The 288358-nt window shown below is 43.5% G+C and overlaps 2 protein-coding genes across 3 annotated transcripts; both read right to left on the minus strand.

Moving 5' to 3' along the window:
• Window positions 1-4101: 4101 nt before the first annotated feature.
• LOC121573530 (dehydrogenase/reductase SDR family member 11) lies at window positions 4102-77609 on the minus strand. 2 transcript variants are annotated; one of them, XM_041885592.2, is made up of 7 exons: window positions 77262-77609; window positions 25675-25884; window positions 8321-8415; window positions 7968-8097; window positions 7666-7758; window positions 7474-7539; window positions 4102-5041 (listed from the first exon to the last, which is right to left on the minus strand). In XM_041885592.2, the coding sequence occupies exons 1-7, from the start codon at window positions 77391-77393 to the stop codon at window positions 5000-5002; spliced, it is 768 nt and encodes a 255-aa protein (XP_041741526.1). In that variant the 5' UTR covers window positions 77394-77609; the 3' UTR covers window positions 4102-4999. The 2 variants fall into 2 exon arrangements, with proteins under 2 accessions (XP_041741526.1, XP_041741527.1); XM_041885593.1 differs by lacking the exon at window positions 77262-77609 and adding an exon at window positions 26543-26613.
• An 18594-nt stretch (window positions 77610-96203) lies between these two features.
• LOC121573529 (polypeptide N-acetylgalactosaminyltransferase 10) lies at window positions 96204-211366 on the minus strand. The gene is made up of 12 exons (XM_041885591.2): window positions 211058-211366; window positions 162027-162132; window positions 161468-161606; window positions 142825-142991; window positions 115136-115321; window positions 114774-114957; window positions 112199-112316; window positions 105043-105150; window positions 101644-101865; window positions 101132-101248; window positions 99968-100117; window positions 96204-99577 (listed from the first exon to the last, which is right to left on the minus strand). The coding sequence occupies exons 1-12, from the start codon at window positions 211214-211216 to the stop codon at window positions 99413-99415; spliced, it is 1821 nt and encodes a 606-aa protein (XP_041741525.1). The 5' UTR covers window positions 211217-211366; the 3' UTR covers window positions 96204-99412.
• Between the last annotated feature and the right edge of the window lie 76992 nt (window positions 211367-288358).

Here is a 288358-nt window from a genome sequence, read left to right on the forward strand (position 1 = left end):
ATTACACTGGCGTGACTTTTTGATAACCTTGTAAATCTCTCTGGGACAAGGCGACTTTTATCAATATATATAATATATGCTAATTAGCTGTTAATGTTGCTATCATAAAGAACTACAAATGCCATGATGATCTGGACGAGACTGCTGAATCGAGGCAAAGGTAAGAATCTCTCGATTAACTATCTAATGTTAGCTAAATTTTGTAATTAATAAATTGGCTACATTTCTTTAAATTGACAATTCTGTGAACTGTCTTGTGCAAGTTTTAAATTGACACAATACCTGTTAGCAAAGGTGTCAGCTAGAGATGACGTGCAGGGGCTTTCAGGGATTTGTAGTCTTGCATGTCTACTTTAATGCTAATCAGCATTTTCGAATCAGCGTAATAGAGCCAAATATATTGTTAAAAGTCAGCTTGTCTGAGAGAGGTTTAAATGGTTATCAAAACGTCACGCCAGGGTAAGCCTACACAAAACACAGCCCTTATTTTAAGTCTTTCTAAAATTCCCTATGGGAAAAATGAATGGGGGAAAAACAATTGGAACCATTTCCCTGTTTGACCGCTAGGTTTTATGGGTATTATGACACCTCCACTGTGGGGCTCTATATTAGTAAAACATGTACAGTACGATGCAGTAGCTATGGATCAGCACATCAGTTAATAAAATAATCTACCAAATGCAGCATTTGGAACATCTTGTTGCAATATTCTTTATGTAATATGTCATTTTCAATAAAATGCCACAATATGTTTGATTTGGCTGCTGGAGGGCAGGGGGCAAGGAGACCCCCAGCTCTGCTAAAACCAGTGACAACTACATGCTGTTTTCAAGGGATTGTTAAATAAATGTTACAACTATTTCGTTTTAATATCATCACCTATTGAGCATAGTCAGAACTACAAATTCCCCATTATTCCATGCAAAACAATTGCGCACATTTAGCTCTTTCATCAGAGTTATACAGCAAGTAACTGCATGTTTTTCATGATCCGTAAACATCAGTGATCATGTAATTTCAGATACGTGAAGGTACCTATCGATTTGGCATGTAGCTAGCTAAGCAAACAACATAATTTAGCTTGCTTCATCAGATATTAGGCTTTTGGAAAGAGCTTGACAATCGGCAAGTCCTCGTCCTGGTAAATTGTCAGTCGGACTACTGTCATCACCACTTGCGAAAGTATTCACCCCCTTTGGCATTTTTTGGGGGGGTTTGTATCATTTGATTTACACAACATGCCTACCACTTTGAAGATGCAAAATATTTATATTGTGAAACAAACAAGAAATATGACCAAAAAAAACAGAACTTGAACGTGCATAACTATTCACCCCCCCAAAGTCAATACTTTGTAGAGCCACCTTTTGCAGCAATTACAGCTGCAAATCTCTTGGGGTATGTCTGTATAAGCTTGGCACATCTAGCCACTGGGATTTTTGCCCATTCTTCAAGGCAAAACTGCTCCAGCTCCTTCAAGTTGGATGGGTTCCGCTGGTGTACAGCAATCTTTAAGTCATACCACAGATTCTCAATTGGATTGAGGTATGGGCTTTGACTAGGCCATTCCAAGACATTTAAATGTTTCCCCTTAAACCACTCGAGTGTTGCTTCAGCAGTATGCTTAGGGTCATTGTGCTGCTGGAAGGTGAACCTCCGTCCCAGTCTCAAATCTCTGGAAGACTGAAACAGGTTTCCCTCAAGAATTTCCCTGTATTTAGCGCCATCCATCATTCCTTCAATTCTGATCAGTTTCCCAGTCCCTGCCGATGAGAAACATCCCCACAGCATGATGCTGCCAATACCATGCTTCACTGTGGGGATGGTGTTCTCGGGGTGATGAGAGGTGTTGGGTTTGCGCCAGACATAGCGTTTTCCTTAATAGCCAAAAAGCTCAATTTTTGTCTCATCTGACCAGAGTACCTTCTTCCATATGTTTGGGGAGTCTCCCACATGCCTTTTGATGAACACCAAATGTGTTTGCTTATGTATTTTTTTTTACAATGGCTTTTTTCTGGCCACTCTTCCATAAAGCCCAGCTCTATGGAGTGTACGGCTTAAAGTGGTCCTATGGACAGATACTCCAATCTCCGCTGTGGAGCTTTGCAGCTCCTTCAGGGTTATCTTTGGTGTCTTTGTTGCCTCTGATGAATGCCCTCCTTGCCTGGTCCGTGAGTTTTGGTGGGCGGCCCTCTCTTGGCAGGTTTGTTGTGGTGCCATATTCTTTCAATTTTTTAATAATGGATATAATGGTGCTCCGTGGGATGTTCAAAGTTTCGGATATATTTTCATAACCCAACCCTGATCTGTACTTCTCCACAACTTTGTCCCTGACCTGTTTGGAGAGCTCCTTGGTCTTCATGGTGCCCCTTGCTTAGTGGTGTTGCAGACTCTAGGGCCTTTCAGAACAGGTGGATATATACTGAGATCATGTGACAGATCATGTGACACTTAGATTGCACACAGGTGGACTTCATTTAACTAATTAGGGTAATTGGTTGCACCAGATCTTATTTAGGGGCTTCATAGCAAAGGGGGTAAATACATATACACGCACCACTTTTCCGTGATTTATTTTTTAGAATTTTGGTCTGTTATGTTACATGAAATCCAAATAAAAATCAATTTAAATTACAGGTTGTAATGCAACAAAAGGGGGATGAATACTTTTGCAAGGAACTGTAGATGGCGGGTAAATCAAACAATATTTGGATATAGTCATCTAGTTTATCCCCTGAAAGTTTGCTTGTTAACTAGCCATATTGACGTGATCTGTTATTAGCTAGCTCGCCAATTTTACGTGGTTCATCAATCAACGTAGCCTATATCATGTCTGTCAGCAGCAATCATAATTTAACACTCTTAAAAATGCTGGTGAAAAGGGGATCATGATATTGTGACATTTTATTGAAAACAACCTATAGGCTATTATTATGTAATATATCCACTGCAATCTGACAAATGGTCACTTTTATGTGACTCATAAATTGTTGTAAAATGATTGGAAATGTCATGAGTTCTTTATTTGACAAAATTTAAAACATAAAAATGTAATGTTTGAAAGGAAATTATGCCTGATTAAAATAGGTCAAATATTATTAGAATAATCAGTAGGAGAGATATATAATCATACTGTACAACTCTGTCATGTTATGTTGTGTAAGGCAAAATAAAAAGCCAAAGGGTGTGTCAAGTTTTTACGATCATCAGTGGGTGGTGTCACAAACACCACTTCAAGACAGAGGTTCCTTAAAATAAAACATTCAGAGGGGTTTCGTTTACAAACCTGTCTGAGATTATTTTTACATTTTTAGTCATTTAGCAGACGCTCTTATCCAGAGCGACTTACAGTTAGTGAGTGCATACATTATTTTGTATTTTTTCATACTGGCTCCCCGTGGGAATCGAACCCACAACCCTGGTGTTGCAAACGCCATGCTCTACCAACTGAGCTATATCCCTGCTGGCCATTCCCTCCCCTACCCTGGACGACGCTGGGCCAATTGTGCTCCACCCCATGGGTCTCCCGGTCGCGGCCAGCTACGACAGAGCCTGGATTCAAACCAGGATCTCTAGTGGCACAGCTATCACTACTATTGAGAACTTTGCACTGGACTAGTTCACTATTATGTGAGCAGTTATATATCACTGTCAGATTACAAACGATGTCCAGTACTGTTGTAACATGTTAGTCAACATCTAACTCACATTTTATTTGAATGGTCACAAAAAAGTACACAAAATAAATATAAATTGCAGGTTTGGTGAGTGGAAAGGTAAGTGGACTGTGAGGCCATTGCAAGCAACTGATGGGAAACTATTTCCGTCCAATTAGACATGTGACTTGCACACACTGTTAAAAATACCATTGCATGGACCTGGTATTAGGCTGAAATTATATATAATTATATATATTATATAATATATATATATATAATTATACATAATATATTATGCCATCTAGCTTTTATTTGTTCAATTAACAGTATAACTAACACTGTAGGCCTATTTAGATAGCAATTTACTTTCAATCAAATGAAAATAAACATTAACATTTAACACATGATCAAAACAAATAATGGTGCACAAAAAGGAGCCACCTTTGACAATTCTTAATTCATTTTATTGATAAACATCTACTGTATCATACAAGTACACACTTCGGAGAGTATATTCGAGTTAGTTACTTCCTCTAGACAAGATGAGTGTTTTCTTTATACTCCTCCAAATGGATCCAAAGTGCAAAACAATTTAAATCACATGGGAGTGGGGAAATACACTTGCTCCAAAGTGATGGGGTTGCGTAATCGTGCTTGAATGTCCCTTACACACATTTTCTGAATTAGTGATGATTGACATGGGTTTTGAAAAACGTACGAGCGGACTTAATACCAGGCCAACCAAATCTGCTTGTTATTAAAAACATAAGTAAAGACAGAAATGGATTGAGCATCTATGGTTAGGAAGTACAGTATGAGCCACATCTACCAATAATCATAGTTAAAATACCTATATATAAAAATTATAATTATCATTCTTTATTGAACAGCAGGGTTGTCTTCCATCATTTGAAACATATATCTATTACAACCTACACATTTATTTTATTTTTTTAAACATGTGCAATTGATGGCATACTCTTCCCTCATGTAGAATATATGACCACATAAGCACATGACCAACAACCCTCTTCTCCTCTCCTAAGTTTGCAGTGGCTTCAGAGCAATACACCAAAGACCATGTTGCAGCACTCATAGTAATTATATAGTGGTTAAGAGTACCTGCCCACCCTCTCCTCCTTTCCTCTCATCTCCACACCAGAGATCCCCCCACCACACACAGCCACCTCCACCCCTCAAACCGATCCCTCCACTCCAAATCCAGTTGAATCCTAGTTTGTTTCCGTCGTTGCCCAGCAGGGGTCGCTAAGGAGTCGTCACCATGGCGCACGCTGCCTGGCTCCATCTGCTCCTTCAGCTGATTCCTTCCTGCTCGGTTGCTATGACACCTGTTCCACCGGCCTCATCTGCACATCTCCAATCTAGAGGCCGACAAGCAGGTTTACATACACAAAAAAACTCAACAAACTGCATGAATGTCCTCAGGTCAGGACCATTGACAACATACACTGAGTGTACAAAACATTAGGAACACCTTCAACTCGTCAGGGCATGGACTCTACAAGATGTCAAAAGCATTCCACAGGGATGCTGGCCCATGTTGACGTCAATGCTTCCCACATATGTGTCAGGTTGGCTGGATGTCCTTTGGGTGGTGGACCATTCTTGATACACACGGGAACCTGTTTAGCGTGAAAAACCCAGCACCGTTGCAGTTCTTGACACACTCAAACCGGTGCTCCTGGCACCTACTACCATACCCCGTTCAAATGGACTTAAATATCTATGTCTTGCCCATTCACCCTCTGAATGGCACACACACAATCCATGTCTCAATTGTCTCAAGGCTTAAAAATCACTATTTAACCCGTCTCCTCCCCTTCATCTACACTGATTGAAGTGGATTTAACAAGTGACATCAATAAGAGATCATAGCTTTCACCTGGATTCACCTGGTCAGTCTGTCATGAAAAGAGCCTAATGTTTTGTACACTCAGTGTATAGTACCATTGGTCTATCTAAGAGGAGTTATTCTTGACTTGAGAAAGAGGCAGGATATACAGTACCAGTCAAAAGTTTGGACACACCTACATTTACATTTTAGTCATTTAGCAGACGCTCTTATCCAGAGCGACTTACAGTTAGTGAGTGCATACATTATTTTTTATACCCCTGTGGGAATCGAACCCACAACCCTGGCGTTGCAAGCGCCATGCTCTACCAACTGAGGCACAGGAGGCCACCTACTCATTCAAGGGGTTTTCTTTATTTTTACTATTTTCTACATTGTAGAATAATAGTGAAGACATCAAAACTATGAAATAACACATATGGAATCATGTAGTAACCAAAAAAGTGTTAAACAAATCAAAATATTTTAGATTTTAGATTCTTCAAAGTAGCCACCCTTTGCCTTGATGACAGCTTTGCACTCTTGGCGTTCTCTCAACCAGCTTCATGAGGTAGTCACCTGGAATGCATTTCAATTAACAGGTGTGCCTTGTTAAAAGTTAATTTGTGGAATTTCTTTCCTTCTTAATGCGTTTGAGCCAATCAGTTGTGTTGTGACAAGGTAGGGTTGGTATACAGAAGATGGTCTTTTACCAAATAGGGCTAAGTCCATATCATGGCAAGAACAGCTCAAATAAGCAAAGAGAAACGACAGTCCATCATTACTTTAAGACATGAAGGTCAGTCAATCCGGAACATTTCAAGAACTTTGTAAGTTTCTTCAAGTGCAGTCGCAAAAACCATCAAGCGCTATGATGAAACTGGCTCTCATGAGGACCGCCACAGGAAAGGAAGACCCAGAGTTACCTCTGCTGCAGAGGATAAGTTCATTAGAGTTACCAGCCTCAGAAATTGCAGCCCAAATAAATGCTTCACAGAGTTCAAGTAACAGACACATCTCAACATCAACTGTTCAGAAGAGACTGCGTGAATCAGGCCTTCATGGTCAAATTGCTGCAAAGAAACCACTACTAAAGGACACCAATAATAAGAAGAGACTTGCTTGGGTCAAGAAACACAAGCAATGGACATAAGACCGGTGGAAATCTGTCCTTTGGTCTGATGAGTCCAAATTTGAGATTTTTGGTTCCAACCGCTGTGTCTTTGTGAGACGCAGAGTAGGTGAACAGATGATCTCCGCATGTGTGGTTCCCACCGTGAAGCATGGAGAAGGAGGTGTGATGGTGCTTTGCTGGTGACACTGTCAGTGATTTATTTAGAATTCAAGGCACACTTAACCAGCATGGCTACCACAGCATTCTGCAGCGATACGCCATCCCATCTGGTTTGCGCTTAGTGGCACTCTCATTTGTTTTTCAACAGGACAATAACCCAACACACCTCCAGGCTCTGTAAGGGCTATTTGACCAAGAAGGAGAGTGATGGAGTGCTGCATCAGATGACCTAACCTCCAAAATCACCTGACCTCAACTCAATTGAGATGGTTTGGGATGAGTTGGACCGCAGAGTGAAGGAAAAGCAGCCAACAAGCGCTCAGCATATTTGGGAACTCCTTCAAGACTGTTGGAAAAGCATTCCAGGTGAAGCTGGTTGAGTGAATGCCAAGAGTGTACAAAGCTGTCATCAAGGCAAAGGGTGGCTACTTTGAAGAATCTAAAATCTAAAATATATTTTGACTTGTTTAACACTGTTTTGGTTACTACATGATTCCATATGTGTTATTTCATAGTTTTGATGTCTTCACTATTATTCTACAATGTAGAAAATAGTAAAAAATAAAGAAAAACCCTTGAGTGAGTAGGTGTGTCCAAACTTTTGACTGGTACTGTAAGTAAGCCAAGTATTGACAGAAGCGACAGACAGACAGAGAGCACTACTTTACCTGGACATGAGGGGGGGCGCCCAGAACGTATGTGACTGCACTGGCTATGTCTTGTGCTTTCAAACACTGCAGAGGAAAAGAATGCCAATTAGTCATAGTTTCTAATAGCTTCTTAATGTACCGTATTTGTATTGAGAGAAGAGGTAGGCCCATCACACCCACCCTCACACACTCCTAGTCTAGCTGCCTTACTTTTATACTCTCATACACAGCAGCTGCTTTCTCTGGATCACTGTTGTGGTGCCTGAAGGCAAACTCAGTCTCCACTATTCCAGGGGATATACACTATGGAAGAGGAAGGCACAAACCATGGTCGTTATTTATGTTTATATACACATACACAGACAGACACTCGTACGCACGCACAGACGAACACACACACGCAAAAGCGTACACACGCACCCACACAACAATCAACTTTATATCTAATAATTGTATAAGACAGTTGACAGATTCATCTGAAAAAGAGTGAATAGTAATGCTGCTCTTTTCACCGTGGCTCTGATGTGAGTCTTTGCTTCCCGTAGCTCTTGCCGTAGCCCCTCGGTTAGAGCAGTAACAGCATATTTAGTGGCACAGTAGAAGTGTTCATCTGCACTAGGTACCATTCTATGTCCCCCCATACTATAGCAGTAAGCAAAGGAGGGAGGGAGAAAAGGAGAGAAAGTGAGATAATTGCATGTATGTGATACATCCTCCATCCTGTATCCCTCTGACTTATCTTCTCTGTCTAAAACCAAGAGTAAAATTGTAGGACCTCTTTACTGTATCTCCTGAGAGAGTATTCAATCATTTAAATGTCAGTTATAACAGGCATTTAACAGGCTGAAAATAAGCTGTAGTCTACCTGTTAATATTGATGATGTGGCCATCGTCCACATTCCGCTCTTTCATTGACTGGTAGGCCTCGCGGGTACAAATGGACAGGGCCAGGACATTCACCTATAGGAGGAGAGCTTCAGTCAAAAACGTTCACCTGCATCTGCCTTCACACACACAAATACAGTTCATCTAGGTGAATGAGACTGTAGTTATTGTCATCAACAGTGTCAAAGCCAAGGCCCCTTGTGAAATTACAGGGGCTGGGACTACTTTTTGAGCAGGAGGGCTCAGCCTGAGGGGCTTGAAAGGAATGGTCTTGAGATCGATGAATTACAGTGTAAAGAAAAGGCCCAGCATAATAGATGGAGGGAAATAATACCTGGCTTCTTCTACAAGTGGGCCTCTGTGTGGTAGCACCACGCCAGGCAATGGGACGACTCCTTGTGAGGGGGAATGTGTGTGTTGGCACTGCATCTAACAGGCCTATCATGTTTAAGTACCCACACACTAGACGTTTGTGTGGTTATGTGGGTTCGTTAAACCCTTTGTACTACGCTTCACACCACCATTGCACAACACTGTACAGTGAGGGAAAAAAAGTATTTGTTCCCCTGCTGATTTTGTACATTTGCCCACTGACAAAAAAATTATCAGTCTATAATTTTAAATGGTAGGTTTATTTGAACAGTGAGAGATAGAATAACAACAAAATAATCCAGAAAAACGCATGTCAGAAATGTTATAAATTGATTTGCATTTTAATGAGGGAAATAAGTATTTGACCCCCTCTCAATCAGAAAGATTTCTGGCTCCCAGGTGTCTTTTATACAGGTAACGAGCTGAGATTAGGAGCACACTCTTAAAGGGAGTGCTCCTATCTCAGCTTGTTACCTGTATAAAAGACACCTGTCCACAGAAGCAATCAATCAATCAGATTCCAAACTCTCCACCATGGCCAAGACCAAAGAGTTCTCCAAGGATGTCAGGGACAAGATTGTAGACCTACACAAGGCTGGAATGGGCTACAAGACCATCGCCAAGCAGCTTGGTGAGAAGGTGACAACAGTTGGTACGATTATTCGCAAATGGAAGAAACACAAAAGAACTGTCAATCTCCCTCGGCCTGGGGCTCCATGCAAGATCTCACCTCGTGGAGTTGCAATGATCATGAGAACGGTGAGGAATCAGCCCAGAACTACACGGGAGGATCTTGTCAATGATCTCAAGGCAGCAGGGACCATAGTCACCAAGAAAACAATTGGTAACACACTACGCCGTGAAGGACTGAAATCCTGCAGCGCCCGCAAGGTCCCCCTGCTCAAGAAAGCACATATACAGGCCCGTCTGAAGTATGCCAATGAACATCTGAATGATTCAGAGGAGAACTGGGTGAAAGTGTTGTGGTCAGATGAGACCAAAATCGAGCTCTTTGGCATCAACTCAACTCGCCGTGTTTGGAGGAGGAGGAATGCTGCCTATGACCCCAAGAACACCATCCCCACCGTCAAACATGGAGGTGGAAACATTATGCTTTGGGGGTGTTTTTCTGCTAAGGGGACAGGACAACTTCACCGCATCAAAGGGACGATGGACAGGGCCATGTACCGTCAAATCTTGGGTGAGAACCTCCTTCCCTCAGCCAGGGCATTGAAAATGGGTCGTGGATGGGTATTCCAGCATGACAATGACCTAAAACACACGGCCAAGGCAACAAAGGAGTGGCTCAAGAAGAAGCACATTAAGGTCCTGGAGTGGCCTAGCCAGTCTCCAGACCTTAATCCCATAGAAAATCTGTGGAGGGAGCTGAAGATTTGAGTTGCCAAACGTCAGCCTCGAAACCTTAATGACTTGGAGAAGATCTGCAAAGAGGAGTGGGACAAAATCCCTCCTGAGATGTGTGCAAACCTGGTGGCCAACTTCAAGAAACGTCTGACCTCTGTGATTGCCAACAAGGGTTTTGCCACCAAGTACTAAATCATGTTTTGCAGAGGGGTCAAATACTTACAGTGGGGATAAAAAGTATTTAGTCAGCCACCAATTGTGCAAGTTCTCCCACTTAAAAAGATGAGAGAGGCCTGTAATTTTCATCATAGGTACACGTCAACTATGACAGACAAAATGAGATTTCTTTTCTCCAGAAATCACATTGTAGGATTTTTAATGAATTTATTTGCAAATTATGGTGGAAAATAAGTATTTGGTCAATAACAAAAGTTTCTGTAAGTCTTCACAAGGTTTTCACACACTGTTGCTGGTATTTTGGCCCATTCCTCCATGCAGATCTCTAGAGCAGTGATGTTTTGGGGCTGTCGCTGGGCAACACAGACTTTCAACTCCCTCCAAAGATGTTCTATGGGGTTGAGATCTGGAGACTGGCTAGGCCACTCCAGCACCTTGATATGCTTCTTACGAAGCCACTCCTTCGTTGCCCGGGCGGGGTGTTTGGGATCATTGTCATGCTGAAAGACCCAGCCACGCTTCATCTTCAATGCCCTTGTTGATGAAAGGAGGTTTTCACTCAAAATCTCACGATACATGGCCCCATTCATTCTTTCCTTTACACGGATCAGTCGTCTTGGTCCCTTTGCAGAAAAACAGCCCCAAAGCATGATGTTTCCACCCCCATGCTTCACAGTAGGTATGGTGTTCTTTGGATGCAACTCAGCATTCTTTGTCCTCCAAACACGACGAGTTGAGTTTTTACCAAAAAGTTATATTTTGGTTTCATCTGACCATATGACATTCTCCCAATCCTCTTCTGGATCATCCAAATGCACTCTAGCAAACTTCAGACGGGCCTGGACATGTACTGGCTTAAGCAGGGGGACACGTCTGGCACTGCAGGATTTGAGTCCCTGGCGGCGTAGTGTGTTACTGATGGTAGGCTTTGTTACTTTGGTCCCAGCTCTCTGCAGGTCATTCACTAGGTCCCCCCGTGTGGTTCTGGGATTTTGCTCACCGTTCTTGTGATCATTTTGACCCCACGGGGGTGAGATCTTGTGTGGAGCCCCAGATCGAGGGAGATTATCAGTGGTCTTGTATGTCTTCCATTTCCTAATAATTGCTCCCCAGTTGATTTCTTCAAACCAAGCTGCTTACCTATTGCAGATTCAGTCTTCCCAGCCTGGTGCAGGTCTACAATTTTGTTTCTGGTGTCCTTTGACAGCTCTTTGGTCTTGGCCATAGTGGAGTTTGGAGTGTGACTGTTTGAGGTTGTGGACAGGTGTCTTTTATACTGATAACAAGTTCAAACAGGTGCCATTAATACAGGTAACGAGTGGAGGACAGAGGAGCCTCTTAAAGAAGAAGTTACAGGTCTGTGAGAGTCAGAAATCTTGCTTGTTTGTAGGTGACCAAATACTTATTTTCCACCATAATTTGCAAATAAATTCATTAAAAATCCTACAATGTGATTTTCTGGAGAAAAAAATTCTCAATTTGTCGGTCATAGGTACACGTCAACTATGATGAAAATTACAGGCCTCTCTCATCTTTTTAAGTGGGAGAACTTGCACAATTGGTGGCTGACTAAATACTTTTTTCCCCCACTGTATTTCACTCAGTAAAATGCAAATCTGTTTTTTTTTGTTGTTATTCTGTCTTCAAATAAACCTACCATTAAAATTATAGACTGATCATGTCTTTGTCAGTGGGCAAACGTACAAAATCAGCAGGGGATTAAATAATTGTTTCCCTCACTGTATATGCACTGTATATATTTGCCATGACAGCATCCCTCCCTCTGCTTATATAGATATATCCCCTCAGTAAATTGCATATTCCCACTGTAATCAGGCTATACTCCAGAATTTTATGTTTTCCGTTCCAATATTGTATATTCTGTATGATGTCTATGTGAAGTTGTCTGTATTCTGTTTGTAAAGTGTCTATTGCTGGCAGCAATGTAAATGTACAGTGTATTCAGACCCCTTGACTTTTTCCCAAAAACATTCCGTTACAGCCTTATTCTAAAATGGATTAAATTGTTTTTTCCCCCCTCATCAATCTACACACAATACCCCATAATGACAAAGCAAAAACAGGTTAAGAAATTTTAGCAAATGTATATAAAAATATACAAAAAACTAACATATCACATTTACATAAATATTCAGACCCTTTACTCAGTACTTTGTTGAAGCACCTTTGGCAGCGATTACAGCCGCAAGTCTTTTTGGGTAGGACGCCACAAGCTTGGCACACCTGTATTGGGGGAGTTTCTCCCATTCTTCTCTGCAGATCCTCTCAAGCGCTGTCAGGTTGGATGGGGAGCGTCACCACACAGCTATTTTCAGGTCTCTCCAGAGATGTTCGATCGGGTTCAAGTCCGGACTCTGGCTGGTCCAATCAAGGACATTCAGAGACTTGTCCCGAAGCCACTCCTTCGTTCTCTTGGCTGTGTGCTTAGGGTTGTTGTCCTGTTGGAAGGTGAACCGTCGCCCCAGTCTGAGGTCCTGAGTGCTCTGGAGCAGGTTTTCATCAAGGATCTCTCTGTACTTTGCTCTGTTCATCTTTCCCTTGATCCTGACTAGTCTGCCAGTCCCTGCCGCTGAAAAACATCCCCACAGCATGATGCTGCCACCACCATGATTCACCATAGGGATGGTGCCAGGTTTCCCCCAGACGTGACGATTGGCATTCAGGCATTTTTTTTTTTTTTTTGGGGGGGGGGAATGGATCAGCTTAATATTGCAGATAGATTGTATCTTCTATCAATGTAATTGTCTGCATCACTTCCAATCCCCCATGTTTATTTTTATTTTTTATATATATATTCCCCTTTATTACTTTTCAACCCCACCATCCTTTCCCTACTTGGAGTAAATTAGTGAACAACAACGCCCAGGCCTCTACTTCCGGTCTATACTTACTATCTACACCTTATGGACAGAGTTAATTTTACAATAATTATATATATATATATATATATATATATATATATATATATTTATTTATTTATTTTTTTGCTCCTGAACTTCTTCTACTCTCAACCTCTCCGATCATTTTCATGATGTCCATCCGGTTTGCTTCTAAATGCCATATCTTTCTAACTGTGCTCTTTCCCAAAAGCTCCCAACATACAACCTATATACTTATTATGGACACAGTATGCTTACATTATTAGCTATCTTTGTTATTATTTGTTGTTATTTGTTATTAGTCCCATCCTTCAACTCTATTCAATACCTCCCATCTATCTCTTAACACCATCTATATAGGATTTCTATTTGCCATATATATTTCAACCGTACTGTGATGTTTTACAAAAGTTCTGAACCTTTCTATTCTCATTGCTTCTACAGATTGTGAATTAAAATAATTTTTTTTGCTAAAAGTATTATTAGATTATTGATCGATTGACTATGACTTTACAGATCACCCAGTAATGCTATCTGCAAGGTTAGCTCCAGGTAAATATTGCAATCCTTTAGCCATTCCTGGACCTGTGTCCAAAAACAAGCTACAAATGGACAGAACCAAAACAAATGATCTAATGATTCTATCTCTTCACAGCAAAATCTGCAGAGCTGGGAAGATTGTATCCCCCATATAAATAACATTCTATTGGTAGCAAGAATTTTATATAATAATTTAAATTGAAAGATTCAAATTTTTGAATCCGGTGTCGTTTTGCGTGTCAGTTCATAAACACTATGCCATGGGATCGGTACGTCAAAGATCTCTTCCCAACTATTTTGCAATCTATATGGGACGGCTGTCAATCCTTTGGTCCTTAAGTTAAACTGATATACTTTTTTATTTATCACAGTTTTCCTTAACCAATTATGTTCTTTAATGCAAGGCCGACAGACAAGTTCCTTACTTTCTCCCCCTTCCTCTTCCACTTTTGCGGTAAGGCTGCAATTATTTGGTTGTAATTTTGGGTAGAGCAGACATTTCCATATGTTTTTGTTAGCTGCATGTGCGACATAACTCCACCAGTCCTACCGATGATATCATTTATGAAGATTATACCTTTTTTAAACATTCTGTCAAAAAATAAAGGTTTTTTGTCAATTAGTATATTTGAATTTAACCACAATATTTGTTGCATTATTTGTTCTGTCGTTTCTGGAGGATTAAATTGAAATTGCAACCAACTTTCTATGGCTTGTTTTAGAAATAGTGACATTTGGGAGATTATTTCCTTTTCAAATAACTGAAAGTGAGAGGTTGTAATCTGAATAAAGGGAAAAAGGCCTTTCTTGAACAGTGGGTGAGACAATCTTACTAATTTGCTTGAGAACCAGTTAGGATTTAAGTATAACTTTTGGATGACTGAAGATTTTAGTGATAGGTCTAATGCTTTAATATTTAATAATTTCTGTCCTCCTAATTCATATTCATTATATAAATATGCTCTTTTAATTTTGTCTGGCTTGCCGTTCCAAATAAAATTGAATATTTTTTTCTCATATAATTTAAAAAACTGTTTGCTAGGCGTAGGCAAGACCATAAGCAAATAGGTAAACTGGGATAATACTAAAGAGTTAATCAGGGTGATTTTTCCACAAATTGACAGGTATTTTCCTTTCCATGGTAGTAAGATCTTATCTATTTTTGCTAACTTTCTATTAAAATTTATTGAAGTGAGATCATTTATTTCCTTTGGGATATGTATTCCGAGTATATCCACATCACCATTAGACCATTTTATTGGTAAACTACATGGTAATGTAAAAATTGTATTTTTTAGTGATCCAATACGTAATATAGTACATTTGTCATAATTTGGTTTTAATCCAGAGAGGTTAGAAAATGTATCTAGATCCTCTATGAGGCTGTGGAGGGATTCTAGTTGTGGATCTAAAAGAAAACATGAATCATCTGCGTACAATGACACCTTTGTTTTTAAGCCCTATATTTCTAATCCTCTGATATTATTATTGGATCTGATTTTAATAGCTAACATCTCGATGGCCACAATAAATAGATATGCCGATAGTGGACAACCTTGTTTCACTCCTCTTGACAGTTTAAAACTTTCTGAGAAATAGCCATTATTTACTATTTTACACCTAGGGTTACTATACATGATTTTGACCCATTTTATAAAGAGATTCTCCAAAATTGAAATGCTCCAGGCATTTATATATAAATTCCAGTCGAACTTTATCAAATGCCTTTTCGAAGTCTGCTATGAATAGCAGGCCTGGTTTCCCATATTTTCCATAGTGTTCTATTGTTTCCAATACTTGCCTTATATTATCTCCAATGTATCTTCCATGTAAAAAACCTGTCTGATTAGAATGAATAATATCCGACAATACCTTTTTAATTCTATGCGCTATACATTTTGCTAGGATTTTTGCATCACAACACTGAAGTGTAAGGGGCCTCCAATTTTGTAAATGGACTGGATCTTTATATTTTCCACTTGTATCCTGTTTCAGTAATAATGAGATCAGACCTTCTTCTTGAGTGTCAGATAATCTACCATTTACATAGGAGTGGTTAAAACATGCTAATAACGGTCCTCTTAGTATATCAAAAAAGGTTTGGTATACCTCGATTGGTATGCCATCCAACCCTGGAGTTTTCCCGGACTTAAAGTCTTTAATTGCATCCAGAAGTTCCTCCTCTGTAATTCACCTTCACATGAGTCTTTCTGTGTGGCTGTTAATTTGACATTATCAATAGAAAAAAATCTCTACAATTAGCTTCAGTTAGAGGAGATGGAGGCGACTGAAAAGAAAACATATGCTTAAAATACTTTGTTTCTTCCTTCAAAATATCATTAGGTGAATTATGGGTGACTCCGTCAATTGTAACCAGTTTCATTAAGTTCTTTTTGGTAGCATTCCTATGTTGAAGATTAAAAAAGAATTTTGTGCATTTTTCCCCATATTCCATCCAGTTTGCTTTATTTTTTATAATATATTACACTTGATCTTTCTTGAATAAGTTTTTCCATTTCTTTTAGTTTTTCCTCTAATTTATTCTGAGCCTCTATGTTACAGTTTTTATTGCCATCTATCTGTTCTGTTAGACTTTCTATTTCCTTTCTTAGTATAAACTCTTTTGACCTAAATTGCTTTTGTTTTCGAGATGAGTACTGAATTGCATGGCCTCTAAAGGCACATTTAAAGGTGTCCCATACAATAAGGGGATTCGCTGTACCTATGTTATGTTGGAAAAAGTCAATTATAAATTCCTTTGTTCTAATTATAAATAAATTATCATCCAATAGGCTTTGATTAAATTTCCAATATCCTCGCCCACGTGGAAATTCAGTCAGAGTAATGTATATGCCTATTATATGATGGTCCGACCGCATTCTGTCCCCTATCAACACTTTTTTACTTTTGGTGCCAACGAGAATGAGATAAGAAAGAAGTCAAGACGACTAGCTTGATTCAGTCTCCGCCATGTATATCTCACTAGATCAGCATATTTAAGCCTCCATATATCTACTAGTTCTAATGTATCCATGACATTCACAATTTCCTTAAGAGCATGTGGGTGATTGTTTGTGGTGTGATTTCCTTTTCGGTCCATTGAGCTATTTAAAACAGTATTATAATCCCCCACCATAATAATATTGTCTTGAGTTGCTTGCAGGCTTGATAATTTATTATATATATTGTCAAAGAATTGTGGATCATCATTATTTGGTCCGTAAAGGTTAATGAGCCATATCTGTTTATGGTCCAATACCATATTTAAAATAATCCATCTACCTTGCGTATCTATTTGGACAATTTGCACATTCGGATCGAAATTACTATTAATTAATATCATCACCCCTTTTGAATTTCTTTGCCCATGGGAGAAGTATATTCCCCCCATTCTTTTTCCACGCTACTTCATCTCGAATTGTTGAATGAGTTTCCTGTATACAATAGATATTATATTCCTTCTCTTTGAGCCATGTAAATATTGTTCTTCTTTTGTTATTATCAGCTAAGCCATTACAATTATAACTGGCTATACTTATTTCACCATACACCATAATGAGATACGAGTTTCAAGTCTATTTATCATTATATATGTTTGTAAATTTACCAATAAAAAATAGCGTAATGATTGAGTGTCCATATAGCTGTACCGTGATATTTGCATTGCTACGGAGTAACCCTTCAATTGTTCTCCACTAATTCCCCCGCTAAAGCCCCTCCCCATCCCAAGTTGAGCCGTCATCCCAGTGATCAGCATCCCACCCACGTCCCTCCGTATCCCTAAGGCCCCGAGAGGCCAGGACCCATCCATCGAAAACAGCACACAGTGCCACCCACAAAACAGAAGCAGGTTAACCGCCAAAAGCATTTCCAATGCTTTCACCTCTATATATATATATCTATATAACTATTTTTTTTTTTTAAATTATGCATATCCTATTTTCCATCATTATCAATTAATATGCGTAATAATGTCGTCAGTTCACGCATAGGATTCTAACATATAACCCGGATTGCCATTGTATTACATTTAATTCATTGACAAGCAATTATTATCCTAGCAAATAATTCCCTGCGGTCCATCCCATACCACCCCCCAACATCCCCACCCCCCACAACAGATGCCAGACAAGCACACACGCACATACTCACATACACCAACACACTCAACCCCCCTCCTCCACAATCCACCATAAAATCCGATACTCAACGGCTGTTATATCCCAGAGCCCAACTCGAGAAATACCTTGATCTACGAGTGCACATACAGTTAAAGCTGATTGAGAAAGCATGCAGATTGAGCAGAAATTGATAACAATGTGAGATTTGATTAATCTACTTAATCTATGTCAAGTCCTAGGTGATGGAGATCAGATCCACCCTCTTCACCTGAGACACAAACACTCTGATCCCCTGTTGTAACCATTTTCCCAAGCATCTCCATGCGGTCAGACCTTTGATTATTTTGTGCCACCTGGGCCACAATGATAAACCCCCTCTCTGATTGTCCGAGTGTGACCCCCTCCCCATGGGTTACTGCAGCCAGTGTTGCCAGCACTGCCACTACCTGGGTGGGCGTACCCCACCGGAATCCCCACCGGCTAGGTACAAGGTCGTCAAGGTTCTCATTAGCAGCTTTGAGAATTTCCTTGTATATTATGCTCTCCCATCAGGGGGCTCTGGCTTTGTAGGACCAACCCTGCCAGGCAGGCTCAGAATCTTGAGGGGGCGGTGCTGCTCAAGTAGGTCTCTGACCGCATTTATTTCTCTGTTTAGGCTGCATATTCACAGCAGGTCCATAAAATAGATGGGAACTTCTCTTTGGTGTATGGGTCGCTCAGGTGGGTGTCCAGGTTATAGGGTTAGGGATCTTTCCATCATGATAGGACAATGAATAATTAGATTAGATGTATACTATATTTAAAAATGTATATCCTTCATCTACACAAAATTGAAAGCTCTCTCTCTCACTACCCCTGTTCATAGACCCCCGGTCGGCTCTGGGATATGCAACCATTTCCCCTCTCACTCACTTAACGCCGCACCTTTTCAAACACAAAAATGCACACCACATGGTTGACTGCGGAAGAAATGGGCCGAGCGTGCAAACGCACCCGCATCCACACCTGCCGCAAGGGGGAAAGGACGCCAGAGAGAACACAGGTGTCACGGTTTCGGCCGAGGCTGCCTCTCTTCCTTGCTCGGGCAGGCTTCGGCGTTCGTTGTCTCCGGAATACTAGCTGCCACCGTTGCATGTTTCTATGTTCGTTTGCTTTTGTCTAATTGTTGTCACACCTGTTTTCGTTTAGTGAATTAGTGTCCTATAAGTTCTCCTTGGGTTTGTGTTAGTGTTGTGTGTGATTGTTTTCACTGTCGTGCTTTGTTGCTGGATGTTTTGACTATTTGCTCGGTAGAGCTGTCCTCCATAGTTTGGAGAGTTTTGTCGCACCTGTCTGTGCGCCCGTTTTGTTTCGCCTGCGTGCGGAGTTTCGCCTTCGGGCTATTTTATGCTTGCACGGTTAGAGATTTCACTAAAGTCTTTGGAACTTACTTCTGCGTCCTGCGCCTGATTCCACCACCACACCCACTTACAACATCCTTGACAGAATCACACACCTTTAAATGGAATCAGCAGGAGCCGAAGCAGCGCAGGCGACGCTGGAGGACAGGGTCCGCCAGCTAGATGACCAGATCCTGCGGATGGGGTCCGCATTGCAGGAGGTGATCACCACCATCAGAGGCTGGGAGACCCGAGGGACACCTCCACTACCATCGTCCCTGCCCGCGCCATCGGCAAGTCAGCCTCTTCCCGCTCCGGAACCCAGAGGAGTTCGACTCTCGCTCCCGAGGGCCTACGATGGGACCGCTGCCGGGTGTCAGGGATTCCTTCTCCAGGTGGAGCTTTACCTGGCCACCGTGCACCCGGCGCCCTCGGGGCACGAGAGCGTGTCCGCCCTGATCTCCTGCCTTTCCGGTAAAGCGTTGGAATGGGCCAACGCAGAGTGTAGGAGAATAGACGCTAACACCATCACCTACGACAAGTTCTCCCGCCGCTTCAGGGCGGTGTTTGACCATCCCCCGGAGGGGAAAGCGGCGGGGGAGCGTCTGTTCGGCCTCCGGCAGGGGAGGAGGAGTGCCCAGGAGTTCGCCTTAGAATTCCGCACTCTAGCGGCGGATGCAGGGTGGAATGAGCGGGCCCTCATCGATCACTATCGATGTAGTCTACGTGAGGACGTCCGTAGGGAGCTGGCCTGTAGGGACACCAGTCTCTCGTTCGACCAGTTGGTCGACATGTCCATCAGGCTGGATACCCTGCTAGCTACCCGCCGGGACGTCCCCGAGGGGGTCCGTCCATTTCACCCTCCAGCGCTTCCGAGCCGTGCCCCATGGAGCTCGGTGGCGCTGGCGCTAGAGAGAGGAGGGGTCGGAATACAAGGGGGGTCCATCTCCTGCACCAACTGTGGTCGGGGAGGACACACCGCGGCTAGGTGCTGGGGATGGCCTCTAGGGGGAGGGACGACAGGTCCCGCACTGGGGAGTCCTTCCAGGTGAGTAGGCGCCCCACTCACCCAGAGCTCTCTGTTGCACACTTTTGTATACCTGTGCGTTTTCCACAGGTAGCACCTCATTCCCAGCATAAGGCGCTGGTAGATTCAGGCGCGGCTGGGAATTTAGTTGATAAGCAATTTTGTTTAGCCTTAGGGATTCCCCCTTCTACCTGTTGACGTTCCTTTCCCCGTTCATGCCCTAGATAGCCGTCCGTTGGGTGCGGGCTTGATCAGGGGAGGTTACAGCGCCACTTAGGATGTGTGCGCAGGGGGGTCATCAGGAGATGATCCAGCTATTTCTGATCGACTCGCCTGCGTATTCGGTGGTGCTGGGCATGCCCTGGTTGAGTACCCATAACCCATCTATTTCGTGGCAGGAGAGAGCTCTGATGGAGTGGTCTGCTCAGTGTGTGGGTCGATGTTTGGGCGTTTCCGTAGGGGCTACCTCGGTGGAGAGTCCAAACCAGGTGCCCGCATTGCACGTTCCCTCTGAGTATGGGGATTTGGCTATTGCGTTTAGTAAGTCGAGGGCGACGCAGTTGCCGCCCCATAGGCAGGGAGATTGTGCGATAGACCTCCAGGCAGGAGCTGCGCTCCCACGGAGCCATGTGTATCCTCTGTCTCAGGAGGAGAAGAAAGCTATGGAGACTTACATAGACGAATCTCTGAGACAAGGATATATACGGCCTTCCACTTCCCCTGCGTCCTCGAGTTTCTTTTTTGTGAAGAAAAAGGATGGTGGGTTACGCCCGTGCATCGATTACCGTGGTCTCAATCAGATCACGGTGAAGTACAGTTATCCACTCCCGCTGATTGCGACCATGACTGAGTCATTGCATGGGGCGCGTTTCTTCACTAAATTAGATCTCAGGAGCGCGATACAACTTGGTGCGCATCAGGGAGGGCGATGAATGGAAGACAGCCTTTAGTACCACCTCGGGCCATTACGAGTATCTTGTCATGCCATACGGGTTGATGAACGCTCCGTCAGTTTTCCAATCATTCGTGGATGAGATCTTCAGGGACATGCAGGAGCAGGGGGTGGTTGTGTACATAGATGACATTCTCGTGTACTCGCCTACCCGAGTCGAGCATGTGGCCCTGGTGCGCAGAGTGTTGCGGAGGCTGGTGGAGCACGACCTGTATGTCAAGGCAGAGAAGTGTCTGTTTTTCCAGGAGTCGGTCTCCTTTTTGGGGTATCAGTTGTCTGCGTCAGGGGTGAAGATGGAGGTAGACCGGGTGTCAGCCGTGCGTAATTGGCAAACACCAACCACTGTGAAGGAGGTGCAGCAGTTTTTGGGGTTTGCGAATTACTACCGGAGGTTTATCCGGGGTTTTGGACAGGTGGCAGCTCCCATCACGTCTCTTTTGAAGGGGGTCCGGTGCGTCTGCAGTGGTCTGCCGAGGCGGACAGGGCGTTTGGGAGGCTGAAGGACCTGTTTACCTCGGCCCCGGTGCTGGCGCATCCGGATCCCTCTTTGCCATTTCAGGTAGAGGTGGACGCATCAGAGGCCGGTATAGGAGCCGTGCTTTCGCAACGGTCCGGCGCGCCACCTAAACTCCGCCCCTGTGCTTTTTATTCCAAGAAGCTCAGTCCGGCGGAGCGAAACTATGACGTAGGGGGACAGGGAGCTGTTAGCCGTGGTACAGGCCCTAAAGGTGTGGAGGCACTGGCTTGAGGGGGCTCAACACCCTTTCCTCATTTTGACGGACCACCGTAACCTGGAGTACATCCGGGCAGCGAGGAGGCTGAACCCTCGCCAGGCGAGGTGGAATATGTTTTTGACCCGGTTCACATTCAAGATCACGTACATCCCTGGGTCACAGAATGGTAAGGCAGATGCACTGTCTCGGCGGTATGACACGGAGGAGAGGTCCGTGGAGCCCACTCCCATACTGCCGGAGTCGTGTCTGGTGGCACCGGTAGTGTGGGAGGTCGATGCTGAACTCGAGCGAGCGTTACGCACCGACCCTAGTCCACCTCAATGCCCGGAGGGTCGGAAGTACGTTCCGCTCGAGGTTCGGGATCGATTGATCTATTGGGCTCACACGTCACCCTCCTCTGGACATCCTGGTATCGGCCGGACAGTGCACTGTCTTAGTGCCAAGTACTGGTGGCCCACGTTGGCGAGGGATGTGAGGGTTTATGTTTCCTCCTGCTCGGTGTGCGCCAGGTGTAAGGCGCCTAGACATCTGCCTAGGGGTAAGTTACTACCCCTGCCCGTTCCACAACGACCATGGTCTCACCTCTCGGTGGATTTCCTAACTGACCTTCCTCCTTCACAGGGGAATACCACTATACTGGTCGTTGTGGACCGGTTTTCTAAGGCCTGTCGTTTGCTCCCCATGCCGGGCCTTCCTACTGCCCTGCAAACCGCGAAGCACTATTCACCCATGTGTTCCGGCACTACGGGGTACCCGAGGATATTGTGTCTGATCGAGGTCCCCAATTTACCTCCAGAGTCTGGAGAGCTTTTATGGAGCGATTGGGGGTCTCGGTGAGCCTCACCTCGGGTTACCACCCGGAGAGTAATGGGCAGGTGGAACGCGTGAACCAGGATGTGGGTAGGTTTCTTAGAACATACTGCCAGGACCGGCCAGAGGAGTGGGCAAGGTACGTTCCCTGGGCCGAAATGGCCCAGAATTCCCTACGCCATTCCTCCACTAACCTAACCCCTTTCCAATGTGTGTTAGGTTACCAGCCGGTTCTGGCACCTTGGCAGCAGAGCCAGATCGAGGCTCCTGCGGTGGATGAGTGGGTGCGGCGCTCGGAGGAGACATGGAACGCTGCACACGTCCACCTGCAGCGGGCCCTCCGGCGTCATAAGGCGAGCGCCGATCTCCACCGCAGTGAGGGACCGGTGTACGCACCTGGTGATCGAGTCTGGCTCTCTACCAGAAACCTGCCCCTCCGCCTGCCCTGTCGGAAACTGGGTCGGCGGTTTGTAGGGACCATTTAAAGTCCTGAGAAGGTTGAACGAGGTGTGTTACAAATTACAACTACCTGTTGAATATAAAAGTATTAACCCTCGTTCCATGTGTCTCTTCTCAGGCCGGTGGTAGCTGGCCCACTCCAAGAAAGTGAGATCAGGGAGACTCCTCCGCCCCCATTGGACATCGAGGGGGCACCGGCGTACTCCGTGCGGTCCATCTTGGATTCGAGACGTCGGATGGGGGTCTCCAATATCTAGTGGAGTGGGAGGGGTACGGCCTGGAGGAGCGGTGCTGGGTGCCAAGGAGGGACATTTTGGACCCGTCTCTCCTGGACGGAATTCCATCGTGGGCACCCGACGCATCCTGCTTCGCGTCCTCCTGGTCGTCCCCGAGGCCGAGTCGGCGCACGTCTGGAGCCGCGCGTCAAGGGGGGGGTACTGTCACGGTTTCGGCCGAGGCTGCCTCTCTTCCTTGCTCGGGCAGGCTTCGGCGTTCGTTGTCTCCGGAATACTAGCTGCCACCGTTGCATGTTTCTATGTTCGTTTGCTTTTGTCTAATTGTTGTCACACCTGTTTTCGTTTAGTGAATTAGTGTCCTATAAGTTCTCCTTGGGTTTGTGTTAGTGTTGTGTGTGATTGTTTTCACTGTCGTGCTTTGTTGCTGGATGTTTTGACTATTTGCTCGGTAGAGCTGTCCTCCATAGTTTGGAGAGTTTTGTCGCACCTGTCTGTGCGCCCGTTTTGTTTCGCCTGCGTGCGGAGTTTCGCCTTCGGGCTATTTTATGCTTGCACGGTTAGAGATTTCACTAAAGTCTTTGGAACTTACTTCTGCGTCCTGCGCCTGATTCCACCACCACACCCACTTACAACATCCTTGACAACAGGACCAACCACAACAACCATCCGCCAAAACAACAACCTCCCGCCAAAAAAGCCATGTTCTAATTATTTGTATTTAAAGATGTATTATTCTGCTTGTTATATCGTTTTATCCATTTATAAAATACTATACTTACTATAAATGTTATTTAATATTACAATCCCTATCATTGCTAGTATCAGGTGCTCCAATATTTGACTCCTCTATTACAACTTTTAGAATAGCCATGGAGTAGTCTTTGTGTCTCTGAACATTTGGTTGTCAATATATAATTTATCCACCACTAGTGCAACACGTTTCCCTTTTAATCTGTTTTCCTTGAAGATTGGATACAGAACTTTGCGCCTTTCTACAATCTCCTTCGGGAACTGATCATTCATGCCTATTTTCGTACCAGCAAGTCTTTTTCCCAGGCTTTTCACCATAGCTTTATCCTTAAAAAAAGCAAATTTGGCAACGATTGGGCGCTCATATTTCTGTCCTCTTTTTCCGAAACGATGTACACGTTCGAGTTGGATTTTATCGACAGCCTCGAGTGGGATTTGTAGCGCTGTATGCAGGAAGTCCTTCATAATATTCTCTGTTATTTCTCCCTCCTTTTCCTGAATACCCGTAAGTACTAAATTTTCCCTCATCGATCTAGTTTGGATGTCTAGTAAGGCTTCTCTCAGAAGATTGTTCTCCTTTTTTAATTCCCTAACGTCCGTTTCCATTTTAGAGACTGTCACTTTTATTTCTTTGGTTTCTTTCTCCATTACCAAAGCTTTTTCGTCACTCATTTGAAGACTCGCTTTCAACTCTTTTACATCTTTACTGACCAATTCTAATATGCCCAATTTGTCATTTATCGACTTCAACAGGTCGCTTTCCACACTTACCATACGCAGTGGTGAAAAGCATATATCATCTGTATCAGTCGATGAGTCGCGTTTCCTTTTGGGGATCGGCTCTCCACGCTTGTCTTCAGTCATGTTTGGGTGTTGCTTGTTGTAGTAATATTTGTCGATATATTTCTCTAGCCTTATGATCTTATTTCTGTTATTATCCAGATTGAATTATATTAACTGCGAATATATGAAATGCTAATATTTAGTCTAACTTACTGATTTTGAATATTATGTTTTTATCTTGAGGTGTTTTGTACCGATTTCTATTCAATACGCCATCTTGTCTACGCGTGCCCCGCCCCTTTGTTTTTTATTTTAAATAAATTTGCAAACATTTCTAAAAACCTGTTTTTGCATTGTCATTATGGGGTATTGTGCATAGATTGATGAGGAATTGTTATTATTTAATACATTTTAGAATAAGGCTGTAACGTAACAAAATGTGGAAAAAGTAAAGGGGTCTGAATACTTTCCAAATGCACTGTACTTGGCGAATACAAATGATTCTGATTCTACTCTATAACCAAACATTTTTCACAGTTATTCTCTATTTAGCTATGGTTGCTACACTCAAGTACAGCAGTTCAGTTGTTGAGTAACCCAACTGTATGACAGCCCAGCACACAGTTACACAGTTGTTACTACGTTGTTACAGTTGTTGTTGATTGGAAAGACATGCGTACATAGTGTGTGTGTGTGAACCCATGTACATTGTGTGTGTTGTCCACTCACGTCGATCATGTTCCTCCAGCCGTCGGTCTTGCCGCTGAGCAAGGGTTCGTTGTGGGCCAGGCCTGCATTGTTGATACACACGTCCACCCCCTGGTGCAGCGTCTTGATGGCAGAGAACATGGACAGGATGTCCTCCTCACAGGACAGGTCACACTTATAGGGGATCAGCGTGCCGCTGTAGCCCGCGCTCTGGCACTCTGCTGCCAGCTTCTACAAACAGCACACAGATAGGGAGACGACTTCGATCACAAATCAGGTAAACACTTGACATGAGAATTTAAGAAACTCCAGATTATAACATGTGTTGGACTTTCTAGATTGACAATTTCGGCAATCAAAATTATTAGTAATAGGCCTAATGAATTTGGTCTATCACACTGATTTGAGCTGTAATACGGGAGACATGAGAAAAAGAAAAAACACCCCAAACAAATTAGCGCCCTACCCATTCCCCGGGCCGAAAGGAGCCATAACCATACAATCAATCCTGGTATATTCCATAAAAGGAAGATAGAAACAATTTCTCTAGTCTTGTCTGAAGTTTATCAACCAAGAACACTTACATTTTCCGATGTACATATTTGCAGAGTATAGAAAGACCATAACATCTGCAATCTTTGTTGTTAACAAATTGTTGGTATTATACCAATTTCATTTAGGGACAAATGTCGGTTTAGACTCAGTGTCTGGCTTAAGGAAATAAGCAATATGTTGATGAGCCTTATTAACCATGATGACCCTTATAAAACTAAAGTGACCCTTGACCCTTATGAACCTTACTCCTACACTAACATGGAGCTATGGAGAGCCACAGTCCATGTCTCCCTGGCCTGCTCCAGGCACAACCAGCACAACCAGGTCAGCCTACCTCATTGCAGGCTTCCAGTCTGATGCGACTGGACATAGATCCCCCTACCGGGCACAGTCACATGATGTCCCTGTCTGGACTGCTCTCAGTACAGAACGAGAGGGGAGGGATGGGGGAAGAGTGTGTGTGTGTGTGCGGGGGGGCGGGGTTGGTGGCAGCCGCAGCAGCGGCAGGCAGGGATTATGCCAAGGACTGCATGGCATTCTCAGCCTCTCCCTCTCTCTCTTTTCGAGCCAAAGTGCTGTGACATTTGGGACGAGAGCACTCAGTCTCATGAGGACAGGACAGGGATGGAGCAACGTGGGGACACGCATGTACACACACACTAATATTCTATATAGCCTAGAGCAGGGATCATCAACTAGATTCAGCCACAGGACTATTTTTTCTTGAGTGGATGGTCAGGGGAAGCATGTTGCCACTGCTCAACGAGAATAGCCTATGCAGCTGCCAACACCTCAAACATGTTGACATATTTACGCTGACGTCACCCCAGTATTCCTACCACTGGAGTAACAGAAACACACACACAAAAAAACGTTATCTCCCCTCTGCATTCAAGCAGCCCTTTGCAGCTGATCCTGACCGGGCCAAAGAGAAGAATAGGGGTTTCAGCACCTGGTGAAAGTGCTCGAGCGATGTTACGAACTTCGCCCTCTCGCACCCATTTCAGCAAACAGGTAGTACCCGCTCTATATAAGCAAGCTAAAGCCGAAGTTGTCAATGAATTGGCCAATGCACCCTGTGTTGAGTTCACTACAGATGGATGGACCTCCAGGGCTACAGAGAGCTACTGTAGTGTAGGTTATTCGTAGGTGTTATCGTCAATCAAGGAGTCTGCTTAGACTGGATCGTGTTCAAAGGCCTTTATTCAAACCACGAGGTTCCAGCGTAAGTACGGACACAATATCCGGAGAACCAGACCCCAAATAAATCTTGCTGTATTCTAACTCTCCGTCGTTGCTCCCCCCTTTATATAGCCTTCCAAGAGTTGAATAGCTCCCTCTACTGTTCAATCCCCGTATCTTCCCACCCACTTCCTGTTTGTCATATGTGACGTCACGCTAAAACCATCCCTCTGGATAGCAATAATCAACCTTCCATTTCTTCATGAAAAACCTTTAACAAAGACATAATTTTAATATACTACACTACTTAACAGTGACAGCCTGGGAAATTAGGAATACCGTGCTACAGACACGCCCCCTTTGAGTCACATATTTTTCTCTTCATAAGAAAACACTAGCATAGGCCTAAATAATGTCTGAGCCATGTTTACATATTGATTTCACATGCATATTGCACTTTATTTTATTGTTCTTTTTGAGTAATCATGTGTTTTCATTTAAGAAAATGTGTTGGAAATTACTGATTGTGCTCTCATCAGGCATTATATGACTCATGATCATATAGATCATATATGGAATCAAGAATACCAACACATTGTATTTTCTTAAAAGATGCAATTTGTAAAAATTGCTCCGCCATTTCCTGGTTGCAAAAATTAAAATACTTTGTTTAATTTCAGTTTGTGACAAAACAAGCAGTGTAGAGAATCATTGTACCATCTAAACCACTGTGAAATATATTTCCAATAACCCAAAATATTGTATTTTCAGCTGTTTGAAGCTGGTTTACAAAACTGAAAGTAAAAGATGCAAAAATGAAACTTAAAAAACGGGAAGAATAGAAATAGTGCACATAGAACAGATCTACTGCTTCTTAGACTTGCTTTCAATGAAAATGACAGATCTAACACACATTTCTACACTGAACAAAAATTTAAATACAACATGCAACAATTTCACATATTTTACTGCGTTACAGTTCATATAAGGAAATCAGTCAATTGAAATGAATTAATTAGGCCCTAATCTATGGATTTCACATGACTGGGAATACAGATATGCATGTGTTGGTCACAGATACCTTAAAAAAAAAGGTTGGGGCATGGATCAGAAAACCAGTCAGTATCTGGTGTGACCACCATTTGGCTCATGCAGCACGACATCTTCTTCGCATAGAGTTGATCAGGCTGTTGATTGTGGCCTGTGGAATGTTGTCTCACTCCTCTTCAATGGCTGTAGGAAGTTGCTTGATATTGGCAAGAACTGGAACACACTGTCGTACACGTTGATCCAGAGCATCCCAAACATGCTCAATGGGTGACATGTCTGGTGAGTATGCAGGCCATGGAAGAACTGGGACATTTTCAGCTCCCAGGAATAGTGTACAGATCCTTGCGACATGGGGCTGTGCATTATCATGCTGAAACATGAGGTGAAGGCGGCGGATGAATGGCACGACAATGGGCCTCAGGATCTCATCACGGTATCTCTGTGCATTCAAATTGCCATCGATAAAATGCAATTGTGTTCATTGTCCGTAGCTTATGCCTGTCCATACCATAACCCCACCGCCACCATGGGGCACTCTGTTCACAACGTTGACATCAGCAAACCGCATGCCCACACGATGCCATCTGCCCGGTACAGTTGAAACCGGGATTCATCAGTGAAGAGCACACTTCTCCAGCATGTCAGTGGCCATCAAAGGTGAGCATTTGCCCACTGAAGTCAGTTACAATGCCGAACTGCAGTCAGGTCAAGACCCTGGTGAGGACGACGAGCACGCAGATGAGCTTCCCTGAGACGGTTTCTGACAGTTTGTGCAGAAATTCAGCTGTTCGGGTAGCTGGTCTCGGACGATCCCGCAGGTGAAGAAGCCGGATGTGGAGGTCCTAGGCTGGCGTGATTACATGTGGTCTGCGGTTGTGAGGCCGGTTGGACATACTGCCAAATTCTCTAAAACGAAGTTGGAGGCGGCTTATGGTAGAGAAATTAACATTCAATTATCTGACAACAGCTCTGGTGTAGCTCAGCTGGTAGAGCACGGCGCTTGTAACGCTAAGGTAGTGGGTTCGATCCCCGGGACCACACATACACAAAAAATGTATGCACGCATGACTGTAAGTCGCTTTGGATAAAAGCGTCTGCTAAATGGCATATTATTATTATTATTATATTATTCCTGCAGTCAGCATGCCAATTGCACGCTCCCTCAAACTTGAGACATGTGGCATTGTGTTGTGTGACAAAACTGCACATTTTAGAGTGGCCTTTTATTGTACCCAGCACAAGATAAACCTGTGTAATGACCATGCTGTTTAATCAGCTTCTTGATATGCCACACCTGTCAAGTGGATGGATTATCTTGGCAAAGGAGAAATTTGTGCACAACATTTGAGAGAGATAAGCTTTTTGTGTGTATGGAACATGGGACCAACACTTTACATGTTGCATTTATATTTTAGTTCAGTATATGTGAATTTGGTCGGATCGCCCAGACATATTTAAATAAATAAAAATCATTTACTTCAGTTACTGTTGGCATTTAATTTTTCCGCTGTGCCGAAACCAAACAGTGACCCCAAAACTGCAATATGTACCGAACCATGGGTTTGGTGAACCGTTACACCCCTACTGAAAACGTTTAGCCATCCCAATTACATTTGTTTGAAATAATTAAATCATATTTATTTGGAGTGCCGGCAATGATTGAAACGCTGCTGCTAAATGAATATAGGGGAAACACTGGGGTGAACTGAATTCCAATTCAATGGCACAAATACAAGCAATACAATTCCAATTCAATGGCACAAATACAAGCAATAAAATAATAGGAATCACAGCCTCAGCATCCTAACAGGGGCTCCACTCTTTACCCTGCCGTGATCCCCCACCCCTAAGAAGTTTTTTTTGTGTGTGTGCCTGGGCTGCCTGGCATGGACACCAACTCTTAGGGAGGGAGGGAGAGGCACAGTGGGCGAGGGTAGGGTGTATGAGGAAGAGGATGAGGGATGATTGCCAAACGGAGCAGTGAACTGAAGCACAGCCTTGACCAGGAGAAAAGAGCGGGTGATGTGAATGAGCAGAGCAGCGGTAGATGGGATGGGATCAGGGGCTAGGGGCAGGAAGTCTCATACAGTGTGTAGTGTTGTGTGTGTGCGTGTTGGCACTGTGTTTAACAGGCCTGTGTGTAATACCCACACATTGGGCACTGCTGCAGCACTGGCACTGGGGCATGCTGTGCTATGGATGCAATGCGACACACAAGTATGCATGCATGCACACCATTGTCCCTTCACACACATCCATGATAACCCCCACACAGTAATGTGATCAGCACAACATAGAAAATCAGGAGTAATGGACACAAGTCCATTTGAATGATACTATGTAGATATAAAAATAGAAATGGAATTCCTGATTTACCTGAGGTCATGATAGGACATCCGTAAACAAATTATGCACAAATGTCTGTTTGTGACTGTGTCACTCTCAACACAAACCCTCTCAGTGGAGTGAGCCGGCAGTACACTGTGGGCAAAATCATTCACAGTGATTTGTGTCTGCCTTCCCTCTGGGCAGGTGAGCAGAACAACTCAATCCCTTCATGACACAGATACACAAAATTACACAATCAACACTATCACCCTCTAGGGGACCACATCTATTCTCCTAACAACTTGGATATAGCAGGCTGATCATTTATTTTCAGGGCAGTGTGTTGGTTGGTTATTCTATCCTTGTGGGGATTTCCCAAGTCCCCAAGAGGACAAAGGCTATTTTAAGCTTTGGGGTTAGGTTTAGGGTTACAATTAGAGTTAGAATTAGTGTAAGGTAAGGGGTTAGGTTTAGGAGTTAGGGTTAGGGTTTGGGTTAGAGTTACGGGTTTAGGCCCTGTGTAGCTCAGTTGGTAGGTTATGGCGCTTGCAACGCCAGGGTTGTGGGTTCGATTTCCACGGGGGGCCAGTATGAAAATTGATGCACTCACTAACTGTAAGTCGCTCTGGATAAGAGCGTCTGCTAAATAAAAAAATAAAAAAATTGGGGTTAGGTTTAGGGTTAGGGAAAATAGGATTTTGAATGGAAATTAATTTTAGGTCCCCACGAGGATAGAAGAAGATAACATAACGTGTGTGTGTGATTATGACTTCCCCTCCATGCACTCCCTGACATGATATTAAAACGGTAGGAGAGAAGAACATCATCCTAGTTCAGCTTCAGTGTTGTAGATACAGGCTGCATAGCTACAAACTACATGGGGCAAATAGAGAGTTTCATAAAGCATGCACACACACAGCCTACACAAACAAACAAACAAACACACACAGCCTTCACAAACACTAGGGTTGTCACGATACCAGAATTCTGACTACAATATCGATACCAGGTTTAGTATCACAATCCTCGATACCATCACAATACTCAATACTAAAACGATACCACAGCAAAAAAAGAAGGCGTATTAGCCAAAGTCACAGAATGGCACTTGATCCAGACAGATCTTTTGAGTTGAATATCATTACATTAAAATGTTTCAATGTATGCATTAATGAATCATTAATACAATCAATCAAACTATATAACGGTAATCATTTATTTGAATGGTATATCTCTAGTCTATTGATAAACTGGGTAAATCAAGATGTAGCCTAGGCCTATTCAGGTGAATGCATATACAAAAGGAGTGTGGATGCATTGAGTTATTGAGCTAGTTTTGGCTGATTTCATGGGGCTACAGATGAAAAACAATCTGTTTCCCTTCCATTTGGGACTTATTTTGTTGTACTGATCAACAACAATTACATAGAAGAAAACAAGCCATAGAAAGTTGGTTGCAATTTCAATTTAATCCTCCAGAAACGACAGAACAAATAATGCAACAAATATTGTGGTTAAACTCAAATATACTAACTTTTTTTTTTGACAAAATGTTTAAAAAAGGTATTATCTTCGTAAATGATATTATCGGTAGGACTGGTGGAGTTATGTCGCACATGCTGCTAACAAAAACATATGGAAATGTCTGCTCTACCCAAAATTACAACCAAATAATTGCAGCATTACCGCAAAAATGGAAAAGGAAAGTGGAAGGGGGAAAAAGTAAGGAACTTGTCTGTCGGCCTTGCATTAAAGAATATAATTGGTTAAAGAAAATTGTGATAAATAAAAAAGTATACCAGTTTCATTTCAGGACCAAAGGATTGACAGCCGTCCCATATACAGTGGGGAAAAAAAGTATTTAGTCAGCCACCAATTGTGCAAGTTCTCCCACTTAAAAAGATGAGAGAGGCCTGTAATTTTCATCATAGGTACACGTCAACTATGACAGACAAAATGAGAAAAAATAATCCAGAAAATCACATTGTAGGATTTTTAATGAATTTATTTACAAATTATGGTGGAAAATAAGTATTTGGTCAATAACAAAAGTTTCTCAATACTTTGTTATATACCCTTTGTTGGCAATGACAAAGGTCAAACGTTTTCTGTAAGTCTTCACAAGGTTTTCACACACTGTTGCTGGTATTTTGGCCCATTCCTCCATGCAGATCTCCTCTAGAGCTGATGTTTTGGGGCTGTCGCTGGGCAACACGGACTTTCAACTCCCTCCAAAGATTTTCTATGTGGTTGAGATCTGGAGACTGGCTAGGCCACTCCAGGACCTTGAAATGCTTCTTACGAAGCCACTCCTTCGTTGCCCGGGCGGTGTGTTTGGGATCATTGTCATGCTGAAAGACCCAGCCACGTTTCATCTTCAATGCCCTTGCTGATGGAAGGAGGTTTTCACTCAAAATCTCACGATACATGGCCCCATTCATTCTTTCCTTTACACGGATCAGTCGTCCTGGTCCCTTTGCAGAAAAACAGCCCCAAAGCATGATGTTTCCATCCCCATGCTTCACAGTAGGTATGGTGTTCTTTGGATGCAACTCAGCATTCTTTGTCCTCCAAACATGACGAGTTGAGTTTTTACCAAAAAGTTCTATTTTGGTTTCATCTGACCATATGACATTCTCCCAATCCTCTTCTGGATCATCCAAATGCACTCTAGCAAACTTCAGACGGGCCTGGACATGTACTGGCTTAAGCAGGGGGACACGTCTGGCACTGCAGGATTTGAGTCCCTGGCGGCGTAGTGTGTTACTGATGGTAGGCTTTGTTACTTTGGTCCCAGCTCTCTGCAGGTCATTCACTAGGTCCCCCGTGTGGTTCTGGGATTTTTGCTCACCGTTCTTGTGATCATTTTGACCCCACGGGGTGAGATCTTGCGTGGAGCCCCAGATCGAGGGAGATTATCAGTGGTCTTGTATGTCTTCCATTTCCTAATAATTGCTCCCACAGTTGATTTCTTCAAACCAAGCTGCTTACCTATTGCAGATTCAGTCTTCCCAGCCTAGTGCAGGTCTACAATTTTGTTTCTGGTGTCCTTTGACAGCTCTTTGGTCTTGGCCATAGTGGAGTTTGGAGTGTGACTGTTTGAGGTTGTGGACAGGTGTCTTTTATACTGATAACAAGTTCAAACAGGTGCCATTAATACAGGTAACGAGTGGAGGACAGAGGAACCTCTTAAAGAAGAAGTTACAGGTCTGTGAGAGCCAGAAATCTTGCTTGTTTGTAGGTGACCAAATACTTATTTTCCACCATAATTTGCAAATAAATTCATTAAAAATCCTACAATGTGATTTTCTGGATTTATTTTTTTCAATTTGTCTGTCATAGTTGACGTGTACCTATGATGAAAATTACAGGCCTCTCTCATCTTTTTAAGTGGGAGAACTTGCACAATTGGTGGCTGACTAAATACTTTTTTTCCCCACTGTAGATTGCAAAATAGTTGGGAAGAGATTTGACGTACCGATTCCATGGCATAGTGTTTATGAATTGATACGCAAAACGACGCCGGATTCAAAACTTTATTATATAAAATTATTGCTACCAATAGAATGTTATTTATATGGGGGATACAATCTTCCCAGCTCTGCAGATTTTGCTGCAAAGAGACAGAATCATTAGATCATTTGTTTTGGTACTGTCCATTTGTAGCATGTTTTTGGACACAGGTCCAGGAATGGCTAAAGGATTGCAATATTTACCTGGTGCTAACCCTGCAGATAGCACTACTGGGTGATCTGAAAAGTCATAGTCAATCGATCAATAATATAATAATACTTTTAGCAAAAAAAATTATATTCAATTTACGATCTGTAGAAACAATGAGAATAGAAAGGTTCAGAAGTATTGTAAAACATCACAGTACAGTTGAAAAATATATGGCAAATAGAAATCCAATATGGATGGTGTTACGAGATAGATGTGAGGTGTTGAATGGAGCTGAAGGATGGGACTAATAACAACAACTAATAACAACAAGATAACTAATGTAAAGCATACTGTGTCCATAATAAGTATATAGGTTATAGGATGAGAGCTTTTGTGAAAGAGCACAGTTAGAAAAATATGGCATATAGAAGCAAACCAGATGGACATCATGAAAATGATCGGAGGAAGTTCAAGAGTAAAAACAAACAAAATATAATTATTGTAGAATTTGACTGTGTCCATAAAATGTATATAGTATGTATGGGCTGGAAGTAGAGGCCTAAGCCTTGTTGTTCACTAGTTTACTCCAATTGGGGAAGGGGTGGTGGGGTTGGAAAGTAATGAAGGGAAATATAATTGAAAAAAGGATATGTGCGTGTGTATGGATGTATGTATGTATGTATGTTTGTATGTATGTATGTGTGTGTGTGTGTATGTGTATATGTGTATGTGTATGTGTGTGTATATACAGTTGAAGTCGGAAGTTTACATACACTTATGTTGGAGTCATTAAAACTTGTTTTTCAACCACTCCACAAATCTCTTGTGAACAAACTATAGTTTTGGCAAGTCGGTTAGGACATCTACTTTGTGCATGACACAAGTAATGTTTCCAACAATTGTTTACAGACAATTTCACTTATAATTCACTGTATCACAATTCCAGTGGGTCAGAAGTTTACATACACTAAGTTGACTGTGCCTTTAAACAGCTTGGAAAATTCCAGAAAATGATGTCATGGCTTTAGAAGCTTCTGATAGGCTAATTGACATCATTTGAGTCAAGCCAGACTACGGTTTGCAACTGCACATGGGGACAAAATTGTACTTTTTGGAAAAATGTCCTCTGGTCTGATGAAACAAAAATACAACTGTTTGGCCATAATGACCATCGTTATGTTTGGAGGAAAAAGGAGGAGCTTGCAAGCCGAAGAACACCATCCCAACCGTGAAGCACAGGGGTGGCAGCATCATGCTGTAGGGGTGCTTTGCTGCAGGAGGGACTGGTGCACTTCACAAAATAGATGGAGTCATTAGGTATGAAAATTATGTGGATATATTGAAGCAACATCTCAAGACATCAGTCAGGAAGTTAAAGCTTGGTCACAAATGGGTCTTCCAAATGGACAATGACCTCAAGCATACTTCCAAAGTTGTGGCAAAATGGCTTAAGGACAACAAAGTCAAGGTATTGGAGTGGCCATCACAAAGCCCTGACCTCAATCCTATAGAAAATGTGTGGGCCGAACTGAAAAAGCGTGTGTGAGCAAGGAGGCCTACAAACCTGACTCAGTTACAGTGAGGGAAAAAAGTATTTGATCCCCTGCTGATTTTGTACGTTTGCCCACTGACAAAGAAATGATCAGTCTATAATTTTAATGGTAAGTTTATTTGAAGAGTGAGAGACAGAATAACAACAAAAAAATCCAGAAAAAAAACGCAGGTCAAAAATGTTATAAATTGATTTGCATTTTAATGAGGGAAATAAGTATCTGACCCCCTCTCAATCAGAAAGATTTCAGGCTCCCAGGTGTCTTTTATACAGGTAACAAGCTGAGATTAGGAGCACACTCTTAAAGGGAGTGCTCCTAATCTCAGCTTGTTACCTGTATAAAAGACACCTGTCCACAGAAGCAATCAATCAATCAGATTCCAAACTCTCCACCATGGCCAAGACCAAAGAGCTCTCCAAGGATGTCAGGGACAAGATTGTAGACCTACACAAGGCTGGAATGGGCTGCAAGACCATCGCCAAGCAGCTTGGTGAGAAGGTGACAACAGTTGGTGCGATTATTTGCAAATGGAAGAAACACAAAAAAACTGTCAACCTCCCTCGGCCAGGGGCTCCATGCAAGATCTCACCTCGTGGATTTGCAATGATCATGAGAACGGTGAGGAATCAGCCCAGAACTACACGGGAGGATCTTGTCAATGATCTCAAGGCAGCTGGGACCATAGTCACCAAGAAAACAATTGGTAACACACTACGCCGTGAAGGACTGAAATCCTGCAGCGCCCGCAAGGTCCCCATGCTCAAGAAAGCACATATACAGGCCCATCTGAAGTTTGCCAATTAACATCTGAATGATTCAGAGGAGAACTGGGTGAAAGTGTTGTGGTCAGATGAGACCAAAATCGAGCTCTTTGGCATCAACTCAACTCGCCGTGTTTGGAGGAGGAGGAATGCTGCCTATGACCCCAAGAACACCATCCCCACCGTCAAACAATGGAGGTGGAAACATTATGCTTTGGGTGTGTTTTCTGCTAAGGGGACAGGAGAACTTCACCGCATCAAAGGGACAATGGACGAGGCCATGTACCGTCAAATCTTGGGTGAGAACCTCCTTCCCTCAGCCAGGGCATTGAAAATGGGTCGTGGATGGGTATTCCAGCATGACAATGACCCAAAACACACGGCCAAGGCAACAAAGGAGTGGCTCAAGAAGAAGCACTTTAAGGTCCTGGAGTGGCCTAGCCAGTCTCCAGACCTTAATCCCATAGAAAATCTGTGGAGGGAGCTGAAGGTTCGAGTTGCCAAACGTCAGCCTCGAAACCTTAATGACTTGGAGAAGATCTGCAAAGAGGAGTGGAACAAAATCCCTCCTGAGATGTGTGCAAACCTGGTGGCTAACTACAAGAAACGTCTGACCTCTGTGATTGCCAACAAGGGTTTTGCCACCAAGTACTAAGTCATGTTTTGCAGAGGGGTCAAATACTTATTTCCCTCATTAAAATGCAAATCAATTTATAACATTTTTGACGTGTTTTTCTGGATCTTTTTGTTGTTATTCTGTCTCTCACTGTTCAAATAAACCTACCATAAAAATTATAGACTGATCATGTCTTTGTCAGTGGGCAAACTTACAAAATCAGCAGGGGATCAAATACTTTTTTCCCTCACTGTACACCAGCTCTATCAGGAGGAATGGGCCAAAATTCACCCAACTTATTGTGGGAAGCTTGTGGAAGGCTACCCGAAACGTTTGACCCAAGTTAAACAATTTAAAGGCAATGCTACCAAATACTAATTGAGTGTATGTAAACTTCTGAACCACTGGGAATGTGATGAAATAAATAAAAGCTGAAATAAATAATTCTCTCTACAATTATTCTGACATTTCACATTCTTAAAATAAAAGTGGTGAACCTAACTGACCTAAGACATGGAATGTCAGGAATTGTGGAAAACTGAGATTAAATGTATTTGGCTAAGGTGTATGTAAACTTCCGACTTCAACTGTGTATACAGTGGGGAGAACAAGTATTTGATACACTGCCGATTTTGCAGGTTTTCCTACTTACAAAGCATGTAGAGGTCTGTAATTTTTATCATAGGTACACTTCAACTGTGAGAGACGGAATCTAAAACAAAAATCCAGAAAATCACATTGTATGATTTTTAAGTAATTCATTTGCATTTTGTTGCATGACATAAGTATTTGATCACCTACCAACCAGTAAGAATTCCGGCTCTCACAGACCTGTTAGTTTTTCTTTAAGAAGCCCTCCTGTTCTCCACTCATTAGCTGTATTAACGGCACCTGTTTGAACTCATTACCTGTATAAAAGACACCTGTCCACACACTCAATCAAACAGACTCCAACCTCTCCACAATGGCCAAGACCAGAGAGCTGTGTAAGGACAACAGGGATAACATTGTAGACCTGCACAAGGCTGGGATGGGTTACAGGACAATAGGCAAGCAGCTTGGTGAGAAGGCAACAACTGTTCGCGCAATTATTAGAAAATGGAAGAAGTTCAAAATGACGGTCAATCACCCTCGGTCTGGGGCTCCATGCAAGATCTCACCTCGTGGGGCATCAATGATCATGAGGAAGGTAGGGGATCAGCCCAGAACTACACGGCAGGACCTGGTCAATGACCTGAAGAGAGCTGGGACCACAGTCTCAAAGAAAACCATTAGTAACACACTACGCCGTCATGGATTAAAATCCTGCAGCGCACGCAAGGTCCCCCTGCTCAAGCCAGCGCATGTCCAGGCCCGTCTGAAGTTTGCCAATGACCATCTGGATGATCCAGAGGAGGAATGGGAGAAGGTCATGTGGTCTGATGAGACAAAAATAGAGCTTTTTGGTCTAAACTCCACTCGCCGTGTTTGGAGGAAGAAGAAGGATGAGTACAACCCCAAGAACACCATCCCAACCGTGAAGCTTGGAGGTGGAAACATCATTCTTTGGGGATGCTTTTCTGCAAAGGGGACAGGACGACTGCACCGCATTGAGGGGAGGATGGATGGGGCCATGTATCGCGAGATCTTGGCCAACAACCTCCTTCCCTCAGTAACTCAGTAAGAGCATTGAAGATGGGTCGTGGCTGGGTCTTCCAGCATGACAACGACCCGAAACACACAGCCAGGGCAACTAAGGAGTGGCTCCGTAAGAAGCATCTCAAGGTCCTGGAGTGGCCTAGCCAGTCTCCAGACCTGAACCCAATGGATAATATTTGGTGGGAGCTGAAAGTCCGTATTGCCCAGCGACAGCCCCGAAACCTGAAGGATCTGGAGAAGGTCTGTATGGAGGAGTGGGCCAAAATCCCTGCTGCAGTGTGTGCAAACCTGTTCAAGACCTACAGGAAACATATGATCTCTGTAATTGCAAACAAAGGTTTCTGTACAAAATATTAAGTTCTGCTTTTCTGATGTATCAAATACTTATGTCATGCAATAAAATGCAAATTAATTACTTAAAAATCATACAATGTGATTTTCTGGATTTTTGTTTTAGATTCCGTCTCTCACAGTTGAGGTGTACCTATGATACAAATTACAGACCTCTACATGCTCTGTAAGTAGGAAAACCTGCAAAATCGGCAGTGTATCAAATACTTGTTCTCCCCACTGTATATACACTGCTCAAAAAAATAAAGGGAACACTAAAATAACACGTCCTAGATCTGAATGAATGAAATAATCTTATTAAATACTTTTTTCTTTACATAGTTGAATGTGCTGACAACAAAATCACACAAAAATTATCAATGGAAATCAAATGTATCAACCCATGGAGGTCTGGATTTGGAGGTCTGGATCATCAGTCTCCCGAGTGGCGCAGTGGTCTAAGGCACTGCAGCACAGTGCTAGCTGTGCCACTAGAGATCCTGGTTCGAATCCAGGCTCTGTCGTAGCCGGCCGCGACCGGGAGACCCATGGGGCGGCGCGCACTGGCCCAGCGTCGTCCAGGGTAGGGGAGGAATGGCCGGCAGGGATGTAGCTCAGTTGATAGAGCATGGTGTTTGCAACGCCAGGGTTGTGGGTTCGTTTCCCACAGGGGGTATGAAAAAATAAATAAAAATGTATGCACTGTAAGTCGCTCTGGATAAGAGCGTCTGCTAAATGACTAAAATGTAAAAAAATGGAGTCACCCTCAAAATTAAAGTGGAAAACCACACTACAGGCTGATCCAACTTTGATGTAATGTCCTTAAAACAAGTCAAAATGAGGCTCAGTAGTGTGTGTGGCCTCCACATGCCTGTATGACCTCCCTACAAAGCCTGGGCATCCTCCTGATGAGGTGGCGGATGGTCTCCTGAGGGATCTCCTCCCAGACCTGGACTAAAGCATCCGCCAACTCCTGGACAGTCTGTGGTGCAACGTGGCGTTGGTGGATGGAGCAAGACATGATGTCCCAGATGTGCACAATTGGATTCAGGTCTGGGGAACGGGCGGGCCAGTCCATAGCATCAATGCCTTCCTCTTGCTGACACATGAGGTCTAGCATTGTCTTGCATTAGGAGGAACCCAGGGCCAACCGCACCAGCATATGGTCTCACAAGGGGTCTGAGGATCTCATCTCGGTACCTAATGGCAGTCAGGTTACCTCTGGCGAGCACATGGAGGGCTGTGCGGCCCCCAAAGAAATGCCACCCCACACCATGACTGACCCACCGCCAAACCGGTCATGCTGGAGGATGTTGCAGGAGAACGTTCTCCATGGCGTCTCCAGACTCTGTCACGTCTGTCACGTGCTCAGTGTGAACCTGCTTTCATCTGTGAAGAGCACAGGACGCCAGTGGCGAATTTGCCAATCTTGGTGTTCTCTGGCAAATGCCAAACGTCCTGCACGGTGTTGGGCTGTAAGCACAACCCCCACCTGTGGACGTCGGGCCCTCATACCACCCTCATGGAGTCTGTTTCTGACCGTTTGAGCAGACACATGCACATTTGTGGCCTGCTGGAGGTCATTTTGCAGGGCTCTGGCAGTGCTCCCTCCTGCTCCTCCTTGCACAAAGGCGGAGGTAGCAGTCCTGCTGCTGGGTTGTTGCCCTCCTACGGCCTCCTCCACGTCTCCTGATGTACTGGCCTGTCTCCTGGTAGCGCCTCCATGCTCTGGACACTACGCTGACAGACACAGCAAACCTTCTTGCCACAGCTCGCATTGATGTGCCATCCTGGATGAGCTGCACTACCTGAGCCACTTGTGTGGGTTGTAGACTCCGTCTCATGCTTCCACTAGAGTGAAAGCACCGCCAGCATTCAAAAGTGACCAAAACATCAGCCAGGAAACATAGGAACTGAGAAGTGGTCTGTGGTCACCACCTGCAAAACCAGTCCTTTATTGGGGGTGTCTTGCTAATTGCCTATAATTTCCACCTGTTGTCTATTCCATTTGCACAACAGCATGTGAAATTTATTGTCAATCAGTGTTGCTTCCTAAGTGGACAGTTTGATTTCACAGAAGTGTGATTGACTTGGAGTTACATTGTGTTGTTTAAGTGTTCCCTTTATTTTTTTGAGCAGTGTATATATACATATACAGTGGGGAGAACAAGTAATTGATACACTGCCGTTTTATCATAGGTACACTTCAACTGTGAGAGACGGAATCTAAAACAAAAATCCAGAAAATCACATTGTATGATTTTTAAGTAATTAATTTGCATTTTATTGCTTGACATAAGTATTTGATACATCAGAAAAGCAGAACTTAATATTTGGTACAGAAACCTTTGTTTGCAATTACAGAGATTATACGTTTCCTGTAGGTCTTGACCAGGTTTGCTGATACAGTGGTAGCAATACAAGGTTATAACATTTACAGAAAAGACAGACATGCCAATGGTGGAGGTGTTGATGTATATACTCAGAACCACATTCCTGTACAGCTTAGAGAGGATCCCATGTTAAATACTGTTGAAGTAATATGGCTACAGGTTAATCTGCCTCACCTAAAGCCCATTCTTGTGAGAAGCTGCTATAGACCACCAAGTGCTAACAGTAAGTATCTGGATAACATGTCTGAAATGCTTGATAATGTATGTGATATCAACAGAGAGGTATATTTTCTGGGTGATTTAAATATTGACTGGCTTTCATCAAGCTGCCCACTCAAGAAAAAGCTTCAAACTATAACCAGTGCCTGCAACCTGGTTCAGGTTATCAATCAACCTACCAGGGTAGTTACAAACAGCACAGGAATAAAATCATCAACATGTATTGATCACATCTTAACTAATGCTGCAGAAATTTGCTTGAAAGCAGTATCCAGATCCATCGGATGTAGTGATCACAATATAGTAGCCATATCTAGGAAAACCAAAGTTCCAAAGGCTGGGACTAATACATCAAATCAAATGTTATTTGTCACATGTGCCGAATACAACAGGTGTAGACCTTACAGTGAAATGCTTACTTACAAGCCCTTAACCAACAATGCAGTTTTAAGAAAGAATACCAACAAAAAAATACACAAAAAAATACAATATACAATTATACGAAATAAAAGTAACAAATAATGAAAGAGCAGCAGCAGTACAAATAACAATAGCGAGGCTATATACAGGGGGTACTGGTACCGAGTCAATGTGCGGGGGCACCGGTTAGTCGAGGTATATAGTGTATAAGAGCTCATACAATACGTTTTGTAGTGATTCCTATGTTGTTGATGTAAATCATATTTGTTGGTCTGTTGTGTGTAATGAGGAGCAAACAGACGCTGCACTTGACACATTTGTGAAATTGCTTATTCCAGTTACTAATAAGCATGTACCCATTAAGAAAATGACTGTAAAAACTGTTAAATTCCCGTGGACTGATGAGGAATTGAAAAATGTTATGGTTGAGAGGGATGATAATAAAAAGCTTTGGAGCACCTTAAATGAAATTTGGGGAAAAAAGGCAAACTCAGCTCAATCATTCATTGAATCAGATGACTCATTCATCACAAAACCAACTGATATTGCCAACTACTTTAATGATTTTTTCATTGGCAAGATTAGCAAACTTAGGCATGACATGCCAGCAACAAATGCTGACACTACACATCCAAGTATATCTGACCAAATTATGAAAGATAAGCGTTGTAATTTTGAATTCCGTAAAGTGAGTGTGTAAGAGGTGAAGAAATTATTGTTGTCTATCAACAATGACAAGCCACCGGGTTCTGACAACTTGGATGGAAAATTACTAAGGATAATAGCGGACGATATTGCCACTCCTATTTGCCATATTTTCAATTTAAGCCTGCAAAAGTAATTCCACGACCCTTTACTGGTTTCAAATAGCCAACCAATCAGCCTGTTACCAACCCATAGTAAACTTTTGGGGAAAAAATTGTGTTTGACCAGATACAATGCTATTTTACAGTAAACAAATTGACAACAGACTTTCAGCACGGTTTTAGGGAAGGACATTCAACAAGCACAGCACTTACACAAATGACTGATGATTGGCTGAGAGAAATTGATGATAAAAATATTGTGGGGGCTGTTTTGTTAGACTTCAGTGCGGCTTTTGACATTATTGATCATAGCCTGCTGCTGGAAAAACGTATGTGTTATTGCTTTACACCCCCTGCTATATTGTGGATAAAGAGTTACCTGTCTAACAGAACACAGAGGGTGTTTTTTTAATGGAAGCCTCTCCAACATAATCCAGGTAGAATCAGGAATTCCCCAGGGCAGCTGTCTAGGCCCCTTACTTTTTTCAATCTTTACTAACGACATTTAATAAAGAGCTGCAGTTAGTTTCAGAGTGGGTGGCAAGGAATAAGTTAGTCCTAAATATTTCTAAAACTAAAAGCATTGTATTTGGGACAAATCATTCACTAAACCCTAAACCTCAACTAAATCTTGTAATAAATAATGTGGAAATTGAGCAAGTTGAGGTGACTAAACTGCTTGGAGTAACCCTGGATTGTAAACTGTCATGGTCAAAACATATTGATACAACAGTAGCTAAGATGGGGAGAAGTCTGTCCATAATAAAGCGCTGCTCTACCTTCTTAACAGCCCTATCAACAAGGCAGGTTCTACAGGCCCTAGTTTTGTCGCACCTGGTGCCAGAAAAAGGGACTTAGGAAAATTGCAATTGGCTCAGAACAGGGCAGCACGGCTGGTCCTTGGATGTACACAGAGAGCTAATATTAATAATATGCATGTCAATCTCTCCTGGCTCAAAGTGGAGGAGAGATTGACTTCATCACTTCTTGTATTTATGAGAGGTATTGACATGTTGAATGCACCAAGCTGTCTGTTTGAACTACTGGCGCGCAGCTCGGACACCCATGCATACCCCACAAGACATGCCACAAGAGGTCACTTCACAGTCCCCAAGTCCAGAACAGACTATGGGAGGCGCACAGTACTACATAGAGCCATGACTACATGGAACTCTATTCCACATCAAGTAACTTATGCAAGCAGTAAAATTAGATTTAAAAAACAGATAAAAATACACCTTATGGAACAGCAGGGACTGTGAAGCAACACAAACATAGGCACAGACACATGCATACACACGATAACATACGCACTATGCACACACGTACACATGGATTTTGTACTGTAGATATGTGGTAGTGGTGGAGTAGGGGCCTGAGGGCACACAGTGTGTTGTGAAATCTGTGAATGTATTATAATGTTTTTAAAATTGTATAACTGCCTTAATTTAGCTGACAATCAGCTTTGAAATCAGCAATATTTTACGTTATGGTTATCACAAAAAAGGTACTAGGATAGTGAACTGATGTTAGCTTCAGCTGTAAGAAAGTTAGCCTACAAAGCTGTGAGCTAACGGTATCTTCTTGCATTGTAAAGTGTTCTAGCCTGTAATGGGCATTGTTTTGCAAACAGTAATTAACAGTTTCAAAATTTCTACATGCTGTGTTGCATTATACAAGTTTGTTAAATTCTGTGCAGCATAAGTGGTGATGCAGCCCAGACTCCCAGTGTGTGCAGTGGTTCCTCGGGACAGGCTAAAGCTGGCGATGAGTAAGTGTAGCAGGCACGGTGCTCTCGCGCTATAAGGGGACATCGGCTGCGCTGATAGACAGACTTGATCCTCTCTCAATCAGTAGATGACATGAGACATATTTGACAGAAGTACCGAAAGTAACAAAAATTCCAGTACCGTTGAGAGATTAGTGCTTTTTGAGGTCGGTTCGGTTTCGGTTTGATTATTAAAAAACAATCACGGGTTTTGATTTCAATTATTTTTTTTCATTACGATTTTAGAGCTTTTAAAAGGATATTCCAAAGCCAAAAATAGTGAACATTCAATTGCCAAAACATTAAAAATATTCCATTGTCTCTGTCAGGTCAACATTGGTTAGACATCAATAGAAACATTTGAAATTACTATGAAGCAATACAATATTTCAGTTGTGTATATTACTTAGTTTTTATTTGATGAATATTATTTTTCATTCCTTAAAGTCATCATCTCATCTCTGCTCAGGCAGAAGCAGCCAAACAACATTATCTCTGTGCTACCCATACTGTAGGCTACTGTCTTTAGTCATCCTATTTAGCTAGGTTAGTCTGCCTGAGCATGCTGCAGAGCTGTCTGACAAAATCATTTAACTAGTTCTTCAAAGTAGATAAGGCACACTTTCAAGAACTGGCTCTATCCCTCTCTCATCATTGTGTTGTGTACATTCCTCTCTATGTGGTCTGTGTGTATCTAACCTAACATAGCAGACGTAAATGTGTATCCATCTCTGTCCAAACCGGGGAAAAACAGGTGCAATGGATTATGGTCATTGTAGTTAATTACCACGTTTCTGCACTGAACTAGGTGAAATATCTGCATAAACTAAAACTACAACTCGGTTGCCAGGACAACAACCTCTCCCTCAACGTCAGCAATACAAAGGAGCTGATCGTGGACTACAGGAAACGGAGGCACAAGCACGTCGCCTTCCACATCGATGGGACTGTAGTGGAGCGGGTCGAGAGCTTCAAGTTCCTCGGTGTCCACATCACTAAGGAATTAACATGGTCCACACACACCCACACAGTTGTGAAGAGGGTACGACAGCGCCTCTTCCCCCTCAGGAGGCTGAAAAGATTTGGCCCTCAGATCCTCAAAATGTTCTACAGCTACACCATTGAGAGCATCTTGACTGGCTGCATCACCGCTTGGTATGGCAACTGCAAGGACCCCGACCACAAGGCGCTACAGAAAAATGGCTGGCCCCTAGGATGGAGTAAATCTTTCTCGAATTTCAATGTTTTTACTTTGATGGCATGAGTGATTTTGATTACATTTAAATTTGCACTGTGATTACTGTAGTGTATTATTACTGATATATATTGCTTTGTTGACAAAGTCCTAACAAATGCACTAGCATATGCAGCCAGGACACTTCAATTGTAAATTACCTCAATAACAAACAATATTGTTGCTTTGATCACATCAGAAGATATCCTCCTCGCAATCTCCAAAATACAACAGCCACAGGACAACTTTGTTTGGATGTCGTAAAGGACCATTCACCGAAACTGAAGAGACATAGCTAGCTAACGACCTCCTTTTGCACGTGAAAAAAAAAACGGGGGACAGAGACTTGCTAGCTACGTTAGCTAGCTAGCTGGGATTTTCTGCAAGGAATCTGCCTCCCGAAAAAAGCTTCTCCCAAGAGGGTGTGACACCTACTCCCGTTGCCTGCTGCACTGCTGCTTGGATTCCGCCTGGCGATCTGTTCACCGTCTGCCCTGGCCTGTCTCCCCGTCTGGTACAGGTACCCGCGCCACACTCCCCCCTCTCTCCCGAGCTTTCGCTCGCCTCCAGCACACACGCACTTACACACAGACGGCAGGCTTTGGACTGATCGGAATTTCAGGTAGGCAAATTAACTTGTGAAGCTTATTATGTGAGCTTACTCAGAAACTCTTTAATTAACTAGTATAGGCCTACTATTTATTTAATCTCATACTTTTATAGCCTACTGGACTCTGTGGCAGAACAGGGGGTTTGATCTAAATGTTTACACAGATCAGACAAGTGTGATACCTCAGTTTCAAGGGTGTTTATTTAAACCACCTCTTCCGGGTTACTGCCTTCTGGGCTCCGGGGAATGCTGTCTCCTCTGGGGTAGAACACCGAGCCCCTCAGTTCTAGCAGACCGTGAGGACGTCTATCCGGTAGCAACCTCTCACTACCTCCAACCTCTCCCCTGTGCTGCCCTCCTGGCAGCTTTATGGGCCCCGTACGGCTGGTGAGCAATCAGCCCCTTGATTACTCACCAGCCTCAATCAGCCCCAATTAGTCCTGGCTGGAGGACCTGTCGAGACCATACAGTGAGGGAAAAAAGTATTTGATCCCCTGCTGATTTTGTACATTTACCCACTGACAAAGACATGATCAGTCTATAATTTTAATGGTAGGTTTATTTGAACAGTGAGAGACAGAATAACAACAACAAAATCCAGAAAACGCATGTAAAAAATGTTATAAATTGATTTGCATTTTAATGAGGGAAATAAGTATTTCACTCCTCTGCAAAACATGACTTAGTACTTGGTGGCAAAACCCTTTTTGGCAATCACAGAGGTCAGACGTTTCTTGTAGTTGGCCACCAGGTTTGCACACATCTCAGGAGGGATTTTGTCCCACTCCTCTTTGCAGATCTTCTCCAAGTCATTAAGGTTTCGAGCCTGACGTTTGGCAACTCGAACCTTCAGCTCCCTCCACATATTTTCTATGGGATTAAGGTCTGGAGACTGGCTAGGCCACTCCAGGACCTTAATGTGCTTCTTCTTGAGCCACTTCTTTGTTGCCTTGGCCGTGTGTTTTGGGTCATTGTCATGCTGGAATACCCATCCACGACCCATTTTCAATGCCCTGGCTGAGGGAAGGAGGTTCTCACCCAAGATTTGACGGTACATGGCCCTGTCCATCATCCCTTTGATGCGGTGAAGTTGTCCTGTCCCCTTCGCAGAAAAACACCCCCAAAGCATAATGTTTCCACCTCCATGTTTGACGGTGGGGATGGTGTTCTTGGGGTCATAGGCAGCATTCCTCCTCCCCCAAACACGGCGAGTTGAGTTGATGCCAAAGAGCTCGATTTTGGTCACATCTGACCACAACACTTTCACCCAGTTCTCCTCTGAATCATTCAGATGTTCATTGGCAAACTTCAGACGGCCCTGTATATGTGCTTTCTTGAGCAGGGGGACCTTGCGGGCGCTGCAGGATTTCAGTCCTTCACGGCGTAGTGTGTTGCCAATTGTTTTCTTGGTGACTATGGTCCCAGCTGCCTTGAGATCATTGACAAGATCCTCCCGTGTAGTTCTGGGCTGATTCCTCACTGTTCTCATGATCATTGCAACTCCACGAGATGAGATTTTGCATGGAGCCAAAGGCTGAGGGAGATTGACAGTTATTTTGTGTTTCTTTCATTTGCGAATAATCGCACCAACTGTTGTCACCTTCTCACCAAGCTGCTTGGCGATGGTCTTGTAGCCCATTCCAGCCTTGTGTAGGTCTACAATCTTGTCCCTGACATCCTTGGAGAGCTCTTTGGTCTTGGCCATGGTGGAGAGTTTGGAATCTGATTGATTGATTGCTTCTGTCGACAGGTGTCTTTTATACAGGTAACAAGCTGAGATTAGGAGCACTCCCTTTAAGAGTGTGCTCCTAATCTCAGCTCGTTACCTGTATAAAAGACACCTGGGAGCCAGAAATCTTTCTGATTGAGAGGGGGTCAAATACTTATTTCCCTCATTAAAATGCAAATCAATTTATAACATTTTTGACATGCGTTTTTCTGGATTTCTTTGTTGTTATTCTGTCTCTCACTGTTCAAATAAACCTACCATTAAAATTATAGACTGATCATTTCTTTGTCAGTGGTCAAACGTACAAAATCAGCAGGGGATCAAATACTTTTTTCCCTCACTGTAAAGAAAATTAGAATTAAAAACAGGTTCAGCCCCTGGTTCGACCGTGATCTGGCAGAGTTACTCAACCTCAAGAATTCAATTTGGCGAAAGCTCGGCACACGCATACTCAGGCTAACTGGCTCTCATTCAGGCAAATGATAAATAAGTGCATTCAGGCTATCCGGAAGGCCAAAGTAAGTTACTTTAATGGGCAGTTCTCTCTCTGTGGGTCTAACCCCAAGAAGTTCTGGAAAACGGTTAAAGACCTGGAGAATAAACCCTCCTCCTCACAGCTGCCCATGTCCCTTAATGTTGATGATGTGGTTGTTACTGACAAGGAGCACATGGCTGAGCTCTTTAATCACCACTTCATTAAGTCAGGATTCCTATTTGACTCAGCCATGCCTCCTTGCCCGTCCAACATTTCCTCATCTCCCACTCCTTCTAATGCGACTAGCCCCGATGCTGCTCCCTCTTTTCCCCCTGCCCCGCTACAAAGTTTCCCTGGAGGCAGTCACTGAGTCTGAGGTGCTAAAGGAGCTCCTTAAACTTAGCCCAAAAAAAACATCTGGGTCAGATGGTTTAGATCCTTTCTTCTTTAAGTTTGCAGCCCCCATCATCGCCAAGCCTATCTCTGACATTTTTTACCTGTCGCTCCTCTCTGGGGAGGTTCCCATTGCTTGGAAGGCAGCCACGGGTGCGTCCTTTATTTAAAGGGCGAGATCAAGCTGATCCTAACTGTTATAGGCCAATTCCTATTTTGCCCTGTTTATTAAAAGTGTTGGAAAAACTTGTCAATAATCAACTGACTGGCTTTTTTGATGTCTATAGTATTCTCTCTGGTATGCAATCTGGTTTCCGCTCAGGTTATGGATGTGTCACTTCAACCTTAAAAAGGTCCTATATGATGTCACCATTGCCCTTGATTCTAAGCAATGTTGTGCTGCTATTTTTATTGACTTGGCCAAAGCTTTTGATACGGTAGACAGGGTTCTTCTGTTTTTTATTTCTACCTGGTAGTTAATTGCACTCACCTGGTGTCCCAGGTCTGAATTAGCCCCTGATTAGAAGGAGAGGATGAAAAACAGAGGTGTTTCGGCCCTCCAGGACCGGAATTGAAGAACCCTGCGGTAGACCATTCCATTCTTGTGGGCCGGCTAAGGAGTATTGGTGTCTCTGAGGGGTCTTTGGCCTGGTTTGCCAACTACCTCTCTCAAAGAGCGCAGTGTATAAAGTCAGAACATCTGCTGTCTCAGCCACTGCCTGTCACCAAGGGAGTACCCCAAGGCTCGATCCTAGGCCCCACGCTCTTCTCAATTTACATCAACAACATAGCTCAGGCAGTAGGAAGCTCTCTCATCCATTTATATGCAGATGATACAGTCTAATACTTAGCTGACCCCTCCCCGGAGTTTGTGTTAAACGCTCTACAACAAAGCTTTTTTAGTGTCCAACAAGCTTTCTCTGCCCTTAACCTTTTCAAACGTGGGTTCCAAATATCTCTAACGGTCACCCCAGCGTGAGTTGTTTTATGCACTTGATGTTAGAATGCACTCACTGTTCCAAAATGTGATTGTTACGTAAAAGAACAGTTAACACGCCCTGCCTGCTAATTATCTATAGGCTGTTTCAATTTGTAAATTTTAAATTATTTTCTAACAGTTTGAATTGAGGTGTGTTTATGTTTGAGGCTTTACTGAGCCGGACAAACTTATTCTCTCTTCGACTCGAGGAGAGCCCAAGCACCTCCCTAGTGTTTCCGCAGATCAAGTATGCAGATATTTGCGCAGTCTTGCATGAACTGGCACATTTTCTGGCTGGCGTTCGCATTGCCTTATTTGTTGTTTTCTTTACAAATATCAACTTTGGACATGTGTGCCTTATGTATGTCGTGTTGTCGTTTCTACTGTAGCATACCATATGTATGTACGTATGGAGCATGATGTATTTACAGTTTATTCACATGTTTTCAAGTACTGGTGACAAATAATGCATTCAGATTATTGCATATATTGTAATGGACACCTATGATGTCTGTAAAATACTTTTTTGAAGGTTGTATTGCTTATGATTACATTTACATTTTAGTTATTTAGCAGACGCTCTTATCCAGAGCGACTTACAGTTAGTGAGTGCATACATTTTCATACTGGCCCCGCGTGGGAAACGAACCCACAACCCTGGCGTTGCAAGTGCCATGCTCTACCAACTGAGCTACACAGGGCTTCTTTCCTGTTACATTTCCTGTCTGTATGTAGGCCAACCCAACCCTTTCCTGTCACATTTCCTGTCTGTATGTAGGCCAACCCAACCCTTTCCTGTTACATTTCCTGTCTGTATGTAGGCCAACCCAACCCTTTCCTGTTACATTTCCTGTCTGTATGTAGGCCAACCCAACCCTTTCCTGTTACATTTCCTGTCTGTATGTAGGCCAACCCAACCCTTTCCTGTTACATATCCTATCTGTGTGTAGCTAGGTCAAATGGAAAGTCTGAAATACTAACCTTTTTGTATTACTGTGTATAATTATATTCCCCCCACGCTGCTGTATTCAAGTTCATATTTACAGTGGGGAAAAAAAGTATTTAGTCAGCCACCAATTGTGCAAGTTCTCCCACTTAAAAAGATGAGAGAGGCCTGTAATTTTCATCATAGGTACACGTCAACTATGACAGACAAATTCAGAAGAAAAAAATCCAGAAAATCACATTGTAGGATTTTTAATGAACTTATTTGCAAATTATGGTGGATAATAAGTATTTGGTTACCTACAAACAAGCAAGATTTCTGGCTCTCACAGACCTGTAACTTCTTCTTTAAGAGGCTCCTCTGTCCTCCACTCGTTACCTGTATTAATGGCACCTGTTTGAACTTGTTATCAGTATAAAAGACACCTGTCCACAACCTCAAACAGTCACACTCCAAACTCCACTATGGCCAAGACCAAAGAGCTGTCAAAGGACACCAGAAACAAAATTGTAGACCTGCACCAGGCTGGGAAGACTGAATCTGCAATAGGTAAGCAGCTTGGTTTGAAGAAATCAACTGTGGGAGCAATTATTAGGAAATGGAAGACATACAAGACCACTGATAATCTCCCTCGATCTGGGGCTCCACGCAAGATCTCACCAGAACCACACGGGGGGACCTAATGAATGAGAATGCAGAGAGCTGGAACCAAAGTAACAAAGCCTACCATCAGTAACACACTACGCCGCCAGGGACTCAAATCCTGCAGTGCCAGACGTGTCCCCCTGCTTAAGCCAGTACATGTCCAGGCCCGTCTGAAGTTTGCTAGAGTGCATTTGGATGATCCAGAAGAGGATTGGGAGAATGTCATATGGTCAGATGAAACCAAAATAGAACTTTGGCTTCATAAGAAGCATTTCAAGGTCCTAGAGTGGCCTAGCCAGTCTCCAGATCTCAACCCCATAGAAAATCTTTGGAGGGAGTTGAAAGTCCGTGTTGCCCAGCGACAGCCCCAAAACATCACTGCTCTAGAGGAGATCTGCATGGAGGAATGGGCCAAAATACCAGCAACAGTGTGTGAAAACCTTGTGAAGACTTACAGAAAACGTTTGACCTGTGTCATTGCCAACAAAGGGTATATAACAAAGTATTGAGAAACTTTTGTTATTGACCAAATACTTATTTTCCACCATAATTTGCAAATAAATTCATAAAAAATCCTACAAATGTGATTTTCTGGAGAAAAAAAATCTCATTTTGTCTGTCATAGTTGACGTGTACCTATGATGAAAATTACAGGCCTCTCTCATCTTTTTATGTGGGAGAACTTGCACAATTGGTGGCTGACTAAATACTTTTTTCCCCCCACTGTACATGTTAATGTGTCACCTTGGTTTACCTAAAGGCATGAAGGGAGGCTGCAGTCATAGGGTTGTATCCCAAACGGTGCCCATCCCCAATACAATTCACTACTTTTGACAAGAGTCCTATGGGCCTTGGTCAACAGTAGTGCACTACATAGGGAAAAGGGGGCCATTTGGGATGTAGCCACAACTTCCACCATGTTTGAACAAGGCCACTGACTCCAGATCAGATTCCACATTCATTCCTCCTTTGTAGTGGGGAGAAAACAATCCCCCATCCTGTCCGTTCAGATACACAAACACATTCATGGGTTTGAAATTAGGAGTGCTGATCTAGGATCAGGTCCCCCCTTGTCCATATAATCATATTCATTAGGTCTAAAAGGCAAAACTGATCCTAGATCAACACTCCTAATCTGAGTGGCTTTATGAATATGGGGCCTGGTTTTATGGCCTTGGCCTGGAGCCAACAGAAGCAGAACAGCCTCTCATCCTCCTCTAGTCCTCTTCTCATTCCATATCGGCCATCTCCACATCCTCCTGGGACACACACCCTTTCTTGTGTCTGGCTGGTACTGGGACTGCTGCTGGTACTGGGACTGCTGCTGGTACTAATGCTAAGCTATTTGCCAGCCATGTGTGGCGCCCATGTTTGTTGACATTATACAATGCATTCTGGGTGTCACGTAAACGTCTGTCAGACCAAAGATGTTATAATGGAGGTGAGGGAATGGTTCACTCATTTTTCAAGTAAACTTCTGGAAGTGAATGATCGTAGATGACACACCCCCCTCAACATGCATACTGCAAACATCCCAAACTCATCTTGTCTTCTCTTCTTATCTTTAGTTGACCCGAAAAACAAACATAGTGGCGCGCAAAAACTACCCATCGTCGGATTACTTTCGATTTTTCGAAAGTATTTTACTCCATTATTTTGATCAATGATGAATTGTAAATTGTAATTTCTATTGCAGAGAGTTAGCTAAATATGACCGCTTGTATTACGTCAATCTTTCCTCAGTTAGCGCTAGGAGTAATGTAGCCTACATTTTCCGATTTGGATGATTGTGTTATGCTGTCGTTACTTCTGTGAATGTCTGAATATTGCATCCAAAAATAAACTGGTCACATTCAGGACACAACTCTGTAAGGACTGTGTTTGTGCAAAATGTTTCTGTGAAAAAACTGTGTGGCAAGCTCAAACGCTGACTGTTGCGTCAATCGAAACTGGATGTTCTAAATAAGTGTTCTAATCACACCGGTTTGAGCGTACGCTGCAGGGACCACTGTAGAATGATCACACCCTTTTGTTGGTACGTGTGAAAAGGTTAACCTTGTTCTGAACACCTCCAAAACAAAGGTCGTGGTAAGAAGAATGCCCCTCTCCCCACCGGTGTGATTACTACCTCTGAGGGTTTAGAGCTTGAGGTAGTCACCTCATACAAGTACTTGGGAGTATCGCTAGACGGTACACTGTCCTTCTCTTAGCACATATCGAAGCTGCAGGCTAAGGTTAATCGTTCCTCTTTCACCCCAGCTGCCAAACTAACCCTGATTCAGATGACCATCCTACCCATGCTAGATTATGGAGACGTAATTTATAGATCGGCAGGTAAGGGTGCTCTCGAGCGGCTAGATGTTCTTTACCATTCGGCCATCAGATTTGCCACCAATGCTCCTTATAGGACACATCACTGCACTCTATACTCCTCTGTAAACTGGTCATCTCTGTATACCCGTCGCAAGACCCACGAGTTGATGCTTATTTATAAAACCCTCTTAGGCCTCACTCCCCCCTATCTGAGATACCTACTGCAGCCCTCATCCTTCACATACAACACCCGCTCTGCCAGTCATATTCTGTTACAGGTCCCCAAAGCACACACATCCCTGGGTCGCTCCTCTTTTCAGTTCGCTGCAGCTAGCAACTGGAACGAGCTGCAAAAAACACTCAAACTGGACAGTTTTATCTCCATCTCTTCATTCAAAGACTCAATCATGGACACTCTTACTGACAGTTGTGGCTGCTTCGCGTGATGTATTGTTGTCTCCATGTTCTTGCCTTTGTGCTGTTGTCTGTGCCCAATAATGTTTGTACCATGTTTTGTGCTGCTACCATGTTGTGTTGCTACCATGTTGTTGTCATGTGTTGCTGCTACCATGCTGTTTTGTCATGTGTTGCTGCTATGTTGTAGTCTTAAGTCTCTCTTTATGTAGTGTTGTGGTGTCTCTCTTGTCGTGATGTGTGTTTTGTCCTATATTTTTATTTTTAATCCCAGCCGCCGCAGGAGGCCTTTTGGTAGGCCGTCATTGTAAATAAGAATTTGTTCTTAACTGACTTGTCTAGTTAAATAAATAAAATAATATACAGAGGGTGGTGAGTATGGCCAAGTACATCACTGGAGCCGAGCTCCCTGCCATCCAGGACCACTATACCAGGCGGTGTCAGAGGAAGTGCCCAAAAAATGTCGAAGACTCCAGCCACCCAAGCCATAGACTGTTCTCTCTGCTACCGCATGGCAAGCGGTACCAGTGCACCAAGTCTGCAACTAAAAGGATTGTGAAAAGCTTCTACCTCCAAGCCATTAGGCTGCTAAACAAAACTGCTAAATAGCTAATCAAATGGCTACCCGGACTACCTGCATTGACCCTTTTTTGCACTGACAGCCAAGAAATGCAGGAAGAGCTCTGAAATTAGATTTGTCTCAGGTTACCTCCCTCTGCGTGGCAACCTAGTTCAGCGCAGAAACGTGATAATTAACTACAATGACCATAATCCATTGCGCCTGTTGTTTCCGGCTCGGACAGAGATAGAAACACTTTTACGCCTGCTAAATTAGGTTAGATACACACAGACCGCAAAGACCACATGAGAGAGTGTACACAACGATGAGAGGGATAGAGACAGTTTGTGAAAGTATGCCTGATCTACTTTGAAGAACTAGTACAATTATTTCACCAGACAGCTCTGCAGCATACTTAGGCAGGCTAACCTAGCTAAATAGGATAACTAAAGACAGTTCATTATGGGGAGCACAGAGATAACGTTAGATGGTCTGGCTGGCTGGTGAACCAGTAGCTGGGCTTGAGGAGACGATTAATATAATGAGATCTCCTCTGACGCCCAGGATCCTTAAATTCAAAGTAACATTAACTAGCTCTGCAAACGACTTTTGCAGAGCAACTATCGGCATGACGTAACGCATGGTATGTACTTCCTAAAAAGGTATTTGCGTCTATAATCAATGGAGGCCAGAGAAAAAGTGGGGTGAAAAATAAAAACACCTTCCTAATATTGAGTTGCACCCCCCTTTGCCCTCAAAACAGCTTCAACTCGTCGGGGCATGGACTGCAAGGTGTCGAAAGCGTTCCACAGGGATGCTGACCCATTTTGACTCCAATGCTTCCCACAGTTGTGTCAAGATGGCTGGATGTCCTTTGGGTGGTGGACCAGTCTTGATACACACGGGAAACTGTTGAGCGTGAAAAGTCCAGCAGCATTGTAGTTCTTGACACACTCAAACCGGTGCGCCTGGCACAGTTACCATACCCTGTTCAAAGGGAATTCAATCTTTTGTCTTGCCAATTCACCCTCTTAATGGCACACGTTTCAAGGCTTAAAAATCCTTCTTTAACCTGTCTCCTCCCCTTCATCTACACTGATTGAAGTGGATTTAACAGGTGACATCAATAAGTGATCATAGCTTTCACCTAGATTCACCTGTTCAGTCTATTTAATGGAAAAGGTAGGTATTCCTAATGTTTTGTACACTCAGCGAAGTGTATTTTAGTATACACTTTTCATATTAATTGTATATCCGTTCTTTTTCAAAGATTTCTCACAAAAATAAGCGTATCTCTGAAATGTCAATGGAGCACTGAGCGTATACCAAGCTTTTTATTTTCAAAGCCTTTTACATTTAATTCAGCTCGTGTCATGCTAATTTTGCTTTTTGCGACCTGCAGAAACAACTTTGAAGATGATGACCACAAAATTTTAAACCTTCAAAAGTTGTTACGAGAAACCTTCCCTGCCTTGTCAGACGAGCTCGGTGCTTATTATCGGATGTATTGTATTAGGTTACAAAATCCGACTTTTTGGATATAATGTTAATAATATGTTAGAGAAAGACCCCACTGAACAATTCAGAACATGAATAATAATATTTGTCTTGGTAAAATAACAAACTGCCCTTTTCGTCATGCTACAGTAGCTACCAGTAGCCACGAAAAGGGCAGTTTTCCGAAAAAACTATAAGTATTTCAATCTTCTCGATGGAGCAGTGTGGATAAAGGTAAAATTTGGAGTACAGTGGCATATCCCATCTCTGCATTGATGTAAGTTTTCCAACCCATATCTCGCGCAGGCTCCACGGTGTCTTAATGTAACCATGATTGACCTCAGAGCAGATCAGTGTAAAGAAGCGTAATGGTAGGGTCGGTATCTTCTGGCAACTTTGCCAGCAGCTACAGTACGCTACACACCGCTGTCTGAGTTGAGCACTGCTGTAGTGCGCATTATAGACTATTTCATTCCCTTCATCTGAACATCGGAGTGTCAGCAACAATCATGCATGTCAGTTCAGTGCACACAGCGTAACATACATTTATTTGGGAATATATTTCGTAGACCAGACATGCTACTGTATTAGGCCATGTCATCTCCCATCCCTCCAGAGATTTCTTATTGCGGATCTACACTGATCTCAAAAACGACCTCTCCAGAATCCATGACAGAAATCTGTCGCCGTGACTGAGAACTTTAACCTGTTACCGCCACTGAGCACAATCCAAGAGCAGCCACCCACAGAAGGGTCCAAAGGTTGGGGAGGGAGTAGGCTTTTATTGCCTTTCTCCCTGGGGATAATCAAGATTAGGCTATAAAACAACATCCCTAGCTTTTCGTTAGTCACTATATGCTCAGTCAGATTAAGCCCACTAAATACACCTATTACACTGTCAAGGCATAGCTATAGAAGCTTTGAACAAATTTTATACAATTTAAATCCTCTAACAACAGTCCAAACCTCATGTCTCTATCATAATCTATTCAAAAGTTATTGGAGTTTTTACCCTTGTAGGATAGCCAGAATTAGGGTAACTAAATCAATGGAGGCCAGAGAAAAAAAAGTGGTAAAAAATCTGGAAAATTGCATCTCGTCAGCTAGGCTGGATTCTGTGCAAGAATTAAGGTAAATTAAAATTAAACAAAGTATGTTAAATAATAAGTATAAAAAGTAGTCTCTGATTGGAAAGTAACAACCCATTGATATTGTGAATGGCTGTGACACACTGAGGACACACTGCTAACACGGTGGGGGTGGAGTAGGCTAATGACAGAGGCAGCACGGCCTACCGCCAGGTGTTGTAACTCACTCACTGGGGCAGGCTAACCAGTATGGTGGGATTTCATCCTACCTGCTGACTGACACAGAGCACAGGAAGCTACAGATAGGAGCAGAGGTTTACTATAAATAACGGCAGGCCTGGGAGGCAACGCAACGGAGCCAGGCTGGCTGGCATGTTGTATTTTTACTGAAGTCAATTAGCTCAAGCTACATTAATCATAACTTACCATGAGATTAATATGATGTCCAAACATGTTCATTTGTCTCGCACAGAATTGCATTCATGACTATAAAATAGCTCAGGATAGGCCTATGTAATAGAGATCTGGCATAGGGAAATCATGGCAAGTCTTATGTCATGTTCTTATGGTTCTGCAATATGACTGCTGGTAAGGGCTGTCTTTTAAAATACTGGGTACTATATGTAGCCTACATCACTGTGGCTGAAGAGTTGAAGACCCACCTACTCCAGTAGACCAGCGTGCCCCCATACCTCCTCAGCCTCATCATGTGACAGGTTATTTCAGCACCTGACACCGAGCTGCCGGGTGTCAAGCATGCGTCCCTCTCTCAGTCACTCCAAGCATCTGGGCCCAGGGACAAGCAGCACTCGGAAGCTGTTACCCTGTCACCAGCAGCACTGGCCTGAGGGACAGCAGATCTGGGTTAAAGAATAGCGCACTATATACAGGGAATAGGGTGTCATTTGTGACACTACCACAGGCTACTCTATCATAAACATCCTCTGCATGGTATAGCCACTACAATGTAAGGTGTTGTCAGATTACAGTGCACACTGCCACCATGACAGTCCCATCACTGTTGTATTCCCTCTGGAGCGCTGCTGCCTGCAGCCAAGCACAGAACGCATCCACTAACAACACGCTAGTGAGCAGCACAGTATATGGATATGCCCTGGAGTGAAGCTGCGTACACTCCTTTCCTTCCTTACACAAGAGTGTGACTCAGCTCTGAATAATGTACTATGATTAATGTCCGATGGTGGTATGGAATCTGCTCTCTTTTAGTCTTCAACTTGAGTGATAATCACAGGCTAATTTATCACAGAAAAGGCCTAACTAACTGTATTTATGTCTACTCAAAACACTTAATATGTGAGTAAAAAGCATAGGCTAGGCCTAGGTCCTGTTATAGAGAGCAAAGCAGCAATCCAATTTGTAATGTAGCTATATTCCTTTTCTTCAGCTGTCTTATCCCCCTCTTTCACTCGAAAATATTAACTAAATTAACCTAGCTCGTGTTTGTGATGCATCCTAGTTTGGTCTGTGCACCGCATAACGCTCCCTCTCTCTTTCTCTTTCTCGCTCTCAATCTCTCTCCATCCCACAGGCATTCTTCGGATTACAGCCTCAGAGCCTCAGTGGCATTTAGGTGCTTCTTCTTTAAAGTTTTTCCCCTCAACCTTCCCCACAAAGAGCACTTCAGAGCAGACCTGGGTTCAAATAGTACGTTGAGCATTTGCTTGGAGTTAATTGGTTCCATTGCGCCAGGCAAGCTCAATCAAGCACAGCTAAAGCATTTGAAAGAAAACAAATACTATTTGAACCCAGGCCTGAGCGACTACAGAAGGAGCGAGAGCCCATGCAGACAGTGATCCGTCTGCTGAAGCCACAGCAGCGTGAAAGGATGTGCTGGCCTGAGAGCCAACAAACACACAGAGCCAGGCCAGGTACTGAAAAGAGAGAGAGAGGGGAGGGTGAGTAAAGAATGGGATAAGATAGAATAGCATACTACAAAATGAGCAAATCACAAGATTACACAAAAAAAAAGAAGGAAAAAAAAAGAGAATGAATATAGGCCTATTGTGTGTGGACGAGCGAGAAAGAGAGAGAGAGATATATACGGGTCATGTTCATTATGCACCAAACCCGAAGAAAACTGTCTGAAATGGTGAGGTAGCCTACCATCTGAAATTGATGAATAAAAACTTGTTTTCATTTTCTGTTGAAATACACTACCAGTCCAAAGTTTTAGAACACCTACTCATTCAAGGGTTTTTCTTTATTTTTACTGTTTACTACATTGTAGAATAATAGCGAAGACATCAAAACTATGAAATAACACATATGGAATCATGTAGTAACCAAAAAAGTGTTAAACAAATCAAGATATATTTTATATTTGAGATTCTTCAAATAGCCACCCTTTGCCTTGATGACAGCTTTGCACACTCTTGGCATTCTCTCAACCAGCTTCACCTGGAATACTTTTCCAACAGTCTTGAAGGAGTTCTCACATATGCTGAGCACTTGTTGGCTGCTTTTCCTTCACCCTGCGGTCCGACTCATCCCAAACCATCTCAATTTGGTTGTGGTCGGGGGATTGTGGAGGCCAGGTCATCTGATGCAGCACTCCATCACTCTCCTTCTTGGTAAAATAGCCCTTACACAGCCTGGAGGTGTGTTGGGTCATTGTCCTGTTGAAAAACAAATGATAGTCCCACTAAGCCCAAACCAGATGGGATGGCGTATCGCTGCAGAATGCTGTGGTAGCCATGCTGGTTAAGTGTGCCTTGAATTCTAAATAAATCACAGACAGTGTCACCAGCAAAGCACCCCCACACCATAACACCTCCTCCTCCTCCATGCTTTACGGTGGGAAATATACATGCGGAGATAATCCGTTCACCCACACCGCGTCTCACAAAGACACGGCGGTAGGAACCAAAAATCTCCAATTTGGACTCCAGACCAAATGACACATTTCCACCAGTCTAATGTCCATTGCTCGTGTTTCTTGGCCCAAGCAAGTCTCTTATTATTATTGGTGTCCTTTAGTTATGGTTTCTTTGTAGCAATTTGACCATGAAAGCCTGATTCACACAGTCTCCTCTGAACAGTTGATGTTGAGATGTGTCTGTTACTTGAACTCTGTGAAGCATTTATTTGGGCTGCAATTTCTGGTAACTCTAATGAACTTATCCTCTGCAGCAGAGGTAACTCTGGGTCTTCCTTTCCTGTGCCGGTCCTCATGAGAGCCAGTTTCATCATAGCACTTGATGGTTTTTGCGACTGCACTTGAAGAAACTTTCAAAGTTCTTGAAATGTTCAGTATTGACTGACCTTCATGTCTTAAAGTAATGATGGACTGTCGTTTCTCTTTGCTTATTTGAGCTGTTCTTGCCATAATATGGACTTGGTCTTTACCAAATAGGGTTATCTTCTGTATACCCCCCCTACCTTGTCACAACATAACTGATTGGCTCAAACGCATTAAAAAGGAAAGAAATTCCACAAATTAACTTTTAAGAAGGCACACCTGTTAATTGAAATGCATTCCAGGTGACTACCTCATGAAGCTGGTTGAGAGAATGCCAAGAGTGTGCAAAGCTGTCATCAAGGCAAAGGGTGGCTATTTGAAGAATCTCAAATATAAAATATATCTTGATTTGTTTAACACTTTTGGTTACTACATGATTCCATATGTGTTATTTCATAGTTTTGATGTCTTCACTATTATTCTACAATGTAGATAACAGTAAATATAAAGAAAAACCCTTGAATGAGTAGGTGTTGTAAAACTTTTGACTGGTAGTGTATTTCAACAGAAAATGAAAACAAGTTTTTATTAATCAATTTCAGATGGTAGGCTACATCACCATTTCAGACAGTTTTCTTTGGGTTTGGTGCATAATACATTTACATTTTAGTCATTTAGCAGACGCTCTTATCCAGAGCGACTTACAGTTAGTGAGTGCATACATTATTATTATTTGTATTTATTTATTATTTTAAAAAAATAATCATACTGGCCCCCCGTGGGAATCGAACCCACAACCCTGGCGTTGCAAACGCCATGTTCTACCAACTGAGCTACATCCCTCCCGGCCATTCCCTCCCCTACCCTGGACGATGCTGGGCCAATTGTGCGCCGCCCCACGGGTCTCCCGGTCGCGGCCGGCTACGACAGAGCCTGGATTCGAACCAGGATCTCTAGACCACTGCGCCACTCATAATGAACATGACCCGTATATATATATATATATATATATATATATATCTTTCTCGCTCGTCCACACGCAATAGGCCTACATTCATTCTCTTTTTTTCCTTTTTTTTTTTTGTGTAATCTTGTGATTTGCTCATTTTGTAGTATGCTATTCTATCTTATCCCATTCTTTACTCACCCTCCCCTCTCTCTCTCTATTCAGTACGTGGCCTGGCTCTGTGTGTTTGTTGGCCCTCAGGCCAGCACATCCTTTCACGCTGCCATGGCGTAGGTGTTCTAAAACTTTTGACCGGTAGTGTACATCTTCCATTTAGTGCCTAATGAACAAGACCCAGATCTCCAGCAGGACGCCCAGGAGGACATGTCAATGTCGGTGAAATCTTCTCCCCAAAAGATGACTAGTGTCACTACCACAGGAAGGACACGGCACAGTGAGGGAGAAGGAGAAGGGCAGACAGTGGTCATTGAGCTGTCTGGACCAATCAAAGGGCACACAGAAGGGGTCAGTGAGCTGTCTGAGCCAATCAAGGTGTTGGAGTCTCAGATCCCAGTGACCTACGGTATGACAGTGGGTGGGCCTTCTGGTCAACTGCATCCACATCCACAGCACATCCTGCCATCACTGTAATTATGGCTGGTCAGCTCAACATCCAACTGGGACGTTTGGGTTGGTCCCAGTGGTGAGTGTGTTTGTGTGTGTATAACAGAACTGAAAGTTTTTCTGCTTTCAACTATAATTCTGCAGATCATGAGGAAAAGGTTGTAAGTAAAATAATACCTTTGCCGAGCCTGTATGATATATTAGCAAGCAGATAAAAGAATGATACTGTATTGCTCAATGAAAAAGGTAGCCTAGATCGGGAAGACACCGACAGCACATGTGATATGGAGGATGTGCTTAGCATGGGGTTTTGGGGAACAGTTTCAAATGTCAGGATAAGGTGTATGATGATGTTGTTCATGCCCCCAGTGCCCGGTCTGGAAAGTGAAGTCACGAGCGCTGCTGGTCGTCTACTGTGTAGCAACATAGCAGTACCAAAAGCCCTGGTCTGCCCTAGAAAGCCTATGTAAATGTCAAATCGCCAGAACGGCCCAAATATTTGTAGATGGCCGTTTTGGCTTCTAAAATGAGTTTATTATGATGAAATTTGATCTCCAAGTTGAATTCTTTTAAAGTTCGCTACAAATTAGAGATATTTAATTAAACAGTGATCCATTCTGGACTACTACACTTGTCGTCGCACAGGACCACGTACTGACACAGACCAATCACGGGCTGGCAGGCTACGAGGAGCCTCCATAGACATTAAGGTTGACTCTCTCAGGCAGGATGAAAATGACTACATCAACCATGATCCTTTGCTAGTTACAGCCACTTTCACCATGATTGTTAGCGATTTTTTTGTGCCATTCAACCCCATTCAGCAATATGGCGCGCTTCATATTCAAATACATCCAGCTTCATGCACTATCGGGAGTTTTCCATAGGAACATGTGGATGAAGTCAGCGCTCTATCTATTGGTTTTAATGTATATGGTGTTAAAGTGGAACTGACAGCATTTTAACTACTTCGCAGATATGAAACAAACAGACAATCATTACATCAGTCAAAAATATACAATTCCCAGTTTATGCTTCAAAACCAACTTCAACCTTTTCACGTGTGAGTTCCAAATATTTCTATATTTTTTTTATGTGCGTGATGTCAGAATGCACTTACTGTTCCAAAATGTGATTGTTACGCAAGAGGACAGTTAACCCGCGTTGCCCTCAAACACAGACACTTTGCCTGCTAATTATCTATAGGCTATGTTTCAACTTGTCAATTTGAAATTATTTTCTAACAAGTTTTATGGAGGTGTGTTCCTCCTCATTAATTCACTTAGAAGTAGCCCATTTCACTGTTGCGGTCAAGTATGCAGACATTCGTGCAGTCTTGCACAAACTTTTTTCCCCGGCACATTTTCTGGCTGGCGTTCGCATTGCCTTCATTGTTTTTTTCCTTGCGTTCCACTCAAAGTAAGTGCCTTATTTCCTGTATATTGTGTTGTCATTTCTACTATAGCATACCATATGTACAGTTGAAGTTTGAAGTTTACAAACAGTGAGGGAAAAAAGTATTTGATCCCCTGCTGATTTTGTACATTTGCCCACTGACAAAGACATGATCAGTCTATAATTTTAATGGTAGGTTTATTTGAACAGTGAGAGACAGAATAACAACAAAAAAATCCAGAAAAAAGCATGTCAAAAATGTTATAAATTGATTTTGCATTTTACTGAGCGAAATACGTATTTGACCCCTCTGCAAAACATGACTTAGTACTTGGTGGCAAAACCCTTGTTGGCAATCACAGAGGTCAGACGTTTCTTGAAGTTGGCCACCAGGTTTGCACACATCTCAGGAGGGATTTTGTCCTACTCCTCTTTGCAGATCTTCTCAAAGTCATTAAGGTTTCGAGGCTGACGTTTGGCAACTCAAACCTTCAGCTCCCTCCACAGATTTTCTATGGGATTAAGGTCTGGAGACTGGCTAGGCCACTCCAGGACCTTTTTGTGCTTCTTCTTGAGCCACTCCTTTGTTGCCTTGGCCGTGTGTTTTTGGTCATTGTCATGCTGGAATACCCATCCACGACCCATTTTCAATGCCCTGGCTGAGGGAAGGAGGTTCTCACCCAAGATTTGACGGTACATGGCCCCGTCCATCGTCCCTTTGATGCGGTGAATTTGTCCTGTCCCCTTAGCAGAAAAACACCCCCAAAGCATAACGTTTCCACCTCCATGTTTGACGGTGGGGATGGTGTTCTTGGGGTCATAGGCTGCATTCCTCCTCCTCCAAACACGGCGAGTTGAGTTGATGCCAAAGAGCTCGATTTTGGTCTCATCTGACCACAACACTTTCACCCAGTTCTCCTCTGAATCATTCAGATGTTCATTGGCATACTTCAGACGGGCCTGTATATGTGCTTTCTTGAGCATGGGGACCTTGCGGGCGCTGCAGGATTTCAGTCCTTCACGGCGTAGTGTGTTACCAATTGTTTTCTTGGTGACTATGGTCCCAGCTGGGGTCAAATACTTATTTCCCTCATTGACATGCAAATCAATTTATAAATTTTTTTTGTTGTTATTCTGTCTCTCACTGTTCAAATAAACCTACCATTAAAATTATAGACTGATCTTTTTTTTGTCAGTGGGCAAACGTACAAAATCAGCAGGGGATCAAATACTTTTTTCCCTCACTGTACACCTTAGCCAAATACATTTCCCTCACTGTCTTAGGTCAGTTAGGATCACCACTTTATTTTAAGAATGTGAAATGTCAGAATAATAGTAGAGAGAATGATTTATTTCAGCTTTTATTTCTTTCATCACATTCCCAGTGGGTCAGAAGTTTACATACAATCAATTAGTATTTGGTAGCATTGCCTTTAAATTGTTTAACTTTGGTCAAACGTTTCGGGTAGCCTTCCAACAAGCTTCCCACAATAAGTTGGCAGAGCTGGTGTAACTGAGTCAGGTTTGTAGGCCTCCTTGCACGCATACGTTTTTTCAGTTCTGCCCACAAATGTTCTATAGGATTGAGGTCAGGGCTTTGTGATGGCCACTCTAATACCTTGACTTTGTTGTCCTTAAGCCATTTTGCCACAACTTTGGAAGTATGCATGGGGTCATTGTCCATTTGGAAGACCCATTTGCGACCAAGCTTTAACTTCCTGACTGATGTCTTGAGATGTTGCTTCAATATATCCACATAATATTCCTTCTTCATGATGCCATCTATTTTGTGAAGTGCACCAGTCCCTCCTGCAGCAAAGCACCCCCACAGCATGATGCTGCCACCGCCGTGCTTCTATTTTTGTTTCATCAGACCAGAGGACATTTCTCCAAAAAGTATGATCTTTGTCCCCATGTGCAGTTGCAAACCGTAGTCTGGCTTTTTTATGGCGGTTTTGGAGCAGTGGCTTCTTCCTTGCTGAGCGGCCTTTCAGGTTATGTCGATATATAGGACTCGTTTTACTGTGGATATAGATACTTTTGTACCTGTTTCCTCCAGCATCTTCACAAGGTCCTTTGCTGTTGTTCTGGGATTGATTTGCACTTTTCACACCGAAGTACGTTCATCTATAGGAGACAGAACGCGTCTCCTTCCTGAGCCGTATGACGGCTGCGTGGTCCCATGGTGTTTATACTTGCGTACTATTGTTTGTACAGATGAACGTGGTACCTTTAGGCGTTTGAAAATTGCTCCCAAGGATGAACCAGACTTGTGGAAGTCTACAATTTTTTTTCTGTCTTGGCTGATTTCTTTTGATTTTCCCATGATGTCAAGCAAAGAGGCACTGAGTTTGAAGGTAGGCCTTGAAATACATCCACATGTACACCTCCAATTGACTCAAATGATGTCAATTAGCCTATCAGAACCTTCTAAAGCCATGACATAATTTTCTTGAATTTTCCAAGCTGTTTAAAGGCACAGTCAACATAGTGTATGTAAACTTCTGACCCACTGGAATTGTGATACAGTGAATTATAAGTGAAATTATCTATCTGTAAACAATTGTTGGAAAAATTACTTTGTATCATGCACAAAGTAGATGTCCTAACCGACTTGCCAAAACTATAGTTTAACAAGAAATTTGTGGAGTGGTTGAATAAACGAGTTTAATTGACTCCAACCTAAGTGTATGTACATTTCCGACTTCAACTGTATGTACGTATGGAGCATAATGTATTTACAGTTTTATTCACGTTTTCAAGTACTGGTGACAAATCATGCATTCCGATTCTTGCATAGATTGTAATGGACACATATGATGTGTGTAAAATACCTTTTTGAAGGTTCTACTGATTATAATGAGCTAATGCTAAGCTATTTGCCAGCTATGTGTGGCGCCATGTTTGTTGACATTATACAATGCATTCTGGGTGTCACGTAAACGTCTGTCAGACCAAAGATGTTATAACAAAATGAGGTGAAGGGATGGTTCACTCATCCTTCGAGTAAACTTCCGGAAGTGAATGATGGTAGACGAACACCCCCTTCAACATGCATACTACAAACAGACCAAACTCATCTAGTCTCCTCTTCTTATCTTTGGTTGACGCGAAAAAACAAACATGGCGGCTAGCACAAACTACCCATCGTCAGATGACTTTCAATTTTTTGAAAGTGTTTCACTCAATTATTTCGATTTATGGTGAGCTCACCCGTGATGTGATGAATTGTAAATAGTAATTGCTATTAGCTAATTCATATTATGGTTTCTGTCAGCCGAGAGTTAGCTAAATATGACTGCTTGTATTAAGTCAATCTTTCCTCAGTTAGCGCTAGGACTAATGTAGCCTACATTTTCCGGTTTGGATGATTGTGTCATGCTGTGCTACTTCTGTGAATGTCTGAACATTGCATCCAAAAATAAACTGGTCACTTTAAGGACATAACGTTGTAAGGGCTGTGTTTGTGCAAAAATGTTTCTGTGAAAAAACAGTGTGGCCAGCTTAAACGCTGACTGTTGCGTCAATAGAAACTGGATGTTCTAATTAGGCGTTCTAATCACACCGGTTTGAGCGTACGCTGCAGGGACCACTGTAGAATGATCACACCCGTGTGTTGGTACGTGTCAAAGGGTTAAAAGTGGTTTTAAAAATAGGTAATTTTTTACTCAAAGTTCCATGACATACAGTAAGGCATTGTTGGCAGAATAGATGGATGCAGTTCAATGCATGTTAATATAATTCACCAATACATTTCTTGGTAGTCCCAGAAATATTGCTATAAAGTTCTAAATCACAGCTGGCCTGGTACATTGTTTTCTGCCGCCACCCATTCGGGATGTACCGTTTAAATTTCAATGACTCAATATTTGGAACAAAAACGGACGACTGTAACTATAACTAAGGCTGGGAATGTCAATACAATCAAACTAGCAAGGGTAATGATCACAAGTCAGTCATAACGTGGCTAATAGGCTAGCGCACGTGTCAAACACAAGGCCCGTGGGCCGAATAGGACATACAAGAGTCTAAATGAAATTACTTTATGAAATTACATCTTCAATTGCGCTGCTTTCGTGTGTCCTGTTTACAGCGCGCAGCGGAGGGTCGCAGCATATTATGCACATCTGCAAGCCATGCAGCAAAAGCTGGACAAATGTTTCTCTCTTTTGTTAAAGTCAATAGCTAAAAACACGGGAGCCTAACGTTAGCTAGCTGCTGGGAGGATGTCATGTCACTGGAGGAGTGGTTGAGTGACCGACTTTTTCCCCTCATATTGTTTTTTGTTGGCTACAGCTAGAGCTGCTGCAGGTGTCATTTGGTTAGCGAGCAAGAAATGTGAATCGCTTTGCTAGCTAGCTATGCTGAACTTGAATGACTGTTATCCACAGTTAGCATATCTCTCAGTTGTCAATCAAATATATTTGGCATTGATCAAATGAGCAGGCAGGCAAGTTCCCATTCAGTTGACAAAACGTGGGTTGGGACGAGCATGAATTGGCAGGCAAGCTGCAGAAGGACGAGCAGGCTAGTATTCCCCATCGTTTATCAGTGCAATTTTGACGGCCAACTAGCTGAAAAAGTTTGAAAGGGTTTATCTAATGTTTCCTCGTTAGATTTTAGCTCATCTCTCTCTGGCTAGCATTAGTTGTTGATCTTGTTGTTGTTGATGTGCATATGCAACTGAGGGAGAGAGAGCCTACCTTTTCATGGTTGTTTGATCAATATGATTGTGAAGTTCTCAAAATGTAAGGACTTCCATGGTATTTACATATTTGCAGAAATCCATTCAGTTGTACTTCGTGGCTTTTGGCGATTGCGTTCTAATGATCTAAAGTCGTGCTGTTGCTACTGCCTGTAAACACACAGTCCAGTTCAAAGTGAGTGATGGCAGGCCCGTGTGGCAAATGGCTTATTTGCATATAGGTCCACTGTAGCACTGATTGGCTATGGCGCACTGGTCTGCGTAGACTCCGGTCCTGGCCAGGACAGATGGTTTTATTAACTGCAGTGTCTATTAATTGTCCAAACGCACGGCCGCTTTCCCACTACATATTGCTATAGAATTTTCACAAATGCCTTACTATACAGTGCATTCAAAAGTATTCAGACCTTGACTTTTTCCATATTTTCTTACGTTACAGCCTTATTCTAAAATGGATTAAATAGTTTTTTCCCCCCCTCATCAATCTACACACAATAACCCATAATGACAAAGCAAAAATAGGTTTTTAGAAAATGTTGCAAATGTATTCAACTGAAATATTCAGACCCTTTACTCAGTACTTTGTTGAAGCACCTTTGGCAGCGATTACAGCCTCGAGTCTTCTTTGGTATGGCGCTACAAGCTTGGCACACCTGTATTTAGGGAGTTTCTCCCATTCTTCTCTGAAGATCCTCTCAAGCTCTGTCAGGTTGGATGGGGAGCGTTGCTGCACAGCTATTTTCAGGTCTCTCCAGAGATGTTCGATCGGGTTCATGTCCGGGCTTTGGCTGGGCCACTCAAGGACATTCAGAGACTTGTCCCAAAGCCACTCCTGCATTGTCTTGTCTGTGTGCATAGGGTCGTTGTCCTGTTGGAAGGTGAACCTTCGCCCCAGTCTGAGGTCTGGAGCAGGTTTTCATCAAGGAGCTCTCTGTACTTTGCTCCATTCATCTTTCCCTCCATCCTGTCTCTCAGTCCCTGCCGCTGAAAAACATCCCCACAGCATGATGCTGCCACCATCATGCTTCTCCGTATGGATGGTGCCAGGTTTCCTCCAGACGTGATGCTTGGCATTCAGGCCAAAGAGTTCAGTCTTGGTTTCATCAGACCAGAGAATCTTGTTTCTCATGGTCTGAGAGTCCTTTAGGTGCCTTTTGGCAAACTCCAAGTAGGCTGTCATGTGCCTTTTACTGAGGAGTGGCCTCTGTCTGGCCACTATCATAAAGGCCTGATTGGTGGAGTGCTGCAGAGATGGTTGTCCTTCTGAAAAGGTTCTTCCATCTCCACAGTGGAACTCTGAACATTGGGTTCTTGGTCACCTCCCTGACCAAGGCCCTTCTCCCCCGATTGCTCAGTTTGGCCGGGCGGCCAACTCTAGGACGGGTCTTGGTGGTTCCAAACTTCTTCCATTTAAGAATGATGGAGGCCACTGTGTTCTTGGGGACCTTCAAATGCTGCAGAATTATTTTTGGTAGCCTTCCCCAGATCTGTGCATCGGCACAATCCTTTCTCGGAGCTCTACGGACAATTCCTTCGACCTCATGGCTTGGTTTTTGCTCTGACATGCACTGTCAACTATGGGACTTTATATAGACAGGTGTGTGCCTTTCCAAATCATGTCCAATCAATTGAATTTACCACAGGTGGACTCCAATCAAGTTGTAGAAACATCAAGGATGATCAATGGAAACAGGATGCACCTGAGCTCAATTTCGAGTCTCATAGCAAAGGGTCTGAATACTTATGTAAATAAGGTATCTGTTTATTTATTTATAATACATTTGCAAAAATGTCTAGATTCTATGAATTTATGAAAAATGACCTATGTGCTCACTTCTCAGAAAATATTATTCCTGGGGGTGTAGATTCAAATAAGATTTCATGTTGCTAAAATGCTGTCAATTCCACTTTAAGGTGTATGAGGGTGTTGTTGTGTACTGTGAACGTGTCTCCGTTGCAGATCTCACCACGGGGAAATCGCACCATTATCAGATAGACTAGATGCAGTGGTTTGTCCGCTCAGAGCCCAATGAAAAATCATAAGTCAGTGGGAAAATGCTGTGGGTCAGACAAACTTCTGCCAATGAATTAGTGATGAGCAGATGAGCTATGAGTATGAAAAAAATGTATGCACTCACTAACTGTAAGTCACTCTGGATAAGAGCGTCTGCTAAATGACTAAAATGTAAAAATGTAATGAGCTGGGAGGTGAATTGACTCATCAAATACCCTACCTGCACTGCAGGTACCTCAACATGCTGACATATATTTTCAAGGACTGAATACACTGTTTGTTCAGGTCATAATAATAATAATAATAAAAACCTTTTCCCCAACAGGTAAAACTGTCTCGGTTAGCCAGAAGTAATTATCTCGCGAAAGTTTATCATATCCTTTTTTACTTCTGGGGGGAATGCCGTTAACAATTGTGATTACCTCTGTGCAAAGGAAGGAAGCGAAGTCTCCTCCCTCACAAACTGAAACTCTCAGACAAACCCCTCCCTTCCGCTAATTTCACCCGCATTTATCATGCCAAAAAAATTTTTAAAAAATTATAAACATACATTTTTACAATATAGCCAGCTTTGTGGCTGTGGAATCTGGTGGCTTTATCATCTGCACGCAGGCTTAAAAATCACTACACCAGTTTAAGCACCACCTTCGCCCAATCCTGATTCGTCCAAATAATCAATAACGAAAACCCAAAACCAGGAACTACTGCTGATTGTAATCACATAATTCTATGTGAGCCTTGACAGATTCTCACCGTTTCATCTGTCCACAAGAATCTGTCCACGAAAGATTACATGTGGGATGATAGGATGAAGAGATACATCGGTCACATTGAAAGATTTGTTGTGTCAAGAATATGATTATGTCTTGTGTAGTTTTGACATACAGTAAAAGGTAGGACAAAAAGGGCAGAACTCCTACACCTACAAGATATTGTATTTGTTGGACCTTTGCTACTCAACTAAAATCCTAGCTTGACACTCCAATGGCACCACAGTAAAAGCCTCACAGATACAATGGGTAGCGGACTGGGGCCGGGCAGAGAGACGACACTATTCACAATCCACTGACTGAGCCCCAAGCCTTGTCCGAGATCTGTTTGTGTTTTCTTGCCAACTACTACGGTCGATTGGTCACTTGGCATGACAATGACCATAGGATTTGGCAAGACAGCACAAACAGATCTGGAAGCAGGCTACTGAGCCCCATCTAACGCCACAGGAATGAGGAGCCAGAGCAGGGAAAATACTCACTAACTTTCTACAGTGTCAGCTACAGTCCTTTGAAACATGATTGAACACCTTTTTACACCTCCCGGACTGAACGGGCACTAAAGCTAAGCCTGAAAAGCATCCCACTATCCCTGTCTACATGACCCAAGGGAGGGCCATTCACAATCCATCCACATTGCTGCTGAGTCTATTTCTGAGCACTGACATGACAGTCAGAAGAAAATACACTGATTTGTTTGTCAAGACAATCCACGGGTGATTCAGGTGAAATCTCTTTGTGGAAGAGACATCATTTTTCTGATAGCTCCGAGACCAAAATAACTTGTCATGGGCTTCTCTTCTGGAGTCTTCTGAGGCCATTCTGAGTAATCAAATATATTTTTTGAGGTAAATAGCTCCTGTTTGATTGCTTCTTGTAGAAGAGTCAAACCGAGAGAGAAAGAGGGAGAGGGAGAGAACATGAGCCAATCCCTTCCCAAAGGAACAATCTAGAACTCAAGTCAACAATGTTGTTGGACATTACATTTTAACCCTGGTACAGTGAAACCAGTGGTCCGGACTGACCAGGGCCATGTACCACAAAAGCTCTGCTGACAGGCTGACATTAACACAGAGCTAATCAAAGGATTCAACCACATACTCCTGGAGCTTTACGGTGCTGTAAAAGGCTAAAAAAAAGTTGGCTGTCATGTCAAATGCATTTTGCCTGTGTGATTTATGAACCTATGTTCCCTCAAGGCAAGTTTGGCAACCCCAGTAGATAGCCTAGATTTCTAACCTTTAACACCTCACAGAGAACTTCAGATTTAAGATATAGGCCAGGCACAGCAGCACAGAACACTACTCCTATCACAGCAGGCCAGGGCCAGACCAATCCTCCTCAGCTTCCTATCAGATCCTACCCTTCACAAGCAGAGCAAAGCCAATTATACCCTTACATACTGTACACTGGCCCATCTTTGGCAAACATGACAGACTGGACTGGGGGGCTGTTTAGGAAAATCTGATATTGGCCTTATATCAATTAGATTTGCATCCTCTCTCCTCCGTCCTCTCATCTCGCCAACTGAGACAGGGGGCTGGGGCCCCTCCCTCTCTGTTAGCCCCTCCCCCCCACCCCCTTCAAGCCAAGGTCAGTGGAATATTCTAGCTGAATTATTTCACACTAGATCCAAGGATGACACCATGATCCTCCTGCTGGACCTGCATCATGCCTAGACCGCCACTCACACATTTTCTAGGCATCGGCTGAGCCCAAAGTGCAGCCACTCATAGATTAAATGACAAACACCCTCACTGACCCCCCCCCAACCTCCCCCTGCCCTGAGCCACACTGAAACCAGTCTCAGTGCATAGGTTTAGTCCTGTGTGGTTTGTGGTACTGTTGTTAAGAGTGTGGCGCTAAAAATGTATGCACTCACTGTACAGTAAAGGTCCAGTAATATTGTCACAACCACGAGTTAGATGCCTTTTTACCCAATTTCTCCGCTGAATCTTGAATCCTCTTTGGCCCAACCTGCTATCACGCTAAGTTTGCGCATGCCACGGAGGGCCAAAAGTAATCTTACCGTTATAAATTGCTTGTCGGCCCGTGTGGGGAAATGTATGAGGTGTCGGGAGCTGGGGCTTTCGTTCCAACACAGATTTCTTTAAAATGTTGCTTTAGATAAGTTAGTCTGCTAAGTGGCATATACAGTATTAAATTAGAGTGCAATGTATGACATATGTGGGTGCAACTGCTGAAACATGGCAGAGCAAAGCAGGACAAATGCATCAATATTTGTTGCTTAGGCTGAATCTATTCTCATTCTTTACCAATCAAACTGATTGAGAGTCTAAGACATTCTTAACATTCAACCCCCCAAAGTTCAGTAAAAGAAAAAAAAGAAAAATAGACTTCCAAAATATATATATTTATATATTTTGGAAGTCTGTTCCCAAGTATTCCCACAAAAAAAAAAAATGATATGTGATTGTGTGTCAATGTATGAAATGATTGTATATGAAAATAATCTATTTTTGGGCTTAGTTGTGGTGAATTTGGGCTCCCGAGTGGTGCAGTGGTCTAAGGCACTGCATGTCAGTGCTTGAGGCGTCACTACAGACCCCCTGGTTCGATTCCAGGCTGTATCACAACCGGCCGTGATTGGGAGTCCCATAGGGCGGCGCACAATTGGCCCAGCGTCGTCCGGGTTTGGCTGGTGTAGGCCGTCATTGTAAATAAGAATTTGTTCTTAACTGACTTGCCTAGTTAAATAAAGGTAAAATAAATAAATAAATAAAATTTGCAGGCCCCCGACAAAAATCTACCCACGGCTGAACAAAAATATAAAAACGCAACAATTTCAAAGGTTTTACTGAGTTACAGTTCAAATAAGGAAATCAGTGAATTGAAATAAATGAATTAGGCCCTAACCTATCAATTTCACTTGACTGGGAATACAGATATGCATCTGTTGGTCACAGATAACTTTTTTTAAAAGTTAGGGGCGTGGATCAGAAAACCAGTCAGTATCTGGTGTGACCATAATATGCCTCATGCGGCGCGACACATCTCCTTCGCATAGAGTTGATCAAGCTGTGGAATGTTATCCCACACCTTTTCACATGTTGCGTTTATATTTTTTATATTCAGTATAGTTGCTTACCCCTGGTCTAAGTAATAAATCACAATTGTCGTTCTGTGTAACACCCAAAGGGGACTGGAGAACAACAAAACAAACCCATCAGCCTGTCTGTGACACAACTAACCTAAATGCACTAGCCTAAATGTAGCCCACGGCACTTTGCTTTTATGTGACAGTCAAAGAGCTCCTGAATGTAAACAACCACTTAGCAAGGCCAGCACATGCATACAAGCCATGAATGCATAGGCTAGTCGCTAGTGAATCTTCTTAGTTAAGTCACTGAAACATAAGGTCTCAACTTACTATCATAGGATTTCATTAAGAGGCTATATTGAATCACCTTGGTAATTACTATAGCATTATGCAAGGTAAGCGGTCACCACAGTCCTACTGTAGCTACATAAGGTATGTGGGCCAGGAACGGATAGAGGGCTAAAAGAAACATGATTAGGCTACTTGCAGATCTGTGGCTGAGTCTTATGAGTTCTACTTGCATCTAGTATCAGTTTGTGCTCCATATAGCCTAACCTACCTATAAGGCCATTGAGCCCTGGGTTTTTCCTGACCATGTGACCTGACCAGCAAAAACTCAGGGGCGGGGCCTAGTTATAGTTTGGGTCAGGAATCTTTCATCAATGCAATCCACAGTGAATTATTGGTTGGGTATGCCATTCTGGGCTAGATATCAGTTTCAATGAGAGAATGGGGTGGTTCAATGTGAGAATGGGTTGTTCAATGTCAATGATTTCAGTAATGGCCTGGCTGCTGCTTCTTGGAAGCCAAGTTGCTCCTATTCCTGCAGGCAGCCCTTGGCGACCATACATCTCCCTCCATCTCATTATACTCTCCTTTTCTGTTTTCAACCCTTTTTCTACCCTCTCAGAGACAATGGTCTTTACTGCTGTCTCTGCCTGTGTCAACTCCACTCATTCAGGCTTCAAAGAACACAGCACTCTTGGGATATGGAGCCTACATTGTACTCATCACACCATTTTCCCCAAGTAGAAAAAGAGCACCAAAGGAGGAAGTAGAGAACAATTGAATAGCGATGGACACATGAAATTCGGTTCCCTAGTTCAGTTTGTGAGAAATCTACAAAATACGTTTTGCTTTCACAAGACCTGAAAAGAACCGTTTAAGGAAGCGATATGCAAGATGCATATTCTACATGACGTTAGCAAGCTAACTTGTTTACAACTGGCAAAAAGTTCCAAAGCGACTCGCGCTGCTGCGTCACAATGCCTGGTACTCTGGTCCTGGATCTTGGCCTTGCTACTCACGCAGGTCCAGGATTAGTTTCAGCCAGGGTTCGTTTGCATTTCACACATCCTTTATATTCGCAGATCAGGGTACCAAACGCTCTAGGATCCAGACCGTACAGAGATATGTGAAAGTGCCCTAGTTACAACCCCAACTTTAAGTCAGAGCATACCTTACTTGGCACTGTTACAACCAGTTCCCAGTGTGGGCATGGCAGAGGGGGTAAAATACCAGCTTTGTCCCACCTTCCCTTCAGCTCAAACACAGACAACGCTCAGAGGCCTCATAAAAGTGATGCAGTCGGTCCCAGAGAGGGGGAGTTGAACGCTTGTTGCTCAGTCTTCACCCTCCAGCCTCCACACAATCTGACATCTTTCCCTCACTCGCCAAATATTTGGCCAACTAGAGCTGGCCTGTGGTTGTAAAAGTGCCATTGGAATCTTGTGTAAAACCAAGCCTATTCTAACACAGAACAAATAGCCAATTGCTTAATGTCTTTTTAACAATTTGCTTTGTGGTCAAGCAAGGTGTCAGAACTAGTCAATCAACAATACTATCAAAAGGTAGTGACTTGTAGAATAATAAAATGCAATAATAGAATTATAACAATTTGTTGTAGGTAAGTAATGGAATAACTCCAAACTTTTCATAGTGGAGGGAGTCTTCCTTATGAATGGAAGAGGGTAAGGCTGGTCTAGGCTATAGGTTGCAACGCCCTGTAATGGCACTCAGTCACTGCTCTAGTTTCTGATTAATCCAGAGGAACTAGGCTAAGTGTATGTGGAGTCTTTCAAATGTCATGGATTGGGGACCATTCTGCCCTAGCCTGGAGCAGTTACAAATATTCATTTGTTTTAGAAGACAGTGATACAATGTTGACAAGACATGCCACATCTGTTTAAATCTGAGGAAAGAGAGAATGTGTATAACTGAACAAGAGACAAATAATAGTGACTACTAGCTATGTAGTTACGTTTTTCTACATTTAAATGGTGCATGAAGATTTCTTAGAAAATACCAGGACTGGAATTATTCTGTGAATAATGTTAATAACAGCCTTTAGGCTACTTTAAATGCAGTTTGCAATCTCTTTGATAAAACAAACAAAACAACAACAATTAATATGACAGCAAATTGCATTAAATCAATGCAACTCGCATGTAAGGATTGCGTAAAATATGTTTAAAAGGTTACATTTATTTCAATTGGCTAGGCCAACAATGTCAATCACAAATATGTATTTTTTCACTGAAGGCTAGAAGGCTGGCTAACGCTAACTACTGTATCATAGATAATCCAGTGAGAAAAATAGCTAGCTAGCCACTGCCAACTAGCTGCAAACTGGTCTTTTGGCGCACTTCAGCCATCCGAGGGACTGTTGTAGTTTACTACTGTGAATGATTGCGACAGTTCTCACTTTTACATTGTTTGATATTTGCTCACCTCTATCTTGTCAACATTCCTGGCACATCCGACAACCTTCATGCCGTGTTGGACAAGTGCCCGTGCAACTGCGGCTCCAATCCCGACCGAGGCTCCAGTCACGAGAGCTACTCTGCCTTTCCAGCGCTCCATTTCAATTATTTATTTAGCTATTACAAAGACTAGTTTTACAAATGGTGTAGTAGGACGATAAATTTAGTTTACCTAACTATGTCTGTTCAATAGTGACAATATACATAATAGTTACTTATGTTATATAGGGCGTTCAACCCTCCCTAATCCTGTTTTCGCATCCAGGAAAAGGCACCGTGCGGAAACCGAAATCCCAGCGCTCGGGATTAAATATTAAATGACATTCATTGCGCTATGTGTATGTGTTTGGTTGACGTCCCCTCCCGCTTCTTTATTTTACGGCTCTTACGTTTGCAGTCCTCAAACTCTCCCCTGCTTTGCCCTCATCAGTTGTGAAAAGTACTTAAGTAAAAATACTTTAAAATACTACTTAAGTCGTTTTTTCGGGGGTATCTGTACTTTACTATTTATATTTTGGACAACTTTTTATTTTACTCCACTACATTCCGTTGTTATATTTTGAATGTTTAGCAGAACAGGAAAATGGTCTAATTCAAACATGTATCAAGCGAACATCCCTGATCATCCCTCTGATCTGGTGACTAAACACAAATGCTTTGTTTGTATATTATGTCTGAGTGTTGGGGTGTGGCTCTGGCTATCCATAAATACATTTAAAAAAGACAATCCTGCTGTCTGATTGGCTTAATATAAGGAATTTGACATTATTTATACTTACATATAAAGTGCATTCGGAAAGTATTCAGACCGCTTGACTTTTTCCACATTTTGTTACGTTACAGCCTTATTCTAAAATGGATTAAACAAAAAATGTCCTCGTCAATCTACACACAATACCCCATAATGACAAAGTGAAAACAGGTTTTTTGACATTTTTGCAAATATATTAATAAATATGCATTTTAATGAGGGAAATAAGTATTTGACCCCTCTGCAAAACATGACTTAGTACTTGGTGGCAAAACCCTTGTTGGCAATCACAGAGGTCAGACGTTTCTTGTAGTTGGCCACCAGGTTTGCACACATCTCAGGAGGGATTTTGTCCCACTCCTCTTTGCAGATCTTCTCCAAGTCATTACGGTTTTGAGGCTGACGTTTGGCAACTCGAACCTTCAGCTCCCTCCACATATTTTCTATGGGATTAAGGTCTGGAGACTGGCTAGGCCACTCCAGGACCTTAATGTGCTTCTTCTTGAGCCACTCCTTTGTTGCCTTGGCCGTGTGTTTTGGGTCATTGTCATGCTGGAATACCCATCCACGACCCATTTTCAATGCCCTGGCTGAGGGAAGGAGGTTCTCACCCAAGATTTGACGGTACATGGCCCCGTCCCTTTGATGCAGTGAAGTTGTCCTGTCCCCTTAGCAGAAAAACACCCCCAAAGCATCATGTTTCCACCACCATGTTTGACGGTGGGGATGGTGTTCTTGGGGTCATAGGCAGCATTCCTCCTCCTCCAAACACAGCGAGTTGAGTTGATGCCAAAGAGCTCCATTTTGTTCTCATCTGACCACAACACTTTCACCCAGTTCTCCTCTGAATCATTCAGATGTTCATTGACAAACTTCAGACAGGCATGTATATGTGCTTTCTTGAGCAGGGGGACCTTGCGGGGGCTGCAGGATTTCAGTCCTTCACGGCGTAGTGTGTTACCAATTGTTTTCTTGGTGACTATGGTCCCAGCTGCCATGAGATCATTGACAAGATCCTCCCGTGTCGTTCTGGGCTGATTCCTCACCGTTCTCATGATCATTGCAACTCCACGAGGTGAGATCTTCCATGGAGCCCCAGGCCGAGGTAGATTGACAGTTATTTTGTGTTTCTTCCATTTGCGAATAATCGCACCAACTGTTGTCACCTTCTCACCAAGCTGCTTGGCGATGGTCTTGTAGCCCATTCCAGCCTTGTGTAGGTCTACAATCTTGTCCCTGACATCCTTGGAGAGCTCTTTGGTCTTGGCCATGGTGGAGAGTTTGGAATCTGATTGATTGATTGCTTCTGTGGACAGGTGTCTTTTATACAGGTAACAAGCTAAGATTAGAAGCACTCCCTTTAAGAGTGTGCTCCTAATCTCAGCTCGTTACCTGTATAAAAGACACCTGGGAGCCAGAAATCTTTCTGATTGAGAGGGGGTCAAATACTTATTTCCCTAATTAAAATGCAAATCAATTAATAACATTTTTGACATGCGTTTTTCTGGATTTTGTCATTGTTATTCTGTCTCTCACTGTTCAAATAAACCTACCATTAAAATTATAGACTGATCATTTCTTTGTCAGTGGGCAAACGTACAAAATCAGCAGGGGATCAAATACTTTTTTCCCTCACTGTATTTCAGTTTTTTATTTGTAATAGATTAGCAAACATTTCTAAAAACCTGTTTTTGCTTTGTCATTATAGGGTATTGTGTGTAAATTGATGAGGGGCAAAAACTTTTAAATCAATTTTAGAATAAGGCTGTAACGTAACTAAATGTGGAAAAAAATCAAGGGGTCTGAATACTTTCCGAATGTACTGTATTTGAGCAATTACATTAACTTTTGATAATTAAGTCTATTTAAAACCAAATACTTTTAGACTTTTACTGAAGTAGTATTTTACTGGGTGACTTTCACTTTTACTTGTATCTTGACAATTGGGTACTTTTTCCACCACTGGCCCTCATTGCAGCATTTATCAGCAATAAATACATTTATGTTCACTGAGTTTATTGGTTATGAGATGTTCTCTAGGCTATTTCATTAATTTCTTTCCAAATTAATTACTTCTGACAATAGTAATGTACCGGTAGGCCATTTCTAAGCAATAATCAAATCCTATCTCAAGTTATGATAATAAGAAACTCAAGGACAATGCAGATTTAGGAAATTATATATTTTCTATTAGTCTAATTTAATAATACTGTAATAAATTCACAATTTATTGGCCATGGTTGGTTAGTTGGAACCACAAAGAAAACAATCGCAACAACAAAAAAAACAAATTCAACAACGTGCAAAAGTTTAGTTGAGATTTGTCGTCTTAAATTGAGACGAGTCCCTGTCCTCACTGGACCTTCCGTCTCTTAAGACTCTCTTCGGACTCTGAATTTCCCGGGCCACTAGCTGATTCCCATCCCAAGTCTTCTTAAGGGAGACCGAAAGTACACTTGGGACTAGCACACTGGGGATGCCACTGTCCTCCTCATACTTCATATTTTTCTTCAGAGGGTTGCCCTCTAGCTGGCAGCAGCTTGAGCTCATTGAAGGGCTGGACTCCCTGTTCCTCTTAGGCACTGCATCGCAGTGCTAGCTGTGCCACTAGAGATCCTGGTTCGAATCCAGGCTCTGTCGTAGCCGGCCGCGACCGGGAGACCCATGGGGCGGCGCACAATTGGCCCAGCGTCGTCCAGGGTAGGGGAGGGAATGGTCGGCAGGGATGTAGAGCATGGCGTTTGCAACGCCAGGGTTGTGGGTTAGATTCCCACGGGGGGTATGAAAAATAAAAAAATAATGTATGCACTCACTAACTGTAAGTCGCTCTGGATAAGAGCGTCTGCTAAATGACTAAAAAAATAAATAAAAATAAAAAATAAAAAAAAGGAAAATGGCAGAGTCCTTTGATGCTCTCTTCCTCTTTGAGGGTGTGTCCTCTAGCTGAACGCCTACAGAGACATTAAATAGAATAGTACTTTATTGTCCATCTTACGAAGCACATTTAAATGTAGTTAAATACATCAATAGAAAACGTATTTTAACGGCTACCTTCACTGGTTTAGCTACTGAGATCGTCCTCTGATCTCTTTCTCTTAGAGGATGTGCCCTTGCCGGGACTCTCGCTGGTCAGGGACCTGCCTGTGTGAGACCCTGCTTGCCATGATTCCATGCTCATCCTCTCACAGATGACCTTTGGTGGCACAACCACAGGGGAGAGCTGGATATAGTCAGGCCCACTGGTGTTCTTAGGAATGGAGCTCTGGAGGATAGCATGATGCTCGCCCGCCATGACCTCCCACAGGGGCCCTAGTGAGCCTGTTCCAGCTCAGCCCTCTGGGTAAGGGAATTGTTCCTGGCCACCTTGGCTCCATGGTCTTGCCCACCATGAGGAGTAGTGGTGGCTATTCAGCATGATAAATGTCCATTGGGGTGGGGGCAGGGTACAGTGCCTTCAGAAAGTATTCATACCCCTTGACTTATTCCACATTTTGTGTTACAGCCTGAATTCAAAATTGTAAAATCAACCATCTACACACAATAGCCCATAATGACAAAGTGAAGACATGTTTTAGATATTTTTGCAAATGTATTGAAAATGAAATAAATAAATATCTCATTTCCATAAGTATTCACACCCCTGAGTCAATACTTTGTAGAAGCATCTTTGGTAGCGAGTAGAGCTGTGAGTCTTTAAGGGTAAGGCACTAAGAGCTTTCCACGCCGGGATTGTGCAATATTTGCATATATTATTGTCAAAATTCTTCAAGCTCTGTCAAATTGGTTGTTGATCATTGGTAGACAACCATTTTCAGGTCTTGCCATTGTCACGGATTTAGCCGAGGCTGCTCCTCCTCCTTGCTCGGGCAGGCTTCGGCGTTCGTCGTCCCCGGAGTACTAGCTGCCACCGATCTAGGTTTCAGCAATCATCTAGATTGGTGTGCTTTGTGTACACCTGTTTCCCATTAGTGTTGATGGTTTCCCTTTAATACCCCTGTCTGTCATTCGTTTGTTGTGTGTGATTGTTCTCCGTTTGTTTTCGTCAGGACTGTGTATTGCAATATTTGTTCCTCCCTGTTTTGGAGGTTTTGTTGTTTTGTACTTTTCATTACGTTTATTAGTAAAGTACATCTGCCAGTCTCTCGGTGTCCTGCGCTTGACTTCGTTCACCGCATACACGTTTATCCTGACAGAATCACACACCTCACATGGAGTCAGCAGGAGCGGCGGTGCCAGCTGGATCAGTGGAGGAACGCGTTGAACAACAAGCGGCCATGATCCAGGCTCTCGGCACCGCCATGGAACGGGTGGTGAGCACTATGGAGCAATGGGAAAGAGGGGGTCTGCCTACACCTCCTCCTACGATACCACCACCATCGGCAGTTTGCGCTGGACTTCCGGACGCTGGCTGCCAACGCGGGATGGAATGAGAGGGCCCTCATCGACCACTACCAATGTAGCCTGAGGGAGGACGTGCGTCGGGAATTGGCCTGCAGGGACACCAACCTCAGCTTCGACCAACTGGTGGACATGTCTATTCGCCTGGATACCCTGTTGGCTACCCGCGGACGTCCGGATTCAGGGCCGTCCATTCCATCCCCCAGCACTTCCGAGCCGACCCCTATGGAGCTCGGAGGTGCTGGTGTTAGGGAGACCAGGAGAGTGGCCAGGAGGGAGGCCGTCCCCTGCACCAACTGTGGCCGCAGAGGACACACTGCTGGTCGGTGCTGGGGAGGGTCTCCTGGGATTCGAGGCGGTAGGCAGCGCACTGATGAGTCATTGCAGGTGAGTAGGCACCCAACTCACCCAGAGCTCTCTGGTGCGCATATGTGTATTACTGTTATGTTTTTCGAGGTCTCTTCCCAGCATAAGGCGCTAGTAGATTCAGGCGCAGCTGGGAATTTTATAGATCGCCAGTTCACCTATAAGTTAGGGATTCCTATTGTACCCGTTGATGTGCCCTTCCCCATCCATGCCTTAGATAGCCGTCCTTTGGGGTCAGGATTGATTAGGGAAGTCACAGCACCTCTCAAGATGAAAACGCAGGAGGGCCATGAGGAGTTAATTAGTCTGTATTTGATGGATTCTCCTGCGTTTCCCGTGGTGTTGGGACTCCCCTGGTTAATGTCACATGACCCCAACATTTCATGGCAGCAGAGGGCTCTCAAGGGATGGTCTGATCAGTGTTTCGGGCAGTGTGTAGGTGTTTCCGTAGGGGCAACGACGGTGGAAAGTCCGAACCAAATTCCCCCCATGCACATTCCACCTGAATATGCCGATTTGGCGCTCGCCTTCAGTAAAAAGAAGGCGACTCAATTACCACCTCATCGACAGGGGGATTGTGCGATAGACCTCCAAGTAGGCGCTGCGCTTCCTCGTAGTCATGTGTATCCTCTGTCTCAGGAGGAGACGGCGGCTATGGAGACATATGTCGCCGAATCTCTGGGACAGGGATACATACGGCCATCCACTTCCCCTGTGTCATCGAGTTTCATTTTTGTGAAGAAGAAGGATGGGGGTTTACACCCATGTATTGATTACCGTGGTCTCAATCAGATCACAATAATAATAATATAATATGCCATTTAGCAGACGCTTTTATCCAAAGCGACTTACAGTCATGCGTGCATACATTTTTTTGTGTATTTTTTGGGTGGTCCCGGGGATCGAACCCACTACCTTGGCGTTACTAGCGCCGTGCTCTACCAGCTGAGCTACAGAGGACCACGATACGGTTTAAACAATCAAGTACAGCTATCCTCTCCCTCTGATTGCTAGTATGACGGAGTCATTACACGGGGCGCGATTCTTCACAAAATTGGTCCTCAGGAGCGCGTACAACCTGGTGCGCATTAGGGAGGGAGATGAGTGTAAGACAGCATTTAGTACAACCTCGGGTCACTATGAGTACCTTGTCATGCGATACGGTTTAATGAATGCTCCTTCAGTATTCCAATCGTTTGTGGACGAGATTTTCCGGGACTTGCATGGACAGGGTGTAGTGGTGTATATTGATGACATTCTAATATACTCCGCTACACGCGCCGAGCATGTGTCCCTGGTGCGTCGGGTGCTTGGTAGACTGTTGGAGCATGACCTGTATGTGAAGGCCGAGAAGTGTCTGTTCTTCCAGGAGTCCATTTCCTTCCTGGGGCATCGGTTGTCCGCGTCAGGGGTGGAGATGGAGATTGACCGCGTTTCAGCCATGCGTAATTGGCAGACTCCCACCACGGTGAAGGAAGTGCAGCGGTTTTTGGGTTTTGCAAATTACTACCAGTGGTTTATCCGGGGCTTTGGACAGGTAGCAGCTCCCATCACCTCCCTGATAAAGGGGGGTCCGGCGCGTCTGCAGTGGTCGGCTGAGGCGGACAGGGCGTTTAGACATCTGAAGGACCTGTTTACCTCGGCTCCGGTGCTGGCACATCCGGATCCCTCTTTGGCGTTCCATGTCGAGGTGGATGCGTCCGAGGCTGGGATTGGTGCTGTACTATCTCAGCGCTCGGGTATGCCACCAAAACTCTGCCCCTGTGCCTTCTTCTCTAAGAAGCTCAGTCCGGCGGAGCGTAATTATGACGTGGGGGACAGGGAGCTGTTGGCTGTAGTCCAAGCCCTGAAGGTGTGGAGACATTGGCTTGAGGGGGTGTTACGCACGCCTCTCGGAAGAGGGAACGCAACGCCCTGCTACAACTCAACTCTCTGTGGTTTGAAAGAGGTATGGGACTGTAGGTGTGAGTAAGGATGACAAAAGGCAGAGAATACCGTTAACAGGGAATTTATTCTTTCGCACGGTAAGTTTGGGGAAAAGGGGCTGGACGGAACCAAAGCAAAGAAAGTAAATATCAAAGCCCCCTCTCCTACCTTACCTGCCTACCCACTACTTACTGAACTAGCACCACCTGGTGCACTAATCAAAATACAAGGGATGGTCCGCCCAGGTCTTTCCTAGTGTGCATAGACAGTCAACTTCTACGGGTAATGTATGCCCGCGGGCCTCTTGCCTAAGCACTCCCTAGGTGCCTTCCCTTCCCCCTTGGGAACAAATGAAACAAAAATAGCATAAACTGGTTCACAACAAAAACCTGAGAAAAAACTAACTCAGGACATTATAGAAAACTCTGAGCCACAAACTAACACAAAACATTATAATTGGTTCTCAGAGCAACAACAACACAGTACATACCAACTCTTAGCATATAACCAACATGCTGTAACTCTCAGCAATTCTGGTTCCCCTTTTTCCCTCTGAGCAACAGAACTGGGGCTTATATAGCTTCAGAAGGAGTTGGTAATTGGAGACAGCTGCGTCCTGACGAGGGCGCAGTGTCAGCTCTCCAATCATCAATGTTTTGACCAATCAGCTGCTTGTTGGGGAATTTCAGGAACCCATTTCCTGAAATACATACATGAAAATACACAACCTACAACACAGAAACTGGGGAACGTAACAGGGGGCTAACCACCCTTTTCTCATTTTGACTGACCATCGTAACCTGGAGTACATCCGGGCAGCGAGGAGGCTAAACCCTCGCCAGGCAAGGTGGGCCATGTTCTTTACCAGATTTGTATTTAAACTCACCTATAGACCAGGGTCACAGAACACTAAGGCGGACGCCCTGTCCCGACTGTATGACACAGAGGAGAGGTCCATTGAGCCCACTCCCATACTTCCGGAGTCTTGTCTGGTGGCACCGGTGGTGTGGGAGGTTGATGCGGACATCGAGCGGGCGTTACGTACCGATCCTACTCCCCCACAATGTCCAGAGGATCGGAAGTACGTGCCGCTCGAGGTTCGTGTTTACACACGTCTTCCGGCACTACGGGGTGCCTGAGGATATAGTGTCTGATCGGGGTCCCCAGTTCACCTCCAGAGTCTGGAAGGCGTTTATGGAACGTCTGGGGGTCTCGATTAGCCTTACCTCAGGTTTACACCTCGAGAGTAATGGGCAGGTGGAAAGAGTTAACCAGGATGTGGGTAGGTTTCTGAGGTCCTATTGCCAGGACCGGCAGGGGGAGTGGTCAGTATACAGTGGGGGAAAAAAGTATTTAGTCAGCCACCAATTGTGCAAGTTCTCCCACTTAAAAGATGAGAGAGGCCTGTAATTTTCATTATAGGTACACGTCAACTAAGACAGACAAATTGAGAGAAAAAATCCAGAAAATCACATTGTAGGATTTTTTATGAATTTATTTGCAAATTATGGTGGAAAATAAGTATTTGGTCACCTACAAACAAGCAACATTTCTGGCTCTCACAGACCTGTAACTTCTTCTTTAAGAGGCTCCTCTGTCCTCCACTCGTTACCTGTATTAATGGCACCTGTTTGAACTTGTTATCAGTATAAAATACACCTATCCACAACCTCAAACAGTCACACTCCAAACTCCACTATGTCCAAGACCAAAGAGCTGTCAAAGGACACCAGAAACAAAATTGTAGACCTGCACCAGGCTGGGAAGACTGAATCTGCAATAGGTAAGCAGCTTGGTTTGAAGAAATCAACTGTGGGAGCAATTATTAGGAAATGGAAGACATACAAGACCACTGATAATCTCCCTCGATCTGGGGCTCCACGCAAGATCTCACCCCGTGGGGTCAAAATGATCACAAGAACGGTGAGCAAAAATCCCAGAACCCCCACGGGGGGACCTAGTGAATGACCTGCAGAGAGCTGGGACCAAAGTAACAAAGCCTACCATCAGTAACACACTACGCCGCCAGGGACTCAAATCCTGCAGTGCCAGACGTGTCCCCCTGCTTAAGCCAGTACATGTCCAGGCCCGTCTGAAGTTTGCTAGAGTGCATTTGGATGATCCAGAAGAGGATTGGGAGAATGTCATTTGGTCAGATGAAACCAAAATAGAACTTGTTGGTAAAAACTAAACTCGTCATGTTTGGAGGACAAAGAATGCTGAGTTGCATCCAAAGAACACCATACCTACTGGGAAGCATGGGGGTGGAAACATCATGCTTTGGGGCTGTTTTTCTGCAAAGGGACCAGGACGACTGATCCGTGTAAAGGAAAGAATGAATGGGGCCATGTATCGTGAGATTTTGAGTGAAAACCTCCTTCCATCAGCAAGGGCATTGAAGATGAAACGTGGCTGGGTCTTTCAGCATGACAATGATCCAAAACACACCGCCCGGGCAACGAAGGAGTGGCTTCGTAAGAAGCATTTCAAGGTCCTAGAGTGGCCTAGCCAGTCTCCAGATCTCAACCCCATAGAAAATCTTTGGAGGGAGTTGAAAGTCCGTGTTGCCCAGCGACAGCCCCAAAACATCACTGCTCTAGAGGAGATCTGCATGGAGGAATGGGCCAAAATACCAGCAACAGTGTGTGAAAACCTTGTGAAGACTTACAGAAAACATTTGACCTGTGTTATTGCCAACAAATGGTATATAACAAAGTATTGAGAAACTTTTGTTATTGACCAAATACTTATTTTCCACCATAATTTGCAAATAAATTCATTAAAAATCCTAAAATGTGATTTTCTGGATTTTTTTTCTCATTTTGTCTGTCATAGTTGACGTGTACCTATGATGAAAATTACAGGCCTCTCTCATCTTTTTAAGTGGGAGAACTTGCACAATTGGTGGCTGACTAAATACTTTTTTCCCCCACTGTATATCCCCTGGGCGGAGATAGCTCAAAACTCACTCTGTCACTCCTCCACTAACCTTACGCCTTTTCAGTGTGTGCTGGGTTATCAGCCGGTTCTGGCACCTTGGCATCAGAGCCAGATCGAAGCCCCTGCGGTGGACGAGTGGTTTCGGCGCTCGGAGGAGACATGGAACGCTGCGCATGTCCATCTGCAATGGGCCATCAGGCGGCAGAAGGTGAGCGCCGATCGCCACCGTAGTGAGGCTCCGGTGTATGCACCGGGAGATCGGGTCTGGCCCTCGACCCGAAACCTGCCCCTTCGCCTGCCCTGCCGGAAGCTGGGTCGGCGGTTTGTGGGGCCATTTAAAGTCCTGAGGAGACTGAACGAGGTATGCTATAGATTACAACTGCCAATTAATTACCGCATTAACCCCTCGTTCCATGTGTCTCTCCTCAGGCCGGTGGTAGCTGGTCCACTCCAGGAGAGTGAGGTACGAGAGGTTCCTCCGCCCCCATTGGACATTGAGGGGGCTCCGGCGTACTCAGTCCGTTCCACCTTGGATTCGAGGCGTCGGATGGGGGGCCTGCAGTATCTCGTGGAGTGGGAGGGGTACGGTCCGGAGGAACGGTACTGGGTCCCTAGGAGGGACATCCTAGACCCCTCCATGCTGAGGGATTTCCACCGGAGTCATCCGACTCGCCCTGCTCCGCGTCCTCCTGGCCGTCCCCGAGGCCGGGGTCGGCGCACGGCTGGAGCCGCGAGTCAAAGGGGGGGTACTGTCACGGATTTAGCCGAGGCTGCTCCTCCTCCTTGCTCGGGCAGGCTTCGGCGTTCGTCGTCCCCGGAGTACTAGCTGCCACCGATCTAGGTTTCAGCAATCATCTAGATTGGTCTGCTTTGTGTACACCTGTTTCCCATTAATACCCCTGTCTGTCATTCGTTTGTTGTGTGTGATTGTTCTCCGTTTGTTTTCGGCAGGACTGTGTATTGCGATATTTGTTCCTTCCTGTTTTGGAGGTTTTGTTGTTTTGTACTTTTCATTACGTTTATTAGTAAAGTACATCTGCCAGTCTCTCAGTGTCCTGCGCTTGACTTCGTTCACCGCATACATGTTTATCCTGACAGCCATAGATTTTCATGTAGATTTAAGTCAAAACTGTAACTCAGCCATTCAGGAACATTCACTGTCTTCTTGGCAAGCAACTCCAGTATATCTTTGGCCTTGTGTTTTAGGTTGTTGTTCTGCTGAAAGGTGAATTAATCTCCCTGTTTCTGGTGGAAAGCAGAATGAAGCAGGTTTTCCTCTAGGATTTTGCCTGTGCTTAGCTCCATTCCATGAATTGTTAATCCTGAAAAACTCCCCAGTCCTTAACAATTACAAGTACACCCATAACATGATGCAGAGAACACTATGCTTGAAAATATGGAGAGTGGTACTCAGTAATGTGTTGTATTGGATTTGCTCCAAACATAACACTTTGTATTCAGGACAAAAAGTGAATTGCTTTGCCACATAAAACAAAAAAAATTACTTTAGTGCCTTGCTGCAATCAGGATGCATGTTCTAGAATATTTTTATTCTATACAGGCTTCCTTCTTTTCACTCTGTCAATTAGGTTAATATTGTGGAGTAATTACAATATTGTTGATCCATCCTCAATTTTCTCCTATCACAGCCATTCAACTCTGTAACTGTTTTAAAGTCACCATTGGCCTCATGGTGAAATCTCTGAGCTCCTTTCTCTCCGGCAACTGAGTTAGGAAGGACACCTGTATCTTTGTAGTGACTGGGTGTATTGATACACCATCCAAAGTGTAATTAACAACTTCACCATGCTCAAAGGGATATTCAATGTCTGCTTTTTTATTTTTTTACCCATCTACTAATAGGTGCCCTTCTTTGCGAGGCATTGGAAAACCTTTCTGGTCTTTGTGGTTGAATCTGTGTTTGAAATTCACTGCTCGACTGAGGGACCTTACAGATAATTCTATGTGTGGGGTACAGAGATGAGGTAGTCATTCAGTCATGTTAAACACTATTCTTGCACACAGAGTGAGTCCATGCAACTTATTATGTGACTTGTTAAGCACATTTTTACTCCTGAAATTATTTAGGATTGCCATAACAAAGGGGTTGAATACTTATTGACTCAAGACATTTCAGCTTTTCATTTTTTATTCATTTGTAAAACAATTCTAAAAACATAATTCCACTTTGACATTATGGGGTATGGTGTATAGGTTGGCCAGTGACACAAAATCTCAATTTAATCAATTTTAAATTCAGGCTGTAACACAACAAAATGTGGAAAAAGTCAAGGGGTGTGAATACTTTCTGAAAGCACTGTAAATCCCCAGCATGTTCCTGATTATCTTCTTGGCCTTCCTGCAACACCTGGTGTTGTAGTTGTCCTGGAGGGCAGGCAGTGTGCACCCAATGGTGTGTTCGGCTGAGCGTACCATCCTCTGTAGTGCCTTGCAGTCAGCGGCGGTGGAGTTGCTGTACCAGGCTGTGATGCAGCCCGACAGTATGCTCTCGATGGTGCTCCTGTAGAACACTGTGAGGGCCCTCGGGGACAGGCCAAAGTTTTTCCGCCTCTTGAGGTTAAAGTCTCTGTCGTGCCTTCTTCACCATGGTGTCCGTGTGGTTTGACCATTTCAGCTCCTCTGAGATGTGTACGCCAAGGAACGTTTTTGACCGTCTTCACGGCGGCCTCGTTGATGAGGATGGGGGCGTGCCCAGCCTGGTTCCTTCTGAAGTCCACAATCAGCTCCTTTGTTTTGCTGACATTGAGGGGGAGGTTGTTTACCTGGCACCACACCGTTGTTGGTAATCAGGCTGGTAATGTACTGTTGTGTCGTCAGCGAACTTGATGATGGAGTTGGAACTGCATTCCTCTTGTCCAGGTGGGTGAGGGCAGTCTGCAGTGCCATGGCGATTGAGTCGTCCGTGGATCTGTCGGGGCGGTGTGTCGGGGAGGGAGGAGGTGATGTGGTCTTTGACTAGCCTCTCAAAGCACTTCATGATGATGGAAATGAGTGCTATGGGTCGGTAGTCGTTCAGTTCAGTTACTTTCCCTTTCTTGGGCACAGGGATAATAGTGGACATCTTGAAGCAGGTGGGGATAACGGCCTGAGCTAGAGAGAGATTGAAAATGTCAGAAAACACAACAGTTAGCTGGTCTGCACATGCTCTGAGGGTGCGGCTAGGGAGCCGTCTGGGCCGGCAGCCTTGTGAGGGTTAACTGTTCAGAAATGGCACTTAGCAGATTAAAAAAGTTACCTGAATTTGAAGATTTTAAAATAAATCTTGCTCTCTGCTGTCGCTCTCTAGTTTTGTGTGCATGTGTATGTGTGGCTTTATGTACAGTTGAAGTCGGAAGTTTGCATACACTTAGGTTGGAGTCATTAAAACTCGTTTTTCAACCTCTTCACAAATTTCTTGTTAACAAACTATTGTTTTGGCAAGTTGGTTAGGACATCTACTTTGTGCATGACACAAGTCATTTTTCCAACAATTGTTTACAGACAGATTATTTCACTTATAATTCACTGTATCACAATTCCAGTGGGTCAGAAGTTTACATACACTAAGTTGACTGTGCCTTTAAACAGCTTGGAAAATTCCAGAAAATGATGTCATGCTTTAGAAGCTTTTGATAGGCTAATTGACATCATTTGAGTCAATTGGAGGTGTACCTGTGGATGTATTTCAAGGCCTACCTTCAAACTCAGTGCCTCTTTGCTTGACATCATGGGAAAATCTAAAGAAATCAGCCAAGACCTCAGAAAAAGAATTGTAGACCTCCACAAGTCTGGTTCATCCTTGGGAGCAATTTCCAAACGCCTGAAGGTACCACGTTCATTTGTATAAACAATAGTACGCAAGTATAAACACCATGGGACCACGCAGCCGTCATACCACTCAGGAAGGAGACGCGTTCTGTCTCCTAGAGATGAACGTACTTTGGTGCGAAAAGTGCAAATCAATCCCAGAACAACAGCAAAGGACCTTGTGAAGATGCTGGAGGAAACAGGTACAAAAGTATCTATATCCACAGTAAAATGAGTCCTATATCGACATAACCTGAAAGGCCACTCAGCAAGGAAGAAGCCACTGCTCCAAAACCACCATAAAAAAGCCAGACTACGGTTTGCAACTGCACATGGGGACAAAGATCGTACTTTTTGGAGAAATGTCCTCTGGTCTGATGAAACAAAAATAGAACTGTTTGGCCATAATGAGCATCGATATGTTTGGAGGAAAAAGTGGGATGCTTGCAAGCCGAAGAACACCATCCCAACCGTGAAGCACGGGGGGTGGCAGCATCATGCTGTGGGGGTGCTTTGCTGCAGGAGGGACTGGTGCACTTCACAAAATATATGGCATAATGAGGAAGGAAAATTATGTGGATATATTGAAGCAACATCTCAAGACATCAGTCAGGAAGTTAAAGCTTGGTCGCAAAAGGGTCTTCCAAATGGACAATGACCCCAAGCATACTTCCAAAGTTGTGGCAAAATGGCTTAAGCCCTGACCTCAAACCTATTGAACATTTGTGGGCAGAACTGAAAAAGCGTGTGCGAGCAAGGAGGCCTACAAACCTGACTCAGTTACACCAGCTCTGTCAGGAGGAATGGGCCAAAATTCACCCAACATATTGTGGAAAGCTTGTGGAAGGCTACCCGAAACGTTTGACCCAAGTTAAACAATTTAAAGGCAATGCGACCAAATACTAATTGAGTGAATGTAAACTTCTGACCCACTGGGAATTTGATGAAAGAAATAAAAGCTGAAAGAAATCATTCTCTCTACTATTATTCTGACATTTCACATTCTTAAAATAAAGTGGTGATCCTAACTGACCTAAGACAGGGAATTTGTACTAGGATTAAATGTCAGGAATTGTGAAAAACTGAGTTTAAATGTATTTGGCTAAGGCCTATGTAAACTTCCGACTTACATTTACATTTACGTCATTTAGCAGACGCTCTTATCCAGAGCGACTTACAAATTGGTGCATTCACCTTATAGCCAGTGGGATAACCACTTTATAATATGTTTTTATTTTTTTACTTTTTTTAATCAACACAACTCTGAGTATCTCCAAACGTTAATGCAAATATTGTCATGTTTTTCACTTGTATTTTAACTTGAATGTTTTGTCTATTTATCAATGCAATATCCATGTATTTCAGTTTCTATGACTGCCATATGAATATGATAAACAACTTTAACGTGTCTGTCTGTCTTTGTCTGTTTTAGGGGAACTGAATGATTTACTAGATACTTTCTCTCCATATTACTCCTTTCCTGAATGAAATATTAGCCATGTTTACATGCACAGGAATAATTCGATATTAAACTGATTATGGCAGTAGGCAGATTATGCAATAGTCATGTAAACACTTTACTCTGTTAATCTTAATCAATGTAAGGTCAAAATGTAGGTAAACAGGCCGATTAAAACACCTGGTTTTCTGAGCAATCTTTCGAATTATGTGTATTTGACCGGTAGCGCGAGCCTCCATCTTTAACGCGAGTAGGGAACAATTTAACATTGCTTTTTACTTGATATGTCTGAACTCAGAATCAAATATAGTTCCCAAAAATAACATAGTCGCTGTAACGTTTATTTTAATTGGCGATTTTCTGCATTTATCAGAGTGCCATAGGTAGCCTGATTTCAGATGTGTCCATGTAAACTAAATTATTAGGGAAATCTTTCTTCTTGCAAAGCATGTAAACGTTTTAATATAACTATTATATTAATCGGACTATCTACAATAATCGCATTATTGTGTGCGTGTAACCGTACTGATTCACTTATGAAACTTTGGCTCCCCTCGGTGGCAAAATAATGCTACATCCAAGTTGTGTGACGAGGGTTTACTGTTTTGCTATAGTTACTTTGTGAGGACGTCACTACCTAGGCTTCCAGTTGGTGACATATTTTCATGCGAATATTCTAAAATCCACATGAATAAAATATGCACATTTTCCCAACAGAGATGTATTTCCGTCAAATTAACTTGTTGCGGATAAAAGTCTGTGCGTGATGACATTGTGCACATAAAAATTACTTTTGGGTTTAAATTCCCATGTACCCAATAAAAAAGAGTTAAATGGGTTTCCATTGCATTTTCAACTCTACTGATGGTTTTGTCACAAAAAATGTTACGTTATATAGTGAATGTGTCTACTCTGGTATTGGCAGGTGTGCTCTAGCAAACAGCTCGCAGATACATTGCGGGTAGACATGAGCGAATATTTAAATTTGTCAAACAGCAGCCAAGTATCGATCATCATGTCACCAGAATAAGTCCATTGATATTTATTGGAAAGGAGCATCAAGCTCATCACCTTGCACTTTCACCATCCTGTGAAGTTTATTGTATTTATTTAATCTGTTTCCACTTCACAATGACAGCACTTACAGTTGAGCAGGCAGCTCTAGCAGGGCAGAAATTTGACAAACTGACATGTTGGAAAGGTGGCATCCTATGATGGTGCCATGTTGAAAGTCACTGAGCTCTTCAATAAGGCCATTCTACTGCCAATGTTTGTCTATGGAGATTGCATGGCTGTGTGCTCGATTTTATACACCTGTCAGCAACGGGTGTGGCTGAAATAGCCGAATCCACTAATTTGAAGGGGTGTCCACATACTTTTGTATATATAGTGTATTTAACTTTCATTCAAATGAGATGGACAATAAAGTACTAATCTATTTTATGCTGAACATAAATATAAACGCAACATGCAACAATTTCAATGATTTTACTAAGTTACAGTTCATATAAGGAAATCAGTCAACTGAAATACATTAATTACGCTCTAATCTATGGATTTCACATGACTGGGAATACAGATATGCATCTGTTGGTCAGATACCTTTAAAAAAAAGGTAGGGGCGTGGATCAGAAAACCAGTCGGTATCTGGTGTGACCACCATTTGCCTCATGCAGCGCGGCATTTCCTTCGCATAGAGTTGATCAGGCTGTTGATTGTTGCCTGTGGAATGTTGTCTCACTCCTCTTCAATGGCTGTGCGAAGTTGCTGGATATTGGCGGGAACTGGAACAGGCTGTCTGTCGTACACGTCGATCCAGAGCATCCCAAACATGCTTAATGGGTGACATGTCTGGTGAGTATGCAGGCCATGGAAGAGCTGGGACATTTTCAGCTTCCAGGAATCGTGTACAGATCCTTGCTGAAACATGAGGTGATGGCGGCAGATGAATCTCACGACAATGGGCCTTAGGATCTCGTCACGGTATCTCTGTGCATTCAAATTGCCATCGATAAAATGTAATTGTGTTCATTGTCTGTAGCTTATACCTGCCCATACCATAACCTCAGCAAACCGCTCGCCCACACGATGCCATACATGTGGTCTGCGGTTGAGAGGCCGGTTGGACGTACTGCCAAATTCTTTAAAATGATGTTGAAGGCGGCTTATGGTAGAGAATTGAACATTACATTTTCTGGCAACAGCTCTAGTGGACAGCATGCCAATTGCACTCACCCTCAAAACGTGAGACATCTGTGGCATTGTGTTGTGTAACCAACTGCACATTTTAGAGTGGCCTTTTATTTTCCCCAGCACAAGGTGCACCTGTGTAATGATCATGCTGTTCAATCAGCTTCTTGATATGCCACACCTGTCAGGTGGATGGATGATCTTGGCAAAGGAGAAATGCTCACTAACAGGGATGTAAACAAATTTGTGCCCAAAATTTGAGCGAAATAAGCTTTTTGTGTGTATGGATCATTTCTGGGATCTTTTATTTCAGCTCATGAAACATGGAACCAACACTTTACATGTTGTGTTTATATTTTTGCATTGTGAACAGTAGTGCCAAGGGGCTGCCATAGGACAGCCACAGAATTGGCCACTTCTCAATTGGCCAGTAGTCACACCCTCAAAGAGGAAGAGAGCATCAGATGAGTCTGCCAGTTTCCTCACCTCTATGGTCACCTGTAAGAGGAGCAGGGAGTCCAGCCCTTCAAGAAGCCCAGGCTGCTGCCAGCTAGAGGGCGACCCTCTGAAGAAAAATATAAATTATGAGGACAGTGGCATCCCCAGTGTGCTAGTCCCAAGTGTACTTTCGGTCTCTCGGAAGAGGTCCTGGGATGGAAATCAGCCAGTGGCCCAGGAAACTCAAGAGTCCGAATAAAAATTGACAGAGGGTCCAGTGAGGACAGTGACTCAAATATAGTCGACCAATCTCTACTAAACTTGTGCATTTGTTTTGTTTGTAGTTACAATTATGTTTTGTGTGGTTCCAAATGCAACCAACCATGGCCCACATATGGTGAATTTATTAACGTATTATGAAATTACTTAATGAAATTGGAAATATTATTTCCATTATCTGCATGTGCTTGTTTCTTCTAATTTGAGATGGGATTTGATTATTGCTACATAAAACTGTAAGTCGCTCTGGATAAGAGTGTCTGCTAAATGACTCAAATGTAAAATGTTTATCCCCCAAAACTATAGAACAAATAATTCAAATATAGAAACATTTATTTTACAATTTCAGCAAAAAATATTATACAATTCCAATTTATTTGTACACAGTGTGTTAAAACACCTAAATACATTTTTACAGTCATTATGTCAGTAGAAAAAAAATATTGGATATTCATGATACAAAATGTATACTTCCCTACAAATAGAAATTGCACACACGTACATAGCATTGTGTGAATGACCAACAATGGTCTAACACCTTACAAACTTTTATTTAAAAAAAGAAGTATTGTCTTCACATTTTAGCTGAATATTTAATTTTAACACAAGATCATGAAAAAATTGCACTGTATAAAATGTAGTTTAAAACCACAATTACATTTTTTTAAACCACTTCCAACCCAAGTTATAAATCATGACATAATCAAAATAAAATGCCATTTACATGTGCAATGGACAGGGTCAATGTACTGCAAATATCCTTGTTCCACAAACTGAACAGTCTGCTAAGTATTCAATTAACTGCCATGGATTTGGGGGAGTCTTACCACATTTGCAAGATTATTATTCGTCCAAAGGTACAACAACCCTGTTTATTCCCTCAGACACAAACATAGCATTACTATATAAACGTCAATTCTTTAAAGTAAACATGTTTCAACCCATCATTCTGGCATTGGCAGTGCAGGACTGACTGGTGGAGCATTTTAAGAGAACATAGATCAATGCATCACAAGAGAAAAAGCATAAATCAAAATGGGTTTTTTAAAGTTTCCCTCAATGGACATGGTCTAATTTTTTTTATAACCTCAGTGCTGGTTTGATTGAATTCCAACCTTAGTTCTATTATGGTAATTTAAACCATGTCAAGTTATTTTGCTACTTACACTAATAATATTAGTGTAAAAGAAGGGACAATTCATCAACTTAATTTATAATTCTAGTACAGATCTAATTCTTCTGTTATCATAATTGTGAAATCTATTTAGCTGGAATAGCCAGAAATTCAATATTTTGGATTGCAAAAATAACACGCAAAACTAAAAGGATAAATAACCAAAAACATAAACAAGAAAACAGTTTTTTAAAGGACATTGAACAAGTTTACTTAGATTTGTCCATTTTGTAAATCTTTGGTCTTCCATACATGCTGCTTACTTGCCTGGGTAAAACTATGAACATTTCTAGAAAGTGAAATCAAAGAAAGTGAGCAATTTTGGATTCCCCAGCCAGTCCTACATTTCAGTTTAATAAGAAGGAACACATACAACATTATTACATTACTTTGCAATAAAGATGCTTCATAAGTAAAGTTGCCCAAAGCCTGATCGTGCAGCATCTCATACCAATGTGCCACGTGGATCTTCCCTTATGGAACTTCTCCAACTTTTCTCCACAACACATGGAAGGAACACTGTTATTTTAGTTTAAACTCTGCTGGCCAACAGTTAAAATCTACAACACATACTAGTGTACTCAAATTCCATCAGATAAAATAATTAACAAAATAGTATTTATGCCAATTTGATTGATATCGATTTCAGAAAAGGCTAGGAAGATGGTTAGATTAAGGAAAGGTGTGATCTTTGCATCATGCATATTACATGCACCCTGCTTTGGTATTATTTCAGAGGAGAAGAGGGAAACAAAAACTAAACTACACAGCAGGCAATGTAAGCAGTCTTTCTGAACAACATCCAAGTCAAATCATTGCATTAGATATAGGAAATATATTCATTGGCTAAACTAAGACGAAAAACATATAAAGAAAACATGAAACGCTGAGAAAGTAATAACGCGACAAAACCTAAACAAAAACAACAAGAACAGGAAATCAATATTAATGAATGCTTGCATGTCCTATTGGGTTTTGATGATAACAACATGGCATGATGGTGACATATCATAAACATAAAGAGGGTCTTTGCAGGGAAGCTGTTCACTTTTAAAGGCAGGAGAACACATAGTTGTTTGATAGTCTCTTCAGCTATTCACTATCATTACAAATACATTAGTGTTGTAGAAACCCATCCATGGTTAAGAGCCAGTGTCACCTCAGATGGCCTCTCTCTCCACCATCTCAGTCAGTCTGAGACAGTGTAGGAGTTGGAGGACTTGAATAGGGCACCAGGCCAGGCCAAGTCAGACCGTATACTTCTGCTCTCATCCAGCAAGGCACTAAGATTTTCATTCAAGTTTATCATTGCAAGTGCTTAATGCATTTAAAACACCTATAATACCCATCACCAACCCCTCCCCCTGGGCAAACCAGTCTAGAGACACTCCTGATGAGTTTGGGAAGCCACCATGGCCTGTCTACGGTCTCGGTGCTGCTGACCTCAGTGCGTTTTTCTGCCACACGGTTCAGTGTTTTCGTAATGAGGTCGTTCCAGAGACTGCCTGGGTTCATCCCAGAAGGCAGATGGAGCCTCTGTTCAGCGGATGGGACAGAAAGAAACTGCCGACAGTAGTTAGAGCCCTTACAGTTCCCTCTCTGGACAAATCACATGGAAGAGATCCATCATTGGCATCAAATCACAGCCCTTTGAATAGATAGAGTGCTGAGACAAAGTGCTGCTACTATAGTATTATTCATTCAGATATAAAAATTAACTTCTAAAATATGCAGGGTTTTTCTTTCCCCTCTACATTTGGACAGAGTTTGCCCAACTCCACTTTTGATCAAAGCAATAGAGAGGAAACCAATAATGAGAAACTGCTAGCCAAGTGAGCATAGCAAGAAAACAAAACCAAGAATCAACACGGTGCTTTGCAAGGTGCTTTGCAGAGTGGTTGGTTCTGGCTGGCTTTACCCAAGTGTCAGTCTGGGTTTGGTTCAGTGGGAGTCTCAGGGGGGGCTGTCAGAGCAGGGGCTCCAAATGAAGAGAATGGAAAGAGAGTGACTGAGTAAGAGGCTCACTCAAGAAGGGTGATGGAGATGGACGTATGGGCAGAGACACCTGGGAGATGCACGGAGAAGTAGAGCGGAGCGTGAATAAGGAAGTGAGATGGGCCACCGCCAGAATGGCCATGCCGTGACAGACCTAATCCCCCTGACGCAGGAAGTCCCCGTCACCACAGAGAGAGCCTCTCAGGCGCCATCCTTTCTCCATCTCCCAATAACTGATGTGTCTAGACTGGCTTGCCAATGCTAAACCCCCCCTTTCACTTCTTTTCCCCCCAGACCCCTTTAGAGAAACAACAGCACACTTCTGTCTTAGTAAAACAACACAGTCCCTGGGTGAGTGGTATTCAGGTTCAGTCTCAGTGCTGACCCCTACTGGTCTCAGTTGTTACTGCGGTTGAACGTCTCCAGCACCGTGGTGTTGGTCTTCTCAAACACCCACTGCTGGCTGGGGACGCTGGGGTCACACGTGTTCATAAACACCTTTCTCTCTGTGGGGTTGCTGTCGATACAGCTGTTACTGATGTGGTGATATAAACTTTTATCCTACAGAGATGGAGGGAGAGAAAAGAGGCGAGAGAGATGGTAATGATTATTTAATTACAGTGCATTTAACTGAAAATATTTTCAAAAATAGGTAATTTTATAAATACATACTTATTAGCCTGCATGGAAAACTAGGAGTCATTTTGTTCTAACAGGGTACACCAAGCTTAAACAGGTGAAAGTCGTTTTCTATCTAGGCGAATACTGCATTATCAATGTGTAGCAGCCTGTGGCATTTTATCAAAAGGAGAAGGAAATACAAAGGATCAAAAATACATCTTGAAGCTTGTTCGGCTTTAACAAAAAAGTGCACCACAAGCAACTCACAAACTTGTCTTTTTACTTGGAAAAAGAGGGTGTGTGTGGGTGAATGAGAAAGAGAGATCTTACCTTCCTGTAGCGCCACAGCTGGTTGCCCTTCATGCCGTGGCAGTCGTACAGGGTGACGGGGCTGTTGTGGGAGATGGCATCAAAACACACCTTCTTAGTGTGCATGGGGTCCCCCACGCGGATGTCCTCCCTCCAGCCAAACGTGAACACCTGGAGGGGGCAGAGACAACTTGGATCAGAAAACCTCAGGAGAGGGGCCCCCACTTCTAGCTCTCCTCTTGGAGCCAGTGTCACTCCTGATCCTGGGAGACCCACAGGGCAGGCATTTGTTCTAGCCCAGTACTAACATCTGATTTAACTCATCATGCCTTTGAGGTGTGTTAATAATAAGCTGGAACAAAAGCCTGCACACCGTGTGAGTCTTCAGAACTAGGGTTGAAGAGAACCGCCCTGGGAGTTCCAACATCGGTCAAAATAGTTGTTTGGAAGGGGCTCCTCTGCTGTAATATTCGAAAGGCCCCGGCTTGGACTGTAGCCAGACAGAGTTCTTTGATTTGCACTGATGCAGTTTGTCGTCCCAGCATTGAATACAAATTGCAACCATGACAGAGATTAAACTACAACAGCTCTTTAAATTACTGTAATTAAACTGTCAAAGCACAGAGTCAGAGCAGGCAACTTAGAAAATAAAGAGAAAACATGGCCATCCATCAACATTCGGTTATGAGCTCTTCTAAAAATTATTTTGGATGACAAGGGGAACAAATGGGACTACATTAGAACAGAAGAGATAATGAAGTGTGCATGTGTGTGTGTGTGTGAGAGAGTGGCACCAGTGTGTGTGTGTGGGGGTTGGTTCTTCTATCCTTGTGGGGACCTAAAATCCACAAAAGTCCCCACAAGGATAGTAAAATAAGGAAAATTCTCCCTCGTGGGGACATTTCCCACGTCCCTATCAGGACGAAAGCTACATTAAGCTTAGGGGTTAGGTTTAGGGTTTGGGTTACGGTTAGGGAAAGTAGGATTTTGAATGGAAATGTTTACTTCCCCACGAGAAAAGAAAAACATAACGCGTGTGTGTGTGTGTTGGTAGTACTTATGAAGGCAGAAAGCTGTCTGTACACAGTACAAAATGAAGTTAAGTGTATGCAAAACTAGAGGAAAACTAGTACGTGTCACAGCAGACAGGTGTCTGAATTTAGTGGTGTGTACTAAGCTCCTCACCTGTCCATGGCTCCACCCGGCCTCGCCCCGCCCCTTAAGACATGTCTCCAGGCGGATGGGAGACCCAGACGAAAAGTGTTTGTTCTCCATGCACATGTCACTGCCTAAGTTGCGCAGCTAGAACACACAGAAGCAGACAAACCGGTTAACAGAGAAAGACAGAAATGCCCAGTCATCATTCAATACTAGTCAGTGTATTAACCACTGACTAGGGCTCTGTCTGGATCTCTCAGCTCTAACTGTCAGCTCTCCTCTTTAGTGAAAAAGTGTGATGATGATGATGATGAGTAATGATGAAGAGGAGGCTGTGACAGGAGCTTGGCCCTCTGACGGCTGATGTGACGAAGTGACACAGTTACACCGGGCTGTCACAGGCCAGACACTGTCTCTCCCTTTCTCTTCTAACTTTCTCTCCATCTACCGTCTCGCTTGCGCTTCTCTCTATCTCCTAACTTTTTATCTTTCTAGCTGTCGGTCTCTCGCTCTAAAGAAACTAGTAAATGAATGTGTACCTCTCCCCAGGCGGCAGCAGGGGGCTCCACAGGTGGGTAGTGCTTGGGCAGGTCCCAGGCCACCTCTGTCATGAACCACTTGAAGCTCTTACAGTTGAGGCTACTCCTCAGGTCCTTCTGCACAGTCATGTCTCCTGCTGACAGGTGCCTGTACTCTGGCCTCCGCTGGTAGATATACTCTGCATACTCATCCATCCACACCTCCGCCACTCGCTTTAGGTTCTGTACAGAGACCAAGGGAGAAGAGAATGGGTTAAAACACTGTTGCTCCACCATGACTGTAGGAGAGGGATGGATGCCAACAGTCCTCTGGGGTCTCGTTGACTGCTGGATGGCTGAACAAAAATATACTGAACAAAAATATAAGCGCAACATGCAACAATTTCAACGATTTTACTGTTACAGTTCATATAAGGAAATCATTCAATTGAAATAAATTCATTACGCCCTAATCTATGGATTTCACGACTGGACAGGGGTGCAGCCATGGATGGGCCTGGGAGGGCATAGGCCCACCCACTTGGGAGCCAGGTCCAACCATTGGGGAGTCAGGCCCAGCCAATCAGAATGAGTTTTTCCCACAAAATGGCTTTATTAGACAGAAATACTCCTCAGTTTCATCAGCTGTCCAGGTGGCTGGTCTCAGACGATCCTGTAGGTGAAGAAGCCGGATGTGGAGGTCCTGGGCTGGCATGGTTACACATGGTCTGCCGTTGTGGGGCCGGTTGGAAGTACTGCCAAATTCTCTAAAATGATGTTGGAGTTGGCTTATGGTAGAGAAATGAACATTAAATTCTCTGGCAACAGCTCTGGTGGACGTTCCTGCAGTCAGCATGCCAATTGCACGCTCCATCAAAACGTGAGACATCTGTGGCATTGTGTTGTGTGACAAAACTGCACATGTTAGAGAGGCCTTTTATTGTCCCCAGCACAAGGTGCTCCTGTGTAATGATCATGCTGTTTATTCAGCTTCTTGATATGCCACACCTGTCAGGTGGATGGATTATCTTGGCAAAGGAGAAATGCTCACTAACATGGATGTAAACAAATTTGTGCACAACATTTGAGGGAATACAGCATTTTGTGCGTATGGAACATTTCTGAGATCTTTTATTTCAGCTCATGAAACATGGGACCAACACTTTACATGTTGCGTTTTATATTTTTGTTCAGTATAATACCTCATTAATTTCAGTCAAGGACAGGTTGAGGAGGGGTTTGGGGGATGTGCCTGTGGGGTAGAGTTGGGCGATATGGAAAATAATAAATTGCCTGAATTGATGAGATAACAATAAATAGAATGATACGTTTCTAGCATTAATGTGCACCACAGTTTAAAATGATCATTTAAACTACTACTACTAGTTTGATCGTTGTAGCCATCAATTGTCCCATTAACAAATCACCAATATTGCGTAAAGTGATGGGTGTCGATCATTTTCGGTTTATAGTCCCAACTCTACTGTGGGGTGGTGCTAATGATTGGGGGTCTAGGAAAGGCAGCTGCAGTCAAGTTTTGTGGGAGCAAAAAAAAAGAAACAGCGCCGCAGGCCAGCAATTAATGCCTCCTCTGTGACTCTGAATTCCACCCTTTCTCGGAGCTCCACTTAAAAAATGAACAAGGGAAACCAGGATGATGCTGAACACAAAGTTGTGCTTAATAGGCACTTTCTATTTTAGGTCCAATATTCACCCCACGATCATTCACAGTTTTCATTCTTTCGGCATCATGTTATTGAAAATCAATCAATATGAATGTACGTATTATGTATGCATTTTAACTATTGCAGAGGCGGCCTTGTCTAACTGGAGGCCTTTTCTAAGGTGCTTGTGTCTTTGTTGGTGCATCTCCTTTCTGAAGAAATACATGTTAAACTATTGACCCCAATCCAGTCATTAACATTCCTCCCTCAGACAAAACAGGCCTTCTTCATCTGAGAACACAAGCCAAAAAGTAACCCCAAAAAACAGGCCAATAGTTTTCAATTACACATCCGACCAAGCCAAACATGGTTTGGGCAGGGATCAGCATACATAATGGATGGTTTCAGTTGCATTCCAAAGGTTTCGAAAGAATGTGGAAATACACTATATATACATACACAAAAGTATATGGACACCCCTTCCAATGAGTGTTTTTGGCCATTTCAGCCATACCCATTGCTGACAGGTGTATAAAATCAAGCACACAGCCATGCAATCTCCATAGACAAACATTGGCAGTAAAATGGCCATTCAACGTGGCACCGTCATAGGATTCCACCTTTCCAACAAGTCAGTTTGTCAAATTTCTTCCCTGCTAGAGCTGCCCCGGTCAACTGTAAGGGCTGTTTAGTGGAGGAGGAATAATGGTCTGGGGCTGTTTTTCATGGTTTGGGCTAGGCCCCTTAGTTCCAGTAAAGGGAAATCTGAACACTACAGCGTACAACATTCTAGACGATTCTGTGCTTCCAACTTTGTGGCAACAGTTGGGGAAGGCCCTTTCCTGTTTCAGCATGACAATTCCCCCGTGCACAAAGCGAGCTCCATACAGAAATGGTTTGTCAAGATCGATGTGGAAGAACTTGACTGGCCTGCACAGAGCCCTGACCTTAACCCCATCGAACACCTCTGGGATGAATTGGAACGCCGACTACGAGCCAGGCCTAATCGCCCAAAATCAGTGTCCGACTTCACTAATGCTATTGTGGCTGAATGGAAGCACGTCCCAGCAGCAATGTTCCAACATCTAGTGGAAAGCCTTCCCAGAAGAGTGGAGGCTGTTATAGGCGCAAAGGGGGGACCAACTCAATATTAATGCCTATGATTTTGGAATGAGATGTTCGACGAGCAGGTGTCCACATACCTTTGGTCATGTAGTGTATAACAAAGCATAGAAGGTATCTAAAAATTCCGTACCTGCAAACCTGTTTAAAGCGTCTTTACAGCGTATTCCTCATCAAGGTCAGTTATCTAACTTAGTGCACAAAATGCATTTGTTAAGAGTCTCTGTTATTTCCGAATGCTCAAGTTGTTAAAACACAGCGCAAGGCGGGTGCGTGATGAGTTTAAATCAATTCACCACCAGAAAGAAAGAGGAATTTCTCACTCGTTCATTCCCACTCCGGGCCTGACTGTGGAACAAAGTCAACATTCACTTCAAACACTCCACAGCATTCCTGATGTGTGTGACGAGAGTGGGTGGGTTTGTGGCTGCAATATAAAGGTGTGTGTTGCTGAGGATACAACTATTGCAGAGAAACTCAGCAGAGGAGATGAATGCTCTCTTTACTAGACACTTAAAATAACAAATTCTGCAATATAGGTTCCACATACTGTGGCATTTTTATCTTTGTAGATCCCTTCTAAAGAGGAGAATAGAGAGGGAAAGGTGGGTCTAGGAACCAATCCAACACTCACCCTGGCCAGGCTGACCCCGCCGGGGACCTTGTAGGGAACATACTTCCTGTAGATGTGACCCACCCTGGAGCATGGGATGTCCTCCATTCGCCCGCCACACATCCACACCTGAGGGGGAAGAGAAAGACCGACAGAGAGAGCAAGCAGAGGGTAGAAAGAGAGAAAGAGGTTTAACACAGACAGCTGTGTGGGGGTCAGGGCATCACTGCTGTGTTAGTTTGTGTCTCCCCTGTGTCTGCGTGTACCCATAGCATGCAGCTGTGAATCTGTGAACAGTGCGAGGACATGAGAGGCTGACAGGTACTAGGCGAGCAGGGAGGGATAAAAGAGAGAGTGGTTCCAGAGGGAGGGATTGGAGGGAAGATAGATAAAGGTAGCAGGAAAGGAGGGAGGCAGGAGTTACGATTAGCGATACAGTGATGTCATCACCATACTGACAGAGAGTGAGACTATTACAAATGCCTCCTGGGGCTCTTTGGACCAACACATCAATTATGAGCAGGCCTGGCTAAGATTGAAGGAAACTCTGACAAGCCAGAAAATGTGTATAGAAACATGTATAGTTGAAGTATAAGACTGCATGATGCTGAACGCCGGACTGAAATGTCACTGTGTGAATGTGACATACTTCAGGTTGATACTTCTGAGTTAGGTGAAAGCTTTGAGCCACAGGCCAAAACAAGTCTACTGTAAACGTTGTGTGCTGCAGGCCTGAAGGGGACGAGAGGCTGTCGGAGGCACCATCACGTGGTAGCTCCTCATACTGATTTGTAATCCTCCATGTGTGTGTGCTTCAAAAGCATGCTCACTAAACTGAGAAAGAAAGACAAAAATGAGGAGCATTTCTGTCTGTAATAAAGCCCTTTTGTGGGGAATAACTCATTCTGATTAGCTAGGCCATGGCTGCACCCCTGCCCAATCATGTGAAATCCGTAAATTAGGGCCTAATGACTATTTCTATTGACTGATTTCCTTCTATGAACTGTAACTCAATAAAATCTTTGAAATTATTGCAGGTTACATTTATATTTTTGTTCAATATAAATATTTGAAAGAAAGTAACATTTCCATTAGTTTATGTAAGGTATATGTAAAAACATGAAACAAACTATGACACAAAAAGCATGTGCGTTGAAACACAGCAAAAGCACAGTGGAAAAATATATGGCAGCTAGAAATCAAAACTGGATGGTCTTCAGAGATAGATGGGAGGGGTTGAGGGTAGCTGAAGGCTGTGACTAAAAACAAACTAAGATAACTAATGTAAAATTGACTGTCAGTGAAATGTATGTAGTATGTATAAGCTGGAATGGAAGCATAAGTATTGTTGTACATTAGTTTATTCCAATTAGGGGAGGGGTGGTAGGGTTAGGGGAAAATAATAAAGGAAAATAAATATATATACAGTGGCATGCGAAAGTATTCACCCCCCTTGGCATTTGTCCTATTTTGTTGCCTTACAACCTGGAATTAAAATAGATTTTTTTGGGGTTTGTATCATTTGATTTACACAACATGCCTACCACTTTGAAGATGCAAAATATTTTTTATTGTGAAACAAAAAATAAATAAGACAAAAAATAAATAAAACTTGAGCGTGCATAACTATTCATCCCCCCAAAGTCAATACTTTGTAGAGCCACCTTTTGCAGCAATTACAGCTGCAAGTCTGTTGGGGTATGTGTCTATAAACTTGGCAAATCTAGCCACTGGGATTTTTGCCCATTCTTTAAGGCAAAACTGCTCCAGTTCCTTCAAGTTGGATGGGTTCCGCTGGTGTACAGCAATCTTTAAGTCATGCCACAGATTCTCAATTGGATTGAGGTCTGGGCTTTGACTAGGCTATTCCAAGACTTTTAAATGTTTCCCCTTAAACCACTCGAGTGTTGCTTTAGCAGTATGCTTAGGGTCATTGTCCTGCTGGAAGGTGAACCTCCGTCCCAGTCTCAAATCTATGGAAGACTGAAACAGGTTTTCCTCAAGAATTTCCCTGTATTTAGCGCCATCATTCCTTCAATTCTGACCAGTTTCCCAGTCCCTGCAGATGAAAGACATCCCCACAGCATGATGCTGCCACCACCATCCTTCACTGTGGGGATGGTGTTCTCTTCTCGGGGTGATGAGATGTCATGGCTTTAGAAGCTTCTGATAAGCTAATTGACATCATTTGAGTCAATTGGAGGTGTACCAGTGGATGTATCTCAAGGCCTACCTTCAAACTCAGTGTCTCTTTGCATGACATCATGGGAAAATCAAAAGAAATCAGCCAAGACCTCAGGAAAAAATTGTAGACCTCCACAAGTCTGGTCCATTCTTGTGAGCAATTTCCAAACGCCTGAAGGTACCTCGTTCATCTGTACAAACAATAGTACGCAAGTATAAACACCATGGGACCACGCAGCCGTCATAACGCTCAGGAAGGAGACGCGTTCTGTCTCCTAGAGATGAACGTACTTTGGTTGCGAAAAGTGCAAATCAATCCCGGAACAACAGCAAAGGACCTTGTGAAGATGCTGGAGGAAACAGGTACAAAAGTATCTATATCCACAGTAAAACGAGTCCTATATCGACATAACCTGAAAGGCCACTCAGCAAGGAAGAAGCCACTGCTCCAAAACCACCATAAAAAAGCCGGACTACGGTTTGCAACTGCACATGGGGACAAAGATCGTACTTTTTGGGGAAATGTCCTCTGTTCTGATGAAACAAAAATAGAACTGTTTGGCCAAAATGACCATTGTTATGATTGGAGGAAAAAGGGGATGTCTTGCAAGCCGAAGAACACCATCCCAACCGTGAAGCACGGGGGTGGCAGCATCATGCTGTGGGGGTGCTTTGCTGCAGGAGGGACTGGTGCACTTCACAAAATAGATGGCATCATGAGGAAGGAAAATTATGTGGATATATTGAAGCAACATCTGAAGACATCAGTCAGGATGTTAAAGCTTGGTCGCAAAAGGGTGTTCCAAATGGACAATGACCCCTAGTATATTTCCAAAGTTGTGGCAAAATGGCTTAAGGACAACAAAGTCAAGGTATTGGGAGTGGCCATCACAAAGCCCTGGCATCAGTCCTATAGAAAATTTGTGGGCAGAACTGAAAAGGCGTGTGCGAGCAAGGAGGCCTACAAACCTGACTCAGTTACACCAGCTTTGTCAGGAGGAATGGGCCAAAATTCACCCAACTTATTGTGGGAAGCTTGTGGAAGGCTACCTGAAACGTTTGAATCTAGTTTAAATTGTTTAAGGCAATGATACCAAACACTTATTGAGTGTATGTCAACTTCTGACCCATTGGGAATGTGATGAAAGAAATAAAAGCTTAAATAAATCATTCTCTCTACTATTATTCTGACATTTCACATTCTCAAAATAAAGTGGTGATCCTAACTGACCTAAAACGGAATATTTACTAGGATTAAATGTCATGAACTGTGAAAAACATATTTGGCTAAGGTGTATGTAAACTTCCGACTTCAACTGTATGTTAGCACAGCTGAAAACTGTTGTGCTGATTAAAGAAGCAATAAAACGGACCTTCCTGAGACTAGTTGAGTATCTGGAGCATCAGCAATTGTGGGTTTCTCTACAGGCTCAAAATGGCCAGAAACAAATAACTTTCTTCTGAAGCTCGTCAATCTATTCTTGTTCTGAGAAATGAAGGCTATTCCATGCGAGAAATTGCCAAGAAACTGAAGATCTCGTACAACGCTGTGTACTACTCCCTTCACAGAACAGCGCAAACTGGCTCTAACCAGAATAGAAAGAGGAGTGGGAGGCCCCAGTGCACAACTGAGCAAGAGGACAAATACATTAGTGTCTAGTTTGAGAAACAAGATGCCTCACAGGTCCTCAACTGGCAGCTTCGTTAAATAGTACCCGCAAAACACCAGTCTCAACGTCAACAGTGAAGAGGCGACTCCGGGATGCTGACCTTCTAGGCAGAGTTGCAAAGAAAAAGCCATATCTCAGACTGCCCATCTTCATCTTTTCTTTTTATTGGCCAGTCTGAGATTTTGCTTTTTCTTTGCAACTCTGCCTAGAAATCTGTTTCCAGCTACAATAGCCATTTACAACATTAATAATGTCTACACTGTATTTCTGATCAATTTGATGTTATTATAATGGACAATTTTTTTTGCTTTTCTTTCGAAAACAAGGACATTTCTAAGTGACCCCAAACTTTTGAACGGTAGTGTGTATATATATATATATATATATATATATATATATATATACATACATACAAAAGCTATATGGGGTATTGGAAATGATACAGACAATTACATTGATAGAAGCCACAATCTATCTGCAATATTAAAGCTGATCTACCTCCTAAAAAAACAAAACAGCAAAAGCTTATTTTTATAACGACCAAATAAATAAAAATAAACAAACCGTGAAGTGAGCGGGTACTGGAGCAGGCGAGAAGGCCTACGCTCCAGCCTTTGGGAAACTCGCTCTGCGCTCCAGTCAAATTGGGCACACTCCGCTCCTCGCTCCACTCGCATAGTCTGGTCTGTACTCCCGAAGTTGTTGACTGTTTTTGTGCTTGCCAGTTAAGCTAGCAGTTCTTAGATGTTTGCAGCCAATGGCTAGCAGTTTCTTACTGCCGATAAAAACAGATGATTGCCATAATTTTTTCGAGTCATTACTGAATAACTTAATGTAACAAATCAAACATTAAACCTCGTAAACAATTCATGGTAATGCATTGTAACCTCAACAATTCATTTAGACCCGGCGTCTATTTGAAACAGGCACTTTTTTGCTGAAATGTGTGCCATTGCCCGGCTATTAAAAAGGGACAGCCGGCTATTTGAGACTGTGTTTAATTGAAGTTTTAGGGTATATGTGATTGTATACAAATGTAAGAAAGGTTTGAAGTGATTATGTTTTAGTCAAATGTTATATCTGTTTGGGCTTCTTGCGGTCAATTTGCAGGTCTACAAATTATTTATAATTATGTTTCGGCCTCCTGACCATCAGCTGAATCTAGTTGATGATCCCTGCATTAGGGGAATACAACATATCTGACCCTATAACAGAGGTTAGGGGTAACTTCATCCTACTCCTATCGCATTAGCATCCACGGCAGGGTCACTCTGTCTGACCTCTGAACCCTGTGCCCTCCCTGACCACCGCGCTCCACTTGGAATGTTATGTCTTCTCTAAAAACATTTATATTTAATGAGAAAGTGGGATCAAAAGTTCTAGCAAAGTGCTGTCAGTGGATTAGTGTGCAGCGCTGCTAATCCCTCTACCTCTACTGACGACCTCTAAAACCACTGAAGTACGGAGCAGGGTGGGCAGTCTACAATAGAGAAGACACTACAGCCAATGACAGTTACCAAAGCAGCACTCCACAATCACTTTCTCTCTGCCCACAGTGGGGCCTAACATTTGCATTTGTCAACTGAGGGGTGGATCTTGGCAAATGTGAAGTGCTATTTAGAGTTATTTAAAGTTTGTGGTTACATTTACATTAAAATAATAATAATAATTTAGCAGACACTCTTATCCAGAGACTTACATTTCTGCATTCACCTTAAGATAGCTAAGTGAGACAACATATCATAATCGTAGCAAGTACATTTTCCCTCAACAAAGTGTTTATCAGCAAAATCAGTGCTAGTAGGCCAGGACAAGTGCATGGCACTCCAGCTCCACTGTAGAACCCACAACCCTGGCGTTGCAAGCGCATGCTCTACCAACTGAGCCACACGGGACCAACTTATTATGAAGCCCCTTATTATGAAGTGTTACAGTAGTACTAGGGTTGGAACAAAAGCCTGCACACCCTGTGTATCTCCAGGACTAGAAATCCAAGAACACAACAGTAAGTCAATAAGGTAATCTTCCCAAAATCAACAAAGCAGTCTTTGCGTCCAGTGTTATTTACCTTGAAAGAGATCTCGTACTGCTCTCCTCCCCAGATCTCCAGTCCCGTGTCATATCCTTCACTGGCTGTATTACCAAAGTATCATCTGGCAGCAATGAAGAGAATATTCTCTTGTCTCTGCCATGGTTTTATTATCCTTTTATATCAGTTTATCTCTGCATTCCAACAGTGGAGTCACAGCATTACATTTGTAAAAGGTTACAGAATGATCTGAGTGAATTTTGGGCCGCTTTGAACATTTTGGTCTCCGTCCTATTCCCAGACCAGGCCTGAGATCTGTCAAGAGTCTAGACGGCGAATCAACCTCTTTAATTTGACAAGAGGAAGGATGAGAGGATGGGTTTTGCTGCACCCTCTCCAAACTTTCTCCCAGGGTTTCATGTTCTAATGCAGTCTTTAGCCAAGTAGAGGAGTGCCACTTCGACTTTCTGCAGACTTTATGTACACCGGCAGTACCAGTGAGCTGAATATAAGTGAGTCTGCAAGAACCTTGTTGTTTTAAAACCACAATTCAATTATTTTAAACACTTTAGCTCCAAAAGGGGAAGAGGAGGGCTGGGGTTTGGAGACAATGGGGAGACTCGTGCTTTACATGCGTGCGAGTCCACATAATAAATGGCTATCCTATAGAATAATTCACAGTGAAGCAGAACTCTAAAGCATAATCTAATATGGTTTCTGAGTTTGATGGATGTAGGAGCTCTTGGAGAAGCAGAGCAGATTTGGACCAAAATGATTGAAATATGAGGTGAAATCTAAATGCCAACTTCCATCGTTGCCTTAGAGCTCATTAGTTAATGGGCTTCTGATTAAACTAGGCAGCGGTGGCTTCAGCTTGTTGGTGGTGATATTATTGTTCTTCAACCCTGGTCCTGGAGAACTACGGGGTGAGTAAGCCTTTGTTCCAGTCCAGTACACCTGACTCAACTAGTCAACTTATACATTTGTCATTTAGCAGACACTCTTATCCAGAGCAACTTACAGTAATGAGTGCATACATTTTTGTACTTGTCCCTGGTGGTACTCGAACCCACAACCCTGGCGTTGCAAGCGCATGCTCTAACAACTGAGCCACACGGGACCAACTTATTATGAAGCCCCTTATTATGAAGTGTTACAGTAGTACTAGGGTTGGAACAAAAGCCTGCACACCCTGTGTATCTCCAGGACTAAAAATCCAAGAACACAACTGTAAGTCAATAAGGTAATCTTCCCAAAATCAACAAAGCTGTCTTTGCGTCCAGTGTCATTTTACCTTGAAAGAGATCTCGTACTGCTCTCCTCCCCAGATCTCCAGTCCTGTGTCATATCCTCCCAACTCCCAGAACCACTTCCTGTCCACGGCGAAGAGTCCACCAGCCATCACAGGAGACCTCAAGGACAGAAGGGGAGTATACAATGCCAATACCTGTCACACTCATACCCCAACATGATGACACTGTCCTTTAAATCAATCACTGGCTTCAAACCAACCAAAAGGACAGGAAGATATTCATACCAATCAAAAGTGTGTAAATCAGTTAGGAAAGGTGGTTTGAAGCCAGGAAATGGCAGGCTCGCGGTTTACAACAGTCTTTATAGACCGTTTGTGCCAGACGAAGGCTTTATAACGCAACTAGACTCATCAATTTGAGAGTTACGTGCAGGCGGCTCAGCTTTACCTGGGGGTTCTCTGAACAACACAAAAACAATGAAACCATCAACGCCACGGCATAATAGGCGTCATACTCAACGCATAATTACATTTACATTTTAGTCATTTAGCAGACGCTCTTATCCAGAGCGACTTACAGTTAGTGAGTGCATACATTATTTTTTATACCCCCGTGGGAATCGAACCCACAACCCTGGCGTTGCAAACGCCATGCTCTACCAACTGAGCTACATCCCTGCCGGCCATTCCCTCCCCTTTCCTGGACAACACTGGGCCAATTGTGCGCCGCCCCATGGGTCTCCCGGTCGCGGCCGGCATCGACAGAGCCTGGATTCGAACCAGGATCTCTAGTGGCACAGCTAGCACTGCAATGCAGTGCCTTAGACCACTGCGCCACTCGGGAGGCGCAGTGGTCTATGGCAAACACACAATGGCAAACACATAATGGCACTCCAGCTCCACTGTAGGATCACTTCCCTCAAGTGGCTCTGAATTAAAATAAAGGCCTAAGTCTTGTTGTGAATCCCAAGGATGTAAATTGAGTGCACAAAACAGACTGACCAGGTGAATCCTGGTGAAAGCTATGATCCCTTATTGATGTCACAATCCACTTCAATCAGTGCAGATGAAGGGGAGGAGACAGGTTAAATAAGGATTTTTACGCCTTGAGACAATTGAGACACGGATTATGTATGTGTGCCATTCAGAGGGTGAATGGGCAAGACAAAATATTGAAGTGCCTTTGAACGGGGTATGGTAGTAGGTGCCAGGCGCACCGGTTTGAGTGTGTCAAGAACGGCAATGCTGCAGGGCTTTTCACGCTCAACCGTAGTCATTTGTTCCTCTGTGATTTGATGAGTCTTCACTCTCAGGCCATTCAAACTTATCTGACAGGTTCTAATAAATCAGAGTTGCAGACGGGTAATGATGAATGTAGTGTTTATCGATGGCCCGTAAAGGCAGACAGGATTTGGACCGGATTTGGGGTGGACCCTGAATGACATCCTTATTACTGGAGAGGTGTCCCTGACCGGAAGGGCTGTCAGAGGGAGACAATGAGACAATTAAATAGGCAGGGTGTCCGAATGAGACACACTACAGTCTCCACTACGCTCGCTGCCGTCTCACATTACAGGCCCTCCCAACAGAACAGGCCCTGGCAACACACACACTTCCCGCATGAACGCCACGGGCTGTCATGGAAGTCAGTGGCCCCCTTCAACTCTAAATTGGAGGCAGAGATGAACCCTCTCTGGATTGATATTGGAGGGGGGAGAAAAGTTTGACATTTCACTCTGACTCATGAGAGAGAGCCGGACAGGCAGGAAGACAGGCAGGCACACATCTGGTTCCTAAGCCTCTCCGATAGGATGATCAATTAAGGAAACAGGGCAGACAGTGGGAGGCTGGGAGCTCAGAGCACTCCGGGTCTTCCCAAGCATTAGGAAAAATCCTGAAGTAGCTAGAATGGTAACAGCCAAGTTCTGTTTGTTTTTTTATCTTCCAAGGGCAAATGGTTTGAGTCTGGCATGCTGAAGTACTTCTGTTTGGGGCATTCAAAAGGCAGAAGTCTTTGGCAGTCAACAGCCATGAACCCACAGGCTGCACCGCACAGATAAGGAAGGAAGGTAACAGCGGAGACCATGTAAAGCACTTATCAAAAGAGGACTGCTCTTCTGACGTTACTCCCTCACTGGCACCACGTCGTTCGTATTCCACCCCTCCCTCCATCCCTCAGATTTTCATCATGCTATCCTGTGTCGCTCCATAAGAATTAGAATCCCATTTAATCGCCCATGAATATTCAGTCACAATTTAGTTTGAATTAGAATTGCAAAGCTGATATTCCCAATTTCAGTCTACTGACCTCTAAGGGAGCACTCACATAAGCATGGAGCCCAGGGAAGCCTTGTCTCATCTTGCAATGAAAGAGGAGGGGAGCATATTGTCTACCAGGCCAGTAGCCATGGAGCATAGAGCTCGGAGGGATTTAGAGGCCTTCACACCAGCATGGACTTTTGCCCTCCAAAATGTTCCCTGTCACTGCATCTAACCCACGTCTCACTTCTGCACTGGCAATCACACAGAAAATGAATGGACACAAACTGGAATATGATCATTGTACATGTGCTGATTTGCTGGGCCCTGATGTGTTGTCTGGTCCAGTAATACTCACTCGAAGGGTTCGCTAGAGTCCTCTTTTGCCAGCTCAGAGGGGATGGGGATGCGTTTGTAGTACATCTCCCAGTCAAACGCTCCTCGCATGGCGTCACCCGCCTGTGTCTCATAGCCAAAGTTGTCATGGTCGATCACGTCGATCATCGGACAGACGATGGACTTCCTGTTTGTGGCGATACGGTCTGAGAGAGCGAGAGAGAAAGAGGTACACGGCCAAAGTCAAACATCAGTGTAACCGTGAAATGTCCCTCCTTTGGACAAGGTAATGGGCACATTGTTCAGATCAGTAATTATATTCATCTACCACAGATTGACCAGAAAGCAAAGCAATACTCAGTGTGTTCTAACAGGATGACTCACCCAGCAGCGGGGGCAGCCAGTTGACGTTGGCTTCACAGTGCGAGTCGAGGAAAGTGATGACCTCTCCCTTGGCGGCGGCCGCCCCTAGCAGACGTGTCCTGATGAGCCCCTCCCTCTTCTTGGTGCGCAAGATCCTCACCTTGGGCATCCGCACCATGTACTCCTCCAGAGACGCCTTAAGGTGCTCTAAAAGGGAGAGAGACAGGAGAGAGGGGAGTTACAACACACACAGAACATGCATTCAGACACACATATGTACACACTGCATCGCTCTAGTAAGGACTCCAGGAGCTCTGGACAGACCCACCCACACAAAATAACAGACAAACACACGCACACACATACGAACAAACATATTTTTTTCAGGTGCTTTGTGGACAAGGAGAGATTAACATGTGCATGGAGAGTGGTTTATGAGGAACGGTACGCATAAAGACATGGCCACAGAAGACCTTAGAATACTGCAGTGAGTGCTTACAAAAGCATGCTTCCATACTTGAATATGAATAAAAAGTCCACAGGCATAACAGAAATGGACGGCTACTTCAACAAACGTCCCAGGGCTCTACGTTGACATTTTTTACAAGCCTAAATTGAAAAATGCAGGAGCACATACAGAAATGTAGGAGCACAATGAAAAATATTCTAGGTATTAATCCAGGGGTGGGCAAACCTTTTGGCTCAAGGGCCACATTGAGTTTTTGAAACCAAGTGAAGGCTGGTAACCCTAATGAACTTATCCTCTGCAGCAGAGGTAAATCTGGGTCTTCCATTCTTGTGGCGGTCCTCATGAGAGCCAGTTTCATCATAGCGCTTGATGGTTTTTGCGACTGCACTTGAAGAAACTTTCAAAGTTCTTGAAAAGTTCCGTATTGACTGACCTTCATGTCTTAAAGTAATGATGGACTGTTGTTTCTCTTTGCTTATTTGAGCTGTTCTTGCCATAATATGGACTTGGTCTTTTACCAAATAGGGCTATCTTTTGTATACCCCCCCTACCTTGTCACAACACAACTGATTGGCTCAAACGCATTAAGGTGGTTAGAAATTCCACAAATTAACTTTTAAGAAGGCACACCTGTTAATTGAAATGCATTCCAGGTGACTACCTCATGAAGCTGGTTGAGAGAATGCCACGAGTGTGCAAAGCTGTCATCAAGGCAAGGGGTGGCTATTTGAAGAATCTCAAATATAAAATATATTTTGATTTGTTTAACACTTTTTTTGGTTACTACATGATTCCATGTGTTGTTTCATAGTTTTGTTGTCTTCACTATTATTCTACAATGTCGAAAATAGTAAAAAAATCAAACAGTCACAATATGCAAACTTAAAAATAGAAGACATGCAAAATGTAACAGCAGATGTGTAAAGAAAACTATTCAAAAATTTGAGTGAAACATATGGTAAGAGCAGTTTAATTTGGAATGGTCTGTTTTTGAAAGCATATTAACCTCTACGGGATCGGTGTCCCATATATAGGACGGTTGAGCTCACGTGCGCTAATGTGATTAGCATGACTGTTGTAAGTAACATAAAACTTTCCAGGACATAGACATGTCTTATATGGGCAGCAAGCTTAAATTCTTGTTAATCTAACTGCACTGTCCAATTTACAGTAGCTATTACAGTGAAAAAATACCATGCTATTGTTTGAGGAGAGTGCACAACAACAACAAACTTAACACGGCAACTGGTTTGATTCATTCACCTCTGAAGGTAAATATTGTACTTATATTCAGTAATCTTGCTCTGATTTGTCATCCTAAGGGTAGTTATGTTTGATAAAATCAATGTTTTTATATTCAAAATGTAGGAACGGTTCTACAGTTTGAACCCCTGCTGTCCATCTAGATGTGTGAAAGTTCGTGTATAAGCTAATGATCCATCATGTATGACATTACTTGGAGTGTGTAAACTTACATTTTGTATTACCATATCATTTTGTATGTTCTCTATAGTTATGTACTTGAAAATGTATAAATTGTCAAACTCGGCACATTTGGGCAGACTTGATACAAAATAGTCCAATATTGCAATGCTTCAAAATTTAGTGCCCAAAATCCAAATTGCTCCTAAATGGCAATATATTGTGGCCTTTCGCTTGCATTTCAAAGATGATGGAACAAAACAAATAGAAAACGCATGTTGTTTTGTTTGTATTATCTTTTACCAGATCTAATGTGTTATATTCTCCTACATTAATTTCACATTTCCACAAACGTCAAAGTGTTTCCTTTCAAATGGTATCAAGAATATGCATATCCTTGCTTCAGGTCCTGAGCTACAGGCAGTTAGATGTCATTTTAGGCGAAAATTGAAAAAAAGGGTCTGATCCTTAAGAGGTTTAAGGAACAATTCTCATCTCCACTGTGAGCCATATTTACAGTTATCCAATCACCTCAGCCCAAATCTGACTGATTAGTTATTACCTGCATTGTTGGTTAAGGGCTTGTAAGCATTTCACTGTAAATTGGATTTGATTTTGATTTGTATCCAAGTGCATTGTTGGATAATTCTCACTGCATAACCATCACCATGAAAAAGCATAATCTTTGCCTACCCCAGTCACTGTTATTTGAGTCTTAAATGTGAACAAAGGGTCTGGTCACCTCTCTTGGTAAGGGCATCAAAGTCTGGGGTCATCTTTGATTTAGAGATTCTCAGAACAGCTGACAAGTGGTCATTTGTTAAATTTGACCTGTGACGGGATTTGTTGTAATTCATGACTGAGAAAGTTTGTTCACACACATATGTGGACCCGAATAAAACAAGCATCCTTTGGGCGTGCTTTGTAATGTTTGGAAACTTTGTTTCATTCAGTGAGCCATAGAACTGGTCTATTGTTGCTGTTTTGTACTTCTCCTTCAAAGCACTGTCACATTGGATGTCGATGCGCTCCAATTGTGTATCTGGTGGTGCTTTCTCACTGTCGAAAGACAGGGCATGATACAAACTCCAGCTCAGTCTCAATCTTGGTGAAGTCTGAGAAGCGGTGGGAAAACTCAGCATGCAGATCGATACTGCTACTGTATGTCTCAATGCGGCACTGCGATGTGGGCACAATTTCCCTGCAGTTTCACATTTAGATCGTTCAGATGCCCCAATATGTCCACACCGAAAGCAAAGTCGCCTAGCCAGTCCGTGTCTTTCAATTCGGAGAAGTCGTCAGCTTTACCAACCGTATCAAGGAACATACCCATCTCCCCTCTCAGTTCCCACATACAGCGACATACTTTTCCCAGGCTTAGCCAGCGCACATTTGAATGGTACAACAAGTCCTGGTGCTCTGCCTCTGTGTCATTGAGCAGCTGAATGAACTGACGATGGTTAAGCCCCCTTGCCCATATAAAGTTGACAAATTTTACATCCACTTTGACAAAATGTTCCAGCTTTAGCATGCTTGCTTGAAAAATGACAATTGAGATTATATTCCTTAAAAACTGCTACACTTTCTTGGCATATCAGACATACCGCCTTATGTCCGATATTAGTAAAAAAGTATTTTTCTGTCCATTCTTCTTTAAACACACGACATTCAGAGTCCACTTCTCATTTTCGCAGCACTAATTTTTCACTTCAAAAGTCATCAAGCAATGAAGTGGCTATGATGACTGAGCGCATTCTGAATCTGACTGTAGGCCCAAATACAGAGTGCGCTGCCAGGCTACAGCGCCATCTATTGGAGGTTGTTTGTATATCATGGATTGAGTAATTTTAGGCCAAAAATCGTAACTCAAATATAATAATATTTAATACATTAAAAAAAATATTTCGCAGGCCGGATTGAAGTGCCCGGCGGGCCGGACATACTTTGCCGCCCCTTATATTAATCCATTACAGTCTAAGCCCTGTCTAAGCCGGGGGAGGGGCTTCTACCAAGGATCATTTTGCTATTTGATTTAGAATTTTGAAGTATCAAAAGAAAAGAAAATAACAAATATTTGATGAAACATTTATTTTACTTCTTTTGATACTTCAAAATTCTAAAATCAAATAGCAAAATGATCCTTGGTAGAAGCCATGTAGAAAACATATATATGTTTTCTACATGTATCTAACCCCTTATTTTTGGCACTAAACAGTCGAAGCCAGGGGGGGGGGGGGTACCTTCAGATGAGTCTTGAGGCCTGTGGCGTCCTAGAGCAAAACAACTGACGTCTGTGTTCGTGAGAGTCTATTAGTGTTTAGCCCAAACTGTTCTGATGCTACAGACAGAAGTTGGCAGATCGACTGTACCAACTTCAGACGAGTCCCAAGAGACTTGTGGGAGTCATAGAGAAAAATGGAGAACACCATTATGTTCGTGAGTGTCATCTTTCCATAGACAATTAACGACATATTGGCAATGTTATAAGAACAAGAGGACGGGTTAAAATTGTGACAAAAGGTATTTAAGCATTCCTTTATAAATGTAATTCATAGCGTAAATAATAGCCTAAAAAAAAACTCTCATAGAAGAAAAATAATGAGTTATTGGTAGCTGTGTTTTTTCAACACATTTCTCCCAATCTCAAATCTATTTTCAGAGCAGTAGCAACGCCGCTTAAAAAAAGAGATCAATCCAGCCTAAATGGAGTTTATAAATCTTTAGGCCTGACGTCAAGTTAGTTGTGACAAGTCAATAAAAAATAAAAAATCCCATCCCCTATTCACGTATCCATTTACCTTTTTATTTAAAGGTAAGTTAAATGTAGGCCTACATACAGTTCACAGAGAACATTCTCTTTTAGAATAACAACCAGGCCATTCTGACTGGATAATATAACATGACGTATATGGACTTGGTTGTTCTCCGTTCGCCTCATGGTTCAAGGTCAGTGTGTAACAGAAAGACATTAACACCATCTATAAGTGCCACCGAATGAACTCGACACTGATTACATCAAATTCACACGAAGTCCCTCAAATAATGGATTAAGGCGATTGCGGGCAAATTTCCATCAAACCTCTCCTGCCCCACCTCACACTAACCATCACCTCCCTCTTCCAGCCACGGAGGAGAGCCCCATATCCTGTCTCTTCATTATACTCGAGCAAGCCAGTAATGAAATCCATCCGATTCTCCTACTCTCCCTCATTCCCGCTCTCTCAGAAGTGCCCAGATGCAGACACATTACTGAGTTATTCCTTCTGACACCACAGTAAAACTTACAGGGTGAAAGCTAAAAGTTGTGTTTTACATACAGTGGGTATCATAAGTATTCACTCCCTTTGGATTTTTTCACATTTTGTTGCGTTACAAAGTTGGATTGAAATAGATTTAATTGCGATTTTTTTGTCATTGTTCTACACAAAATACTCCATAATGTCAAAGTGAAGAGCAAATTCTACAAATGTATAAAAAATGTATTACTAAAATATAATTCACCCCCTTTGTTTAGGCAAGACTAAATTAGTTCAGTATCCTAGTATCCTGATGGCTAATGTCCAATCGCTGGAAAATCAACTTTGTGAACTCAGAGCAAGGCTTCAATCGCAGAGGGACATCAGGGAATGATGTGTGTTTGTTTTTACTGAGACGTGGCTTATGGACAATACACTCAAATCTGCTATTCAACCAGACGGCTTCTGCATATTCCGAATGCATCGAACATCGGGAGGGGTATGTTTCCTCATAAACAATTTCTGGTGTACCGAAGTTGAAAACATCGGGAGCTCCTGTTCACCCGACTTGTTCACCTGCCCCCACTTCGGCCAATCAGATCACGTCTCTGTTCCTACTCCGACTACCAGCAGCAACTCAAGAGGGAGCCACCACACAGAGAATAGTGTGGCGCTGGACAGAGGAGGCAGACTCAATGCTGCAGGATTGTTTTGAGAATACCGATTGGAATATGTTCAAATATTGAGGAATATACATAGTCAGTCACAGTCTTCATTAGGAAATGTGTTGATGTTGTACCCACAATAACAATCCGGACATACCCAAAACAAAAACCCTGGATGAATGGAGATATCCGTACAATGCTGAGAGCCTGTACTGCAGCATTCAATGTCAGCAGAACGAACCCCGATGACTCGGTGGCGCGTACAAGGCAAGCAGGTACGAGCTCCGCAAATCCATTAGGGGCACTAAAAGACAATACAGACTCAAACTTGAATTGATGTTCGACAACTCAGTTTCGTCACGTGGTAATGACTACAGACTATCACAGACTACAAAGGCAAATCCAGCTGTGCGGTGCCAACCGAAGCCTACCTCGCAGACGAGCTTAACACATGCTATGCTCGAGTCGAGGAAGACAATACCGAGCCATCCAGGAAGACGCTCGCTGCTCCGGACGACCAGGTGCTTTTGCTCGCCGAGGCGTACATGAGGAAAACTCACAAAAGAGTGAATACTCACAAAACCGCCAGGCCAGATGGCATCCCTGGCCGTGTCCTCAGTGTGTGTGCTACATTTACATTTCAGTCATTTAGCAGACGCTCTTATCCAGAGCGACTTACATGAGCAATTAGGGTTAAGTGCCTTGCTTAAGGGCACAGACAGATTTTTCACCTAGTCGGCTCAGGGATTAGAACCAGCGACCTTTCGGTTATTGGCACAACGCTCTTACCCACTAAGCTACCTGCCGCCCCCAGCCTGCCAGCTAACCAGCTGGCAGGCGTCTTCTCGGACATCTTCAACCTGTCCCTGTCCCATGCTGTAGTTCCCACCTGCTTTGAGGAGACCACCATCGTCCCAGTGCCCAAGAAAAACAAGGTGACATACCCAAATGACTATCGCCCCGTAGCGCTCACCTCTGTCATCATGAAGGTCTTCGAGAGACTGGTCATGGCCCACATAAAGGCCAGCATGCCAGGCACACTGGACCCACTTCAATTTGCCTACTACTCCAACAGATCCATGGAAGATGCCATTTCCACCGCTATTCACACGGCCGTAAAACATCCGGACAAGAGGAACTATTATGTAAGAATGCTGTTCATCGACTACAGTTCAGCATTCAACACTATTGTTCCCTCTTAGCTCGACACCAAGCTCAGAGCCCTGGGTCTGGACACCACCCTCTGCAACTGGATCCTGGACTTCCTGACGGGCAGACCACAGGCTGTGAGGATTGGCAACACCACCTCCTCCACACTGACTCTTAACACAGGGACCCCCCTGGGGTGTGTCCTCAGTCCTCTACTGTACGTCCTGTTCACCCACGACTGCGTGGCTTTGCGCGACACCAACATCAAGTTTGCTGATGACACCATGGTTGTAGGCCTGATAACCAACAACATCGAGTCAGTCTATAGGGAGGAGGTAAGTGAACTGGCATTGTGCTTTCATGACAACAACCTCTCCCTCAACGTCAGCAAAACAAAGGAGTTGATTGTGAACTTCAGGAAGTAGAGGAGGGAACATGCCCCGATACACATACAGGACTGCAGTAGAGAGAGTCACAAGTTTTAAGTTCCTCGGCGTCCACATCACCGAGGACCTGTCAAGGACCAACACCACCACTCTTGTCAATAAGGCGCAACAGCATCTCTACTTCCTAAGGCGGCTGAAGAAATTCGGCATGCTGCCCCGGGGCCTCTCCAAATACCGCTGCACCATCGAGAGCATCCTGACCGGTTGCATCACGGCCTGGTACGGGAATTGCTCCATCCACAAATGCAAGGCCCTCCAGCAGGTGGTGAAGACAGCCCAATACATCACTGGGACCGTACTCCCACCCATCCAGGACATCTACTGGAAACAGTGCCTGAGGAAGGCACAAAGCATCAAAGACCCCACACACACCTGCCACAAGCTGTTCTCTCCCTTACCATCGGGCAGACGGTATCGGAGCATGAGGTCTGATAGAAACTGTCTCTGAGCCTGTTGGTATCTACAAGCCATCAGACTGCTGAACACTTGAACTGGACTGACAACCTGCTCTGAATCTCACTCACGCATGCCCTCATAAACATTTATGCTTCACACACATACACACACACACAGCTACCAGACTCTTATTATACTGCTCAATTTATACACTTGCCCCCCAACCCCCTTCCCCAATACACATGTAAATATTGGACTATAAATTGTGTGTCTTCCTATATTATACTTAAGCTAAAATGTATTATTCTATTGCCATAAATGTTATGTTCATATTCTTATATTTTATTATTGATGTTGAATTGTCTTGATGGATACCATGCGTATCCCGTAAATACGACTAATAAAACTTGAAACTTCCGTCTCTATATCTACCCTTTATTTCTTGGAATACTGGGTGTATGGCAGGTTCATTGCCTTTATAAGTTGTTTTACTACACACATTCTTACCTGAGAGGGATCTTGAGTCATTTCGTTTTGTAAAGTGTTTATATATAGACTTAAGTTCAATGAGGCTGCTCATATAAAGGGTTCGCCCAGGTCCTGTTGATTGTGAATAGAAGTTAACTGTAATCACTAGGGCTGATCCCATTTAGTCGACTGGTCGATTGTTTGATCGACAGGCTTTTGGTCAACCAAGATTTCTTTAGTCGAGCAGTCGCAAATACATGTTTTAATTTTTTATGGTGCACAAGACACCTGTCTGATTCACGCCTGTCTCAATGGACTAATCCATTGCGGAGGCCAGAGGGATGGCGCAGTCCATCACTAAGACATATTATTATATACAAATAATGGTGCAACACTAATAAGGAGAACGCGGTTCTGAAACATACAGTAATCTTCAGTGCGCCTATGAATTGGCGCCTTTCTCTATGTTGCTATGTGCATAATAGCAAAGTTAACCAGCATATTGGTGTTGAGAACAATGTGGCGGAGGCAGCAGAACATTTTGGAACAACCCCAACTTAAATTAGGTCTATAATCAATAGCCTAACTATTAAAATGTGCCTGGCTTTATAAGTCATCCACATACACTACCGGTCAAAAGTTTTAGAACACCTACTCATTCATATTTTAAAAAAAATCCACATTGTAGAATAATAGCGAAGACATTAAAACTATGAAATAACACACCTGGAATCATGTAGTAACCAAAAAAGTCTTAAACAAATCAAAAGATCCTGCTTCTGTTGCCTGTTTGAGTGTTTGTTTAATAGGCTACTGATTTGCTGTAATAAAGGCTTTACAATTTTTTGATTAGAACAGCCTCTGGTATTACGTATAATCTATTTAGTGTTGTTTACACTGTTCCAAACGGGCAGATTATTATAATTTTTTACAGCACCCATGTCGTCCAAAAAGTATTACTTTTGACTCATCTGTCCATAGAACATTCTTCCAAGAGTCTTGATGATCACCCAGGTGCTTCCAGATGCTTTTTTGGCAAACTTCAGTCAACGTTTTGGACAAGATGGGCCCCATTACAGTGGGGAAAAAAAGTATTTAGTCAGCCACCAATTTTTTTCCAAAAAATCACATTGTAGGATTTTTAATGAATTAATTTGCATATTATGGTGGAAAATAAGTATTTGGTCACCTACAAACAAGCAAGATTTCTGGCTCTCACAGACCTGTAACTTCTTCTTTAAGAGGCTCCTCTGTCCTTCACTCGTTACCTGTATTAATGGCACCTGTTTGAACTTGTTATCAGTATAAAAGACACCTGTCCACAACCTCAAACAGTCACACTCCAAACTCCACTATGGCCAAGACCAAAGAGCTGTCAAAGGACACCAGAAACAAAATTGTAGACCTGCACCTGGCTGGGAAGACTGAATCTGCAATAGGTAAGCAGCTTGGTTTGAAGAAATCAACTGTGGGAGCAATTATTAGGGAATGGAAGACATACAAGACCACTGATAATCTCCCTCGATCTGGGGCTCCACGCAAGATCTCACCCTGTGGGGTCAAAATGATCACAAGAACGGTGAGCAAAAATCCCAGAACCACACGGGGGGACCTAGTGAATGAGAATGCAGAGAGCTGGGACCAAAGTAACAAAGCCTACCATCAGTAACACACTACGCCGCCAGGGACTCAAATCCTGCAGTGCCAGACGTGTCCCCCTGCTTAAGCCAGTACATGTCCAGGCCCGTCTGAAGTTTGCTAGAGTGCATTTGGATGATCCAGAAGAGGATTGGGAGAATGTCATATGGTCAGATGAAACCGAAATAGAACTTTTTGGCAAAAACTCAACTCGTCGTGTTTGGAGGACAAAGAATGCTGAGTTGCATCCAAAGAACACCATACCTACTGTGAAGCATGGGGGTGGAAACATCATGCTTTGGGGCTCTTTTTCTGCAAAGGGACCAGGACGACTGATCCGTGTAAAGGAAAGAATGAATGGGGCCATGTATCATGAGATTTTGAGTGAAAACCTCCTTCCATCAGCAAGGGCATTGAAGATGAAACGTGGCTGGGTCTTTCAGCATGACAATGATCCCAAACACACCGCCCGGGCAACGAAGGAGTGGCTTTGTAAGAAGCATTTCAAGGTCCTGGAGTGGCCTAGCCAGTCTCCAGATCTCAACCCCATAGAAAATCTTTGGAGGGAGTTGAAAGTCCGCGTTGCCCAGCGACAGCCCCAAAACATCACTGCTCTAGAGGAGATCTGCATGGAGGAATGGGCCAAAATACCAGCAACAGTGTGTGAAAACCTTGTGAAGACTTACAGAAAACGTTTGACCTGTGTCATTGCCAACAAAGGGGGTATATAACAAAGTATTGAGAAACTTTTGTTATTGACCAAATACTTATTTATTTTCCACCATAATTTGCAAATAAATTCATTAAAAATCCTACAATGTGATTTTCAGGATTTTTTTTTCTCATTTTGTCTGTCATAGTTGACGTGTACCTATGATGAAAATTACAGGCCTCTCTCATCTTTTTAAGTGGGAGAACTTGCACAATTGTTGGCTGACTAAATACTTTTTTCCCCCACTGTATGTCTGGCATCAAACTGCATTCCACAGTAAGAACCTCATACCAACCAACGGTCAAGGATGTTGGTGGTATTGTGATGGTTTGGGGATGCTTCGCTGCCTAAGGACCTGGACGACTTGCCTTAATAGAAGGAACCATGAATTATGCTCTGTATCAGATAATTCTACAGGAGAATGACAGGCCATCTGTCTGTGAACTGAAGCTTAAGCGCAGCTGGGTCATGCAGCAAGACAATGATCCAAAACACACAATCAAGTCTACATGAAAATGATTAAAAAGCACCACATTTTACATTTTGGAATGGCCAGACCTAATCCCAATTGAGATGTGGCAGGACTGAAACGAGCAGTTCATGCTTGAAAACCCACAAATGTCGCTGAGTTAAAGCAGTTCTGCATGCAAGACTGGGCCAAAATTCCCCCACAGCGATGTAAGAGACTGATCAACAACTACAGGAAGCATTTGTTTGCAGTCATTGCAGCTAAAGGTGGCACAACCAGTTATTGAGTGTAAGGGGGCAATTACTTTTTCACACAGGGGAATTGGGTGTTGCATAACTTTGTTAATTAAATAAATAAAATAGGTATATATATTTCTTTGTTATTTGTAAACTCAGGTTCCCTTTATCTAATATTAGGTTTTGGTTGAAGATCTGATAACATTCAGTATAAAAAAATATGCAAAAATAGAGAAAATCAGAAAGGGGGAAAAATACTTTTTCACAGCACACTGATGTGACTTCCCCTTTCTCCCCTTAGCAACCAGTAAACATTCGCCCGCTTCGAGTTTCTATTTCACTTCCTCCACATCCATTTTGCTGTCACGTGTTACGGTGTTCTGAGTTTGTTATAACCAATTTATTGATTTGATTATGAGATTGCATTTCGCGACACCCGCAATAACATCTGCTAAACACGTGTATGTGACAAATTAAATTTCATTTGATAGGCTATAGGTCAGGCCCTATTGGTCACATGCATGCGATGCTGACATGTTTCACGTAAAGAGAGCAAGGGTTGAGGGAATAGGGAATGTTTTTCCTAAACAAATGAGGGATTTCAGTAACAGAACTTTTCAGACAGAGAAACAAGTAAGAAACTAAATGGCTGAAATGATGTTGCAGCTTCAGCAGGGACAGCGCAATAAACACTTGCTGTGCTGTGGTGCCTTTTCGCTGCAGCAGGGAGGAGAGAGAGAGACAACGTGCGCCAGTCACACAGGCACTTGCTGTAAAACAGCGTGGCCATCGAGCTCCCACAAGTCATTTGTGTGTCTTAATTATTTAATCAAACAGTGCATTTAAAGCATCAAACAAGCTCAGTGCATATAGTTGATTTTATTCAAAACACATAGGGTGTGTCTATAAGGAAAAATACTTGTTCTTCAATTTCGAACAATCGATTGGTCGAAAGAACAGACGACTCTGTCAACCAAGATTTTTTTGTCAGTGATAGCCCTAGGAATCACTCAGTGTGTACGGAACACTCCTCACCTTTCATTCAATGGCCTTGCCTTGCGCCGTGTACAATATAAACACAAAGCAAGAGGCCCCTTTAACAGACAACCTTTTACAGCAGGACACAATGGCTGAGCTTAACAAAGGAGGGAATGAGAGAGACCTCCACTGCTCACCACCAAACTGCCCACAATCAGGTGAACGTCATTTTAACTGTCAGCGCTAAAGCAAGATGCATTCAAACGCAGAGGTAGCAGCAGTTGGGACAAATGATCATGCATCACATTAGGCATGTGTCGGCCGTCAGGCTGGAATTGGAAGAAGTGCCCCCGAATCATTTCTAATAGAAAAGTAATACAATGTAAAGAATTGCAGAGGGGAAGGCAATGCCCGGGGGACCATTTCCATGCCTCGCCGCTGCCTGATAAATGGACCGGCCAAACAGAACAATCTCATTAGGACCCTGTGGAACAAAACGAGCCTCTCCCCAAAAAATTACTGGCCATTAACAAAATATAACCTGGGCTGCTCCTCCCAGACACTAGGCAAAAGGGGCCATGCGTTACAAATGGGAGTTTGTCACTGGCCTCCCCTCCCTGGCAGCCACAAATTGGATTCTGAAGATCGGGAGAAAAGCAATGACCCTTTCAAAACTTTTTCTAAAGCTGTTGCTGGGCTACTAAAAGTGGCTCACAAAATGTGCTTAACCCTCCTTCTGATTTCTCACTGGTCGGGGCTTGTCTTTTTGGCTGCCGAATGCTCTAGGGGGCTAGACCTGATCCAAAGTGACAGCTGGGCCACTAGAAAATATTTCCTGAATGGTCCAATGGCTACCAACCTGAGGCCAGGTCTCTCAGTCTGTCTCTCCCTCTCGTTTCGCTACCTTTTCCTCCCTCCCTCCCTCAGTCTCTTTCTCCATCTCTCTCTCTCCACCTCTCTCGCCATCTCTCATTCTTTCACTGTCACTCATTCTCTCTCGCGCTCTCTCTCTTTTACCTCCCCCGCACTCTCTTTGTCGGGATGTGTTGTGGCTAGTGAGGAGACTGTCCACTGTCGGCTCTTTAGGGAACATGCACTGACCAAATTAAAAACCATCTCCCTGGGTCACAGTATCAAAAAATCTAAATCACAAATATCCTCAAGTTCCCATCTGTTACACAACCCCCACGATCAGCCAGTGAAATGCCTTGGCTCTGGTAGAAAAACACAGCAACAACAGATAAAGGTCAGGGAGAAAGAATAACACCATATGGTGGGCAAAGCAACATCTAACAGTTAGAGGTCAACACTCAATTCTCCACTACATTTACATTTGGTTTAGCTACCTACTAGGCTGTTATAATATTCCAGATTGAGCTCTGCTTTGACATTGGAACAAGGGCTATGGGGGTTGCTTAACTCAGGAAGGCAAGGGCTCAGGGTAGGTCCCCCATATGCACCAGTAATAAATCACAGGTAATGAATTGACCATTATGAGATTTTGGCTAATTCCGACTGAAGCACGCTGACAGGAAATTTACATCATGGTCCCCTGGACGTCCCGTGATTAAACAGCGAACATTTGCATTGTGGAGTGACTGCGAGGTAAAAGGTTATGGCGTCAAATTATGACTGGTTAATTTCACCTGCATAAATTATCCCGACGACTCATCCGGTTTACTTAAACAGGGAAGGCAATTAATCAGTGGAATGAGCAGCACCCCGCTCAGCAAACACATGAGTCTTTATTAAATGTGGGACAAGGGAGATGATTGGGGCTGTGACATCATCAACGGGAATCATTTTACGGTACAGAAGAGGCATTTACAACCAGGCGCCTCAAATACATTTCTGCTTGGGGGAACATGTCACATTTTCCAAAACTTTAGACCTAATTGAATGAAAACCACAAGAGAGAAGTGAGTCACGCAAGCAGCAGCAACTATGTAAGGCTCCAAACGGCAAAACATTCACATTGATTAATATATTGCTAATTAAGTTTCTTTCTATTGGTTTCTTTCAGCATATCAAAGGTCGGTAATGTAATGTCAAGTCTATAAAAGGACCCCTTGATTCAAGTGTAGCCTTAGCTACAACAGTCACACACAACCTTGATATGCCAGATGCATTTATGTTGTGCACTTAAACAGACCTACCCTTTTTAAAATAACTTTTCAATACACAGAAGCAATGTGCATTGTGTGCTGATGACCGTTTTCCTTACCTAACAAATAGCAATAAAAAGGTCAAGTGACAAAATCAGTAAACACTCTTACCAGTAACTTAAAGGAAAAATTCACCCCAAACCACAAATTCCTATAATTTACAGTGTTAAATAACACTGAGAATTCTTTTTGTGAACAAATGTTTAATTTTGTCCTTATAATAAGGTTGGTAGCAATATGTGAAAATCGTTGTGGAAATCTGTTGCAGCTCAAGTCGACAACTAAACCCACAATGCAATGCTCTCGCTATGGGCTGGCTGGCTGGCTAGCTAAGTAGCTAGCTAGCAAACGTACTACACACAATAATAACAAAGTCAATATCAGCATGTGAAGTAGCTAGTTAGCTGTAAAATCGCCTAAACAAACTGCACTATCAATTTAGGAGTCTACAATCTCACCATGTTCAACCAGCAGATCGATGTGCCTCGCAGAGTGGAGTCTGACATTCGCAACAGCACCATGCAATGCACCCTGGACTGAAGAGGCAGACAAATAGGAGAAATGTGGTGGACCCTCTTAAATTACACATTTCTCGAGGTAGGAATACGGCAAAAAATATAATCAATGGCTAATTCGAGAGAAGACAACTTCCTGCGTTATGACATTGGGCAGTATTGAAATGACATGTATGAGAAGACATTTTCGCGATCTAAAAGACGTATTCCTATTAACTTCCAGTGTAGTGAGAGCAGCTTTATTGCAATGCTATGTCATACCGGGCACATTTCTGCCTGCTTGAACAGCAACAGCTCAGACACCCATGAAAACATCAGATGACCCCGGGAATCGATAGAACATCACTCAGAGACGCACAAAAACAATATAACATTTAAAATGGGTGAATCTTTCATTTAAAAGTAGTTACTAAGTTCATGACCATGAAGCATAAACTAACAAAAACAAATCTAGTAGTTCCATTAACTCAGAGTACAGGTACTCCAGTGAGTTTGCAGTGTAAAGTGTTCGGATTTAATTTGCTGCGTTATGGAGTCTCGGAATAGGAGAGACCGAGGGATGGTACAGTACATTCGTGGACACATGATCAGTAGCAGAGACAACCTCTGGTCCCACAGCCATGTCGTCCTAATGCACTTTTTTATTCATTTAGCCACCAATTACAGTGGAGGCAATAAGGCCCAGGGAGGACCTGTCTGAGGTGGTGGATTCATTCCCAGACGCTTGGCAGCACACCAAAGACTGCAGCGGGCCCGGGAATTTATTCCTCAGGCAAAATATTCAAGTGCCCTTGTGAACTTCATAGGGATGGGCATGAGCAATCGAGTACTCGAACGGACGTCAAGGCTCGATTAAAAAAATTGTCTTGAAGACAACCATAATTTGCTTTGACTCTAGTGTTCCATTTGTACATGTGCATTTGCATGGCACAACAAAAAAAGAAACCAAGCCAAGCATCACACAGTTCTTCTCCCTAAATTCCATTTCCCCTCCGTGTCTCATTCACTCAATTGCATTAGGACCGCTCCGTACATACATATACACACACACACACACACGCACGTGCTGAGTGAGCACATAAGCTTCCATTAGGCCTACAGAAATAAATGCCTATAAAAACATCTCTAACTGATACACAAGCTACATTCTTTGCAAATTCAAAATGGACTGGTTGATTGAAGTAGGGAAATATGTGTTCCAACAACAAGCTGCGGTTTTGGAATAATTGTGTCCCATCTACTTTGTGCCTAGGCTACTTTGCAAACTGCTAGTGCCATTTAGAATTGGTTAGCCTAGGCTATAACCCCCCTAAACATAGACAGGTCCTACACTGAAAATACACAAAAACACTCGTTTGATAAAGACAAAGAGCACATTTTCATTAGAATCATTAAGCCTAGGCCTACTCACTAAACAGATGTGGCCATGCAGTGTACAATGTGGAATTGTTAATCCATTAAATAAATTCACAAGAACAGGCAGAGTAAACTAAATCGAACGTCTGTATATCGAAAAGACAGGTTTTGTTTTGTATACTTGACAAAATTGTATTTCAACTCGCCAAATTGAGCCCCGTTTCAAATTATCACTCTTTGAGAATAACTCTTCCAGCCGCGAGATGCGAATCACTTCGCAATGGCATCTTTTTACATTTTGAAAAAATATATTTTATTCTGTTATATGACATGTTATTTTACTATAAAATAGGTATCTTGACTGTGATAAGGGCTAGGGAAATAAGCGTCTTGTCTGCTAAATTAACAAAGCAAGGATATGTAATTGGCTTCTACAAGCAAGCGCCTCTACCGAGGTTACTGCCTTTTGGAAGATTGTTTTCCATAATGTAACCAGTTGATATTACGGTTTCAATAAATTAATCTTAAATGGCACTTGCCTTTTGATTGACTTCGGAAAGTATTCAGATCCCTTCACTTTTTCCACATTTTGTTACATTACAGCCTTATTCTAAAATGGATTAAATAAACAGAAATGTCCTCATTCTACACTACCGGTCAAAAGATTTAGAACACCTACTCATTCAAGGGTTTTTCTTTATTTTTACTATTTTCTACATTGTAGAATAATAGTGAAGACATCAAAACTATGAAATAACACATATGGAATCATGTAGGTCATCTGATGCAGTGTGCAAAGCTGTCATCAAGGCAAAGGGTGGCAATTTGAAGAATCTCAAATCTATTTTGATTTGTTTAACACCTTTTTGGTTACTACATTATTCTATATGTGTTATTTCATAGTTTTGATGTCTTCACTATTATTCTCAATGTAGAAAATAGTAAAAATAAAGAAAAACCCTTGATTGAGTAGGTGTTCTAAAACTTTTGACCGGTAGTGTACACACAATACCCCATAATGACAAAGGGAAAACAGGTTTTTAGAAATGTTTGCAAATTAAAAAAAAATTATAAACATAAATACCATATTTACATAAGTATTCAGACCCTTTGCTATGAGACTTGAAATTGAGCTCAGGTGCATCATGTTTCCATTGATCATCATTGAGGTGTTACAACTTGGAGTCCACCAGTGGTAAATTAAATTGACGGACATGATTTGGAAAGGCACTCAACTGTCTATATAAGGTCCCACAGTTGACAGTGCGTGTATATGGGGCAATTTAGAAATTAGGATTTGTTATCTGTAATGGTTATGATAAATTAGGCATTGTCATGCACTGTTGGCATAGGCCTATAGGTAAATGCGCAAATGTATTTCCAGTGCGGGCCTTGTTATAAAAAAGTTTATCATGGAGTACTCGAACAGCCAAGAAATGTCCAATGCCCATCCCTAGAACTTCATCACACTCCCCTCTCCGTTAGCATGCTGCAATGATTTGAAGGATTTTGTGTGTGGCTACCATTAAAAGTTATATAAAGATGATGGGCTTGGGAGAGTATGAAAAGCATCCTATATTCTGTCCAAAGGAATTGGATGACCCCTGTACTGAGGGAAATACACCAGGAGTAAACAGGTAGTGGGGTATGATAAGATATTTTACTGATGAGCACTGACTGCACACAGACGTACAATAAATTATAGAAAACGGGCTGATAACTGATGAGCTGCATTTCTAACTGGAATGGTTAAACGGCAAATGGTTGCATAGGAACCAAAACACTTCCTGGCCCTGTTACCCTTCACAGTCGGCCACTTTTGCAATGTCGCTAACATCGGTTTATTCATTCACACATACATTCCTACATTTTCAGTCTCACGCATGGCTAAAACGTCTGAGGAGCTCCACAACTCTGAGCCTCTGAAGCTGCAAAGTACCAAAGTTTTGAATCTCCGCTAGCGCTCAGAGATTAAACCAGTTGAGATAATCAAATCCCTGTTGTTTGTTCATTTTCTAAATATAATTTCCTGCTAAGAGAAAAATGTGTCTATGAAATATTCATGAGCCCATACTCTGAGCGGAGTAGTGGGGAAGATGGCTGCGTTCTAGTGCATTATATCATTTATTTGTTTAGCAGAGATCTGCCTCCCTTCTTCCAGGGCAACTTAACCTCCTTAGCGCTTAAAAAAAAAAAAAAACCTTTTCCATCCAAACTCATTACGAAGTCAGAGTTTTTAAACTGGGGCATTTGAGGCAAAGTACTTTGCTGTAGGGGTAGGACAGCTGTTCCCCTCCAAAGAGTGAACAGTGAAGCCAACATCCTTAGGGTCACCAGCGGGCTGCTCTAACCACTCGGCTGGTCCTCTGATTGAAGCCTCCCTCTACCCAGAACTGCTCCCATTAGCAGAACAACAGGAAACGGGCCTTCTGCTCCCCAGGGTAGGGCTATTAAAATAGAATAAAAAAACATATCTTTGTCTCGCTCACCCTCTCTCTCACTCGCTCGCTCTTTATGCAAGGAGCATAATGGTTAGTTAGAATGATAACAATGCCCCCATTAAGCCAATCTAACGCCTCAACACTTATTTCTACCATTACAGATGTTAATGAGCCACGGTGAATGAGCCTTGCCCCAAAATAAACTCTAATTAAAAGACAAAGAATAACCGCTTAGTGAAAACATGCTCACGCCATCGACTAAATATGACCTGCATGCGTAAACACAGCAGCCGAGGCTAGCAGCCCCCTGAAAGAGCTCTTCAAAAATACAAAGGGGCTAATAAATAACCCAACGGTAAAAAGCCTTCATTCCTTCACACAACTTGAGATTAATTAGATAATATGTGGTTAACTGCTTTAAAGACACAACTGTCCGTAAAATGGCAGCAATGAATACGGCTTCACTCCATCTAGCAAACAGGTGTCTATGAACGTCCACCATCACCTCCCTTGCAACGCTTGGGCCAGACAAACAGTGACCTTGTATAGGTTAGATAGGGTAGAAAAAGAGGGAACAATAGAGGGTATAGGGAAGAATAGAGGGAAAAGGCAAGGATATAGAGAAGGAATAGAGAAGGATAGAAGGTGTAGCTATAGGTAAGGTACAGCTACTGTGCATTGAGTGTGGGATGTACACTACCGGTCAAAAGTTTTAGAACACCTACTCATTCAAGGGTTTTTCTATATTTTTTAATATTTTCTACATTGTAGAATAATAGTGAAGACATCAAAACTATGAAATAACACATTTGGAATCATGTAGTAACCAAAAAAGTATTAAACAAAATCAAAATATGTTATTACTTTTATTTTGGCTGCAATATCTGAGGCTGGTAACTTATCCTCTGCAGCAGAGGTAACTCTGGGTCTTCCATTCCTGTGGCGGTCCTCATGAGAGCCAGTTTCATCATAGCGCTTGATGGTTTTTGCGACAGCACTTGAAGAAACATTCAAAGTTCTTGAAATGTTACGGATTGACTGACCTTCATGTCTTAAAGTAATGATGGACTGTCGTTTCTCTTTGCTTATTTGAGCTGTTCTTGCCATAATATGGACTTGGTCTTTACCAAATAGGGCTATCTTCTATATACCCCCCCCTACCTTGTCACAACACAACTGATTGGCTCAAACGCATTAAGAAATAAAGAAATTCCACAAATTAACTTTTAAGAAGGCACACCTGTTAATTGAAATGCATTCCAGGTGACTACCTCATGAAGCTGGTTGAGAGAATGCCAAGAGTGTGCAAAGCTTTCATCAAGGCAAACGGTGGCTATTTGAAGAATCTCTGGATAAGAGCGTCTGCTAAATGACGTAAATGTAAATATAAAATACATTTAGATTTGTTTAACACGTTTTTGGTTACTACATGATTCCATGTGTGTTATTTCATCATTTTGATGTCTTCACTATTATTCTACAATGTAGTAGGTGTTCTAAAACTTTTGACCGGTAGTGTACATCCCATCTACAGTATGTGCTGGGGAAAATTCAATTACATCCAAATGAAGAGTGAGACAATTCCCCCCCCATGTGAGAGACTAAGCCTGATAATTAGCCGAAGCAAGGAGGCATGAGGCAGGCATCAGACAGACAGGCGAAGTGGTTTTAATAACGCTGGGTGGCAAGAGCTGGGCTGCCCATCTTCAGGGCATCTGCTTACAACATCACCACAGTGTGATTAATGCACACAGCCTGGCCTGATTATCACTCATCACAAAGCATGGCAGTGCACTGCCAATTAGCCCTCTGTTCTCTCCATCACCTCTCTGGTCTCCCTCTCTCGCTCTATACACAGAGTGTACAAAACATTAAGGACACCTTCCTAATATTGCAGTTGGTCTTTTTTCAACTCTCAAATTAAATCACTCTCCATTTCTCTCTTGAATTCTCTCCATCGGTTTGCAAAGTTTCTCACTCCGTCTCTTCTCTCCCCTCCATTTATCTCTCCATCTCTTCCTCCCTCTATTTGACAGATTTCACAGGGAGTGATAAAACAGTTCAAAGTGCCTCCACCCCTACTGCCAGCTGTCTCTGGTAGAGAGGGCACACAAACATTATAAAACCTCCCCGTAATTCACTGTTGCTTAATGATGATTAAAAATAGGAGCCGCCGGGGTTTAAGTCATCAGACGACACAGCAGCAGTCGTGTTGCATCAGGGGAGAGAAACATGTTGAGAACAACACAGCAGCAGTGGTGTTGCATTGGGAGAGAGTAACAAGTTCAGAACGACACCCAAGCCTTATTTGGGGTTGGATATGACTGATGGTGACACAGCTACGATAACAGGGTGTTGACAGAACGGAGGCCACAGAGCATTATGGAGGCCATCTCAGGGGCCATCTTCCCAGACATGTATGTGTTAGTGCAGGTCGGACAGTGTTTCTACCGACTGCCTAAACACACTGTCTGCGGAGCAGGGAGATGGAAGGCAGATAGATGCTACTAGACTGTGTACACCGCTGTGGATTAGACAGGGAGTTTAGATGTAATGTACTATTAGACAACGCAGAAGGGAATGTCTTGTACCGTCTTAGCCACAACAACCCTGCTATTACTGCTAGATAATCTCCTGAATTACTTCTCATACTTTAGATTGTTTCTAGCTAGCCTCCATACTTCCTTCTGCCAAATCAATACTTCAGCAAGTACCTTTTTTGAAGGTCAGTAAATATTTTGGAAATAACATTTTGGGTTGAATTTGTTGTTTTTATCTCAATGTAATTTTGCAGGGAACACCTGTAGAAATATCATCCTGCAGTTCTAAGACCGAAAGCTACAACTAGGGTATCAGGTGCTCTGGCTCCGTTCACATAAAGCAATGACAAGTGATTGAGTGCCAGTAGAGGGGAGAAAGGGAGCGAAAGAGGCTCAAAAGTGAGGACGATGAAAGGAAGAGAGGTGCATGTGACAGGGTGGGGGACGGGTGAGGACGGGTAGGGGGACGGGGGGTCTGATGCATTGCAGCCGTTCACTCAATTGATCCCATCAGGGGCCCGAGAGTGAGCGAGTAATTGGACAATCAATCTGCCAATGACAAGCCTCCATCACAGAGCGCCACTCGGTGCGCGCAGCAGTTTCGCCGCAGTCCCGCCTAGACGAATGGGGCTGTCACAAACCCCCATGATGGAAACACCTGGTGCCGCGTTGTCAAACACTCCCCAATAAAATAAAGCCCCATTTAGACAGAGGGCCATTTTTAGTGGCATTGCAAGTCCCGGTATGAGCTCACGTTGTGGAACTAAAGCCCCATGTCACAGACTGGTTATGGATCTGGTGTGGCGTTTATAGGGGGAGATGGAACAATCTTGACGGATTAAATAAATTAGGGTGAAATCTCCATGAAAATGGCTAGTGGTAGAGGGCCAGATGGCGGCATCAGTCAAACAGCTGCGTGACAGCATCCATCATGGGAGAATATAGTGTGGCAGCCTGGTGGCAGGGACGGATTACCGAACGGGCACGATTCCCGGGGCCCCTGACCTCCAGAGGGTCCCCAACCACAAAATAAACACTTGGAGGTCATGGGGCCCCCAGATTGCACATGAACACGTCATAAGCAATGGCAAAATGTGTAGAATTGCAGGAAATTAGCTTTAAAACTGCAAAATCGTCTCTGCCTCACCATAAAATGTATAGAATAGCATTATAAAACTGCAAGTTTCCCTCTGCTCAAGGGAAAAATGTGTTGAAATGCAGGAAGTTAGCAATCCCCTCCCCCCCCAAAAAATGGTTTCCAATTACTATTTTTGCAGTAGTCTGCCCTGCCCAAATGCAGTAGTCTGCCCTGCCTGGTGGCTATGTCAACCTGGAGAAAAAGCCAAGCCCACCTTTCTGACAGGAGCTGCGGGGGATGACGACAAGTGGAGCAACAGTTTAAAATGTGTGAAATTGTGAGAGAAAGTAAAACCCTGAGCGCTATCTGAGCCATGAAGCGTAGATTAAGGAGCTTTGCGAATCTGATCCCTACAAAAGCAGATGATGATGCAATATGGGACAGTTGAACAGCTGATCGACCTCACACAGAAAGATTTGGGGCAGAGCCCTTAGCGTTGTCTGTCATCCTCTCTGTATGGCCCCAACAACCCACTAGACAACATACTGCATAGGCTCTGACAGGCAGAACAACCTCCTGTGCTGAGCGCTGTCCTGTCTGCACCGTGAAATCACTTGTGCTCAGTGACCAACGCTGCTTGACAACGGTGGGCACGGAGCGCAAGCACAGGGCTCTAATGCCAGGTTGTCAGGGACCAAAGGCCCTGGGTGGCAGAGACAGACAGACAGGAGAGAGAGGGAGAGGGGAGATGAGCCTGATAGAGAGAGGGAGAGGGGAGATGAGCCTGATAGAGAGAGGGAGAGGGGAGATGAGCCTGATAGAGAGAGGGAGAGGGGAGATGAGCCTGATAGAGAGAGGGAGAGGGGAGATGAGCCTGATAGAGAGAGGGAGAGGGGAGATGAGCCTGATAGAGAGAGGGAGAAGTGGGATGAGAGGGGACTGTGTGGACTACTTGTTTCCACAACATGCAATCGGAATGAAGAGCATGCTAGGCTGTGTCATACTAGTGTGAGAAAATAAGTCAATACAGTGCATTTGGAAAGTATTCAGACCACCTGACTTTTTCCACTTTGTTACCTTACAGCTAGGGGTGGGCGATATGAACAAACATTCATATCACAATATTTTCCACTGTCCGGGTGATAACGATATAATATCACGATATACTGTAAAACAATGTTTTAACATTTTATGAGCCCTTCAAAGTTAATAAATGACTAAATATTGCTTTTAACCTTATAGAAACAGAAAGGGGGCATTGCACATTTTTTAAATTATTATTTGTTTTACTTCTGTGGTAAACCTGTGCAAACATGAAACATAAACAAAGGCGTATGAGTTAAATAAATATTTAAGTGCAGTCTTTTTTCAGCATAACACCAGTCATTATGAATTCAAGTTGTAAACCTTTTCAAATGAACTTCAAACATTAACCAGACAGTCTGTATGTTTCTCAGTTCCGCATGTAACAATTCACTGCCTCCCTCTTCACAAGTTCCGTGCCAGGAACACCAGCCTATTGACAGTTTCTGGCTTCAAAGTTGCCCTGTGGCATGTGACCACATTGCCCCCAGTGCTAAATGCTCTCCCAGAGGGCGAACTTGTGGCAGGGATGCATAAGTATTTCTTTGTCAGACAACTCAATTGTGGGAAGTTGGATGCATGAACTCGCCACCACTCCAAAGGATCAGCCTCACTGTCTGCTGCCATCCTCAGAGTGTAGCTGTACAGCTCTTGCTTGATGACCTGTCTCTGGGTTCTTAAGGCAGGTGCCCTACTGGTTTTCTTCCAGGCGGAAGCCACTCCTCAGTAAAAAGGCACATGACAGCCTGCTTGGAGTTTGCCAAAAGGCACCTAAAGGACTCTCAGACCATGAGAAACAAGACTCTCTGGTCTGATGAAACCCAGATGTAACTCTTTGGCCTGAATGCCAAGTGTCACATCTGGAGGAAACCTGGCACCATATCTACGGTGAAGCATGGTGGTGGCAGCATCATGCTGTGGGGATGTTTTTCAGGGGCAGGGACTGGGAGACTAGTCAGGATCGAGGGAAATATGAACAGAGCAAAGTACAGAGAGATCCTTGATGAAAACCTGCTCCATAGCGCTCAGGACCTCAGACTGGGGAGAAGGTTCACCTTCCAACAGGACAACGACCCTAAGCACACAGCCAAGACAACACAGGAGTGGCTTCGGGACAAGTCTCTGAATGTCCTTGAGTGGCCCAGCCAGAGGCCGGACTTGAACCCGATCGAACATCTCTGGAGAGACCTGAAAATAGCTGTGCAGCGACGCTCCCCATCCAACCTGACAAAGCTTGAGAGGATCTGCAGAGAAAAATGGGAGAAACTCCCCAAATACAGGTGTGCCAAGCTTGTAGCGTCATACCCAAGAAGACTTGAGGCTGTGATCGCTGCAAAAGGTGCTTCAACAAAAGTACTGAGTAATGTGTCTTAATACTTATGTAAATGTGATTTAAGTTATTTATTTTTAATACATCTGCAAACATTTCTAAAAAACAGTTTTTGCTTTGTCATTATGGGGTATTGTGTGTAGATTGATGAAGGAAAAAACTATTTAATCCATTTTAGAATAAGGCTGTAACGTAACAAAATGTGGAAGAAGTCAAGGGGTCTGAATACTGTCCGAATGCACTGTAAATGTATCACAAAGGCAACAATTGGCATACGAGTAAAAACAAGCAGCTTAAAAGCATCCAAAGTTGACCTGGCTTTGTCTGACAAAGTGCTTAATTTGGCATCTGACGATAATTGCTTTAGTGCACCGCATATTTTAGTGCTGGTGTCCGCCCCCATCTGACGGCCTGTCATCTGTCCCTGATTGCAAAGTCTGTCTGAGCACAGACTTTTCTAAAAGAGACAGACTAAAACTGGAGCTGATGAGCCCAGGGTGATTCTCATGTTCTCTGAGACACTGTCATCTCTTAAAAGAGACAACACCCCACCTGAATACCAGCATAATGGGAATAGTAATGGAAGGGAGATTGGAGACATTAAGAACAGGCTGAACGGAATCTGAAAATTAGTCTGGCTGTAAAGTACTCTGCATGGCTCTTCTGAGATGTTGATGATGATGGTAAATGAAGGGGAACTATCTGTGTTCCTACAGCAGGCACAGTGAGTAGATGTACAGGCCTCTTCTTACACAAAAGGAAAAAACTGATAAACTATAAATAATGAACAGGTTTGTTGATCACAGCAACTTGCTGATTTGTACCTCGGAGGCCCATGTTGTTCAAAGACCTCTTCATTTGAACCACTCAGACAAATACTGTACATCAATTCCATATGCACCTACCGTGCACTGACGAATAATTTGGTATTGACGAATAATTTGGTATTGCCAATGTCATGTGAAAATGCAATGCATCATCATCATCATGAATCCTGTGATCCTACATTTTCTTAAATTCACCTGAAAGACAGATGGTTTATTCGGTCTGGAACACAGAGGGCAGAACATATTCATGAGTTTATGCTCTCTGCACTATGCTCAAATTGAAGGTGTTGTGATGGGGCGAGGGAAACGGTTCGATACGGAAAACATAGGCTGAATGGAAGTTATACTGAAAAGTCCAACAACAAAAAACGGACTTTGCAGTGACTTACTGAAGTGGAAGAGAAAATGTTGGTTGAATAATACAAAATGAAGCTGACAGGTAAAAAGACGAATACAAATGATCAAACATTGCTTATGATACAAAAGCCTGAAAACATATAGCAGATGACGCAGCAGTTTGTTGTGTACTGATATGTACACTAGGGTATAATTACCATAGCTACCGGGAGGTTTGTTAATGATTACAAACACCTATCTACCATGTTTCATCAATATTATTACATTGTTTTCCATATTTCCTATGACCAGCAAAAGCCCATTGTAACCAAACCATGGCTAATCACCACCAAATTACTAAAATCGGGTGGTTTCACTTGGTGGTGGGAGGAGGCGTAGAGAGAATGCCGTGGCCTCACTGCTGCAAATGAGTCACCCAGGGCTGGCACAGGACCTGGATGGATTATAGGCTATTTTTTGTTTTTAAAGAGGACCGAATATGAATCAGACCCTGGACAGCATTGGCATAACCATTTGTTCATTTTCCCTGAGCAAATATGACTCGTCCACAGCTCTGTGCCAGAAGGACCTATACAGTACGGTGTGCGTGGTCCAGCAGCACTGTAGGCTCTATGCAACCCCACACTAAAGTCTCTAGTATGTGACCTATAGCATTTACCATCTTTGTACTTTGCAATGCAGTGTGTAGATCACATGATGGCCTGACGTATTCTGCTCCCCTATAACAAAGATGGCATGCTTAATAGTCTATCTTCTATTTAGCCAGAGTGCATTATTAAATATTCTGGGAGAAAGTGTGGGCAGGAATTTATACACCTCCTATTCATTATGTAACAGTTCAGAGTCGTGCATTGACTCCATAGTTCAAACTGATTAAACCATGTTTGGGAATACAAACCACACAGACTGTAGGATTCTTCTTAAACAGGCCTACTCAAATACTAGTCTTCAATGTCCAGTCAGCAGTACTGCTGGTTTTAATCCTTCCACATGTAACCAGAGGCTGATTCAGGTGCTTCGTCCCCTCAATGACATAAAAAAAAAGATCTGTATAAGATTTCCAGTAATTAGTGGCCTGTGTGTTCCAGCGGTTAGAGCCGCTGACTGACCCCGGCACACGTTTAATATGCGAGTCAGCATGGGTTTGAATCCTCCTCCTACCTTTCCCATCTTGTCTCAACTGTCCCTATATGTAAAAAAGATATACTGTATATAAAAATATTTCTAGTAATTTCAATGAATACGGTAATGGTTTTGAAGAACATTACTTATAAAAACTAAAAAAAGAGGACCAGTGACTTGTCCAACGTCATTCCATCGTTTGCTCCTACCTTAAAGGCACTGAACAATTATTTCCTTAAGCGGTGACGGAGATGGAAAACACATCCGTCAATGAGGCTGGGGTGTCAGAGGCTGCAGGAGCTAATTAAAGATTAATTAAACACTGCGTGGTGAAGGCTGGGCTGAGAGGGGCTGGGAAGAGAGCTCAGCTGCTGACGGAGGCTCTAGAGCTGCAGTCTGGGTTTGGGCCTCGTTAATAAATGACCGCGGGACAGCCCTCAGCAAACACGCTGGTAAACAAATGAGTCACTTGTACACTGAGGGAACATTAAAAAAAAAAAAAATTGTGTGTGTGTATCCAGTTGAGATTCCTTGCATGCCAGTGCCAGTTAGTAAGTCAGCGCAGTGTGTTCCTGTGTGTGTGGGTGTAGATCCATGCATGTCTCAGCGTACCTTTGTCGCTGAAGTCGTCCACCAGTATGACCTCAGCAATGAGCTCAGGGGGGGAGCGGTTGAGCACGCTGTGTACAGTCCTGAGCAGGGACGACCAGCCCTCGTTGTGGAACGGTATGATGATGCTGGTGTTGGGCAACTTCTCTGCATACAGCTTCTGTTTACAGCTAAACACACAAACAGGCAACTAAATAAATAAGGCAACAACAGCAACTGCCAAAAAGTGAATAGAGAGACTACAAAGCAGAGCTGGTGTTCATAGTTCCTCAGAGTATGATTGCTGATCTAGGATCAAATCAAAGTTTATTGGTTGCTTACACAGATTTGCAGATGTTAATCGCAGATGCAGCGAAATGCTTGTGTTTCTAGCTCCAAAAGTGCAGTAATATCCAGCAATACAAATCAACACACACATAATCCCCCTAAATGTAAAGAAATAAAAAAACATCAGAACGAGCAATAAATAATAAATAAATAAATACTGGTGTGTATAGACAGTATGTGAATAGAAAATATGTACAGAAGTAGTTATATAGGATGAGCCATGACTAGAATACAGTATATACATATAAAGTGTGTAAAACCTGTATGCAACATTATTAAAGTGACCAGTGTTCAATGACTATGTACATAGGGCAGTATAATTTAAGGTGCAGGGTAGAGTACCGGGTGGTAGCCGGCTAGTAACAGTGACTAAGGTTCAGGGCAGGGTACTGGGCGAAGGCAGGCTAGTGTTGACAGTTTAACAGTCTGATGGCCTGGAGATAGAGGTTGTTTATCAGTCTTTTGGTCCCAGCTTTGATGCACCTGTACTGTCTCCATCTTCTAGATGGTAGCAAGGTGAACAGGCCATGGCTAGGGTGGCTGAGGTCCTTGATGATCTTCTTGGCCTTCCTGTGACACTGGGTACTGTAGACGTCCTGGAGGGCAGGCAGTATGTCGCCGGTGATGCATTGGGCTGACGGTGCAATTGCCATACCAGGCGCTGTTAGGCTTTCTTCACCACATCGTCTGTGTGAAGGGACCATTTCAGGTGTTCAATGATGTGCACGCCAAGGAACTTGAAGCTTTTGACCCACTCCATTGCGGCCCGTTGTTGTAGATGGGGACGTGCTCTCTCGGCTGTCTCCTGAAGTCCACAATCAGCTCCTTCGTTTTGTTGACGTTGAGGGAGAGGTTACTTTCCTGGCACCACTCCGCCAGGGCTCTCACCTCTTCCCTGTAGGCCGTCTCATCATTGTTGGTAATCAGGCCTACCACTGTTGTGTCGTCAGCAAACTTGATGATTGACTTGGAGACGTGCGTGAACAGGGAGGACAGGAGGAGGCTGAGCACGTGTTGTTGCCTACCTTCACAACTTGGGGTTCGGCCCGTCAGGAAGTCCCGAACCCGGTTGCACAGGGAGGGGTTCACACCCAGGGCCCCGAGCATCAGTGACGAGCTTGAAGGGCACTATGGTGTTGAAGGCTGATCTGTAGTCAATGAACAGCATTCTGACATAGGTATTTCTCGTCCAGGTGATAGCCTTATGTGACAGGTTAAAGGACATATTCATAGCCTGTTATACACTAAAAAGTATTAGTAAGTTCATGGTATGTAAGGATCTTAAAATATCTAAGGTTAAAAAGATCATGCATCCAGTACTAGTTCATAGAGATTGATAAAATTCATAAATGTGTTAAAATCCGTCAAGTGTAAAAGGGTAAATATTGTAAGAGGAATGTGTAAACGTTATATTGACTACTTTACTTTGTGGTGCCTAATTTAAGGGTAAAAGTGTTAATCTGTGATCTACTAAATGCTCTTAATCTATGAGCCTGAGATCGATTGCTCTGGTCTCCACCCAACTTTCTGGGGAAATCGCAGTCTTTTTTCCTCATTATCCTAAAGTTTTCAGTGAGGAAACAACTGCATCACTCTCGTGATTATTTCTCCCCTTTTTCAGGTACGTTATTGATATAAAACGAGTTAATCTGAATGTAATAACTTGCTAACATGTCAAGAGAGTTTAAGGTATGTGTTAGTAACATCTTGAGTAAGTTAGAGTTAAGTTGAAGAGAGTTATTAGGTGCGTGTGTGAGTGAAATCTGCTTGGTTGCAGCGAAGATTAGCTTCGTACTGAGAGTAGCTGCCATTTTATGCTAATTGTGAATGAACATGTGCGCTGTTAATAATATATTTGGGGTTATTTGTATAATGTGTTTCGAATACTTTGTTGACATGGTTGATAAATGTAGTTATGGGTTACTGAGCTAAAGCTCACTCTCGTGATTATTTCTCCCCTTTTTCAGGGGCGTAACACTTACGGAGGTCATAGCTGGTCTGTTTGTACACGTCCATGTTCCTAGCTTTCAGTTTTGCGCGAATGCTGCCATCTATCCACGGCTTTGTTTGGATAAGTTCTAATCGTCACAGTGGGAACATCTTCTATGCACTTCCTGACGAACCCAGTCAATGAGTCTGTGTATGTCGATTCTATTCTCAGAGGCGACCCAGAACATTTCCCAGTCCGCAAAACAATGTTGAAGCATAGATTCCGATTGGTCAGACCAACGTTGAACAGTCCTTACCACGGGTGCTTCCTGTTGAAGTTTCTGCCTATAGGTGGGGAGGAGCAGAATGGAGGCGTGATCTGATTTGCCAAATGGAGGGCGGGGGAGGGCCTTGTATCCATCCCAGAAGTGAGAGTAGCAATGATCCAGGGCCCATGATGTGCGTGTAGCACAAGAGATGTGTTTATAGAATTTCGGTAGTGTTCCTCAGATTTCCTTTATTGAAGTCGCCAGCTACAATAAATGCGGTCTCAAGATATGCGGTTTCCAGTTTGCCCATAGTCCAGTGTAGTTCCTTGAGAGCTGTTACGGTGTCGGCTTAGGGGGTGGAATATACACAGCAGTGATGATGACAGAAGAAAATTCTCTCAATAGTTAAGTTGGTCGGCATTTGATGGTGAGGTATTCCAGATTGGGAGAACAAAAGGACTTGAGTTCCTGCACGTTAACACAATCACACCATGAGTTGTTAATCATGAAACAAACCCTTCCGCCTTTATTTTTCCAAGGGAGTTCTTTCTTCCTGTGCACGCAATGGATGGAGAACCCATCTGGCTAAATGTACAGGGATAATATATCCGGAAAGAGCCATGACAGCGTAAAACAGATAATGTTACAGTCCCTGATGTCTCTCTGGAAGGAGATCCTCGCCCTAAACTCATTTACTTTATTGTCCAGGGACTGAAAACGGGCGAGTAATATTTGGAAGCGGTGAATGGTATACACACTGCCTGAGTCGGACTATGGCCCCGCTTCTTCCTCTTCTCCGGCGTCTGCGTTTTAGTGCAGATGAATAGCGCTGCTTTGGGAAGTTCAAACAAAGGATCCAGGTCAAGAAAGTTGAATTTCTGCTTTAATTTCTGGTGAGTGACCACCAATCTAATATCCAAAAGTTATTTTCGGCTGTAGATACATTTCCGTTTTTACGTTTGGTGAGGCTGCCTTCAGGCGTGCTAGAGGATCTGAGGGCCTCAGAAACTGTAGACATTTTTAAGAAAAAGCTTAAAAACACAATTTTAGCCATGGTTTTACTAAGGGTGATTTTAGTAATACTATCAATTTTATTTATTTTGTTCCATTCTACAGTGAACTAAAATATAAGACGCAACAACTTCAAAGATTTTAATAAATTCATTACGCCCTAATCTATGTATTTCACATGACAGGGAACATAGATATGCATCTGTTGGTCACATAACTTTTTTTTAAGGTAGGGCCGTGGATAGGGCTGTGGCGGTCATGAAATTTTGTCAGCCGGTGATTGTCAAACAAATAACTGCCGGTCTCACGGTAATTTACCATTAATTAAAATAAACACATTTAGCATCTCCTGTCTTCCACGCATAGCCTACAAGCCACTGATGCAGACCTTTGGAACATCTACATTTTAAAATGTCTAATAAATCCATGTAATATAGCCAACACCATCACAAAAAAAAACATTATTTATTTTAGACAGGTCTAAAGAAACATGATATGAAGAAAATGTAGTCTATTTCAGAAGAACAGAACAGCAGACTCTGAGTTGTCCTTATGTTAGGCCCTGATCTGGCTATGCCATATGGCTGTGGTCTACACTAGTTAATTTAGCAGACAAGATTTGCTTAGAATTCCATGGTATTATTTTATAGTATGAAGAATACAATTGAACATAGCTGAATGAAATAGAATCGATATTATTTTCTCCAAACGATTTGAGAGAGTGCGCATTTCTGTGTTGAGCAGTTAAAGAAAACAGGTACTATATGCTTAACTTAGAGTTATTTATGTAATTTTAGTTGTGATACAAATGATGGGCTATATGTTTTGATTTTTAATACATTCTAAGGCTGCATGATGCGACTAATGATGATTTGGAAAAAGTCGCTTGAAAAGGCATAAGCTTTGCTTCGCTTTTTGCGCAGGCTGTACACACTTCATCAGTCTCGCATTCACAATTTGACAAGCACTTGCTAATGCCTCGAATTTCCTGGCGGCATCCCCTGTGTGTGGCCATAATGCCCCCTAAAAATATCCATGCCTTTTGCGGCCAGTGGCTGTTGTGCCCTTGGGCTGAATATAATAATTATAATTCAATCTATCCCCATAGTACAAAAAAAGTTGACCTATTCTATTCAGTGCGAGAAAAAAATATTCCAAACATAGTCTGGGACAGTTGTGGGATGGGATAGATTCCAAATGAATACCACTAGCATCAAAAAAACGTTTTTAAGCAATGAGGTTGACACAACAGATCAGAACGTTTAGCTTAAAATGTTGATAAACTATTAGTGTCACATTCGTTGAATGACGGGACAGACCAAGGCGCAGCGTGATATGCATACATGTTTATTTTCACTGAATAAACACCACGACAAAACAAGAAACGAAACGTGAAGTCCAAGGTAGCACACACAACATACCTTACACGGAACAAGATCCCACAACTACAGTGCCAATAGGCTGCTTAAGTATGGTCCCAATCAGAGACAATGAGCGACAGCTGCCTCTGATTGGGAACCACACCGGCCAACATAGATCCACACATACTAGAATATACAACATAGAAAACGCACAACAAAGAATATACACACCCTGACTCAACATTTAAGCGTCCCCTGAGTCAGGGCGTGACAGTACTCCCCCCCCCCCAAAGGTGCGGACTCCGACCGCACAACATAAACATAACAGGGTAGGGGACGGGTGGGCATTCCGCCTCGGAGGAGGATCCGGCTCAGAGGAGGATCCGGCTCAGAGGCGGATCCGGCTCGGGGCGTGACGACCTCTCACTCTCCGCCTCCCTGTTGCGCCCCTGGTCTGGTCTGGACCTCGGCGCGCTACTTCCCCTCTCCTTCCTCCCACGATACGCCAGGCCCTGTCTGGACCCTGGTGTGGGAGACCCCGAACCTGGAGAGGGGCTGACGTTATGGTCTGGACTGGAGCCGCTGACCGGAGCTGGACTGGACCCCGGTGGAGCGGACTGCTCTGGCTCCGGAGTGGAGCAGCTGACCGGAGCTGGATCAGGCACCGGTGGAGCGGACTGCTCTGGCTCCGGAGTGGAACAGCTGACCGGCACTGGATCAGGCACCGGTGGAGCGGACTGCTCTGGCTCCGGAGTGGAGCAGCTGACCGGTGCCGGACCAGGCCCCGGTGGAACGGGCACGGGCCGTGCCAGACAGGACAAACGCACCACTGGCTTGGTGCGAGGGACAGGAACGGGCCGGGCTGGCGACGCGCACCACTGGCTTGGTGCGAGGAGCAGGAACAGGCCGAGCCGGACTGGCGACGCGCACCACTGGCTTGGTGCGAGGAGCAGGAACGGGCCGGGCCGGGCTGGCGACGCGCACCACTGGCTTGGTGCGAGGAGCAGGAACGGGCCGGGCCGGGCTGGCGACGCGCACCACTGGCTTGGTGCGAGAAGCAGGAACAGGCCGAGCCGGACTGGCGACGCGCACCACTGGCTTGGTGCGAGGAGCAGGAACGGGCCGGGCCGGGCTGGCGACGCGCACCACTGGCTTGGTGCGAGAAGCAGGAACAGGCCGAGCCGGACTGGCGACGCGCACCACTGGCTTGGTGCGAGGAGCAGGAACGGGCCGGGCCGGGCTGGCGACGCGCACCACTGGCTTGGTGCGAGAAGCAGGAACAGGCCGAGCCGGACTGGCGACGCGCACCACTGGCTTGGTGCGAGGAGCAGGAACGGGCCGGGCCGGGCTGGCGACGCGCACCACTGGCTTGGTGCGATGAGCAGGAACAGGCCGAGCCGGACTGGCGACGCGCACCACTGGCTTGGTGCGAGGAGCAGGAACGGGCCGGGCCGGGCTGGCGACGCGCACCACTGGCTTGGTGCGATGAGCAGGAACGGGCCGGACCGGACTGCGAAGGCGGACTGGAGGTCTGGAGCGGAGAGCTGGCACAACCCGTCCTGGCTGGCTGCCCACTTTCGCACTACACGTGCGGGGCGCTGGCACAGGACGCACTGGGCTGTGCACGCGCACTGGCGATACAGCTCGTAGAACTGGTGCAGGATATGCGGGACCGAGGAGGCGTACTGGAGACCAGGAGCGTTGAGCCGGCACACCCCGTCCTGGCTGGATGCCCATCTTCGCACGGCACGTGCGTGGTGCAAGCACAGGACGTACAGGACTGTGCCGGCGCACTGGCGACACAGTACGTAGCTCCGCATAACACGGAGCTTGCCCAGTCATACGCCTTCTCGCGTGAGTGCGGGGAGTTGGCTCTGCTCTAACCCTAGGCTCCGCCAACCACCCCGTGTGCCCCCCCAAAAAATGTTCTTGTCTCTTGGGCTTCCTCCTCGACCGGCCTCCTCCGTGTTGCCGTTGCTCCTCTCCTGCCTGGGCATCTACCTTAGCCCATGGTCCTTTCCCCACAAATATCTCTTCCCATGACCACAACTTGCCCACCTGTGACATGGCCCTTCGCTCCGCCTGGGCACGCTGCTTGGTCCTCGTTTGGTGGGATCTTCTGTCACATTCGTTGAATGACGGGACAGACCAAGGCGCAGCGTGATATGCATACATGTTTATTTTCACTGAATAAACACCACGACAAAACAAGAAACGAAACGTGAAGTCCAAGGTAGCACACACAACATACCTTACACGGAACAAGATCCCACAACTAGACTGGGGACCATACTTAAGCAGCCTATTGGCACAATCAGCGACAACGAGCGACAGCTGCCTCTGATTGGGAACCACACCGGCCAACATAGATCCACATATACTAGAATATACAACATAGAAAACGCACAACAAAGAATATACACACCCTGACTCAACATTTAAGCGTCCCCTGAGTCAGGGCGTGACAATTAGGTTATTTCTTTAAAATTATAAGCGCAGCAATGCGCACAGTAGGCTATAAGCGCGAATGTTACATTAGTGGGAAAACACCATTCTCAAAAGTGACTGCAAATGCGATTACGCATGCTATGCTTTTATTATGGTGAAAATTATCTTCCCCAAACTTGAAACTCACATGCTGCGTATGTATGCCAGTTAGGCTCTAAACCTGTTGTAAAGCTGAATAATGTGCTTAAATTTGAATAAGTTATTTGGCCACTTTAGTTGCGATCAAAACATATAGGCCTATGCGCTAGGCTACATGAGGTGCGCGACTATGATTTGAAAAAGTCACAAGAAAAAAGGCATGTGTTTGTCTTACTGCACACAAGCTGGGCATCATTCACAAGTGATAGGCTAATATTGTCACCCATCAGACTATTGATTTAATCTTGTCTTTACATATACTAAATAATATACAGTACCTGTCAAAAGTTTGGACACACCTACTCATTCAAGGGTTTTTATTTATTTTTTACTATTTTCTACATTGTAGAATAGTGAAGACATCAAAACTATGAAATAACACGTCATGTAGTAACCAAAAAAGTGTTTAATAAATCAAAATATATTTTATATTTGAAATTCTTCAAAATAGCCACCCTTTGCCTTGATGACAGTTTTGCACACTCACGGCATTGATGTCAGAGTGATTAGAGGGACAATAGAGTGCTGAGTACCAGGCAGTTAGCACGTTTTGTAGGCTACTAATGACTATCAGCAGCATCAGAGCTGGGAAAAGCCTAATTACCGTGACTAAAATGGTGACGTGGAATTCGACTGCCATCATGACTCGTGACCGCCGGTGTGGCGGTAATATGGTCACCATAACAGCCCTAGGTGTGGATCAGAAAACCAGTCAGTATCTGGTGTGACCACCATTTGCCTCATGCAGCGCAACACATCTCCTTCGCTTAGAGTTGATCAGGCTATTGACTGTGGCCTGTGGAAGGTTGTCCCACTCCTCTTCAATGACTGTGCGAAGTTGCTGGTAATTGGAGGGAACTGGAACACGCTGCCGTACACGTCGATCCTGAACATCCCAAACATGCTCAATGGGTGATACGTCTGGTGAGTATGCAGGCCATGGAAGAACTGGGACATTTTCAGCTTCCAGGAATTGTGTACAGATCCTTGCGACATGGGGCTGTGCATTATGCCGAAACATGAGGTGATGGCTGCGGATGAACGGCATGACAATGGACCTCAGGATCTCATCACGGTATCTCTGTGCATTCAAATTGCCATCGATAGACTGCAATTGTGTTCATTGTTCGTAGCTTATGCCTGCCTGCCATACCATAACCCCACTGCCACCATGGGACACACTGTTCACAACGATGACATCAGCAAAAACGCTTGCCCACATGACGCCATACACGCTGTCTGCCATCTGCCCGGTACAGTTGAAACCAGGATTCATCTGTGAAGAGCCCACTATGCCAGTGGCCATCGAAAATCAGCATTTGCCCACTGAAGTCGGTTACGACGCCGAACTGGGCTGGGGTGGTTACGCGTGGTCTGCGGGTGTGAGGCCGGTTGGACGTACTGCCAAATTCTCTAAAACGACATTGAGGCGGCTTATGGTACAGAAATTAACATTCAATTATCTGGCAACAGCTCTGGTGGACATTCCTGCAGTCAGCATGCCAATTGCACGCTCCCTCAAACTTGAGACATTTGTGGCATTGTGTTGTGTGACAAAACTGCACATTTTAGATTGGCCTTTTATTGCCCCCCAGCACAATGTGCACCTGTGCAATGATCATGCAGTTTAATCAGCTTCTTGATATGCCACACCTGTCAGGTGGATTGATTATTTTGGCAAAGGAGAAATGCTCATTAACAGGGATGTAAACAAATTTGTGCGCAAAATTTGAGATAATCTTTTTGTGCGTATGGAAAATTACTGGGATCTTTTATTTCACTTTACATGTTGTGTTCATATTTTTGTTCAGTATATATAGTATATCTTATTTATATTTTGTATTTTTATGCAATAGCCTCTCGTCCATTTTTTATTTTACTATTGTTTTACCATTTTAATTGGAGTTAATTTTATTCTTGTCTATTTAAATTGTATATGGTATAGAAAGTGTTTTTATCTTTCTCAAATTGTATTATTCTATTTGCTAAGCACTTTGAAATAAAGTTTATTTTGATCTGATTTAAGATCATAATGAACAACATATGGACAGATGGGAACTGATCCTAGATCAGCATTCCTACTCAGATGCTTTATGACCGACATACTTTAGTATTATGATGTAGGCCTAGTATTCATGACCCATAATTGTCACCAGACGCCATGATACACAGTAAGCGTATTACGATATTATATCATATGATTCCTACTGTATATTGAAGTAATCATAGCAGATAATGAAAGAGCTTTGATGGGGCAGAATGAGCACCGCCACTCCCTGGTTCATGAGTGCTAGAGCAGAGCACTAGCCCAAATCTAATTTGTCGTAAAACATAGGAGACAACTGAGACAGACTGTGTTGCTCAAACCAATTTCCAACCCACCCACATTTCCTGGCATTGTATTACACCCTGTGGAATTATGTGGCTTCCTTCATTGGAATTCTGTCGCAGCGCAAACATCAACAAATCGAAAGTGTCAAGATCAGATATCCGCTCCACGCCTCTGGCGGTGACAACATGCCAATCACCAGGCGGCTGCGGGCCTCCAGGGCAGATACCGATTGGGTATAGAAGAGCAGATGTGGCCGGCTGATTGGTCTAACTGACACAGAATGACAGGGCCTGTGACAGCCGGGTGTCACTTCAGCCGTTGGAAGGCCAAGCTTCTGCAACAGCCTCCTCTTCATCATCCCTCACTTTTTCACTTGGACAGACAGAGCTGAGAGAGAGCGAAAGAGCGAGAGAGAACTAATTACTCCCTAACCAGACTACGCAGGCACCTTAGCTGTGCTACAAAGGATTAAGCGAGGGAGTAGAAAAGAGAAGAAAAAGAAAGGAAAAGGGAGACGCCAGCCACAGAGTCCGGAAGAGTGACAGTGACGGCGGGCCAGCAGCAAGCTGATGCTTCTTTACATGTTATTAAACAAATTAGGCAGATCAGAGGGAGTTAAGGGACCTATGGCAGTCTCTATGGGGGTGCCACAGGGTTCAATTCTTGGGCCGACTCTTTTCTCTGTGTATATCAATGATGTCGCTCTTGCTGCTGGTGGCTCTCAGATCCACCTCTACGCAGACGACACCATTTTGTATACATCTGGCCCTTCATTGGACACTGTGTTAACAAGCCTCCAAACGAGCTTCAATGTCATACAACACTCCTTCAGTAGCCTCCAACTGCTCTTAAACACTAGTAAAACGAAATGCATGCTCTTCAATCGAACGCTGCTGGCACCCGCCCACCCGACTAGAATCACTACTCTCGACGGGTCTGACCTAGAGTATGTGGACAACTACAAATACCTAGGTGTCTGGTTAGACTGTAAACTCTCCTTCCAGACTCACATTAAGAATCTTCAATCCAAAGTTAAATCTAGAATCGGCTTCCTATTTCGCAACAAAGCCTCCTTCACTCATGCTGCCAAACATGCCCTCATAAAACTGACTATCCTACCGATCCTTGACTTTGGCGATGTAATTTACAAAATAGCCTCCAACACTCTACTCAGCAAATTGGATGTAGTCTATCACAGTGCCATCTGTTTTGTCACCAAAGCCCCATATACTACCCACCACTGTGACCTGTACGCTCTTGTTGGCTGGTCCTCACTACATATTCGTCGCCAAACCCACTGGCTCCAGGCCATCTATAAATCACTGCTAGGCAAATCCCCGCCTTATCTTAGCTCATTGGTCTCCATAGCAACACCCACCCGTAGTATGCGCTCCAGCAGGTATAACTCACTGGTCATCCCCAAAGCCAACACCTCCTTTGGCCGCCATTCCTTCCAGTTCTCTGCTGCCAATGACTGGAACGAATTGCAAAAATCTCTGAAGCTGGAGACTCTTATCTCCCTCACTAACTTTAAGCATCAGTTGTCAGAGCACCTTACCGATCACTGCACCTGTACACAGCCCATCTGAAATTAGCCCACCCAACTACCTCATCCCCATATTGTTATTTATTTTGCTCATTTGCACCCCAGTATCTCTATTTGCACATCATCTCTTGCACATCTATCATTCCAGTGTAAATACTAATTGTAATTATTTTGCACTATAGCCTATTTATTACCTTACCTCCATAACTTGCTACATTTGCACACACTGTATATATATTTTTCTGTATTTTTGACTTTGTTTTGTTTTACCCCATATGTAACTCTGTGTTGTTGTTTTTATCGCACTGCTTTGCTTTATCTTGGCCAGGTCGCAGTTGTAAATGAGAACTTGTTCTCAACTGTCTTACCTGGTTAAATAAAGGTGAAAAAAAAGGGACCCATGCAGCCAACCTGTGCTTTCCATGGCTGTTGGAACATAAATTGGCTGCTCCAAGGGAGACTGCTAGAGACTGTTAGAGCACTGAGCAGGCAGCAGCCTGTTCCTCAGAGGCTCTACTAACTGAACAGAAGATAGGGGAAATGTATCCAGAGGAAATCAGAAGAACCTGAATACTAAGACCCAGACGTCTTCATAAAACACCCTGGAACAGCTTAGGGAACATGCTATTCTCTACTGGCAGTGCCAATTCATTATACAGTGCATTTTGAACTTATTCAGACCCCTGGACTTTTCCCACATTTTGTTACGTTGCAGCCTCATTCAAAAATTGATAAATTATTTTTTATTCTCATCAATCTACACACAATACCCCATAATGACATTTTTGCAAAGTATTCAGACACTTTGCTATGAGACTCGAAATTGAGCTCAGGTGCATCCTGTTTCCATTAATCATCCTTGAGATGTTTCTCCCACTTGATTGGAGTCTACCTGTGGTAAATTTGATTGATTGGACATGATTTGGAAAGGCACACACCTGTCTATATAAGGTCCCACAGTTGACAGTGCATGTCAGAGCAAAAACCAAGCCATGAGGTCAAAGGAATTGACCGTAGAGCTCCGAGACAGGATTGTGTCGAGGCACAGATCTGGGGAAGGGTACCAAAAAATGTCTGCAGCATTGAAGGTCCCCAAGAACACAGTGGCCTCCATCATTCTTAAATGGAAGAGGTTTGGAACCACCAAGACTCTCCCTAGAGCTGGCCGCCCGGCCAAACTGAGCAATCGGGAGAGAAGGGTCTTTGTCATGATGGTGACCAAGAACCCAACAGTTACTCTGACAGAGCTACAGAGTTCCTCTGTGGAGATGGGAGAACCTTCCAGAAGGACAACCATCTCTGCAGCACTCCACCAATCAGGCCTTTATGGTAGAGTGGCCAGACGGAAGCAACTCCTCAGTAAAAGGCACATGACCCCCCGCTTGGAATTTGCCAAAAGGCACCTACAGGACTCTCAGACCATGAGAAACAAGATTCTCTGGTCTGATGAAACCAAGATTGAACTCTTTGGCCTGAATGCCAAGCGTCTCGTCTGGAGGAAACCTGGCACCATCCCTACGGTGAGCGCTCAGGACCTCAGACTGGGGTGAAGGTTCACCTTCCACAGGACAACAACCCTAAGCACACAGCCAAGACAACGCAGGAGTGGCTTCGGGACAAGTCTCTGAATGTCCTTGAGTGGCCCAGCCAGAGGCCAGACTTGAACCCGATCGAACATCTCTGGAGACCTGAAAATAGCTGTGCAGCGACGCTCCCCATCCAACCTGACAGAGCTTGAGAGGATCTGCATAGAAGAATGGGAGAAAATCCGCAAATACAGGTGTGCCAAGCTTGTAGCGTCATACCCAATAAGACTCAAGGCTGTAATTGCTGCCAAAGGTGCTTCAACAAAGTACTGAGTAAAGGGTAAAATATGATTTCATTTTTATTTATTTTTCATAAATGTGCAAACTAAAAACCTGTTTTTGCTTTGTCATTATGGGGTATTGTGTGTAGATTGATGAGGGGAAAAAACAATGTAATCCATTTTAGAATAAGGCTGTAACGTAACAAAATGTGGAAAAAGTCAAGTGGTCCGAATACTTTCCCAAATGCACTGTATATACAGTTACAGGACCAAGGACCGCGATATGCAACTTTTCAGGGAAGTCAGGAACCAATATACAATCAGTTAGGAAAGCAAAGGCTAGCTTTTTCAAACAGAAATTTGCATCCTGTAGCACTAACTCCAAAAAGTTTTGGGACACTAAAGTCCATGGAGAATAAGAGCATCTCCTCCCAGCTACCCACTGCACTGAGGCTAGGAAACACTGTCACCACCGATAAATCTACGATAATCGAGAATTTTAATAAGCATTTTGCTACGGCTGGCCATGCTTTCCACCTGGCTACCCCTACCCTGGCCACCAGCTCTGCACCCTCCGCTGCAACTTGCCCATGCACCCCCCGCTTTAACTTCACCCAAATTGCACAATTTGGACCCCTACAAATCAGCTGGGCTAGACAATCTGGACCCTTTATTTCTAAAATTAGCAGCCGAAATTGTCGCAACCCCTATTACTAGCCTGTTCAACCTCTCTTTCGTATCGTCTGAGATCCCCAGAGATTGGAAAGCTGCCGCGGTCATCCTCCTCTTCAAAGGGGGTGATGCTCTAGATCCAAACTGTTACAGACATATATCTATCCTGCCCTGCCTTTCGAAAGTATTTGAAAGCTAAGTTAACAAACAGATCACCGACCATTTCGAATCCCACCGTACCTTCTCCGCTATGCAATCTGGTTTCCAAGCTGGTCATGGGTGCACCTCAGCCACGCTCAAGGTCCTAAACTATATAATAACGCGATCGATAAAAGACAGTACTGTGTAGCCGTCTTCATCGACCTGGCCAAGGCTTTTGACTCTGTCAATCACCGCATTCTTAATGACAGACTAAATAGACTTGGTTTCTCAAATGACTGCCTCGCCTGGTTCACCTACTACTTCTCAGATAGAGTTCAATGATTCAAATCGGAGGGCCTGTTGTCTGGACCTCTGGCAGTCTATGGGGGTGCCACAGGGTTCAATTCTCGGGCCGACTCTATTCTCTGTGTATATCAATGATGTCGCTCTTGCTGCTGGTGACTCTCAGATCCACCTCTACGCAGACGACACCATTTTGTATACATCTGGCCCTTCATTGGACACTGTTAACAAACCTCCAAACGAGCTTCAATGCCATACAACACTCCTTCCGTGGCCTCCAACTGCTACTAAGCGCTAGTAAAACCAAATTCATGCATCTTCAATCGAACGCTGCTTGCACCCGCCCGACTAGAATCACTACTCTCGGCGGGTCTGATTTAGAATATGTGGACAACTACAAATACCTAGGTGTCTGGTTAGACCGTAAACTCTCCTTCCAGACTCACATTATATAGATTTTCCAGACACACTGTATATAGATTTTCTATTGTGTTATTGACTGTACGTTTTGTTTATTGTTTTTAATCACACTGCTTTGCTTTATCTTGGCCAGGTCGCAGTTGTAAATGAGAACTTGTTCTCAACTAGCTTCCCGGGTTAAATAAAGGTTAAATAAAAAAAATTAAAAATGTGCCTACATTTAAAGTGAAGTCCGGAACTTTTGTATAATTTCAAGAAGTACTTTTTTAAGTGGTGCTTATGAGCCAAAACCGGTCCCCGTTTTTGTGTACTATGTCATCCAATTTGTATGATATGTTACGAATCCAACTCAAACAATGTTAGGAATTTGTTGTGCTTAAGATCCCCAGACTGCATCTTTAACTGCTCACATCGACGTCAGCTGATTCAGGTGTATACAGAATGGGGCCAAAAGATGTGGTGGTGGTTCATATTTTATAACATGTTGTAATGATACACAGCAACAAGATAAGTGGAAGGAAAATTTGACTCATTTCAGGTAACTAGGCAAATGTCGCGCCTCACTTCTTCACAGGAGAGGGATTTGAACGTGAACATTTTTATCAAAATGTGTTTTTGCCTTCTGGAACATGTGAACTTTCATGTGTCTTAATAACAAACTTGTATGCCATCTGTAAATACGAATAAATTGTTAAATTACGAGCCTAGTTGGTTTAGCCACGGAAAAAGACAGGAACCTTCCCTCTAGCCATGATTGGCTGAGATAATGGTTGGGCTGGTCATGCCGAGAGAGGAGTTCCGATTGGTCTGCCATGTAAGCAAGCTTCTGTCTATAACAAAGGGCTGCTCAGTATGTGTTGGTAATCCTTTAACACAGTTTTTTAAAAAGATATCACAAATAACTACAAAAGTGTTGCTCTCCACTTTCTGGAGAGTTTTGAAATCAGTAGAAGCAGAGTATGATAGCTAAGAAGATGGAGAAAATTCTGGGAGGTGATTGCAAATATGCGGAGGGAGTCGAAAAGAGAACATACAGAAGGCTGTTGTATAAAACACCTGTCTACGGATGACATCTTCAAACTAAGGGCAACCATGGCATCCGTGACAGAGGGAGAAGCGTTCATCCATGTATACAGGTAAGAGTCTAGCTAGCAACATTTTCAGATATTATACGTTTCTAATTCTGTCAGAAAGTCATTTTCATTGCAGGTTGGGTTTATTGGTGTTAAAATACACCAGTTATGCTATTTTGGACCACCAGGCTTCTGATGTCATGCATGTGAATCCTTAAAAAGATGGGTGGGGCTTAAGCGGGAGTGAACAAGCTGAATGGGTGTAGACAAAGAGCAGCTCTCCAGTACATGTACAAAAACATTCAAGGCCCATTATATCAGAAGTGGGGTTACAAGTTGATCAATTTTCAAAGCGGAATTACTTTCCCATTGTTCTTCAACTGTAGTGTATGATATACAATTTTCTAGCTCCAAGTCACTAGTTTTATCCCATGTAAAAAAACACAATTTCAAATTTTGCCACAAGACCGAATCGAGCCGGTCGGTCACAATTGATTCCCCACTGAAAGCATAGCTGGGGAATAGAAGGTCAGAGTATTGGTTAGGGTTTTGTAACTGTCCTCATAGACATAGAACACTCGAAGAACACACTCAGATATACAGTATCTCACGAAAGTGAGTACACCCCTCACATTTTTGTAAATATTTGAGTATATCTTTTCATGTGACAACACTGAAGAAATGACACTTTGCTACAATGTTAATTAGTGAGTGTACAGCTTGTATAACAGTGTAAATTTGCTGTCCCCTCAAAATAACTCAACACACAGCCATTAATGTCTAAACCGCTGGCAACAAAAGTGAGTACACCCCTAAGTGAAAATGTCCAAATTGGGCCCAAAGTGTCAATATTTTGTGGCCACCATCATTTTCCAGCACTGCCTTAACCCTCTTGGGCATGGAGTTCACCAGAGCTTCACAGGTTGCCACTGGAGTCCTCTTCCACTCCTCCATGACGACATCACGGAGCTGGTGGATGTTAGAGACGTTGCACTCCTCCACCTTCCGTTTGAGGATGCCCCACAGATGCTCAATAGGGTTTAGGTCTGGACACATGCTTGGCCAGTCCATCACCTTTACCCTCAGCTTCTTTAGCAAGGCAGTGGTCGTCTTGGAGGTGTGTTTGGGGTCGTTATCATGTTGGAATACTGCCTTGCGGCCCAGTCTCCGAAGGGAGGGGATCATGCTCTGCTTCAGTATGTCACAGTACATGTTGGCATTCATGGCTCCCTCAATGAACTGTAGCTCCCCAGTGCCGGCAGCACTCATGCAGCCCCAGACCATGACACTCCCACCACCATGCTTGACTGTAGGCAAGACACACTTGTCTTTGTACTCCTCACCTGGTTGCCGCCACACACGCTTGACACCATCTGAACCAAATAAGTGTATCTTGGTCTCATCAGACCACAGGACATGGTTCCAGTAATCCATGTCCTTAGTCTGCTTGTCTTCAGCAAACTGTTTGCGGGCTTTCTTGTGCATCATCTTTAGAAGAGGCTTCCTTCTGGGACGACAGCCATGCAGACCAATTTGATGCAGTGTGCGGTGTATGGTCTGAGCACTGACAGGCTGACCCCCACCCCTTCAACCTCTGCAGCAATGCTGGTAGCACTCATACGTCTATTTCCCAAAGACAACCTCTGGATATGACGCTGAGCACGTGCACTCAACTTCTTTGGTCGACCATGGCGAGGCCTGTTCTGAGTGGAACCTGTCCTGTTAAACCGCTGTATGGTCTTGGCCACCGTGCTGCAGCTCAGTTTCAGGGTCTTGGCAATCTTCTTATAGCCCAGGCCATCTATTTAGAGCAACAATTCTTTTTTTCAGATCCTCAGAGAGTTCTTTGCCATGAGGTGCCATGTTGAACTTCCAGTGACCAGTATGAGGGAGTGTGAGAGCGATGACACCAAATTTAACACACCTGCTCCCCATTCACACCTGAGACCTTGTAACACTAACGAGTCACATGACACCGGGGAGGGAAAATGGCTAATTGGGCCCAATTTGGACATTTTCACTTAGGGGTGTACTCACTTTTGTTGCCAGCGGTTTAGACAGTAATGGCTGTGTGTTGAGTTATTTTGAGGGGACAGCAAATTTACACTGTTATACAAGCTGTACACTCACTACTTTACATTGTAGAAAAGTGTCATTTCTTCAGTGTTGTCACATAAAAAGTTATACTCAAATATTTACAAAAATGTGAGGGGTGTACTCACTTTTGTGAGATACTGTAGATGCAAAATAATTTGAAGGGTCTAAACTGAAAAGATTGTCACTGTGAACAACGCAAAGAGGAATGGAAGGTTGGACTCCTGCTGCGTTGTGAAGGTAAAGGCAACTCAAGGTCCCAATTGACAGCTCCTTTCTTTGTAAAGGACATGAAGAGAAAAATGACAGAGTTTGGAGAGGAGAGAGAGTAAGTAGGGAAGAGGTGCATAGTCAGACAAGTATGTCCTCTGGGAAAAAACTGTGCTCATGTGTCAGAGATAGACCAGTTTTCCCACTATTTAGTATAAGCAGAGGATCCATGGCACCGACACAACAGTGATTTGAAAGAAAGCTAAATGCATGATTAAAGCTAAAGCATTGTCCCATTGGCTTATAAGGAAAGTAGCTACATCTTCAAATAGGAATGAAATACAAATGACAATGCTATTAGGAGAAAAACACCTTCCACCTAATGCTCACAGGTATTTTACTTATGCATCATCAGGAGCATGTGAAACAAATATACTTATCCTTTGGGAGGAATGTGTTTGTTGACAAGTGGTGTAATTTAAAAGAGAGACAGACACACACTCACTTTGGGTGCCGGATGTCTGCGACAGAGCGATTGAGGGAGATCCTATCGCTGACGTAGATGTTGAACCCATTCTCCCTGTAGGCCTGGTCCACCCGGTCAGCGTCGGTCAGCGGAAAGGGCTTCCCTTGCTCGCCGTTACCTACACACACACACACACACACACACACACACACACACACAGAGAGAGAGAACAGAACAGACATGAGTGTAACAATGCTGTCTGAGGAAGACTTGGGACAAAATGCCTTGCGCCATCCATCTGCTTTTCTCTCTGACAGACCGTGAAAGTATCTGGACTTAACGTCAGGTAAAATATCGTCAGTCTGAAGTACAGTACCTGCTGAATGAACCATAAGGAACTTGGATATGTCTTGCAGTCTGTCGAGCACATCAGTTTTAATGGCTTTGTGCTACAATCACACGTCGAAAAACTCATGTTCCTACACGCATAGAAATGTATTGTGAGGAATCATTTGTTATCGTAGTATATTAGTCTTGGGCTTCAAACCTCAAACTAAAAGGGAATATGGGGGAGGGACTTCCTGAAGTTCTATCCTACCAGAGCGAGCAGCGTCTCTCCTGATTGCCTCGTAGTCGTGCCAGTCTTTCCTCCGCACGCCGTCCCGCCCCAGCTGGGCATTATTCCGGGGCCTGATGTTCAATCCCTGCCAAAACACACAGCAACAGAGGGTCACACATCAGGACATACACCCACACAGAAGGTATCACACACATACAGAGGGTAAAATGCACACACACATACCGACACACACACGGGAACAGAGGGTCGCACATCAGGACATCTAACCAACCAGCAACCCTTCTGCCAGAGCCTGTAAGGTTTGATGCTCAAGTAGCTAAAATATCATCACATTCTGAGAGCATACCAGAAATATAACCATATGGGGAAAAACAGTTGTCCATTACCCAACTGCAGAAAACCTTGCAAAAACACAACCATTAGCCTACTGATTGTCAATATTAAGGCTGAGAATTGACGTTCCAAACATATTGTTCACTACAGTGCATTTGGAAAGTATTCAGACCCCTTCACTTTTTCCACATTGTTACGTTACAACCTTATTCTAAAATGGATTAAATACATTTTCCCCTCATCAATCTACACACAATACCCAATAATGACAAAGCCAAAAATGGTTTTTATAAAAAAAATTCATATGTATTACAAATACAAAACTGAAATACCTTATTTACATAAGTATTCAGACCCTTTGCCCTGAGACTCGAAACTGACCTCAGGTGCATCCTGTTTCCATTGATCATCCTTGAGATGTTTCTACAACTTGATTGTGGAGTCCACCTGTGGTAAATTCAATTGATTGGACATGATTTGAAAAGGCACACACCTGTCTATATAAGGTCCCACAGTTGACAGTGCATGTCAGATCAAAAACCAAGCCATGAGGTCGAAGGAATTGTCCGTAGAGCTCCGAGACAGGATTGTATAGAGGCACAGATCTGGGGAAGGGTACCAAAAAATGTCTGCAGCATTGAAGGTCCAAGAACACAGTGGCCTCCATCATTCTTCAATGGAATAAGTTTGGAACAACCAAGACTCTAACTAGAGCTGGCCGCCCGGCCAAACTAAGCAATCGGGGGAGAAGGGCCTTGGTCAGGGAGGTGACCAAGAACCCGATGGTCACTCTGACAGAGCTCTAGAGTTCCTCTGTGGAGATGGGAGAACCTTCCAGAAGGACAACCATCTCTGCAGCACTCCACCGATCAGGCCTTTATGGTAGAGTGGCCAGACGGAAGCCACTCCTCAGTAAAAAAAGGCACATGACAGCCCGCTTGGAGTTTGCCAAAAGGCACCTAAGACTCTCAGACCATGAGAAACAAGATTATCTGGTTGATGAAACCAAGATTGAACTCTTTGGCCTGAATGCCAAGTGTCACGTCTGGAGGAGACCAGGCACCGCTCATCACCTGGCCAATACCATCCCTACGGTGAAGCATAGTGGTGGCAGCATCATGCTGTGGGGACTGGGAGACTAGTCAGGATTGAGGGAAAGATGAACGGAGCAAAGTAAAGAGAGATCCTTGATGAAAACCTGCTCCAGAGCGCTCAGAACCTCAGACTGGGGCGAAGGTTCACCTTCCACAGGACAATGACCCTAAGCACACAGCCAAGACAACGAAGGAGTGGCTTCGGGACAAGTCTCTGAATGTGGAAAAAGTGAAGGGGTCTGAATACTTTCCGAATGCACTGTATATGTCTGCTGCAGGGGAACAAGAGAGAGCCATGAAAAAAATTGTGTTGATCAGTCATGGAAATAAGTGCTGAAAACGTGTTGGCTCACCATTTAAAAAGAAGATGGAGAACAAGCTTTAGGACAAAAAAACTGCGTTTTAGAGCAGTTTTCACTAACATTAAGCACCTAGCAACTCGATACTTGGGAGTCAATATAATATCGTCAAAATACTCTACTATATCCACCCCCCATCACTAGTCATTATGGGCTTTTTTTAAAAGCCTCAAGCACAGATGCCCATGCTTGATTGATTTGAATAAACCCCATTCTCCTTACACTCGATTTGAGCAAAAATGGCATCAGTTATAATTAAAAGCAACGTAAACTCCTTCAAGGGCTCCTAATTTGCTGCTACGCTGGTCACCGTTTCTCAGAGGCTGTTCTTAAGACAGCAGAAATGGAAAAGAGGAAGGAAGGAACACAAGTATTAAGAAACTAATTTGTCTTAAACACATTATCCTAGCTGTGTATTGGGCCTGTTCTGATGACAGGCTGGGACGGGGTAAGAGTGAGGTCTTGATCACGCACGCGCACAAACGGCTCAGACACTCAATAGCTGCACACACTGGTCTTTCAATGCGATAAGAGGTGCTTCACATGAGGCCGCACAATATCAGTCTCGGGGGGCACACATTGGGTGTCAGATAGGATGTCCATCGGCTATGAGGTGAGAGAGCAGTGAGAGGTTTGAGTGCTACAAAGTTTAAACAATGGAAATTCAATTTCACACGTGACACCTCTGAGAATATCAATCCAAAGGCTTGCGCACACACTTTTCTACTCCTTTGAAAAATGATCAGGGAAAAAAACGATTTAATACATTTTAGAATAAGGCTGTGACCTAACAAAATGTGGAAAAAGTAAAGGGTTCTGAATACTTTCCGAAGGCACTGTATACATTTGTATTTTTAATACATTGTAAGGCTGCATGATGCGACTAATGATGATTTGAAAAAAGTCGCTTGAAAAGGCATGAGCTCTGCTTTGTTTTTTTTGCACCGGCTGTACACACTTTATCAGTCTCTCATTCACAATTTGACAAGCAGTTGATAATGCCTCAAATTTCCAAGCAGCATCCCCTTTGTCTGGCTGTAATGCACCCTAAGAACATCCATGCCTTTTGCAGCCAGTGACCATTGTGCTAAATATAATAATTATAATTCCATTCTCCCTGAGTGCTGCGTGCTCTGAAGCACCTTCTCACTCACATGGCTCTCCATCACGTGATTGGGTCTTTCTCACAAGCTACAAGTGAAGACTGACACATCGGGGACGCAACTGCGCGCGTCCTTATCCAATTCCAAGGTGCATATTAGCTTAAACTATTAGACCATTTCTTCACATTATAATAAAAGCATTACATGCATAATCGCAATGCGCACACAGCAGTAGGCTATAAGCATGAATGTTCCATTAGCGGGAAAACACCATAATCATAAGTAACCGCAAATGCGATTATGCATGTAATGATTTTATTATAAAGGTGCATTTTTATGGTGAAAATTATCTTCCCCAAACTTGAAACTCACACGCTGCTTATGTATGCCAGTTAGTCTCTATACCCCTTGTAAAGCAGATAATGCGCTTAATTTTAAGAAGTTATTTGGTCAATTTAGATGTGATACAAACCTTATCAAAACATATAGGCCTATGGGCTAGGCTACATGAGGTGTGCGACTATGATTCAAAAAAGTCGCAAAAAAAGGCTGTTTCTTGCCTTATGCTGGGTATCATTCACAAGTGATAGGCTAATAGTCACCCATCAGACTATTCTTGATTTAATCTAGTCTTTATATTTACTAAATAATATGTGAGATTTTGTATTTTATTTTGAATTGACCATTATCATGTCTCAAAATGGGCAGGGGAAAAAATACGTCATCTATGCACTTAAATAGCGAATGGAGGACGCTTTTCCCATGGTTAATTTTCATGCCAGCCAGCTAGACTATAATCCTGTTGTAAAGAGAAGCAATGTGCTTAATATTAGGAAAGTTGAGAAATAAATACAGTAGGCCTAGCCTATAGAAAGCTGATGGGATCCTCTTTTTAATAGAGGCCATCTTCTCACGCAATTGCATAACCTATAGAAATGTTGCGCAACATCAGCTCATGGGCTCTCATGAAGTGTTTGATTAGATTTGACTACATTTGCATTGATGTCAGAGTGATTAGACGGACAATAGATTTCTGAGTACGAGGCAGTTCGCAAGTTTGGTAGGCTACTTATGACCATCAGCAGCATCAGAGCTTGGAAAAGCCTAATTACCGTGACTAAACGGTCACGTGGAATTTGACTGCCTTCATGACTCGTGACCGTCGGTGTGGCGGTAATACGGTCACCGCAACAGCCCTAGGTGTTCCTAATGTTTTGTACACTCAGCCTAATGTTACAGGGTTAGGTCTACATTATATCTTGCTCTGAATGTCTCACTGTGCATCTGCCGATCCTGCTGCCGCTGTATGTTGAGATTTACTTTATCCTTACAGACACACAAAGCAAGTAGAGAAATTCATCTCTGACAGACAGGTAACCTTATTATTCACCAGCTTAGACTCGCTGCCACACTTCCTGTACTGAGCCAGGAGCCGAGATCAAGCCTCAGTTCAAGAGAGCCGCTCTCAAAATGTCACGGCGAGAGCCTTTCCCCTCTGCACTGACGAGGACCGACGAGTCCATCTGTGCAGATCCTGCTAAGAGGAAGCGAGATTGTGCCGCCCCATTTCCTTTTGATTAAAATTTCAACACACGGAGCTATGATATTCCACTGGGGCTTTGCTGCTCTAACAAGACCTTGGGAAACAAGACAAGGAGCTTCGGAAAACTTTTCGCTGTGTGTGTGTGTGTGTGTGTTTCTAGTGACAGAAGAGAAATGAGAAGAGAGAGCGAGTGGGGGGGATAGACAGATGAACAGGGCGAGAAAGAGAGCGGGGATAGGGAATAACAGAGCTGAAAGGAGCGATAAGATCGAAGGAGATAGAAGGAGAGCGAGAGAGAGAATGGTTGGCCCTTGTATTAGTGATGGGGGGAGGGACATCGACACAGTTGCATATCGCAATATTTTTGGATGACATTATTATATCAATACTTTGACTCAAAGTATCAACTTGTAAAAAATTCAAAATTAATTGGCTGTAGCTGCACCAAAACTCCAGTATTTTTCATCCTATAGCTTATCACAGTCTTTTAAAAAATAGTGAGCTAACATGTTATCGGCACTTTTATTTCCATTACTTAGTCCCGTGTGGCTCAGTTGGTAGAGCATGGCGCTTGCAATGCCAGGGTTGTGGGTTCGATTCCCACGGGACCAGTATGAAAAATGTATGCACTCACTAACTAAGTCGCTCTGGATAAGAGCGTCTGCTAAATGACCAAAAATGTAAAAGAATGTTATCAAAACTCTTTTTCTCATGCTCTCTCATCTCTCTGAAGCAGACATACAGTGAGGGAAAAAAGTATTTGATCCCCTGCTGATGTTGTACGTTTGCCCACTGACAAAGAAATGATCAGTCTATAATTTTAATGGTAGGTTTATTTGAACAGTGAGAGACAGAATAACAACAAAGAAATCCAGAAAAACGCATGTAAAAAGTATTTGACCCCCTCTCAATCAGAAAGATTTCTGGCTCCCAGGTGTCTTTTATACAGGTAACGAGCTGAGATTAGGAGCACACTCTTCAAGGGAGTGCTCCTAATCTCAGCTTGTTACCTGTATAAAAGACACCTGTCCACAGAAGCAATCAATCAATCAGATTCCAAACTCTCCAAATGGCCAAGACCAAAGAGCTCTCCAAGGATGTCAGCGACAAGATTGTACACCTACACAAGGCTGGAATGGGCTACAAGACCATCGGCAAGCAGCTTGGTGAGAAGGTGATAACAGTTGGTGCGATTATTCGCAAATGGAAGAAACACAAAATAACTGTCAATCTCCCTCAGCCTGGGGCTCCATGCAAGATCTCACCTCGTGGAGTTGCAATGATCATGAGAACGGTGAGGAATCAGCCCAGAACTACACGGGAGGATCTTGTCAATGATCTCAAGGCAGCTGGGACCATAGTCACCAAGAAAACAATTGGTAACACACTACGCCGTGAAGGACTGAAATCCTGCAGCGCCTGCAAGGTCCCCCTGCTCAAGAAAGTACATACAGTGGGGAGAACAAGTATTTGATACACTGCCGACTTTGCAGGTTTTTCTACTTACAAAGCATGTAGAGGTCTGTAATTTTTATCATAGGTACACTTCATCTGTGAGAGACAAAAATCCAGAAAATCACATTGTATGATTTAAGTAATTATTTGGCATTTTATTTATCAGAAAAGCAGAACTTAATATTTGGTACAGAAACCTTTGTTTGCAATTACAGAGATCATACGTTTCCTGTAGGTCTTGACCAGGTTTGCACACACTGCAGCAGGGATTTTGGCCCACTCCTCCATACAGACCTTCTCCAGATCCTTCAGGTTTCGGGGCTGTCGCTGGGCAATACGGACTTTCAGCTCCCTCCAAAGATTTTCTATTGGGTTCAGGTCTGGAGTCTGGCTTGGCCACTCCAGGACCTTGAGATGCTTCTTACGGAGCCACTCCTTAGTTGCCCTGGCTGTGTGTTTCGGGTCGTTGTCATGCTGGAAGACCCAGCCACGACCCATCTTCAATGCTCTTACTGAGGGAAGGAGGTTGTTGGCCAAGATCTCGCGATACATGGCTCCCCTCAATACGGTCCAGTCGTCCTGTCCCCTTTGCAGAAAAGCATCCCCAAAGAATGATGTTTCCACCTCCATGCTTCACGGTTGGGATGGTGTTCTTGGGGTTGTACTCATCCTTCTTCTTCCTCCAAACACGGCGAGTGGAGTTTAGACTAAAAAGCTCTATTTTTGTCTCATCAGACCACATGACCTTCTCCCATTCCTCCTCTGGATCATCCAGATGGTCATTGGCAAACTTCAGACGGGCCTGGACATGCGCTGGCTTGAGCAGGGGGACCTTGCGTGCGCTGCAGGATTTTAATCCATGACGGCGTAGTGTGTTACTAATGGTTTTCTTTGAGACTGTGGTCCCAGCTCTCTTCAGGTCATTGACCAGGTCCTGCCGTGTAGTTCTGGGCTGATCACTCACCTTCCTTATGATCATTGATGCCCCACAAGGTGAGATCTTGCATGGAGCCCCAGACCGAGGATGATTGACCGTCATCTTGAACTTCTTCCATTTTCTAATAATTGAGCCAACAGTTATTGCCTTCTCACCAAGCTGCTTGCCTATTGTCCTGTAGCCCATCCCAGCCTTGTGCAGGTCTACAATTTTATCCCTGATGTCCTTACACAGCTCTCTGGTCTTGGCCATTGTGGAGAGGTTGGAGTCTGTTTGATTGAGTGTGTGGACAGGTGTCTTTTATGCAGGTAACGAGTTCAAACAGGTGCAGTTAATACAGGTAATGAGTGGAGAACAGGAGGGCTTCTTAAAGAAAAACTAACAGGTCTGTGAGAGCCGGAATTCTTACTGGTTGGTAGGTGATCAAATACTTATGTCATGCAATAAAATGCAAATTAATTACTTAAAAATCATACAATGTGATTTTCTGGATTTTTGTTTTAGATTCCGTCTCTCACAGTTGAAGTGTACCTATGATAAAAATTACAGACCTCTACATGCTTTGTAAGTAGGAAAACCTGCAAAATCGGCAGTGTATCAAATACTTGTTCTCCCCACTGTATACAGGCCCGTCTGAAGTTTGCCAATGAACATCTGAAGTGTTGTGGTCAGATGAGACCAAAATGGAGCTCTTTGGCATCAACTCAACTCGCCGTGTTTGGAGGAGGAGGAATGCTGCCTATGACCCCAAGAACACCATCCCCACCGTCAAACATGGAGGTGGAAACATTATACTTTGGGGGTGTTTTTCTGCTAAGGGGACAGGACAACTTCACCGCATCAAAGGGACGATGGACGGGGCCATGTACCGTCAAATCTTGGGTGAGAACCTCCTTCCCTCAGCCAGGGCATTGAAAATGGGTCGTGGATGGGTATTCCAGCATGACAATGACCCAAAACACACGGCCAAGGCAACAAAGGAGTGGCTCAAGAAGAAGCACATTAAGGTCCTGGAGTGGCCTAGCCAGTCTCCAGACCTTAATCCCATAGAAAATCTGTGGAGGGAGCTGAAGGTTCGAGCTTCCAAACGTCAGCCTTGAAACCTTAATGACTTGGAGAAGATCTGCAAAGAGGAGTGGGACAAAATCCCTCCTGAGATGTGTGCAAACCTGGTGGCCAACTACAAGAAACGTCTGACCTCTGGGTTTTACCACCAAGTACTAAGTCATGTTTTGCAGAGGGGTCAAATACTTATTTCCCTCATTCAAATGCAAATCAATTTATAAAATTTTTGACATGCGTTTTTCTGGATTTTGTTGTTGTTATTCTGTCTCTCACTGTTCAAATAAACCTACCATTAAAATGATAGACTGATCATGTCTTTGTCAGTGGGCAAACGTACAAAATCAGCAGGGGATCAAATACTTTTTTCCCTCACTGTATAGTGAGCAATATGTTGGGAACATCAAATCACAATATCGTATCGCAATACATATAGAATCGTGAGAATAGCAATACATATTGTATCGGCACCTAAGTATCGTGATTATATCGTATCATGAGGTCCCTTGCAATTCCCAGCTCTACCTCCTATACCATCTTAAGGCATCTGCATGCTTCCCATCCAAAACAGTTTGTGCATATATTATGACAACATTTTGTCCCGTTTTTGTTTCGGCTGTTCATGCACAGAATTTTATTTTGAGGCAAGGTTAGTTAGTAGCCCAAGTCCACGCCCCTTTGTCTGTGATTGGTCAACAGTAGGGATTCTACAAATAACTGTTTGTCATTCAACGAGAGACTAATCGTTTTCCCCAAAGAAAATTTATCACTTGATAAATACTGCAAACATCTTAGTTAGGACATATTTCTTGAGTTACCTTAGATTAATTAGGACTATTGTGAAACGGTCTACAGCGTCTCAAGATGGACAAACAGTGCTATTGCTGCTTTTTTCTTGTTTTTCAAGCAAAGGTATTTTAAGGACTAGAGCACTAGAGCTGGGACGATAAACCGAAAATGCTACACCAACCATACCGATCACTTATAGCAGGCATTTTGCTGATATCGTTCATTATAATAAGTAGCCTATACTAGAGAAATTAAGTTTGAAATGAAATAGGTTGCAAATATGGGTGATTGTTAATGGGACAATTGATGGCTACAACCATCAAACTATTAGTAGTAGTTTAAAGGATAAAAAAAAAAACATACAAATCAATTCTGACAATTTATCACGATACACATTTTTGTCCCTATCACCCAGCTCTATCAAGAACACTCGTTTTGGCTAGGCACCCCCCGAACCGAAGCATGCTGACGCCTTTACTCAGTGTCAGCTGAACAAGACAAGAGCTCCACTGTGGACCTCCAAGAAGAAAAACATGCCAGCAATGGCATATTTATATCCAGAAAAGCTGTTGTAACTAAAGTCAGGGAAATTAAACCAAACATTACATTAACCCAATAACAGTAGTCGGATCCTCTTTTTTCACAGATACATTAGCATTAGTCATACTACCATCAGTGCCTTGGCCCAGATTTACTGTACAAACACATAACAAACATCATTTCCACCGCTGATCAGAGTGATACCCACTACCTTAATAACTCAACACCATCAGAAGGCTCCACGCGGGCAGAAACTAATTTCACCAGGGGCTCTTTTCCGCTCCATCAGTATTCAGGGCACAACACAAACACACTAATAGGACAACGCTCAGACGCATCTCTTGTTTGTCTCGCGGATGCACTCAGTCTTTTTAAGTGACGGCTCACGATGCATCTGCAATCAGCACAAATTTGGCAGAGGTGAAAAAATATCATCCCATTTTAACCAAATTAGTGATCATTAATTAACTTCAATGTACTCTCTTAAATCAGGTCTACTGAGCTGATGGCTGTTCCTTGTAAAATGTCTGTGTGAAAGGGCGGAAATATGTACACTACCGTTCAAAAGTTTGGGGTCACTTAGAAATGTCCTTGTTTTTGAAAAAAAAGCAAATGTTTTGTCCATTAAAATAACATCAAATTGATCAGAAATACAGTGTAGACATTGTTAATGTTGTAAATGGCTATTGTAGCTGGAAACGGCTGATTTTTAATAGAATATCTACATAGGCGTACAGAGGCCCATTATCAGCAACCATCAGTCCTGTGTTCCAATGGCACGTTGTGTTTGCTAATCCAAGTTTATCATTTTAAAAGGCTAATTGATCATTAGAAAACCCTTTTGCAATTATGTTAGCACAGCTGGAAACTGTTGTGCTGATTAAAGAAGCAATAAAACTGGCCTTCTTGAGACTAGTTGAGTATCTGGAGCATCAGCAATTGTGGGTTCGATTACAGGATCAAAATGGCCAGAAATAAATAACTTTCTTCTGAAACTCGTCAGTCTATTCTTGTTCTGAGAAATGAAGGCTATTCCATGCGAGAAATTGCCAAGAAACTGAAGATCTCATACAACGCTGTGTACTACTCCCTTCACAGAACAGCACAAACTGGCTCTAACCAGAATAGAAAGGAGTGGGAGGCCCTGGTGCACAACTGAGCAAGAGGACAAATACATGAGTGTCTAGTTTGAGAAACAGGCACCTCACAGGTCCTCAACTGGCAGCTTCATTAAATAGTACCCACAAAACACCAGTCTCAACGTCAACAGTGAAGAGGCGACTCTGGGATGCTGACCTTCTAGGCAGAGTTGCAAAGAAAAAGCCATATCTCAGAATGGCCAATAAAAAGAAAAGATTAAGATGGGCAGTCTGAGATATTTGTTTACATTTTTTAGTGATTTAGCAGACGCTCTTATCCAGAGTGACTTACAGTTAGTGAGTGCATACATATTTATTTTTATTTTTCATACTGGCCCCCCATGAGAATCAAACCCACAACCCTGCCGTTGCAAACGCCATGCTCTACCAACGGTCGCGGCCGGCTATGACAGAGCCTGGATTCGAACCAGGATCTCAAGTGGCACAGCTAGCACTGCGATGCAGTGCCTTAGACCACTGCGCCACTCGGGATACCTTATAAATACTGCACCAAACATATAAGCCAGATATGGCTTTTTCTTTGCAACTCTGCCTAGAAGCTTAGCATCCCGGAGTCATTTTGAGCCTGTAATCGAACCCATAATTGCTGATGCTCCAGATACTCAACTAGTCTCAATAAGGCCAGTTTTATTGCTTCTTTAAATCGGTACGACAGTTTTCAGCTGTGCTAACATAATTGCAAAAGGGTTTTCGAATGATCAATTAGCCTTTTAAAAATGATACATTTGGATTAGCATACACAACGTGCCATTGGAACACAGGACTGATGGTTGCTGATAATGGGCCTCAGTACGCCTATGTAGATATTCCATTAAAAAGCAGCCATTTCCAGCAACAATAGCCATTTTCAACATTAACAATGTCTACACTGTATTTCTGATCAATTTGATGTTATTTTAATGGACAAAACATTTATAAGTGACCCCAAACTTTTCAACGGTAGTGTGTGTGTCGACTGCACCCGGTCATGAATGAGAAATTGGTAAGGCAGCAGCAGCGATTACCTATAACTTGCAACAAGCAAATAACACTTGAGGGCTGAAATAACGAACAAAACAAATGGCTGGTCAGTCAGTCAGACAGACGGACAGAAGGCTTCGTGGCATGACATGGTGTGGTACGGCTGGATGCCAGAGACTGCTCTCTGGATGAGCGTCAGAGAGCTGGTCCCAGTGACCTCAGCCAGGTCTGTAAATGGAGGGATTTGAAGATTATGGACAGCCCTCTCTGAATCACGATCACTCTCTAAACTCATTTCCATCCAGCTCTGGTCCATCGTTAATCTCACAAACACCAGATTATGTATGGCATTGAGGAGGGCTAGGATTGATGTTGCTCCTCCTCTGCTTGGGTTCTCATTACACAACTCAAACGTTCAGAGTTCCAGATTTTGGATGTCCGACACGGTCTAGCCTAATACACACATGCCAATGCAGACGCACCACACTTTAGCTCTGTGTTTTCTTTGGTTATCCTGCTTCTTGTGGTTACTATATCAGATAATGTGATGCTTGGCATGGGACTACCGTTACTGGCTTTCCTACCGATGTCCAGATGTCCAAACAAACGCATGACCCAGAAGGATGAGGACTAAGCCTTGAGCTAAGCTAAGGGAGTAGACATCTATGGAGAGTACAGAACTGTGTTCAGATGGACCACTGTAGTCTTTAATAAAATGTGCAAAACTGCAGAAGACATCAAATGGACAACAGACGTGGTCACTTAACTGAATAATTCTCTACATCTAATGCCTGTCAAACAAAGCTACTGCCCAACCAACTCCTGTTTGTTTGAGACACCTTCATGATTGGCAAAGCAAGTCCCCCAGAAGAGAGCTTTCTCCTCAGCCCAAAATGGGTTTGGGCCTTGGGGTCATGGGTCTTTACCCTGAGTTCAAGGTATTGTACACACATCCACGATTCCACAACATATCAATGCCACTGTATGTGTGTATGTTCTGTCAATTCGTACTAAACGAATGCACATCTAGCAGATGAAGGGTAAAAGTCTAGAGAAGACCTGCAGTGGTGTAAACGTTGCAAACATTTTCTGTGAGAATCTGAACAGTGTGTTGGAATTGGTCTTCATCCGGAGTTCTGAAGAACAGAATGTTGAAGGACACCACAAACGATGTGTCAATCACGATTCAAAAACAAGTACAGGAAATATGCCTCAGGTTTTAGGACTTTTCATACATCAAAACTGGGTTCTGTCCTCATTTAGTGGACATGAATACATGCCCTGACATTAAGCATGAGCTTGCACAATGGAACTAAAAGCTATTTAGCAACCGTGAATGGAAATTCAATCATTATGCAGAGGCTTTCAAGGCAATAAGGACTTTTGTTGCGTTCGGGCCCTGCATGCAAGGACGATGGGTAGGTAGGTATCTGGTATAAAACGATTGCCTATCCTTGAGTTGGAATCAAATCTATTATGTAGGGGAAGAATCAGGCTAGCATCCCAATTTATTTGTATTTATTTTTGTACTTATGGCCGATATATTGATTGACGATATATATACAGTGGGGGGAAAAAGTATTTAGTCAGCCACCAATTGTGCAAGTTCTCCCACTTAAAAAGATGAGAGAGGCCTGTAATTTTCATCATAGGTACACGTCAACTATGACAGACAAATTGAGAGAAAAAAATCCAGAAAATCACATTGTAGGATTTTTAATGAATTTATTTGCAAATTATGGTGGAAAATAAGTATTTGGTCACCTACAAACAAGCAAGATTTCTGGCTCTCACAGACCTGTAACTTCTTCTTTAAGAGGCTCCTCTCTCATCCACTCGTTACCTGTATTAATGGCACCTGTTTGAACTTGTTATCAGTATAAAAGACACCTGTCCACAACCTCAAACAGTCACACTCCAAACTCCACTATGGCCAAGATCAAAGAGCTGTCAAAGGACACCAGAAACAAAATTGTAGACCTGCACCAGGTTGGGAAGACTGAATCTGCAATAGGTAAGCAGCTTGGTTTGAAGAAATCAACTGTGGGAGCAATTATTAGGAAATGGAAGACATACAAGACCACTGATAATCTCCCTCGATCTGGGGCTCCACGCAAGATCTCACCCCGTGGGGTCAAAATGATCACAAGAACGGTGAGCAAAAATCCCAGAACCACACGGGGGGACCTAGTGAATGACCTGCAGAGAGCTGGGACCAAAGTAACAAAGCCTACCATCAGTAACACACTACGCCGCCAGGGACTCAAATCCTGCAGTGCCAGACGTGTCCCCCTGCTTAAGCCAGTACATGTCCAGGCCGTCTGAAGTTTGCTAGAGTGCATTTGGATGATCCAGAAGAGGATTGGGAGAATGTCATATGGTCAGATGAAACAAAAATAGAACTTTTTGGTAAAAACTCAACTCAGTCGTGTTTGGAGGACAAAGAATGCTGAGTTGCATCCAAAGAACACCATACCTACTGTGAAGCATGGGGGTGGAAACATCATGCTTTGGAGCAGTTTTTCTGCAAAGGGACCAGGACGACTGATCCGTGTAAAGGAAAGAATGAATGGGGCCATGTATCGTGAGATTGAGTGAAAACCTCCTTCCATCAGCAAGGGCATTGAAGATGAAACGTGGCTGGGTCTTTCAGCATGACAATGATCCCAAACACACCGCCCGGGCAACGAAGGAGTGGCTTCGTAAGAAGCATTTCAAGGTCCTGGAGTGGCCTAGCCAGTCTCCAGATCTCAACCCCATAGAAAATCTTTGGAGGGAGTTGAAAGTCTGTGTTGCCCAGCGACAGCCCCAAAACATCACTGCTCTAGAAGAGATCTGCATGGAGGAATGGGCCAAAATACCAGCAACAGTGTGTGAAAACCTTGTGAAGACTTACAGAAAACGTTTGACCTGTGTCATTGCCAACAAAGGGTATATAACAAAGTATTGAGAAACTTTTGTTATTGACCAAATACTTATTTTCCACCATAATTTGCAAATAAATTCATAAAAGATCCTACAATGTGATTTTCTGGATTTTTTTTCTTCTCATTTTGTCTGTCATAGTTGATGACCTATGATGAAAATTACAGGCCTCTCTCATCTTTTTAAGTGGGAGAACTTGCACAATTGGTGGCTGACTAAATACTTTTTTTCCCCACTGTATCTATATATATTTTTTAATGTTGTCTCTAAATAAGCTTCGTTGTACAATTAAAAAAAGGTCCAATACACTTCATTTCAAACAGACAGCAATATTCTAATGAATTCAGCATTTGTGAAGTTACACCTAGGCTAAATATAAGCCTTCCACAACCATAAGACCCACTAATAATTTAATTATATCAAAATAGTTTAAACCTGCTTTTTTGTAATAATCACTGATCTGGCTTTTAAGTCTATGAAAATGCCCAAGTCAATTGAAAAACTAAGTTATTTCTACTGTACTTATGCAGGTTCCAATTCCTTGTACCTCACATACAGGTTTAACAACATGTTTTTTTATCCCTACAGTTTTATTCAGCTTCACACTGACAGCTACACCTGCAGTCAGCCTCATCCTGGCCCTGACCAGATCAGAATGTCTCTCTCCTCTCAACTCTCTTCTCCCATCTCTGCTGCAATCAACTGCCCAGCCCGGCTGACTCACAGACAGCACAGCAGGACCTGGGCTCTGTGCAAACGGTTGCCTGTTACGATCATTTGACCGCCAGCTTTGCTCCTGTACACACATGCAGAACAATAAAAACAGATAAGTGAACCATCAACCCTACCACACAGCTGTCCCCCTCATATCGTCTCCTCCTAAGGATATCCTGAAATGACATTATCTGGCAACCAGCCTCTCCACCATCTCTATCATACGAAGGAGGCCACTTCAGAATGGGACAATCGGAGTATGGGGAGAGAATGGACTTCCAGCATTGTCATTCAATAGAAATATTGACCAGCTATAACCTCTGAACTTCGATCCTGTGCTGACCAGAAGTCTCGTCAATGTCTTGCTACACAATTAGGCCTATGTTTTCCATGACCATAGACTTGGAGAACAAGTATTTTTCTAGGTCTGGTCATTAGCCCAATGAAAACTGGAAGGCCTAATCATCCTCTGTCCAGACCACCATGCAGGAAATAATTTCAATGTGAGAGACATGGTGCAGTCAGTGTCTAGGGCACAGCCATAACTTAGAGCTCTGCTGGCACGATCAGAGTATTCCCTGGCACCACCCCAATCCCATTGGACAGAAGTGCTGTTTAAATAAGCTTCTTATTATCATCATCATGTCTGGAGGAGAGGCAGAAGGTTAATAAAAGTAGAGAAATATGGTAGAACATTAACTGCTGAGGCAAGGTAATACCAGCTCTAAGTGCAGTCAGTATTCCCCTACCCAGTACCCACTGTGCCCTGTCATTTCACAGCTTCCTTCCTGCACATCAAAACCAGGATCTAGCTAAAAAGCCATTTCGGTCCACTCTCCTCCAGGGAATCAGTGTCTCAATGGGGCTTATTCCTCCTGACGTCCCCCTCCTAATGGACCATCACAGGTTTGCCACCGCCGTGCAGGGAAGGCCAGCCTACAGTAGGTCACACATACTGGCGCAATCAACGAGCAGTTTGGTTAAGAGGAAATCAATGGGCGGATCGCTAGGCAGGAGAGTTTTTATGACTCTGCAGGAAAGCAGTGTTTGTCTCTGAAACGGTGGAAGGGAAATGAACACTGAGTATTTGTGGACAGAAATCATAATGCATGAATGAGTTTGAAATTCTTTATGTTGAAGCACTGATTTGTTTGATTAATACTAAAAGTAGTGCTTTCAAAAATGTTGCCACCTTCGAACTCATCCAGCAACTGCACAATTTCATACATTGACTATTTTCCTCATTAACATGACTGACATCTACTGGCTGTGTGAAATATAATAGGAAAAACAGAAATGTGTGAAATAAGATTCAGAACACAGCTTTGCTGCCCGCCGGTAGTTTGCAGAGAAGCCGTGGTCTAGTGGAGCAAGAAATGCAGCAATTCTGACAAAGACAGCATCTCAATCTGTTCTGAACTGCTGGTTCAGTGTCTGAAAGTGCTTGAAGAATAGGACTGCCTCTGTTCAAATCCTTCCTCTGAAGTGCTGGAAGAAGACATAATTTGCCTCTATGATTTCGGAGTATGTGAGAAAAGTCAAAAGCTGAATCCCAAATCACTCCCTTCTCCTCGCTCCTCCATTTGCGTCCATGCACACTTCCGCCATATGCACAAGTGTCCCAAAGCTGGGGGAGTGAAAATTAAAGGGTGTAGGGTAGGCTTGGCCGGTATACCGTATACTGGGGTATTTGGAAATAGCCATGGGATGGTTTTTCAATACCGTCAAAACTATTTCTTTGAAGTTTTTCAATAAATTGTTATATTTGTAGCTACTTTTTAAGTAAACACTTGCAGTCAACTTGCATTAGGAGATAAAGCACGTTCTTCATTTCACCCATCACATTATTTTACATTATGAAGCTTATAGTTCCACAGAACAGTTGAGCCAGTCATGTGTTTGTTAGTAAATAGCATAATGGGTAATTTCCTCCAGCATCTCCACAAGGTCCTTTGCTGTTGTGCTGGGATTGATTTGCACTTTTCGCACCAAAGTACGTTAATCTTGTGTAGCTCAGTTGGTAGAGCATGGCGCTTGCAACGCCAGGGTTGTGGGTTTGATTCCCACAGGGGGCAGTATAAAAAATAATTTATATATATATACAGGTAAAAGTCAGTAAATTAGAATATTTTGAAAAACTTGATTTATTTCAGTAATTGCATTCAAAAGGTGTAACTTGTACATTATATTTATTCATTGCACACAGACTGATGCATTCAAATGTTTATTTCATTTAATTTTGATGATTTGAAGTGGCAACAAATGAAAATCCAAAATTCCGTGTGTCACAAAATTAGAATATTACTTAAGGCTAATACAAAAAGGGATTTTTTAGAAATGTTGGCCAACTGAAAAGTATGAAAATGAAAAATATGAGCATGTACAATACTCAATACTTGGTTGGAGCTCCTTTTGCCTCAATTACTGCATTAATGCGGCGTGGCATGGAGTCGATGAGTTTCTGGCACTGCTCAGGTGTTATGAGAGCCCAGGTTGCTCTGATAGTGGCCTTCAACTCTTCTGCGTTGTTGGGTCTGGCATTCTGCATCTTCCTTTTCACAATACCCCACAGATTTTCTATGGGGCTAAGGTCAGGGGAGTTGGCTGGCCAATTTAGAACAGAAATACCATGGTCCGTAAACCAGGCACGGGTAGATTTTGCGCTGTGTGCAGGCGCCAAGTCCTGTTGGAACCTGAAATCTCCATCTCCATAGAGCAGGTCAGCAGCAGGAAGCATGAAGTGCTCTAAAACTTGCTGGTAGACGGCTGCGTTGACCCTGGATCTCAGGAAACAGAGTGGACCGACACCAGCAGATGACATGGCACCCCAAACCATCACTGATGGTGGAAACTTTACACTAGACTTCAGGCAACGTGGATCCTGTGCCTCTCCTGTCTTCCTCCAGACTCTGGGACCTCGATTTCCAAAGGAAATGCAAAATTTGCTTTCGTCAGAAAACATGACTTTAGACCACTCAGCAGCAGTCCAGCTCTTTTTTTCCTTAGCCCAGGTGAGACGCTTTTCGCGCTGTTTCTTGGTCAACAGTGGCTTGACACGAGGTATGCGGCAGTTGAAACCCATGTCTTTCAAGCGTCTCTTGGTGGTGGATCTTGAAGCCCTGACTCCAGCAGCTGTCCACTCCTTGTGAATCTCCCCCACATTTTTGAATGGGTTTTTTTCACAATCTTGACTAGGGCGCGGTGATCCCTATCGCTTGTACACTTTTTCTGACCACAGTTTTTCCTTCCCTTTGCCTCTCTATTAATGTGTTTGGACACAGAGCTCTGAGAACAGCCAGCCTCTTCTGCAATAACCTTTTGTGTCTTTCCCTCCTTGTGCAATGTGTCGATGGTCGCCTTTTGGACAGCTGTCAAATCTGAAGTCTTCCCCATGTTTGTGTAGGCTTCAGAACTGGACTGAGAGACCATTTAAAAGCCCTTTGCAGGTGTTTTGAGTTAATCAGCTGATTAGTTTGTGGCACCAGGTGTCTTCAAAATGTAACCCTTACACAATATTCAAATTTTGTGACACACGGAATTTCTGGATTTTCATTTGTTGCCACTTCAAATCATCAAAATTAAATGAAATAAACATTTGAATGCATCAGTCTGTGTGCAATGAATAAATATAATGTACAAGTTACACCTTTTGAATGCAATTACTGAAATAAATCAAGTTTTTCAAAATATTCTAATTTACTGACTTTTACCTGTATATATATATATATATATATATATATATATATATATATATATATATATATATATATATATATATATATATATATATATATATATATATATATATATATATATATATATATATATATATATATCATACATACATACATACATACATACATACATACATACATACACACACACACACAGTGAGGGAAAAAAGTATTTGATCCCCTGCTGATTTTGTACGTTTGCCCACTGACAAAGACATGATCAGTCTATAATTTTAATGGTAGGTTTATTTGAACAGTGAGAGACAGAATAACAACAACAAAATCCAGAAAAACGTATGTCAAAAATGTTATAAATGTATTTGCATTTTAATGAGGGAAATAAGTATTTGTCCCTTCCGCAAAACATGACTTAGTACTTGGTGGCAAAACCCTTGTTGGCAATCACAGAGGTCAGATGTTTCTTGTAGTTGGCCACCAGGTTTGCACACATCTCAGGAGGGATTTTGTCCCACACCTCTTTGCAGATCTTCTCCAAGTCATTAAGGTTTCGAGGCTGACATTTGGCAACTCGAACCTTCAGCTCCCTCCACAGATTTTCTATGGGATTAAGGTCTGGAGACTGGCTAGGCCACTCCAGGACCTTAATGTGCTTCTTCTTGAGCCACTCCTTTGTTGCCTTGGCCATGTGTTTTAGGTCATTGTCATGCTGGAATACCCATCCACGACCCATTTCCAATGCCCTGGCTGAGGGAAGGAGGTTCTCACCCAAGATTTGACGGTACATGATGCGGTACATGATGCGGTGAAGTTGTCCTGTCCCCTTAGCAGAAAAACATCCCCAAAGCATAATGTTTCCACCTCCATGTTTGACGGTGGGGATGGTGTTCTTGGGGTCAAAGGCAGTATTCCTCCTCCTCCAAACACGGCGAGTTGAGTTGATGCCAAAGAGCTCCATTTTGGTCTCATCTAACCACAACACTTTCACCCAGTTCTCCTCTGAGTCATTCAGATGTTCATTGGCAAATTTCAGACGGTCCTGTATATGTGCTTTCTTGAGCAGGGGGACCTTGCGGGCGCTGCAGGATTTCAGTCCTTCATGGCGTAGTGTGTTACCAATTGTTTCTTGGTGATTATGGTCCCAGCTGCCTTGAGATCATTGACAAGATCCTCCCGTGTAGTTCTGGGCTGATTCCTCACCGTTCTCATGATCATTGCAACTCCACGAGGTGAGATCTTGCATGGCGCCCCAGGCCGAGGGAGATTGACAGTTCTTTTGTGTTTCTTCCATTTGCCTATAATCGCACCAACTGTTGTCACTTTCTCACCATGCTGCTTGGCAATGGTCTTGTAGCCCATTCCAGCCTTGTGTAGGTCTACAATCTTGTCCCTGACATCCTTGGAGAGCTCTTTGGTCTTGGCCATGGTGGAGAGTTTGGAATCTGATTGATTGATTGCTTCTGTGGACAGGTGTCTTTTACACAGGTAACAAGATGAGATTAGGAGCACTCCCTTTAAGAGTGTGCTCCTAATCTCAGCTCGTTACCTGTATAAAAGACACCTGGGTGCCAGAAAGCTTTCTGATTGAGAGGGGGTCAAATACTTATTTCCCTCATTAAAATGCAAATCAATTTATAACATTTTTGACATGCGTTATTCTGGATTTTTGTTTTGTTATTCTGTCTCTCACTGTTCAAATAAACCTACCATTAAAATTATAGACTGATCATTTCTTTGTCAGTGGGAAAACGTACAAAATCAGCAGGGGATCAAATACTTTTTTTCCTCACTGTATATATATATATATATATGCACTCATTAACTGTCTGTCTGGATAAGAGTGTCTGCTAAATAACAAAAAAATTAAAATACTAAAAAGTCAAAAAATTACACACACAAAATATTTAAAAGGGGGAAAATATAAATAATTTTTAAAAGGAAGGCGTCTCCTTCCTGAGCGGTATGATGGCTGCGTGGTCCCATGGTGTTTATAATTGCGTATTATTGTTTGTACAGATGAATGTGGTACCTTCAGGCGTTTGGAAATTGCTCCCAAGGATGAACCAGACTTGTGGAGGTCTACCATTTTTTTTCTGAGGTCTTGGCTGATTTCTTTTGATTTACCCATGATGTCAAGCAAAGAGGCACTGAGTTTGAAGGTAGGCCTTGAAATATATCCACAGGTACACCTCCAATTGACTCAAATTATGTCAATTAGCCTATCAGAAGCTTCTAAAGCCATGACATCATTTTCTGGAATTTTCCAAGCTGTTTATAAGGCACAGTCAACTTAGTGTATGTAAACTTCTGACCCACTGGAATTGTGATACAGTGAATAATAAGTGAAATAATCTGTCTGTAAACAATTGTTGGAAAAATTACTTGTGTCATGCACAAAGTAGATGTCCTAACCGACTTGCCAAAACTATAGTTTGTTAACAAGACATTTGTGGAGTGGTTGAAAAACGAGTTTTAATGACTCCAACCTAAGTGTATGTAAACTTCCGACTTCAACTGTGTATATATACACACACACACACACACACACACACACACACACACACCAGTCAAAAGTTTGGACACACCTACTCATTCAAGGGTTTTTCTTTATTTTGATTATTTTCTACATTGTAGAATAATAATGAAGACATCAAAACTATGAAATAACACATATGGAATCATGTAGTAACCGAAAAAGTGTTGAACAAATCCAAATATATTTTATACTTGAAATTATTCAAATAGCCACCCTTTGCCTTGATGATAGCATTGCACACTTGGCATTCTCTCAACCAGCTTCATGAGGTAGTCACCTGGAATGCATTTCAATTAACAGGTGTGCCTTCTTAAAAGGTTAATTTGTGGAATTTCTTTCCTTCTTAATGCGTTTGAGCCAATCAGTTGTGTTGTGACAAGGTAGGGGTGGTACACAGAAGATTGCCCTATTTGGTAAAAGACCAAATCCATATTATGGCAAGAACAGCTCAAATAAGCAAAGAGAAATGACAGTCCATCATTACTTTAAAAGACATTTCAGGTCAGTCAATCCGGAACATTTCAAGAACTTTGAAAGTTTCTTCAAGTGCTGTCGCAAAAACCATCAAGCGCTATGATGAAACTGGCTCTCATGAGGACCGCCACAGGAAAGGAAGACCCAGAGTTACCTCTGCTGCAGAGGATAAGTTCATTCGAGTTAAATGCACCTCAGATTGCAGCCCAAATAAATGCTTCAGAGTTCAAGTAACAGACATCTCAACATCAACTGTTCAGAGGAAACTGTGAATCAGGCCTTCATGGTTGAATTGCTGCAAAGAAACCACTACTAAAGGACACCAATAAGAAGAAGAGACTTGCTTGGCCCAAGCAATGGACATTAGACCGGTGGAAATCTGTCCTTTGGTCTGAGTCCAAATTTGAGATTTCTGGTTCCAACTGCCGTGTCTTTGTGAGACGCAGAGTAGGTGAAGCATGGAGGAGGTGGTGTGAGGGTGCTTTGCTGGTGACACTGTCAGTGATTTATTTAGAATTCAAGGCACACTTAACCAGCATGGCTTCCACAGCATTACGCCATCCCATCTGGTTTGCGCTTAGTGGGACTATCATTTGTTTTTCAATAGGACAATGACCCCAAAAACACCTCCAGGCTGTGTAAGGGCAATTTGACCAAGAAGGAGAGTGATGAGTGCTGCATCAGATGACCTGGCCTCCACAATCACCCAACCTCAACCCAATTGAGATGGTTTGGGATGAGTTGGACCACAGAGTGAAGGAAAAGCAGCCAACAAGTGCTCTGCATATGTGGGAACTCCTTCAAGACTGTTTGAAAAGCATTCCAGGTGACTACCTCATGAAACTGGTTGAGAGAATGCAAAGCTGCCATCAAGGCAAAGGGTGGCTACTTTGAAGAATCTCAAATATTTTGATTTGTTTAATACTTTTTTGGTTACTACATGATTCCACAATGTAGAAAATAGTCAAATCAAGAAAAACCCTTGAATGAGTAGGTGTCCAAACTTTTGACTGGTACTGTATCTGGATGATTTAGAAAGCCAGGCATATTTAACAGTTAGGCTATTGATTATAGACCTAATTAAGTAGGGGTTTCCTCTCCCCTCACTTTTCTTAAACAATTAAGGCCAGGGCCGTTTTCTCGTCTCCTAACTCCGCTGCTGCCTCTGCCGCAGTGTTCTCAACCCCATGCTGGTTAACTTTGCCATTATGCACATAGCAACATGGTCTAGGAAAAGGCGCCTATTCAACCGCGCACTGATTTGTTTCAGAACCGCGGACAGCGACCACTATCCAACGCGGGAGAATACGCATGTTATAAAATAATATAATTGTTATTTTTGTTGCACCATTGTTCTTACATAATATAACCATATACAATTTCAGTAGTACATGTCTTAGACTGATGAACTGTGCCATCCCAACGGCCTCCACAATGGATCAGTCCACTCACAGGCGCGAAACATACAGGCGTCTTACACACTATCCACCAAACAATCAACCAGTCGACTAAATGGGGTCAGCCTACCCAGTTGAGTTTGTCACGACCTCTGCATCCATTTTGCTGTTATGTGTTATGGTGTTCAGAGTTTGTTATAAACAATTTATTGACGTGATTATGATATTCTATAGGTCAGGTGCATGCGATGCATACGTGTAACGTAAGGAGAGCAAGGGTTGAACAAGTGAGGGATTTCGGTAACGTAACTTTTCAGTCAGAAATGGCTGTAATTATGTTGACTCTTTAGCAACATGGACTATACACACTGATGTTCTGTGGTGGTCGCTGCAGCAAGGAGGAGAGGCAACAGGTGCTAGTCACACAGAACTCGCTGTCTTTTTTACAGCGCAGCAAATCTGAGCAAGGCCCGGCACAATCAAATCAATTGTCAGACTCCCTCTAGTAATTTGTGTGTCTTAATTATTTCATCACACAGTTCACTTAAAGCATAAGACAAGCACAGTGCCTATACTTGATTTGATTAAAACACAGAATGTGTCTATGAAAAAAAACAAATTGATTGGTCAAAAGAACAGATGACCAATTTTATTTAGCCGGGGTCAGCCCTACAGAAAATACATTAGTGCAATACAGTGCCTTACAAAAGTATTCGTCCCCCTTGGCGTTGGTCCTATTTTGTTGCATTACAACCTGTCATTTAAATGGATTTTTATTTGGATTTCATGTAATGGACATACACAAAATAGTCAAAATTGGTGAAGTGAAATGAAAGAAATAACTTTTCAAAAAAGTATAAAAAATAAATAACGGAAAAGTGGTGCGTGCATATGTATTCACCCCCTTTGCTATGAAGCCCCTAAATAAGATCTGGTGCAACCAATTACCTTCAGAAGTCACATAATTAGTTAAATGAAGTCCACCTGTGTGCAATCTAAGTGTCACATGATCTGTCACATGATCTCAGTATATATATATATATATATATATATATATATATATATATAACACACACACACACACATATATACATATACACACACACATATATAGTGAGGGAAAAAAGTATTTGATCCCCTGATGAATTTGTACGTTTGCCCACTCACAAATAAATGATCAGTCTATAATTTTAATGGTAGGTTTATTTGAACAGTGAGAGACAGAATAACAACAAAGAAATCAAGAAAAACCACTCCAGGACCTTAATGTGCTTCTTCTTGAGCCATTCCTTTGTTGCCTTGGCCGTGTGTTTTGGGTCATTGTCATGCTGGAATACCCATCCACGACCCATTTTCAATGCCCTGGCTGAGGGAAGGAGGTTCTCACCCAAGATTTGACGGTACATGGCCCCGTCCATCGTCCCTTTGATGCGGTGAAGTTGTCCTGTCCCCTTAGCAGAAAAACACCCCCAAAAAATAAATGTTTCCACATCCATGTTTGACAGTGGGGATGGTGTTCTTGGGGTCATAGGCAGCATTCCTCCTCCTCCAAACACGACGTGTTGAGTTGATGCCAAAGAGCTCCATTTTGGTCTCATCTGACCACAATACTTTCACCCAGTTCTCCTCTGAATCATTCAGATGTTCATTGGCAAACTTCAGACGGGCATGTATATGTGCTTTCTTGAGCAGGGGGACCTTGCGGGCGCTGCAGGATTTCAGTCCTTCACGGCGTAGTGTGTTACCAATTGTTTTCTTGGTGACTATGGTCCCAGCTGCCTTGAGATCATTGACAAGATCCTCCCGTGTAGTTCTGGGCTGATTCCTCACCGTTCTCATGATCATTGCAACTCCACGAGGTGAGCTCTTGCATGGAGCCCCAGGCCGAGGGAGATTGACAGTTATTTTGTGTTTCTTCCATTTGTGAATAATCACACCAACTGTTGTCACCTTCTCACCAAGCTGCTTTTTTTTTTTTTCTGGGGGATGGATCAGCTTAATATTGCAGATAGATTGTATCTTCTATCAATGTAATTGTCTGCATCACTTCCAATCCCCCATGTTTTTTATATATATACTCCCCTTTATTACTTTTCAACCCCGCCATCCTTTCCCTACTTGGAGTAAATTAGTGAACAACAATGCCCAGGCCTCTACTTCCGGTCTATACTTACTATCTACACCTTATGGACACAGTTAATTTTACAATAATTCTATTATATATATATATATATTTTTTTTTTTTCTTTTTGCTCCTGAACTTCTTCTACTCTCAACCTCTCCGATCATTTTCATGATGTCCATCCGGTTTGCTTCTATATGCCATATCTTTCTAACTGTGCTCTTTCCCAAAACCTCCCAACATACAACCTATATACTTATTATGGACACAGTATGCTTACATTATTAGCTATCTTTGTTATTATTTGTTGTTATTTGTTATTAGTCCCATCCTTCAACTCTATTCAATACCTCCCATCTATCTCTTAACACCATCCATATAGGATTTCCATTTGCCATATACATTTCAACCGTACTGTGATGTTTTACAAAAGTTCTGAACCTTTCTGTTCTCATTGCTTCTACAGATTGTGAATTATTCACCAAGCTACTTGGCGATGGTCTTGTAGCCCATTCCAGCCTTGTGTAGGTCTACAATCTTGTCCCTGACATCCTTGGAGAACTCTTTGGTCTTGGCCATGGTGGAGAGTTTGGAATCTGATTGATTGATTGCTTCTGTCGACAGGTGTCTTTTATACAGGTAACAAGCTGAGATTAGGAGCACTCCCTTTAAGAGTGTGCTCCTAATCTCAGCTCGTTACCTGTATAAAAGACACCTGGGAGCCAGAAATCTTTCTGATTGAGAGGGGGTCAAATACTTATTTCCCTCATTAAAATGCAAATTGATTTATAACATTTAGGACATGCGTGTTTCTGGATTTTTTTGTTGTTATTCTGTCTCTCACTGTTCAAATAAACCTACCATTAAAATTAAAGACTGATCATTTCTTTGTCAGTGGGCAAACGTACAAAATCAGCAGGGGATCAAATACTTTTTTCCCTCACTGTATGTGTGTGTGTGTATATATATATATATATATATATATATATATATATATATATATATATATATATATATTTTTTTATATATATATATATATATATATATATATATATATATATATCATACATACACACACACACATACATACACACACACACACACAGTGGGGAGAACAAGTATTTGATACACTGCCGATTTTGCAGGTTTTCCTACTTACAAAGCATGTAGAGGTCTGTAATTTTGCATGACATAAGTATTTGATACATCAGAAAAGCAGAACTTAATATTTGGTACAGAAACCTTTGTTTGCAATTACAGAGATCATACGTTTCCTGTAGGTCTTGACCAGGTTTGCACACACTGCAGCAGGGATTTTGGCCCACTCCTCCATACAGACCTTCTCCAGATCCTTCAGGTTTCGGGGCTGTCGCTGGGGAATACGGACTTTCAGCTCCCTCCAAAGATTTTCTATTGGGTTCAGGTCTGGAGTCTGGCTTGGCCACTCCAGGACCTTGAGATGCTTCTTACGGAGCCACTCCTTAGTTGCCCTGGCAGTGTGTTTCGGGTCGTCATGCTGGAAGACCCAGCCACGACCCATCTTCAATGCTCTTACTGAGGGAAGGTTGTTGTTGGCCAAGATCTCGCGATACATGGCCCCATCCATTCTTCCCTCAATACGGTGCAGTCATCCTGTCCCCTTTGCAGAAAAGCATCCCCAAAGAATGATGTTTCCACCTCCATGCTTCACGGTTGGGATGGTGTTCTTGGGGTTGTACTCATCCTTCTTCTTCCTCCAAACACGGCGAGTGGAGTTTAGACCAAAAAGCTCTATTTTTGTCTCATCAGACCACATGACCTTCTCCCATTCCTCCTCTGGATCATCCAGATGGTCATTGGCAAACTTCAGACGGGCCTGGACATGCGCTGGCTTGAGCAGGGGGACCTTGCGTGCGCTGCAGGATTTTAATCCATGACGGCGTAGTGTGTTACTAATGGTTTTCTTTGAGACTGTAGTCCCAGCTCTCTTCAGGTCATTGACCAGGTCCTGCCGTGTAGTTCTGGGCTGGATTTTTGTTTTAGATTCCATCTTTCACAGTTGAAGTGTACCTATGACAAAAATGACAGACCTCTACATGCTTTGTAAGTAGGAAAACCTGCAAAATCGGCAGTGTATCAAATACTTGTTCTCCCCACTGTATGTGTATGTGTGTTTGTGTGTTATATATATATATATATACATACACACACACACACACACACCTGTTCTGAAAGGCCCCAGAGTCTGCAACACCACTAAGGAAGGGGCACCACCAAGCAAGCGGCACCATCAAGACCAAGGAGCTCTCCAAACAGGTCAGGGACAAACTTGTGGAGAAGTACAGATCAGGGTTGGGTTATAAAAAAATATCCGAAACTTTGAACATCCCACGGAGCACCATTATATCCATTATTAAAAAATGGAAGGAATATGGCACCACAACAAACCTGCCAAGAGAGGGCCGCCCACCAAAACTCACGGACCAGGCATCGAGGGCATTAATCAGAGAGGCAACAAAGCTCCACAGCGGAGAATGTGTGTGTGTGTATATATATATATATATATATATATATATATATATATATATATATATATATATATATATATATATATATATATATATATATATATATATATATATATATATATATATAAAAAAAAACACACAAACACACATACAGTGGGGAGAACAAGTATTTGATACACTGCCGATTTTGCAGGTTTTCCTACTTACAAAGCATGTAGAGGTCTGTCATTTTTGTCATAGGTACACTTCAACTGTGAAAGATGGAATCTAAAACAAAATCTGTCCATAAGACCACTTTAAGCCGTACACTCCACAGAGCTGGGCTTTTATGGAGGGTGGCCAGAAAAAAAGCCATTGCTTAAAGAAAAAAATAAGCAAACACATTTGGTGTTCGCCAAAAGGCATGTGGGAGACTCCCCAAACATATGGAAGAAGGTACTCTGGTCAGATGAGACTAAAATTGAACTTTTTGGCCATCAAGGAAAACGCTATGTCTGGCGCAAACCCAACACATCTCATCACCCCGAGAACACCATCCCCACAGTGAAGCATGGTGGTGGCAGCATCATGCTGTGGGGATGTTTTTCATCGGCAGGGACTGGGAAACTGATCAGAATTGAAGGAATGATAGATGGTGCTAAATACAGGGAAATTCATGAGGGAAACCTGTTTCAGTCTTCCAGAGATTTCAGACTGGGATGGAGGTTCACCTTCCAGCAGGACAATGACCCTAAGCATACTGCTAAAGCAACACTTGAGTGGTTTAAGGGGAAACATTTAAATGTCTTGGAATGGCCTAGTCAAAGCCCAGACCTCAATCCAATTGAGCTTCATTTTCATGAACAGAAGTGGAACGCTATTTGGTTGGCAGTCACACATGTCAATGGGTTTTTTGCAAAAACGATGCATGGCCATCAAATTTCTAATGTTTAGCATAGAAAGAATGTAGCCAGCTACATTTCCTAATGTTTTGCTTAATATCATCTTGAATTTTACCGGAGAAAAGTAGGCTGGCTACTCCAAGAAAATTAGCTACACAGTCAGTCAGTGCACAGTCTGCTGATAGATGATAATTCACGAACGGCCATTCTGAGTGGAGAAGATGCAACTGAAGCACAAAATTAGTCACCCAGCAGAAATTACAATAAGAAGCATTTTAGATCTGCATTTACAAAACGCAGCATGTTCTTTTTTTCCCCTGCATGAAAAATGAAGAATGCTGTGTTAACGCGACTCTTAAGTTTAACTTGCAAGTTATCGAAGTAAATTACTAAATTAATAAGGTCACGGGGCTTCATATTGTGTAAGCTTTCTGCTGTGTTTGAGAAGTCAAAGCCCTTTGGATGAGTTAGCCACTGCTATCTTTTGATTTCCTTGCATTTTTCTCCTCTACATTCTCGGCCTGTCCGCTCTCCCCCCTGTCTGCTCCTCCCAGTCTGCTCCAAGCAGAGCAGGCAGGCCCGTTGCTCTAGCGACTCCAGACAGACACAGCGTGTACACATGCTGCTTCAGAGCAGACAAGCATGCATCAAAACTTTGTTCATTTGCACAATGTCTCTCATTCACGTTTGCTTGTAAATGTCCAAACTCACCAAAAATGACATTCGGTAGCGCCTATGTAGCAGGTAGCCTAGTCGTTAAGCGCGTTGGGCCAGTAACTGAAAGGTCGCTGTTTGAATCCCTGAACCAACTAGGTGAAAAATCTGTCGACGTGCCCTTGAGCAAGGCAATTAACCCTAATTGCCCCTGTAAGTCGCTCTGGATAAGAGCATCTGCTAAATGACTGAAATGTATGTATACATTTATGAGCTGGATTGCCTGTCTTTGCAATTCGTTTATTTTCTTTTGCGCTCGTTAGCATATTTAGCTAGCAGCTTCCATGGAAAATATTACTTTTGCTAATTTTGTTAGCATTCTGGTAACAGATGCCCAATGGTATTTTGCGTTCTTTGGTGCCCCCTTGTGTACTAAACCGGTCATACCGTAAATCCCAGAATAAGAGGTCTGTACGACAACATGAAAATCTGGAAACCATCCAACTCTAGTGTAGGGGCTAATTAGACCCTCCGATAGTCACGTTGGCCAAGCCAGCAAGGCTAAAGGCTCCAAAGCGAAGTGCTATCCCGACACGCACCGCGATATGTGTTTGGAGTTTGCGCAATTTGATACAAAAAGACTTGACACATGTAACAGATGAAATACCTCCCAAATTAAATGTTTAACTGTTACTGAGGTTTATATCTTGTAAAACAACAGGGGGGTTGTACATTTCAATTTCATGCTCGTTTTATTATTTAAAGCTGCCATATGTAATTTTTTGGGCGGACCCGACCAAACTGACATCGAAATGTGAGTTATAGATCTGTCATACTCATTAAAAGCAAGTCTAAGAAGTGGAAGATCTCTTCTATGCGTCCCGTTTTTAAGTGTAGTTTTTGCGATTTTGTACACCACCTTCAAAAGTTGAAAATACAATAATTTTGTTTATTGAAAATATATTTCACAGCGGTTTAGATGGTACAATGATTCCCTAAACTATTCAGCTCCCCTTCACCACATTTTGTTATTATTACAGCCTTCTTCTAAAATGTATTAAATCATTTTTTCCCCCCTCAATCTACACACAATACCAAATAATAAAAATTAAGCGAAAACAGGTTTAGATTTGTGCAAATTTATTTAAAAAAAATTGAAATACCTTATTTCCATAAGTATTCAGACCCTTTACTATGAGACTCGAAATTGACCTCCGGTGCATCCTGTTTCCATTGATCATTCTTGAGATATTTCTACAACTTGGAGTCCACCTGTGGTAACTTCAATTGCTTGGACATGATTTGGAAAGGCACACACCTGTCTATTTATAGGTCCCACAGTTGACAGAGCAAAAACCAAGCCATGGAGGTCGAAGGAACTCTCAGCAGCGCTCCGAGACAGGATTGTGTCGAGGTACAGATCTGGGGAAGGGTACCAAAAAAATTTCTGCAGCACTTAAGGTCTCAGAGAACACAGTGGCTTCCATCATTCTTAAATGCAAGAAGTTTGGAACCACCAAGACTAACTAGAGCTAGCCGCCCGGCCAAACTGAGCAATCGGGGGAGAAGGGCCTTGGTCAGGAGGTGACCAAGAACCCGATGGTCACTCTGACAGAGCTCTAGAGTTCCTCTGTGGAGATGGGAGAACCTTCCAGAAGGACTTCCATCTCTGCAGCACTCCACCAAAATCAGGCTTTTATGGTAGAGTGGCCAGACGGAAGCCACTCCTCAGTAACAGGCACATGACAGCCCGCTTGGAGTTTCCCAAAAGGCACCTAACGCCTCTCAGACCATGTGAAACAAGATCCTCTGGTCTGATGAAACCAAGATTGAACTCGTTGGACTGAATGCCAAGCATCACGTCTAAAGGAAACCAGACACCGCTCATCACCTGGCCAATACCATCCCTACAGTGAAGCATGGTGGTGGCAGCATCATGCTGTGGGGATGTTTTTCAGCGGCAGGGACTGGGAGACTAGTCAGAATCGAGGGAAAGATGAACGGAGCAAAGTACAGAGAGATCCTTGATGAAAACCTTCTGCAGAGCGCTCAGGAGCTCAGACTGTGGCGAAGGTTCACCTTCTAACATGACAACGTCCCTAAGCAAGCAGCCAAGGCAACGCAGGAGTGGCTTTGGGACAAGTCTCTGAATAGCCTTGAGTGGCCCAGCCAGAGGCTGGACTCGAACCTGATCGAACATCTCTGGAGAGACCTGAAAATAGCTGTGCAGCGACGCTCCCCATCCAACCTGACAGAGCTTGAGAGGATCTGCAGAGAAGAATGGGAGAAACTCCCCAAACACAGGTGTGCCAAGCTTGTAGCGTCATACCCAAGAAGACTCGAGGCTCTAAACGCTGCCAAAGGTGCTTCAACAAAGTACTGAGTAAGGATCTGAATACTTATGTAAATGTAATAGTTATTTGTTGTTAGTACATTTGCAAAAATGTCTAAAAACATGGTTTTGCTTTGTCATTATGGGGTATGGTGTGTAGATTGATGAGAAAAAAAACAATTTAATCAATTTTAGAATAAGTCTAAAGTAACAAAATGCAGAAAAAGTGAAGGGGTCTGAATACTTTCCGAATGCACCGATTGCTTGTTTTGTCACAAACTGAAATTAGGCAAACTATTAGAATTTTAGCTACCAGGAAATGGCAGAGCAATTTCTACATATTGCACCATTAAAAGTGAAACATGAATTGCATCATTCAAGTCACAAGTGTGTCCCGATGTTGATGGGTTTATTGATCCCCTTGCCACTGTCTGGAAGTCACCCTCAGAGTTGTCAGCAACACGTGACACTGTCGAGCCCTCCAAGCAAGTTGGTAGGGGCGAGGGAGTGGTCTTCCCCTACCATATTAATATATGTAGCCTTAGCAATAAGGTTCAGATAACATTCATATAGCATTCTGTAGCAATACGCCATCCCATCTGGTTTGCGGTTAGTGGGACTAATATTTGTTTTTCAACAGGACAATGACCCAACACACTTCCAGGCTGTGTAAGGGCTATTTGACCAAGAAGGAGAATGATGTGGTGCTGCATCAGATGACCTGGCCTCCACAATCACCTGACCTCAACCCAATTGAGATGGTTTGGGATGAGTTGGACCGCAGGGTGAAGGAAAAGCAGCCAACAAGTGCTCAGCATTCCAGGTGAAGCTGGTTGAGAGAATGCCAAGCATGCGCAAAGCTGTCATCAAGGCAAAGGGGTGGCTATTTGAAGAATATCAAATATATTTTGATTTGTTTAGCACTTTTTTGGATACTACATGATTCCATATGTGTTATTTCATAGTTTTGATGTCTTCACTATTATTATACAATGTAGAAAATAGTACAAATAAAGAAAAATCCTGGAATGAGTAGGTGTGTCCAACCTTTGACTGCCAGCTTTTAGCAAACTGTTGGAAAAAAATTGTGTTTGACCAAACACAATGCTACTTCTCTGTAAACAAACGAACAGGCTTTCAGCATGCGTATAGAGAAGGGCACTCAACATGTACTGCACTGACACAAATGACTGATAAATAAATTGATAAGATGATTGTGGGAGCTGTACTGTTAGATTTCAGTGCAGCCTTTGACATTATTGACCATAACCTATTGTTGAGAAACCTTATGGCTTTTCAACCTCTGCCATATCATGGATTCAGAGCTATCTAATATAACTGAGGGTATTATTTAATGGAAGCTTCTCTAATGTCAAACATGTGGTGTACTGCAGGGCAGCTCTCTGGGCCCTCTACTCTTTTCTATTTTTACCAATGACCTGCCACTGGCATTAAACAAAGCATGTGTGTCACTGAAACCCATAACAAAGAGTTGCAGTCTGTTTTGGAATGGGTGACCAGTAATAAACTGGTCCTGAACCAATGGAGGCTGCAGAGGGGAGGACAGCTCATAATAATGGCTGGAACAGAGCAAATGGAATGGCATCAAACCATGTGTTTGATGTATTTGATACCATTCCACAATATTATGCTCCAGCCATTACCACGAGCCCGTCCTCCCCAATTAAGGTGCCACCAACCTCCTTAACACCTCTAAAACTAAGAGCATTGTATTTGGTACAAATCATTCCCTAAGTACTAGACCCCACCAAAATCTTTAATGAATGGTGTGGCTGTCAAACAAGTTGAGGAGACTAAATTATGTGTTGTTACCTTAGATTGTAAACTGTCATGGTCAAAACATATAGATTCAAATGGTTGTAAAGACGGGGAGAGGTCTGTCCACAAAAGAGATGCTCTTCTTTGTGAAGACCACAATCCACAAAGCAAGTCCTGCAGGCTCTAGTTTGATCTTATCTTGATTAGTGCCGCAAAGAAAGACCTAGACCTAGACCTGCAGCTGGCTCAGAACAGTGGCATGTCTTGCTCTTCACTGTAATCAGAGCGCTACTATTAATACTATGCATGCCAGTCTCTCTTGGCTAAGAGTTGAGGAAAGACTGACTGCGTCACTTCTTGTTTTTATAAGAAACATTAACCTCTACAGGATAGGTGTCCTGTATACGGGATGGTTGAGCTAACGTGCGCTAATGTGATTAGCATGACTGTTGTAAGTAACAGCAAACTTTCCAGGACATAGACATGTCTTATATGGGCAGAAAGCTTAAATTCTTGTTAATCTAACTACACTGTCCAATTTACAGTAGCTATTAGTGAAAAAAATACCATGCTATTGTTTGAAGAGAGTGCACAACAAAAAATGTATCACGGCAACTGGTTTGATACATTCACCTCTGAAGGTAAATAATGTACTTACATTCAGTAATCTTGCTCGGATTTGTCATCTTAATGGTCCCAGAGATAAAATGTAGCATAGTTTTGTTTGATAAAATCCATTTTTATATTCAAATGTAGGAACTGGGTTCTACAGGCCCCATGTAGCTCAGTTGGTAGAGCATGGCGCTTGCAACGCCAGGGTTGTGGGTTCGATTCCCACGGGGGGCCAGTATGAAAATGTATGCACTCACTAACTAAGTCGCTCTGGATAAGAGCGTCTGCTAAATGACTAAAATGTAAATGTACAGTTTGAACCCATGCTGTCTCTGGCTCCTCACCCAACCCACCCGGCCATCTAGATGTGTGAAAGTTAGTGCATAAGCTAATGATCCATCATGTATGACATTCCTGGGATTGGGTAAATTTACAAAAATGATATGGTAATATAAAACGTATGTTCTCTATAGTTATGTACTTGAAAATGTATCAATTGACCAATTCGGCACATTTGGGCAGACTTGATACAAAATAGTCCAGTATTGCAATGGTTCACTGGATCAAATCTGAAACTTTGCACACACACTGCTGCCATCTAGTGGCCAAAATCGTGCCTAAACTACAATATTATTTCAAAGATGATAAAAAAAAAAAGTCAAACGCATGTTTTCTTTGTTTGTATTATCTTTTACCAGATCTAATGTGTTATATTCTCCTACATTAATTTCACATTTCCACAAACTTCAAAGTGTTTACTCTCATGCATATCCTTGCTTCAGGTCCTGAGCTACAGGCAGTTAGATTTGGGTATGTCATTTTAGGCAAAAATTGAAAAAAAGGGTCCGATCCTTAAGAGGTTAATGTGTTGGAAATTCCAAATTGTTTGCATAGTCATACACACAACCTTACCCCACCAGACATGCCACCAGGGGTCTTTTCACAGTCCCCAGGTCCAGAACAAATTCAAGGAAACAGTACAGTATTATACAGAGCCATGAGTGCATGGAACTCCCTTCCACATTATATAACGCAAGTAAACAGCAAACCTGGTTTCAAACAAATTAAGAAACACCTCACGGCACAACGCCTCTCCTTCCTGTATCAGTACTTCTCTTGGTGTGTAGGAAAGCAAATCAAAAGACCACCATGTGGATCAGGCTAGAGGGCTGCGTAGGGCCCTATAAAATCTGTTGAATCTTTTGCCTGATTCCGTTTAGTCACCCCCCGTTTGTTTTTGCCATTTAGTTTTTCCAGGTTCCTGTTTTCCCATTTTTATACACCACATCAGGAACCCACTTGAGGTCTGGGAAAAATGTAAGAAGTTTGTATTTGTGGGTGTAGTTACCCTTTAATGCAAGTGTGCACTAGAGGTTGACATGGGAACAGGACTCCCGCAGGTCTTGCGGGTCCCACGGGATTTTGGCAGGAATGGGAGTGAAGTTCTAGAGTCACATTAGGGACAGGATCAACAGTCTACAGGAACGGGCAGTACAGAAATAGTTATAAACAATAGTTTTTTGGCCGTAAATGTGACATGTGGAGCATTTCATAAAAACAACAACTGTGTAGGCTAAGCCTAATACAGTTTACTTAATATTTATTTTAAAAAGGTAATTTCCGCCCTCCCCCTTCTGTCGGCTCACTCACGCCGGTTGCTGCCAATCACTAGGCTACCTCAGATGCCAACCTACGTCATAAAGCCTTGAAGAAATTGTAATATCTTGTTGCAGCCATGGATCCATCACTCACATTAGAGCCAAGGAAAGAGATGTTTTAGCTAAATTTGATGGAGTTTAATCAAATAGCCCAATTGTTTGTGTATTTAACTAAACCCATGCCATCCAAGGTGAGGAGTGAAATAAAAATAGATTGACTTATGCAGTACTGCCGCTCAGGTTTACTTTTTTTATGTTAATGTACGCACAAAAAGCTTCTCAAATTTTGCGCACAAATTTGTTTAGATCCCTGTTAGTGAGCATTTCTCCTTTGCCAAGATAATCCATCCATCTGACAGATGTGGCATATCAAGAAGCTGATTAAACAGCATGATCATTACACAGGTGCACCTTGTGCTGGGGACAATAAAAGGCCACTTTACAATGTGCAGTTGTGTCACAGAACACAATGCCACAGATGTCTCACGTTTTGAGGGAGCGTGCATTTGGCATGCTGACTGCAGGAATGTCCACCGGAGCTGTTGCCAGAGAATATAATGTTCATTTCGCCATTTTAGAGAATTTGGCACTACGACCAACCGGCATCACAACCACAGACCACGTGTAACCACGCCAGCCCAGTGGGTGGGCCTGGCTCCCCAGTGGGTGGGCCTATGCCCTCCCAGGCCCACCCATAGCTGCTACACTGCCCAGTCATGTGAAATCCATAGATCAGGGCCTAATGATTTTTTTTCAATTGACCGATTTCCTTATTTGAACTTTAAAGTAGTAAATCTTTTAAATTGTTGCATGTTGCGTTTATATTTTTGTTCAGTATACATTTTGGTCATTTAGAATACGCCCTTATCCAGAGTGAATTGTGCCTACAGTCAGTGCATTTAACTAGGTAGACAACCACATCACAGTCGCATAATGCATTACTGAAATTATTTTCAATACTTCCTAAAACAAACACAATAGCCTACATATTTCTGCGCGCAAAAATGAGCACGGGACAGGATGGGAGTGATTTTTTTATCAGGAAGGCACAGGAAAGTTCCAGGGTTGCGGGATCAGGACAGAAGAGGGAAAAAAATTGACAGGACAGAAATTGATTTTCACTCCCGTGTCAACCTCTAGTGTGCACCAGCAAGAGACTGTTGTTTGGTTATTGATGTTTCTGTATCGCTCATGAGATTGCAGAGTTTGCTAAACAAAATGGCCACTGGATCGATGCAAATAATCATGATATTCTACCACGTAGGCTACTTTGTGGTTAACATTTAATTGAGAAGGTTTTTGGGAAAGCCTTTCCATCTCTACCAGAATGTTATCATTAGCATAAAAAAATCGCTAATGGCTACACAAAGTGCAGACATAAGCCTACGCACACACCGCACAGACAAACAGACAGGGGCATGCAGTTTCAGAAAGTTGCAGGAAAATACAAATCACTGATACATTTTTTTCAGGTAATATGATTACCTTGGGCAAATAATGAATTTTCCACAAAGAAAATTAATATTGTTGATTTCCGTCTTTAATGTCTGTATTCCGTCTGCAACGCGGATTTTATAGTGCCCCATCTTCATGGGACTGATTTCATCATCCCGCATGCTCCCGCTGCTTTTACCTACTGCTCCCGCTGACTTCTTGTCCCACCTGCTCCCTCAAGAACTGGTCCTGAATCCGACTGAAGTCCTGCAATCTTATTTTATGTGTATGTGACACAGCTCGCTTTGCAGCCCCAGTCCCAGCAAGAATTAGGTTAAAATACCAGATATTCTCACCTGGCCCAATATATTAAGCTATCGGCATTATTGGGCTATATCAGCCAATAGGGTAGACGTAGTTTGAAAGAGTACAGTCGGGGCGAAATATAGGAGTGGACACTTACTTGACTTCAGTTAAATTTTGCATAACTTTTAGGTGCAGGACGATTTGCAAGCAGAGTAAAATACAGTCAATGTCGGAGTCTAAACTATAGCCTATCATATTTAGAAAGTTAAAGTCAACTGTGCTGTGCTTCTCAGCCCATATAGTCTATTCTACAGGCTATTTAATTGAGACCACACATACGCCCACTTGATCTTGCACGCCCAACAAAAGAGAAATTAGACTACTTTACATGAGCACCCCTCCTTTCCTTTGTTTGCTGAAGCGCAAAGGCCCACCTGAACATGTGCTGTGATTTGTTGATTCAACTCATTACAATAAATATATATATTTTTTAATTATATTATTTGCAGTGGTTGCAACTATTGAGCAGCAGTGGGCCACCGCTAAATGAATAGGGGAAACACTGACAATACCAGGCAGCCATTGTGAGTTTACCAGGGTTAGAGGTTCCAAGTCCATTTTATTCATTCTATGTGTGCTGTTGCAGCAGGGAGGGGGGCATTGCCTAGGTAACCAAAGACTCTTTGCTACAACACCTTGCTTGTTTCAGCAAGGAGCAACAAAGTTTCATCACGTTGTTAAGAGTCCATGTTACCGCAGAAATGGACTCAACCACAGGAATGCCCGGCCGTACCGTCTTCAGTCAGCTGTTCGTTCCACACACACACACACACAAAAAGGATTACGGTTAAGACAGTTATTTTATTTTAAATGATGGTCTTCATCCATACCCGTCGGTTACATGATTATACGGTAATTGTGCCAGCACTAAACTCAAGTCTCACTGCTGAGGAGTGAATCAGAGCAGGCCTACTTCAACAAGAACCAAACATCACTGATATTGAACGGTTGAGAAAATATATCGTATCAGCTGAGAAATTCCCTTAGTGCATCCTTACAGATACACATCAAGATGACTAGGGATGTTGGTGGTTCCTTGTCTGACAACACATGCAGTATATGCAGTACAAGAGACAAACGTGATAGAGCAACACCAGACACCGCATAAAAAGTAACTCTACAATGATACAAAACAAACATCACCACAACATTCACTGCCTTAATTTCTTTATTTTACCAGGCAAGTTGACTGAGAACACATTCTTCATCATCATAACCCATGGCTGCACATTTCCTGCACCTGCCTCTCATTTGGCCCCTTGTTCTTAACAGGGCTGAGGAGCTCCCCGAGAGGCATACAGAGCAGGCAGCAGCACGTGCACAGCCTCCGCCAGCAGCGGTCAACGCTCGCCTTGTCTGGGAAACGAGGGGAGGAAAATGCTTTACAACAAAGTGAACAAACATCTCTGCCTTTACTCCCGAGGTATTTTCCTCCCCGCCATAATGTGGAATGTATGAGCCTTTAACGAGTGACTCCGCTCTCACTGCATCCAACTTGCTCCCTCCAATCTTCTAATCTTCCAAGGGCTTAACACATTCAAAACAAAATCAAATTTCAGATTCTCTTAAATGTACCGCCTGAGGTTGCTGTATTAACATTTTACCTCGGCTGACATCAACTTCTAAAGGTTGCAGGGTGTCGTCTTTACTGTGCCAGTGTCTGTGCATAGGATAATTAGGCTAATGAATCCTAATACAGTTTAAACTGTCCATTTTCCACACCTCTCATATAGGCTAGTTTTTCTATAATCTCCCTGGTTCAAAGTTGCATTCTCTCAGAAGAAGCACTGCTCTATTCAACAGGGATGCAAACTGGTGAGGGGCCAAAAAGGAGTTGAAATGTGCATATACTTTTCATATTTTCAGAGAATAACAAGTACATATTTGAATAATCTCAATACTCTGGAAACATGTTTATTGTAGGCTGGCATTGCTTAATTGATCGAGTGGGTCGAATTTAATCCAGATAAGTGTATTGTGCCATATTACAATGTGTTGCTGTACACATAGGTCTATTTGTTTGGCAAGACAGTTGTGCATGGCTGCATCTCAGTCTGCGTTTTGGTTATTTGGATCTCCATTCACCTTTTGTTTACTGCGTTTGTTTACTGTTAATGTAACTAGCCAAAAATGTGTCATGCCTTTATCGAGCTGATATTTTGTTTACTAGGCCTACTTGGTACCGCTGTTTTGTTCTGTTTGCATTCATTTGTTTGCATTCGCAGTTGTGTCAGTATTCTAACCCAAACTGTAATTCAGTATTTTTGTTGTATGCATGAAAAACTTAGCTACTACTTTCAGCATTTAGTTTGCATTATCTTGGTAAGACAGCTGTAATAGGTGAATTACCCTATCAATCTTGTAGCCTATATTCATTACCAAAACGGCCTTGCTTTAGTCACTTCAAAAGCACTCAATGGTCTCAGAGTCTCGGCATTTGAACTTTATGTTTGTGGTATAGCGTGATATAGGCAGAATTAAATATAATTCCAATGCAAGAACCCCCAACAATTGTGCCCCCTCACCGACTTCAACTGCCCCCTTAGTCACTTTATCCTGGCGCTGGGTCTGGAGAAAAGCAGCCCAGTAGACTAATGGCTGGTTAGGGGATGCGGCTGGCTGCTCACAGTTGTCACACGTGATATTGGATGAAGCATTCTGAGATGACATATCTGACATCATGCTCTGAACTCTGATATTCTATTTGTAGGATGCATTCTGTGTTTAGTCATTAATTTCGATATGAGAAACATACACCATTATTCATTGGTGGGCGGTAATGTTAGCTTGCCCGCTTAGATGCTAACGTAGCTAGCTAACGGTAATGACTGTGTGTAATAATTTGTCCTACTCAAACATACAGTTGAAGTCGGAAGTTCACATACACTTAGGTTGGAGTCATTAAAACTTGTTTTTCAACCACTCCACAAATTTCTTGTTAACAAACTATAGTTTTGGCAAGTCGGTTAGGACATCTACTTTGTGCATGACACAAGTAATTTTTCCAACAATTGTTTACAGACAGATTATTTCACTTATTATTCACTGTATCACAATTCTTTAGAAGCTTCTGATAGGCTAATTGACATAATTTGAGTCAATTGGATGTGTACCTGAGGATGTATTTCAAGACTCAGTGCCTCTTTGCTTGACATCATGGGAAAATCAAAAGAAATCAGCCAAGACCTCAGAAAAAAATTGTAGACCTCCACAAGTCTGGTTCATCCTTGGGAGCAATTTCCAAACGTCTGAAGGTAACAACTTCATCTGTACAAACAATAGTACGCAAGTATAAACACCATGGGACCACGCAGCCGTCATACCGCTCAGGAAGGAGACGCGTTCTGTCTCCTAGAGATGAACGTACTTCGGTGCGAAAAGTGCATATCAATCCCAGAACAGCAAAGGACCTTGTGAAGATGTTGGAGGAAACAGGTACAAAAGTATCTATATCCACAGTAAAACGAGTCCTACAGTGAGGGAAAAAATTATTTGATCCCCTGCTGATTTTGTACATTTGCCCACTGACAAAGACATGATCAGTCTATAATTTTAATGGTAGGTTTATTTGAACAGTGAGAGACAGAATAACAACAACAAAATCCAGAAAAACACATGTCAAAAATGTTATAAATTGATTTGCATTTTAAAAAAAAGGGGGAAATAAGTATTTGACCCCTCTGCAAAACATGACTTAGTACTTGGTGGCAAAACCCTTGTTGGCAATCAGAGGACAAACGTTTCTTGTAGTTGGCCACCAGGTTTGCACACATCTCAGGAGGGATTTTGTCCCACTCCTCTTTGCAGATCTTCTCCAAGTCATTAAGGTTTCGAGGTTGACGTTTGGCAACTCGAACCTTCAGCTCCCTCCACAGATTTTCTATGGGATTAAGGTCTGGAGACTGGCTAGGCCACTCCAGGACCTTAATGTGCTTCTTGAGCCACTCCTTTGTTGCCTTGGCCGTGTGTTTTGGGTCATTGTCATGCTGGAATACCCATCCACGACCCATTTTCAATGCCCTGGCTGAGGGAAGGAGGTTCTCACCCAAGATTTGACGGTACATGGCCCCGTACATCGTCCCTTTGATGCGGTGAAGTTGTCCTGTCCCCTTAGCAGAAAAACACCCCCAAAGCATAATGTTTCCACCTCCATGTTTGACGGTGGGGATGGTGTTCTTGGGGTCATAGGCAGCATTCCTCCTCCTCCAAACACGGCGAGTTGAGTTGATGCCAAAGAGCTCGATTTTGGTCTCATCTGACCACAACACTTTCACCCAGTTCTCCTCTGAATCATTCAGATGTTCATTGGCAAACTTCAGACCGGCCTGTATATGTGCTTTCTTGAGCAGGGGGACCTTGCGGGCGCTGCAGGATTTCAGTCCTTCACGGCGTAGTGTGTTACCAATTGTTTTTTTGGTGACTATGGTCCCAGCTGCCTTGAGATCATTGACAAGATCCTCCCGTGTAGTTCTGGGCTGATTCCTCACCGTTCTCATGATCATTGCAATTAACTCCAAGCAAATGCTCAACGTACTCTTTGAACCCAGGTCTGCTCTGAAGTGCTCTTTGTGGGTAAGGTTGAGGGGGAAAACTTTAAAGAAGAAGCACCTAAATGCCACTGAGGCTCTGAGGCTGTAATCCGAAGAATGCCTGTGGGATGGAGAGAGATTGAGAGCGAGAGAGAGAAAGAGAGAGGGAGCGTTATGCGGTGCAGAGACCGAACTAGGATGCATCACAAACACGAGCTAGGTTAATTGAGTTAATATTTCGAGTGAAAGAGGGGGATAAGACAGCTGAAGAAAAATAATATAGCTACATTACAAATTGGATTGCTGCTTTTCTCTATAATAGGACCTAGGCCTCGCCTATGCTTTTTACTCACATATTAAGTGTTTTGAGTAGACATAAATACAGTTAGTTAGGCCTTTTCTGTGATAAATTAGCCTGTGATTATCACTCAAGTTGAAGACTAAAAGAGAGCAGATTCCATACCACCATCGGACATTAATCATAGTACATTATTCAGAGCTGAGTCACACTCTTGTGTAAGGAAGGAAAGGAGTGTACGCAGCTTCACTCCAGGGCATATCCATTTACTGTGCTGCTCACTAGCGTGTTGTTAGTGGATGCGTTCTGTGCCTGGCTGCAGGCAACAGCGCTCCACAGGGAACAGTGATGGGACTGTCATGGCGGCAGTGTGCACTGTAATCTGACAACACCTTACATTGTAGTGGCTATACCATGCAGAGGATGTTTATGATAGAGTAGCCTGTGGTAGTGTCACAAATGGCACTCTATTCCCTGTATATAGTGCGCTATTCTTTAACCCAGATCTGCTGTCCCTCAGGCCAGTGCTACTGGTGACAGGGTAACAGCTTCCGAGTGCTGCTTGTCCCTGGGCCCAGATGCTTGGAGTGACTGAGAGAGGGACGCATGCTTGACACCCGGCAGCTCGGTGTCAGGTGCTGAAATAACCTGTCACATGATGAGGCTGAGGAGGTATGGGGGCACGCTGGTCTACTGGAGTAGGTGGGTCTTCAACTCTTCAGCCACAGTGATGTAGGCTACATATAGTACCCAGTATTTTAAAAGACAGCCCTTACCAGCAGTCATATTGCAGAACCATAAGAACATGACATAAGACTTGCCATGATTTCCCTATGCCAGATCTCTATTACATAGGCCTAGCCTGAGCTACTTTATCTGTGGTAGTCATGAATGCAATTCTGTGCGAGACAAATGAACATGTTTGGACATCATATTAATCTCATGGTAAGTTATGATTAATGTAGCCTGAGCTAATTGACTTCAGTAAAAATACAACATGCCAGCCAGCCTGGCTACGTTGCGTTGCCTCCCAGGCCTGCCGTTATTTATAGTAAACCTCTGCTCCTATCTGTAGCTTCCTGTGCTCTGTGTCAGTCAGCAGGTAGGATGAAATCCCACCATACTGGTTAGCCTGCCCCAGTGAGTGAGTTACAACACCTGGCGGTAGGCCGTGCTGCCTCTGTCATTAGCCTACTCCACCCCCACCGTGTTAGCAGTGTGTCCTCAGTGTGTCACAGCCATTGACAATATCAATGGGTTGTTACTTTCCAACCAAAGACTACTTTTTATACTTATTATTTACCATACTTTGTTTAATTTTACCTTAATTCTTGCACAGAATCCAGCCTAGCTGACAAGATGCAATTTTCCAGATGTTTTCCACTTTTCTCTCTCTGGCCTCCATTGATTTAGTTACCCTAATTCTGGCTATCCTACAAGGGTAAAAACTCCAATAACTTTTGAATAGATTATGATAGAGACATGAGGTTTGGACTGTTGGTTTTCTTAGAGGATTTAAAATTGTATAAAATTTGTTCAAAGCTTCTATAGCTATGCCTTGACAGTGTAATAGGTGTATTTAGTGGGCTTAATCTGACTGAGCATATAGTGACTAACGAAAAGCTAGGGATGTTGTTTTATAGCCTAATCTTGATTATCCCCAGGGAGAAAGGCAATGAAAGCCTACTCCCTCCCCAACCTTTGGACCCTTCTGTGGGTGGCTGCTCTTGGAATGTGCTCAGTGGCGGTAACAGGTTAAAGTTCTCAGTCACGGCGACAGATTTCTGTCATGGATTCTGGAGAGGTCGTTTTTGAGATCAGTGTAGATCCGCAATAAGAAATCTCTGGAGGGATGGGAGATGACATGGCCTAATACAGAAGCATGTCTGGTCTACGAAATATATTCCCAAATAAATGTATGTTACGCTGTGTGCACTGAACTGACATGCATGATTGTTGCTGACACTCCGATGTTCAGATGAAGGGAATGAAATAGTCTATAATGCGCACTACAGCAGTGCTCAACTCAGACAGCGGTGTGTAGCGTACTGTAGCTGCTGGCAAAGTTGCCAGAAGATACCGACCCTACCATTACGCTTCTTTACACTGATCTGCTCTGAGGTCAATCATGGTTACATTAAGACACCGTGGAGCCTGCGCGAGATATGGGTTGGAAAACTTACATCAATGCAGAGATGGGATATGCCACTGTACTCCAAATTTTACCTTTATCCACACTGCTCCATCGAGAAGATTGAAATACTTATAGTTTTTTTCGGGAAAACTGCCCTTTTCGTGGCTACTGGTAGCTACTGTAGCATGACGAAAAGGGCAGTTTGTTATTTTACCAAGACAAATATTATTATTCATGTTCTGAATTGTTCAGTGGGGTCTTTCTCTAACATATTATTAACATTATATCCAAAAAGTCGGATTTTGTAACCTAATACAATACATCCGATAATAAGCACCGAGCTCGTCTGACAAGGCAGGGAAGGTTTCTCGTAACAACTTTTGAAGGTTTAAAATTTTGTGGTCATCATCTTCAAAGTTGTTTCTGCAGGTCGCAAAAAGCAAAATTAGCATGACACGAGCTGAATTAAATGTAAAAGGCTTTGAAAATAAAAAGCTTGGTATACGCTCAGTGCTCCATTGACATTTCAGAGATACGCTTATTTTTGTGAGAAATCTTTGAAAAAGAACGGATATACAATTAATATGAAAAGTGTATACTAAAATACACTTCGCTGAGTGTACAAAACATTAGGAATACCTACCTTTTCCATTAAATAGACTGAACAGGTGAATCTAGGTGAAAGCTATGATCACTTATTGATGTCACCTGTTAAATCCACTTCAATCAGTGTAGATGAAGGGGAGGAGACAGGTTAAAGAAGGATTTTTAAGCCTTGAAACGTGTGCCATTAAGAGGGTGAATTGGCAAGACAAAAGATTGAATTCCCTTTGAACAGGGTATGGTAACTGTGCCAGGCGCACCGGTTTGAGTGTGTCAAGAACTACAATGCTGCTGGACTTTTCACGCTCAACAGTTTCCCGTGTGTATCAAGACTGGTCCACCACCCAAAGGACCCATCTTGACACAACTGTGGGAAGCATTGGAGTCAAAATGGGTCAGCATCCCTGTGGAACGCTTGACACCTTGCAGTCCATGCCCCGACGAGTTGGTAGCCATTTGACACCTTGCAGTCCATGCCCCGATGCAGGTAGCCATTTGATTAGCTATTTAGCAGTTTTGTTTAGCAGTCTAATGGCTTGGGGGTAGAAGCTTTTCACGATCCTTTTGGTTCCAGACTTGGTGCACTGGTACCGCTTGCCATGCGGTAGCAGAGAGAACAGTCTATGGCTTGGGTGGCTGGAGTCTGACATTTTTTGGGCACTTCCTCTGACACCGCCTGGTATAGTGGTCCTGGATGGCAGGGAGCTCGGCTCCAGTGATGTACTGGGTCATACTCACCACCCTCTGTATTTTATTTTATTTATTTAACTAGACAAGTCAGTTAAGAACAAATTCTTATTTACAATGAGTTGCATTCCAAATTTCCCAGTCAGTCTGTTGCGTGGAGTGTGTGATGACACAGCCGCCAGAGAAGGTAACGTTAGTGAGCAAACAGTGGGAGAATCTCAATTGCATACTCCTCGCATCCTCTCTACTCAAAACCCATTGGATGAGAAAGCCAGAGGTCCCTCCCCTCTGACCTCCTGGGTTTTGAGAAGGAGGCGAGGAGAGGACGAAGGGAGTATGCAATTGAGATTCTCCCAGGGAAGATCTGTTCACGCCGCTCTTTTATAGCTCAATGGGTGATACACTGCGTCTGCTCACTTTGTCAGACCCATCCCACCCCAAACATTTATTTTTTTACAGATCTACATGATTGTGTGGATGACCTATTTTGAGATCAAAACGGCGAATATTGGCAAAATGGCAAGTTTGCATCCCTGTCGTGCGATCCAGACTGTTAGTTTGGGTAGGCCTAAATTCTATTTCATCCTTGTTCACGGCACTTGAATTCCAACATCCTGCTAATGTAACCCAAGGTTACTGAAGCCTTGAAATAATAGCATTAAACTTTTCCCCCCTCACTCATATTTCAGGAGAGTCAAATCGAGAATATTTTCACAGAACCAGAGGCTAAACTCTTACTCAACCTTAATGTAATAAAATGTCACATCAGGACAAAGAGAAAAGGCCTCCAGGTCAACTAGACTCACTTTACTAAACCCAACACATGAGAAGAAGGGGGTCACAAAAAGTTCTGATTTGCATCACTGTCATTGTGAGGCGTAACTTACTACCACAGAATCTGAAGTACAGCAGAGCAGACGTACGGCCTATAGCCTGGGTACCAGACTAATAATATTACTACACAGATCATACACAACATTAGCTAGCAAGCCAGCCAGCTAATACGCTTTAACTTGAAATGAAAACGACTGACAAAATTAGAAATGTGTAATATCTGAAAATGTAGCTAGCTAGACTATTTTACCCGTATACATGGATGAACGCTTCTCCCTCTGTCACGGTGCTCTTAGTTTGAAGATGTAATCCGGAGACAGGTGTTTAATACAATAGCCTTCTATGTGTTCTCTTTTCGACTCCCTCTGCATTTTTGCAATCAAACACCAGAATTTTCTGGCCATTCCACTGATTTCAAAACTCAGTACTCCAGAAAGTGGAGAACAACACTTTTGCACTTCTACTACGTGATATCTTTCAAAAAAGTTGCATTAGAAAGGATTACCTACACATACTGACCAGCTCATGTTATAGATAGAAGCATGCTACATGGCAGACCAATCCAAACTCCTCTCTCGGCATGTCCAGCCCATCCATTATCTCAGCCAATCATGGCTAGCGGGAAGGTACTGTCTTTTTCCATGGCTAAACCAACTAGGCTCGTAATTTAACCATTTTATTGGTATTTACAGATGTCATACAAGTTTGTTATTAAGGCACATGAAAATTCACATGTTCCAGAAGGCATTTCAACACAACAGTACATTAATTTATTGTTTTGGAATTAATAACATACAGGACTAAATGCATGTCTATAAGACAGTCTCCCTCAAACTACACATATTTGATTAGTAGAAACCCTACTGAGTATTTTCCACCCCACTGTAGCGGAAAAAGGTAGAAAAGTATCCCATGTACAGTCTATTACTGTGTTTTGCATTGGGGGCTATGGAGGGGGTGGAGAACGGATTTGGTTAGTAGAGACCTAGCCCTTGATCATGATTCTCAGTTCCATTATATTACACATAAGAGTCATTGGACAAAGGCGTCTTCTGTACGGGGGTGTTTTGTTAAGAGTCCTGACGCTCGGTCTGAACATTAACCCGCATCGCTTGCAGTACAGTTTTGGAAGCATAAGGACCGTATCGGCGAGAAATAATTTTCTAAAACCAAAAGTTTAAATTGATACACACCTTTATAGTGTTAGTGTTCCCACACGGCCATATCTCCATGTTACTTTGCATGTTTATGGAAGACAGAGGGACCACCTGTGCTAATTAACTATATAGCATGCTCCGAACACCTGTGTGTAAAGGAAGAAGTCCACCAGAATGTGTTGTCACTGAAAAATACTGTCGGCTGCAACTGTGATAAAGCCGGTTAAAACCGTATATACAGTAAGTGTATATTTTGCCTTTGTGAAATTATTTTGATGTGATATGAAAGTAAAAAGGGCTTTATGTTTCCATATCGCAATTGAGAATCGATTCACGTTTAGATGGAGTATTTGGCTGCCAGAACCAGTCTACCTCTGAAAATAACATACAAGGTCCTTGGACCTTAAGGACTAATGGTAAGCTCCTTAAAAGTACATGTTGGGCTAGTAGAGACCATACTGAGTATTTCCTACCCCACTTTAACTGAGACAGGTAGAAACATTCTCTCTACAGCACAATATTTTCAACATACCAGTGCTAACATTGTATTTTTTCATTATTAGTTTTAAAACCATATATATATTTTTTTCTTTTTTTCTTCAAAAAATTACGTTTTGCCTTTTCTTGAGGGCATAATAAGTGCCCATTGATTAACATTCAATATCTTTTGAATGACTTATCCGCAATGAAATGTGGGCTTTAATTTTGAAGGTTTCCTCATTACATGACATCATTTGTGCAGCTAGTAGAATACTAGTAAAAAATAGCCAGCAGACCCACGCAGAAACATATTCTTTCAAAACAGCATCTTTATGATGGGTCTTAGCAACCAGTGTGAACAACTGTCTGCTGCAAATCACAACTTCCTTTCATATAACTAACGTTAGATGTGTTACAACGCCTATTTCCAGACTTTGCTACGTGGCCTTTTCACCATCCACCAGCGTAGCTACCTGGCATTATCCTCCCACATTCTTCTGAAAAGCTCGACTTTGGCGACAACATGCCCCATTTCCTAAAGAAGTGATGTATTGATAAAGTAGCGTAACTATTTAACTAACAAACTAGCTAATGGCATTGTAAAGGAGGTGACAATCAGTGTCACACGTAGCAAAAACACATAAAGAAGTCATATAGAAACTTGCTAGCCAATTGACAATTTAAGAGCCTGCTGCCAAAAAGCCTCACATTGTCAAGTTAGCAAAATGTTTAGCAAGCTAGCTAACGTTAGACAGTTAACGTTACGTCGCACAATTGCAGACATTTTACATGCGTCCAACTAGCTAGCTACGTCCATTACTGACATGATCGGACAGTCAGTGACACCAAGTCAAGAAGTGTTTTCACTTGCAGCGCGAGCTAGGCAAACCGTGTACTAGCCAACCTTACCTGTATTTGAGGGATGCCACCCGGTCCCTCCACTATTTCTGGCGAGTTCTCAAAGACTCGGTCTCGATACAATGACCACAGACCAACGTTCGGCAGGAAAAGAAGAGCCGCTATAAGCAACCCTGCGAACTGAAGTAGTCGTTTTTCTTTCCGCCTCATCTCTCCAGAAGAAATGCGAGAAAAGCTGTCGACAGTGTACTCCCAAGCAGCTCCTTCCCGGTGGAGACAACTTTCACAAATTCACTCTGATCAAACGAATGATGTAGCTTTTTGAGCTGCGGGCACTTCCGCTAGGGGGAGTGAATCAATATCCTGGTTGGGGAGCACAAGACGGAAGGAGACTTTTGCGGTCTTCTTTGTAGTGAAAAATGACGAGATTCGCTAAAAACACACCACTTCAATACAGCTACGAGTGGAAGTTACTTTTTCGTTGCAGGTTATGATAATTAATGTAGCAGGTTAGGATAATTAAGTTAAAGACATGCTTCGGAACGTTGGCGACTAGTAACAAAGATGGTCTATTATATTGACAAGATAGTCAAGTGACCGCACTAACAATGGAAATACATGTCCTCAAATATGGAAGGCAGACGGGAGGAGGCGAGATCAGGTGGGACCATTCTAGCCAATGAGAGGGCAGATACGCATGATAACAACAGACCATAGAGATAGATGGGAGACTCTTTGACAGCATGAGCATTCTTCTTTGCTGATTGCTCCCAACTCATAGGAATCCCCACCCAGTTGACTACATGATATCACTGCTTCCGAGTGGCGCAGTGGTATAAGGCACTGCATCGCAGTGCTAGCTGTGCCACTAAAGATCCTGGTTCGAATCCAGGCTCAGTCATGGGCGGCGCGCAATTGGCCCAGCGTCGTCCAGGGTAGGGGAGGGAATGGCCGGCAGGGATGTAGCTCAGTTGGTAGAGCATGGCGTTTGCAACCCCCGGGTTGTGGGTTTGATTCCCACGTGGGGCCAGTATAAAAAAAATTAATAAATAATAATGTATGCACTCACTAACTGTAAGTCGCTCTGGATAAGAGCGTCTGCTAAATGACGTAAATGTAATGAGTCCTCTATCTATCTCTATGACAACAGGCACAACTCCAATATAAAATATTTTTTTCAAAGTTGCCATGCATCCACTTATATCAGTGCATTTGTAACAACCTAACCATTACGACACGTCTTATTGATCAAATAAGCCTCACATAGCATATTAGCAATTACATTATTTGTTGACCAAATTCGACACTCTCATTGAACTCTACAAAAATTCATAACTTCGTGGGCTTATTTTCGTGGACATTTTGGCCTAAGTAAAACCTCTGCTTCCCCTCTTCCTCCCTGCTAGTAAGTTGGGAAAGGGTTAGCGAAAATGCTCTCCTAACCTGCTACGTAAAGTCATTTCTGGTAGTAGCTGTATCAAAGTGGCTTGTTTTTAGGGAGTCCCAATAATCAATATTTGAATTCCAACCAAACCATAACTGTGCAACAACACAATGTTTTATATTAAATCACCTACAGACCTGCAGAAATAAAAATGAAAGTTACTCTGGCCCCTTTATGACATTAAAGTGGAAGTCTTCACAAAGTTGCTTAAAGGGATATTGGCAATGAAGCCCATTGTCTACTTCCCCAGAGTCCGATAAACTTGTGGATACCATTTTTATGTATCTGTGTCCAGAATGAAGGAAGTTCAAGGTAGTTTTGAGATCAATGCTAACTAGCATTAGCGTAATGACTGGAATTTTACAGGAATAGAATACAGGAATCGGGATGGAACCAAAATTATTTTCCAATCGTTTCATTCTGAGCAGAACAATATTTTTGGTTTTCTGTTCCACTGTTCCGACCAGCAAAATACACTTCTGAACCGGTTTGAACCCCAAAAAAGTAACGGTTTATATCGTTCCTTTCTGATCCGTTTTAAACCTCAGAAATCAACATTAAATTACTTTACCAATCAGTGCGGATAGAGTAGCTTGCTGTCTCTGGATCAAGTGATTGTTTTCATTCCAACGGTGGTGTAGGATGGAAGTTGCTCTTAGATGCAGAGTAGCCACATTTTGCGAGCATGAAGAGGCCAGAGAAAGCCAGACAAGTAAATTGGGCTAAGGAACAGAAGTTGGGTATTGGAGAAAGGCCATCAGTGTGTGTTCTACAAACAATGCAGTGGATGAAGGCCCGGCATGAGCGTGGTGAATGTATATACGTGGTTATGGACAGCAAGGAAGAAGAAGAAGAGCCGAGTGCAGAGGGAAGATGTGTGTTGAGGAAGAAGGGTGCCAAGTACAAATCGTACTATGCTGTCTCTGATGGCTCAGAAATTTAACCTGACGAGAGTGAGGATAAATTACCTGCGGTGGCAGGTGTGGTGAAGACCTCAGAGTCCAAGCCTCACCCTGATGGTCATGCAAATGATGATTTTGGCCCAGTGGGAGTGACATTTTTGGAGAAAGCGGATCCCTGCCTTTTGGCTGACCCATATGTAGTCTCAGGCTGGGTAGAACATTATTTGGGTACTGTTAAATCTGTGAAGGTAGCTCGAAGTGGACTTGTGATTATTTTCTGTGTTTGGGACACATGGGACAAAGGAATGTGTAGTATCGGTGGAAAAAACTGTGTGTGTCAATTGTGGGGGTGCCCATGTTGCTGGGGAACAGAAGTGCCCGGTGCAAAAGAGGCAGGTTGAGGTTTCCAGGGTCAAAGTAGTGGAATGGGATGGGGGTTATTTTTTTATAAAAATTTTATGAAATAGTGGTATACTGTATAGGTGTAGGGTTAGTTGGTGATGCAATTTTTTCCTTTCCCCCTTTTTATTTTTGTATCACAAAATGTAACGTGATCGACCACACACTCCCGCACAGTAGGTGGCGGTATGCACAAACAAAATGTGCGAATGCCATGATACCAAACAAGAAGAAAAAGAGTAGCTCGCTATGGAGCGGGCTGTAGTTGTTTACATGCATTGGAAAGACAAGTGTAGGGCGCAAGATGTAACTGACATTTTGCGGGTGGCGAGAGAGCCAGAGGGTGGAGGAAGAGGCTTGGCTTGAAGCGCTGGGCATCTTATGATATGCATTATCTGAAATATGCCCACAGAATTATACCTACGGATGGAGCGGCATCTAGGAAGGAACTTTGAATGTCTTTGAACTTTGAAAAGTTGGCTTAATGTTGGACCAGAGCTAACAAGCTTGTGTGTGCAAAGCGGCACCAGAATTAAAATAAAAACACGTCTTACCTTTTTGTAGTTAATAAATCCAATTTGAAATGTGATAACTATAGTATCCTTAACTAGCATTGAAAAAGTTAATCCATTCTTCTCTAATAAAAAATCTCTCTCCCTAATTACTGAATCACGCTTGTAACGTCAATAGGTAGCCTAAGCTTTGGAGGAGAAGGGGCAGGTAGCCTACACACGTACACACACTGGCAGAGATTCTGTTCTGTTCCCTGAACCGGTTCCAACCCCTGACAAGAATAGACTTCCAGTAATTCCAGTCTAATGCTAATTAGCAATTGCGCTAATGCTAGTTGACAACGTCCTTCAACGAGGTGGAGTCCTGTTGAAATTGAACCAAAGAGAAAACCAAACGGCGCTCATCTCCGTTCTATTGGAAAATGTCCAGTCACTCGAGAATAAGCTGGATGAGCTTCGTTCAAGAGTCTCCTATCAGAGAGACCTGAAAAGCTGCAATATTATATGTCTTACTGAAACGTGGCTGGATGATGACACTATGAACATCGTAGAAGTCGAAAGGAGGTGGAGTGTGTATTTTCATAAACAACAACTGCTTTTCTGCTTCAAGTGTGAATGAAATCTCAAGCTTTTGCTCACCTGATATACTGTAGAATACCTCATGGTAAGCTGCAGACCCTTTTATCTACCAAGAGAGTTCTCATCCATAATTATCATGACTGTCTACATCCCTCCACCAGCCAACACCACTCTGGCACTCAACAAACTATATGGGGCTATGAACAAACAAAAAACCGATCACCCGAGGCAGCGTTTCTGGTGGGCGGAGACTTTAATGCGGGGAGACTTAAACCGTCCTACCTCACTTCTACCAACATGTCTCCTGTGCCACTAGGGTCACTAAAACTTTTGACCACTTTTATTCTACCCACAGAAACACATACAAGGCCCTCCCTCATCCTCCCTTCGGCAAATCTGACCATGACTCAATTCTCCTGCTTCCTGTTTACAAACAAAAGCTCAAACAGGAAGTACCAGTGATGCGCTAAATACGTAAGTGGTTGGATAAAGCAGACGCGAGGCTACAAGACTGTTTTGCTAGTACAGAATAGGATATGTTCCGGGATTCATCCGATAGCATTGAGGACTTTACCACAACAGTCACAGGCTTCATCAATAAGTGCATAGACAATGTTGTCCCTACAGTGACTATAAGAACATATCCAAACCAAAAACCATGGATTACAGGCAATATCCGCGCTGAGCTAAAGGACACGGACATGGACAAAATAGCCCGCTACGACCTCTGATGAGACATCAAACATGCAAAAGGACAATATAGGAGGAAGGTGAAATCCTATTACACTGGCTATGACGCTCGTCGTATGTGGCAGGGATACGATGCTCGTCGTATGTGGCTGGGGTTGCAGACGATAACGGATTACAAAGAGAAACCCAGCCATGAGTTGCACAGTGTTGCAAAACTCCCAAACGTGCTAAATGCCTCTTAATGCTCGCTTCAAGGAATATAACACTGTGCCTTGCGTGGAAGCCCTGTTTTTACGGATGACTGTGATTTTGCGCTCCATGGCCGATGTCTTCACAGACATTTCCAATCTCTCCTTGTCCCAGTCTGTAATCCCAACATGTTTCAAACTGACCACCATTGTCCATGTTCCCAAGAGCTTCAAGGTAATCTGCCTAAATGACTATCGCCCTGTAGCACTCACATCTGTAATTATGAAGTGCTTTGAAAGGCTGGTCATGACACACATCAACACCATCATCCCCCACACCCTAGACACATTCCAATTCGCATACCGCCCCAACAGATACACAGATGAAGCATTCTCACTTCACACTGCCCTCTCCCACCTGGAAAAGAGGGGAAATAATTATGTGAGAATGCTGTTCATAGACTACAGCTCAGCGTTCACCACCATAGTCCCCTCCAAGCTCATCACCAAGCTAGGGACCCTAGGACTGAACTCCTCCCTCTGCAACTTGATCCTGGACTTCCTGACGGGCCGGCCCCAGGTGGTGAGGGTAGGCAACAACACCTCCGCCACGCTGAACCTCAACATGGCGGCCCCTCAGGGGTGTGCGCTTAGTCCCCTCCTGTATTCCCTGTTCACCCACAACTGCATGGCCACGCACAACTCCAACACCATCATAAAGTTGGCTGACGACACTACGGTGGTAGGCCTGATCACCACTGGTGAGGAGTCAGAATACAGTGAGGAGGTCGGAGACTTAGCAGTGTGGTGCCAGGAAACAACCTCTCCCTCAACGTCAGTAAGACCAAGGAGCTGATCGTGGACTATAGGAGAAAGAGGGGAGAGCACGCCCCCATCCACATCGACAGGGCTGTTGTGGAGCGGCGGGTCGAGAGCTTCAAGTTCCTTGGCGTCCACATCATTAAGGACTTAACATGGTCCACACACAAAGTCATGAAGAGGGCACGGCAGCGCCTCTCCCACCTCAGGAGGCTGAAAAGATTTGGCATGATCCCTCAGAACCCCCAAAAGTTCTACAGCTGCACCATCGAGAGCATCTTGACTGGCTACATCACCGCTTAGTATGGCAAATGCACCCCAATTGACCGCAAACGCTACATAATGTGGTACGGACAACCCAGTACATCACTGGGGCCAAGCTCCCTGCCATCCAGGACCTCTATAATAGGCGTGTCAGAGGAAGGCCCGAAAAATTGCCAAAGGCTGTTCACTCTACTACCATCCGGCAAATGGTACAGAAGCATTGGCTCTCGGATAAACAGGCTCCGAGACAGCTTTTACCCCCAAGCCATAAGACTGCTAAATAGCCAGACTGCTAAAGAGTCAATTTATGGTACCCAAACTATCTGCACTGACTCTATCTTGCACTGACCCTACTCACACTCACTAGACTATATATACACACCGTATACACACTCACTCACACACAAACTATATACGCACACACTCACACACGTAATACATGTAATACATTTACATAAGTATTTAGACCCTTGACTCAGTACTTTGTTAAAGCACCGTTGGCAGCGATTACAGACTTGAATCTTCTTGGGTATGACGCTACAAGCTTGGCACACCTGTATTTGGGGAGTTTCTCCCATTCTTCTCTGCAGATCCTCTCAAGCTCTGTCAGGTTGGATGGGGAGCGTCGCTGCACAGCTATTTTCAGATCTCTCCAGAGATGTTCGATCGGGTTCAAGCCCGGGCTCTGGCTGGGCCACTCAAGGACATTCAGAGACTTGTCCCGAAGCCACTCTTGCGTTGTCTTAGCTGTGTGCTTAGGGTCATTGTCCTGTTGGAAGGTGAACCTTCTACCCAGTCTGAGGTCCTGAGGGCTCTGGAGCAGGTTTTCATCAAGGATCTCTGTGTACTTCGCTCCGTTCATCTTACCTTCGATCCTGACAAGTCTCCCAGTCCCTGTCACTGAAAAACATCCCCAAAGCATGATGCTGCCACCACCATGCTTCACCGTAGGGAGGTGCAAGGTTTCCTCCAGACGTGAAGCTTGGCATTCAGGTCAAAGAGTTCAATCTTGATTTCATCAGACCAGAGAATCTTGTTTCTCATGGTCTGAGAGTCCTTTATGTGCCTTTTGGCAAACTCCAAGTGGGTTGTCATGTGCCTTTTACTGAGGAGTGTCTTCCGTCTGGCCACTCTACCATAAAGGCCTGATTGGTGGAGTGCTGCAGAGATAGTTGTCCTTCTGGAAGGTTCTCCCATCTCCACAGAGGAACTCTGTCAGAGTGACCATGGGGTTCTTGGTCACCTCCCTGACCAAGGCCCTTCTCCCCCGAATGCTCAGTTTGGCCGGGCAGCCAGCTCTAGGAAGAGTCTTGGTGGTTCCAAACTTCTTCCATTTAAGAATGATGGAGGCCACTGTGTTTTTGGGGACCTTCAATGCTGCAGACATTTTTTGGAACCTTTCCCCAAATCTGTGCCTTTACACAATCCTGTCTCGGAGCTCTACGGACAATTCCTTCAACCTCATGGCTTGGTTTTTGCTCTGACATGCACTGTCAACTGTGGGATCTTATATACAGTGGGGAAAAAAAGTATTTAGTCAGCCACCAATTGTGCAAGTTCTCCCACTTAAAAAGATGAGAGAGGCCTGTAATTTTCATCATAGGTACACGTCAACTATGACAGACAAAATGAGAAAAGAAATTCCAGAAAATCACATTGTAGGATTTTTAATGCATTTATTTGCAAATTATGGTGGAAAATAAATATTTGGTCAATAACAAAAGTTTCTCAATACTTTGTTATATACCCTTTGTTGGCAATGACACAGGTCAAACGTTTTCTGTAAGTCTTCACAAGGTTTTCACACACTGTTGCTGCTATTTTGGCCCATTCCTCCATGCAGATCTCCTCTAGAGCAGTGATGTTTTGGGGCTGTCGCTGGGCAACACGGACTTTCAACTCCCTCCAAAGATTTTCTATGGGGTTGAGATCTGGAGACTGACTAGGCCACTCCAGGACCTTGAAATGCTTCTTACAAAGCCACTCCTTCGTATTCCGGGCGGTGTGTTTGGGATCATTGTCATGCTGAAAGACCCAGCCACGTTTCATCTTCAATGCCATTGCTGATTGAAGGAGGTTTTCACTCAAAATCTCACGATACATGGCCCCATTCATTCTTTCCTTTACACGGATCAGTCGTCCTGGTCCCTTTGCAGAAAAACAGCCCCAAAGCATGATGTTTCCACCCCCATGCTTCACAGTAGGTATGGTGTTCTTTGGATGCAACTTTGTCCTCCAAACACGACAAGTTGAGTTTTTACCAAAAAGTTCTATTTTGGTTTCATCTGACCATATGACATTCTCCCAATCCTCTTCTGGATCATCCAAATGCACTCTAGCAAACTTCAGACGGGCCTGGACATGTACTGGCTTAAGCAGGGGGACACGTCTTCCACTGCAGGATCTGAGTCCCTGGCGGCGTAGTGTGTTACTGATGGTAGGCTTTGTTACTTTGGTCCCAGCTCTCTGCAGGTCATTCACTAGGTCCCCCCGTGTGGTTCTGGGATTTTTGCTCACCGTTCTTGTGATCATTTTGACCCCACGGGGTGAGATCTTGCGTGGAGCCCCAGATCGAGGGAGATTATCAGTGGTCTTGTATGTCTTCCATTTCCTAATAATTGCTCCCACAGTTGATTTCTTCAAACCAAGCTGCTTACCTATTGCAGATTCAGTCTTCCCAGCCTGGTGCAGGTCTACAATTTTGTTTCTGGTGTCCTTTGACAGCTCTTTGGTCTTGGCCATAGTGGAGTTTGGAGTGTGACTGTTTGAGGTTGTGGACAGGTGTCTTTTATACTGATAACAAGTTCAAACAGGTGCCATTAATACAGGTAATGAGTGGAGGACAGAGGAGCCTCTTAAAGAAGAAGTTACAGGTCTGTGAGAGACAGAAATCTTGCTTGTTTGTAGGTGACCAAATACTTATTTTCCACCATAATTTGCAAATAAATCCATTAAAAATCCTACAATGTGATTTTCTGGATTTTTCTTTTCTCAATTTGTCTGTCATAGTTGACGTGTACCTATGATGAAAATTACAGGCCTCTCTCATCTTTTTAAGTGGGAGAACTTGCACAGTTGGTGGCTGACTAAATACTTTTTTCCCCCACTGTAGACAGGTCTGTGCCTTTCCAAATCATATCCCATCAATTGAATTTACCACAGGTGCTCTAATCAAGTTGTAGAAACATCTCAAGGATAATCAATGGAAACAGCATGCACCTGAGCTCAATTTCGAATCTCATAGCAAAGGGTCTGAGTACTTATGTATATAAGGTATTTCAGTTTTTTTTATTTTTAATACATTTGCATACATTTCTAAAAACCTGTTTTCGCTTTGTCATTATGGGGTATTGTGTGTAGATTGATAAAAATATAAATATTTAATCCGTTTTAGAATAAGGCTGTAACGTAACAAAATGTAGAAAAAGGGAAGGGGTCTGAATACTTTCCGAATGCACTGTATATACAAAAGTATGTGGACATCCCTTCAAATTAGTGGATTCTGCTATTTCAGCCACATCAGTGGGTGACAGGTGTATAAGATCGAGCACACAGCCATGCAATCTCCACAGACAAACATTGACAATAGAATGGCCTTACTGAAGAGCTCAGTGACTTTCAACGTGGCAGTTCGTCAAATTTCTGCCCTGCTACAGCTTCCCCGGTCAACTGTAAGTAATGTTATTGTGAAGTGGAAACGTCTAGGAGCAACAATGGCTCAGCCGTGAAGTGGTAGGCCACACAAGCTCACAGAACAGGACCGCCGAATACTGAAGCGCGTAGCGAGTAAAAATAGTATTTCCTCGGCTGCAACACTCACTACCAAGTTCCAAACTGCCTCTGGAAGCAACGTCGGCACAAGAACTGTTCGTCGGGAGCTTCATGAAATGGGTTTCCATGGCAGAGCAGCCGTACACAAGCCTAAGATCACCATGCGCAATGCCAAGCGTCAGCTGGAGTGGTGTAAAGCTTGCCGACATTGGACTCTGGAGCAGTGGAAACGCGTTCTCTGGAGTGATGAATCACGCTTCACCATCTGGCAGTCCAACGGACGACTCTGGATTCAGCAGATGCCAGGAGAACGCTACCTGCCCGAATGCATAGTGCCAACGCTAAAGTTTGGTGGAGGAGGAATAATGGTCTGGGGCTTTTTTTCATGGTTCGGGCTATGCACCTTAGTTTCAGTGAAGAGAAATCTTAACGCTACAGCATACAATGACATTCTAGACGATTCTGTGCTTCCAACTTTGTGGCAACAGTTTGGGGAAGGCCCTTTCCTGTTTCAGCATTACAATGCCCCCGTGCACAAAGCGAAGTCCATACAGAAATGGTTTGTTGAGATCGGTGTGGAAGAACTTGACTGGCCAGCACAGAGCCATGACCTCAACCTCATCGAACACCTTTGGGATGAATTGGAACGCAGTCTGCGAGCCAGGCCTAATCGCCCAACATCAGTGCCCGACCTCACTAATGCTCTTGTGGCTGAATGGAAGTAAGTCCCCACAGCAATGTACCAACATCTAGTGGAATGCCTTCCCAGAAGAGTGGAGGCTGTTATAGCAGCAAAGGGTGGACCAAGTCCATATTAATGCCCATGATTTTGGAATGAAATGTTTGGCGAGCAGGTGTCCACATACTTTTGGTCATGTAGTGTATCTACCTTAAATACCTCGTACCTCTGCACATTCATCTGGTACTGGTACTCCCTCTATATAGCTCCATTCTTGTGTATTTTATCTTATTCCTCTTCTGTTACTATTTTATCTTTATTATTATTTTTAAACTCTGCATTGTTGGGAAAGGTTCGCAAGCAAGCAGTTCATGGTAAAGTCTACACCAGTTGTATTCGACCCATGTGACAAATACAATTTTACTTTGATTTAATTTGAAACAACGCAGAGACATAAAAATGGTTTCGATGAGTTCATCTGACTCTGGGGAAGTAGATAAAGGGCTTCATTGACAAAATCCCGAACTATCCCTTTAAAGGCCCAACCCAGACATTTTTATCTCAATATCAAATCATTTCTGGGTAACAATTAATAAATACCTTACTGCAATAGTTCTCCATTAAAATGACCAAAAAGAAACAAAAATAGCTTTTTAGCTAAAAACAATTTCTCAACCAATAATTTTGCTAAGACTGCCTGGGAATGGTCTGAGTGGGGAGGGGAAGGGCACCAAAGCGGTGCATTAACCACAGTCTGGATCAATCCACCAGGGCCCGTTTTCCCAAAAGGCTAAGAGCTAAATTCATTGTTAGAACCATATGAATTTAGCCTTGAGATGCTTTTGGGAAACCGGGCCCAGAACGAAAGGGGCCTTGTTGGAGGGATATGTAACATGAAAACTAGCTGTTATTGTCAGAGGTTTGGAACTCTCTTTGTTATTGGTCTATTAATTTATACCGCCTGGTGATGTCACCAGGCAGGCCATAACCCCACCCATGCAAAACCTGGTGATTAGAAGGTCCTGTGTAGATTGTATTTTCAACCAGCAACTATCAGGAAATGACACTGACCATGTTTCATCAGCTATTGTACAAATATGACACAAAACACAGGAAAACTGAATTTTAACTGCACTGGGCCTTTAACAGGTTGTCATTGCATTTCTGTAGCCACTTCATTGCAATTTATTAAAATTAGAAGGCTACAAATAATGTGAAATGTACTCTCAGAAATTAAATGTTACATTGTAATTCAAGCATTTCTTTTGGTACTTTTGGTAAATTATGTATTGAATCATGTGGTTGTTTTTTCCTGGGCAAATGTATCAAAACAAAAGTGTGTTAAACACCTGCAAATGTTGTCATGAGTAGCCTATCATTATCCTCTCTCATCCCTCTAATCTGCCTCATGAATGGCAGAAGACCTTAAATACGCCCTCCAACGATTTTTTTACTTTTACTGTTGAAAAGCGATATTCCAAGTATAAATACAGTAAACTACACACTTAAGGGTACGTTTTGAGCAAAATGTTGTTTTTTAGACACAACTGCCAACTTCAAGAAGTAGGGCATTCTAGCAGTTGGTCTGATGGGAATCTGTGATGTCACCGGCTTACCCCCTTGCTTGAGGAACAATAGAGGAGCAATAGAGAACAAAAGAGGAAAGGCCCACCCCGCTCTCACTCTGGCTATGTCATGACCTACCTGGACCACCAGGGGTACTCAAGTACTATTTGAGAAGGTCCGTTCACACAAATTTCCTAGATGGCAAAGGTCCGGGTGGATAATGTAATTTATTGGCGTAGTAACAAACCCCCACCTCGCAACCCATGCGACCTCAAACTGTTCACACCCCTCTTGTTGGCGGAGAGAAAATGTGCAGCTAATTTCCCGCGATTCTACACATTTCTTATGAGGCAGATATTTTTTTGCTGTTTTAAAGCTAATTTCCTGCAATTCTATGCTTTCTTCCATGTCTTATGTGTGTTTATATGATACCAGGGGTCGAAGCCCAACCTAATAAAACAATGAACAAAAAAAAAACGTATTGACCCCATTCTGGGTCAGGATCCGGTCCGTGGTCCACCAGTCGAGTATGTAGGACCTATTAAGATATGCCTTTGTTAAGTAAATCAGGTGTTAAATGAGGTGAAAAGGAGAATGTGACCTTAAAATGACCACAAGATGTCGCCTAATCAAAAGAGGGATATAAATTCAACTGCCATTTTTTTAAACATTTGCGCCAACCTGAATTTACTAGACTGGTAGCCTAAGTCAGTAGCTAGGTTTTAATCCAATTTGCGATAGATTGTCATGCAAATATTATACAATTATATCATTATAAAATCAGCATGAGAAAAATTCGCATTTCTTTTCATTTTCTTTTTTCTACATACATTTTACGGACACAGTTAATTTTACAATAATTCTATTTTGTTTGTTTTTACTCCAGATGTTTGTTTCCATCAAACTGACATGTTGCGGATTAAAGGTTGTGTGTGATGACATTGTGCACATAAAAAACAGAGGTTCAATGTGTTTCCATTGCATTTTCCACTATTGATGGTTTTGTCGCACAAACTGTTGCGACAAATGGTGAACTTCGAGCATGCTCTCTAGACAACAGTTTGCTGATAAAGTGGACAGGAGCATCAAGCTTATCACCATTCACTTTCACCACCCTGTGAAGTTCATTCTTACTTATTTCCTCTGTAACCTAATAAACTGTGCATTAATCAATCAATCAATACACTTTTATTTATAAAGCCCTTTTTACATCAGCAGATGTCACAAAGTGCTATACAGAAACCCAGCCTAAAACCCCAAACAGCAAGTAATGCAGATGTAGAAGCACGGTAGCTAGGAAAAACTCCCTAGAAAGGCAGAAACCTAGGAAGAAACCTAGATGTTCAAACGTTCATAGATGACCAGCAGGGTCAAATAATAATCACAGTGATTGTAGAGGTTGCAACAGGTCAGTACATCAGGAGCATGCTTTTTCATGTTTTAGTGGGAGGACCACACAATATAGCATCGCGTGACTGCAAATGTACCTCGACAATATCATGGTTATTCTATCAACAATTGCCCAAGAACTCGTTTCCACCTCAATTTGTCTCATAATACATTTTACCAATAAACCATGTCGAACAAACAAATTGTCTGTGGACATTTATGAAATTGTACTGACACTTCCTGTTTCTTTCACAGCTGTCGTGATTCTTTTCATACAGTGTCATAGAATTATCTTTTTTTTGTAAACATCAGAAATCTATTTGCCTACTCTGCATTTTTCAGATGCTGGGGAAGCAATATGTGGTGGGAACCAGGTTGAATTTAGTATGAATTGACTTGGCGCCGCACAGTCTGGAGGCCAAGGATTCCATTATGTCAAGGGAGATTACTGATGTTAATCTTAGAATTATTGATGGATATGATAAACTGACTTGGGGTACAAGGGAATAACATCAGAGAAGGGAGTGCCCACTGATGGTTACCAGATGTAGTTGAAGAAACGTGTAACAGAGGGTATATAAACTGAGAGGTTTTCTTTGTCTAGTTAGTTCGGAATAGCTAGAGGTGAAGCACGTGCCTTTTGTTAGAGCAAACCATGATACCTATTAAATATTTGAATGAACTCTCCATCTAAGTGTTAAATATCTTCTTGCATCATGAATTACTTGATACCCTAGAAACTCATCATAACAACAATCTAATGTATTTTTTGTCCTCTTGCTCAGTTGTGCACCGGGGCTTCCCACTCCTCTTTCTATTCTGGTTAGAGCCAGTTTACGCTGTTCTGTGAAGGGAGTAGTACACAGCGTTGTATGAGATCTTCAGTTTCTTGGCAATTTCTCGCATGGAATAGCCTTAATTTCTCAGAACAAGAATAGACTGACTAGTTTCAGAAGAAAGTTATTTGTTTCTGGCCATTTTGATCCTGTAATCTAACCCACAATTGCTGATGCTCCAGATACTCAACTAGTCTCAAGAAGGCCAGTTTTATTGCTTCTTTAATCAGCACAACAGTTTTCAGCTGTGCTAACATAATTGCAAAAGGGTTTTCTAATGATCAATTAGCCTTTTAAAATGATAAACTTGGAGTTGCAAACACAACGTGCCATTGGAACACAGGACTGATGGTTGCTGATAATGGGCATCTGTACGCCTATGTAGATATTCCATTAAAAATCAGCCGTTTCCAGCTACAATAGCCATTTACAACATTAACAATGTCTACACTGTATTTCTGATCAATTTGATGTTATTTTAATGGGCAAAAAAATTGCTTTTCATTCGAAAACAAGGACATTTCTAAGTGACCCCAAACTTTTGAACAGTAGTGTATGTATTTCTTTGCAATCATGCAGGACTGTGTATTTTATGGAATTGGTTCACTGGGTTAGGAGCATTTCAGCAGCACCACATTGTTGCGTATTATAAAGATGACAGCTCTACAGTATATGGGTAGTAATCAGATTCCAGTGTTGGTTCAAGGGAATTTTCAATGGCTGGTTCAACGAAATTGTATGTGTTGATTACATGTCTTTACTTCTTTGAGGAAGAAACACACAAATGCAATATTGTTTGGTTATTTATACATATTTACTCAAACATACAACAAATATCAAGCATGAAGGGAGGAGGACATGTAATTACATCATTGTTGTGCTGTTGTGTATATCAGCCAGCTATGGAACATGCTTTGAACATGCTTAGTGTAACCTATGTACAGTATCTCCTATATTCATGAGTGCAGCGATTATGATGCATCCTGTCCACACAGAATATGGTCTCTCCAGAAGATGGTGATTCAAATATACACTTCAAGATCTGACTGAATCATGTAAGTCCTTCACCTTTGAGTATTCATTTTTCCTTATCCTACCCATTGGATGAGGATCAGTGATTAGAGGACACCTCAAGAACACCCTGTACGCTGCACAGACCAGACTGTCATGTATCTGTTCAATGTTAGTTTAGCTAATGCTGGTTCAATTTACCTTGACTGTGTTTGAGTCCTAATCAAATGAATATGTCTCAAACAAAGCATTGGTTTGTTTACTTGACCCCTGGTCAATTGCAGGACTATCCATTGAGACATGGTTCCGACTAATTGGTTATTAGAGGGGGCTCAATTCCTGGCCCTCACAGAATTAACACTGGAAATGAATTTTAGTGTACACGAGTCAATCAGATGTAACTGCCCCTTGGGGATAATGATGCTAACATTTCCCCAGCTTTGATGTCCTGCAAATTACCTTGATTCCCAGGGCCTTGGTGAAATCCACTGTGAGCTTTTGACATGGGCAGAAGAGAGGGGATGCTGCTGTATCCATGTAAATCCCTTATATTCTGTGGTTCATGAGTTCATCCATGTAATAAGACATTACACAGATTGATTTGTCACAACTCTGACTCTGGCAGTGGATGTGAGTGGAATGTATGCCCTGACATAAATAGAAAAATGGGGGAAACATCAAACATGCTATGGCTTAGAGTCCACTCAATTGAGCAGAGTGAATCATCTTTGTTTAACCTGTGCTCACCCCCAAAACATGTCTGCCAGTCAAGTATAATTGCTATGTACATGGAGAGGTTCACAGTTGACTGATTTTGAATTGATTTCAGGAATAATTCAATGTGTATTTCCAACGTTATGTGGTAGAGACAGGATAGGGAGCCACAGAAATGTTTCCTGACCACATGATCTGAAAAACCCCTGTCCTGGACTGGCCCTAAACATGAGTTACAGTATCCTGCTTCTGTTCACTCTCCTATCCTCTTATACCCCTCAAGGCATGAGCCAGAGAGAGGTTCCTTACTTACAGTAACAACAAATATATCAGGCAGTGTTATGAAACCTCCCAAATGTCATACTGGGCACTTGCCCATTATCCCCATAACCAAATTGTGATGAGTGTGATGGAAGGAGTCAGGTGCAGGAGGGTAATCACCGAATACAGAGTTTATTCCTTCGTGGACACACAAATGCGCTCAAATAGCGATCAACGAAACAGGCACAGGGGAAACTCTCATCCTTGGCAACAAAATGTACGAGTAGCTCCACCGAGCTACACTACTCTCACAAATAACAATCAACCACAAGGACAAGAGGGCAGAGGGAACACTTATACACAGACTAATGAGGGGATTAATTAGAACCAGGTGTGTGTGATTGACAAGACAAGACAAAGGTGATGATGATTGGGGCGGCAGTGGTTAGTAAGCTGGTGACGACGAATGCCAAAGCCTGCCCGAACAAGGAGGGGAGGCAGTCTCGGCCGAAGTCGTGACAGTACCCCCCCTTGACGCGCAGCTCCAGCAGCGCGCCGACCCCGGCATCGGGGACAGCCAGGAGGACGCGGAGCAGGGCGAGCTGGATGGCGACGGTGGAAATCCCGCAACAGGGAGGGATCGAGGATATCCCTCACCGGGACCCAGCACCGTTCCTCCGGACCGTACCCCTCCCACTCCAAGAGGTACTGAAGGCCCCCCACACGACGCCTCGAATCCAGGATGGAGCGGACAGAGTACGCCGGGGCCCTCTCGATGTCCAGAGGAGGTGGAGGAACCTCCCGCACCTCAGACTCCTGGAGCGGACCAACCACCACCGGCCTGAGGAGAGACACATGAAACGATGGGTTAATACGGTAATCAGGGGGGAGTAACAACCTATACGTTACCTCGTTGATTCTCCTCAGGACTTTGAACGGCCCCACAAACCGTGGGCTCAGCTTCCGGCAGGGCAGGCGGAGGGGCAGATTCCGGGTCGAGAACCAGACCCGATCCCCCGGTATGAAGACCGGGGCCTCACTGCAGTGACGGTCAGCATTGGCCTTCTTACGATGCACGGCGCGCTGGAGGTGAACGTGGGAAGCGTCCCACATCTCCTCCGCGCGCCGAAACCAGTCATCCACTGCAGGAGCCTCGGTCTGGTTCTGGTGCCACGGTGCCAGAACCGGTTGGTAACCTAAAACACATTGGAATGGTGTTAGGTTAGTAGAGGAGTGGCGGAGAGAGTTCTGGGCATATTCTGCCCATGGCAAGAACACCGACCACTCCCCCGGCCAGTCCTGGCAGTAGGACCGCAGGAACCTACCCACATCCTGATTTACCCGTTCCACCTGCCCATTTGACTCGGGGTGGAACCCAGAGGTCAGGCTGACCGAGACCCCCAGACGTTCCATGAACGCCTTCCAAACCTTGGACGTGAACTGGGGACCTCGATCGGACACTATATCCTCTGGCACCCCGTAGTGCCGGAAGACGTGAGTAAACAGGGCCTCCGCAGTCTGCAGGGCCGTGGGGAGACCGGGCAGAGGAAGGAGGCGGTAGGACTTGGAGAAGCGGACCACAATGACCAGGATGGTGGTGTTAACTTGGGAGAGGGGAAGATCAGTAAAAAAATCAATACTAAGGTGAGACCATGGTCGTTGTGGAACTGGTAAAGGTTGTAGCTTACCCGCTGGGAGGTGCCTAGGTGCCTTACACTGGGCGCACACTGAGCAGGAGGAGACGTACACCCTCACGTTCTTAGCCAAGGTAGGCCACCAGTACTTTCTGATCAAGCAGCTCACTGTACGACTGATACCTGGGTGACCAGAGGAGGGTGACGTGTGTGCCCAGAAGATCAGACGATCACGGATAAGAGCAGGCACGTACCGCAGCCCAGCTGGACACTGCGGTGGAGATGGATCTGTGCGTAATGCCTCTATATCCGCGTCCATCGCCCATACTACCGGCGCCACAATGCAGGAGGCCGGGAGTATGGGGGTGTTGTCTCTGGGCCTCTCCTCTGTGTTATAGAGCTGGGACAGTGCGTCTGCCTTCACGTTCTTCGTACCCGGAATGTATGACAGTGTAAAATCAAACCGGGTGAAGAATAGGGCCCACCTGGCCCAGCGAGGATTCAGCCTCCTCGCTGCCTGGATGTACTCCAGGTTATAGTGGTCTACGTCGTAGTTCTGCTCCGCCGGGCTGAGCTTCTTAGAGAAGAAGGCACAGGGGCGGAGCTTGGGTGGCGGGCCCGAGCGTTGGGACAGGACAGCGCCTATCCCTACCTCGGACGCATCCACCTCCACTACGAACGGTAGTGATGGATCAGGGTGGTCCAGTACCGGAGCTGAGGTTAACAGACCCCGCAGTCTCCTGAAGGCCAGATCAGCCTCAGCAGACCAGCGGAGCCAGGACGGCCCACCCTTTAACAGGGATGTAATGGGAGCTGCGACCTTGCCAAAGCCCCGGATAAACCTTCGGTAGTTGTTGGCAAAGCCAAGGAATCGCAGCACCTCCTTAACCGTGGTTGGAGTCGGCCAATTACACACGGCTGAAATGCGATCTCACTCCATCTCCACACCTGAGGTGGTAATGCGGTATTCGAGGAAGGAGACGGACTGCTGGAAAAACATACACTTCTCTGCCTTGGCATAAAGGTCATTTTCCAACAGTCAGGCCAGCACTTTGCGAACCAGGGACACATGCTCGGCGCAAGTAGCGGAATACACCAGGATGTCATCGATGTGGACCACCACACCGCGACCAAGCATGTCCCGAAACACCTCGTTCACAAAGGACTGGAAGACGGATGGAGCATTCATCAAACCGTAGGGCATCACCAGGTATTCATAATGCCCTGTGGTTGTGCTGAATGCTGTCTTCCACTCATCCCCCTCCCGAACACGCACCAGGTTGTATGCACTCCTGAGATCTAGCACGGGCGCTGAAGTGGAGGGACATATATACCCCTGGCCCAGGGACTCTGAGACATATGTTTCCATAGCCTCCGTTTCAGCCTGCGACAGGGGGTACAGCATTTACCCGAAGGTCTATCGCGCAATCCCCCGCCCGATGAGGTGGTAATTTAGTCGCACGCGTCTTGGAAAACGTGTGTGCCAAATCGAGGTATTCGGGGGAATGCGCACGGTGGAGGACTGTCTGGAGTTTCCACCGTGGTTGCACCAACGGAAACATCTAGACACCTACCCTGACACTCTCGCGACCACCCCGTGAGAGCCCTCTGCGGCCATGAGAAGGTGGGGTTGTGGAGTGCTAGCCAAGGGATACCTAATAACACAGGGAAAGCAGGAGACTCAATAATAGAAAAAATAACCTGCTCACAATGAGTCTCCTGGGTGATCATGGTGACTGGTATAGTGACTTCCATAACAAACACGGACCCTAATGGTCGACTATCGAGTGCTCTGATGGGGAGTGGAATGGATAGGGGAACCAATGAAATGCCTTGATGGCGTGCGAATGCCCTGTCCATAAAGTTCCCAGCTGCGGGGAACTACCATGTGATCGGGAAAGTGGATAGGTAGGGTACAGTGCGCAGCAGAGGGCTCTGAACAAGTGTGGGTGTTCGATACCTGGGGTGATGCGTGAGTGCCCTGCCTGCCGCCTCCAGGCCCAAAAGAACGTTGACTACGACGTGTGGTGTACTGTCCCTTCGTGCCACCAGAGTGGCACTGTCGCTGTCCTCCTCCGCTCTCTCGGCCGGCGGCTCCACCAAGCTACATCCGCTCGGGATCCGAGTTGTCCGGGGTGGAAACGGCTCCTCCTTCGTTCCACACCGCGTTGGCCCACTCCAGGGCTTTCCCACAGAGGTAGGAAACGAGGACGGACACCTTCTCCCGCTCCGATGGCGCCGGCCTGATGCTGGTGAAGTAAAGCTCCAGTTGGAGGAGGAATCCCTGGCACAGCACCGCCGTCCTATCAAACGCCCGTGGTCGGGATATCTGGATCCCTCCGGGTGCTGGGGTGTAGGTGGCTTGATCCGGTTGACCAGCTGGTCTCGACAGATCGGGTCCTCTCCTCTCCAGGCGTTGGACAACCTGAAGATCCCGATCCATCGCTTCCCCCAAGCTGCCACGACTCCAGGCATGCGCTCTTCTCCCGCTGACTCCATAGCGGGTGGGTGATTCTGTGATGAGTGTGATGGAAGGAGTCAGGCGCAGGAGGGTAATCACCGAATACAGAGTTTATTCCTTCATGGACACACAAATGCGCTCAAATAGCGATCAACGAAACAGGCACAGGGGAAACTCTCAGCCCTGACAAACACACTGTAACGGTAGAATCCAATAATACATAGGCACAGGGGTAAATCTACCCTGGCAACAAAATGTACGAGTAGCTCCACCGAGCTACACTACTCTCACAAATAACAATCACCCACAAGGACAAGGGGGCAGAGGGAACATTTATACACAGACTAATGAGGGGATTAGAACCAGGTGTGTGGTATTGACAAGACAAGACAAAGGTGATGATGATTGGGGCGGCAGTGGTTAGTAAGCTGGTGATCACGAACGCCGAAGCCTGCCCGAACAAGGAGGGGAGGCAGCCTCGACCAAAGTCGTGACACAAATAGATATTAATGCGTGGAAAAGGCTATATTAGAGTGGAACATCTGGACCATATGGCCGGGCATGGACACTATCCATACTCATGTAAAATGAGAGAAAAATGTAATTAAGCAGGTGATTGAAATTTACTGGAGACATCTGGACAGATCTGTTTCAGTTGAAGACTGGCTTGGATGGTCTAAAAATGGTTTAAGGATAGACTGGAATTTGACTTTTGTAAGATAGTGGAACCTAGGCAGTCTTGTCAAGGGGTGCGAAGCATCAGGAGTAGTGGGACACGGTGTCAATAATTCCGCACACATCTAAAGTTAAGAGGTCCCTGGGACAACATGTCACTAAGCTCTCATGAAATGAGCCACCTGAACAGGAGTTAAAAGCACAACCTCTAACACTGTGTCACGGATTCAGCCGAGGCTGCTCCTCCTCCTTGTTCGGGAAGGCTTCGGCGTTCGTCGTCCCCGGAGTACTAGCTGCTACCGATCTATGTTTCGGTGTTTGTCTTGTTTAGTCTTTATTGTTTACACCTGTTTCTCATTATGTTACATTGTATTCCCTTTATAACCCTGTCTCTCATTGGTTATTGTGTGTGATTGTTTTCTGTGAGGTCGGCAGTTGCTGTTGTATGCGAGTATTGTTCCTCCCTGTTAGGAGGTTTTTGTTTTGTATGTTCATTACTGTGCTAGTAAAGTACGTCTGCAAGTAGCTCGGTGTCCTGCGCTTGACTTCGTTCACCGCATACACGTCACCTTGACACACTGGAATATTCCAAAATGCACCTAACAGGTATTTTATCAATTAACATGAATATCTCACTCTATAATCAATACTCTTCAATAGTTATAATTTAAAGGCCAATAATAATACATTTCAACATATCAGGACATAATATCACATTCATCGAATAATGATAATAGGAAAATACCCCTCAACAAAGACTATTTTAAATCAGTCCACAAACAATCCGTGGTGGTGAGTACAGGTCGGCGATACAATGTAACTTTAATGTAAACTCTAAAAACAATAGGCCATTAACATTTCTCCTCGCATCTGGTCTTTTGTAAAACAACTGTGGGGTTTGTTTAGCGATAGCAACATCAACAAACATAAGCAAACACTTGCAATCTGTGTTTGGCGCTAATGAGGGGATAGCATGTGGAATGTCCATATTGACGGGTGCTCTCCATTGCACATGGTCACAGCTTTGTAGGCTACTCCAGGGGCGCGTTCAGCAGGATGTAACGTTTTGGAAAATTTAGATAGAAATAGACTTTGTAGAATAAGTATTCACATTGGCTCTATTCATGCCATTTCTATCTGCAACGTTACACAATGTTTGGTAACTGAACATGGCCCAGCTCTTTGCCTATTTTGATACTCAGAAATACAGGTAACTGCCAAAATAATGGAAACACTTGCGCAAATGAGGGATACAAAGTATATTGAAAACAGGTGCTTCCACACAGTAGTGGTTCCTGAGTTAATTAAGCAATGAACATCCCATCATGCTTAGGGTAATGTATAGAAATGCTGGGCAGGTCATTATTTTGGCTACCATGATTACCATTATTTTGGCTGAATGGTTTGATGAGCATGAAAACGATGTAAACCATATGCCATGGCCGTCTCAGTCACCAGATCTCAACCCAACTGAACACTTATGGGAGATTCTGGAGTGGTGCCTGAGACAGCGTTTTCCACCACCATCAACAAATCACCAAATTATGTAATTTCTTGTGGAAGAATGGTGTCACATCCCTCCAATAGAGTTCCAGCTTGTAGAATCTATGCTAAGGTGCAATGAAGCTGTTCTGGCTCATGGTGACCCAACACCCTATTAAAAGGTCTAAGGGCCCGGGGCTGTGTTTCTACTAAGCTCACATATGGAATTGTTTTTACATGGCCATGCCAAGGCCCATTTAGCTATTTGATTTGGAATTTTAGGACTCCTGTAAGTATAAAAAAATTAATAACAAAATGATGTAATGAAACATTGAATTTGGCTATTAGCCCATAGAAACATATTAAATAACAAATTCATACATGCAAAACAGATAGTCTGAAAATAAATCAAAAGGATGTAAGTGTCTGTCCTATACCTGAGAGATATAAGAAATCTCAGGAAATTATTATATTTTTTAAAACTCATATTTAACCCCTTTTTTGGGGCACTAAAGTACCTCCATATACCGTATACTTCCATTAATTTCTTTAACTGGTATCAGGCTACTTTCAGACGAGGCTTGTGGGTGTCCTATAGCAAATGTACGTGTTCGTGAGAGTCTCACCTTTCAATGGTGGGTCATATTAGTGTGTAGCCCAAACTGTTTGGACGCTACAGACAGAAGTTTGCAGATCGGCGGTACCAACTTCAGACGAGTCCTGTGATGCTTGTGAGGGTCGTAGGGGTCGTAGAGCAAAACGGAGAACACCATTGTGTTCGTGAGTCTCATCTTTCCATTGAGGGGATTCGTTTCTAGGCCAAACCATTTGGACGCTACAGACATTTTCGTGAGAAGACCGATTTTCGGGATGTCTCCTGGTCTGACACTGCTGTAGGCCGACATCGGCGGATGCGGTGGATTGAGACGCAGCCCATGCAAAAACAGATATCTCTAGCATAAACAGACAGACTTTTATGTGGATTATTTAAATGGACTAATTGAATTTCTGTGGGGTCGACTCTAGGGGACACATTATGTTGGTGTTTCCTTTATTTTGTCAGTTACCTATACAATGGAGTGTCTTTTGGTTGAACATAAAAATAGTTTGAGAAAGAGTGGAACTCACTGTTGTTAACAAGGTAGGTTTTACATACAGTCAAAAGTTTGGACTACTCATTCCAGAGTTTTTCTTAATTTTTACTATTTTCTACATTGTAGAATAATAGGGAAGACATCAAAACTATGAAATAACACATATGGAATCATGTAGTAACCAAAAAAGTGTTAAACAAATATGTGAGATTTTTCAAAGTAGCCACCCTTTGCCTTGATGACAGCTTTGCACACTCTTGGCATTCTCTTAACCAGCTTCATGAGGTAGTCACCTGGAATGCATTTCAATTAACAGGTGTGCCTTGTCAAAAGTTAATTTGTGGAATTTCTTTCCTTCTTAATGCGTTTGAGCCAATCAGTTGTGTTGTGACAAGGTAGGGGTGGTATACAGAAGATAGCCCTATTTGGTAAAAGACCAAGTCCATATTATGGCAAGAATTGCTCAAATAAGCAAAGAGAAACGACAGTCCATCCTTACTTTAAGACATGAAGGTCAGTCAATCCGGAACATTTTAAGAACTTTTAAAGTTTCTTCAAATGGCTCTCATGAGGACCGCCAGAGGAAAGGAAGACCCAAAGCTACCTCTGCTGCAGCGGATAAGTTCATTAGAGTTAACTGCACCTCAGGTTGCAGCCCAAATAAATGCTTCACATAGTTCAAGTAACAGACACATCTCAACATCAACTGTTCAGAGGAGACTGCGTGAATCAGGCCTTCATTGTCGAATTGCTGCAAAGAAACCACTACTAAAGGACACCAATAAGAAGAAGAGACTTGCTTGGGCCAAGAAACACCATTAGACCAGTGGAAATCTGTCCTTTGGTCTGATGAGTCCAAATTTGAGATTTTTGGTTCCAACCGCCGTATCTTTGTGAGACGCAGAGTAGGTGACCGGATTATCTCTGCATGTGTGGTTCCCTCCGTGAAGCATGGAGGAGGAGGTGTGATGGTGTGCGGGTGCTTTGCTGGTGACACTGTCTGTGATTTATTTAGAATTCAAGGCACACTTAACCAGAATGGCTACCACAGCATTCTGCAGCGATACGCCATCCCATCTGGTTTGCGCTTAGTGGGACTATCATTTGTTTTTTAACAGGACAACGACGCAAAACACACCTCCAGGCTGTGTAAGGGCTATTTGACCAAGAAGGAGAGGGATGGAGTGCTGCATCAGATGACCTGGCCACCACAATCACCCGACCTCAACCCAATTGAGATGGTTTGGGATGAGTTGGACCGCAGAGTGAACGAAAAGCAGCCAACAAGTGCTCAGTATACGTGAGTGAGCAAAGCTATCATCTAGGCAAAGGGTGGCTACTTTGAAGAAACATTTTTTTGGTTACTACATGACTCCATATGTGTTATTTCAAAGTTTTGATGTCTTCACTTTTATTCTACAATTTAGAAAATAGTAAAAATAAAGAAAAACCCTTGAATGAGTAGGTGTGTCCAAGCTTTTGACTGGAACTGTAGTTTATGACATTTAATGAGAAATAGTTTTTCAGTCGTTTTTTATTTGAGAACCATAATGTAAGGTAACCATTAAAAACCAGCCTGACATTTAAACATACAGCATTTTAAACGGCAGTGGGTTGACAGTATCTACAGGCCCCATCATGAATATTGATGCTCATTGTTTCGTTTTTATGTCTAAATCAATACAGTGTCATGTTCCACTTGAGTGATGCATCCCAGGAGGAGAGGGGCCATAATTGTATCACATTGCCTCGCTGCACTTTCTTGTTGGTAGATGGACTAGCACTAGCACAAGCCTACACTCTCTAAACTCTCTTCTGTGGTAGTTAAATATCCATACAAGGCCTCAGGCTGTCCTTATACTCTGAAAGTATTGTAATGGAGTCGTGATCAACAGGGAAATGGCTGATGAAATTGCTGGATGAACTTGGCCATGCAGGCTGATGTATTATGTATGCTTCTGTGTGAGAGAGCTTCGTTTTATGGCACTACTACTTGTTTATTATTCTCCCACCAGCAGTGCAGGAGAGACTCTAAAAGGCTCTTGTGAAATTTTGAGGAATGGAGTTATCTCCCAAGTACCTCCTGTTGTGAAAAGTAAAAAAACTGATAAACTTTTGGTTATGTATTCTCTTGGTGTTCTTATGCGTAACTAAGTGTTTAGAGCTTTAACCCTTCTTAACTTCTTAACCTTTCTTAACTAAAGGCTACAATATATAACTGTTTGGGCGACCCCACCAAATTCACATAGAAATGTATATTATAGATCTGTCATTCTCATTGAAAGCAAGTCTAAGAAGTGGTTCTATGTGCACTATTTCTTCGGTTTTGTACACCGCTTCAAACTGCTGAAAATACAATATTTTTGTTTATGGAAAATATATTTCACAGCGGTTTAGATGGTAAAATGATTGTCTACATGGCTGAAAATACAATATTTTTGTTTATGGAAAATATATTTCACAGCGGTTTAGACGGTAAAATGATTCTCTACACTGTGATTCTCTAAACCGCTGTGAAATATATTTTCCATAAACAAAAATATTGTATTTTCAGCAGTTTGAAGCGGTGTACAAAACCGAAGAAATAGTGCACATAGAACCACTTCTTAGACTTGCTTTCAATGAGAATGACAGATCTATAATATACATTTCTATGTGAATTTGGTGGGGTCGCCCAAACAGTTATATATTGTAGCAGTGCATTAGGAAAGTATTCAGACCCCTTCCCTTTTTCCACATTTTGTTACGTTACAGCCTTATTCTAAAATTGATTAAATATAATTTTTTTCTCATCAATCTACACACAATACCCCATAATGACAAAGCGAAAACAGCTTTTTAGAAATGTTTGCAAATGTATTAAAAATTAAAAACATAAATACCTTATTTACATAAGTATTCAGACCCTTTGCTATGAGATTTGAAATTGTGCTCAAGGGCATCCTGTTTCTATTGATCGTCCTTGAGATGTATCCACAACTTGATTGGAGTCCACATGTGGGAAATTCAATTGATTGGACATGATTTGGAAAGGCACACATCTGTCTATATAAGGTCCCACAGTTGACAGTGCATGTCAGAGCAAAAACCAAGCCAAGGGGTCGAAGGATTTGTCCGTAGAGCTTGAGACAGGAGTATGTTGAGGCACAGATCTGGGGAAGGGTACCAAAAAATGTCTGCAGCATTAAAGGTCCCCAAGAACACAGTGGCCTCCATCATTCTTAAATGGAAGAAGTTTGGAACCTCCAAGACTCTTCCTAGAGCTGGCACCCGGCCAAACTGAGCAATCGGGGGAGAAGGGCCTTGGTCAGGGAGGTGACCAAGAACCCAATGGTCACTCTGGTGGCAGCATCATGCTTTGGGGATGTTCTTCAGTGGCAGGGACTGGGAGACTAGTCAGGATCGAGGGAAAGATGAACGGAGCAAAGTACAGAGAGATCCTTGATGAAAACCTGCTCTAGAGCACTCAGGACCTCAGACTGGGGCGAAGGTTCAACTTCCAACAGGACAACAACCCTCAGCACACAGCCAAGACAACGTAGGAGTAGCTTCGAGACAAGTCTTTGAATGTCCTTGAGTGGCCCAGCCAGAGCCTGGACTTGAACCCAATCGAAACTCCTCAAATACAGGTGTGCCAAGCTTGTAGCATCATACCCAAGAAGACTCAAGGCTGTAATCGCTGCCAAAGGTGCTTCAACAAAGTACTGAGTAAAGGGTCTGAATACTTATGTAAATGTGATATTTCAGTTTTTTATTTGTAATAATTTTGCAAACAATTCCAAAAACCTGTTTTTGCTTTGTCATTATGGTGTATTGTGTGTATGAAAAAAAAACAATTTAATCAATTTTAGAATAAGGCTGTAAAGTAACAAAATGTGTAAATGTCACACCCTGATCTGTTTCACCTGTCTTTGTGATTGTCTCCACCCCCCTCCAGGTGTCGCCCATCTTCCCCATTATCCCCAGTGTATTTATACCTGTGTTCTCTGTTTGTCTGTTGCCAGTTTGTTTTGTTTCATCAAACCTACTAGCGTTTTTCCCCTTGCTCCCTTCTTTCTCAAGTTCCTGTTTTCTAGTTTTCCCGTTTTTGACCATTCTGCTTGCCCTGACCCTGAGCCTGCCTGCTGTTCTGTACCTTGTCACACCACCCTGGATTATTGACATCTGCCTGCCCCTGAGACTGCCGGCCGTTCTGTACCTTTCGGACTCTGATCTGGATTTCTGACCTCTGCCTGCCCTTGACCTGTTGTTTGCCTGCCCCCTGTTTTTGTAATAAACTTTTGTTACTTCGACACTGTCTGCATCTGGGTCTTATCCTGAAACGTGATAGTAAAATGTCAAGGGGTCTGAATACTTTCCGAATGCACTGTACTTGCTTGTTTTGTCACATAAACTGAAGTTAGGCGAACATTAGAATTTTTGCAACCAGGAAATGGCGGTGCGATTTTGGCATTGTGCATCTTTAAAATAGATTTGAGTGTGCGTCACAACAGGTGCAAACTCAGAGTTAAGACTTGCTATATTAATGCTTCAAGGACTTTTGGGGTCTTTCATGGAGCTCAAGCAGGTGAAGGTGAGCTGTTGGACTGACAGGCTCTTATCTTCTGTTCACTAGAGTCGTCATGGTGATCGATTGAATGCAATCCTTGTGGCTGGGTTGTCCCTTTGTGAGTCACTCACTAAACTGTTCTCTAATTTCCCTCGTTCTCTCCTTCCCCTGTTACCCTCTACCCCCAGATCAAATACCGTACAGAATACACTAGTGAAATATTTCTCTTTCCATACCTCAAAGTCTTCACATTCCATACCTCTCGTCTCAGACAGGGCTATGACATTGAATGGGGTGGTGTTTGATCAGTGCTTGGTAAATAATTAATGGTATGTTTGGTGAGCCTACCTACTTTCCTAGCTGCTCTTTCTCTATCTCTTGCCCAAATATTGGGATTGCTGCTTCCTGTCTTATTGAACAGATTTAATTTCATTATTATTGGCTTGAGGTAATGGAATAGGACACTGGGAGTGAAAATGTGTATTTTTCACTAATGTTGCTTTGCTCTCATCTTGTTTGTCATATATTACTGTGTTTCATTATCCATTGAGGTCCACCTACCTCCAGACCTAGCATCAATACAATTCAGTAATTTAATTGTAAGGGTATGGCCATTTATTAATTACATATAGATTACTCTGTAGGAGAGAATACAAAAGCCTATCAGTCTGTCTCTTATGTGGAAGCCTGCTTCTTGCCCGGGAGCAATCTAAAGACATCAGGAGATAGAGCATGAAGGGAAAATATAATTTCTTAAGGATAAAAGCCAATTTATGCTTGATCCTAAAATGTGGTCGGAGGCTCCGTATGGAGGGTGTGACGCAATTGCGGAGCCTCCGGAGGCATGCAGAGGCCAAATTGAGCTCCGTACCGCATTTGTGCCTCCCAAATTTTGTAACAATGCGGAGGGCTCCATATAGCTCTGTAGAGCTCCGCATTGACATGATTGGGTGAAAGTAGGTGGGGGCGGGAGGTCTTGTATAAACACAAACTCACTTCCTTGACAACTTCCTTCACAATAGCTCTGCTCAACAGGTCTGCGCTGCTTCAGAAGCGCAAGAACTATGAATGCCTTGTCTTCTGCAGAGGCCGTATCACCGTAAATGCTGCACGGCCAGTGTAGACGTCAGATCCACTAGGAAACATGTTGCATTGGAAAATATGCTCAATGTTGTCACAAGCCGGGTTAGAACTCCGGTCTCAGATGGGTAGAGCTGGGGGGTACTACCCCTTAGCCACAGAGGAAATGTTGTAGGACCCAAATGAAACACCCAAGGCAATACTCCAGGCAAGTAGATTTAATATTCCAAAACAGGAGGCAAAACAAAACAACTCCACGAGGGAGAAAAACAAACTAAAGATAACTTCAACAACTTACTAGGACAGACACGGTGAGACAAAGCAGGAGACACACAGTCAGGACGCAATAACCAAGTGAGAAACAAGGGGAAAACACACAGCTAAAATACTCAAGGGGAAACAAGGCACAGGTGACATAGATAAGCTAATTAGGACACATGAGGAAAAACTAAGGCAAAAGGGGAACACAGCTGACCTCTAGAGGCCAGGAGACAAACAGGGGAAGCAGGAAGCTGACAAATGTATTTCATAATTAGTCTTCGTTTTATATTTGAAGCTCATCTAAATGGATCCTTTGCATTGACTTCAAACCCCCAGCTGTTGTGGAGCCAGTCATACAGTATAAATATTCTGCAAGCGATGGTAATGACTTTGGAAGAGGTCGTGTCCTTAGAAACGCATGAGCCATGATGACAACCTATGAGAAGCTGAAAGTGATATTGCCAGTGAAATAATATTTGTTTTGACAACACTGACAGATTTGTCAGCAAACTAAGCTGTTTGCATGCTAGTGTTAGGGTCCAGATTCACATTGAACAGTTGTTACTTTTTTGTCTCTTTCTCTCTCTCTCTCTCTCTCTCTCTCTCTCGCTGTCTCTCATCAGTAGCAGGCAGAAGGATGAACTGTTCATTACCGCAATGAGTGTCTCTTATAAATAAGCTCTGTCGGAATGTCCACCGCCCTGAGCTTTCTAATTTCCTTCCCTTGTCACTCCTTGTTGTGTTTTTTATGACTTTAATCGTCTCCCTGACTGAGTTTTAAAATACACTTTCCCAAAACATTAATCCCAAATCGTTTCTTTGGGCACCTTCCAGGATCTGCTGGCTTTTAGCAATCCGTTATTTATTCATGGCCAAAATGATATTGCTTTTCAACTCATGAGATGTCATTGACTGTTCGGCTTGTCACACCAACACATAGGGAAACAGAAAAAATTATTATAGTATAATTATAGTAAAACATTGAGGGGCACATATTTCCCAGTCGATTCAAACGCACAAATGCAAAAGTCAAAAGAAATTAATGTTTTAGTATTCAATGGACCATCAAGTGTGGTTTTTCTTTGCATTCCTTTTCATCTTCAAAGTTATTTTTCCTTTCAGCTGGTTTCAGGCCAAGAAATTGATTTTCTCCTGCAGTTATTCTTTTTTTTTTTTTTTTTTCTCAGAGAAAGATATATACAAAAGGGATGTAACCCAAACAAAGAGCGAGGTGTAACCTCTACACAATACATGGGACAATAATCGACAAGGACAATGGGGAACAGAGGGCACATATATACACATACTAATCAGGGGGACTTATTTCACATTTTGTTGCGTTACAGCCTGAATTCAAAATGTATTTAAAAATAATAATAATTCACCCATCTACACACAATACCCCATAATGACAAAGTGAAAACATGTTTTTAGACATTTTAGCAAATGTATTGAAAAGGAAATACAGAAATATCTCATCTACCTTAGTATTCATACCCCTGGGTCAATCAGTACATGTTAGAATCACCTTTGGCAGCGATTACAGCTGTGTCTTTCTGGGTAAGTCTATAAGAGCTTTGCACACATGGATTGTACAATATTTGCACATTATACTTTTGTTAATTCAAATAAAATAAAATAAATTCAAATCCAATTTTATTCCTCACATGCGCCGAATACAACAGGTGTAGACCTTACCGTGAAATGCTTACTTACAAGCCCTTAACCAACAATGCAGTTCAAGAAATAGAGTTAAGAAAATATTTACTAAATAAACTAAAGTAAAAAAAGTAATAAAAAGTAACACAATAAAACAGACAATAACGAGGCTATATACAGGGGGTACCGGTACCGGTACCGAGTCAATGTGCGGGAGTACAGGATGGTTGAGGTAATTTGTACATGCAGGTAGGGGTAAAGTGACTATGCATTAATAATAAATACTGAGTAGCAGGTCTGTCAAGTTGGTTGTTGATCATTGCTACACAGCCATTTTCAAGTTTTGCCATAGATTTTCAAGCTGATTTAAGTCAAAACTGTAACTAGGACACTCAAGAACATTCAATGTCATCTTGGTAAGCAACTCCAGTGTATATTTGGCCTTATGTTTCAGGTTATTGTCCTGCTGAAACGTGAATTTGTCTCACAGTTTCTGTTGGAAAGCGGACTGAACCAGGTTTTCCTCTAGGATTTTGCCTGTGCTTCGCTCTATTCCATGTATTTTTATCCTAAGAAACTCCCTTGCCGATGACAAGCATACCCATAAGATGATGCAGCCACCACCATGCTTGAAAATATGAAGAGTGGTACTCAGTGATGTGTTGTGTTGGATTTGCCCCAAACATAACACTTTGTATTGAGGACATAAAGTTAATTTCTTTGCCATTTTTTTTGCAGTTTTACTTTAGTGCCTTATTGCAAACAGGATGCATGTTTTGGAATATTGTATTATGTACAGGCTTTCTTCTTTTCACTTTGTCATTTAGGTTAGTATTGTTGTGGAGTAACTACAATGTTGTTGATCCATCCTCAGTTTTCTCCTATCACAGCCATTCAACTCTGTAACTGTTTTAAAGTCACCATTGGCCTCATGGTGATATCCCTGAGCGGTTTCCTTCCTCAGCATCATTTCGAGCTCAGCATCATTTTAGAGGGGATTGGCAATACAATAGTTCCTCTCTCCCTCCCTCCTTCCTTGCCCTCCCTTCCCTGCCTCTTACTATCTCTCTCTGAATTAAATAAAACCATGTAAAGAAGTGATTATCAATATTTCCAATAGTTTTGCCTGCCAGTGTGTTGTATATTGGGGGCAGTTTGACAAGGGCACAACAGGCATGGCAAAACAGAATCCATATAGTGTTGCCAGCTGAATATGACGCCACAGGCAATCCAAGACCCACAGTGCAGTGGGTATTGTAATTGGGAACATTTAGAAGCCCTAGACAAGGTGAACATTAATAATCCACCTTATTATACACAAGCTGCCAACTGACCTTTGAAAACAAAAGGCTGTTACACAAGAATGAGTCAAACATTCTGTGTATGAGATCCTAAGCAATAAACAACAGCAACCCAGACAATAGAGATGGTGGACCAGTCAGAGTGCTCTGCTGAGTCTGCTCCAGGGTCTTGTTAGCAGAACTTTGGTCAGTGAAGGATTTCAGAAACTTTGTCAGAGAAAGAACAGACAAACACAGTCACGTTGTATAATGATTAGAAGACAGGCGCAGGAATACGTATTAGGGGTTTTATTACTCCACCCAACACAAACACGTATATATATATATATATATATATATATATATATATATATACAAAAGGGATGTAACCCAAACAAAGAGTGAGGTGTAACCTCTACACAATACATGGGACAATAATCGACAAGGACAATGGGGAACAGAGGGCACATATATACACATACTAATCAGGGGGAATGGGAACCAGGTGTGCGTAGTGAGACAAGACAGTCCGGGGTTGGTGGTAATGATCCATGTCAGTGACGCCTAGAAAGCCGGTGACGTAGACCTCTGGAACTGGTGAACGGAATATGCAGCAGTACCGGGGGGATCCGTGACAGTACCCATCAGCGGGACGACCCCAGCCTCGGGGACGACCACAGGGACGCGGTGCGGGTTGGTCAGGGCGCCGACTGTGAAAATCCCTGGTCAGCGAAGCATCCAGGATGTTCACCGCAGAAACCCAGCACCGCTCCTCTGGGCATTACCCCTCCCAGTCGATGAGGTACTGGAGACGCCCCGCCCGACGCCATGAATCCAGGACTTCACGGACCGAGTACGCCGGACCTCCCTCGATGTTCAGAGGAGGAGGCGGGGCGTCACTGGGTCCAGCCTCAGCGAGCGGACCAGGCACCACTGGCCTAAGGAGAGACACATGAAACGTTGGGTTAATGCGGTAATCAGCAGGGAGTTGCAAACGGTACGTTACCTCCTTAACCCTCCTCAGGACATTAAACGGCCCCACAAACCGTGGGCTCAGCTTCCGGCAGGGCAAGTGGAGGGGCAGGTTCCGGGTGGAGAGCCAGACCCGGTCGCCTGGAGAGAAAACAGTGCCGACGCACGGCCCACTGGAGACGAGTGTGTGCAGCGTTCCAGATCTCCTCAGCACGCCGAAACCACTCGTCCACCGCAGGGGCCTCAGTCTGGCTCGGATGCCAAGGTGCCAGGGCCGGCTGATACCCCAACACGCACTGGAAAGGAGTGAGGTTAGTGGAGGAGTGGCGGAGGGAATTCTGCACGTACTCAGCCCAAGGTCGAAAATCCACCCACTCCCCCAGCCAGTCCTGACTGTAACACCTCAGGAACCTGCCCACTTCCAGATTGACCCTCTCCACCTGCCCATTAGCTTGAGGACGGTGCCCAGAGGTGAGACTGACCGTGACCCCCAGGCATTCCATGAACGCTTTCCATACGCATGAGGTGAACTGAGGACCATGGTCTGACCCAATGTCCTCCGGGATCCTGTAGTGCCGGAAGACGTGCATAAAAAAAGAGCCTCCGCGGTTTGCATGGCCGACGGGAGCCCAGGCAGAGGAAGGAGGCGAAAAGCTTTGGAAAACCAGTCCACAAAGACGAGAATAGTGGTGTTCCCCTGGGAGGGGGGAGGTCAGTGACAAAGTCCACAGAGAGGTGAGACCAGGGTCGTTGTGGAACCGGCAGGGGAAGGAGATTTCCATAAGGGAGGTGTCTGAGGGTCTTAGACTGGGCACAGATAGAGCATGAAGAGACGTAAACCCGGACGTCCCTAGCCAAGGTGGGCCACCAATACTTCTCAGTCAGGCAGGCGATGGTACGGCCTATCCCAGGATGACCCGACACAGGCACTGTGTGCGCCCAGGAAAGGAGGTGGTCCCGCACACCCGTGGGTATGGTTCTCCGGGCACTGTGCAGGTGCAGGTTCCGTATGCAGGGCCTGCCGAATGTCGGCGTCCACGTCCCACACCACTGGCGCGTTGATATGGAACGGAAGGATGACGGGGGTCTCCACTTCCTGCCTCTCTTCTGCCTGGGTTGGAGCAGGGGAATTCCCTGGCTTGTCAACTCCTCGCCTATTAGCGGATAGAGGGCAGGTCGGGGAGAAATTACCCCTTTCTCCACCATAGGAGCAGAGGCCCAGATTCCTCCTTCTCCTACGCTCTGCCTCGGGCAAACGTGCAGAGCACACCTCCATCGGCTCTGGCCACGGAGCAGGTGTAGCCATGGGCTCCGGATTCCGTGCAGGTCTTTGTCCGGACCGCAGGAGGTTCTCCAACCGGATCGCCATGCTGATGAGCTGGTCGAGTGACAGGTTGTCATCACAGCAGGCTAACTCCATCTGTACCTCCTCCTGCAGTCCGCTGTGGAACACGGTGACCAGTACCGACTCGTTCCATCTGGTGGAGGCAGCGATGGTCCAGAACTCCAGGGCAAACTCAGAGGTGGTCCTAGATCCCTGGCGTAGTCGGAGTAGACGCTCACCCCCATCTCAGCCCTCCACAGAATGATCAAACACCGAGTGGAAGAGGAGGGTGAAGCGCTCGTAAGCCTCGACCTCGGGTCCGCCCGTTTGCCAAACCGCGGCACCCCTGTCCAGGGCCTGTCCGGTCAGTGCCGAGATGACTGTGGCAACCCTGTCTCTCCTGGAGACAGCCTCGGCGTAGCGAGCAAGGTACAGGTCGCATTGCAGAAGGAATCCCTTGCATTTCGCTGGCGCGCGGTCAAAGCTCTCTGGGAGGGACAGGGGTATTCCACGGACCGGCTCAGATGGAACGGAGGCAGGTAGTGGTGGTGTGGGGGATGGTGCCGGAACCAGTGCTGGAGACTGGAGGGACTGCACTTTCCCCTCCAACCGCAGGATGGTTGCCAGCACGCTGTCCATGGCGCTGCCGAGTCTGGAGAGACAGTCCTCATGATGCTGGACTGTCTCTACGATGGTCGCCAGCTCGGCATTTCCCGCTGTCTCCATTTTTATAGGTTGATTATTTTGTCACGTTGTATATTGATTAGAAGACAGGCGCAGGAATATGTATTAGGGGTTTTATTACTCCACCCAACACGTATATATATACAAAAGGGATGTAACCCAAACAAAGAGCAAGGTGTAACCTCTACACAATACATGGGACGAGACCCGTAAACAACCAGAGCACAATACATGGTACTCACGAGACCAACGGACATGGAACAATAATCGACAAGGACAATGGGGAACAGAGGGCACATAAACTCAGCAAAAAAAGAAACGTCTCACTGTCAACTGCGTTTATTTTCAGCAAACTTAACATGTGTAAATATTTGTATGAACATAACAAGATTCAACAACTGAGACATAAACTGAACAAGTTCCACAGACATGTGACTAACAGAAATTGAATAATGTGTCCCTGAACAACGGGGGGGTCAAAATCAAAAGTAACAGTCAGTATCATCTCCTCCTCATGGACTGCACCAGATTTGCCAGTTCTTGCTGTGAGATGTTACCCCACTCTTCCACCAAGGCACCTGCAAGTTCCCAGATATTTCTGGGGGGAATGGCCCTAGCCCTCACCCTCCGATCCAACAGGTCCCAGACGTGCTCAATGAGATTGAGATCCGGGCTCTTCGCTGGCCATGGCAGAACACTGACATTCCTGTCTTGTAGGAAATCACGCACAGAACGAGCAGTATGGCTGGTGGTATTGTCATGCTGGAGGGTCATGTCAGGATGAGCCTGCTGGAAGGGTACCACATGAGGGAGAAGGATGTCTTCCCTGTAACGCACAGCATTGAGATTGCCTGCAATGACATCAAGCTCAGTCCGATGATGCTGTGACACACAGCCCCAGACCATGACGGACCCTCCACCTCCAAATCGATCCTGCTCCAGAGTACAGGCCTCGGTGTAACGCTCATTCCTTCGACGACAAACGCGAATCCGACCATCCCCCCTGGTGAGACAAAACTGCGACTCGTCAGTTAAGAGCACTTTTTGCCAGTCCTGTCTGGTCCAGCGACGGTGGGTTTGTGCCCATAGGCGACGTTGTTGCCGGTGATGTCTGGTGAGGACCTTCCTTACAACAGGCCTACAAGCCCTCAGTCCAGCCTCTCTCAGCCTATTGCGGACAGTCTGAGCACTGATGTAGGGATTGTGCATTCCTGGCGTAACTCTGGCAGTTGTTGTTGCCATCCTGTACCTGTCCCACAGGTGTGATGTTCGGATGTACCGATCCTGTGCAGGTGTTGTTACATGTGGTCTGCCACTGTGAGGACAATCAGCTGTCCGTCCTGTCTCTCTGTAGCACTGTCTTGGGCGTCTCACAGTACAGACATTGCAATTTATTGCCCTGGCCACATCTGCAGTCCTCATGCCTCCTTGCAGCATGCCTAAAGCACATTCACGCAGATGAGCAGGGACCCTGGGCATCTTTCTTTTTGTGTTTTTCAGAGTCAGTAGAAAGGCCTCTTTAGTGTCCTAAGTTTTCATAACTGTGACCTTAATTGCTTAACGTCTGTAAGCTGTAAGTGTCTTAACGACCGTTCCATAGGTGCATGTTCATTAATTGTTTATGGTTCATTGAACAAGCATGGGAAACAGTGTTTAAACCCTTTACAATGAAGATCTGTGAAGTTATTTGGATTTTTACGAATTATCTTTAAAAGACAGGGTCCTGAAAAAGGGACGTTTCTTTTTTTGCTGAGTTTATATACACATACTAATCAGGGGGAATGGGAACCAGGTGTGCGTAATGAGACAAGACAGTCCGGGGTAGGTGGTAATGATCCATGTCAGTGACGCCTAGAAAGCCAGTGACGTAGACCTCCGGAACTGGTGAACGGAATGAGCAGCAGTACCGGGGGGATCCGTGACAAACACAGATGAATACCAAACAAACAAGCAACCATCCAAATAGTTAATTTAATGGAGAAGTGGAAGACAACAGCTAGAATTAAATCAAATCTACATTACAACAAATGTTAACTTGAATGAATGTTAAATGTTTAAATAAGTAGCTTATATTACTGAGACAATTATTAATTGGGTAAAACAAAAGACATTCTGATTTTGATTGTACACAAGTCTAGCACTTTTGTCAAAGAAACAAAGTTATTTGCCCAGATGTCCGGTTTTCCATGTCATAGATTTGATTGAATTTCAACTGTTGTTCCACCAAGAACAGTTCCCTCTTGGCATTGCTTAATGTGGCTATTCTGCAATGAATTAAAAAATCATTTTACATTGATTCTCTCCTGCCCGCGCATCAGCTCTAAAGCAAAAGGACAGCAACATTAATCATTTGGTCATTTTCAGGGCTGAGAAAGGACAATAATGCAAGGTGTCAGTGTGTGTGTGTCTTGGTCTAAGAGCACGAAAACAAAGGCTGGTTAAGCCCGTTGAGACAGTGCTCTCATTAAAATCACACTGCCCCGAGGAGAGTGAATGGACGGAATAGATCTTTCCTGGAGAGCCTGCGTCCAAGTTGTCCCACGTTCATATTGGCAAGTCTGGATGCAGTGCTACAGTACAGATGCAGGAGCGAAGGACTTACAATAACCGTTCTAACTTTGACTAGTTGTCTGAACTGAGTCACAGGAAGCAAGGGGAATTATTTCCATAAAAACTGAAGTGCTCCAGACAGAGTATTTACCATGCACTTTGAGGTAGCAAATGACAGCCTCCATCATTCTTTCCTCCAACAGCAATGCGACTGAAGTGCTTGCTTGATTGCATCTTATTATTTACCCTAATTAACTCCTCTTGGCAAATCTCCATGTCTTTCAGGTGGAGCTCTGATTCGAGGTTATCACACTGGGTCTGCATTTCTACCTACTGGGGTATAGTGGGGTATACACTGAGTGTACAAAACATTAGGGGGGGGCAGAAAATAAAGTGTGGCCCGCTTTACAGACAGCTATAGTGGTCCGCTAATACAGGACTAGTAAAGGCCCAGTGCACTACTTTTGTAAAAAATAATAATTATTATTTAAATTTTACATTTTAGTCATTTAGCAGACGCTCCTATCCAGAGCGACTTACAGTTAGTGAGTGCATAAATTTTTCATACTGGCCCCCCGTGGGAATCGAACCCACAACCCTGGCGTTGCAAGCGCCATGCTCTACCAACTGAGCTACAGGAGGCCTAATTGTCAGGGCGACGTGTATGCTGTGAGCGAAGTCAAGCGCAGGACACCGAGCTACTGGCAGACGAACTTTACTTGCACAGTAATAAAAAATTACAAACAAAACCTCCAAACAGGGAGGAACAAAATACGCATACACCCGAACACTGCCGACCTCACGGAAAACAATCACACACAATAACCAATGAGAGACAGGGGTTTATAAAGGGAATACAATGTAACATAATGGGAAACAGGTGAACACAATCAAGACAAACTAGACAAACACCGAAACATTGATCGGTGGCAGCTAGTACTCTGGGGACGACGAACGCCGAAGCCTGCCTGAGCAAGGACGAGGAGCAGCCTCGGCTGATTCCGTGACACTAATCATAATAATAATAATTTTTTTAATTAATATATTTGTTGAATTCTGATTTTTCAGGGGGTGCTGCAGCACCCTCAGCACCCTTACTTCCCGCGACTATGCAAGAGACCATTCCCTTAATGTCAAATAGAACATACCCAGAAAGTGGTTGCCATGTTCTCCGAATTTAAGATATGAATGTTCTAGACGCGTTTCATGGGAACATTACAAGAACATTCACTTGTCTAGTTTTCTGAGGGTTAGGAGAATATTCCATCAAAGTCCCACCAAACATACACAGAACAAAGTAAATCTCAGTTCTATTTAAATTACACTCAATAAAAACTTTCAGGAGGATCATTGAAACAGGTTAACATGCCTCACCAACATTAGACAACTATACTGAAAGCCCTTAAATTGCTGAAATAAATAAATCAAATCAATAATGAGAATAGTCAGATTAACTGATACATGACACGGACATGTTGGCGTTGCAGGAAAATCGGCGTAACGTGAAGGTTGTGAGTTCAAATCCCAGGTGAGGACAGTTGAATAATAATTGCTTTATAAATGAACATGCATAATATAATCATGTATGTCAAATATAGAAGTTGAAAACACTATGTTTAAAGCACTGTGTGTGAGCATCTCTAACCTTGCTAATAGACAAAGAGCTATGAATGGATCAGTGGTTCGCCAATCAGGGCCTTGACTGGCTTGGCAACAGTAACAAGGTGTGATGTGGCGTTGCAGGAAAATCGGCGTAACGTGAAGGTTGTGAGTTCAAATCCCAGGTGAGGACAGTTGAATAATAATTGCTTTATAAATGAACATGCATAATATAATCATGTATGTCAAATATATAAGTTGAAAACACTATGTTTAAAGCACTGTGTGTGAGCATCTCTAACCTTGCTAATAGACAAAGAGCTATGAATGGATCAGTGGTTCGCCAATCAGGGCCTTGACTGGCTTGGCAACAGTAACAAGGTGTGATGTGTAATAAATAAATAAAATTTGGGGGGGGGGCGTTTCTTTGGATCCATTAGGTGAAGTCCTGACAACTGATACACAGAAATGTTCTTGCAACATTAAAACATTCTGAATAAAGAGACTACGTTTAGGCAAGTATGGATGATTTTCTAGTACATATGTTGTAGAATGAAACGCCTATATGCCTTAAATGCTTATGGATTAAGAACCAATTAAGCAGAGCAGAGACATTTTTTAGTGCAAATGCTGTGCTTCTGATAATGGATGATACCCTCTAACTCCCTGCAGCTGGTCTGGGTATGTCAATGACATGTGATGTAGATAAAACTTCTTGTTGTAGCTGTGTGGAGATTGGTGTAACAATGGAACTAGTGTTATCACTTGTTTGTGCTTATGACCTGACACACATAGTCACATGCACATAGTCACAAGGAAAAACCTAAGTGGCTCGAGGTCCAGGGAGGATGGTTGTTGGGAAAGGCTTAAATGTATGTGGTTGAGAATGGGTTGTGGACATGACATGTTCAAACCATGTTTAAGTATTGATTGATATGTTTTATAATGTGTTATGAAATGATAAGGGTAAAACAGAATGAACATGATTGATACTTTGTACTCCCGATGCATACCTGGATAGTGAATATAGTCAATACAGAGTGTGATTGTTCTTTAACGTACGTATGAATATAATTATTTGAGTCACGCCACCAATATAATGAGATAAGTGACAGAGGCCCCATTTAGAGAAGCGCACATAGCCCTCGTGAATAAACAACATGTGACACCGAAGGATGTTAATCATGTGCATATAATGGAGTAACTGTGTAGGTTTTATAAGCATGACTATGCATTTGTGTCTGTATAAAAGGAGAGCTCCGAATCAGGGAAAACAGATGTTCTGCAGATAATCTCGGCTTTCGTTGCTTCGTGTAATGAAAGTCTATTTTCATTCTACAAAAACTCTGGAAGAACTTTTGATTTTTAACAAGTATAGTGATAATTATCCACGACACAAGCTACTCCTGAACTTTACCAATATGGAAAATATATATACACTACCAGTCAAAAGTTTGGACACATCTACTCATTCAAGGGTTTCTCTTTATTTTTACTATTTTCTACATTGAAGAATAATAGTGAAGACTTCAAAACTATGAAATAACACATATGGAATCATGTAGTAACCAAAAAGAATATAGCCCTATTTGGTAAAAGACCAAGTCCATATTATGGCAAGAACAGCTCAAATAAGCAAAGAGAAACGACAGTCCATCATTACTTTAAGGTCAGTCAATCCGGAAAATTTCAAGAACTTTGAACGTTTCTTGAAGAGCAGTCGCAAAAACCATCAACGCTATGATGAAACTGGCTCTCACAAGGACCACCACAGGAATGGAAGACCCAGAATTACCTCTGCTGCAGAGGATATGTAACGATCCCGGCAGTCTGAGTCGGGTCCTGTCTGTGGACTAGTTGTTATGTTCGTGATCTCCAGTTTCCCGAGGGTTCTGGAACGCTCCGGGGAGCTCTCTTGATTTCCGCACCTGCATCCCATCAGCAATCTGCACACCTGGTCCTGATCATCACCCTTCTTAGGCTCTGGCCTAACATCCATTCCCTGCCGGATCGTTAGCCATGAACAGTAGGTTTACCAGAGTATCAGTCTTAGAGCCTAGCGTTAGTTTTGTTGTTTTTGCACCTTGTTGGTTTGTTGCTTACTTACCCCCGTTTTGTTCCATCTGCAGTCACCCGTCCGGAACCTTCATCCAACCTCTGCCTGGTGGTCGGCGGCTGCCGACCCAGGATGGGATCAACCACTGCACCCCCAACAACTAATCAACGCCGCCCGCTCTGTTCCCTGGATTATTCAGCATCACTCTTGAACTTGTAAATAAACACTCACCTTCGTTTCAACTTACCTTGTCCTGGTCTGCTTCTGGGTTCTGGCTTAGCAACTCGTGACAGAACGATCCGGCCAGTAATGAACCCAGCGGACCTGGACTCTGTTCGCCATGCCATTACCCAGCAGGAGAAGATGTTGGGCCATCATAGCACGGTACTACAGGAGATCGCGTTGTCAGTTCGGAACCTTTCTACCGGTCTGACGGAGGTCCAGAACCAACGCAAGTGTCCGGTGGAAGATCCACTACCGGTTTCACCCATCTCGCCTGCCGCTTCTGAAGCTGTGTCCTTCCGTGAGCCCAAGGTTCCGACACCGGATAAATATGAGGGGGAGCTGGGAAGATGCCGTTCCTTCCTTATGCAGTGTGGATTAGTGTTCGATCTACAGCCCTACTCTTATGCCACAGACAAGGCTAGGATAGCCTTTGTGATTGAGTTGCTGCGTGGTCGAGCGCTGGAGTGGGCTTCAGCCGTTTGGGAACGACAGGATCCCTGCATGGCTTCATACCAGGGGTTCACGGCCGAGATGAGGAAGCTCTTCGACCATTCCGTCCGAGGGAGGGACGCAGCTAGGCGCCTGTTTTCGCTTCGCCAAGGAACTCGCAGCGTGGCCGACTTCGTGATCGAGTTCAAGACGTTGGCTGTGGAGAGTGGGTGGAATGAGGAGGCTCTGCAAGCGGCCTTTTACCAGGGTCTGTCGGAGCAGCTCAAGGATGAGTTGATCTCCTATCCGGAGTCTAGTGACCTGGACAGCTTGGTAGCCTTGTCTATTCGGGTGGATAATCGAGTCCGAGAGCGAAGGAGGGAGAAGCAATGGGCTCCGTCCAACCGATCAGCTTCTCAGGTTCCAGTCGGGTCGTCAAACTGCGCGGCTCGCTAAAGTTGGGAGGACTTTTAGCGAGCCAGTTTCGACCTCTCAATACCTCTGTCAGACCCCGTTTCCCGGCTACCCTTATGAACAGGAATCAGAGCTTAGCGATTAACGCTTTTATCGATTCAGGTGCCGATGGAAGCTTTCTAGATGCCGAGTTGGTGGAACAGCTGGGGCTTTCCAAGGAGCAATTGCCGGAAGCCATTGAAGCTACCACTCTGGACGGCAGTAGTCTGGCACGTATCACGATGAGGACTGAACCGGTTAAGATGCGGTTGTCGGGGGAATCATTCTGAGATGATTTCATTCTTCATTCTGCCGTCTTCCCAGGTTCCTCTGGTCCTTGGATACCCCTGGCTGAAGGAACACAATCCCACGTTCGATTGGGTGACGGGCAAGGTAACGAGTTGGAGCCTTGATTGTCATGCTAACTGTCTCAAGACTGCCTGCCCCCATTCGGTTCCCAGTCAGGTGATTGAGGCTAAACCCCCAGATTTGTCCCTGGTTCCCGAGACATATCACGATTTGGGGGAAGTTTTCAGTAAGCAGAAGGCTCTGTCACTCCCTCCCCACCGACCATATGATTGTGCCATCAACCTGTTCCCTGGAGCTGTCTACCCCAAGGGAAGGTTATACAGTATCTCCCGACCTGAACGTGAGGCTTTGGAGACCTACATCAAGGAGTCCCTAGCTGCTGGTCTCGTTCGTCCCCTCGTCATCACCCCTGGGGGCAGGATTCTTCTTTGTGGGTAAGAAGGATGGCTCTCTTCGACCGTGTATTGATTATCGGGGGTTGAATGACATCACGGTCAAGAACAAGTATCCCCTGCCCTTGATGAGTTCTGCCTTCGACTCCTTACAGGGTGCTACGGTGTTCACCAAGCTAGACCTACGCAATGCGTATCACATGGTCCGGATCAGAGAGGGGGACGAGTGGTTGACGGGTTTCAATACACCGATGGGTCACTTCGAGTATCAGGTGATGCCGTTTGGACTGACCAATGCTCCAGCGGTATTCTAGAGTATGGTGAACGACGTCCTGAGAGATATGATCGGTCTCTTTGTGTTTGTTTACCTGGATGACATTCTGATCTTCTCGAAGGAACCTTCCGACCACGTCCAGCATGTCCGGCAGGTTCTGCAGCGATTGTTGGAGAATCGCCTGTTCGTGAAGGCCGAGAAGTGCGAGTTTCACGCCCACACAACATCCTTTCTCGGGTACATCATCTCCAGGGGAGAGATTAGGATGGACCAGGAGAAGGTTAGAGCGGTTCTGGAATGGGCCCAGCCCGGTACGAGATTGCAGCTCCAGAGATTTTTGGGGTTTGCGAATTTCTACCGCAGATTCATCCGGGATTACAGCCGTGTGGCCGCTCCGTTAACTGCCTTGACTTCCAGTATCAGGACCTTCAAGTGGAATCCGGAGGCGGATCGAGCGTTTCTGGATTTGAAGAGGCGATTCACCAACGCACCGATTCTCTCTCAACCGGACACGGCCCGTCAGTTCGGCCGTTGAAGTGGACGCGTCTGATGTGGGAGTTGGCGCCATCCTGTCGCAGCGATGCTCCACGGACAGTAAACTCCATCCCTGCGCCTACTACTCTCGTCGCCTTTCGCCTGCGGAGAGGAATTACGATGTGGGTAACCGGGAGCTTCTCGCGGTGAAACTTGCCTTGGAGGAGTGGCGCCACTGGTTGGAGGGGGCGGAGCAACCGTTTATTGTCTGGACTGACCACAAGAATCTTGCTTACGTGCAATCGGCTAAACGTCTCAACTCCCGTCAGGCCAGGTGGGCGTTGTTTTTCGGACGATTCAAGTTTTCCCTGACGTTCCGACCTGGATCTAAGAACGGCAAGGCGGACGCCTTGTCCCGGATGTTCTCCAAGACGGAGGAGAGTGGGTCCAAGACCGAGACAATTCTCCCCCGGAACTGCGTCGTGGGAGCAGTTATGTGGAAGATTGAGGAGGAGGTGCTGGCGGCCCTTCGGACTCAGCCCGGTCCCGGTAACGGTCCACCCGGTCGGTTGTTTGTGCCTGAGTCGGTTCGTCCTGCTGTCCTCAAATGGTCCCACGCCAGCAAGATGGCTTGTCACCCTGGCGTGGCTCGGACAATGGCGTTTCTTCGCAGACGTTTTTGGTGGCCTGCCATGGCCGAGGATACTCGGGGTTATGTTGCTGCCTGTCCAGTGTGTGCGCAGAATAAGAGTACCAATCGGTCCAGCTCTGGACTACTTCACCCCCCCTTCCTATTCCCCGGCGACCATGGTCGCATCTGGCCCTGGACTTTGTCACTGGGTTGCCCGCTTCTGAGGGGAACACGGTCGTTCTGACTATCGTGGACAGATTCAGCAAGTTCGCCCACTTTGTGCCTATTGCCAAGCTTCCCTCTGCCTCGGAGACGTCCGAGATCCTGGTTAGGGGAGGTTTTCAGGGTCCACGGGTTGCCCAGTGATATCGTTTCCGACCGTGGCCCTCAGTTTACCTCTGCTGTCTGGAAGTCCTTCTGTTTGGCCATTGGAGCTACAGTCAGTCTCACATCTGGTTTTCACCCCCAATCTAATGGTCAGGCGGAGAGAGCCAACCAGAAGATGGAATCCACGCTACGCTGTCTGGCCTCTTCCAACCCCACCTCCTGGGTCTCTCAGTTGCCTTGGGTTGAGTATGCCCACAATACTCTCCCTACATCTTCCACTGGGATGTCTCCCTTCCAGTGCCTGTATGGCTACCAACCTCCCTTGTTCCCTTCTCAGGAGAAGGAGCTCTCAGTGCCTTCTGTTCAGGTCCATATTCGCTCGTTGCCACCGGACCTGGCATCGGGCCAGAAAAAGCACTCCTTAGAGTTTCGGACCGGTATCAGCTCCAGGCGAATCGTCGCCGGATCCCCGCTCCCACCTACACCATCGGAGATAGGGTCTGGTTGGCCACACGGGATCTTCCTTTACGGACTGAGTCTAGGAAGTTGTTACCGAAGTTCATTGGTCCGTTTGTGGTGGAGAAGGTGATCAATCCGGTGGCAGTTCGACTCAAACTCCCGAGGACGCTCAGAGTCCATCCCACCTTTCATGTCTCCTGCCTCAAGCCTGTTTTCCTCAGTCCTCTGTTGCCTCCTCCGCCTCCTCCTCCTCCTCCTCGGATGATCGGAGGTGGTCCTGCCTACACGGTGCGTCGCATCATGGATTCCAGACGGCGGGGCCGGGGTTTCCAGTATCTCGTGGACTGGGAGGGGTATGGTCCTGAAGAGAGGAGTTGGATTCCGCGGCGACAGGTCCTAGATGCTGACCTCATCAGTGACTTCTACCGCCTCCATCCTGGCGCTCCGGGAGTCCGCCCGGTGGCGTTCGCCGGAGGGGGGGTACTGTAACGATCCCGGCAGTCTGAGTCGGGTCCTGTCTGTGGACTAGTTGTTATGTTCGTGATCTCCAGTTTCCCGAGGGTTCTGGAACGCTCCGGGGAGCTCTCTTGATTTCCGCACCTGCATCCCATCAGCAATCTGCACACCTGGTCCTGATCATCACCCTTCTTAGGCTCTGGCCTAACATCCATTCCCTGCCGGATCGTTAGCCATGAACAGTAGGTTTACCAGAGTATCAGTCTTAGAGCCTAGCGTTAGTTTTGTTGTTTTTGCACCTTGTTGGTTTGTTGCTTACTTACCCCCGTTTTGTTCCATCTGCAGTCACCCGTCCGGAACCTTCATCCAACCTCTGCCTGGTGGTCGGCGGCTGCCGACCCAGGATGGGATCAACCACTGCACCCCCAACAACTAATCAACGCCGCCCGCTCTGTTCCCTGGATTATTCAGCATCACTCTTGAACTTGTAAATAAACACTCACCTTCGTTTCAACTTACCTTGTCCTGGTCTGCTTCTGGGTTCTGGCTTAGCAACTCGTGACAGGATAAGTACAATAGAGTTACCAGCCTCAGAAATTGCAGCCCAAATAAATGCTTCACAGAGTTCAAGTAACAGACACATCTCAAAATCAACTGTTCAGAGGAGACTGTGTGAATCTGGCCTTCATGGTCGAATTGCTGCCAAGAAACCTCTACTAAAGGACACCAATAAGAAAAAGAGACTTGCTTGGGCCAAGAAACATGAGCAATGGACATTAGACCGGTGGAAATTTGTCCTTGGGTGTGGAGTCCAAATTTGAGCTTTTTGGTTCCAACCGCTGTGTCTTTGTGAGATGCGGTGTGGGTGAACGGATGATCTCCGCATGTGTAGTTCCCACCGTAAAGCATGGAGGAGGAGGTGTTATGGTGTGGGGGTGCTTTGCTGATGACACTGTCTGTGATTTATTTAGAATTCAAGGCACACTTAATGAGCATGGCTACCACAGCATTCTGCAGCGATACGCCATCCCATCTGGTTTGGGCTTAGCGGGACTATCATTTGTTTTTCAACAGGACAATGGCCCAACACACCTCCTGGCTGTATAAGGGCTATTTTAGCAAGAAGGAGAGTGATGGAGTGCTGCATCAGATGACCTGGCCTCCACAATCCCTCAACCTCAACCCAATTGAGATGATTTGGGACGAGTCGGACCGCAGAGTGAAGGAAAAGCAGCCAACAAGTGCTCAGTATATGTGGGAACTCCTTCAAGACTGTTGGAAAAGCATTCCAGGTGAAGCTGGTTGAGAGAATGCCAAGAGTGAGCAAAGAATCTCAAATCTCAAATATATTTTGATTTTTGTAACACTTTGTTGGTTACTACATGATTCCATATGTGTTATTTCATAGTTTTGATGTCTTTACTTTTATTCTACGATGTAGAAAATAGTAAAAATAAAGAAAAACCCTTGAATTAGCAGGTGTGTCCAAACTTTTGACTGGTACTGCAAAAGTATTTATCCCCCGTGCCGTTTGTCCTATTTTGTTGCATTACAACCTGTAATTTAAATTTATTTTTATTTGGATTTCATGTAATGGACATACACACAATAGTCCAAATTGGTGAAGTGAAATGAAAAAAAGAACTTGTTTCAAAAAATTCTAAAAAATAAATAACGGAAAAGTGGTGCATGCATATGTATTCACCCCCTTTGCTATGAAGCCCCTAAATAAGATCTGGTGCAACCAATTACCTTCAGAAGTCACATAATTAGTTAAATAAAGTCCACCTGTGTGCAATCTAAGTGTCACATGATCTGTCACATGATCTCAGTATATATACACCTTTTCTGAAAGGCCCCAGAGTCTGCAACACTACTAAGCAAAGGGCACCACCAAGCAAGCAGCACCATGAAGACCAAGGAGCTCTCCAAACAGGTCAGGGACAAAGTTGTGGAGAAGTACAGATCAGGGTTGGGTTACTTTGAACATCCCACGGAGCACCATTAAATCCATTATTAAAAAATGGAAAGAATACGTCACCACAACAAACCTGCCAAGAGAGGGCCGCCCACCAAAACTCATGGACCAGGCAAGGAGGGCATTAATCAGAGAGGCAACAAAGAGACCAAAGATAACCCTGAAGGAGCTGCAAAGCTCCACAGCGGAGATTGGAGTATCTGTCCATAGGACCACTTTAAGCCATACACTCCACAGAGCTGGGCTTTACGGAAGAGAGGCCAGAAAAAAAGCCATTGCTTAAAGAAAAAAATAAGCAAACACGTTTGGTATTCGCCAAAGTTATGTGGGAGTCTCCCCAAACATATGGAAGAAGGTACTCTGGTCAGATGAGACTAAAATTGAGCTTTTTGGCCATCAAGGAAAACGCTATGTCTGGCGCAAACCCAACACCTCTCATCACCCCGAGAACACCATCCCCACAGTGAAGCATGTTTTGCATCTTCAAAGTGGTAGGCATGTTGTGTAAATCAACTTATACAAACCCCCAAAAAATCCATTTTAATTCCAGGTTGTAAGGCAACAAAATAGGAAAAATGCCAAGGGGGTGAATACTTAAGCAATCCACTGTATATATTGTTTTAAATATTTGCCTATTTTCCTCCTCCTATGAGCTCTCTGAAAGAGCATGACAAAGGGGAAATTATACTGTCTAGTAGTTAGTGAACATTAACAGCTTCTGATGCAAAAACAAATATCAGGCGGAAGAAGTAAAAGGGACTGACGGAGTGATATTGATTAATAATTCCCTCAAACGTCACATTCTAAACCCAAGACGGGAGAGAGGAGCACAAACATATAAACACTTAGCATAGTTATACAGCTTTTGGTTGTGCAGGGGAATCATGCAAAATGCATCAGTTGCATTTGAAACAGAAACCACTAAATGTAAGTGTCTGTAACCATTGATGGGGCTACTATTGGGATGAGACATCCCAGCAAACCGGGAACATTGGTTAAGATTCCAATTAAGTTCTAGTTAGAATTGTATCTAACATTAGGATGAGAACATTCTAAAAACATTCAAAGAATGTTTTTGATTAAAAAAAGTTAAATAATTATGTTTAAAAAGAAATATCCTTGGAATGTTCTCCTAAAATTCACTAAAATGTTCCCAGCAAAAAAAAATAGTTTCTGTGAAAGTTCCAAGAACATTCAACAGGTTGGGCAAATGTTCTCATAGCACAAAAACTGTCCAGTCATGCTGATGATTATACAATGTTTGTATAAAACATTCACTTGATGTTGCAAGAATGTTCCCAGAACACATATCGTCTGTTCTTTAACGGTTCCCAGAATGTTTCATTAGGTTGTGGGAACAGTCTGGTGGGAACATTGTGGGGACATCACAAAAGATGAACTGTCCAGTTGTGCGGATGATTAAACAATGTTTCTTTTAGGGTGCAAAATACATTCACCTGATATTACAAGAACGTTTCCAGAACACATTTTAATGTTCTTTAAAAGTTTTTTCTTTATCACGTGTTGAAAGTCTTATGAAATGTAATTTTAGTTGGATATATATTTATAATCTTCCTTTAAATAGATTTATTCCATTAAATAACTTGTATTCCTTTAAATAATGTTTCCCGGGGAAAGTGTCCGATAGGTTATGAGTGTAGTGGGTGACGATGACCTGTGGGCACTGTACAGCTACAAAGGGCGGAAAGGGAAACGATAATTTGAAAATATCAAAATATGTGAAGTCATAATATATTGACTATGAAACGTGATAGGATTTAGCATTCAGACAAGGGTTGTGCTCAATTCAGTATTGAATTTCAGTATGAAAAATGTATGCACTCACTAACTGTAAGTCGCTCTGGATAAGAGCGTCTGCTAAATGACTTAAATGTAAATGTCATGTGCTGTATTAGAAGTGATCATTTCTAACTATTTCTGTGTCCTCCTTTTGTGGTCCTCTGTAGCTCAATTGTGGCTTGTAACGCCAGGGTAGTGGGTTCGATCCCCGCGACCACCCATACGTAAAAATGTATGCACACATGACTAAGTCGCTTTGGATAAAAGCGTCTGCTAAATGGCATATTATATTGTTATTATTATTATTATTAATAATTGAGAATGCCTCAAATTCCAATTCAATTCTTGAATTTGAATTGAATTTGAATTTATGTAGTAAACAGAATACAGAATTGCAATTCAAATTTGAATTAAAGGAAATGTAATTGAATTCAGTCAAATTCAATGAAATTCAAATTCCTCTTCTATTCTATATTAGGTGTAGTCTATACAAATATATATATTGAACATATAACATAAAACATGTTGTTAAATGCAAGCATATAAAATATGAATCTTTAATGCCGTGGTTAATATTGATTTCAGGACTTGTTTGTAAGGTTCTGTATGTGTTCTTGTACATAGCCCTGTTTCTTTGTGTTCTTGAACGTAGCCCTGTCTTTCATTTTTGTTCATTGATTTCACCTGTGTTAGTTACTCACCTGGTCTCATCAGCTCCTTATTTAGTTCAGTTCATTCTATTTGTGCCTTGTGAGGTATTGTTCGTTTTGACTCTACTAAGCATTTTTCTAGCTCGTTTGTGAGAACCAGTTATAGCCTTATGTCCTAGTTTTTGATTATCCTGCCTGTTTGCCTACCTGTGTATGACCATTGCCTGCCTGTGACCACGATTCCTGCCTTTTGCGAAAGCGAAATAAACACCTGCCGCGCTCTGCGTGTGAATCTACACCTTTTTCTCCCTGAGTATTCATTACATTGTTGAGGCCAGGTAACAATCAAACATCAATTTGAATGCTAATGTTAGATTGATGTTCCCCAGAAACACTGTCCATTGGACATTCATCACAGGAAATAGTAAAGGCATGATACCCATTTGTTAGAAATGTGCCTTGATATGACTGTACGTCATTTTTATCCATACCTTCATACAGTTCATTTTTCTTTATTGATCAAAACAGTCCACTCACCTTCACGCTACAGAATTATTCTCTACAGCTGTGCTCAGGCCCAAACCGTCTAAGGTAGATAAGGAGAGTTTTATTTTTCCTGTTTCATTCAGATGTAGTCAATATAGCTCAGTATTACTGTTGTATTGTATTATCTCTTCCACTGTGGATTAGAGACCATACTTATTAAATCTCCCTCCTATTTTTATGAATGGCTCACACAATGGATATTGTTGGTGTATATGGAAATTATGAGATTAGCATATATGTGATCACAATGTGGTTCTGATAATGTGGGCCGTACATAAAGACAGCCGTTTTTAAAGGCTGATGTGGCAGTTAAGTAAGATAATGCGTGCCAACAGGATTTCTGAGGGAGGCCATCCCATCTTCAATGAACTTCATGATCTTTCTTTATGCTCAACCACAAAATGTGTCATCATCAATCCTCACATTGTGTCTCTGGCTATTTATTTCACTGTGCTTTTCTCTAAAGGGGCAGAATAAGATGGTTCTTAGAATGGTTATTTAACAAAGCGGCTCTGTGCTGGCCAGGATCTACACACAGAGAGCGGTCAAAGGTGCTGTGAATTGATATTCTAGTTTGTCCCTTTAGGGCACCTGTAACACCCCTGCTTACGTATATTGGAATGCTTAGAATGTTTTGTTCTGTCAAACACATCAAACAATGCCCACGTTAGTTTCTACTCCCGTCTCATGTCCTGTCCTTATATTAGTTGTATAAGTAATACAGTGTGCTATACAACAAAAGTGAATATGTAGGGCATGCTTTTTGTGACTGCTGTGTGTCTGCGTGTGCGCGTGCATGTATTTAGGTGAGGCTTGCTTGCATGTTTGAGTTTTTGAACATGTATGTGTGCCGCTGCAGTATGAGTACATTGGAACATACACTGAGTATACCAAACATTAGGAACACCTTCTTAATATTGGGGGTTGCCCCCCTCCCCTCAGAACAGCCTCAATTTGTCGGGGCATGAATTCTACAAGGTGTCCAAAGCATTCCACAGGGATGCTGGCCCATGTTGACTCCATTGCTTCCCACAGTTGTGTGAAGTTGGCTCAATGTCCTTTGGGTGGTGGACCAGTCTTGATACATACGGGAGACTGTTGAGCGTAAAAAACCCAGCGGCATTGCAGTTCTTGACACAACCCGGTGCGCCTGGTACCTACTACCATACCCCGTTCAAAGGCACTTCACACCCTCTGAATGGCACACATACACAATCCATGTCTCAAAGCTTAAAAATCATTATTTAACGTGTCTCCCCTGCTTCATCTACACTGATTGAAGTGGATTTAACAGGTGACATCAATAAGGGATCATAGCTTTCACCTGGATTCACCTGGTCAGTCTATTTCATGGAAAGACCAGGTGTTCTTAATGTTTTGTATACTCAGTGTATGGATGTGTGTGTCTGCAGCTATACCTGCATTCTGTACCATCAAAGACATGTTATTCTACAGCTCATCCAACTCTCCTGCTGGCACCTGGACAGAGGACAGTCCAGCCCGGCCCAGCACAGAGCCTTGTTAATACCTCATTGTCCATTCAGATGTGTGTGTGACTGTGTCACCTGGCAGGGACCTGGAGGAGGGAAGGATCTGGATGCTGATAAAGGGACAGCTGGCAACCCAGCGCCAGGCAATATGGAGCCAGGCAAACTGTGGCCTGGATGTGAAGATTATGGAAGCAATTACTGATAACTAGGAGGCAGTAGAAGGCTTTGTGACTGGAGTACTGAATCAATGGCCAGGACTGGGAGATGTAGGAGAGAGAGAGGCTGGGCGACTGGACACACAGAGATGAGAGAGAGAGAGAGAGAGAGAGACCTGTTGAAAATATTAGGAGTCTCTTATTATTGTGTCTGCAGCTCTATGACTGTGCCATCACTTCAGATCTTCAAAAACTCTAAACAATGGCCTTTTCATCCTGTATCTGGATCTCAGAGACAAGCACCTACAAGAATGCACGTTGAATCCTAAATAGTTTATCTGAATTGTGTGTCATGAAGTCATGAAATGGCGTTAAATTAAACAGACAGTGGCAAATGCAAACATGACATAGTGAAGTACCAGCAAAGTTCTTCACTGCAGTGCAGCATATTTGACCACATACTTCTCCAACTTGGTCCATCGTGAAAAGGTTGTGTGGGTAGTGGCATTTACATTTAAGTCATTTTAGCAGACACTCTTATCCAGAGCGATTTACAGTTTTCATACACAGAGTGCATACATTTTTCATACTGGCCCCCCCGTGGGAAACGAACCCACAACCCTGGCGTTGCAAGCGCCATGCTCTACCAACTGAGCTACAGGGGACTCATGACATTTTTGTCAGCAAGTAATTGTCTTGCAAATAACTGCAGGTCTCACGTTTATTGACTGTTAATTAACATAAACACTTTTAGCATCTCCAGCTTCCACACATAGTCTACAAGCCACTGATGTGGACCTTTGGAACATCTACATTTTAATAGGGAGTGTGCACATGCGGCTATTCTGTGTTGAGCGGTTAACAATGAAACAGGTCTTCATAGATGCTATTTATGCAACTTTAGTTGTGATACAAACGTTAGGCTATATGTTTTGATTTCTAATAGATTCTAAGACTGCATGATGCGACTCTAATGATGATTTGAAAAAAGTCACATGAAAGGCAAGCACTCTGCTTTGTTTCTTGAGCAGGCAGCACACACTTCATCAGTCTCTCATTCACAATTTGACAAGCATATTCTCACTCATCAGACTATTCTCAATTTAATCTGGTCTTTACATATAGCCAACTAGCACTTTGTGACATCTGCTGATGTAAAAAGGGCTTTATAAATAACATTTGATTGATTGATACTAATATACTGAATGTGTGGAATAATTGTTTATTTCGAATGACCCACAAAAAAAAAACGTGTCATCCGTAGCCTGCACTCGAATAGCAAATTGAGTCCTATTGGCTAGGCTACATGATGCATGTGACTATGATTTGGAAAAGCTTTAATCTTGTCTTTAAATATACTACATATACATACAGTGAATTTCGGGAAGTATTCAGACCCCTTGACTTTTTCCACATTTTGTTGCGTTACAGCCTTATTCCAAAATTGATTAAATTGTTTTTTCCCCCTCATCAATCTACACACAATACCCCATAATGACAAAGCAAAAACAGGGTTTTTGAAATTTTTGCTGAAGTATTAGAAATTAAAAATGTATTCAGACCCTTTACTCAGTACTTTGTTGAGGCACCTTTGGCAGGGATTACAGCATCAAGTCTTCTTGGGTATGATGCTACAAGCTTGGCACACCTGTATTTGGGGAGTTTCTCCCATTCTTCTCTGCAGATCCTCTCAAGCTCTGTCAGGTTGGATGGGGAGTGTCACTGGACAGCTATTTTCAGGTCTCTCCAGAGATGTTAGATCGGGTTCAAGTCCGGGCTCTGGCTGGGCCACTCGAAGACATTCAGAGACTTGTCCCGAAGCCACTCCTGCATTGTTTTGGCTGTGATTAGAGGGACAATAGAGCACTGAGTACCAGCCATTAGTGACTAGCTGACTGCCAGTGTGGCGGTAATAAGGTCAAAGTGGGTGTAATTTAATAGACATACCTTTCTCTCTGTCAACAGATTGGAGAATTTGAAAGCACATATTTTCGCTGACTTTAACTGCTCTGTAGAAATGTGCATTTAGCTGATGGACAGATTGCAGTAAAAGCAATGGCTGCTGACCTTCAATTTCCTGGCAACTCCAACAACTCAAGTTGTTTACGCGCACCTCTCTGAGATTCAGGTGGGAGACTTTATATATGTGATACACTTCAAGGTCACATGGATTTAGTAGTAGATGTTAAGGCAGCCCACATAGCACTGAGTATCTTCACATTGTTCCTTATTGAAGGGTATCTACAATATTTAATGGAACCCTTTTGAAAACATTCAGAGAGAAAATCCTTCTCTAATGATGCATGTATTTCAGGTAACCTGTTTTACAGGGATCTCCATGTTCATTGTGACATTCCGGAATGCCACCATATACAGAAAAATTTGCCATTTAGAACAGCGATAAAGGCCTTCATTACATATGCATACCACCTCATTGGCTACCCCTATCTTTTATAGAGTCACACACTCCTTAGAAACAAGAGCAAATGTTATATACATGGAGTGTGTTGAATATGTATTTGTTTCAGTGTGTCACCAGGGCTGATCCTGGGGGCTGTGTCTGTATGTGTGTATGCGCGTGCGTGTGTATGTGTGCATGTGTATGTGTGTTTGTGTGTGTTGTGCAGTCGTGCGTGCGTGGGTGTGTGAGTCGTGTGGTAGCAGGGGCACTGCTACAGGCAGTAGCAGAAGCTGTCATAGCAGCCTCTCACCCAACCCCACACCTCATTACTACCTTGGAGAAGTACTGGGAGGGCTGCATGGCACTGTTGACCTTGCTCAACTCACAAAACCTCCCTCAAACTGTCGCATTACCCCACAATTTGACTGGTTTTGACTCTCATTGGTAAACTCTCAGTGGCTTCTCTCCAGTGGGAGAAACTTGAAAGTTGTCTGCAGTGTAAATGCGTCAACTACTCTGCAACCGAGTCACCGTGACAGAGATAATTTGGCACATTTAAAAAAGGAAACAGCAACATTTGACTTCCAGTATTTTTCCATTTTCAGTAGGCAGTAGTCACACTCTGAATTGAAAGGCATGCACAGTTATGGTATGCTTCTCATTACACTGATGGTCCTGTGAATAGGCCGTAAATGTCCCCTGGATTGTCACGCCCTGGCTCTGGGGACACTGTTATGTTGAGCCAGGGTGTGTAGATCTATGTATTCTATTTCTAGGTTGGGAGTTCTAGTTTGTTTATTTCTATGTTGGCCTGAGTGACTCCCAATCAGAGGCAACGAGTGTCAGCTGTGAATGGTTGTCTCTGATTGGGAGCCATATTTAAACTGTCGGTTTTTCCCTTTGTGTTTGTGGGTTCTTGTTTCTAGTCTGTTTGTGTTAGACCGTGAACTGTCACGTTATCGTTTTGTTGTTTTTGATCGTGTCTCTAAATAAAGAGTATGTTTGCCTGCAACGCTGCGCCTTGGTCCTCCTCTGTATACGACGATCGTGACATGGATGTACAGTATATGGATGGGGACTTTTATCAAGCTCTAAATCCACTCTCTCCTCAGGTATTACTGTATGAGAGACAATACTATAATCTTATAGGATCCCATGATGCCTATAGCCTGTGTGTAATGAAGGCTATACACTATTGGTTGTCTAATGTCACATCAAGCCTGTGTGCCACAGGATGTTTACTCACTCACTTCTTCTCTCTTCCTACCCCTCTTCAGCCTCTCTATCTTTGTCTTTTCAATACTGTCTGCTAGCTTTACGCCGTCATGGAATTGCAAGGGGCAGTAGAGGCTTCCGGAGGAAAAGGTAATAGGACGTCCTTTGTTACACCAGAGTAGATCAACAATAAAGACAAAACAAGGTTCTTAAAAGGAAGGATCCTCTGAAAAAGAAAGAATACCAATTTAGTTTATTGGGAGCGCTCATACGGTATGTGGTAAACATTGTAGAAGGCTCAAGTCTGTTCGACTAATGGAATACCTTTGAACAAAAAATGCCTTGAGTTACTTCTCAGTGCACACAATAGACTGACACAACCATACTAGCTATCACAAATAGCTATGGACAAATCAGCGCATTCGGAAAGTATTCAGACCCCTTGACTTTTTCCACATTTTGTTATGTTACAGCCTTATTCTAAAATTGATTAAATTGTTTTTTTCCCTCCTCAAATCTATACAAAATATCCCCATAATGACAAAGCAAAAACAGGTTTTTAGAAATGTTTGCAAATGTATAAAAATAATAATAATGAAATATCACATTTACATAAGTATTCAGACCCTTTACACAGGACTTTGTTGAAGCACATTTGGCAGTGATTACAGCCTCAAGCCTGATTGGGTATGATGCTACAAGCTTGGCACACCTGTATTTGGGGAGTTTCTCCCATTCTTCTCTGCAGATCCTCTCAAGCGCCGTCAGGTTGGATGGGGAGCGTCGCTGCACAGCTATTTTCAGGTCTCTATGGAGATGTTCGATCAGGTTCAAGTCCGGGCTCTGGCTGGGCCACTCAAGAACATTCAGAGACTTGTCCCGAAGCCACTCCTGTGTTGTCTTGGCTGTGTGCTTAGAGTCGTTGTCCTGTTGGAAGTTGAACCGTCGCCCCAGTCTGAGGTCCTAAGCGCTCTGGAGCAGGTTTAATCAATAATCTCTCTTTGCTCTGTTCATCTTTCCCTCGATCCTGACTAGTCTCCCAGTCCCTGCCGCTGAAAAACATCCCCACAGCATGATGCTGCCACCATCATGCTTCACCATAGGGATGGTGCTAGGTTTCCTCCCAGACGTGACGCTTGGCATTCAGGCCAAAGAGTTCAATCTTGGTTTCATCAGACCAGAGAATCTTGTTTCTCATGGTTTGAGTCCTTTAGGTGCCTTTTGGCAAACTCCAAGTGGGCTGTCATGTACCTTTTACGTAGGAGTGGCTTCCGTCTGGCCACTCTACTATAAATGCCTGATTGGTGCAGTGCTGCAGAGATGGTTGTTCTTCTGGAAGGTTCTCCCATCTCCACAGAGGAACTCTGGAGCTCTGTCAGAGTGACTATCGGGTTCTTGGTCACCTCCCTGACCAAGGCCCTTCTCCCCCGATAGCTCAGTTTGGCCAGGCGGCCAGCTCTAGGAAGAGTCTTGGTGGTTCCAAGCTTCTTTGATTTAAGAATGATGGAGGCCACTGTGTTCTTGGGAACCTTCAATGCTGCAGAAATGTTTTGATACCCTTCCCCAGATCTGTGCCTCGACACAATCCTGTCTCGGAGCTCTACGGACAATTCCTTCGACCTCATGGCTTGGATTTTGCTCTGACATGCACTGTCAACTGTGGGACCTTATATAGACAGGTGTGTGCCTTTCCAAATCATGTCCAATCAGTTGAATTTACCACAGGTGGACTCTGTTACAGGAGTGGGTCGCTGTTCCGGAGCGACCCTCTATGTGTCAACCTCCGACAACCTTAGGCACCTCCTCACTCACAGTCGGGACTAATTATCTGCCTATTGTTGTCACCTGTGGCTATCTGATTCACCTGTGTATTTATGCCCTCACTTCCCTGTGTTCTCCTGCTCAGTTTTTTCTGCTGTTCCTTGATGTCAAGCAGTACATATCAGTGTCGGATCACGTGACGGAGTTACAGGTACTCGAGAAGTGTTCTCCCTGTGTCATTGTGTTTTTCCAGTCAGAGTTAGTATTTCGTATTGTTTGCTGTCAGCCTGTTTTTGGAGACCTATGTGCTCCTCATTTGTTTTCGTGTATAGTCCGTTGTTTTGTATCCTGGTTTTTGGACCACCAGTAAAGATCCTTGTTTCACCATCTCTGCCTACTGCCTACTGTCTATCCTGCACCGCACCTGGGTCACACCTCACACCAACCCATACAGGACTCCAATCAAGTCGTAGAACATCTCAAGGATGATCAATGGAAACAGGATGCACCTGAGCTAAATTTCGAGTCTCATAGCAAATGGTCTGAATACTGATGTAAATAAGGTATTTCTGTTTTGTGCTAACATTTCTAAGAACCTGTTTTTCGCTTTGTCATTATGGGGGTTTATTTATTTAATCCATTTTAGAATAAGGCGGTGACGTAATAAAATGTGGAAAAAGTCAAGGGGGTCTGAATACTTTCCGAATGCACTGTATAGTAAGGAGAGGGGATGTTTGTCATCAGCATACTACACTCTTAGAAAAATGGTTCCAAAAGGGTTCTTCAGCTGTCCCCATAGGATAAACCTTTTTGGTTCCATGTAGAACTCTCTGTGGAAAGAGTTTTACATGGAACCCAAAAGGGTTTTACTTGGAACCAAAAGGGTTCCACCTGGAACCAAAAAGGGTTCTTCAAAGGGTTATTTTGTGGGGAATGCCGAAGAACCCTTTAAGTTCTAGATAGCACCTTTTTTTCTAAGCGTGTATAACCATAAATGTAATACATTATGATCTAAAATATATTCATTTCTTCGGGTCGAAGGCGTTGAAGAAAAAAAGGGGCAATCCAATGATTCTCAATTCCATTCGTTTTTGGGAAAATGCACATAGATTTATGAGGTGGAAAGAACCAATATCGCCAGGCACCCCTATTTGGAATAACCCCACCTTACCTCCAGTGTTTAATGACAACACCTTTAAGTCCTGGTTCCAAAGTGGCATCATGCATTTTGAACATGTGTACTGTGATTGATCTCAACTGCCATTCAATCAATTACAAGAAAGATTTGGATTATCCAAGGTCGATTTCTTGAAGTTCTTACAACTCAGAAATCTTAGTCAATCGCTTCATCAGAATCTGGATGAACCAAGGCATCTAGCATAGAAAAAATATGGAAAGAAGCTGTTACGCCAAAGAAGTTGATTGCCAAGTTATATCAAGGGTTGATTGAAACTCTGTCTGATGGTTCAGAACCTATAAGGAAAAAATGGGAAACAGATCTAAAGGAAGAAATTGAGGAGAACCATTGGTCACAGATATGTGAAAATGTTAATACCTGCTCCTGCAACCTAAGACATAAACTACTGCAATTTCATAATTCATATAGAATTTACTACACTTCTGCCAGAATGCATGTAATGCACCCAGAAATGTCACATCTCTGTTGGAGATGCAAAAAGCACAAAGGAACCCTAATACATATGGTGTGGTCCTGTCATAAACTGACACCATTTTGGGATAATGTATGCGCTATCATTTCATTGTGTCTGGGAAATGTGAATACTGGTGATCAATATCAGAGAAAGTTTTGTAACGTACACTACATGACCAAAGGTATGTGGACACCTGCTCGTTGAACATCTCATTCCAAAATCATGGGCATTTATATGGAGTTGGTCCACCCTTTGCTGCTATAACAAACTCCAGTCTTCTAGGAAGGCTTTCCACTAGATGTTGGAACATTGCTGTGGGGACTTCCTTCCATTCAGCCACAAGAGCATTAGTGAGGTCGGGCACTGATGTTGGGCGATTAGGCCTGGCTCGCAGTCGGCATTCCAATTCACCCCAAAGGTGTTCGATGGGGTTGAGGTCAGGGCTCTGTGCAGGCCAGTCAAGTTCTTCCACACAGACCTTGACAAACCATTTCTGTATGGACCTCGCTTTGTGCACGGGGGCATTGTCATGCTACAACAGGAAAGGGCCTTCCCCAAACTGTTGCCACAAAGTTGGAAGCGCAGAATCGTCTAGAATGTCATTTTATGCTGTAGCGTTAAGATTTTCCTTCATTGGAACTAAGGGGCCTAGCCTGAACCATGAAAAACAGCCCAAGACCATTATTCCTCTTCCACCAAACTTTACAGTTGGCACTATGCATTGGGGCAGGTAGCGTTCTCCTGGCATCCGCCAAACCCAGATTCATCCATCGGACTACCAGATGGTGAAGCGTGATTCATCACTCCAGAGAACGCGTTTCCACTTCTCCAGAGTCCAATGGTAGCGAGGTTTACACCACTCCAGCCGACGCTTGGCATTGCGTATGGTGATCTTAGGTTTGTGTGTGGCTGCTTGGCCATGGAAACCCATTTCAGCTCCAGACGAACAGTTATTGTGCTGACGTTGCTTCCAGAGGCAGTTTAGAACTCGGTAGTGAGCGTTGCAACCAAGGACAGACAATTTTTACGCGTTACGTGCTTCAGCACTCGGCGGTCCCGTTCTGTGAGCTTGTGTGGCCTACCACTTCGCGGCTGAGCCGTTGTTGCTCCTAGACGTTTTCACTTCACAATAAGATCACTTACAGTTGACCAGGGCAGCTCTAGCAGGGCAGAAATTTGACAAACTGACTTGTTGGAAAGGTGGCATCCTATGACAGTGCCACGTTGAAAGTCACCGAGCTCTTCAGTAAGGCCATTCTACTGTCAATATTTGTCTATGGAGATTGCATGGTTGTGTGCTCGATTTTATACACCTGTCAGCAACAGGTGTGGCTGAAATGGCCAAATCCACTAATTTGAAGGGGTGTCCACATACTTTTGTATATACAGTATAGTGTAGGTCTAATTGCAGCAAAAAAATGAATAGCCATCAATAGGAAAGCCTCAGTGGGGGCTGTCATGCCTGGGGGACACTATTTGGCATGACAGGCCCCCCACCTCATGGCAAAACATTTTAGTGCCCCCCCCTTCTTGACTGAGGAGAGAAACATTTATGTTTTAAAGTTAATTTACGACAATTCTACAATTCTAATTTTGCAATTCTATAACAAATTTCCTGCAATTCTACCCATTTTGCCATGGGGTGGAGAGATATTCAAATCAAATCAAATCAAATCAAATTTTATTGGTCACATGCGCCGAATACAACAGGTGCAGACATTACAGTGAAATGCTTACTTACAGCCCTTAACCAACAGTGCATTTATTTTAAACAAAAAAAGTAAAAATAAAACAACAACAAAAAAAAGTGTTGAGAAAAAAAAGAGCAGAAGTAAAATAAAGTGACAGTAGGGAGGCTATATATACAGGGGGGTACCGTTGCAGAGTCAATGTGCGGGGGCACCGGCTAGTTGAGGTAGTTGAGGTAATATGTACATGTGGGTAGAGTTAAAGTGACTATGCATAAATAATTAACAGAGTAGCAGCAGCGTAAAAAGGATGGGGTGGGGGGGGCAGTGCAAATAATCCGGGTAGCCATGATTAGCTGTTCAGGAGTCTTATGGCTTGGGGGTAGAAGCTGTTGAGAAGTCTTTTGGACCTATACTTGGCACTCCGGTACCGCTTGCCGTGCGGTAGCAGAGAGAACAGTCTATGACTAGGGTGGCTGGAGTCTTTGACAATTTTGAGGGCCTTCTTCTGACACCGCCTGGTATAGAGGTCCTGGATGGCAGGAAGCTTTGCCCCAGTGATGTACTGGGCCGTACGCACTACCCTCTGTAGTGCCTTGTGGTCGGAGGCCAAGCAGTTGCCATACCAGGCGGTGATGCAACCAGTCAGGATGCTCTCGATGGTGCAGCTGTAAAAAAAATTGAGGATCTGAGGACCCATGCCAAATCTTTTCAGTCTCCTGAGGGGGAATAGGCTTTGTCGTGCCCTCTTCACGACTGTCTTGGTGTGTTTGGACCATGATAGTTCGTTGGTGATGTAAACACCAAGGAACTTGAAGCTCTCAACCTGTTCCACTACAGCCCCGTCGATGAGAATGGGGGCGTGCTCAGTCCTCTTTTTTTTCCTGTAGTCCACAATCATCTCCTTTGTCTTGGTCACGTTGAGGGAGAGGTTGTTGTCCTGGCACCACACGGCCAGATCTCTGACCTCCTCCCTATAGGCTGTCTCATCGTTGTCGGTGATCAGGCCTACCACTGTTGTGTCGTCGGCAAACTTAATGATGGTGTTGGAGTCGTGCCTGGCCATGCAGTCATGGGTGAACAGAGAGTACAGGAGGGGACTGAGCACGCACCCCTGAGGGGCCCCCGTGTTGAGGATCAGTGTGGCAGATGTGTTGTTACCTACCCTTACCACCTGGGGCGGCCCGTCAGGAAGTCCAGGATCCAGTTGCAGAGGGAGGTGTTTAGTCCCAGGATCCTTAGCTTAGTGATGAGCTTAGAGGGCACTATGGTGTTGAATGCTGAGCTGTAGTCAATGAACAGCATTCTCACGTAGGTGTTCCTCTTGTCCAGGTGGGAAAGGGCAGTGTGGAGTGCAATAGAGATTGCATCATCTGTGGATCTGTTGGGGCGGTATGCAAATTGGAGTGGGTCTAGGGTTTCTGGGATAATGCTGTTGATGTGAGCCATGACCAGCCTTTCAAAGCACTTCATGGCTACAGACGTCAGTGCTACGGGTCGGTAGTCATTTAGGCAGGTTATCTTAGAGTCCTTGGGCACGGGGACTATGGTGGTCTGCTTGAAACATGTTGGTATTACAGACTCAGTCAGGGACATGTTGAAAATGTCAGTGAAGACACTTGCCAGTTGGTCAGCACATGCTCAGAGTACACGTCCTGGTAATCCGTCTGGCCCTGCAGCCTTGTGAATGTTGACCTGCTTAAAAGTCTTACTCACATCGGCTACGGAGAGCGTGATCACATAGTCATCCGGAACAGCTGGTGCTCTCATGCATGCTTCAGTGTTGCTTGCCTCGAAGTGAGCATAGAAGTGGTTTAGCTCGTCTGGTAGGCTTGTGTCACTGGGCAGCTCGCGGCTGTGCTTCCCTTTGTAGTCTGCAATAGTTTTCAAGCCCTGCCACATCCGACGAGCGTCAGAGCCAGTGTAGTACGATTCAATCTTAGTCCTGTATTGACTCTTTGCCTGTTTATGGTTCGTCGGAGGTCATAGCGGGATTTCTTATAAGCGTCCGGGTTAGAGTCCCGTTCCTTGAAAGTGGCAGCTCTACCCTTTAGCTCAGTGCGAATGTTTCCTGTAATCCATGGCTTCTGGTTGGGGTATGTACGTACGGTCACTGTGGGGACGACATCATCGATGCACTTATTGATGAAGCCAGTGACTGATGTGGTGTACTCCTCAATGCTGTCTGAAGAATCCCGGAACATGTTCCAGTCTGTGCTAGCAAAACAGTCCTGTAGCTTAGCATCTGCGTCATCTGACCACTTTTTTATTAACCGAGTCACTGGTGCTTCCTGCTTTAGTTTTTGCTTATAAGCAGGAATCAGGAGGATAGAGTTATGGTCAGATTTGCCAAATGGAGGGCGAGGGAGAGCTTTGTATGCGTCTCTGTGTGTGGAGTAAAGGTGGTCTAGAGTTTTTTTCCTCTGGTTGCACATTTAACATGCTGGTAGAAATTAGGTAGAACGGATTTAAGTTTCCCTGCATTAAAGTCCCCGCCACTAGGAGCGCTGCATCTGGATGAGCGTTTTCCTGTTGATTTATGGCCTTGTACAACTCATTCAGTGCAATCTTAATGCCAGCATTGGTTTGTGGTGGTAAATAGACAGCTATGAAAAATATAGATAAAAACTCTCTTGGTAAATAGTGTGGTCTACAGCTTATCATAAGATACTCTACCTCAGAGCAGCAAAACCTCGAGACTTCCTTAGTATTTGATTTTGTGCACCAGCTGTTGTTTACAAATATACACAGACCGCCACCCCTTGTCTTACCGGAGTCAGCCGTTCTATCCTGCCGATGTAGCGTATAGCCCGCTAGCTGAATGTTATCATTGTCGCCGTTCAGCCACGACTCGGTGAAACATAAGATATTACAGTTTTTAATGTCCCGTTGGTAGGATAACCGTAATCTTAAGTCATCCAATTTATTTTCAAATGATTGAACGTTGGCTAATAGGATTGATGGAAGAGGCAGTTTACTCGCTCGTCGTCGGATCCTTACAAGGCACCCCGATCTACGTCCACGATATCTCCGTCTCTTCCTCACGCGAATGACGGGGATTTGAGCCTTGTCGGGTGTCTGTATGATATCCTTCGCGGCCGCCTCGTTAAAGAAAAAATCTTCGTCCAATACGAAGTGAGTAATCGCTGTCCTGATATCCAGAAGCTGTTTTTGGTTATAAGAGACGATGGCAGAAACATTATGTACAAAATAAATTACAAATAACGCGGAAAAACACACATAATATTACAATTGGTTAGAGGGCTGTAAAACGGCAGTCATCTTCTCCGGCGCCAGATGAACATTAGCAGTTTTAAAGCAAATGTCCTACAATTCTACACATTTTGCCATGACTTATGCCATATTTATATGATATCTGAGTGCGAACGACTAACACAATCAATAGGCCCCCCCTGGAGGTCAGGGCCCCTGGGCAAGTATTTGGCCATGATTACTGCAAGTTTAGATAGCTGGCTAGGCTACCTACCAATCAAATAATTACCATGGCTAATTGTCAGCTAATTGAGAGACTGATAAGAGAAAAACTGCTGATGCACAACCAAATTTCGAAATTGCACCTGGTGTATTCTACTATTCTTACTCTCAATAGTAAGTTGAGACCCGACTGAGTACCCCCCCACACACACACACACTTAGGCCCTAAGCGACTGCTTATGTTGCTTATGCCTGGAGCCGGTGTCACAGTGGCTGATGTGGATGTGGTGGAGGAGTCACACGCAGGACACAGAAGCTAAGTCCAACCGACTTTACTGAACACAACAATATACCAGACTCTGGCCTCAACAAAATAGGAGGCGGACTATGCGCAACAATGCGCAAAAACACAAGTAATCCAAGGCGCACGAAAACAGTACAGTGCTACGACAGAAAATGACAAAATACAAAAGACGAGCCGCACCTGTTGACAGGCGAACAATAACACACAATACACGACTAACAAAACGAGAAACTTATAGGGGACATAATTAACCCAAATGGAAAACAGGTGTACAATAAAGACAAAACCAAACGAACATCGATAACATACAACGGTGGCAGCTAGTACTCCGGGGACGACGACCGCCGAAGCCTGCCCGAGCAAGGAGGAGGAGCAGCCTCGGCCGAAACCGTGACAGCCGGCCCTGTTGGGGAATGTTTTCTATAGTAGCCTTTTTGTTTTTGTGTTGTGATGTTTGTGGGGTGCTGTGGAAAAACAATATAAAAAAATACTATAAATTACAATAAAAAGAGTGTGTTACCCAGCACAATCGCCATCCCTTCTACCATATTCACCCATGTCAGGCCCTCTCTATGACTAGATACTGTCAGATTACATGCTCAGAAAAACTACTGGCCATACACATCACACATGCACCCGGACATTCAGAAAAGAGGTTAGTGGAGCTCTGAGCTCCAGTCAGTGCCCTCAGTTTAGTGGCCTACATAGGCCCCAGCCTGGAGAACGTTCTCTCGCCACATCTGGCCTGGTTATAATCTACCCGTTTACTCCTCGAAGCCACAGACAGCCAGCAGAGGGGAAGACAACAGAGATGCCAGAAACGTGTTCCACTTTCACACATTTCAGAGTGAATTTTGTGTCACTTGTCTTGGTGTAGTTAAGGAATCTTCTCAGAGCATTGGATGGGATTAGGAGCTGTTTAGGATTCTGTAGGTGTTTATATTTTAGTGGAGGGGAGTCACCCCCGTGGTTGGGACCCTGAGGCAAGGTTGCCAGTACTGCCTGCCAGTGATCCTGTCAAACCCATGTCCACCCAGTGGTTGGTTATGAAGGAAGGCCCTGGTACATCCGTGCCCTGCAGCACTGTGCTGCAGCTAGCTCCTCTCTACATGGATCAGTGTAGGGATGCCATGCCCTCCACTGGGGGAGAGAGAGAGAGAGAGAGAGAGAGAGAGAGAGAGAGAGAGAGAGAGAGAGAGAGAGAGAGAGAGAGAGAGAGAGAGAGAGAGAGAGAGAGAGAGAGAGAGAGAGAGAGAGAGAGAGAGAGAGAGAGAGAGAGAGAGAGAGAGAGAGAGAGAGAGAGAGAGAGAGAGAGAGAGAGAGAGAGAGAGAGAGAGAGAGAGAGAGAGAGAGAGAGAGAGAGAGAGAGAGAGAGAGAGAGAGAGAGAGAGAGAGAGAGAGAGAGAGAGAGAGAGAGAGAGAGAGAGAGAGAGAGAGAGAGAGAGAGAGAGAGAGAGAGAGAGAGAGAGAGAGAGAGAGAGAGAGAGAGAGAGAGAGAGAGAGAGAGGAAAAGCATAGATTGTAATTTAGCCAAGTCTTTCAATATAATAAATCCGGTTTCCTTGAAACCGTTCATGGTCATAGATGATGGTGGAAATGAACAAGCATACATAATTATTTATCCTTATATGACCCAGAGAAGGAGAGAGGGTGGGAGACAGATAGGGAGAGAAAGAAGGACGGAGGCGGAGAGCAGTGATGCACATCCTGTATGTACCGTATTCACTGTGAAGCACTTTGTGTATGTAAGAGAGAGGGAGGGCAGTGACCAAATGTGCATACACGCGTGCAGTTTGAATACTGACGAGAGGCTGCACTGGCTGGCAGCCGAATGGGATAAATAACACCAGAGCAAATAGGCAAAACAAGTAAACATACTGCTGCAGTTTACAGACACAGAATCAATGATAATAAGATCATAGCAATACATGTATTACTAATAATGAATAAACAACTAGTTTATAATCAATGTATGTGATCTTAATGTGACTACAGTACATTTATTGATAGGTAAGATAAAACAATACAGTGATCAATGGCATGAGAGAAACAACACATTCAAACTGTGTGTGTCTCTCCAGTGAGAGGCAGTGTGTGTTGTTTACTTTAAGACAGACAAGCGATGAGAGGGTAAAGCTGTCAGGAAACTGAGGCTGTTTGGGGTTGGCACTCCACCCTGCCTGCTGCTGATTTCCCTCTGGATGCTTATTATGGTGGGCGGTGGACTGGAAAAGCCTGGAACTTCTCCATACCACCCAAAGCCAAGTAATGAGAAATCAATCTATGCAAATGCTAACTCCATCCACTACAGTGCTTACAGCTGAGCCGTTTAACACATTGATTTGTCTGGATGAGCTGCTCAATACTGACATTGAGGTAAAACACAGGATGTACGTTTTTTTTTGTACCACACAAGGTAGATGTGTTCTTGGCGTTAACAACCTAACTTTACCTTGCAGGTAAAACCAACACAAAATTGAAAAGAAAACAAAATGATTTATTCGAAGAAGAATAACCCAATTGCATTTCTGTCCAAGGGTCTTTACGTGAGAGATTAGACTCTCCGTCGAGAAAAACATAATAAGCGATTTTGCTCTCGAAAACATGCGAGACAGAGAGACAAGACAGAACTGCACACTACAAACACTCTCCTCAGACACAATTGTGAAGATCATCCCCACTACAGAGACAAATCATTGCTTGTGTTTGTTAACTTTGATTTACTTGGAAATCTGACACAGGGAAAATATTATTAAAGAGCACATCAAACAGCCTACTGTCAACATGAGGAGCAGCACTCAGAGAGAACATGACGCACATCTGAAAATAGCCTTCCCAGCTTGTCTGGGACAAAGGAAAGTACAGAGGATGATTGTGAGTCATCCAGGTGTGATGAGCTATGCTTGGCCAAACATACCTGCCCCATCCCTGACCTCCTGACTGTCCTTGCCCTCATTCCAGCTCTGCCCCAAACCCCCTCCCAGTCCTGATGCTGCCCAGTTGAGAGCAGAGCCAAACAGTCCTTCTGGCTCTCTCTCTGGCCTAACTAAGATTCACAGGCCAACCAGAGTCCCCCCCAATTACCACTACATCATTCTGAACCTACTCCTCTTAATCTACTCCCAGGCTCTGGCAAGCTGTCAATGTTAATCTGATAGGCAGGGAGAAAATTAAAGTGTCTGTGGGAGCAGGGCCGATGTGTGTGATTACAGTGTGACCTACATCACATAGGATTTAGAAACACTGTTACAGGAGTGGGTCGCAGTTCCGGAGCGACCCACTAGGTGTCATCCTCCGACAACCATAGGCACCTCCTCGGGACTAATTATCTGCCTATTGGTGTCACCTGTGGCTATCTGATTCACCTCTGTATTTATGCCCTCACTTCCCTGTGTTCCCTTGCTCAGTTTTCTCTGCTAGTTCCTTTATGTCAAGCAGTACATATCAGTGTCAGATCACGTGACGGAGTTACAGGTACTCGAGAAGTGTTCTCCCTGTGTCATTGTGTTTTCCAGTCAGAGTTAGTATTTGATATTGTTTGCTGTAAGCCTGTTTTTTGGAGACCTATGTGCTCCTCATTTGTTTTCGTGTATAGTCCGTTGTTTTGTATCCTGGCTTTTGGACCACCAGTAAAGATCCTTGTTTCACCATCTCTGCCTACTGCCTACTGTCTATCCTGCACCGCACCTGGGTCACACCTCACACCAACCCTTACAAACCACTGTCGCTTGGACTGGAGACGGACTGACCAAGGAGGATGAAGACAATTGCCTTCACTGAGATATTGAGGGTGATGGCAGAAAGAGTGGGAGAGAAAGAAAGAGCAAGAGATGGCAAGAGAGAGGGGGGAGAGAGAGCAACACATACCCACAGAAAAATTGAAGTGAATACGTTTGGTGTGAGAGACAACAAGAGATCGAGTAGCGTGAGGACAATAGAACAAGGAAAAGAAGGAGGAAGTGAAAGGTTATTGTGAGCATCGGGTGAAAGAGGAAGAGAAACGTAAGAGAGAAAGATGGGGAGCGTTTCAGCTGGGGAAAACAGATCTTGACCTTTTCAACAATTCCATCTGAAGAGCATCATGAGGTGTGTCTCAGCTGGTATGCTTTGTGCCACTCTCACCAGTACGCATCTTATTTCAATTTTCTCTCCCATCCTGCAGAGACCTCAACCTGTATTTAATGCTTTCATTTTAGTCATTTAGCAGATGCTCTTATCCAGAGCAATTAGGTTTAAGTGCCTTGCTCAAGGGCACATCGACAAGTTTTTCACCTAGTCGGCTCGGGGATTCGAACCCGCAAACTTTCGGTTAATGGCCCTACGCTCTTAACCACTAGGCTATCTGCCGCCATGTATTCTAATTTCTACCATATTTCGTCAGTAACAGTCAGTAATGACTTATTCACTGTTAGTTAGGAATATCATTTTTCACATTGGTGAGGCTGATGTATAACAGACAGACTTTAAGTGACTAGCTGAATATGATGTACTTGATAGTAAAAACAACTTGTGATACAACCTTTTTGAAAATCCACAGCCCTGCATGGTTAAAATACAGTGTTCTCCTATGAAACAGCTATAGAAATTGTCCCTGACTGGCTGTGGTAAACCAAACCCACAAGTGTTCTGAGAAGAACATCCTCAGTAATTAGACCCCAGGATGACCCAAATCTCCAGGGTAACACTGCAGCGAATCTTAATTGGTCCTCGCTTTTCCAGTGGTCTGAGCAGAATAAAGGTCTCCATCACAACAAACCAGACGTGCCCAGAGAGTCAGTAGTTCAGAACCCAGAATTCATAATGATGGCTGCATTCTGTTGCACAGTGGGCAGGAAGAGAAGGATGAGAATGAAAAAGATGATGATGGTGATTAGGATGAGGAGAATGGCAGAACCTCAAGTGCAGGAAGGATATGTTTTTGTTGTTAATTTAAGGTGAGGGGTAAGGTTAAGGTTAGGGTGCAATCAGATCCCTTGGAGAAAAATTGGTGTACCTCCAGCTTTGCAGCTTGGCCCCATAATGCCAGAACCTTGAGTTCATGAAGTACTGTAGTGGAAGGCTGTTATGCTTCGTCAGACGCTAAACTTGTTTCCGCACGGTAGATTAGCAGTGCTAGGTAAAATGTATCTTTAAAGCAGCCTAGGCACTTTGTCATTTGCGTTTTCACATGTTAGAAAACTCTCACTTTCAAATGTGGAATTGAAGTTCACATGTGGGGGTGAAATAGTGTTATTCTCTTCATGTGAAAACCTTAATCTTTTATTTTTATTGGCCAGTCTGAGATATGGCTTTTTCTTTGCAACTCTGCCTAGAAGGTCAGCATCCCGGAGTCGCCTCTTCACTGTTGACTTTGAGACTGGTGTTTTGTGGGTACTATTTAATGAAGCTGCCAGTTGAGGACCTGTGAGGCGTCTGTTTCTCAAACTAGACACTCTAATGTATTTGTCCTCTTGCTCAGTTGTGCACCGGGGCCTCCCACTCCTCTTTCTATTCTGGTTAGAGCCAGTTTGCGCTGTTCTGTGAAGGGAGTAGTACACAGCGTTGCACGAGATCTTCAGTTTCTTGGCAATTTCTCACATGGAATAGCCTTCATTTCTCAGAACAAGAATAGACTGACGAGTTTCAGAAGAAAGTTATTTGTTTCTGGCCATTTTGATCCTGTAATCTAACCCACAATTGCTGATGCTCCAGATACTCAACTAGTCTCAAGAAGGCCAGTTGTACTGCTTCTTTAATCAGCACAACAGTTTTCAGCTGTGCTAACATAATTGCAAAAGGGTTTTCGAATGATCAATTAGCCTTTTTAAAATGATAAACTTGGATTGTCAAACACAGCGTGCCATTGGAACACAGGACTGATGGTTGCTGATAATGGGCCTCTGTACGCCTACGTAGATATTCCATTAAAAATCAGCCATTTCCAGCTACAATAGCCATTTACAACATTAACAATGTCTACACTGTATTTCTGATTAATTTGATGTTATTTTATTGGACAAAAGGACATTTCTAAGTGCCCCCAAACTTCTGAACGGTAGTGTATATAAAATAAATATTATATTACAGCTCAATTTGATCAAATTCTGAATTAGGTTATTAATCGTGATGAATCACAGCAAATCTGTCACGATCGTCAGGGAGAGACCAAGGCGCAGCGTTGAATGCGAACATTATATTTATTAGAATGATCACACGATCAAAATAACAGACGAAAACGTGATGTCTCTGGTTACATAAACAAACCAACTAAGAACAAGAAACCACAAACACAAAGTGAAAGACAGACAGTTAAATATGGCTCCCAATCAGAGACAACCAGCTGACACTCGTTGCCTCTGATTGGGAGTCACTCAGGCCAACATAGAAATACAAACATAGAATTACACACCCTGGCTCAACATAACAGTGTCCCCAGAGCCAGGGCGTGACAGTACCCCCCCCTAAAGGCGCGGACTCCGACCGCGCCAACTAAATACCACAGGGGAGGGACCGGGTGGGCACTCTGCCTAGGCGGCGGATCTGGCTCCGGGCCTGATCCCCACTCCCTCTCCAACCCCCCAAAGTACCCCTGGTCCGGTCTGGCCCCGCTGGCCGGAGCTGGACTGCACACTGATGGAGCGGATTGCTCTAGCTCCGGCGTAACGCATCTGACCGGTGCCGGACCAGGCACCAGTGGAATAGGCACGGGCCGTGCCGGACCGACGACGCACACCACTGGCTTGGTGTGGGGAACAGGCACGGGCCGTGCTGGACTGACGACGCACACCACTGGCTTGGTGTGGGGAGCAGGAGCGGGCCGGACAGGGCTGACGAAACGCACCACTGACTTGGTGCGGGGAGCAGGCCGGGCCGAGCATGGCGACACGCACCGTAGACTTGATGCGGGGAGCAGGAACGGGCCGAGCCGGGCTGACGAAACGCACCACAGACTTGGTGCGGGGAGCAGGAATGGGCCGGACTGGGCTGGCGACGCGCACCACAGACTTGGTGCGGAGAGCAGGAACGGGCCGGACAGGGCTGACGAAACGCACCACAGACTTTGTGCGGGGAGCAGGAATGGGCCGAGCCGGGCTGACGAAGCGCACCACTGACTTGGTGCGGGAAGCAGGAACGGACCGAGCCGGGCTGACGAAGCGCACCACTGACTTGGTGCGGGGAGCAGGAACAGACCGGACCGTACTGGGGACACACACCACTGGCCCTACATCGGGATCTGGAACGGGCCGGACCGGACTGGTAACACACCCCAGTACCTCTCGCCGTGCCTCTCCACCTTCCATCCCCTCTTCGACCAGTGGCCCCCGTAACCTGGCGGCCTCCTCTGCCAACCCGCTGGACCGCTCTATCGCGGCCTCCTGCTGCCCCGACGTCGTGAGCCCCCCCAAAAAAATGTTCTGGGGGTCTCTCCTCCCCGTGGGCCAGGCCTCTATCGTTCTCACCCAACTCTCGCTCTTCTGTCTCCAACTCCCGCTATTCAGCTCCTCAATGGGCTTGACCCAGTCGAAGCTCTTCCTCAACTGTTCCCAAGTCCACCCTCTCTGCTCCTCACTAGGCTTGACCCAGTCGAGGTTGCCACGGAGATCTGCTAGCGATGGCTCCTGGACACGCTGCTTGGTCTGGTTTTGGTGGTTTCTTCTGTCACGATCGTCAGGGAGAGACCAAGGCGCAGCGTTGAATGCGAACATTATATTTATTAGAATGATCACACAATCAAAATAACAGACGAAAACGTGATGTCTCTGGTTACATAAACAAACCAACTAAGAACAAGAAACCACAAACACAAAGTGAAAGACAGACAGTTAAATATGGCTACCAATCAGAGACAACCAGCTGACACTCGTTGCCTCTGATTGGGAGTCACTCAGGCCAACATAGAAATACAAACATAGAATTACACACCCTGGCTCAACATAACAGTGTCCCCAGAGCCAGGGCGTGACAAAATCCTGCAGCAAATCCTGTGATTATGTTTGACAACCATCATTTGAATTGAACAGTCAATATTCTGAGATTGAGAGAAATTGATAATAAATATACTCTACATTGGAAGAGAAACCCAGTGTTGGCCCTCTTGGTCTAATGGTGAAGACATTGGTTTCTCCTGTGAGAGATTTGGGTTCTAGTCCCGCCAGTTACTAAAGTAGATGTGAAACTTAGAATTTCACATGTGAAAAGTTGGGAAACCACATGTCTGAGTAATGTGAACAATAAACATGTGAAACTTCTGACACACAAAAAGGTATGTGTTCTAAAACCACGTTTTGTCTTACATGTGTTTTTTCACGTGATTTTTTAATGGGTTTTTTGTAAGGGTAGCGCTCTCCCTGCTTTTCCCTTGCTGGCTCTATGTAGTAGAACCTGTTCACATTGCTCAGTGTAATCTGTGAGTGACAATAGCACAGTGAAGCACCACGGTCTGTATGAGGAACACAGGCCCTACCCAGGAGTCCATGACCCAGAATAATCACTTTAGCCACATGAATGAGAAAAGTTTGATTTTTTGACACAACCCCCAATTAGAATCTTGATCAAACAAAACACTTCAAAGTCAAAGTGCCAAACAAATTCCTATACGCTCCTGTGAGGGGGAAGTGGAAGGAGAGGCATGGATAAGCACGCAGCTTACTGTCTTTTGGACTTTGCTGGAATTCATCAGATAAATCTCTCTCTCTGTCATGTTATTACAAACCACAGTCTGTCCTCCAGGCTTTGGACTGTTTTTGTTTTAATAATCCTCTGCAAGACAGATCCAATCAATTTGGATGGTTTTAAAACCACAGCAATGAGAGAACATCACTTTCTATTACTCCTCTGACATAACCACAGGTTTATGTAATTGCAGCATTTTTGTTTTATCTTTCACCAATTGTTTTCATGAAGATGCAATGCTTTTATTATCTCCAATAAGAAACAGACTACTGATTGAGATGAAAGAAGTCATGATATTAACCTCCATCTGACAAGTTCTTAATAATGTTACTGTTATATATACAGTACCAGTCAAAAGTTTGGACACAACTACTCATTCAAGGATTTTCTTTATTTTTACTATTTTCTACATTGTAGAATAATAGTGAAGACATCAAAACTATGAAATAACACATATGGAATCATGTAGTAAGCAAAAAAGTGTTAAACAAATCAAAATGTTATATTTGAGATTCTTCAAAGTAGCCACCTTTTGCCTTGATGACAGCTTTGCACACTCTTGGTATTCAGATTTGTATTTATTTAATCCATTTTAGAATAAGGCTGTAACGTAACAAAATGTGGAAAAAGGGAAGGGGTCTGAATACTTTCCGAATGCACTGTATATATATATAGGTTGTTGACAGTTTTATACTATTACGTGGTGGACTTCTATTTAGAACATTTCCATTTAGAACATTTCCGAAATTCCGTGACCTGGAAGCACTTTCTTAGAGTTCGTGACAAGACGCTGATCATGTGATGAGTTCGCAAATCAAATGCCCAATTGTGGTGCCACAGGACAGCGAAAAACAAGTAAGTTAAACTTTACTTATTGTAATTTAAATTAGTTGTAGTAGTTAAGTGTTTTTTTTAGATGACATACTGTAGCTACCTCAGTCGTTAATTCAAATCATTTTGGTGACTTCACAGCAATTGCTAGCTAGCTGAAATTTAGCTAGCTAGCAGGCTCAGCTAAATAAAAATCCCCTAGAGACATCCACGTCTCATAGTCACGTCATGAGATTTGTAAATTAAACAGGAATATAATAATATGAATCAAATGGAGTTTCCCATCACAAAGGCATTTCCTAACAGACCTGCTAACTGTCTTTGTTGTTACTTTTAAGGTTGGAACCAACATGCAGTAACTCCAGCAGGCAGAGAGGCAAGAACCATTCGTCCATCAGCTCAGGGACAAGCTACACTATTCACAGTCCTGTGTAATGTATTTGTATTGCTGGACATTTTGTAACTGAATGTATTTGTATTGTTGAAAAAATTTACAAATAAAAGGAAATGTATTGTTTAAACATGTCTTTGTTGTTTATTTGTTTTAGCGGTTAGTGATAATTGTGTTAATACATTTGTGTTTACATCATTAAGCCTTTATGTATGTGTTATGAATGACCAAAGGTGTCTGACTTTAAATTAAGTACAGCGCCATGTGATATTGAGTCTTTATGGATGTGTTATGAATGACCGACGGTATCTCACTTCAAACTAAGTATTACAGGACACTACATGAAGTGTCAATAAATAGGTTATTAACGTTCTGCTGATTTATGAAGGTTCTCTCATGATCCACAAGTTACTGTAGGGTGTGAGCAGTATTTAAATGGGTTGATGGACCTGCAAAGCTTGTGTGTGTGTCAGAGCCAAGATGATTTGCAGTAGGTCAAAACTGAGACCTTACTTAGTAAGGTATTTGTCATCGTCACTAGTTAACACAGTAAAAAAGTCATAATTATGGCTAAACCCTGCCCATTTCCAGAATTACTCTTCTTAAAATGTGATTTTAAACCTAACCCTAACTAATGAAGGACAAGTTTGATGCAATAGTCCACCAGACTTTCCGCACATTTGTCTGGGAACGAGATTAGGTGTAATGTGGCTAACATGACTTCACTATAGAGTGTATTCTAATCTTTTGATCCAACATGACACCCTTTATAAAGCACGTTTATATCATATTCGACATAGGTGATTATGTCACACAGTTACGTCACATTTATGAACCCTTTATAAGTATGACATACAGTTATAGATACTTTATAACACTTATGTAGCGCTTCTGAATTCATTATGAAGGCTTACGAAGCCTTTATAACCTGAAAGTCAATTAAAGAGGGTCAAGGTTGCTCTGATGTCCAAAATATATCAAATTGAAATTTGGGGATATGTAAAAAAAAAAAAATAATCTACATCGGTCAGTCCAACATTTCTTTTTAATTCTGTCATGGAAATACATGTATTTCCTCTTAGCAAGTCATTTACCATTTCTATGCCTTTAGTTTTCCATGTGGACCAATTTATCGGTGAATTCTGAAAAGCTATCCAACGATTTTTCCATAGGGTTTTATTTTTAGGGAGTGATATTGGTTCTTGTAGAATATGTTTCATTTTCTTCCATATTGTTATAGTGTGAAGTTGTTAATGTTCTTAGCTTTATCCTTTGAAATTATACACGTAAAAAGATTCTGTGGATGAGCATGCGCATCTTCAATATGGACCCATTGTTCCTCTTTAGTGCATTTATCTATATGTCGCAAGTAAAAGCCTTGGCTAGCGAGTTGATACAATTCCAAGTCTGGAAGGTTAAAACCACCCTCAAACTTAGGAAGATGTCAAAAATCATTTTTATTCTATGAATTTTATTTGTGTAACCGGTGTGAAATGGCTAGCTAGTTAGCGGTGCGCGCTAGTAGCATTTCAATCGGTGACGTCACTCGCTCAGAGACCTTGAAGTAGTTGTTTCCCTTGCTCTGCAAGGGCTGTGGCTTTTATGGAGCGACGGGTAACGGTGCTTCGAGGGTGACTGTTGTCGATGTGTGCAGAGGGTCCCTGGTTCAAGCCCAGGTAGGGGCGAGGAGAGGGACGGAAGCAAAACTGTTACATTTGCCCATATAAAGTCTGTTATGACCGAGGTATACTTTTTTAAAGAGTATTCTGATTTTTTTTTTTAGCAAAGGCCAGCATTGAGTTTTCACTATTGCTCAGGTATATCAGGAGATCATCTGCAAATAAGTTTAGTTTTATATTCATGTTTACCAATACTGATGCCTGTTATGTTTGGGTCCTGCCTAATTCTTTCTCCAAACAGTTCAATTGCCAGTGCAAACATGAGGGGGCGAGGGGACATCCCTGTCTTGTGCCCCTTTCTAAAGTAATTTAATAAAAGAATGTATTATTTGTGTATATTTTAGCTTCAGGACATTTATATAATATTTTTATAAAAATGTTGAATACAAAAGGCCATTCCAGACGGTCGAAAGCCTTTTCGGAATCAACAGCCATTATTGATGAGTCAATATCTTGTTTTTTTTGCATATTGTATTAAACTGAAACATGTTCTTGTATTTGTTTATAAGTGGTAAGACTTTTGGCAGTCTATTGCGTATAAGCTTTGTTATTATTTTATTGTCACAATTATTAAACTTATGGGTCTATAATCAACGGGGGACTCTCCAGATTTTCCTGGTTTTAATATACCTTAAATAACTGTTTGATACATGGAACTAGGATGTACTGAATTGAGTCACATGCGTGTCGTCATTTTGTCCCAAAATGTTGAGTAGAATTCTAGGGGAAAGCCATCCATTCCTGGTGCTTTTCTCTGCGCGAATGTTTTAATAGTATCTAATATTTATTCCTGGGTGATTTCTGTTTTTAGTGATTTATTTTTTGTCTGCTGATAATTGCTTCAGGGTTGTTGAGTCTAAGAAGGCTATAGGATCCGTCCAACTGTTGTTTAATTTAGATTGATATACAGT

This window comes from Coregonus clupeaformis, chromosome 9, assembly GCF_020615455.1.
Source record: "Coregonus clupeaformis isolate EN_2021a chromosome 9, ASM2061545v1, whole genome shotgun sequence".
Lineage (NCBI taxonomy): Eukaryota > Metazoa > Chordata > Actinopteri > Salmoniformes > Salmonidae > Coregonus > Coregonus clupeaformis.

Excerpts from the sequence above, each read along its gene's own strand:
- LOC121573529 (XM_041885591.2), bottom strand. The coding sequence starts at position 211,216 with ATGAGGCGGAAAGAAAAACGACTACTTCAGTTCGCAGGGTTGCTTATA. Across the intron at positions 115,322-142,824 it reads GGACGACTTCAGCGACAAAG|AGCACCTTAAGGCGTCTCTG; the intron begins GTACGCTGAGAC and ends TCTCCCTTTTAG. Across the intron at positions 99,578-99,967 it reads AGCTGTGGCGCTACAGGAAG|GATAAAAGTTTATATCACCA; the intron begins GTAAGATCTCTC and ends CCATCTCTGTAG.
- LOC121573530 (XM_041885592.2), bottom strand. The coding sequence starts at position 77,393 with ATGGAGCGCTGGAAAGGCAGAGTAGCTCTCGTGACTGGAGCCTCGGTC. Across the intron at positions 8,416-25,674 it reads GCTGGAGGAACATGATCGAC|GTGAATGTCCTGGCCCTGTC; the intron begins GTGAGTGGACAA and ends CTCCTCCTATAG. Across the intron at positions 5,042-7,473 it reads GCGCCCCCCCTCATGTCCAG|ATTGGAGATGTGCAGATGAG; the intron begins GTAAAGTAGTGC and ends GTCGGCCTCTAG.